Source organism: Takifugu flavidus, chromosome 8 (genome assembly GCF_003711565.1).
Source record: "Takifugu flavidus isolate HTHZ2018 chromosome 8, ASM371156v2, whole genome shotgun sequence".
Lineage (NCBI taxonomy): Eukaryota > Metazoa > Chordata > Actinopteri > Tetraodontiformes > Tetraodontidae > Takifugu > Takifugu flavidus.
Genome location: NC_079527.1, coordinates 7,952,034 through 8,178,926, shown reverse-complemented (window position 1 = coordinate 8,178,926; position 226,893 = coordinate 7,952,034). Strand labels below are relative to the sequence as shown.

At 45.5% G+C, this 226,893-nt stretch overlaps 22 protein-coding genes and 3 long non-coding RNA genes across 53 annotated transcripts in view; 11 read left to right on the top strand and 14 right to left on the bottom strand.

The window, feature by feature from the left end:
* Positions 1-5,765, top strand: part of cacnb3b (calcium channel, voltage-dependent, beta 3b) — a 15,965-nt gene extending 10,200 nt beyond the window's left edge. For both annotated transcript variants that reach the window (XM_057041107.1, XM_057041106.1), the window contains exons 3-14: positions 1-42; positions 128-249; positions 377-429; positions 685-704; positions 834-914; positions 2,086-2,144; positions 2,364-2,464; positions 2,602-2,753; positions 2,886-2,981; positions 3,062-3,232; positions 3,316-3,363; positions 3,454-5,765. The exon at positions 1-42 is cut by the window's left edge and continues 81 nt beyond it. In XM_057041107.1, the coding sequence (XP_056897087.1) occupies positions 1-42; positions 128-249; positions 377-429; positions 685-704; positions 834-914; positions 2,086-2,144; positions 2,364-2,464; positions 2,602-2,753; positions 2,886-2,981; positions 3,062-3,232; positions 3,316-3,345 (927 nt within the window). In that variant the 3' untranslated portion in view covers positions 3,346-3,363; positions 3,454-5,765. The remainder of the gene's footprint in view (positions 43-127; positions 250-376; positions 430-684; positions 705-833; positions 915-2,085; positions 2,145-2,363; positions 2,465-2,601; positions 2,754-2,885; positions 2,982-3,061; positions 3,233-3,315; positions 3,364-3,453) is intronic.
* A 2,525-nt stretch (positions 5,766-8,290) lies between these two features.
* rnd1b (Rho family GTPase 1b) lies at positions 8,291-16,707 on the top strand. Of its 2 annotated transcripts, XR_008951769.1 has the most exons (6): positions 8,291-8,561; positions 8,971-9,058; positions 13,578-13,687; positions 13,767-13,901; positions 13,984-14,726; positions 14,768-16,707. XR_008951769.1 is itself a non-coding variant. In XM_057041196.1 (5 exons), the coding sequence occupies exons 1-5, from the start codon at positions 8,442-8,444 to the stop codon at positions 14,227-14,229; spliced, it is 699 nt and encodes a 232-aa protein (XP_056897176.1). In that variant the 5' UTR covers positions 8,291-8,441; the 3' UTR covers positions 14,230-16,707. The 2 variants fall into 2 exon arrangements, 1 of the variants encoding a protein (XP_056897176.1); XM_057041196.1 differs by having other exon boundaries at positions 13,984-16,707.
* Positions 16,708-23,264: 6,557 nt separating this feature from the next.
* LOC130530435 (probable E3 ubiquitin-protein ligase DTX3) lies at positions 23,265-25,189 on the bottom strand. Its single transcript, XM_057041603.1, has 3 exons — positions 24,825-25,189; positions 24,113-24,330; positions 23,265-23,830 (listed from the first exon to the last, which is right to left on the bottom strand). Exons 1-3 carry the CDS (start codon positions 25,161-25,163, stop codon positions 23,752-23,754), a joined length of 636 nt encoding a protein of 211 aa, XP_056897583.1. The 5' UTR covers positions 25,164-25,189; the 3' UTR covers positions 23,265-23,751.
* A 363-nt stretch (positions 25,190-25,552) lies between these two features.
* dtx3 (deltex E3 ubiquitin ligase 3) lies at positions 25,553-30,990 on the bottom strand. 2 transcript variants are annotated; one of them, XM_057040969.1, is made up of 6 exons: positions 30,338-30,990; positions 30,112-30,152; positions 29,930-30,039; positions 27,599-28,404; positions 27,297-27,514; positions 25,553-27,125 (listed from the first exon to the last, which is right to left on the bottom strand). In XM_057040969.1, exons 1-6 carry the CDS (start codon positions 30,491-30,493, stop codon positions 27,050-27,052), a joined length of 1,407 nt encoding a protein of 468 aa, XP_056896949.1. In that variant the 5' UTR covers positions 30,494-30,990; the 3' UTR covers positions 25,553-27,049. The 2 variants fall into 2 exon arrangements, with proteins under 2 accessions (XP_056896949.1, XP_056896950.1); XM_057040970.1 differs by lacking the exon at positions 29,930-30,039 and having other exon boundaries at positions 30,338-30,984.
* Positions 30,991-31,622: 632 nt separating this feature from the next.
* Positions 31,623-33,914, top strand: ptges3a (prostaglandin E synthase 3a (cytosolic)). Of its 4 annotated transcripts, none has more exons than XM_057040973.1 (7): positions 31,623-31,822; positions 32,388-32,504; positions 32,610-32,679; positions 32,754-32,852; positions 32,962-33,051; positions 33,131-33,187; positions 33,286-33,914. In XM_057040973.1, the coding sequence occupies exons 1-7, from the start codon at positions 31,815-31,817 to the stop codon at positions 33,304-33,306; spliced, it is 462 nt and encodes a 153-aa protein (XP_056896953.1). In that variant the 5' UTR covers positions 31,623-31,814; the 3' UTR covers positions 33,307-33,914. The 4 variants fall into 4 exon arrangements, with proteins under 4 accessions (XP_056896953.1, XP_056896951.1, XP_056896954.1 ...); XM_057040971.1 differs by having other exon boundaries at positions 33,271-33,914; XM_057040974.1 differs by having other exon boundaries at positions 33,131-33,191.
* A 1,523-nt stretch (positions 33,915-35,437) lies between these two features.
* mipa (major intrinsic protein of lens fiber a) lies at positions 35,438-38,763 on the top strand. The gene is made up of 4 exons (XM_057041022.1): positions 35,438-36,081; positions 36,162-36,326; positions 36,402-36,482; positions 36,570-38,763. Exons 1-4 carry the CDS (start codon positions 35,722-35,724, stop codon positions 36,753-36,755), a joined length of 792 nt encoding a protein of 263 aa, XP_056897002.1. The 5' UTR covers positions 35,438-35,721; the 3' UTR covers positions 36,756-38,763.
* Positions 38,764-38,766: 3 nt separating this feature from the next.
* On the bottom strand, positions 38,767-48,059 carry stat6 (signal transducer and activator of transcription 6, interleukin-4 induced). Of its 3 annotated transcripts, none has more exons than XM_057041020.1 (20): positions 47,522-48,059; positions 46,666-46,811; positions 46,450-46,594; positions 46,272-46,349; positions 44,605-44,761; positions 44,318-44,418; positions 44,070-44,218; positions 43,322-43,438; positions 43,075-43,242; positions 42,308-42,395; positions 42,120-42,242; positions 41,929-42,021; positions 41,603-41,806; positions 41,435-41,529; positions 41,217-41,350; positions 40,962-41,111; positions 40,818-40,878; positions 40,554-40,742; positions 39,765-39,860; positions 38,767-39,687 (listed from the first exon to the last, which is right to left on the bottom strand). In XM_057041020.1, exons 2-20 carry the CDS (start codon positions 46,797-46,799, stop codon positions 39,606-39,608), a joined length of 2,364 nt encoding a protein of 787 aa, XP_056897000.1. In that variant the 5' UTR covers positions 46,800-46,811; positions 47,522-48,059; the 3' UTR covers positions 38,767-39,605. The 3 variants fall into 3 exon arrangements, with proteins under 3 accessions (XP_056897000.1, XP_056896999.1, XP_056897001.1); XM_057041019.1 differs by having other exon boundaries at positions 47,634-48,059; XM_057041021.1 differs by lacking the exons at positions 46,272-46,349; positions 46,450-46,594; positions 46,666-46,811; positions 47,522-48,059 and adding an exon at positions 45,370-45,557.
* A 3,283-nt stretch (positions 48,060-51,342) lies between these two features.
* fignl2 (fidgetin like 2) lies at positions 51,343-65,460 on the bottom strand. Of its 2 annotated transcripts, none has more exons than XM_057041042.1 (3): positions 65,306-65,460; positions 63,806-63,939; positions 51,343-55,692 (listed from the first exon to the last, which is right to left on the bottom strand). In XM_057041042.1, exons 2-3 carry the CDS (start codon positions 63,828-63,830, stop codon positions 53,651-53,653), a joined length of 2,067 nt encoding a protein of 688 aa, XP_056897022.1. In that variant the 5' UTR covers positions 63,831-63,939; positions 65,306-65,460; the 3' UTR covers positions 51,343-53,650. The 2 variants fall into 2 exon arrangements, with proteins under 2 accessions (XP_056897022.1, XP_056897023.1); XM_057041043.1 differs by lacking the exon at positions 65,306-65,460 and adding an exon at positions 64,916-65,049.
* LOC130530136 (uncharacterized) lies at positions 65,246-73,451 on the top strand. The gene is made up of 3 exons (XR_008951749.1): positions 65,246-65,376; positions 69,638-69,822; positions 70,007-73,451. It is a non-coding gene; the product is annotated as an uncharacterized LOC130530136 (long non-coding RNA).
* Positions 73,452-86,159: 12,708 nt separating this feature from the next.
* Positions 86,160-89,340, bottom strand: LOC130530680 (uncharacterized). Its single transcript, XR_008951898.1, has 2 exons — positions 89,186-89,340; positions 86,160-86,918 (listed from the first exon to the last, which is right to left on the bottom strand). It is a non-coding gene; the product is annotated as an uncharacterized LOC130530680 (long non-coding RNA).
* A 1,394-nt stretch (positions 89,341-90,734) lies between these two features.
* scn8aa (sodium channel, voltage gated, type VIII, alpha subunit a) lies at positions 90,735-126,594 on the bottom strand. Of its 11 annotated transcripts, none has more exons than XM_057042071.1 (29): positions 126,308-126,593; positions 123,820-123,949; positions 123,404-123,735; positions 119,934-120,051; positions 119,205-119,295; positions 118,363-118,491; positions 117,644-117,838; positions 117,457-117,548; positions 114,993-115,214; positions 114,742-114,805; positions 114,458-114,599; positions 112,944-113,150; positions 112,579-112,860; positions 112,026-112,340; positions 110,400-110,535; positions 109,958-110,196; positions 108,752-108,925; positions 108,157-108,513; positions 107,611-108,084; positions 106,845-106,962; positions 106,396-106,550; positions 105,155-105,328; positions 100,459-100,581; positions 96,478-96,762; positions 96,097-96,150; positions 95,773-95,910; positions 95,572-95,676; positions 95,219-95,489; positions 90,735-95,131 (listed from the first exon to the last, which is right to left on the bottom strand). In XM_057042071.1, the coding sequence occupies exons 3-29, from the start codon at positions 123,680-123,682 to the stop codon at positions 93,972-93,974; spliced, it is 6,099 nt and encodes a 2,032-aa protein (XP_056898051.1). In that variant the 5' UTR covers positions 123,683-123,735; positions 123,820-123,949; positions 126,308-126,593; the 3' UTR covers positions 90,735-93,971. The 11 variants fall into 11 exon arrangements, with proteins under 11 accessions (XP_056898051.1, XP_056898054.1, XP_056898052.1 ...); XM_057042074.1 differs by having other exon boundaries at positions 112,059-112,340; XM_057042072.1 differs by lacking the exon at positions 126,308-126,593 and adding an exon at positions 125,847-126,227.
* Positions 126,595-128,089: 1,495 nt separating this feature from the next.
* Positions 128,090-154,676, bottom strand: dip2ba (disco-interacting protein 2 homolog Ba). Of its 2 annotated transcripts, XM_057042083.1 has the most exons (39): positions 154,396-154,676; positions 143,391-143,462; positions 142,368-142,523; positions 142,166-142,291; positions 141,758-141,994; positions 141,546-141,674; positions 140,778-140,897; positions 140,166-140,363; positions 139,964-140,055; positions 139,776-139,886; positions 139,415-139,538; positions 139,113-139,222; positions 138,901-139,003; positions 138,721-138,785; positions 138,506-138,599; positions 138,188-138,307; positions 137,983-138,097; positions 137,708-137,847; positions 137,475-137,611; positions 137,109-137,189; positions 136,909-137,036; positions 136,649-136,763; positions 136,331-136,532; positions 136,096-136,208; positions 135,517-135,540; positions 134,419-134,499; positions 134,103-134,226; positions 133,875-133,996; positions 133,690-133,801; positions 133,346-133,455; positions 132,934-133,064; positions 132,692-132,860; positions 132,341-132,511; positions 132,161-132,222; positions 132,024-132,081; positions 131,856-131,930; positions 131,571-131,745; positions 131,349-131,472; positions 128,090-131,265 (listed from the first exon to the last, which is right to left on the bottom strand). In XM_057042083.1, the coding sequence occupies exons 1-39, from the start codon at positions 154,478-154,480 to the stop codon at positions 131,013-131,015; spliced, it is 4,764 nt and encodes a 1,587-aa protein (XP_056898063.1). In that variant the 5' UTR covers positions 154,481-154,676; the 3' UTR covers positions 128,090-131,012. The 2 variants fall into 2 exon arrangements, with proteins under 2 accessions (XP_056898063.1, XP_056898064.1); XM_057042084.1 differs by lacking the exon at positions 135,517-135,540.
* Positions 154,677-155,471: 795 nt separating this feature from the next.
* atf7a (activating transcription factor 7a) lies at positions 155,472-167,158 on the bottom strand. 5 transcript variants are annotated; one of them, XM_057040978.1, is made up of 12 exons: positions 167,105-167,158; positions 164,031-164,102; positions 161,484-161,580; positions 161,118-161,230; positions 160,830-160,994; positions 160,493-160,644; positions 160,312-160,405; positions 160,108-160,227; positions 159,623-159,772; positions 159,266-159,454; positions 158,256-158,361; positions 155,472-158,158 (listed from the first exon to the last, which is right to left on the bottom strand). In XM_057040978.1, exons 2-12 carry the CDS (start codon positions 164,076-164,078, stop codon positions 157,932-157,934), a joined length of 1,461 nt encoding a protein of 486 aa, XP_056896958.1. In that variant the 5' UTR covers positions 164,079-164,102; positions 167,105-167,158; the 3' UTR covers positions 155,472-157,931. The 5 variants fall into 5 exon arrangements, with proteins under 5 accessions (XP_056896958.1, XP_056896959.1, XP_056896956.1 ...); XM_057040979.1 differs by lacking the exon at positions 167,105-167,158 and adding an exon at positions 165,402-165,485; XM_057040976.1 differs by lacking the exon at positions 167,105-167,158 and having other exon boundaries at positions 155,472-157,813; positions 157,893-158,158; positions 164,031-165,357.
* A 1,341-nt stretch (positions 167,159-168,499) lies between these two features.
* Positions 168,500-171,534, bottom strand: asb8 (ankyrin repeat and SOCS box containing 8). Its single transcript, XM_057040215.1, has 4 exons — positions 171,375-171,534; positions 170,417-170,593; positions 170,220-170,324; positions 168,500-170,100 (listed from the first exon to the last, which is right to left on the bottom strand). Exons 2-4 carry the CDS (start codon positions 170,543-170,545, stop codon positions 169,465-169,467), a joined length of 870 nt encoding a protein of 289 aa, XP_056896195.1. The 5' UTR covers positions 170,546-170,593; positions 171,375-171,534; the 3' UTR covers positions 168,500-169,464.
* Positions 171,535-172,328: 794 nt separating this feature from the next.
* LOC130529716 (la-related protein 4) lies at positions 172,329-182,607 on the bottom strand. 2 transcript variants are annotated; one of them, XM_057040211.1, is made up of 17 exons: positions 182,044-182,607; positions 180,535-180,652; positions 180,262-180,420; positions 179,608-179,692; positions 179,165-179,301; positions 178,980-179,083; positions 178,779-178,889; positions 178,648-178,701; positions 178,356-178,565; positions 178,027-178,130; positions 177,815-177,856; positions 176,450-176,686; positions 176,314-176,368; positions 176,077-176,235; positions 175,867-175,994; positions 175,557-175,791; positions 172,329-175,273 (listed from the first exon to the last, which is right to left on the bottom strand). In XM_057040211.1, the coding sequence occupies exons 1-17, from the start codon at positions 182,158-182,160 to the stop codon at positions 174,872-174,874; spliced, it is 2,457 nt and encodes an 818-aa protein (XP_056896191.1). In that variant the 5' UTR covers positions 182,161-182,607; the 3' UTR covers positions 172,329-174,871. The 2 variants fall into 2 exon arrangements, with proteins under 2 accessions (XP_056896191.1, XP_056896192.1); XM_057040212.1 differs by lacking the exon at positions 177,815-177,856.
* A 652-nt stretch (positions 182,608-183,259) lies between these two features.
* pfkma (phosphofructokinase, muscle a) lies at positions 183,260-188,491 on the bottom strand. Its single transcript, XM_057040213.1, has 22 exons — positions 188,297-188,491; positions 187,165-187,238; positions 187,011-187,088; positions 186,735-186,924; positions 186,477-186,642; positions 186,350-186,394; positions 186,144-186,252; positions 185,970-186,065; positions 185,800-185,892; positions 185,603-185,728; positions 185,467-185,531; positions 185,316-185,379; positions 185,079-185,225; positions 184,935-185,005; positions 184,765-184,852; positions 184,541-184,693; positions 184,306-184,470; positions 184,178-184,239; positions 183,984-184,095; positions 183,805-183,904; positions 183,634-183,739; positions 183,260-183,552 (listed from the first exon to the last, which is right to left on the bottom strand). Exons 1-22 carry the CDS (start codon positions 188,385-188,387, stop codon positions 183,411-183,413), a joined length of 2,343 nt encoding a protein of 780 aa, XP_056896193.1. The 5' UTR covers positions 188,388-188,491; the 3' UTR covers positions 183,260-183,410.
* Positions 188,492-188,866: 375 nt separating this feature from the next.
* troap (trophinin associated protein) lies at positions 188,867-193,729 on the bottom strand. Of its 2 annotated transcripts, none has more exons than XM_057041418.1 (14): positions 193,572-193,729; positions 193,075-193,196; positions 192,620-192,845; positions 192,035-192,539; positions 191,751-191,908; positions 191,574-191,625; positions 191,274-191,419; positions 191,136-191,190; positions 190,981-191,048; positions 190,808-190,894; positions 190,437-190,529; positions 190,063-190,360; positions 189,775-189,971; positions 188,867-189,292 (listed from the first exon to the last, which is right to left on the bottom strand). In XM_057041418.1, exons 2-14 carry the CDS (start codon positions 193,131-193,133, stop codon positions 189,221-189,223), a joined length of 2,016 nt encoding a protein of 671 aa, XP_056897398.1. In that variant the 5' UTR covers positions 193,134-193,196; positions 193,572-193,729; the 3' UTR covers positions 188,867-189,220. The 2 variants fall into 2 exon arrangements, with proteins under 2 accessions (XP_056897398.1, XP_056897399.1); XM_057041419.1 differs by having other exon boundaries at positions 191,751-191,854.
* Positions 193,730-194,422: 693 nt separating this feature from the next.
* Positions 194,423-200,468, top strand: def6a (DEF6 guanine nucleotide exchange factor a). The gene is made up of 11 exons (XM_057040426.1): positions 194,423-194,626; positions 195,874-196,014; positions 196,088-196,273; positions 196,726-196,953; positions 197,038-197,184; positions 198,136-198,244; positions 198,318-198,616; positions 198,713-198,879; positions 199,121-199,319; positions 199,501-199,591; positions 199,798-200,468. The coding sequence occupies exons 1-11, from the start codon at positions 194,531-194,533 to the stop codon at positions 199,965-199,967; spliced, it is 1,833 nt and encodes a 610-aa protein (XP_056896406.1). The 5' UTR covers positions 194,423-194,530; the 3' UTR covers positions 199,968-200,468.
* A 298-nt stretch (positions 200,469-200,766) lies between these two features.
* Positions 200,767-203,412, bottom strand: LOC130529819 (uncharacterized). The gene is made up of 2 exons (XR_008951653.1): positions 202,760-203,412; positions 200,767-202,674 (listed from the first exon to the last, which is right to left on the bottom strand). It is a non-coding gene; the product is annotated as an uncharacterized LOC130529819 (long non-coding RNA).
* Positions 201,423-206,930, top strand: ppardb (peroxisome proliferator-activated receptor delta b). The gene is made up of 8 exons (XM_057040428.1): positions 201,423-201,799; positions 203,408-203,729; positions 203,801-203,952; positions 204,078-204,216; positions 204,393-204,592; positions 204,672-204,878; positions 204,950-205,193; positions 205,267-206,930. Exons 2-8 carry the CDS (start codon positions 203,444-203,446, stop codon positions 205,512-205,514), a joined length of 1,476 nt encoding a protein of 491 aa, XP_056896408.1. The 5' UTR covers positions 201,423-201,799; positions 203,408-203,443; the 3' UTR covers positions 205,515-206,930.
* A 90-nt stretch (positions 206,931-207,020) lies between these two features.
* Positions 207,021-209,875, top strand: mkrn4 (makorin, ring finger protein, 4). 3 transcript variants are annotated; one of them, XM_057040431.1, is made up of 8 exons: positions 207,021-207,189; positions 207,674-207,796; positions 207,877-208,103; positions 208,180-208,235; positions 208,312-208,535; positions 208,711-208,818; positions 208,985-209,081; positions 209,152-209,875. In XM_057040431.1, exons 1-8 carry the CDS (start codon positions 207,158-207,160, stop codon positions 209,293-209,295), a joined length of 1,011 nt encoding a protein of 336 aa, XP_056896411.1. In that variant the 5' UTR covers positions 207,021-207,157; the 3' UTR covers positions 209,296-209,875. The 3 variants fall into 3 exon arrangements, with proteins under 3 accessions (XP_056896411.1, XP_056896410.1, XP_056896409.1); XM_057040430.1 differs by lacking the exon at positions 207,021-207,189 and adding an exon at positions 207,267-207,579 and having other exon boundaries at positions 208,315-208,535; XM_057040429.1 differs by lacking the exon at positions 207,021-207,189 and adding an exon at positions 207,278-207,579.
* An 85-nt stretch (positions 209,876-209,960) lies between these two features.
* Positions 209,961-212,628, top strand: fance (FA complementation group E). Its single transcript, XM_057040427.1, has 10 exons — positions 209,961-210,213; positions 210,422-211,004; positions 211,147-211,191; positions 211,270-211,326; positions 211,494-211,637; positions 211,710-211,833; positions 211,931-212,006; positions 212,105-212,171; positions 212,250-212,375; positions 212,470-212,628. Exons 1-10 carry the CDS (start codon positions 210,005-210,007, stop codon positions 212,572-212,574), a joined length of 1,536 nt encoding a protein of 511 aa, XP_056896407.1. The 5' UTR covers positions 209,961-210,004; the 3' UTR covers positions 212,575-212,628.
* A 556-nt stretch (positions 212,629-213,184) lies between these two features.
* On the top strand, positions 213,185-215,164 carry rpl10a (ribosomal protein L10a). The gene is made up of 6 exons (XM_057041130.1): positions 213,185-213,269; positions 213,705-213,776; positions 213,848-213,928; positions 214,469-214,617; positions 214,696-214,868; positions 214,962-215,164. The coding sequence occupies exons 1-6, from the start codon at positions 213,265-213,267 to the stop codon at positions 215,130-215,132; spliced, it is 651 nt and encodes a 216-aa protein (XP_056897110.1). The 5' UTR covers positions 213,185-213,264; the 3' UTR covers positions 215,133-215,164.
* Positions 215,165-215,829: 665 nt separating this feature from the next.
* On the top strand, positions 215,830-218,627 carry si:ch211-163l21.11 (inositol 1,4,5-triphosphate receptor associated 2). Its single transcript, XM_057041129.1, has 13 exons — positions 215,830-215,981; positions 216,063-216,123; positions 216,197-216,272; positions 216,356-216,383; positions 216,500-216,640; positions 216,738-216,869; positions 217,278-217,422; positions 217,505-217,545; positions 217,633-217,683; positions 217,764-217,891; positions 217,973-218,086; positions 218,227-218,340; positions 218,414-218,627. Exons 1-13 carry the CDS (start codon positions 215,970-215,972, stop codon positions 218,538-218,540), a joined length of 1,170 nt encoding a protein of 389 aa, XP_056897109.1. The 5' UTR covers positions 215,830-215,969; the 3' UTR covers positions 218,541-218,627.
* A 58-nt stretch (positions 218,628-218,685) lies between these two features.
* On the bottom strand, positions 218,686-225,970 carry inavaa (innate immunity activator a). The gene is made up of 10 exons (XM_057041417.1): positions 225,814-225,970; positions 222,267-222,359; positions 221,563-221,696; positions 221,359-221,481; positions 221,029-221,263; positions 220,879-220,932; positions 220,580-220,784; positions 220,327-220,476; positions 219,399-220,029; positions 218,686-219,322 (listed from the first exon to the last, which is right to left on the bottom strand). Exons 2-10 carry the CDS (start codon positions 222,328-222,330, stop codon positions 219,230-219,232), a joined length of 1,689 nt encoding a protein of 562 aa, XP_056897397.1. The 5' UTR covers positions 222,331-222,359; positions 225,814-225,970; the 3' UTR covers positions 218,686-219,229.
* Positions 225,971-226,893: the final 923 nt, after the last annotated feature.

Genomic DNA, 226,893 nt, shown 5'->3' with positions numbered 1-226,893 from the left:
GCCATCAACTTTGAAACCAAAGACTTTCTTCACATAAAAGAGGTGAGAGGCCTTTGGCAAAGAGTTAATCGATGTTCATTTGCTCAGCTCAATTGAGGCCTGAACGCGACGTTTGGCTTTCATGCAGAAATACAACAATGACTGGTGGATCGGACGGCTGGTGAAGGAGGGAGCAGACATCACCTTCATCCCGAGCCCAGTCAAACTGGAGGCCATGAGGATAAAACAGGAACAAAAAGCAGCAGCAAGGTCAGAGGTCACGCTGTCCCTGTCTGAAATCCTTTTGAAGAATGTGCTGTGCTATGTCCTTGTTGCTGAATTGCCCCCTGAGGGGGCTTCACGCGTAATGACGCTTTTGCATCACGTGGCTCCGCAGGAAGGGAGGAAACGCTTCATCCGGAGGCTGGAGGTCCACTCCGCCATCTGCAGGTAAACGTCACATTCACCGTCTGCTTCTGTTGACCTGGAACTGCACGCTCTCGTTCATTTAAGTGTCTGGCAGCATGAATTTGGATCAAACGTCACAGGTTGGCACTCTGCAGCCACAATGGAAGAGCAGCTTTGTGCACTTCAGCCTGCCTGCAGTGTCTACGTTATTAATAGGCTCTTGGCTGGATTAAAGAGCTGTGACTCCGTGTAGCTTTTATCCTATTATCTTATTGTTGCTTCTGTTTATTCTCAAAGCCAAACAGAAGCAGAAACAGGTATGTTTCACCTCTTCATACGGGCATCATTGTCGGGTGTTTTTCAGCCTGTTAGCTGGCAGTTTATAGAAACAGAACTTTCCATTTCCCGATGTTTATGTTCTGTCTTCAACCTTGTGACCCATGCAGACAGAGCCCGTGCCTCCCTATGATGTTGTTCCATCTATGCGTCCAGTGGTGCTGGTGGGACCTTCGCTGAAGGGATATGAGGTGAAGCATCTATTCATCTTTGGGTAGAGTCGCTCCGATTGTTCCCTCAGCTGAGGGAAATTTTTGGAAAAGAGTCAGCATATTTTAATACAAACGCAGAGGAGGGATTTCAAAATAGGGGTGGGAATTGCTCAACCGTTCTGCAGAATGGTGACTGTGATTCAAGCAGAGAGAGAGTTACAGGCAGTTTCTTTTCCCTTTTTATTCTCTCTGGATCACCAACTGCCAACCGTAACCCTCAACCTCTTCCACAGAACATCCATTTTACCACAAATGTTTAGAGATAGGTCCACGTCACCATCACAGCACACAAAAACCAAAAGCCTCATGAGTGTGCCACGCCTCTCCGACTCGTCGACAATAGTTTTCTTCATGCCTCATCAGAGGAGAAGTTTACGATGATAGAGGCTGTTCAATTGAATTTCTGCCAGAATTCAGAAATTTACCGCACAAATGATCATATTTAATGTATGTAAATGTATGTAAAACTAAGGCCCAACACATAGAGCCACATTTGTGTTTAGACTACTGTATCTTCACTGTTCATGTAGTTATGACAATTGCAACTATATTATGGTGACAAATACTGATTAATCTTGGATAAATTCAAAAGTTATTTAGTGCAGGACTTTTCTTGGTGTTCCCCCTGCAAACAAATAAAGAGTTGCTGTCTTGCTGTTGTTGAAAGAATATCTTTTCCTGCCACAGAACAACCGCTGAAGCCTTAAAAATGCCGTTAGAATAAGAAAAATAAGGTTAAGACTTTGACCACTAGGTGGTGTGTTTCCTAGATGAGATCATCATGGTTATTTAGTTACATATTATGATGCATTCATGTCCTGTAATAAACAAGAGTAAAACTCACAGATTAATGAGAATATTTGAACACTTGCACAGTGAATGGTTTCTAATGAATAAATTGGCGAGGTGTTTTATCATTAATAAGGCATCCTTTGAAGTCTAAAGGCAGAAAAGCAACCATGCAAAGTCGAAAAACGTGCAAATTTCCAACTCCCCCACTCATAAATTATTTTTGTTACAAATTCAGAGCTTTAATCTTTAAAAATATTATTTTTGAACCCAACCAGCCATTCCTGTAGCTTGTGATGTAGCTGTCTACAGCCCCTCTACTGTCCATGTGCCAATAACAATCGTTTTAATCTGCGTCCAGGTTACCGACATGATGCAGAAGGCCTTGTTTGACTTCCTGAAGCACAGATTTGATGGCAGGTTGGTCTCTGTCGCTCTCCGCTGCTGCAGCCGGCTGCACCCTGACACCCTGACTAACCCGCTGAGATGTTGATGGGATTCAGCCAATCATGTTTCATGGACTACAGAAGCTGAGATGTTGATGTTTTATATTTAGCCACGCTAGCGTACAGGTTCTCCATGTCCTTTGACAGGTAACAGTTGTGGATGCGATGTGATAAGACACGTCTTGTTCCATAGGATCTCGATTACACGGGTGACTGCGGATCTGTCACTGGCGAAGCGCTCGGTGCTGAATAAGAAGGCCATAATGGAGAGATCCAATACCCGTTCCAGTCTGGGTGAGCGAAAACAAAGTTGCCCTTGGTCTTTTCGTGTGCTAAAAAAAGATAATTCCAGCTAAGAATAGATGTCTTTTATTTCGGCATGTCAAATCTCTGCTAAACATCAAGCACTTTTTCCCCTCTGTTGTCGTCAGCTGAGGTTCAGAGTGAGATAGAGAGGATCTTTGAGCTGGCCAAGTCCCTTCAACTGGTCATACTGGATGCAGACACCATCAACCATCCAGCACAGCTCCTCAAGACCTCTCTGGCTCCCATCATCGTCTACGTCAAAGTGTCTTCACCTAAGGTAAAACGCCATATTTAATCCGAAGCTGAGGGAAGCAGATCCGCTAGTTATGTGCACTCACAGTTTATTCAGTTTTGTGCTTCTTTTTACACTCAAAGTCTCGTGCTGACCCTCATCTCACTCTCATCTCAGGTTCTGCAGAGGTTGATCAAATCTCGAGGGAAGTCACAAAGCAAACACCTCAACGTCCAGATGATGGCGGGAGACAAACTAGCACAGTGTCCACCTGTATGTCATCACCATATATTTAAAATATTTTAAATATATAATTAGAATCTGATGGATTGTTCTTCATTATATCTCACTAGGAGATGTTTGATGTGATTTTGGATGAGAATCAGCTGGAAGATGCATGTGAACACCTGGCAGAGTACCTGGAGATTTACTGGCGTGCTACACATCTACCCTGTTCTGCCCCTGCTAACCCCTTACTGGAGCAAAGTGTCATCACTCCACCCTCAGCCAACTCTAGCCAACAGGTTATACCAAAATAATGGTTGATTGAGTTCATCTGTAATTATAATTTTAGTCACGGACTTTCCTCCTTTTCAACCGTTTGCAGTTTTCTGAAACTCAAGAGCTGATAGAATGACAACTGTTACGGGCATAGGTGAGCCAATCTGTGATCTCTTTGGATTATTCTCTTCTGGTTTCTGGGTCTTTCTGTGTATTTGGTGAAATCTTTCCCCCTCCCCTGCAGGAGCAGCCTGTGCTGCCACCTGGGATCAGACTGGAAGGTCATAGGGCAGAGGGTCAACAGCACCACCAGGGGGCAGCAGCAGCCCTCATCTCTCCGAAGCACCTCCGTCCACGCCTGGCGCAAAGCCGAGAACAAGAGGACCAGAAGGAACAGAAGGCCGGGGATGAATAAATGATACAGAATTAGTGAAGAGGAGCAGAAGGAGGTGGATTTGACCAGATGAGGCTCCTGCATCACTGCTGCCCCTTGGCAAGAGCTCCCTGCTCCCACCACCACCCGACAACTCAGGGCCACTATCTGCCGCTGCACACATTCCTGGTAGCAAAAACCAGCACGGCGGTGCAGCTACTGCACATCAACCTCCCCACCACACACACACACACACACTTTCTCTCACCCTTTTATTTGGTTCTAGAACGATCACACCAATGGTCACACTGCGCCGGAGGAGCGAGACAACACAGAGGAGAGTGTGAAAGAGTCAGTAACACCTTTAGAAACCCTGAAATTGTATCCATTTAGAATCCAGTAGTGTAGCAGAGCCATAAACACAATTAGAAATGTGCCCATTGTTGGTTCCCAGTGTTCCCACTGTGACAAAGAGTGGAAAACAAGAGTGAGAGAAAAGTGTTTGTCTTCCATTTCTGCAGCTCTGTCAGCTGTTCCACTGTCAGCATTCATCTCTTCATCACCCAGTAGCCTTTTTAAAGGGACATTTATTATTTGGGGGGTTTATTTTGTTTTGTTTTGTTTTGTTTTTTAACCATCGATCAGCCACATCATCCAAACCACAATGATGACAGCGCAGTGTTCTATTGAGGCCATTTTGTCCTGGTTCACTTCAGAAACCAAAAAAAAACAATGTGAACTGGAACACAATTACAGACTAGAAATTCAGTGCAAATGAAGAGCTTTATTCCCCTCGAGTTCTGGTTCTATATAGTGGGAAATCAGTGTTAGCTCAATGTAGCTTTTGTGGTCTGAGACACTTGCATTTGCCTTCAAATGTAATTTTATTCAAATACATTCACTTATTTTTAGTAATCACCGTGTAGATTTTTTTTAAAAATTGTCTGCATCCCAATCCAAACATTTTTCAAATAACTTTTTGATTTTGAATCGCAGCAAGCAGCACATCCAGAAATCAGGGGACAGATCAAACTATTTGTTGTATATTTATTAGTATTTATTCGCAAGTACTTCAGCATGTGTAAACTGACTTCTTTGTGACTGCAGCACAAAAGTTAACTTTTGTTCTGAATCACTCTTTAGCTCTCAGCAGCTCCGCAGCAGATTTACGGTGGAGAGCGACCTCTAGTGGTGGAGCGGGGCAAATCCAATAGCCGCCAGAGCTTTTCTCCAACGTCCAAACCCCACAAACCTGCAAAACAGGCGATACACACTTGCAGAGGAACTGCAATTAATGCAGGAACATAGCAAAGAAATATAGCTTTCGAAAACAAAATTGCAGTTTCAACATAAATTCATTTCTTTGCCACAATCTGATATTCAGTTAAGGTGTAAATAGATATAGAAACATACAAATGTATGTGCATGACATGCTGTATTCCTGTTTCATCATAAAGGGCTTTTTGGGATCATCCTCATCTTGCACTTCAAGTAAAACAACATGAGAAGGCACGTGTACGCTTTAATGAAGAGTTTAATGTACATACAGTGTAATATTATTACTGGGAAATATACAAAAATACATTCAGAGTTTTAATCACAGCACACGAGTTCATATGAGATGCCTCAGACAGCATGTGTTTACGTTTCTGTTTCTTTTTTATGACCCTGTCGCTGCAGATTTCACTTTTTTGGCCACTGAATCGTGCATTTCCCCCGAAACTCCAGTAACCTGTACTTGATGAAACAAAGTAAGCACAGAAACTTCCGCTTCATTTTTTACTTTGAGGAGTTTTGTACAAGAAGTGAAACCCTTTGGACTTCAAAGCACAATTTGTTTTGTACAATTTTTCTTGCCTATTGTTTCACTTGCCTAAATTCTGTATGCAATACAGTCTAGCATCGATGAGGCACTAGCTGAGACTACCCAGATATCTCCTCAGTTGTGACGGAGTATAATTGCACTACTATGGTTTCTATGTCTGCTTTATGATGCAATAATTACACGTTAAACGTTTCGCTGTAACCAACTGAGCAACTGTCTGATGTTGATGTCAACATTTCCTGTGGTTTCCGAGACAAATGGCATCCAACAGTGTCTGTGCGTGATGTGTGCAGGGTGCATCTTTAGTCAACAGCACATCTGAAAGTGGAGGAGGTGAATAAAACACAACGATACTGAAGCGGCGTATCTGGTTTTATTCGAGTGGTTCCAGCAGGGGGCGGTAGCGGCGGGTCTCCGCTGATATGCGGGGAAGTTTAAACATTTAAAGTGGGTTTGTCCCCTTTATAAAAGAAGAGGTGGCTTTCGCTCGCTTTCATCGCATTTTCGGCTACTTTTAGATTTTATTTGAAATCAAAAATCTGTTTAATCTGCAGGGCGATGCTGCAGAATTGTATGTTTTTGTCAAAATGGAACGCCATCTTTTAATCTTTTACATTTTCCCACATCTCACCATCCTGAAGTTCTGTCCTCCACAGACTCCTCTGGCTTCCATTGAGTGCAGAGCCAACATAATGTGTCAGAAAAGTGTTCTGCTGTGGCAATAAATTAGAAAATTCCAGTAAAGCTGGGGAAACATGTTTTTCTGATCTCCTTTATACTTCCTGGAACCACCTGGCACCTGTTCTGGCTCCCTGAGGGGATATTTACAGTTCCTACAAACGTCTGGCTGCAGAGCAATAAGTGATTCTACCTGAACACAATAATAATATAACAACAACGTTGGCGTGATGAGCAGCAGAAATCCTCCTGCTGTGCGTAACGTCTTCATTATTCACTGTTACTGATTAATCAGTTGCAGGATTCTGCCGGTGCTCCAGTTCCTCCTCAGCACATCTCATTACCACCGTTATATAAACACCGCCATGGTGCCACCCCTGTATCTTCATCGCCTAGAACTGGTTTTACAGTCTGGCAGTCGTTGCTGGTAGGTGATAGCCTTGCTAGACGCCACGGCACCATCTGCCGAGGAGTCTGCGGTGAGAAATGCAGGAACTCCACAAACGGGTGTGAGACAGTCGCCTGACTCAGCGTTTGCCTCCCCGATCAGCATTCGATGCTAATCGCCGTCGCCGACAGAGCAAGCGGCACCTCGGAGGTGTCGATGCTTTACCCTCTCCGACCTCGACCTTCCCGTCCTGCGGTGGCGTCCATACCGGAAGCCCTGATGATTATTCACAGCCACCTGTCTCTGCCCTGATTACACCACCAGAATTCATGAGTGTGCTTCATTGCAGAGGGTGAAAGAGAGTTCAGAGATGAGAACTTTTCTTCTGAACTCTAATGGACCCTTCATCCATTATGGAGGGCTGCGGTGCTCTCTGAAATCTGCCCTTTATAATTAAAAACGAGTTCATTTATTGCCTTTTTTGTTATTATATTTATAGGTAACCTTGAACAGTTCAGCCTTCTCTGAAAGGGGTCAGATAGTTTTGACCCAGTGGTGCAAAAAGTGGAAGCACTAATGGAATTACCCAGAATGCTGCCAAATAACGGCTTTTCATTCAATCCCAGCTTTCTTAACAATGAGCCGCTGTTTGCATACAGCCATAACCTGAAGGGTGGGAAACGCTGGTCTGGGACCTGAGCTGGGTCACACCAGAACCCCACGTGTGGACCTCGCAGATGCTGGTCAGATCGTTCTTTCAGCAAGAAACAGGCTGGAAATTTGCAGGCTGTTGAAAATAAGAAGTTAAATGATAATTCTACACCTTCACTTGATTTCACTCTTCAATGCTTCATTTTTTATCATGACAGTCTTTTTAAGGAGGAGGTCTGGAGATGCTTGGATCTAATTGACCCAGTGGTGCAGACTGAAGTCAGCTAATTAGGTATTCCATTGATCCAGTAACTGATCCAGTCATTGATCTAATCTGATCAGCTGCAGCAGGAACAGGTGACAAAACTCACGCTTGAGTGTCAACAGATTAGAAAAGTTCTGAAGTCTAAACAGTGGTGTGGTGGTTAGCACTGTTGCCTCACAGCAAGAAGGCCCCGGGTTCGATCCCCAGTTGGGACTGAGGCTGGGGGCTTTCTGTGTGGAGTTTGCATGTTCTCCCTGTGCCTGCGTGGGTTCTCTCCGGGTACTCCGGCTTCCTCCCACAGTCCAAAGACATGCATGATTGGGGATTAGGCTAATTGGAAACTCTAAATTGCCCGTAGGTGTGAGTGTGACAGAGAATGGTTGTTTGTCTATATGTGTTAGGCCTGCGATTGACTGGCGTCCAGTCCTGGGTGTACCCTGCCTCCGCCCATTGTGCTGGGGTAGGCTCCAGTCCCCCTGCGACCCTCAGTGGAGGAACAAGCGGTAGAAAGTGAGTGAGTGAAGTCTAAACGTGTGGAAGCTTGCAACTTGTACTACAACCCAATAATGCTTCAATCAAAACAGTTCAAGTACAGTTGAAATAATCTATCATAATAATCATCTGATTAAAAAATATTATAAAGCCTGATGCAAGTCAACATCCATCCACAAGTAAAAAAATTCCAAAATAATCAGTTAAAAACCAGGAGCTTGTTTAAATAATATAGAATTAAAATGCCTTCCTCTGGTCTGTAGAGCGATGATATGTTTCCCTACATGCACCGGCGGAAGTGCTCCTTCTGCCTGCTGCTGGGGACCAAGCAGCCTGCCAGTGGTGGTCGCTGGGTGCAGCAGCAGCCTGTGGAATGTGTGAGCTCTCATTGGCTGCTCCTCGCTTGTATAAAGAGCTGCAGTGGCAAATTCAATCAGATCCACTGCGCGCATCCTCCGAGGCGCACGGCCGTCCATCTGGCACACATCGTATTTTTAACCCTCCTGAGCCGCTTCGCTGTGATATTTTCCACCGAAAGAAACGGGAGCGAAATTAAAACCATGAAGGAGAGAAGAAACACGCAGCCGCTGGTGGTCAGATGTAAACTGGTTCTTGTTGGAGACGTTCAATGCGGAAAAACGGCGATGCTGCAGGTCCTGGCGAAGGACTGTTACCCAGAGGTAATGACTGACACAACGATGAATATTTGCGTAATTTCGCGCGTGTCTGCTTCCCGTCGGAGTTTGTTAAGACGATGAAAGATGGCAGAAGAATCCGTGCGCACGTTGCAGATAAATCATGCGCATTTTACAAACACTTCACCCTCGTCATTTTCAACCTTACATTTCTTATAGATGCATTCACAGTGACGCCCGAGCGCCGTTTACTTGCATAAAATAAGCGTGCGTGCGTAATAAGCTGCGCTGCTCTCGGGTGATTGAGTGGAAATTCCTGCGAATTGAATGAATCCAGACTTGTTATTCGATTTGCGCCGATTATCTGAATAAATGCCACAGCACCTGTAGCTGACTGACTCACCCCACCCCCCCACCCCCTCCTAATGGCAGCGTGTTGCTAATTGCTCCTCAGACCTATGTGCCCACGGTATTTGAAAACTACACAGCCTGTCTGGAGCTGGAGGAGCAGCGAGTGGAGCTCAGTCTGTGGGACACCTCAGGTAATTGATCGCCTTTTCTCTGGTTATGATGTCGCTTTAAAGGCCTTCTGCTCCCGTCCCGCATCGCCAGCACCGAGGTGAGGGGATGTGCCGAGAGTGGAACGCGCGTCTGTCGCAGTTGGCTGAAACGAGAAAATCCGCCTGGATGATTTCGGAGTCATGAGATTCATTAAAGATACGGCCAAGCTGACCCTTGAGGGCTCTCACTGAACTGCTGAGGTCAAAAGCGGCACCATTTGACACCGTTGTCCATCTTCAGCCACGTCTCTTTGTCCATATTCCACCGGAAACTGAGCAGAAATGAGCCGATTATTCCGGCTCGTTTGGTTTCTGACTTCTGTGCATCATATGTTCATTTAGGCTAAGCATGCAAAAGAGGGTCAATGTGTCAGAGCGAAATTCTCTGGGGGTGGAGGTTCTCATCGCTGACCTGGATTTTGTGAACAGCGGTCTGCATCACCTGTTTGATTCCCTCCCTCATGTTCCCAAATGCATGTGCAGCCACACTGGGTCACCGTGGCGGAGCAGACCCAGCATGTGCTTCTCTGCATTAGCATGTCTGAACAACAAATCCTTTATATAACGAGCCAGAGATGATGGACTGTAACCCCCCCAAATACACACACACACACAAGCACATTCAAGCACACACACACACACGTGCAGAAACACAGGGGGAAAGCAAACGTAATTCTCTCTCTAGACCAAATCCTGCTTTCTAATCCCGGCCTCTGGACCTCTGGTCGGAGCAGCAGGAGTGGGCAGGAGCTGCGTGTGGTGCTGGAAGGTTTTCTGGAGCAGACAGACAGGAGGCCTCTCACAAACTCCGCTGACCTGCATTCTCCACCATATGCTGCTCCAGGTCACACACTGGAGCGGCATGGTGCGGGGGATTAATGGGCTGAATGGGACCACCCTGTTCTATTAGCCCAAGAAATTAGCTCCTTTTTGTTTACTCTCCTCCTGCTTATGTTTCATTATTTCACCTCCGTAATTCCCCATGACCCCTTTTCTTTGTTTCTCTCTCACACACACACACACACACACACACACACACACACACACACACACACACACACACACACACACACAGACAATGTTTTTATTCAAAGCATCAGCTGAATTTGGAGTTGTACCAACAGTAGATGTTTATTCATGTAGTCTAATGTCAGGCAGTCTATGATTGATGACACGTACTGCGTCCGTTCTTCTCACTATAACGCTGTAATTGTGCGCCGCTGTGGCCTGGCCATACATGCAGAGCATCTCCTCATTATCCCAGCTCTCATCCATCGATTGGACTGACCTCGTCGCTGGCTCCTACGTGGCAGCGGCTCCTTCTCCCGGTCCTGTCATGGATTTACAGCCCAAATCAATCTCCCAGTTTTAATCAGGCCCCTCCACTCAGTCATGTTGGTGGCAATCGGTGGCTTGGGGTTGGGGGGGGTGGGGGGGTGACTCATGAATTTCATTATGGGGTGTGGGTAGTTTATGAGTGGCAGATTTATTGCTTATTGTACAATGCTCCCACAATGCTGCTTGTATCCAAGATGGATGGATGGATGGATGGATGGATGGATGGATGGATGGATGGATGGATGGATGGATGGATGGATGTTCCCAACATCAGGAGATAGTAAGTTCAGCTCTGACAATAGCGGCGTAGGCGCGGCGATGCTCTGGAACAAAGAACCTTCCTCTCCCCCCACCACAGGGGGCCTCAACTGTGATGCTGAGCAACTTCGGCATGCCAAACCCGGGAACAGCCTCCTGATGCAACGGGGCGACGCTCTGTTTTTCTAAGCCTGTGCGGAGACTGCGGCTAATGCTGCAGCGACACAGCTCCCGGGCGACCGAGGGTGGGCGGACTATCCCCAAACCTGTGAGTCATCCCTCGGCTGGATCATTAATTTGTCTGACTGCTGTGTTCCTCTGGCAGAGGAACGCGCTAATGATGGAAATTCCATCACCCAAAGAAAAGCAGGCACTCCCCTCCCCCACCTGTGCAGCCTGACAGTTGACTGTAAATAATACTAAAAGGCCTGGGAAGCCTACTTCTGCTCTGGCCCCATTTCCACTTCAACACTTGGCTCTGGGCACCACGGCATCGAGACGGATGGGGCTGAACGCGGCGGAAGGAATTCATTCTCTCCGACCTTTCCCTGCATGTTTCATGCCTCAGAAACCGTCCATCTGCCATGGAAGTGTGGCCTCAAAGAGAAACAGAAGAGGAAGAGCTGTATTTTCCGCCTGCTGCGTGCTTATCGATGAATCTGACCATGGCATTCTTTGGCTTTTTGTAACGGGGGACTCTTTCTCTGTGGTATCGGACTGCAGGGGGGAAAGGATTAATGGGAGGGCTCTTTGTGATGAGCCCGAGCAGACGACATTCCTCTCGTCTCCCTGCCTTTTTCATGCCACAAAAGAGACAGATACATCTCCTGAGATTAGAAACCGGTCCTGATACACTTTTGGGTCTTACCCAGGCTGCTCCAGCACTCCGAGAGCATCCTGTGGAGCTTAAGATACGCTACGTTTCTCTCAAATTCACTGACTAAATTGTGCATTGTCTGTCTGAATTGATAAATACAATTGATTTCTGAGGAAAGGAAACATCTTAGACGTCTTCTCCATCTTCCTTCTCCCTCGGTGGGGCAACTAATTCGTCGGCTTTAATTGTCAAGGCCCTTAGACCCTCCGTGCAGCTTTTCATTGATCGCTGCATTTGGATCAGTGGCAATTTAATGCAGAATCACACCCAGTTTCCAGGCCATGTGGAAACCCCTTGTGGGAGATTGAGAAGATTTATAGGGCAAATTGTCCTGTCCCGTTCTCTGTCTCTCACGCACACACACACACACACACACACACACACACTCATCCCAGTGGTGTTAATTGTTGTGGTCTTAATGTGTGTCAATTTTCACAGTCTGCAAATCCAAAGTTGCCTCACCGCTGCGCTTGCATGTGTAAATATTATCATGTAAAAATCATTTTGTGATACTCAGGATCTTTTAGAGTTATATTCATTTTTAAAAAATAAATGAGAATAGTGATTGGTTCCTTTGTTTGTTTGGTTGCTTGATTGTTGACTTCCTGCAGGACTCTGAGCTCTGAGGGAATTTCATAGCTGCTCCTTATTATTCCACCCAGAGAGCCTGGCAGCTGGCAGCTTCACTTTTACCCTTTGATAATGCGGAGAATCATTAAGTATTCATGAGGCTGATCTGCATGCGCGCAGCCATGTAGCGCGTGTCGCTTTGTGTGTTCCTTTCTGGGGTTTTGTTTTCCAAACCATAAATCAATTAGGGCAGTTGTGTAATATCTAAACGAGCAATTACTCTGACTGCTTCTGTTATCTGAGGAACACTGAGTCCTTTTCAGATTCTCACGGAGAGTAAACATGTTAATCCCATTGAGCTGCTCCTCTTCTGTTTCATCTGATCACTGACTGGGATTCACTTCCTGCCTCTAGAGCGCGCGTGTGTGTGCATGTGTGTGTCTATAATAAGAGGACTGTCCCCAACAATAGGTGGGTGGGCAGTGTGCAGTGTAAAATGATTGATTGGCAGTTGAAGGCGAGCCTTTATGGAGAGGTGGGAGAAATGGCTGTAGATGGTGGATTCCAAGGCTGTTGCTGTGGTAACAGAGGGACTGGAGGCACTGCGCGGAGAGCAGAGGATTCTTTTTGGGGTGGGGAGGTGGGTGGTTTACTTAAGGATTCTGAGCATGAGTGGGAGCGTCTGCCTGCCTCGAGCCCCACTGTTCCACTTGCGTAATGTATTTGCGAGAGGAGATCAATGAGGATTTAGAGCTCGATTGTCATCTTCTCTCCCTCTGAAATGGCAGGAGGATGTGGAAGCACAGGAAAGACCTGTTTCAGAGGCTGTAATGTGGGGAGCAGCTGCAAAAGTGATTGGGATTGCATTTAATCCCCAAATGACGCAGTCCCTGTCCTGCCTCTGCTAATTTTACTTCGATCCTTGAAACAGTTTCCACTTACAATGAATAAATTATTGGCTCAAATCATAGACTCCTAAATTCAGATTTCCGGTTACCGGAGGTCTATCTGCATTGTCTGGTGGGAGACACAGTGTGCACTCAGTTTTGCAATTTGACCATAGTTTTTTGTTCATTTTTAATATATGTCCAATAAGTCTCAATCCAGATCTGAGCCTGTAACACTCTTGATCAGCCCTGAGAGTGTTTGTGTTTTTAAAAACTCTGCATTTATAAGGTGATTACCGGAAATGGTTTAGAACGGCAGTGTGTTCTGTAACAGCCTTATTAGCTATCACTATTTGCTTTGAAATATTACAAAAAATTTACCAAGCAAGTGCAATATTATTATTAATGTGGAAATAAATCCAGTGTTAGCGCTGCAAGGCACAATAGAGTGTTACTATCATTTCATTTTTGCAGGAAAGTGCTTTTAGTTGATTCACTGACATCAAAATCTGACTTTTAGACGACTGCTCGTGTTTGAGTGTGTTTTTTTTTTTCTTTTGATGCGTTCAAGGTTCCCCATACTACGATAATGTGAGACCCCTGTGCTACAGCGACTCGGACGCAGTATTGCTGTGTTTCGACATCAGCCGCCCGGACACAGTGGACAGCAGTCTGAAGAAGGTACGCTCTTTAGCGTGTGTCTCTAGAGTTTGGACATATTTCTGTTATTTACTGTCCTGCTTGTTTTTTGTGTCCTCAGTGGAAAACTGAGATCTTGGACTTCTGTCCCAGCACACGAATCCTCCTCATTGGCTGCAAGACTGATCTGCGCACAGATGTCTGCACGCTGATGGAGCTGTCCAATCAGAAGCAGACCCCCGTCACCTACGAGCAGGTGAGCACGCGCCGCCGCGTGGCTAACAGGTAAACATCTGCGCGTTAAAAGTGCTCACCGTGAGCCCGTTTTTGCTCTGCAGGGTTCTGCTTTTGCGAAGCAGCTGGGTGCAGAAGCCTACCTGGAATGCTCAGCATTCACCTCTGAGAAAAGCATCCACAGCGTCTTCCGTACCGCAGCGATGGCCTGCATGAACAAGCTACAAGCCCTCCCAAAGAACAGCCCCACCCGCCGCCTCTCCAAAAGACTCCTCCACCTCCCGAGCAAGTCGGATTTGCTCTCCTCCACCTTCAAGAAGGAGAAGACCAAGAGCTGCTCAGTGATGTGAGTGGAGAACTCACCGTTGACAGTGATCGTATTACCCCAAGCCCCTCGCCCTCTTTGGTCTTGGGGAAGGGGGGTGGGCACGGCTTTATCAGGGCATCCTGCTGAATCCTTCCCTCACCCCCCCAGAAACAGAACACCCCTCAGTAGAGGTGGACACCTCGCTGTTCACTTGCTCCTGAACCCTTCAGCACACATCTGTCTTTCCCCAGTACTGTTTATCTTGCTTTCAGACAACAAATATCACTCAAGAAAATGAGTATTTCCGCCTTTAAACGGTATGCAAGGCCATCGGTGTTGCATCCCTCTGAGTTTATTATCTCTCGGCACATTTCCATTTCGTCCAAATTGGAAATGTGCAACTTGGTGTGATATAAGCAACTCTCAGACAACTCAGCTGATTTTAAATATGAAATATACACACATATATATATATATCTAGCATGACAGCTGTCAGGATTCAACTAAACACATTGGTCAGGTGGGTGAAGATGCAGAGTTGTTTGCTGATATTGGCCTGTGAAGGCGAATCACAGTAAGAGCCTCTGTGTTAGGAGCTGCTCTCACTGTCTTGGTGGCCGTGAGAGCAGGTGTAAGAGTTGCGCATGCAGACAGTTCAACCTGCGTGGACTGCTAATGCACGGTTGTGTAGCGCTGGACAGCACAGCTTCTTTTTCAGGGGGATCAGTGGAGATAAGGAGGCTCTGTGTGGGGGGAAATGAGGACACACAAGTGTAAAGCCAGGCTTCCAGTGTCTCTCCTTTTCAGAGCCAGAGGCTATTTAAAAACTCTACTTCGTAACGGGACCGACAGCGAGGAAAACGTGTTCCTTGTCTCCAAAAGAACACTCCGGTGCCGGGCGGCTGTGTGGTGTTTGCTGGTGTTCTGAGGCAAATTTTAAAAGTGGATTTTGACACTGACCGCGGTCAGGCCGGCCGCAAACAACAAAGATTACTGTGTACTTTTCAAATTTGTAGCATTTTACTGAGCGTTTATTTTTTCTCCACGAGTGGTATGCAGTTTTTAAAAAAATGCCTTTGGAATCACATTTCCTGTGATCACTTAAAGCTTTTCACTCCTAATATGCCCGTGGATTTCTCTGATTTGCCTCAATCCAAATGTAGCACTCCAAATCTGACTTAACTCTTCCGAAATGACTCGAGCGTATGTCTGGTACTCCACTGCCCTCCAATAAGCAGTTCTTACAAGCAAAACTTCTTTCCTGAGCCTAAATCCTTGGCTTCATGGTAATGTGGGTGCAGCATTAATCCCCGTGCTTCTAACCATAAAGCAATAACGATTTGAGTGCTTACGTGATGTCAGTGACGCGTGCGGCAATAAAGACGCGGCTTTGCAATGTCCGTCATGCTAACTCGACATCCATGCACAATCCTGGAAGTTCCTCATTTGTACAAAGATGTGGCTGATCTGCGTTTGCCCCCCCCTCTGTATTACCGGTGATAGCAACAACCGTTGACAACACCGTGCTGTAACAGCGGTTTTATATAGCATCAAAGCTGTTTGAGCTGTGGAGGCTAGACTGCTGCTCAATTCATAAAATAACGACGTATGGCATCAAGGCAATATCATTCAGAACAGCTTTAGCAATGACAGTATAAATTTGGGCCCAACAAAAGTCATAATCACCCTGTGTGAAGGGCTGGAGCATGGACAAAGGGGAGAAAGTGACCAAAATGTGCAGGCTGGCCCTGTCCAAAGAAAGCTATTTTTCCATTGATTTTCTTTTTTTATGATTAACGTGTCATTTCGTTCTCTTTTTCTATTTAAAAAGCATGATGTGAACCTTAGTGTTTCCCAGTGTTTTTCCTCTCATGCATCTATTTCCAAGATGTGGCTGTAGTGTCTTTAAGGAGACACGACCCCCCCCCCCCCAATAGTTGGAGGAACTCAAAGTGGCGATTTGCACAAAGGCTTCCACTTCTTGGTCACACACCAAATAACTCAGCATCGCCTAGCAACAGTCCAGCGCAGGAAACAAGAGACTGGGTCTCGGGTTGGGTCGTGTGGACAGAGAGAGTTCACGAGCAAACATCCCAGCATCGATTATATACAGCAGTGCGTTCTTATTTGATGTCTGGCTTATTTAAAAAGGAGCATCTCTTAGTTTTGGGGGGGAAGGGGTTGGGGGAGGGGCTTCTGACCATGGGACAGATCGCCAGATAATGTGCAGCCTTTGTGTTGTGGTCAGTGTTTGGTACAATGGTGCAGTCCAACTCCTAAGCATGTCCTACTGAAGTTGTATGGTTGTACATACTGTCTCCTCTTTTGTATTCTCTGTACGACGCCCTCAGGGGTGTCAGGTGAAACTGTCGTTGACGTGACTATTTATTTCATAGCTATATTTGCCTTTTTTTAAAAATTGACATGCAATTTTTGTTTGTTAAAAACAGATTTTCAGAAAATGAACTTTATGTCCCTTTTTTGTTCTTGCTATGTTAAATAAAGCTCGCCTTGTCTGGCACGGTGGACTCCTGCCTTTTATAACACAGCTGAAACATGCCCGTCACCCCTCACTGAACATCGGAAAGCCTGGAAATTGAACCGATATCCCTCGTCATGTGCTCTTTCAATTACCTCGGGAGTAAGTTAAGTGCTAATTCTATCATCCCTCTGTGCCAATAGCTCTTCTGGTCTGTGGCTCTGCATGAATACGGAGAATCCAATGGTATTAATGTCATTTCCCATCTCTTCATCTCTGGATTATTATCCCAGAGATAAAACAGATGTGACAGATGTGTCTGCGCCGCACATTTCCAGCAGCAGAGCAATTTGTTGACATTCTCCCTGACAGGTTTGACGTGGAATCTTTATCTCTTCTCTGCCTCTTCCCTGGACACGCGTGGCTGCTCCGCTCGTCTGTCTTCTAACGCGTCTGCATCTGGCGGCTGGCAGCTGCAGGGGTGCCTGAACCCGGCATGAAGCCACAGAGGTGATGCAGAGGTGCTAAATGGACAGAAGACACATGCACCCTCGCAGCGCCTCTGTCTCTGCTCCCACACACAGTTAACCGGTGCTAATGAGACGCTAATGAAACTCTCGAGGGACTGATGTCTGCACGGTAGAGCTGCAGAAAACACTGAAGGAGAAGGAGAAAAATAATAAATGATGAAGATATTTTTTTAAAAAGCGAATGGCAATAACCTTTTCAAAATTGTCTTCATGGATACATTGTCCAGGGTGTGACGACCGCAGTGAACAGAAGCTGGATGGATAGTGAAAAAAATCAAATAACTAAGCGTCGTTGTAACACGGCTACGTATGATCCTGTCAGATGATTTATGACAGCAGAGAATCCCTCAGAGGCCTCTGGCATACAGGTCAAAGTGAATCTGCAGACATAAAAAACACGAATAATGTAGTGATATACACCACAGAAAACCCGAAAAAGGAGAGGAGGTTAGTTTGTGTGTTGTTTAACTTCAACAGTTTAAATAAAAATGCATGATTTGTTCAAAAATGTGACCAGAAAATGAGCCAACATATCACTGAGGGGGCGTGAGGACATGTAAATAGGCCGCATACGTTGCTAGTTTAAAAAATTAGGCCAACATCTGGGCACATGCACAGAAAATTCGATTGCCCACTCAGCTGTGGTCTCTTTCTCCAGGGTTCACTCTGTGAAGTAGCATCACGATACAGCCCAGCGAGGAAAACCTTCAGTTCCCAAAACCCAGCGGAAAAGCTTGAGTGTAAAGACCAGGTCACGTGAAAATGATTGAGTTGCCACTGAATAAGATGGTTGTGGATTAATTCTGATTCATATGTTGAATGAATGACTTAATTCCATCTCAACTGTTAATGCCAAATCAAATTTAAAAGAGCCCAAATGTCATTATCCCCCCTGATGAGATTAAATGATTTCATTAGAGACTGATAAAGGAGTTTCTGGAGGAGAATCTCTTTCACCTGCTATTCAGCACCTGCAACAATACCTCAGATTTATGTCAAAGATGAAGCGATCCGGCTGGACTGGCCGTTCATAAAGGGGCTCTGAGGGGATTTAAGTCAGCCTTCCACGGCCCTCAGTAGTACTGTATAAAATTGAAGAAGGTGGCTAACACACATAAACTCACCCTTCAGACACGTCCGTCCATCATTTTACACTCACAGCACCAACGACTGCCCTCTTGTGCAAATCCTCCCCCGCAGCCTCCGACTCCACGTTGTTCTCCATCACCCTCACATCAGTGGTCGACCCCTGACCCCCACCAACAGCCTGGGGACGAGCCAGTGTCTCACCGGGAGCTCTCTGCTGACCTTACATTTCTTTGGCTGCAGCAGCAGCAACGCGCTCGGTCACATGGGGACAGTCGTTCACTATTCCCACAAAGAACAGGCTGGTCCTTTAAAATTCACCTCTGGATTTGAGGTTTTTCTCCCCGGGACACGTTCTCATACATTACGGGGCCACGACCAGCTGCGCTGTGGATGAGTAATCATCAGGTTTATTCTAATCTTTGTGGACTATTCCTGTATGCAGACGCTGCCTCTGGCGTGTTTACTGAGTTGGGTCGGTCGCAAATCCTTAATCTCCGTTGAAAGTAATGAGAGACAAGAACACACGCTCACATTTCAGCCTTTCCTCCATCAGTCAAGGGATGACGAGGAAGGCGTCACACACCGTTTTTTGTTTTTACGTGTGATGCATTTAATCTTAACCATAAAAACACTGCAGATTAAAATGAGGCAAAAGCTTAAGCCAAGGCTTAACCCTAAAATAGTCCTGAAGTTGTGAGGACCAGCCAAAATGTCCAGCCACAATGCCCTCACTTTGACAGTAGAGTGTGTACTAATGCATGTTGCATGTACAAGAACACACATGTGCACTACTTGACCTCCGTTGTGCTCACTGTCCATAGCTGCCCAGGCTGCTGCACAGTGTGACTGCGTCTGAGAGCTGAGCTGAGCTGTACTCCGAACACACACACACACACACACACACACACACACAGCAGTAGACTTGGCTGTGGGCCACATCCCGCTTGGGTCTGAGCAGAATAACAGGACGGATCCAGTGCCGCGTCCATACGCGCCGTCCCCTCGGCTGCACCGTGCAGGAATAAGCTGGGTCCAGCACTTTGTCCTTTGTCCTTCATGCTGATTTAATGTGAGATCAGGTCAGCTGCAGCAGCCTGGCTCCAAACTCACGATAATTACTCCATAATTACATCTAAACACACACTGTGTCACTGCTGTTCCTCAACCCAGTAATTTTACTGTACGCTCCAAGTATGTGTGCAACAAGCACTATTTTAATAACGAGTAATAAAAGTGTTAAATCCAGAGCTGGCTTGCTAATTTCATATACGTTCCTGCTCTAAACCTCAGAGAAAAAACATAAATAAATGTTGACAAAGGACCAGTGTGTCCCTCAGCCTTTTTCAGTCATGTGTGTGTGTGTGTGTGTGTGACTGTTGTCACTGTGGTGCCTGCAGCTGAAGCAGGAGTGTTGGGGGGGCGAGGGGGGGCGGGGGGGTGGTACAAAAGGGAGAGGCTGTGAATACTCCAGGCAGCACTATGCTCATTTTTTTCTCCACTACTCACTTCTTTAGGGAACTATGGCTACAGGCATGTGCATCTAATGGTTTGAAAGAGTGCAAGTTGTGTGTTCATCTTGGTCCGGGAAGCATGTGGGACAAGAGGAAACAAGGGCAATATCTCTCCTGCTACGGCCTTGGGGTGGCTGGCTTAAAGAAGAAAAAGAAGCCGAGAGAGTGAGCAAAGGATGAGGAGGAGGGTGTGTACCAAGATGGGGGGAGCGGCCCTGTTTTACCTCAGACTGATGCGCACATTGGACAGAGACAGAGTTCGTCTCTGTCCGGCAGCAGAGGACGTGCACGGTGGAGCGCTAAAGGAAGGTGTATCGAAGACCAACACAGCTGAATGGTGACATTGATCCTCGCTGACAAGGAAGCCAGAAGAGCGCTGAGAATACACGCATTAAAGCAATGTTCTTACATGTACACCCTCAAAGGGTGAAATGAAGCAAAGAAACATTACATAAGCGCTGCGTTCGGAAGAGGGCTTGCAGCCACCCCGGAAAACGAGGATGAGTAGGAGGGAAGAGCAGACAGTCTGTGAGGTAACGAAATAAAAATACGGCCAGGATTTTACATGGCAGGAACGCTCACAAGGCTTTTGGGGCTGTAATTACCTGGTGATTCAGTCTCATCATCTGGAGTCATTTCATTGCAGGGGTCTGCTGTCATGACAACAACAGCTAACATGTATCACTGATGAACACGTAATTAGCCCATGATTGTGGACAGAGGCAGCTTTCCCACTGGTAAATATTTCAGTCCTGCGAGGTTCATCCTTGCGTCTTAAAACAGGTGTGAGGAAAAGCCTGGTGCAGAATATAAACTACAGTCTGACTCACAGGAGCCGTGTCGGCGGCCGTTACTCTTGTGGAACAGGTCCGATCGTGAAGTCCACTCACCACACTGTTGGTGCAAATACGTCCGCAGTCCAACTTCATCCTCAGGAAGATAAACTGACAAAAAAAGGTTTTTTTATTAATTCACCGGCTAAATATTGAAATGCTCTTAGTCTGCAAAACATCAGCTCCAACAACATTCCCATGGTGCATTCCCCCGCCCTTCTGTCTGCACCTTCATCTTCTTCAACACACATCTTTCTAGTTTTTTATAGTTTACAGGTGCACAGTGAAACTGGATACGTACAAAACATCAAGTCATCTGTGATGTGATTTAATGTTCTTCTGTTCTCTCTTCATCACCGAAACTGCCGAGTCGGCCCTCTGCTGTCATAAAGTGCAGCTGCTTCGGTTGCTAATTATGAGAATCGCCGCTCGTCCCCCTGGAACAAAAGTGTCCACTTCACAAATGCATCCACTTCCTGTTGCAAACACACTCCCAGAAAACCACTCGTGCGCCTTGTCGGTGCGGTTCGCTCCGCTTTAGATGAGCACCAGACGCCTGCATACACACCAAACCTGGAGCAGCAGAAACTGTTGTGTGTTATTGTGTGACAGGTAACACATTGCACACTGGGTATATGTGGAGATAAACTGGTTTACAGACATCAAACAAGTACCCGTTTTGTACACCGAGTCAAATCAATGCTCACCTACAGTAGAAAAGTAAAACACTCCACTCTTGTCGTCCCTCAGTGCTAAAAAAGGAAACATTCACTCTATTTTCATTATCCACCATCTTTATATTCATTGTTGAATTGTTGTTGCTCATGAAAAGAAAAACATTTGCAATAAATGATCTATTGAGCGTTGATGACTGGACACTGTTCTAATTTCTCATAGATGATGGAGCGGCTATAAACGTATCGAGGAGAAGCTTGGCGGTCGCTGATAAAGAACAGCTTGGGCGCATCCTTCAATCTCTGGCACTGACGACTGAGCCAAAGACCCCAGCGTAGCTGCCAACCCGACGGCTGTGTCCTGTCTGTGAAATAAGTCGGTAAATCTGTCAGCCTCGCCGAGAAAAGCAGAAGGTCTGTGCTGCTAAATCAGGCAGACAAAAAGCCACGTAGCCACGTAGGAGCAATGGCTCAATGCAGAGGAGGTGAGGAACCAACGGGCCAGAGATGGACCTGAGCAAAAACCCACCTTTGCATGGCCGATACACACACCCAGGCAAGGGCACACGGCCTAGGTGTGTGTGTGTGTGTGTGTGTGGTGTGTGTGTGTGTGTGTGTGTGCAGTCACATACTGTACCTCCTCCAGTGCATTTACCTGAAGGCAGCAGGAAGAGAGTCTTATCTCTGCAGACTTTATCACTGAAAACCAAACTAGGTTAAGATACACATAAAAAAGAATATTCAAAGATATCCTAGAGCGAGCTGATCTGGTGGAACTGCACTGCATGACAGCCGGGGAAGATGGAGACCCACAGATGAGAGGACGAAGAAGAGGGCGAGCAGGCGGGGGGGCGTGCCAGGGTTCTCCCGACAGCCGCAGACACTTTAATTAAGGTGCACAGTCGGGAGATGGAGCAAAAACCACTGCTCTGCATTGTCACATAATGATTTCCTTATCACCTCCGCTACAGGAAATGGAGCATCTCTCATCTGATGGATTTGAACGTTTGTTTCCAGGAAAGCTCGTCTGGTGGCAATAAAAAAGTCACGTTGCTATTTTCAGCTCCTACAGCAGAATATTGAAAGGATCCCGACACGGGATCGCAAAGCGGCATTTGAGGGAAATTAAGGAATGCAGCAGATGTTTGGTGCAGAGATAATCTTTTAAAGATCAATCCACTTTAAAAGGACACCCCCCACCCCATCATTTACAATAATAAATGTTTGATCCAAAACTCTACATTGTCACTGACGCAAGCTTCATTATGGTCTATATTTCTGCTGTTGCCATAGAAAATAAAAACAGGTGGTATTTAAATTTGATATTTCCTTCAAATTCATGATCTAATCTAAAATTGCTTCTTCTCCATGGTTATGTAATTCTATCAGAACAGGCTGAATTTGGCTCCTGTTACACATTTCTGCAGGAGGAAAGGGTATTAGGAACAGACTTAATGTAGTTAGAAGGACGAGACAGAGGAAGAAATATCATGGAAATGGAGTGATGAATCATGGGAGAAAAGAAATATAGGAGAGGTGGTGGTGGGGGGTTATATTTAAGCAGATGGGTCCTGGTCTGCTTTGTGTGCAGCAGCTGCTCTGAGATCAGACGGCAGAAATGCCTGCAGCCACTTATTGCTTCAGAGGCCCAGCCAGCCCTCCACATTTCTATACAATGTGTCCCACCTCAGAATATAGGTTAAAAGTATTCACTCATCCTGTAGCGCTCAGATCAGATGCTTTTGACTGACATTACACGCAAGTATATCCTGGTCAGAGGCAAAATATGGTCGAAGTGGCCGTCAAGTGTTTTCAGGTCTGCTGAGTAAAAGAGAGGAGACATTCTACTCAAATTTTAACATTGGATTATTTTTTATCTTTAATAACCTGAACGTGGCTTCTCCATCTACTTATCTACTAATCTTAACTTGCCCTTTGGGAGAAAAGTGGAGAGCAGTTCAGTTTGGTTTGGAAGATATTTAATTATTCAATGTTCTCATGAAGAAGTTACAGTCCCTCCAAATGTTCGGGCACATTTTTTCTGATGTTTGAACGATGAGAATTGGAACTTGTTTTAAGGGGCTGTCGTGTGTTAACAGCAGCTGCATTATTTCAGGAGAACACCCCCACCTCGTGGTCCAAATGGGGAACGACGGCATTTACAACAGGCACTTTCACAAACACAAAATCTGAAATTGTTATAATGCAATTTCTCTTTACAACTAAAGAACAAAAAAACACGTTTTAAACATCGACAAGGATTTTTTAGCCATTTGCCCTATTTTAATCACACTGTGTAAAAATGTTTTTAAATACCAGTAAGTCAGTGATGAAGGCTTTTAAGATAAAAACAAAGAAATGTGAAAGTGCAAACGTGAAAAATCAGTAATATTTTAATAATACACAGTATTAAATATACGTAGGCATATTTCCTGATTGTCTTAGCCCATCAGTTCTCTTCGGTCACTCCTTTTAGACGAAGCTCCTCTTGAACTCTGGACAAATATTGTGGATCTGGATATCCAAAACTGAGAAAATATGATTAAAAATACACACCCCAAATTAGTTTATGATGACATCGACATAAGAATCCAGTATAATTTGTGTAGATGATAAATTTGAACATGGCCACACTGTCATGGTGAACCAGTCTGTTAACATATTAACAGGCAACCATGTTATAAGAAAATGACAATAAGAACCCTCTGAGATGGAAGCTCTAGGACTACAGGATGGAGATGAGGTCAAATGTTCACACTCGACGTTGTAGTGAACTCAGCACAGGGAAAAAGACCCAATACGGTGCGTACCTCTGTGGCCCACCATCCATCCGGGTCTTGTGGTGAATATCATTCCAGGTGATGACATTATTGAGGCCCGTGGTGACGGATCTCCCCACGGTAAAGATGAGCTTCCTGTCGAAGGCTTTCTTCAACAGCTTCAGGACTTTCTCACCCTCCTCACAGGCGGGCAGGAAGGCGATGCGAGAGGTGCCGCTGTACCTCACTCCTGGGTTCGGGTGCTCAGACTGTTAATGCACGTAACACACTGCTCGTATTGTTTCTTTTTGGGTCATGTTATCATTTACTCCCGCTTTTCCTGTTGAACTCAACTCAACTTCATCACAAAGAGTTAGTTGGGCCAGATTTTGCTGCAGTTTGTGTTTCTTCTGATACAAACTGGGCTTAAAAACACATAAAGAGGAAAAACAATTGAATTTGAAGGTAAAGTAAAGGATGAGTTTGTCCATCGGCATTTTTATCAAAATAAACTAAAATTAAATGCATTGTGGTTGCTATATCAACAGAATATCAACAGAAACACTGCCCCCTTTCGCCATATATGTATATGCACACACACACATATACATACGTGCGTGTGTATCTCATCTCATACCACACGCATCGCAACTGTTTATATGTAGCTTCTAAACTTCCTTCACCAGTGTGTGTGTGTGTGTGTGTGTGTGTGTGTGTGTGTGTGTGCGTGCGTGCGTGCGTGAGAGTGCGTGTGAGAGCTCACCCCTTGTATCCCTGCTGGGAAAATGTAGTGGATGACGATGGATCCACAGCGCTCGTACCCGGGTAGGCGCTGGTGGCTGCGCGTCACCGTCATCGTGCCCTCGGGCTGGTTCCCCGTGTGCGTCCCGTAGAAGGTGTTGCACACTGGACATGCGGGCTTACGTTTGAAAGACGATTCGAGACATTCCGAGCAAAAAGCGTGTGAACACTTTAAGGTCTTCTTCCCCTGGATCCGGTCCAGGCAGATGGCGCAGTCCTCCGCACTTTGCCTTTGCCCGTTTTCCATGACTTTAAAAGAATATATGTTGTTTCCGTAGCCATGGAAGAGGCGAGCTTTCATTGCCGAAATGAACAGTAAAACATGACGTAAGGGAAGAAGCTCCCGTTCCATTGGCTGAGACAGAACCAGGAAGTGGAGCCTGACGTGAATTACTGGTAGTTCTTAAATAAATCATTTAATTCAAAGAGCACAAACCCAGACCCCCGTCAAGCACTGAGGTCAATTAATGCTATGTAAAGCCTCGTTGAACATATTATTTTATCTTTATCTTCAAATGCTTGATTGTTTGTGCCACATTTCTATAGCTTGACTCAAGGTTAGTCATAATTATTATTATTGGTGTTATGTTCTCTTAAGGGTACATATGATGGGATGGATGTTGTTAGCATTATTTCAGCCACCTCACAAAACTGAACCGTTCCCGTTTTAATCACGAACTGGATTCAATATCCAACACAAACCCGAACAAAGGTTTTTATTCAAGTATTAAAATGTAAAGCACAATTTTCTGGATATCAACAAAGTACGAATCAACGCAATTAGAAAAGCGGAGTTCCCACTTCTCCATGACAATCAGCTTTAAGGTGTGATCTCCCCTCAGCTTCTCCTCCTCTGTCATGTAATGCATAGAAATATTTGCAGAGTAGCTTTAGTAAACTACAGTCCCGTCTTCCAAAACATGAAACAGAAAGAAAAAATAAATATGTCAGTAAATTTAAAGGTGATGTACACAAAAGGTTTTTAATTCATGGACCTGACCAGGCGGTCTAAAGACTAATTAGCCACTAGCCAAGCAGGTTACTGCACTCAGCAAAACACTTCCACATATACAGAATCAACCACTTTTTGAACTTTTTTTCATCTCATAAACATTAATTGATAGTTTCGTGATTTGTGTTTTGTCTGTATTTAAAGCCAAAAATTATAGCTACAAACGCAACGCTGCTTGAAGAACATTAAATCATACCTTCCTTTGTTTTAACATCGTGCGTGACTTTTTCTTTTCCAATCAAAAGTGAGTACAAGAAAAGGCACAAGAAAATAGGATCAATACTTCACTTGAAGGAAAATCAATTCTTCCTGTCATCTTTTATTATTTATTTGCTGTGTGTCTTCATATAGGTGTTTAAACAGAGCTTGAGAGCAGGTTCCTTATTCTAAATGAGAGTATTAGCAGGTAAATCTCTCGGTGGGAGGCATGGGTTAGCAAAGAGCGTTTGTGCCTTTCATTTGGTTTAAGTGCTCTATATGCCCTTTTGATTCGACATCATAAATCTGGTCAAATGGGATTCTGATGAGGTGGGGGGAGGAAGGTGCTGACAAAGTTAAACATTCTTGAGATTTCAGTGCAAACAGGTAGAACACGAAGGTCACACATAAACAAACTTTTATGCGGTTGACATCAATGAGTAGCCACCAGGCTAGCGGCGTCGGCTACACGTACCGGTTTGCTCCACGACCATGACAGAGGCCTAACTGAACAACACACACCAAAGTGCCCGAGAGTGCTTCAAATTGCAATAAATTCATTCATCTTTTTTTCCTTAAATCTGTTGAAGCAGAGCCAATAATCTGTGGAACATTATTCTTACAGTGGGGAATTAACCATCAAATTTAGAACATGTGCTTGTAAAAAATAAAATAAAATTCCCCAGATTAGAACTAACCAAGACAATATAACGTCACACTTTGACTTTGCAAACAATATAGAAGGAAAACGGATCCCAACCAGCCACCATGTGACCCAAGAGTGCCCTGCACCCCGAGTATTTTCTTCCACATGTAGCACTGGTTTCATCTGAGCTCCGGACGGAAATGGGACGAAGAAATCATGAGGAGTGATCCGAGCGCTGCTGCAGCATTAAACGTCAGACATCCGGGCGTAACGCTCAGGAAGTCCCGCAGAGTCCTGGAAGAGTCGGAGTCTTTTTCCCCCCCCATTGTCATCACTCCGCCGTGATCCCTTTCTCTCTGAGCTCCTCTGTGACTCGTACCAGATAAGTGGGGTCTGGGTAGCCAAAGCTGTCAGGGGAAATAAGAGAACGTCATCGCAGCATCTGCATCATCTCCACTTTCATTGATCTTCTCTCTTTACGGGTGTTTTTCTCAGCTAACACGCTGGGACGTTGAGCCCTGGTTCATTAGAAACCACATCATAAATCACATCCCCCCTGTAAGAAAGGTCAAACGTACCAGCGAGGCCCGCCCCATATTGAGGTCTTGTGGTGAATGTCATTCCAGGTGATGACATTTTGCATGCCCGTAGTCATGGAGGTACCGATGGTGAAGATAAGGCGCTGTTCAAAGGCCCGGCGCAGCAGGCCCAGCACGCGGTTCCCCTCGGGGCTGTCGGGGAGGTAGGCCACGCGGTTCGTTCCGGGATACCGAACACCTGGGTTGGGGTGTTCTGGCTGTGGGTCGCAAACAAAGAAAGACGTTATGAGCTCGTGTTCCAGAAACCTACAGTCTGAGGATGCTGTTCTGGGTCAACTCACCGACTGTAGGCCGGGAGGGAAGCTGTAGATGATGCAAATGCACCCGTAGCCTTCGTGGCCAGGAAGCTCCAGATCGGGATCCCGCTCTACGATCATCGTCCCGTTGGCAGGCTGATTCCCAATCAGCTGGCCGTAGACGAAGCGACAGACAGGACACGCTTTTTTCACTTTGAAGGCTTGATCCAAGCAAGAGCGACAGAAGGAATGGCCACATTTCTCCAGGGTGGTCTTCTCCACCATGTCTCCCATGCAGATGGAGCACATTTTGTGGTCCTCCCCCTCGCCGTGGGCGGTGACGGCGGGGTCCCCGTCCGTGACCTGGACGACCTCGTGGAGCATGGAGCAGGCCTTTTCATCGGCAGGCTTCCTGAGCCTCTGCTGCTGCTGTCTCTGGGAGCGTCGTGGCTGGAGAGGAGGGGGCTGAACCATGCTCCCCTCTGCGTTCGGTTCCAGCACTCCCACCCAGGGCAGCAGAGCCCTCTTCCTCTTGGTTCCCCCTTCCTGCTTGCTCATTTCTTTCCGGGCACAACGGCATAGGTCAATGAAGGCTTTTCGGGTCTCGCTGGAGATGGGTCCATCCATCATCCCAGCTGCTGAGTTCCTGGAGCCTTCCACCGGCTGCAGTCTCACGGCGCAGCAACCCCCTTTCTCTCCGCGTCTAATTATGCCGGCACTCATCCCCTGCTTCTGCTGGAAGTCAATGAGCCAGGGCCGCCCAGCTGCAGCCAGGTAATCCCACACCGCCTGAGAAACCAGTACCTCATCACTGCCCTGGCCAGCACACACACTCATCTCATCAGAAGAAACTGCACAGAGAGAAACACAAAGGTCATCAGCTCACCTGCAGCCACAACGTTACCTCCAAAACTAAACATTGAGAGGAAAAATGTTGCAGAAAAGGCATATAAAAGAGACTACTGAGGATATTTACACAAGATCCATCAGAGGGTGGTTGCCGTAAGCTGACTGGGGACCAGCAGGAAAGAAAAATGCCAGATCAGCAGGATTAGACTCAAACATACTAAATTAAATTCTCTACACCTCACTGGGAGGCAAGTGGGGCGTGCAGTTATTTCAATCAATCGGCACCAGTGGACCGTGACGTTCCTATCAGAACCAAACGTGAAAAGGAAAGGGATGTATTAAGAGATGGAGAGGAACACAAAAGGATTCGACAGGCGCACCCGGAATCAATCACCGCAATCAACTCGGGGCCGAAGGTGTGTATGCAACTAAGCAAAAGGCAGGCCCGACCGCCAGCATGCTGCATAATGGATCAGGTAGACTATTAATACTAATTGCTGCAGGATGGGGGATACAATGGAGAGCTAGCATGACACTGCACTGATCGCTCAGATACACACAGAGCGGCTCTGCTGCTACTCAGACCACTTCAGAAGTTATTTCCTCTGACTTTTGAAGGCTGAGAACATTACGCAGCAGAAATCTGGTGGGAAAGTTGCACCGATCAATGATTGGAGGAGCAATCGTCACACGTAGTGAGCAAATGCATGAAAACACGAGGCCTCCAGAGTGTCCGGACTGAAAGGAAGCTTCAGGAATAGAAACAGGTATTGTCTAAAGCATGAACTAAAAGCTCCCCCTCATTACTCCAAAGTGCACATGAGAGGGAATCGAAGGGTAGAATGAGATGCATGCAGCTTAGTGAATGGTAATCTTCAAAAAGCATGAGGTAATTCCAGGTAGCGGCCTTTATTTTAGCCAACCACCCACCTGCTGCTGCTATTCACAGCAATATATTCGTGATTTCACTGCTGCTTGAACTCCAAACACAATTGATTTTTCCATTTAAATAAAACATCATTTCCAATATTACTTTCCATAAACTAATATTGAAGAAGGTTTGTCCATGGAGCAATACTCTAGCGGCCATGTTGGGATTTGCATGTTGAGATTAAGAACAAATAAAATGAGATTAATGAAAATGCTCCACTCTGGACATTAAACAGAGCCACAATTCCAACCTCAGCGTTGTCATTCTGAAATATTTTGTGGTATACTGAGTGGTAATGTTGCAGCCTGGTACTCGAGCAGGGTGTGATAAGAGAAAAGTCAGCAGCATTTGCAGCTAAAACTTGTAAAGTTGTGCGTGCCCAGTATATTTCCACCTGATTTACCCATGAAACTAGTTGCTTCTTGCCTTCCCATAAAGGTGGCTAAACACCTGCCTGACTGAATCATAACACACCCAGTCAAGAAGCTCCTGCCAACATTCTCTCAGTCCCATCATGAGGAATGAGCTCCACATCAAGACGTGGCAACAAAATAATGCTGGTGAATAGGCTCGATAGCCCCTTCAGGCCTTCACACCACAAACAGTGGAGCCACCGGCAGAACCGGTCCGTAGTTCCTCTCTGTCGCTACAGGGATTCTCGCTGTCGGTGTGCGCGCAGGCAGCGGGACTGATCAGCTGTTTCACGCTGTAAACAAAGAAAACTCCAAACCATCACAAGACAACACACGGCAGCACCAGTGACACGTCCGAACGTTACCTTGTGATCCCATAAATTCCTTCAACGGTGAATGGAGCGTCCTGTTGACCAGAGAGTGGAGAAAAAGGAGCGTTATCACAGCTGCTGGGCGATCAAAAATAAAAATAAAACCACTCAACGGCTGCAACGGGGAATTCAGGGGTTTCGCAATCTCATTTCAGCACTTCCTTTGTTGCACAGCTCGGTTTCACCTCGGATTATTTGACAGAGTAGTCGAGCGTTTTACCGTAGCGCGTCGGTGTTGGCTGTCACGGATGCTTCTGGCCCGGATTAAAGGACCCGCAGCTCCATCCGAGGCCTTCGCTCCTAACGCGATGCTGCAGTTTATCGGAGGGGAACGACTGTGGTCAGGACATGGTATCCAAACGCATTCCCGGCTCATATCTTTGTAGATTCCAAACCACCCCTCCCTGTCCTCGGAAAAACCCGGTCCGAATCCTGCGCCCCGGCCGCCGCGTCTCGCCTGTTCGTCCTTGGATCAGACGGGGGAAAAGGCGCTTCGGAGTCCGCGTCCGACTCGGACCGCACAGTAAATCTTCATCAGAGCAGATTATTTGATATTTCGCCTCATTCCAAAGCCGCAGCCTCGTTCAAAAGCCGCGTCATCTCGGTTTACACATTAATAAAAGAGACTCGGGAGAAAATGTAACCAGGAAGTTCGTCACCGTGTTGACACGATTGGCTGGTTGTTTTTATTTTTTATTTTTTTTTAACCGTTTTTGGTGAATCATAACGTTGTCGTGATTCACTGCTTTTATGATAGAACAATGTTAGACACACATCAAGTGTTCATCCTACGACATCGTGGGAATTCCACTCCTCCTTAAAGTCACGTGGTCTGTTAAATAACCCTTATAATACATACAGATTATCTGAAATAAATCGAAACACCAGTACTTTGTCATCTTAAAACACCGTGGGTTACGTGTGTTAATCAAAAGACGAGTTGGTGAAATAGTTGCGGTCTTAACTGTGTGTTTTACAACCTTTCATTATTTATTTTTCTTCTCTGGATGTCTGGAGCACATGTGCACTGATTTTTCAACCGGATGTTTTCCAAGCAATTCCATCAGCTGCACCCTCAGTGAGATCGCAAAAACATCTAAATATGGTTAATTCTTTTAAAGTTCTGCTGCCTATTCAGTTCCAAGGGTTCAGAGTGAATGATCAGTTGTTCATTACTATCCATAAGATTACAGGCCAACACGCTGTAATTACTAATTAAACATTTTATATAGACTTTTGCGCGCGTATGTGTTTGTCTGTTGTTGTTCCATTATTACAAACATGCGTATAATGTATACGTGTATACGCGATATAATCAGTGACGTAAACAGTGTCTTTAATTGAAAGTGGAATTTCCTTTTATGAGTTAAATGACTGTTTATTGCATGTCAACTTCTATCAAAGTCAATTTCTTTTGTCCATTATTTTGGGGTTCGTTGAAACAACGCCGACGTTGGCGCATGCGCAGAAGTGATACAGAGCCGCTCAAGTTCCGGGTACGGATCAGGCACCGACCACTGACGGCCGTCAGTAACTGTAGCCTACTGCGGATGCGCCTGCGTCGGTTTCCGCTCCTTAATGGAATGCTGCTACACTATAGTTAGCTCTTTCGGTTTCACTTCATTTTTTGCCGGCCATTAAATTTTGACTACAGTGTCAGTATCGTGACGCAAGAAGGGAGCATAATTGCTATAACAATGGAAATGTAAGTTCTGGGTTTACGGGTAGCCAATAACTTCCGAAGCTAACGAGCAAATAGTCCCACTAGTGTGCGGATCAGCCACGAGTAGCTAACAAGTACATGTGTTAGCCTCAGTGTTTCGACCACGATGTGAAGACTACTGAAAGCCACGGTATATCTCCACAAAACCGGACAACTTCTCGTTTTTCCTTGACGCCGCCGCGCCCCATGAAACGTCCCCAGTGCGGCGGTTCGTGAGCGCGACGGTCCCCGGCTCCGTTAGCAGGCTAACGGCAGGACGAGAGTGACGGTGGTGGGAAAACGTGGTGTCGTGTGTAGCTAGCAGAGGAGAGCACACTTTAGCCAATGTTAGCTAGTGGTCGGTTATCTACGCTTGATATTTAGTGACATTGTGACACAGTTAACCATAAAGCATATTTTTACGAAATTCTCAGGCACGTAGGAAACCCAGAGTACTTGATTAATATATATATATAGTGTGTTATGGTAATGCAGTCATATTAAAAGGCTACCGTATGAAGTCCGAGTGTAAGTGACTTGTCATTGGTTCATTTTGAATGCTTTGCAGTGCGCAGCATGCAGCAGCCCGATGGTATGACAGGAGGGAGGCAGTTTTTGTGGAGTTCTGCGTGGAGGACAGTCAAGATGTCAAAGTCAATTTTGACTCGTCCAAATTTGAGTTCAGGTAAGTTCCATTAACAGCACCACCACGTCATTTGGACTGTATGATAGAGGGTGAGCCAACAGGGATCTGATGGGATCCATTCTGCCACCTTTGCCTCCTGCGCAGCTGCGTCACCGGAGCGGCCGATAAAAAGCACCACAACACGGTGGACCTGTTCAGCGAGATCAACCCCAAAGTATGTCGCATATAGCGTCGTAAATGTGCTGTGAATCTTGAATCAAAGGCTTCATCGCATCTTCTTCCACATAGGAATCCAAACACAAGCGCACTGACAGATCGGTGCTGTGTTGTTTGAGGAAGGCGCAGCCGGGGATATCTTGGCCTCGGCTTACCAAACTCAAGGAGAAGGTCGCTGTCGTTTTTGGAAGGCTCGACTCCTTCATTTCACTGCCATCCCAGACAGCAAGATCGATACTAACCTTTATTTTGTGTTATAACTTGGATTATCTTCCCTCAGGTCAGCTGGCTGAGTGTTGACTTCAATAACTGGAGGAATTGGGAAGATGATTCGGATGATGATTTGAGTAGTTTCGACAAATTCTCAGAGGTGAGGACGTCAAACATAGTCCAGCCTTAATTTTAAGTATGTGGGTCCACTGGAGTCTTTTTTTTTTTTCCTCCGGCAGATGATTAACAAGATGGGAGGTGATGATCTTCCAGATTTAGAAGGCGTGGATGATGAGGTTGGTATGTCTATAGAACTCTGACTAGTTTTATTTTGTAGCCTTCAGCCTACATCACATTATGAGCCTGATTCCCATTGCAGACGTCTCTCTTCCAGAAACCCACGGGTGACTGTTGATGTGGACGTGCACTGATCTTCACACCGAGATGTTGATTAGCTTTGCAGTTCTGTTCTGCATGAACGAGTCTTTTAACATGCAAAGTTATTGTTCATTGACTTGAATGACTGTTTGGAGTCTTTTGATGTTGTACGGCATTGTCGTGGTTTTTGTTAATTGCTTTGTCAGACTACCTACTGAACATTGTGATTTGTATTGAATAAAAGATGCCTATTTCTCCCCCTCCCCCAAAAACAGTTTTTTAATATTGTTCCCTGTTAATGTTTGAATTTTAAAAAAAAAAAAAAGATTGCACAGTTTGTTTAATTTATAAAACAGCACTTCGCGTTTCCTGTTTTAACATCTGCAAAGATGTAAACCATCTGTTTGAACAGTTCTTCCTGCAGTTAAACATGATGGAAACTTTGCATATATAAAAAGGGTCATTTGATGGTTGATTTGTGCTGTTCCAGCCTAGAAGAGGCTGCAGAGTTTAGCTGGCGGAGACAGGAGAGAGCTGGAGGGTTCAGTGTGAACGCTAACGCTGGCACATTTTGTTTGACACCTTTATGTCTTAACCTGTGAGGCTGGTTCCATCTATTAAACTCTTCCAACCATTAAACATGAACTTTGTGTTTGACTTCTTTTGGAATTGAAGTTTACATTTTCAAAGTTCTGATTGGCAGTGAATTGTTGGCTGATGATCATTTCTGTGTTGCGTCATCTGGACAGATGTGTAGTGCTCCTGCTTCACAGGGCCTAACCCCCCCCCCCCCCATTCTCCGATATTCTGGGACCCTCTGTGCTTCCCGTCACCACCATCCTCGACCATCCTCGTCACCTGTGTGATTCCTGCCTGCATCCTCTGCCATCAGCACCACCGTGTGTTATCTAGGCCGGAGCTCCTGCATGGCTGTGGTGTTTTTTGAGGTGGGGGGGTCATGTTGTTATGTCAGCAGTCTGAACACGGGGGACGGGAAAACACACTGTAAGCACCTTTTAAACAGGCGGTCCTGTAAAATCTAAACTGTGGGCTTAACCCCATTAAAGCTAGCTTATGATCGAGGGCGGGAGTCATGGCAGCAACATAATGCTGCAAACAAAAGAGTGGCGGCAACTGGCAACCCAATAAAGTGTCCGAAGCAACCAGAATAACTCTGCCTTTCAGGACGTTGCACTACGGTTATTTTGGGAGGATTTATTGAGTCACATCGTAAACAACAGGCTGCTATGAAGGCCCGATGTGTAAAGTGACGCTTGTGGAGGGAAACCTGCTGAGGATTTGGTTCATATGGCTTCAGCACAACGGCGCCGGCGCACAAGTGGATTATCTGATGTGGCCAGTGACAGCGAGACAAACGGATCATAGAAACCCAGAGAAAGTGTTGCCGCCAGCATTTTTGAAACACTGAGGTCAGCGTAATCCTTTGAGTGGGCAGCAGGCGTGTCCCCCCCCCCCTTAGCTGCCCTGGTCAGCATCATGCTCCAGTGTAGGAGCTCAATGGGCGGCCCGCTCTCCCCTCTTCTTTTCCAAACGTGGATTTTCCACAGCTTTAGCTGATACTAGCTGACCGAACACACACACACGCACGCACACACACACACACACACACACACACAATGAATTATGCCCAATTGTTTCTGCTGCCACACACCTGATTTCAATGCACAATTGGAGCAACCTCAGCTTTAATTCGAGCGATGGTGAACATCTTAGTGCACGTTTGCATCCTTCTTATGTTGGCTCAGAACTCCTTCCCACAATCTTTTCATTTCTTTACTATTTTTAGTCGTAAATGTCAGCCCAGTTTCTCCCAGGGGCCCTGTTTTTATCTCCACACAGTTCTTTTTAATGTTCTAAGCAGACTTTATGCATCTAATTGTGGCAACATGCAGAATTTTTCCTCGCACATTTAAATACATTTCTCTAAATTTTTGCTTGCCAGCCCTTTATTGTGGTGTCACATCTACAAAGAATACACAGAAGCGAGGTCAAGGCCTGGCAGGGGTTAAATAAATTTGTTTTTCGTTGTATTGTGCGCTGGTCCCACCCCTGGTGGACTGTGCGGGGTCACCGTGGCCCCACTGGTGTTATAAAAAGGCCTCTGAGCTCCCCCTGCTCTGGTAAAGAGGCTGGATGTCTGCAGGACATGCTTAACGTTTCTATCTCCGTGTTCTCCTCCTAACATAGATGCACAGAGGGCGGCGTGCTGCTCCACTCAGGAGCTGTCTATGACAGAAATCAGAAGTGCCACAGCGAGACCTTTCCACACGTGCATGTTGAGCATTTTGGCTGTTGCTGAATTTAGCATTAGAGCAGCAGTTTCTGTTTGAGAGCGTTTTATTTTTCAGTTTGTCACGTTCCTCTCATTTGATCAGCTTCTCATTTGATCCCTCCATCACTAAGAGTTGATTTTTGTGGAACATTTGCCACCATGTGGGAGTTCAGGTCCATGTCTTTCTGGCGGGCGGTGCTTGCAGAGTTTTACGGCACCATGTTCTTTGTGTTCTTCGGGCTCGGGGCGGCGCTCCGCTGGACCACCGGACCCCTCAATGTCCTCCACGTTGCCTTTTGCTTCGGGCTGGCGGCTGCCACCCTCATCCAGTCCATCGGCCACATCAGCGGCGGACACATCAACCCGGCCGTTACATTTGCCTACCTGATTGGCTCCCAGATGTCGCTGTTCCGGGCTTTCTTCTACATCGTGGCCCAGTGCCTTGGAGCGCTGGCTGGTGCTGCTGTGCTCTACGGGGTGACGCCCAGCAACATGAGGGGAAACCTCGCCCTCAACACGGTGAGTGTGCCAGACTTCACTTCCATCGCTACGAGGATGTAGACGGGCTGTGAGTAATTGCTGTATCTGCTCCACTTTAGCTGCAGCCAGGCATCAGCCTGGGAATGGCCACCACCATGGAGGTGTTCCTCACCCTGCAGCTCGTCGTCTGCATCTTCGCCGTGACCGATGAGAGGCGCAACGGACGCCTGGGTTCTGCCGCCTTGGCCATCGGCTTTTCCGTGCTCATGGGGCATCTCCTCGGGGTAAGAACCGGGCAGGAGGATCCCACCAGGGAGCTTTTACATATTTATAAACTGTTCTTTTTGTCTGTGGTGCAGATGTACTACACTGGAGCTGGAATGAACCCAGCCAGGTCCTTTGCCCCCGCTGTCCTGGTCAGAAATTTTGTCAACCACTGGGTAAATCTCTAAATGATCTCTTTTACTTTTAAAGACTATGAATGATGTGACCTACTGAGACACATGCACGCCCTCTGGTCTCTACAGGTCTACTGGGTGGGACCCATGATCGGCGGCGCCATGGGTGCTCTGCTATACGACTTCATGCTGTTCCCCCGCATGCGCGGTCTGTCTGAGAGGCTCGCTACGCTGAAGGGCACCCGGCCCCCGGAGGCCGAGGGCCAGCAGGAGACCAGGGGAGAGCCCATCGAGCTAAAGACACAGGCCCTATAAGCCTGCAGAAGAAGTTTGGCTTGCTGACCCCCCCTCCTTCACAATCTGCACCCTCAGTTCCTGGTCCAGCCTCAGTTCAACATTTCTACCTGCCTCCCCTCCACTCCAAACACCAAACAGAACCAGACCTACAGTGGCGGGGCATCTGCAGCCCTGATCGTGTTGCTTCACATCCTCCCTCCCCTCCTCCTCCTCCTCTCCCACAGGACCGCAGGACACAGACGGAGGGTCAGCAGAAGGTTTGCCACTGGAGGAAGCACCCTGTAGCCTGTGGTGCTGGGAGTCAGTCTGTCCTGGCTGACCAGGTGGCTTTAACTGCTCAGGACAGGGGCCTCTTTCTCTCCCTCTTTTTTTTCTCTCTCTCTCTCCAATTTTCTTCCTCTTTTGTAGTCGGCTATAGGAGTGAAGCTACAGTAGAGCAGCGGACTTCTGCATACTTTTCCATTTGATCCAGTGTGATCTCGCCCTTTGTTTTGTTGAATGAACTTGGGTAGAATCCGTGTACGTATCGTACCTTACCAGTATTTATTTGGCTCGCAATCTTCTTTTTTTTTTTTCCAGGTTTATGTACATTTGTGTGTGAAACCAAGAGTGAGTGTGCACGCATGTCCCTGTGCAGGTGTGTGCATTTGTGCTTGTTTTACCTGATCTCTTACAAGTGCCACCATTCTGTCCGTATCATAGTTTTCAGCAGATTTTCGGGAGGGATTTTTCCACAAAGGCTCACAGATTTCTGTTTCAGAAAAGATCAATAATAATTCACACAAAACCATTTGGCCATTTTGAGCTCAGTTTACAGCAAACTTGAAAAGTCATTTTTCGTTTTCCACTACTTCTAGATAACCTTGGGGCACAAGCTTTTTGCAGCAGCACTGATCTCAGATTAATGTACAGGCGTGCTGGTTGGCTTTCTCTTACTCTCGTGTGTCTGCCATGGAAAAACAACAATAAAAAAGCAAACCTGACGAAGAACCAGCATCTCGCGAAACCGTGACGTTTGATAGGGATGGAAGGGTCTCAAAGCGGTTCTAGGAATCACAGAGTGCATGAGGTGGAGTGGCTTGTTGCTAGTGTTGGCAAACACCTGGTGCCTTCTCTACGCTGAGCTGAGTGGCTCTTTTGGGAGTGAGATTTATTGGACACGACCCTCTCCGACGTTTGGGAGACTCCGATCTTAAGTGTGTTTGTACAGGGTGATAAATGTGTACTTTATTTTCATACAACAAACACGACAGAGAACGGACTTTTGAAGTTGAAGCTCGACATCAGCCTGGTGCCCCCCCCTCTCCTCCATCCCTCCTTCATTCACCCTACCTCCCCCCTTTGTTTCTGAAGCAGCCATCTTGTTCTGCTCTCATGAGGGGACATCCACAGCTGCTGGAATGGAGGAAAGGGGACAGTGGGGAGAAACGAAAACACATTTCTCAACAGTTATCGAGCCAGGCATGTAAGCTGATTCTCTTTCTGCTTCCTTTTACATTTTTTCAGTGTGATTTCTCTGGCAATGGTTGAGTAGAATTTACATTTATAGTGACATGTTAAAGATAGAGAATTTGTGTTCTAATGGGAAAGGATTGTGATGTACAGTGTAAAGTTTTCTTTTTTTAAAAACAAAAACAAAGCATCATTGTTGCAGCGGAATGGATAGGAAATATGCAAATTATGCAACGTCTCATCATCGGCTAATTGATTTCAGAAGTGATTCTAAAGCTAATATGCTACCTGGCATATCTTTCTGATCATGTCACTGATTTTATTTTTTAATGTGGAAAAAAAATCTGGAAAGTCTTTGTTTTCAACCATTCAGTCTGTTTTCTTTTGGATTGACTACACAAATGTGATTTAAATATGATTTTCCATTACACCAACACCTGCGCATAAAAAAAAAAGGCCAGAAACCCAAACCAGTGATACAAAAGCGTAAAATGTTGCATTTCATCTTTGTTATAAAACATAGAAATAAACTGGTGGAGGAGATGAGTAATTTCTTGTAAATAAACTTACAAAAATATTTTCAAAAAAACAAAATTGTTAAAGAGTTTATTGGTGACGACTCTTTACAATAAAACTGACTGGTGGAGAAATCAACCCACAAGACCCAATAATCCTGTGTAAGATGAAACACAGTTGTTTACTACATGCAATATGCTGAGTAGAAAGTGCAAAGCATTTAAAAAAAAAAAAAAAAAAAGGTCTTTTTATAGTATAAAAGTTGCTCAGGACATTACATATGCAGCGCGCACTATGCAAACACATTAGTAAAGATCATGCTTCCCTCAATGGTTCCTATAATGCTTTAACTTAATGGTTAATTGCCCACAGTGAGACTGATACTTTCAGGCCAATCGAGCCAGACATTAGTCCAGATTCCATCAAACCCTGACATTAAAACACAACATCAGCACCTCTGCTCTGTAAATCAGAATCTACAGCATGCTTCCCAGCTCTCAGAGGGAGGGACACAAACTCTTGACTTGGGTCCAGCCGGGGTCTTAAATGTAATGTTAAAATAAAAGACAATCCTGCTGGCCACCCTTTCTTAAAGTTATTAAAAAAATGGAATCTGCCAGAGTTCCTCGGTTTGATCTATAACCTGTAACGCTTTTACAATCTCATTTTTTGTACATGCACTATATTATGTTGTGACTGAATGTGTATTGTAGTAATGGTGAGATTACAATCATGAGGATATGGAAATGCTTTGAGCATTACATTCAGTTTGCTTGATATAACAAACTTGAAAGAAATGTGGTTTGTCGGTTTGTCGCTTTGCTTTCACATCCTGTGGAGTCTCGGAGACGTCACATCAGTTTCCAACAACCAAAAACAGAAGTTGTGAATGAAGAGAGTCTAGATGTCTGGTTCCCTCCAGGTGTTATCCTGGAGAAAAGACTCTATATCTAGATCCATGTTATCCATGTTATCTGTGGGGCTGGGACACAGACACAGACGCATGCTTTAGCAGCGTGAAAGGCAAAACACGTATGTGGGTTACATGCAAAGACCTACAGAACAGGGAGGAATTCCACAGGAGGACTTGCTGCAACATCCATGTCTGGATGGAGGGGATCCTGGTGGTTATATTGCTGCTGCTGGAACTGGTTCCTGAAGAGAATGGCAGAAATGCAGTCGGTCATTATCACTAAATATCAGGAAACACTTTTTAGTCAGTCTCTGGACAGATCAGGATGGATCCTGGACAACAAATATAATGTCCCTGAAACCAAGCGTTCCTGATCCGCAGCGACTGGTCATTCTGGCGTGAGCTAAAGCGACTTGCTTCTCATCTCGTGTTTTGCGGATGCGTCAGAGCTCCGGTCACTGATCTTTTCAAAACATGAATGTAATTCATTGTTGTTGAAAAAACATCTCGTACGTCCTCGGACCAGATGGCTGATTGTCCCAGATGAAACAAGAAGTTCACAAGAAGCTTTCATCTTATTTCCACATAAACTCTTCAGAGCGTAAAAACATGATGGCTCATTAGGTGCTTAATGCACCCATTGTTGTAGTATTGAGTGACTAGTCATAGATCACTCCAAGAGAGAAGTAGCAGAGGGATTCAATTTCCTTTCATTGTATACTCTGAATGACCTTAGTCTGAAGGTCGTCCTGACTCATTCAGATGGTTTCGTAATCTTTACAACCCTAACTTTTCAGCAGCTGATTAAAAATCTTCAACTGTCATATATTTTCACTCTTGCTGGGGACTCTGGTGTTTTACTGGAACATGGAGGAAGACAGTAAGAGCGGATATGAAAGACGGCATGAAGAGGAACAGGTAGAAATGACACTTACAGTGGGTAGCCAACACTGCTGGGTGAGGTGTCACCAGCAACTGTCATACTGGAAGAAGGATTGACTCCTGCCATACTGGGGGAGGGACAGACCCCTGCCATACTGGGGGACGGACAGACCCCTGCCATACTGGGGGATGGACAGACCCCTGCCATACTGGGAGTCTGATGCGTAGTTGAAGCAGCTTCCCTGTGCACACACAAGAAACATTCTCCACTTTTCCCATTAAAGTGCAACAGAGGAGAAGGTTAGTTCGCTCCTTACGTGCCAACTTTGGTTTGCAGAGATACGGGGATATAACCCCCAGAGGGTGACGCCTGGGGCTCTGGGTCAAAAGACAGCAGAAAGAAGGACTTTTACCAATTGAACTTCAGAACCTAAGTCTGACTCTGTACTAAAGACCATTACCTGTGTAGAATTTTTGGAAAACTTCATGTTTAGGACAATTTGGATACAAATGGGTAATGTGATTAATGTCCAGGATGCGATCGCCGAGGCTGCGGATCTCAAGGTCCCTCTTGGTGAAGGGCTGGATGTTTTGGATTTTCAGTCCTCCATCTACGTGAACGGAATGTCAGAGAAGCTGCACGTCTGCCATCTATGCTGCCCCAGCAACAACATCCGAAACATCAGCTCAACCACATCTGCAGCATCAAAACTTACTGTCAGCCGTAGATACGTATGCAATGGTGATGCCTCCGATCTCGGAGTCACTGAAGCGAAGCAGGAATGTTCCGTTGGGCTTGTCTTTGAGAATTAGGTGTAGGTGCTGCTTCCCAATGAAACCAAATATCAGCCTGGAAAAGCCAAACAATGCAAATACTCAGATATAACAACAATATTAGGCATTTTATTGGAACTGGGAAGGGAATACTCCTCACTTCTCGCTCCAGTAGGTCCTCAGGTGCTTCTTGGTCAGCTCCATCACTCCCTCAAACCACTGCCAAAAAGTGAACATACGACCAGGAAGAACCTCCTGCAAGATCCATTTACCATTTGAAAACAGAGCTCTTGTCATACTTTAGACAGAACATAATCCTTGTGCAGACCTTATTAAACTGTGCCCAGGAAACCATCATGTTGCTGAAGTCGCCGTTATAATCCGGCTTGTCAAAGATCTTCTGGGCCAAGAAGTGCTGATTGCATTTGTCCAAGTTGTGTTTTGTTTGGACCTCAGAAGTGAATTTGCTGTTCAGAGTGTTGTACATCTTCCTCCAGGGAACATACTCGGGAACCACAAATGGAACTCTGTCCTAATGGAGACAGTCAGGCTAAAATGGCTGGAAAACGAGTTTAAATGCAGATTCTGGGCACAGATATGTCAGGGGGAAAATAAACCGGCCACCTTAAATGAAAAGAAACAGCTCAAACTTACTAGTTCACAAAAAGCACAGTCCCATATGATGGTGGCCAAAGCGTTGTTGTCCTGACTACCATGGACAATGACAACCAGGGGCAGAGAGATCATCTATAATCAATGACATGTGGCCTGAATTTTAAATCATAGTGGGGTTTATTATCATATGATGCTGAAAAGAGAAAGAGTGCTAGCAAACAGGGCCATACCTGTATTCTATAAGGAGTGTCACAGCCTGTGATGGTGATCTCTGTGGAGAAAATCAGAGCAAATTTCTCCTCCGTCACTGATTCCGTTCCTTTCCTGTCGGCTCTCTTGATCTTCTTGATGGACTGTAAAAACAAGAGGTTGGTTAGGAGGAAGGCAGGCCGGATCAGAAGCCTTGAGCAGCACCAACCATGTTCCTGAATGTGGCACAGGTGCTCTTGCTGGCTGTATTGTGTTCTAGGATGGCTGTGTTGTTGATCAGTTCCCCAACAGTATCACTGAATGGAGACATCAAAAACATCAGAAGGTTAAAATTGTTGCTGACTGACAACATGCAAATGTGACGTAGGTGGTGTCTAAAATAAAATTTGTGTTAAAGTTGTTTATTCAGATGGGACATTGATGCCATGAAAAGCATTGAAATGGTGAGAAATCCAACCCAAGACCTCCAACAGACGCAGCCACCCAGTCACTCTTGCTTTCAGGCTTGATAAATTACATTAAGCTGAGCTAATGTATTTGCATCATCTCTCTTCTCAACCCCCAACCGGAAAATCTTCCACGCCCTATGATTTTATTATAACATCAAATTATGCCTACACGTACATTCAAATCACACACACACACACACACACACACACACACACACACACACACACACACACACACACACACACACACACACACACACACACACACACACACACACACAGCCTAATTCGTTGAAAGGAAATCCAATACTATCCACAAACCTGCCTAGAACCACATACTAATCGGTTTTTCCTTACATTACAGTTGCATTTTAGTGATTAGGTTCTGTGTGTAATTGAACGGTGGTATTTCTGGGTTTATACCTGTAATTAGTTTTTCCGAGTGAACTGCTGAATCCCACCCACTAATTCCTCATGTCTGCATGGGCTGCAGACCCCCGTGTGCCTTATTTAGTGCGTGACTCACCCAGGTATGCTGCCCTGGTTCTTGGCTTGAGATTCGTTAATGATTTGAGCCTTCAGCACCACGGGCTTTCCGGGAGCTATTTTCTCTCCCAGCAGATAGCGCACAGTGGTGGAGAACTTTGACTGGGTCTTTATGACCTGAGGGGGCTGCTTCTCCACTACAAGAGAGCTAAATGAGAGCAGGAGTGAGGCGACATTGTTCCACCAGTTTCATGAATCATGCCTCTTTTCAGTCTTCCGTTTTCTACCTTTGAATCAGAACTTGCAGAAGGTGCCCAAGTCTTTCCTGGAGTTCTGGGATTGGTTCTCCGATCAGCATCAACTCCTGCCTCAACTTCCCGTTCACCCCGAGCAGCTGCTCACACCTGAAAGAGACAAGCAGCACTGATACCTACCATCGTGATAAAAGTTCACCTTTGCTCAAAAAACCCGATTTAATGACCACCACTGATGCACCATCTGCAACTGTTGTAGCTAAGCTCCAGCATTCAAGTCAGTTCACGTGACCTGATGAGTCAACTTGTTGGTATTTATTAAAACATGAATATTCAGAGGTCATGCCCAGCAGCTGCTGCAACATTACCCTGCAGATGAAGAAAACAATGAGGCGTGGTGGCTTTTCTGTTTTCCTGCAAACAGTAAGAGTGTTTACATGCACGCAAGACAACCGAATTCCCACGTTAGTTTGATTACATAAAATACATGCAGACGCCTCAGCGTGACCAAAATCAGCCCAGACAAGTTCCGATGGGGCTGGATCACTACCCCTCAGATAGCTCAGTTTTGAGCAGTTAGTTACTATAGCGCCTGAACGGCGAGCTGGCCTATTCCATCTGTGTATGCGCTACAATCAAGTGAGCCAACATGCGAACGCCCTTGCAAACATAAAAAAGAATTCTAACAAGCTTGTACAAGCTTTTTTTTTTATTGGGACAAAAACTACCAAATAAAGTTTGAAAAAGATAATAGGATTATGGGGAACTAACACGCACTCACCAAGTCTGTAAGGGGTTGAGGTTGTCATCAAAGGGATGACCGATGGTGGCCTTGTGCTGCTCCCACCTCCACAACTTCAGCCTGCTAATCAAACGGCTCTGACACTGGTCCAGACAGTTGATGCACTCCTTCAGCAGCTGGAAACGTTTCTTCAAAAAACATATTCATATATATGTGTGTGAATATGCATGTATATATACAGTATATACATATATGGAGTATTAGAAACTTGTGGCCACTAATCCCACCGTTGCCATTGATTTCAAATTATAATCCAGCTGCTGGATCTTGCTCTGCACCTTCTGGATTTCTGCCATTCTTTGGTCGAGTCCGTTGTGCTGTTGTGGCCCTGGAAAACATTGACTGTACCTTATTTATTCTGCTATATGTACCTTAGTACCTTAGTCCTCTGGACACTGGACTTTGAGCTAACATGCTAACATGAGTATATGTCCAACAGCCAAAATCATCTTTATACGTTTGCCCGGCTACGCGTGCGTATGAGAGTGAGACTGAGAGTGTGAGAGTGAGAGACCTTGGAAAGATTCACAGTTGTGCTTCTCCCAGTTGAGCTCTTCTTGCAGCTGATGCATCTTCTGCCTGGTGTCCTGCACGTCCAGCACCTTCAGAACCAGATGATCGACATCCTGCATGCTGGGCAAGGTCGGCTCTGGAGCGGGTATCTGTGTATTCTACGGACAAGACGACGTCCTTAGGATTTTAATTTCAGTTTTAAAGATTTCAATTTTATGACAGAAGAATGGGTCAGCCTGCATTTTAAAGGATCGATTTTTAGTAATGCGATAACTTCTCAGCGGTGACTGAACTGAATTTGACAGTGAAATTGAAAGTTTTGCTTGGACACAGAAGTCCGGTAAGGATAGTTTGATATAGCTTGATTTGACATAGTTTGAGCTCAGACCTGCGAGAACAACATCTTACCTGCTTAAAAGAGGTTATTAGTGGAGTCGCAGCGAATGTGGATGTCTGTCAATTCTATTGTGATACAGGAGCTCTTTGCTTTAAAATTATTATTATTATTGTTCATTGCATATGAGACTGTAATAGACTCCTCTCTACAGGTATGAATGTGAGTGTGTGTGTGTATGTATGTGTGGCCCTAAAGGCAACTTTGGGTAACAAAGAAGTCAATAAAGGAAGCCAGAAAAACAAGAAATCCTGTTAACAGGTGCAATCCTGTCACAGCTGTGGGCAATCGTGCCCGTGAGTCACTTCACCCCGCACACCTGTTGTGCATCAGGACTCTAATGAGCACGCTTCTTAATCCCTGGAGACACACCTGCTCTCTGCCAGATCGTTATTGTTCCGGATGACTTTATTCCTGTTTGCCTGCCTGCCCGGTTCCGACCTTGCCTGTTCCTGACCATTCTATTTAGCCTGCTCCCCGGAGAATCCCGTCTGTTGTCTGTGTCTGACAATAAAGCGGTGTTCAGCCAGACTCGTGTGTCGCATTTGGGTTCTTATCTGGTTCCTGACACAATCCCATCCTGACAACAAATTCAGAAGTGATTCTAGACACCTTTTTGTCTTTCTGCCACCTCAATAACACTGGTGAACAATTTGTAAAAAAACTTCTGTTGAGTTAGATTTTTATGCTGATTAAAACTGAAATTGACATGCTGATTCAATTGCTGATTGCAGTTTTTTTTCTAGCATGCTGTTTTTTCTCCACAGATTACCCCCCAGATAAGCAAAATTCCAGCAATTAGCTGTCGTAAAACTTGCTAGTTGATTACGATTGGACTCGCCTACACCTACGTGGCAACTTGTTTGTAAAACGCAAAAATGAGAAAATCGTGCTCCTCAGTGTGATAATTCCTTGCACTCCACGTGTTTGTTTTACGTTTGAATACGTTGCTGGTGTTGCACGTCGCATTGGAGCTTCTGCAACATTTTACGAGAATGTTTTGCTTTGTATTGTTTCAAACTTCCACGGAAAAGTTCATCAAAAGTTCATCAGTTTCTCCGTTCTGTCCAGTTTAAACACAGACTTCCATAGAGGAAATCTGTTTTTCAGCTGTCTTGCTTGTGGAGTCCAATTAGCATAACTCGCGGATCGGACATTTCTGCAGGTCTGTTCTGTGAATTACATTGATGTCGGAACCCGGTGCTAATACTGGATCGGATCGGCCCCATCTTGAGTGATTAAGTTTCATTTAAAATGCCTAAAGGCGATCTTACCATGCTGATCATGGCGCTTTCATTTCTGAGGATGTTCCTGACCATGACTGCAAACTCCAGAGGCTGGTGACAAACTGCCTGTAAAAGCAAGCACACGTCTGAAGCGGCTGCAACCTGTCTGGGATCCAAAGATCCGTCTAGGGGCGGCCATGGATGCCGCCCGCAGCAGGAGCCGTACCATGTTCCTGCTGATCTGCATCAGCTTCATCCGGTCCACCACGTTGGTGTTCTGGTGCGCCATCGACTGCAGCATTCTCAGGGCCTCGTTGAACAGAATCTCAGCCTGGGTTTTCTGCTCCACATTGTCCAACGTAAAGTCTTCCCTGTGAGCAACACAGTACAGTGATTGCATTTACGTGTTTAGGCAGGAGGACAGGCGGGACACGTCTCATACCATCTTTGGCTCTCGACCCATTCTGCCAGGAAGTGTCGGGCTTCGATGGGAAAAGTAGTCGGGGGATAAAGGTCGTTGATGGTCTGATCGGGCAGAAATGGTAGCAACTGCGACATGTTCACCCACTGAGTCATGGTGGAGTCAAGCTGCATGAGAGCAGAACACATACGCAGAGATCAATACATCAAAAGTCTTTTAATCCAAACATGCAACCACGTCCTGTGGTTCTACTCCACATTCACGCTGAGCTGCACATCCTCCTCTGAGGCACAAGCTTCACTCTGTTGAACACTCTGGTTTCATAATGGATGCAGCTCTGTTGCTTCTGGAGGGCATCATAGGAAAGAAGGCACAGATGTGGAAAGGAATAATCCCTCACATGTGCTTTCACTGTTTGGCGTTTAAAAGCTGGCCAAGTGACTTCAGACATGCACAGATTTCCCTCCCATTGTGGGCAAATAAATCAGCAATAAATGACTCAGCGCAACTGGTTAGGAATAAGATATGTACATTAAATTTAACCTGGTTCCTTCCTTAACAAATGTTAAGAAGGAAAAGGAGTAAAGAAAAGACAACTTTGAATAAACAGCTTCCCGTTTACATCTGTAAACATGATTCTGTCTCTCTATGGGGTTCCTCTTAAGGATAAACATGTGTGTAAATGTAATAATTATTACAGTTTACCACAACTCTGGTCAAATTTAAACGTCAGTCGGTGCAAATTAGGAAGCAAGTGTCTTTTGTGCCACAAAGATGACAGTGAAATAGTTGATAAAGCAGACAATCACCCATTAAAATACCCCCAAAATCGACTAAACGAGACAATGCTGAGAAAAGGTCCAACTCGGACCTTTACCTTTGTGTTGCCGGAAATTTCAGAGAAATTTCAGTCATTTATGCAGGCCAGGCGAGGCCGCGTCAGCGGCCGGCGGTCTGCTCACAGGTCCACACGCAAAAGAAGCACTTACTTTCACTTCAGCGTTCAGTTCAACACAGTGAAAACGGGCTGCGCCGACTCCTCTTCCTCCTCCGTCGTTTCACAAGCCTGTCAACGCACAAACTCCTACACGACCTCCACCGCGTCCATCGATCAATTGAACGCTTTCCTTTCGTCTGGAAGACGAAAGTACGCAGAAGAAAAGTACGCGAAAGAGCTCTCAAGGAACTTTAGAGTCAGTATCACTTCCCTGTTAAACGCTTAGTGTGCTACTAAAGGAGGAGCGTGCGTTATTTCCTGTTTCCACAGTGAATTTTACGCGCAATCGTCACAGCTTCAGCCTCATAAAGTGTCCTTTACGCACCGGGGAGCGGGGGTGGTGGTTCTGTTTTGTTGGTTCTCCGGTGATCTCAGGCATATAAGAGGCCAACGGAGACCATATCATTAAAACGCAACGTTTGACAGATTCAGGTCTAGTTGCTCCACCTCGTAGGAGGGGTAACCTTGACGTCGATGCTGCAATTTCGAGTAAATATTGACCGAGACTTATGGTAAAATATCTGCAGCGCCAGGCGCACTTTCGGGTTATCAGAGATCAGCGATAACAGCATTACAGAGTTGGTCTTCCCGCTTCTCACCCGATTCACGCTTGAATCGTGTTAATAATGCACAATAAACACAACACAGCATGGATTTGCATTCAAAATCAAATTCAATACACAATCACCTAGTGTACAAGTCATTTAGCAACCGTGTGTAGAAGGAAAAGTTTGTACTGAAAAGAATTTATTGTTTTTTATATTTCATGCGTTTTTTAAAATATTTATTGTGTTCTGATTACATGTTACATACTGTGTAGTGTTTTGGGGGATTATTAAAGTCGTCTGTCTGCCTGTCTGCCTGCCTGTCTGTCAGTTATTAGAAATTAATTATTTTGTAATTATGAAGTATGGGTCGGTAAAACAACACAGGACACTGTTTTTCTTCACACACTTCAGTTATTAAAGAACTAAATAACCTTTTAAACAAAGGCATCAAGTCGTGTTTGCTGTCACGAGTTTGCAATTGCTTAAATCTGCCACACGGGGGCGATATCGCCCTGCTGTCCGGCGGCAGGAAGCTTGTAGTTCACCTACACCTGGGGTCGGCAACCCGCGGCTCTGGAGCCGCATGCGGCTCTTTGGCGTCGCCCTAGTGGCTCCCTGGAGCTTTTTCAAAAATATGAAAATTCTGTAGGAAGAAAAACGTGACAAACATTCTTAAAGTTTCCCAATGCTGTATAAATGCGTATAATAAATATTTAATTTCAACATCTCATTATAATGGAAGTTAAACTTAAAGTGGCCATGTGGTGCGTCATTCTCTCCAGGATGCTGCAGGGAAAATAAACATTTCATCAAGAATGCTCATCATGTATTTGTAGCCTACTTATCGTTTGGAAAGTAGGCTAATACAGCTAATATAGACACTTACAGCATGTGTTGCCTTTATTATAAGCCCTATATAAGGCTTTTAATTTTTTGCGGCTCCAGACAGATTTGTTTCTTGTTTTTTTGGTCCAATATGGCTCTTTCAACATTTTGGGTTGCCGACCCCTGACCTACACCTACTATAGAACTCCTGCTCAGTTTATTCATCCATTTACGTCATTCAAGGATCATTTGATCTTCTTTTATTAGTAATTTCTATTTATTTATTCACTGATCAGTATGTCTCGCGTGAGAGGGGGCAGGCTAAAATATTCTACTCAACATTCCATTTGTCAAACCTAATTTCCTGAGGGTTTTGAGTGACCTGTCCATTTCAAAACAAAGCTGTGAAAGAATCTACAGTTTTGATTCACTTCTCATTTTGTGTGGGTACGTTAGTGTGAACGTCATTATAATTCATCATACTTTAAAATCCCTATAAGAAAAACTTCACACGTCTTTTAAAATGCCAAATATGGAATTTTAACTGTGATTAAAAAATCACAAACATTTACAAACTGACTGAGGAAAATTCATATTTGACAAGAACCCAAAAATTTAGATTTAAAAAAAAAATCAATCTCTTAAAATGACTTTCTGATCCTATGATTACTGACTGCTGAGTTCGCTGTCTTTATTCTGCAGGTTGTACCTTCAATACGAGTTTTAGATCTGAGTTTGCATGATTGGTGTTTGCTGCTTTCCCCCTCCCTGTGTCAGGGTGTCATCATCATCTGTGGGGTCCTTTTAGGTAAGGGCCCTTAATGCACTGTTGTAACATCTGGAAGTAATACAGCTGTGTTGGGTATCTGCAGTACCGGGGGGGCTCGGAGGTTGTGAGCTGGATTTTGATGGGGGTGTGCAGAGCTGGGCTGGTTGCTGCTTTGGCCCTGGGGGTCCGTGTGTCCCTGACTTCAAAATAGACTTGATTGCTAACAGCTGGCAGTCCTAACTCACCCGGTGTCAGGGCTCTCCTCTGATGTCAACCTTGTCAGTATCAAGGCCTGGACAATAGAAGGCCAGCAGCAGCGAAGGTGAAGGCGGGGGGCAGCGTGCTCGCGTGAAATGAGAATCAGAAAACGCTATTTTTATGAAGGTTGTTACCATAAATAACTTTCAGATTTCCCACAAAGTGCTCCTGAAGCAGGGATTAAAAAAAAATACGGACTGAAATGTAATCAGAACATCTCCATGGACAACTGAATTTTTTTTTAAAAAGTGTCCTTTTTTCAGAATTAGAACTCATTTAAGTGCCAAGCAGCTCACTTTTTAAGTGTAACATTCAATATTCTGTACCTCCTAATAGCACTGTGTCCTGATATTCACCTCCAAATATGAGTAAATAGGACGACGGCTCATTAGCATCTTTTATTATCACCTAATTACCTCCAGTCAACTGGGGGACGGACGTAACTGACTTCCTAGAGGACAGAAATCCCTTTAGGACAAGGACAAACTTTTGGTTTTATTTTTAGCCTTTTCTGGATGATCAAATTTACGGGAAGCATGCAGTTGGAAAGCTGCTGTTGTTTTTGGACGCTGCTGTGATGTTGAGTCCTGTTTCTGTCAGGATATCAGCCACTTTCAAAGAAATGAGCCAATGTGTTGAGCAGAAACAGCGAAACAGAGAAGTGAGTGGCCTCATTCTAACCTGTTTTGCTCTCGTTGTGTCATTATGTTTGTGAAAATAGAGGGAGCATTAAAAAAAGCAAAAGCTGGAGAAACAATTATCCTTCATCAGAGGATGGAGAGCAGTCAAGGGTACGCCTATAATAGAGCGATGCATCATTATTAGAATTAATTACAACACTGCCAGCATCATTATTCCACTGGGATTCTGTCACTGATATTTTGTCCATGAACCAGCAGCAGAGCTTCAAACTTTTTCTCACAGCTTTGGGTGGATTTATTTTATGTTTTGGAGTCTTGGAAAGATGTCAGGAAAGGCCAGAAATAGCCTGGAACGGCCTCTGGGAGAAGATGTTGTTTACAGACAGTGACAGATATGAAGGACCTCTGTGCTCCGGTGCTGGGCCTGGAGCCTCAGGGGTGCTCCTCACTGCTTCTGTTGATCTGGATGCAGCAAAACACACCCAGAAACATAACTCACGTGTTGTTTGGCTATGGCATGTGCACGTGGTGACGGGAAAGACAGTCTCGTCAACATGACTTCATTACAGTTCTTCACAGGCTACCAAATGAAGCTAGAAGCAGTTTAGAGCTGTTTAAAACTGTTGATGTTCATTCTGGACAAGAAACAAAGACCCAGCGTACAATATGGACAAATTCTGTTTAATATTGTGTCATACTCTTCTCTTAAAATACAGTCTTTTCTGAGGTAGACCATTACAGTTCAAGAACATCATCCTTTTTGAAACAGACATCAAAAACGACATGAAATAAATACTTTCATGTACAATATGTCGCAAAATGAGGTAGAAATGGTTACAGAAAAATGTACAATAACCAAGAACAAAGTTACCATGATAACAGATCAAAATGTAAAAAATAGAAGCTTGTTTTGTTGGGCAAACTGTTTTTTTGGGGGGAGGGGGCTCAAAGTTTGTATTTATACCTCTAAGACCTTCCTTCATCCCGTTCCCAGTGCTGCTTTGAAACAGGGGCGGCTCTCTAATTACTAAAGGTGTTTTGGGTTTCAGAGACAGTGATCAGTGTGCACAGCAGGGGTCACTCTGATGGATCTGGCTGTACGGCATGACTGAAGCCACCAGCTGGAGAGGGACGGCTGCACAGCGATATGGGGTTGCTGGACATCAATCAGACCACTTCCACTCTGGAGGAATCGCTATAAAGAAAGAAGGGGGGGCGCCACATGGCTACTTGGGCTTGTGGCCAGGGGGCAATCCAATCTAATGAGATTGCACCGGGGAGAAAGAGGAAAAATAATGATGGAGGGATGGTGGGAGGGGAGTCGGGGGGAGAAACGAGTGGTAGGAAATATTACATCACTCTGTGTACCTCCGCGCGACCATGGCAACAGTCGAACACGCTCGACCTCCGCAGTTCACTGAGCAAAATTTTCCTGCTTGTTAAAACAGAAGCTGGTGGACTGCTGGAAAAAGAGACGCGTCTAGATTGTCTACGCGCCGGGTCCGTCCGCGGTGTGGACACACAAAGCCTCAATGTTTAGACCTCTGCTGCAGGGTGAAACCTTCCTTTCGGCCGCCGCTCGCGTCCCCTCCGGAGGTGTTTTGTGCTGACTGCGAGTGGTGATTTGTGCGTTATATTTACATTTATCAAATGGTATCTTTGTTGACATGCATATACAGGATATGTAAACACTTAAAAGCACAGATATTTGCGAGCAGTTTGTCCAACAAAAAAGCAACCGTTTCCTCTTTTCTACATAGCATTTCTTGAAGACATCACTCCACCATAAACTACAATTAAAAGGGTAAAATAACAGATAAGAAAACATTTATATATTCATATATAATAATACATGGATTTATGGCATCAAATATCCTTTGAAATACCTGAATTACATTCAATGTTACTCTTTGTAGCATATTCAAGTTTCTCTCCCGAGGTAAAAGCCCAGCTGTCGCAGGTGTTCCAAGACTGTCTGCTTTCTCCTTGCACCGTTCTCTACTAAGAACCTAAGATTACACATACATTCTTTAAATTTATATTTCTGAGGTAAAGAAATTCTTCCTGAGCATTTCAAACAAAACTACATACTAAAACAAAGAAAATTAGAAAGTGAAATAGAAAAGAGAGAAGCTGTTCATGCAGGTGGGTGTCGCTCCGTGAGTGGGATTCTCAGGAGATGGTAAAAAATAAGCCGGTGACGAGCAGGAATGTGACAACCACCCAGAAAGATTTCTGGTCGGTGATTCGCAGCATTTGAAGGGGATTTCTGCAACCAAACGTGCTGTTGTGAGGTTTTATGAAGCAACTGAACTCGTGGGAAAGACGCGCGTTCCCACGCATTTAAAGTTTCTCTCCGTATGATCGACTCGTGAGGACTGTTTTGGTGAGAAGCTTTCGAGATTGAACGATTCTGAACATTGTTGATTGCGCATTTGGCTTGATGTGATTTTGGTTTGTGAACTTTGTTTAAATGTCGCTACCCAGCTCTTTGTGTTGTCGTCTTTATTACGATAATATGGAAGTAGCGTTAAATAGAATCCTGAGAGGGGGATTTCCAAACCCTGATTATCCATGATCTTGGACTGCATCACCTAGCAACACGTTATTGATTTTCATCCTGGAATGAGTCTAATCAGGATATCTGAGAGAATCTATAATTGTACCAAATCTGATTTTCCTATTGGCCAAGAATACTAACTAATGCACTTCTCCAACTGATGTATCACTTCTTTGGGGAAAACTAAAATATTGCAGGTATTCATGTAAAAGCAGAAAATAGAAAAATATGGCATGCTACTGCCAGTAAAACAACTCTGTCTACTCTTTAGTACAGATAAACTTGTCTGGATCTTTTGGCTGCATAAATGGTCATTTAAAAAGAAAACATCAAACATTCCCAAGGCCTGCCATAATAAAGCAACGAGATGGTTACAACGCAGTCCGAGCACAGTGACTGGCTGCTCTCTTAGTGGTTATACATCTTGCTCCACTCTAGACATGTGTCCAGTTCTTTCGCTGTGGTGTGGGGCCGCACCTTGCAGAAGGCAGTCTCAAAGTCTGTGAAGGCTGGGGGTTTGGATGATGTAGGGATCACATGCATGGCCCCGGTGGAGGACGACGCCGCGGAGAGCGCCTGCTGGCTGAGCTGAAGCAGCTCCCACACTGAGAATCCCTCTGTGCGCTGCAGCACAGCATTTAGCTCCCTTTCACTCAGGCTGCAGCCCTGCGGTGACAGGGCCTGCAACAGCACCTGCCGACGCACGCTAGCATCTGGCAAGCCGACGTGATACCGCTTGTCAAAGCTCCGATGGACTGCATCTTGCAGCAGATCTGGTCTGCCGGTGGCGCAAACAAAAATCACTAGACCTGTTGTCCCAACCTGGACTTTCTCCAAGGTGGTCAGGAGTGTCTGCCTCAGCCCCTCCTCTTCCATGGCCTCCACCTGGTTGAGCAGCACTACAGAAGGCTGCCTTGAGCCTGCTACTTGCAACAAACAACTCAAAATGTGCTCGGCCTCAACCTTCCCTTTGGAGGCTAACATGGCTCCACTCAGCCGGTAGAAGGAAGCCCCCAGCTGTGTAGCCAGAGAACGAATCAATGTCGTCTTACCCCCTCCTCTGGGGCCAAACAGCAGAATAGTTCTTGAGAGGCGCACCACTGGACTGGGCCTCAACACGGGCCAGAGAAGATGCTCTTCCAGGGAAGTCTTGACATGGTTCAGTCCAGCAAGCTCTCCCCAGCTCAGTGCTGGGCTGCAGTCCAATAACTCTCCATTGACAAGATCCAATAGTCGCGGGTCAGGGCTTTTGATAGCCTCAACATTTGGAGCACATACTGATGGGCGCTTTGGGGCCTGGGAACGGTGCTGTTGCTGTTGGATAAATCCCTGATCGGTCACATTTTCACCTGTCATCCCAGCTGGAGGACTGTATTCACCTGCTGTCCCATACTGAGGAGACACCAGAGGCTGGGATGGGGGCTTACTGGCCTTGAAGGTTTGAGGGTCTGTGCTACCAGTACTGTTGAATCCATTTCCTCTGCACTCTGTTTTATCTTTTACACTGTATGGTGAATTCCCCCCAGCCTTTAAAGGGCCATAGCTATATTTCCTGTACCGGGACCCATCCCCAGTCTCATCATCTTCTACACTCATCTCAAAAGCTTTTCTTTTTAATGTGGCTCCAGATTCTGTGGTCCCAAGGTTGGTGGTTGAGTAACTATAGGTGCCTCCAACCACCGTTGGCCTAGATGGAAGTGGAGTCGGGGCTGGCAGGCCTGAGGGCAGGTACGCTGCAGAGGGGTGAGTGTAGGTGGGAGCAAGACTGGTCTGGGGAGGGTATGTAGTAGGTGGGTAGTTATAAACCGGTGTGGTAGGGCTATAGCTGGCTACAAGAGAGGGGGTTGATTGGATAGTCTGAAGAGAAGCAGGGGGAAGTGCTGCACTTGCTTGGGGACAGTACCCTGAGGAAAGATAGGTGCCATTGTAGGTGGAAGGATACTCGCTTGAGCCACTGCAGGAGCTGCTGCCACTGTAACCAGAGTCTGAAAGGTTACTGTTCACAACCGACACACTTGTAACCCCTGGAGGGCCTGGAGATGCGGCTACAGCTTTGGAACCTGAGAGGTTGTCGTGGCCTCCAGGGGGCAGAAGGGAATAGGAGGAATCAGTGCTGTGTGACAATGGCCAGGGCTCCAACTCAGTCTTCTGACCATTAAGGCTCCCAAAGGCACCAGGGTCTGTGTAGGCGCTAACAGCTGGTGGCCGGTCATATGGCAAGTCTGGCACACCGGCATATTTCTCAGCATAGCGCTTCAACAAGTTAGAGGCCGTGAGAGCGGAGATGTCGTCATTGGCCCAGGCATAGTTGTAGGTGCCACGGCTGCGGCCGGAATACAAGTCCGATTTGTGGGCCGGAGAAGAGGTGGTGGAGGAGACATCCAGGTACTGCTCAGGCCATTGGCTGAGAGACTGGGCATGCTCTGGGTTCCAGTGCATCTTTAAAAAACCTGAGGAAAATGAACACAGGGCACAAGGTCATGATTGCATTTACTGGGGCGGTGTGATACACACATTACTGAGATGTTGTTACTGCCATTCCTTTTCTGCTCACACAAGTTATTCTGACAGTCATCAAGAGACGGTGTCATGTCACACTTGAACCAAAGAATTTAGGTGTGAAAGGTTTGTGAAAAATTAGAAAAATTCAAAATTTCCAAGAGGAATCTGCAGAAAGAATCACAATGGAAAACATTCATTGGTCCTGCGTGTTGTTTTGCAGTTTCCCAGCTTATACTGGGAGTGATAAGATCCCACCACAATTCTCTGTACCACTAACATCTGCAGGTCTCCCAGAGGAGCTATTGTTATCTCCCCATGCATGTTGCACTGAATGCCTTCCCTCTCCGCCCTGCACCCCCAGCTACCACCCACCAATCCACCCACCCATAGTACACCAGAGCACCATAGGCTTATTGGCTGTGCGTGTATGTGTATGTGTGTGTGTGTGTGTGTGTGTGTGTGGGGGGGGGGGGGGTGGGGGGGGGGGGGGGGGGGGGGGGAGAGAGAGAGTGAGAAAGAAAAGGAAAAAAAGAAGGGGGTGGAATTGCAACATAGTGTGCTATTCATCAGCACAGTCTCCCATGGAACATTGGGAAAGTGGAATGTCTGTTCCTCTGGCTGACTTCAGCACTGGCTGATGTTTGATTGATCATGGATGCTGCACACAGAGCACATCACTGGGCCAAGAGGGAGGCCTGGCAGAAAAAAGATGGGGGTTTTTATGTCCAATTTACCGTTTTCCCCCATGCAAGATCACGTATTTTCCGAAGAATATCTGGAAAGGATGAGTCGGATGTGAAAAGTGTCCAGTGTAAACTTGCTTGGTAAGCTGGCCAAGTGAACAACAGCAGGCCTCCTTTCAGTGCTCACATCTGACTCATTCACTGAACAATCTGTATATTGAGCTTTGAATTTCCATACAATAATGTGAACACAAGTGTGTTTATCTGAGATGTATTTTAATATAATTGTTAGGGAATTCCCCATGTTATGAGCCCAAAATGTACTTCTTGCTAAAGCACTACCCTGACATTCCATAAATTGCTTGGCATTATTGAACTGTCACAATTTACCCCGGGGTAGACAACTCCAGCATGAAACAGCAAGGTTAAAAAAGGAATACGGCAAAAGCCATCATTACTGGCCTCTGCCTCACCTTCACTGGACGTCTGGTAATTCATTATTCATGGCTGTCTGTGTGTTGGAGCCAGACTTCTTATTGCTCTTTGGACCAAATCTCAATATTCCTGATCCACGGGCTGTGATTCTGGACTGCTCCTAAACTTTGGCCTCTTTCTTTACCCGCTTTGCAAACCTCCCCGTGTGTGTTTTCAGATTACGCCCGTTATTTATTCAGTCAGATGAGACCAGCAGACCAGATGGCCAGATGGATTATCATGTCCTTCATATTCAAATCCACTGCCTTAAATTCCCAATGACCAAACCAGTTCAAGTACTTCCTTAAGCTTCGGCAAATCCACACACCTACCACGAGAAGATTCTCACACTCGGCTCACTTGTTGGTTTTTTTTTTTACAAACGTGCTGAACACATTGTCTTACCCACACCCAGATGACCTCATATTATTGCGCTCGGACTCGTAGCTCTTTGTCCAGGCTGCAGAAACCGTATATGTCCTGCAGGCCCTTCCCATCTGCAGCCCAACCAGTTTGTGAGCAGCCACAATAATGGGGCCTGTGTGTGACAGAGATGGATGAGAGCCCAGGGGAGCTCATAAAACCTGCAGCAGGGAGGGTGGGATGGACAAGGGAGATGGAAGTAAAGGAAAGAGTGGACAGCAGGCGCGAGGTTTTCTCCAAGCATACAGGAATTGACATTAGAGGACTCAGCAAGGCGGGCTAACTGCTGTCCACTCCATCATTAGAACCGTACCAATACAGAGTGGACTCTCACACTGGTCCTTTTTTAACAAACTTGTCAGCTATACGAACACAAACATCTGCTCTTAAAGAACCCTCACTTCTTCTTGGTAATTCATTCTGAATGTGCAATAGATGACTGTCTACCACCCTGATGAACACACAGGATTTCTGTGCAGTTTAGCTCTCGCTGTGTAATTAGAGCTTGCCTTCTGCTGGGATGTGTGATTTTTATTTTTTTTAAAGAGTGCAGAAACTGCACAATAAACCGAGCAAGCTGTAATCTACACTTCTGCTTAAATCAGAGCCGTCATGTAGATTAATTCACTGGAGAGTCAGAAAGAAAGCTTAGATTAGTAGTAGGAAATCAGGGCAATGTGTATATACTGTGCATTCATTAGATTAAGTTCAACGTGGGCTGAGCTAATACTATAGATTCTAATTGTACTGTATAAGAAAAGAAGAAATGGATCAAATTATTGTTATTATACTGGGTTTTTTTTCCAAAAGCTCCAGGTCCAAGACCCAAAACATCACTCTGGCCTAAGGATCAAAGATTAAACCCCAATATTCTGAATGGACAAGGACCTCATGTTTGGCGAGGGTAGGGGAGCCATGGTGGCTGCTTTTAATCCCAGCAAAGTGATCCAATCACTGTTTGAAAGAGTTTAGATCATTCTACAATTTCTCAGCTATCGCATTGAGTTGATGGAAAACAGACAAAAATCCCCAAATATTCCTTTGCCCAATGGTCAGATTTGGCTGGAGGTTGATAAGAACCTCATATATATGTAGATGAAACTCTGTGTGTGTGTGTGTGTGTGTGTGTGTGTGTGTGTGTGTGTGTGTGGTGTGTGTGTGTGTGTGTGTGTGTGTGTTGTCCCCTCATCCCAGGAGAGACAGATGTTCTTCTGCTGACCGCCTTACTGTCTGTGTGGCCATTGTGGTGGACAGCCATCCAGCAGACGTGCACGGCTTGGACAATCCAGTTGGCCCTGAGACAAAGCCTGAAGGATCCTATTGTCAGTGCCCTGTCTAATTATGGAAATCTTATTAATCTATTCTGCAGCAGTCCACTGACAGCTTTTGTGTCAGCCTGGGATTTATTGAGGGACCTGAGTGAGCTGCACCCTTTTGAAGGAGCGCGTGATGAAGACAGCGGCAGCGCTCTCTTCAGAAGAAACTGGTTTTTCTTTGAGGAGGCCCTAAAATTAAAACTGGAGCGCTCTGGGCTCAGGGGGAGTGTGTTCCGTTCATTCGTGAGCTCTGTCCTGGTTTATTCAAGTCTTCCATTTCCAAAGTCAGTGAACCTCCTGTTGGTAAGGTGGAAATGAAGTAGATTTAGGGCCAGGGAGTCTGGGAGTACTCGCCACAGTGTTGTTGTTTCCTATGACATAAGTATCAGTGGCTAAGTTGAAACAGTATCTTGGCAGAACGCCTGGAGGTAGAGTGCTCCGATGCACTTTCACAGCTCCCCTGAGGTTGCTTTCCCCTTCTCCCTTCCCGGCACCTTTGTTTTCCTGCCTTGAGGAACAAAACGGACATGGATGGAACAACCCTTCTGGGACACCGGGCTATTAAACTGTGCCGATTGTGAGGAGCCTGCTTGTAAACAAGAGCTCCGTGGATCAATCTAATCAGGGCTCCATTCAGGACTGAGCACCACCCCCCACTCACTGACTGGAGAACGCAACCAGCACTCTGCTCCTTCCAGCACGTCCACACGGAGGCCCGAATCAGGGAGAGCCAAGAGCGTAAATTCTTCAAAAATGGGGGCAACAGCAAAATGCTTCTAAAAGACTCTCGTAGGCCTCATAATATTTGCCACTTTTGACACTTATGATTGAAGGAGGGAATTAAACTATAACAAAAAGCGATTTAAAGTTGTGAAAGATTTCAGAATGAAATGACAGGGAGTGCAGACAGGTCAGTTGAGGAGACACACCTCTAAAGTCTTGTAAAGTCCTTTTGCCAAACCAAAACGTGCAATTAAAGGTTTCAGCTGGGTTTCTTTTTACCGAAGCATGTAACCTGCCCATATCCAAGTGCACTACTTTAATCAGTGCACAAGATCTCTTACATTTGTATCCCATCGTCATCTTGATTTGTCGTCCATTCCCCGAGTCTTTTAACTCTTTTATTTTCAAGTTCTCTCTGATTTATGGCACTAATATGGAGCTGGACGTTCTCACTCGGCTTCGCACTACCTGCTCCGTCATAAAAACACCAATCTGAGAGGCCAGCCACAATTCACAGGCTGGCAGGTGGAGGCACAGTGGAAAATTGTCTCTTGATGTTCTTTCACTTCAGGATGAAATACACATTTTATCAGCTCCTGCAGATTCTTCCCAAGCATTGAAAAATTGCTCACATCTATTGTGGATTATTCATGTTGTGCTACACTTTACCGGTATACTATATCAAGTTACCTTGTACAATACTGCCGCCACAAACGCTGAATAGCCTGTTGTCAAGTCAGCTACTGTCAAAGAGCTGTAAGAGGAAGTGCAAGGTCAGTCTATGAGGGCGTCCCAAACTGCGCCCTGTTGCAACAGGGGTCATAATTTACCACACATACATAATTGGGCATTGCTGCAGAGTTATTATAAATCCATGTGTTAGTCATGGGGCTTCTTCAATAAAAGGAAACACAACTGCTGCCTCTTTTACAGCCCTAAAAAGATGTAATAACAGAAGAGCACAGATCTGGTGGGGAGTTTACACACCTGCTGCCTGGAGCCTGAACAGACGCAGCTCTTTTCAAAGCGGCCTCAGCAGTCAGTTCCCAGGAGAAGGGAGCCCGTCTCCTGCAGTGGTATTGAGGGATGTCCTCTGTGTGTGTGTATGTGCGTGCGCATATGTGTGTGTGTCTCTCTCTCTCCCTCTCTCTCTCCCTCTCTCTTCCTTGCAACGGAGTGATAGTTGGACTTTTTCTTATATTTTGTTTCATTCCCCTTTAGGACGGGTTCACTCCAGCCGTCAGAACCATTTCTGCTAACATGATTGTATTAGGGTGGAAGGACAATATGGTTGACCTGTCATGTTTGTTTGAATGAAGATTCATATGATGTAGATGCAATCATTCAAAACCATTTTGTCAGTGGAATAAGACAAGCACTGGGGTGTGAATTCTCCAGCTCATTAGCAGTGAATTAATATTCAATGTCATTAAAAGTTGTTTTGCATGCTGGGTGGAACAGAGGCTAACTCTCTGATGACATTTGTTTGGCACTAATTAATTGACACACGCTTTTAGAATTGCTAATGTCAATGCAGCAAACAGTAAAGTCCGCTGGGCGCGTGCTCATTTTACAGCTGCCTCCAAAACTCCAAAGCCTCGGAAAATAATTGCTGGACGCGTCGCTTCATGCTCGTAATTTTAGAAACAACTCCCCATCCCCCACGCCTGCGAACACACGTCCACAAATGGCAGAGCCCCGTCCGTGCAGCCCCTCCCCTTCAAGAAAAACAGGGTCCCTATTTTCTGTGACTGCAGGCTGGCTTTAGGTCATTGTGTCCACTAATATATCAAAGAACAGCTGTCCTAAGGCTCCGTGATGACCAATCACCCCTTCCATCTGTCTCACTCGCCCAATCTCTGCTCTGTCTCCCCCTCCTCAGTTCCATTTTCCTCCTCGCAATCTCCTTCTTTCTCAGTTTCTGTGCTCCTCTAACTCCATTACCCCCCCCCCCACACACACACACACACATTGCATTCCCTCCTTTTTACTTCTCTGTGTTCCCATCTTTTCTCTGTGTGTATGCACATGCACAAATTAGAGAAAAAACAATGCTTTCTGCCATCACACGTCCCTCCATGACGCTGCATTTTATGATTGCAGAGATACAAACGGCAGTGATTAGTCTGCTCGTTCATAGGTATTAATTAGCCACACAGTTGTGAAAGATGTGTCTCATTGTTGAGCATTAAAATCTGCTGCCTCAGGAATCCAGTGAAGTGCTGCCCCCCAAATGAGTCTCACCACTGTGGTTTCGTAATTGGACCCTTAACAGAAGCCGAGGTCTCCTTAATGAGCTGATGAACCCTCAGAGACGGGGCGCAGGTCCGGTTCACTCCCAGGGACCAGGCTACCTAACCTTTACTCACGCACCAGCACACACACACGCACTCACAGGGCTAATTAGAGGCCATTCACACCTCGCACTAATGATCCCGGGTCTTATTCACGCACACATTAGCAGACTGTGTTTACCAAAGGGCCTCACAATGCCTCTCCTCTGTGCCACTCTTACCACTCTGTCCACAATAGGGAATGAGACCAGGGGAGCCCTTCAACCCTCTCCGTTTGGGGCCAAGATGAGATCTGCTACTTCTGTTTTCAATACAAAGTACTCCACGATTTGGCCCAGTTGCACTCATACGAAGCCCAAAAACAGCCCGACAGAGAAAGGGAAGGAGAGGGAGAGGGGTCAGTGAGAGGAGAGCTATAAAAACTGCCAGATCTCAAGTCCTCTGCGTTGTTGTGTGTGCGCGAGAGTATGTGTATATTCTCTTTTAAAAGAAAAGGTATTGGTACACCAGCAGGGGCCCCCAGCAACAAGAGTTAAAGCACTCCTGGGTTGCAGCCTGGGACTGATTTAAGAGTGTGTTTGAAGTGCAGATTACAGATTCTTTGCACCAAATCCCTCCAGGAGTATCTATGGCCCCTGGAATCTCTCTCAGGTTTCTCCTCAGGTCCGGCCAGGGCTTCTCACCCCAGCTTGAAGTCTTTTGGACTGGCCAGAGGTGAGGACCATGGTCCGACACACCGGGAGGAATGGGATGCACACACACACGCACAGGCGCACACACACGCGCACACACACACACACACACCAAATGGTGGATGAAAATCCTTAAATAAGACTTATGGGTGGAGGTTGACCACTTTATCTGTGTGTACGTGTGGTTGCACTGGAAGTCGTCTATTTACAGGGGCAGAAATGCCTGCTGCACAAGCCAAAAGTAGCATAGTGAAGCAGAAATGCTCCACATTCCCTCAACAAGGATTCCAACACGGAGGTTAGAGTCTTCACATGTCCTATACATCTGTAAAGCCTTGCACAGTTGGACTTTTGCTGCGCAGAATTACGGCTGCGGGCTCTTCACTTCGACACAGCGCGCTCAGGGGCGTGTTTGTGTGTCACCGGTCTGAGAGTAAATAACCCAAGTATCTAACACCGCTGTGCAGGCTTAGAGTCTCCATCCAAATGCACACCATCGCGACGTTCCAAAACAGTGCCGCCTTGTTTTGGTGCATTTAAATCACACACAAAGGCCAGCACACAGCACACTGGAAGATTCTCATGAAAGAGCAGCAGTGTGCCAGCCAGCACTGGAGGTATGTTAGCTATTCCACAAGCAGTTTGAGACATTCTTAGACATGTTGTTCGCCTGAGCAACAAGGAGAGTGTTCAGTCAGTGTAGCTCAAGCTTGGAGGGACATAATAGAGGGAGACTTTAAATGACCCCGGATAACAAAACGCAGAAAAAAGGAGGCAGGCATCTGTATTGAATGTGTAGCTTACTGTTCGAAATATGTTGGAATGAACATTACTAAACCTGGGTAAGAACAGCTTTGAGTCCATCATGGACTGCACTCCTGGAAGGGCCAAAAAGTAAAAATAAAAAAAATTATAGGAAGGGATTTTTTTTTTAAATGGCTATTTTTGGAAATGTTGTCATCATTTCTGGCAAACATCCACTCGTGATTCAGTCTAAATTCTCACGCCCGCCCAGTCTAAAACTGGAAATGTTAGTTATTAGGTCAGAATTGGAGGGAGGAAAGGGAGAGTAATGGGAGGGAGGGAGAGAAGGAAGCAGCCTGTGTGGTGTGAGCTGTATTGGTAAAATGACACTGGCCGAAGCGCAGGGGTTTCTGCTGCTTAAGCCATCAGACCTGCAGCCTCCCCCTGTTTCTCTTCCGTCCCCCAGCTGCGTCTTCCGCCAGGCGATGAAACACTCTGACGGGGTCATCGCTCTGAGTTTAACGTTTCCACTCGCTCATACACTTTATGTTAACTCTGTGGGTGTCCCCCCCCTCCCAATACCGAGTCAGAAACGCGCGCTGTTTATTTTTTGAGCGCGGGATCATCGATTAAGGCAAAGTCCATCTGACTAAAGTTGCGCAGCTTTCTTTCAAATCAAGAAGAGAGGGAAAAAAGGACAAAGTGTACTCACTATAGGGGACAATAGGACTCAGCATTCTGTGGAGCTGGTCTCAGTAAGAGGCAATGCTGTTATATGAGTGCCAGCTCTGGTTAGCGTTCATCCGGTTGTAGTCCATCACTTGCATAAGCTTCCAGTGAAGAGCCCTGTGATTAAGAGAGAGAGAGAGAGAGAGAGAGAGAGAAGCAGTTACAGGCTGCTGCACAATGTCTGGACAAACACTCACATGTCAACTAGACCATTCACACATGCTCACACAGCAACACAAACCTAAACATACAGAGAGAGAAAGAGGGAATGTAGAATTAACTCATGGTGCAATAGAATTGGTGTCCAACCTGAGAACCCTGTCAGTACAACACACACACACACACACACACACACAAACATACACACAAAAACTGAAGCACACAGGCGTATTCATTATAGTCGGGTATTAAGCTGATTGTGAAGCAGCGTTCAGCCTCTAAAGAGGGCTTTCTAAACCTGCTCCACAAAAACACTCCTACATACCATCGCTCCATGCACTGGGGCAATAAAGACAGCATTCTTAGAGGAGCAAATACTTTTAAACCTACGTGTGTACAGAATAATTTGTCTTGAATTAACTTACTTAAAAAAAACATGTAATTGAGATCTACTGGAAAAGTCAATCACACGTGTTATTCATTATTCATTATTTAATTCAGCCCTTTAGCGAGTACTATCCATTTAATGTGGGGTGGAAATGTACTTTTACCTATGCAACAGTTAAGTATGATTTCTGTTTTAGCTCAATATCTAGATTAAATTTAATTAATATAAATTTTAAATTGTTTTCTGATTGATTGATTTACCTGCACATCTGCTGAAATATATATATATATATACTGTATATATATATATACACACACACACACACACACATATAGAAATTAAAGTTCATATATTCTGTCAGTTTTTAAATGTGTGAAAGCACATAATTGTTTTTTTTTTTATCAAGTCCAAAATGTCTAAACTCCAGGACAAATACACCAACACAATAGTTATAACAATAGTGCAAAATTATTTTTTTAATCCTACCCCTGCACATTACTGAAGTTTTCACTATTTTAATGTACCGTGCGGTCAACTTCTACTCACACATGAAGTATTTACACTGACGGGAAGTGATACGACGTCCACGCGGCGCTCTGAACGCCAACAGCATCTGGCTACAGCCCACTTTCTCAAACTGACAGGCAACTTTTACCACTCAGCCCAGAACCAGCAACAATCCCAGAGCAGCAAGCCACAGCTCCCATTTCAAACAGGCACGCCTCTGTCACCGCGCTCCAGTCGGTGTTGATACTGAGGAGCCTGCAGATTTAAACACTTTGGTTTGAGCAGAGATGTGTCTTGTGGTCGCTGGCCGAGGGGCTGAGCTGCTGCAGCACGTTTGCCTCCAGCTGTTGTCCAACTTCGCCAACCTCAAACAGTGGGCAGATCGGCTGTGTGACAGCGCATCGATGCAGAGAAGACAGGAAGTCTTACCTATTCATGCCTTCTTTGCCTCCATCAGATCAGAGAGCGCTACAATAATCCCAGGAGCTGACCAGACCCGTGTGAGTGTGCACTGCTATGCTTTTTTCCACATATGGGACACATCTCTTCTCTTTCCCTCCCCCCCCCCCCCCTCTCTCTCTTGCTCTCTGGCCAGTGACAACAGAATGAGCCCAGCACTCCCCTCCCCCATGGCTCTCCCATCCCCCACTCCCTCCCCTTTCTACTCTCTCTTTATGTGAAAAGTATTTAAGTAGGAAGAGAGAGAGAGAGGACAGAGAACAGGGGAGGGCAACAGAAAGGTTGGGGGACTGACCAATCCTGAGGCGAAGGGGAGTGAAGCATGGGCGACCATAATGCACCTTGGACACTGAGCATTGTGGGATAAGAGAGGGAGAGATTTGGTTGGAGGGAAATGAGGCAAAGTTTGGTTCTCCCCTGTTCAGGGCCAAAGAAACACGGTCACAAAGTAATTATTGACTCGTTACCCATAAACGTTTAGTCAGTGATGCTTTGCTGCAGAACAAATGCTGTAGAGTTATTTTCCCAGCACCTTTCCATCTAAAAGTCAACCACAGCGTGCAGAAGTAGCAATTTTCCGCCATTGGATTTTCCATCTCCTAAGTTAAACACTGGCTTTTTTAAGTGCGTCAATCATAAATCATCTCAAGCAGTAAAATCTTTCAAATGACTGAGATTTGGTTTTAATTTGCAGTTACAATCAGTGTGATGCGAACGTCGGGACAGAACCAACTCTTGAAATAAAACACAAGTTTTCCTGTCATTAAGCTACGTATTGTGCTTCAGGGTGGCGTTAGTGATCCAGCCTTGCTGATCCTCCTGTACAGTCCTTCATTTGTCCTGGGCACGCGCTCTGTTCCAGGTTCATGTCCCAGCCCCTCATCTACAGCTGTCAGGCTGTTTTAAGCGCCACACTGAGGGCTCGGTCATCTCCTCCTGTTACGCGGTGCCGTGACTCCAGCGCACACGTCACAAATACCAGCGTTCGCATTCAACAGAAACGAGCACATACGTGTGACCGCAGAAGGCTGAAGACATTGTGACATTGTGCCGGTGCATCTCAGCAAGGACTGTAAAAAGCATTTGCTCTCAGCTCTGCCCGGAGGCCTGCTGACAACAGCCTGAGTCATTCTGCCCCCCAGACACGTTGGTTCATTATGTTGTCATACTGTAGCAGTCAACGCTCACATTCGTCATTCAAGAGTTCACAGTTTTGATGTTTTCCGCCCTGGAGAAGAAGCAGATTCAGAGAGTTTGAGTTTGAGTGGATCACTTTACTGAGCACAGTTCTAAACCAAAAGGACCAATCTCTACCTTTGTGGGCTCCGAAAAATTCTTGTAAAACTCGGTTTGATCTATTTTAAGAAATGCCCCAGTGGTCAGTGACACAGCCTAAATTGGAATGTAGGGCAATAAACTCACTGGAGAAAAGACTGTAGCTCATTAGAGTTCTTACGCAATTTAACACACCCAGTGGGTCCCAGCTCGGAACCACAATGAGACCCGTTTAATGTTTTCCCTAATACGGGCTCACCAATAGATTTGCTAATGGCTTCACTCCAGGGGGGTTAGGTGAGGGTACGGCTGATTTGGGATGGTGAAAGCATACAACTCCGGCGCGCCCTTTTTCTATCACTCTGTTGCCTTATTAGTGCTGAGGCAGCAGTGTGGACACGGACAGCCTGCTGAGCCCAGCATTACTGAAGCACAAAGACCTCGGGGCCTCAGGACACAAGATGAGCCACAAAAATGAGAAAAATAGTTTGAATGTGATGCATGTAGAGCAAGTATGTCGCTCTCCCATGTTACGCGAGTGTCTTTGACAGGTGTCAAACAATGATGCCGCCCCCCTTCTCTGACATGCATGAAAGTATTTCTGCAAGTTTGTGAGAGCTTAGGACCAATCAGACGCTCCGTGAACATAGTTTCCTGCATTCATAAAGCACATGTGTCTACTGTCACGGGTTTGAGCTGCCTGATGGTTGGAGGTTAATGGAGAGACATGAGAAGCAGAAAAAAGAGCCGTGACAGGCTGAAAATTACTCCTGAATAGGCAGAGGGTGCAGGTCAACGTGCTCTTGTTTGACCCCATACTTTGGGGCACATCAGCTCAACGCGTCAGTTCAGCAGGTTGTTGGCCCAACGATGAACGGTGTTACCGGGTCAACCGGTTCCACCGAGCCAAACTGATGAATCAAGCTTATATTTAATTAGGTTAGAGAGAAATCTGCATGTAGCACAGCTCCACAGGGTGATTAGCTAAGCAAAATGTGCTCCATACTGGATGTATTAGCAGTTTCTTTTAAAAATCTCAGTTCTACTAAAATGCTGGTAGAACAGTTTTATTTTCAATCTAACTTTGTGATGCAGATGTCATAAATATTAGCCCCTCCCACTTCAGTTTTTGAAATAAGTTGAAGAAATTATGGAAAAGTGAATTAGATACCAGGAGTGTATGTAGGCTACAAAATTAATATCTGCAACTATTTTGGGACATGGTTTAAAAATATAAAGGCACACGTGAATTATGTGTAGAAAAATCCATCCTCGAAACCGTAAGAAAAAGTGAACCATCTGAAGAACTTAGTAATGTTAGAGATGGATTAATCAACAATTATTTTTACAAGCCAGAGGCAGCACCTCTACTGTGGGCTCTTTAAACCCCTGAGGATTTTAGGCGTTGGGGATCTGGATGCTGTATATGGGCCAACTTCAGCCATGTGGTCTGACCTCAAGAGTCTAATTGTTTCCAGGAGTGTGTTGCCAGGCCAAACCAAAGCACTACTTAACAGAAACTAAACATCCTAAATCAGACGTGTCGGCCACAGGAAGAAGACAGCACATGATAAATGTTACAACAACCACTCGTATTTATGTGAGCATGTACTTTTAATCTGTGCCGCAGTGATTCCACAAATGTGCACTTTGGGTGTGTGTGTGTGTGTGTGTGTGTGTGTGTGTGTGTGTGTGTGTGTGTGTGTGTGTGTGTGTGTGTGTGTTGGCAGTGATAATCAGTTCCAGGCTGCCCAGCTTCAGCGATATCATTTCATTAGTGAAGAAGAGTGCCGGGTTTTCGCCACCCAGTTTATGGCAGTGAAAGAAACTCTACCCCAGCCCCAGTTGCCTTTTGGTGTGTGTGTGTGTATGTGTGTGTGTGTGTGTGTGTGTGTGTGTGTGTGTGTGTGTGTGTGTGTTGTGTGTGTGTGTGTGGTGTGTGTGTGTGTGTGTGTGAAAGCCCAGGATTATTAGTGGGAGGTTCAGCTGTTTATTATTCCAATTCTATCTCTAACAGCTGAAAATTGGAGAATTAGGCGGCCGCCCTGAGCAGCCCGGGGATCAATGCACAGGGGTTAAACCCTGTGGCAATGCTCCACACACGCTGACAGCGCTCAGATACTGATGCAGCACATACACCCTGCACACTGAGGTCATTCACAAAACTTAACAGACACATCAGATTTACCGCTCTGAAGTGATAAGACACTCAGGAGACTTCACAGGTTGATGAATAGCTTTACACTTTAGACACGGCTGAGCTTTCAAAAAACACAATGCTTTTTTGGGGAAGCTGCTAAAAATGCAAGGTTTTGTCAAAAATGTATTTCTCTCTTTCTCCGATGAGCCAAAATGATCTCTAGATGGTGCATTTTGCTCTTTTATAGTGAGGATCTTCCTTCTCTGCGGCTCTCTGTGACTGGTGCATGGAAGGAAACCAAAGTTGTCTTTAAACACAACAATGTGACACAAACACAAAATGTTCATCGCACAGACATTGAGAATATAGAAAAAGGTCAGATTTGCTAACTGTGGATTTTAAAGAGGGGTGTGATGTTTGGATATTGAATAAATCATGGGTGATTTTCCCAAATGTAAAAATCCTTTACTGCCGATTTTCAGAACGTTCTATGTGTTTACTTGTAGTTTAGTCTTAAGTTACAAAAAGGCAACAGCACATGTGTTTACGCATTTGTCAGTCAGCTAAATTTAAAACATGATGAAAGAAAGTGGGATGTCTTTTTTTATATTCAGAGAAACCTCATAGTTGCCCCAGTTTTGCTCTAATCTTTTTATTTTTGTCCTTGGCAGCAGCTCCACACGAGTGCGTTCGCCACTGACACCCAAAGATGTTGCTGCAGCAAAACATGGCTGATACATCTATTAACGGAGTCCCTCTTTGCCTTACAAATGAGGACAGGCTGATCCACGATGATAACCGATGCAAAGCAGAAGCATTTGCTAAAATGCTTACTTACTGAAGGCGGTTTCCTAAAATAATAGCATGCATTTATTCCCTGTGGACAGGTCAGCTGAAAATTCATCATTTACAATAACTTCCAATGACTTCCATCATCTAGCAGCAGCCCCTGACAGGAGCGCCGTGCACGTTGAGTCGACCAAGCTCACTGGGAGTTTATCCTTGAAAAGTTAAGCAGGAGGAGGACGACTCAGCTCCCGGAACTGTCAGCAAACTGCAGAAACGAGCCGAGGTTTGTGCATTTCCAGACAACACAAACATTCCCTGCGTGAAAGCGACTGTAAACAACTGTTTTTGCTAAAATTACCACCATATGCGCGACCTCACGGAGACCTCTGCCGCTCTGCTCAGGGTGCTGTGAAGCGCTGCAGCCTTGTGATGTGCTTTTAAATATAGCGACTCATTTCCTCATCCAGGCGGCCGCATTTGCATCCAGCAACTGATCAGAACACAGCAACAAAGAACAGGAGCAGCGCGGTGACTAGATGTTTGCTGGCTGCCGAGCTGCCAGAACCCCTCACGGATCCTGAAAGACCAAATATCGGTCAATAATGTAAATCTTCAGCATTGTTGCACCAGATTGACCCAATCCCAGAATAGGAATTAATCTCTCCTCACACAATTGTCTCAGACTCCAAAAGATTTCTTGGTCTATTTTCTCCTCTATCAGGAGAGGCTGGCGAGGAGCTAATGGCCATTCTCTGTTCCTTATTAAACCTTTTCTCCAGGGTCTGTCTCATGCCCAGTGTTCAGGGAAACAGGGGCAGCGGAGCGGGGCAGCGCTCACTAGGGTGTCTAAAGTGTCCAGCCCGCTGTAGAAGACCCCGGACAAAGCAAGGAAACCGGTGAAAGCTGCCTGTTGTCCACCTAATCCTCGCTACGGCCCCGTCTCCATTGACAACGCAAAGCCAAACAATGGTGTCTTTCAAGAGTCATTCTCTTCACTGACAAACTGACACAGCAACAATAGAAGAAGACACTTAAGGAATGGAAAATGTTGTCCGTGATCACACAGGAGCTTTCATCTTGAATGATGCAGGGAGAAAAAAAGGCGCATCTGTAAATGACTGTCAAAAACCAAATTGAGTTTTCCCTCTCGGAGCTGAGCAGGAATGTGAATTCGTGGGTGCATAAGATGGCTCTTTCATATCTTCACCAATAAATGCAATAAAGACGGGCCCAGCATAGCCACCAGGAACACACCAGGAGTGAAATATTCTTTGCCGTGTGGCCCGGTATGAAATGATTCTTCCCTTTTAAGCTCAGCTTTCATTGCATTGTTTTTTTCCCTTCTCCTTTGAGCGCATTTGCTGACCAACAGAAAAGGAAGATGAATGCTTCCATTTCAGATGCCAAAGCCCCCTTCTCTCATCTTCTTCGATCAGGATTTCACATTAAACTTGTAATAGCATACGACCCTGCAAGGCACGATTCTCATTCAGGTGCGCCATGTTATATGAATGAGATTTGGTGAAATGCCAATATTTATGCACATACATTCTCAATGCGGACCCCCCCCCCCCCCTCCCCCCCGCCATCATCATCTACCTCAGTCCTGGAGGAAGCACAGGTGCAGCCTCCATTTCATACATAAAATTATGCTAAGGGACACAAAAACATGCACAAACGCTACATTTTCCAAGTGAATTGTCCAAACGGACAACAGTGGACGGTCGTCTCCACTCCGGCTACAGTTGTGGGGAAGGTCATCTGTCAGAAGCTGAACTAGGCAGTGGCCATTTGGCATCCCCAGGAGGTCTGCAGAGCGAGGGGAGGCGTCTCTGAAGGACACTTTCCCTCCTCTCCTGCACTCTAATTCAATCGTTCTGACAGGGTAGCGGTGTCCCACTGTCTGCCAGCCCAGTAATCTCTGTGTAATTGAGTTCCCAATCAGCCATCCATCAATAATGCATCTGGTTTCCATGAGGAAAGAAGCAAACGCGCTACTGCACACAGGAAGGAGACAGAAATCTGCCAGGACTGGACAGAGAGATCTATTACTTCCTGATGATCGTTCCCTGGCCTCTCTGCCTTGCGTCATTCCCGGAGACAAGCTACTTCGAATTTCAGATCATGATGTTACTTCAGGCAGCATAACGACGCTGAGCTCTTCTCTGAAAGAGCTGCTGTCGCCCGACACACAGTGATCATCAGAAAAGAAGAGCAAAACATACAGTATATGAAGCTCCCCCAATAGGGTTTTCATAAAAATGTCTTCCAACACAATACCTAGTTTTCAATAGCTGGTGCCATTGCCCACTTATCAATTAGTGACTAAAGCTGTGGTCCTCCAAGGTTAAACTGAACAGCTGTCTGAATGATTTTCAATTATAAAGCCAGGAAGCCCCTGACAGCTCGTCAGCTCCCACCTCCCTGGCTGCTCTCACAGGGTCATTTATAATACCCAACGCCTGTAATAGATAATTGTGTATCACCACCTCCACACTGTTATCTCCATTTTCAATTTCCGATCTGGGAGCACCTGGTATCCGCTCCACCTCTGCCCTCGCATTATGTTTTTTGGAAGGAGGAAAAAAGAGGCATTCGTATATGGCACACATGACTCGCTAAAATATTAATGGACGTAATTCTTTAAATATTTAGTCAAGTAAAAAGGCAAAAAAAAAAACATAGATAATGTCAGACAGATAACATCAGACACGACCTGCAGCTCCTGACAGCCAGACCCCATCAGGCCTGCAGGAAGCCTGCTGTGCAGTCCTTTTTACCCTTGGGTCTGCCAGATTAATGACTCTTTTAAGACCCCATTACACTACATTAGCTCGTTCAGCACGTGCTGCACATTCCCCGCCAAATAAATCACATCACGAAAATATGAATCAATCTCAATAAGTGACTGCACATAATCTGTCTGACGTTAAAGACTATGACAAAGGTTTATACTCGGAGCGGCCAATTACTGTCAGCAGTGGCGGGAGGCTGAGCGGAGCTGCTGAAGAACTCCATCACTGCAGCCGTTCTCCCAAATCATACCGTCGAAAGTAAAGGTGAGGCAGTGAGTCACAGGTGCGTGTTTGCCTGCGCCGCCTGAACTAGCAGGATTAGAAAAATGACAGATCGGAGGTTCTTTTTCTAAATGTGCTCCCCGTGGAGGTTAATTCATTCAGCGTCTTCCATTTGGAGGCTGCTGTCAGGTTTTGCTGCCCGGCGTGACATTGTGAGGGAGGGGTAATTACATTTTGGTCCAGCCCGGCGACTCAGCGTCTGTGAGGGCTGCTGTCGCTGTCCGTCTTCCAGCAGGCCGCAGCCACCGGAGGAATGTCCAGATGCAGACGCTGCCGACCGACCGGCTCCGGACACACAGATCGTCAGCAAAGTCACTGACGTCCCCGAGAGGCTGAGACAGAAGCGTAATGCAGCGGGATTATCGGCGAAATGACAAGCGGAAAGTTGCACTTTGAGCTATTCTCCTCCGTTATTGTTATTTGGTTTTTTCCTTTGGATGGAGTCTGCCTCTGATGTCGAGGCCAGGGAGCCTGAACCAGCAGCGTTTACGTCCCTTTTTCTCCCAGCAGATGTACGACCCGCTGAAGTTTCCACCTTGCACGCGTCTCTCATCATCTCACCGTGAAATCGAACCTCAGCCCTTTGAAGTTGAAGTGGAACACGCCCAGAACTTTTTACAGTCTCTCTGTAGTTCGCGCGTGCACCTGACTACAAAACTCCGTGATGGATTTACAACTTTGCTGATGCTCTCAGTTCATGTGTGGTCATGTTGTACTTGCCCATTGTGTACTATTGATCAGGCTCTGGAGAAACTTGTGACTAAAGCTTAGTCCTATCCCAGCAGAATAAATCACAGTATTGACCCGCGCTTATCAATAAAGGTAATGACAAACATCTGGCCCCACCTTTAATGGAATCGACAGAGTCCTCCTGGCAGCGCTCCAGCATCGGCCACACATAGATCGTCTTGATCTTTTCCAGTGGGAACCCTCCCTTATTATGCAAATAAGAGCAGAGAAATGCAATCCCAGCCTAAATCTAGGTGGTGGTCCTATTGAATTTAGAAGTGAAAATCTCCATAAACACCAAAGGGGGAAAAAAAACGGAAACCTCCCTCTAGTGATGACAGAAAAGCTTCTCAGACCATATCAGATTCATTGTGTCAAAGAGCTCTGGCACAGTGTGACTGTGTCAATGGAGGAATAGGTGAAGGGGGGGAATCGATGGCTGCTCCGCTGAGGTCCAGAGGTGCTGAGCTGGACTTTTGGAAGGGCCTGCACTCTGTCCTGCCTGTCTTGGGCGTGTAAGGTCTCGATCCGACTTGACCATCTCATTAATTGGACACAAACGCACATTAACAGGCATCGATGCTCGTGTAGGTTTGGGTTTTGGGCTGTGAATAAAATCCATCTTAACCTGATTAGCGTTAGCAAAATAAAAATATGTCGAACAGATTTAATACAGTCTCTCTAACTGTGCAATCAATACGGTAGACCTCGGTAGATATCTGGCATCTCTCATTCTTACGCCAGGACGGGGCTACGCCAAAATCTATGATTAAAGCCACGGCAGCTGAGAGCAGGTGGATACCCTGCAGCCCAGTTAGCGTTTCACTGCAGATGACAATCAAACGAACATGCTCAGTGGACTAATAGTAAATGACACAAAATTGCACTCCATTGACAGTATTGAATTCCTAAAGGTACTGCTGCAGCGAGCAATTACAGCTCTCTATCACGCACAATTTGAAAAAACATCATTCTGCTGTAATGGAAATGTTGTTGCTGACATTTTCCCTCATGGAGGAAATGAGGAGCCGTGTTTAATATGCACCGAGCAAACACGGAGGAGAAATATGCAGATGGCTGTGGTCGGTGCGAGAACAACAGAGGAGGTTTGCACGTCTGAAATAATAAAATAAAGCAATAACGGCGTCTGGGGGGTCTCTCCTCGAGCCTCCAATGAGAGGGAGCGGGCTATGAAATTTTATCAGCGTGTCGTAAAACTCGGTCATGTGTCGCTGGGTTTCCATCGTCATTTCTTTTGGGTTTCCACTTCATTTAGTGGATGGACTGGAAACCAGAGAGCCACTGAGTCATAAAGATGTATATGCACACACAGGAACAATTTAATCATGAGAAGGTGCGCATGACACATGCATAAAATATATTATTATTGTTACGATCGTTGTTGTTGTTGATGATAGTGAGGTGTACGCTACCAGTGTATTTCTATAGCCCACAAAATAATGCACGTAAACATATACAGCAATATACAATTTGCTTTTCGGCTGGCAGTGAGCTGAGGCAGCCTTAAACCAGTCGTTTCCCCACCAATCCTGTTATCGCTGGGATTTGTTCTGCTGGCCTCATAAAAGATTATTCCTGGAGGAGAAAGAATAGACTTGATTAGCTAGACAGCAGTTTAATGGGATTGTCAGAGGCCCTACAATAAATCAGCTTTTGTGATTAAATGGGATCTCCAGTAAAAGTTGTATGTCTCCAAATCAATAACTATTGAATGTTGCCCCCTTTGTTCCAGGCGATGTTAAACAAAAGAGAGAAGGGGAAAAAAACGAAAAAACAAAACCAACCTTTCCGGTCCGTTAATGACCCTAAACTCAGGGGTAAGAAGGGGACTCACTTCTTTCTTTCTTTCTTTCTTTCTTTTTTTCTTTCTTTCTTTCTTTCTTTCTTTCTTTATTTTAACTCAGAGGCAGCCTGGAAACAAAAAAAAGGGGGGCGATGGGGAGATTTGTATTTAGAGTAAAGACGAAAGCACATGGGAATCGTTGGGGCATTAAGTAAAAGCAAATGGACTTAAGCAGATGTGGATGCATCATAATTGGGCTGATACTGTAAAAGCTTTGGGCGTCTCTAATGGGCAGCCTCAGACAGCTTCCCACTCCTCTCCTCTGTCTGTCTCCATGTGATCACAGGGTCAAAACAACAGGAGCATAACTCACCACCCCGCTGAACACTTGAAAAAGGAGCTGAGCTTTATGCATGAGCGGGAATAAACTGGTGCAGAGGCTCTGAGTCTGCAGCCAGCCCCTGGCCCCGCGCAGCGATGGAGACCTGCTCGGGTCAATTAAGGAGCGGCTGCTCTGATTCCTCCGTGCATATTAACCTCCAAACATGGCCAACACTCAGAGATGTGACCATACATCATCACACGGGGTTAAAAAGAAAATAACATTGGTCATCAGGGTTTTATTTTGAGCTAAATAGATATGGGATTTGGGTTTTGCACAAGGTATCAGGAGGTTAAAAGATTTATTGATGTTCTGAAGCGCATTGCGCTTTTGTGCAAAAACAGGAGAAGGGGGCATTCATCAAAGCACTATAAAATGCTCATATAACAGAAAACATCAGCCTAGCAGAACATTAATGACTTCTTTCACTCAAGTAAATCTGTGTTTCTCCATAAAACACAATTCACATAGTAAATAAAGCAATTTGTAATCATGAAACTAGTCAGTAATAAGTGTTAAATCAACAGTGTTTTCATACAGTAAAGAATTCAGCAACAAAATAGATACAATGTGCCATGAAAACAATGTTAGATCCTTGTAATCCCTGGTAAAAGTTCCCACACTCTCCTCTTGATTATGTATCTGGTGGGATTTTCTGCCAGTTCTGGGGAAATTACCTGAAATGCAGCTTTTATAAGGTATATATGAGTATGAGTGAGTAAAACCATATGTGTGCGTGTGCGCTTGTGTGTGTATTTGTACTGATACAAATGTCAAAACTTAAAAATAACCTGACTCCCTGAATGTGACAAAAAGACTAATGCACTAATAATCAAATCACACCTCTATATTCAAATCTATATATTTAGAATCTGTTTTGTGTCCCTCTAACATGTAGCTCTGCTAAAATGATGCAGCCTTGAGCGTTTAAACCTTTGTAGAAACAGTAAAAAAAGGCCTTTTTAACAACTAAACTATGTGAGGTCTGAGGAAAACAGCAACCCTGTGCCAAGACAATTCTGAAAGACTTTTTAAAGACTAAATTTGTCTGTAAGGATTCAATGGAGTCAGGGCAGATGAGGACCAGAAACCGTCACCTGAAAGGCACCGGAGCAACTTTTGACCCACTTTTGTTGGAAGCCAGTTTCCCCCCCTTCATCACCCTCTTGTGTAATCACGTCGGCTGAAGTCTGTTGAGCAGCTGCGTCTGCGGCTCTGCTCTGTATCTGCGCTGATGTGTGCAGAACTAAGCTCTGACTCACCCCTCCACTTCACACATCACATCAGATCACAGGGTTGGGAGAGCGTTCCAGGTCCGACCAGTCCACTCTTACATTCCTGCCGCTTTGATACTGGGGGGGCTCCCACGTGTCTGTCCATCATCATTGTCTCCCCTCTCCTCCACCTCCAAAACCTCCTCTAATACCCCCCGTACACAAACCCGCCACTCTCTCTCCACATCCTCCCCCAGCTCAGAGGAATTTGTCAGCTCTGGACAGTGTTTCATTTCTTTACAGGCCACAGGTTTGATAGCTTAATGGCCCCCGCAAAGAGGAGAACAAGCACGCGTGGAGCTTTGCCCGTACTCAATCCATTCAAGCCAATCTTGGGTTTACTGCGCTGGCCGGCTCATTGCGGTGACGATACATGAACTAGCGTGCTCTGGTTATAGGAAGACTCCCATAAAACTTTATGATTCAGATGTACCTTTCCAACGCCGCAGCTGAAGGGGCGCAAGGACAGCTCACAAGGAGACGCCATTGTCCAGGGTCGAAATGCGTTTCGCACAAAGAAGCATCGGCCTGAGCTGGGTCCATCTCCCTATTCAGCTTCAATTCTCGCTGAGCCACAGCAGAGCTGCTCTTTGTCAGCGCTCTTTCGCCGCCTTTCACTCTGACATCAACAAGTGCGAGTGGCGTCTTTGTGGCCCTCTGCGCCTTGACGGCCTGTTCAATTACCAGGCTGAAAGCAGGCGGCACAAAGCAGCCGAGCACGGGCCGATCTCGCCACCTGAGAGCGCTTCACTGCAGTTTCAAAGCGGTGAGCACCTTAGATGACGGTTCCAAATGCAAGGGGAAAAAAGGGTTTCGTGTCACATGGTCAGTTCCAGCAGCCGTTGCTCATCAATCGCTGCTCAGCTTGAGCCAGCTAGTGCTGAAAAACACCCTGACACACAGGCGGAGGACACGAGCATTCTCCAAGCCTGAACTTTGAACATTGCATCAAATTAAAATGACAATTTTATTTTCAGAATGATGCTGATGGACCTTTATCAACTGTTTGGGTGGGTTCTCAGCTCTGTGGTTAGCTACTGACCTTCAAACCCTGTTTGAGGGACAATCCCATGATGCTACTGTTATCACCCTCCCCCAAACACACACACACACACACACACACACACACACACACATACATACCTTCATTCCTTTACCTCTGCCTGTAATAACGAGGCTTATGGTCATTTTCTGCTGTAGGACATTTTATGGCAGTCATAGCTGTGGTTGTTGGCCAGTGGCTGCAGCAGCCTGGCTGAACGAGGCACGAGCTGACCCTGAACCGCCACCCCTCCAGCGTGCATCACTGGCTCGGCAAAGAGAAGCCAAGTTTGGCGGCCAGGTCTGATCATGACAGAAGAAGTGTAGGGGGGTTAATCTCAGGTGTTGTGAGCAGGTTTTAATATCTGTGGTCGGTGAGGATGCGATATGGGGGATAATTGCTTCTGGGCTTGTCACAGATGGTGCTGGTTTATCTGTTAACTACAGCCAGGCCAGAGCTCTGTCAAGGACATTTTTATTGCTCTGATCTCCTGATCTGAGCTGGGCAATGTCAATCGGAGGCAGTCGTGTAGATGGAGGAATTTCTGTGCAGCTCTATAAAACAGTTTTTAACCTGATTAACTTATTATCAGAAACAGTTGCAGAACATCATCTTTGCAACTGTGCAGCCACAGATGTGGACAAAGTGTGCACAATAGTTAGATTTGGCCTCATTCTTATGAACCATGTTTGTTTAATGCAACAGTAGCATCAGAGGACCACATGCAACTGGTGACTGCTTATGGATAAGAGCTGAAATAATCTCCAATAAACTCCAACACTCACTGTAAATGAAAAGAAACAAACTTCTCTTTGAAATACAATGCAGACAGTTTTACACAGCAGGTGATAATTAGTCACCAACGAAAACCGCGCTTTCACACCCAGGCCAAAGGCAGAGCAGAACGTCAACTCCCAAACAAAGACAGAAAAGCAAGAGTGGCAGGGAGCAGCAGCCTGCCTCTGATCAGAGCTATTCTGAGCAGCCTCCCTGTCAGAACACGCCACAGATGAGGTCTCTCGAGGCGTGGAGAGAGCTGTCATAACAGGACGCCTTGAGGGCCATTCGATCAGGCAGCACAGAGAGGTGTCTCTCTCACACACACACACACACACACACACACACACACACACACACAGCCACCGTGTGTGAGTGCTCCTAGTTACACAGCCTGAGTAGAGCCCCGCTGACAGACAGACATCAGTCAGGGGTCTTTATCTTTCCTTTCCTTCTGCATCTATTTTCTCCTTTTCTCTCTCAACTTTGAGCGCACGGGGGGGTGGAGCATCACTGACAGCTCTGCTTAAATATTTATGCTGACAGGGAAAAGACAAGAATGTTATCTCCAACAAGATTTGCTCCCATATCAACACATGTTCGGCCTAAGACTCACACATGATATATTTGCTTCCTAGACCCACCCCGACCGACCGGCCCCACCCCGCCCTCCACCCTCAGCCTTTAGTTGAAAACGCATGTGCCTGAATGAAGAGATGGAGCACCGCGATAAGAAAGAAACGCAGCTGCTCTCCTTGGCTGACCTCATCATCGGCGTGTGAAGAAAATAACCTGCAGTTCAAATGAGCAAATACATAAGACAATAAAAAAAAAACTTTACACACTTTCTGAGAATAACACAACATGACCTCTCACGCTCACCCTAAGTTTCCCTCTCAGCTTTCCGACACAGATGGGCTGCGGTTACTGCACTACGGACCCCCCCTCAGAGACATATGTGTGAGAATGAGGCAGCACTGTACACAGATGCCACAACTTATGTGGAGCACGTCCCATTAAAGGAGGGTGGACAGCTTCTCCAATCAACAGATCACCTTTTTCAAGCAGCCCTTTGTTCCCAGCCCCCCAGCAGCTGGCAGCAATTAGCTGCCAGGACAGGACGCAGCGCTGCAGCTTGCCAGTCAAGTCCATTATAGTGAAGCACGGGTGTGGCACCACCAGAGCCGGGAGCTATAAATCAGGGAACGATGCTCTGGAATGCCATCAGCAAAAAAGAAAAAAAAGAAAAAAAACTTCATTATTAAGGTTTAAAGGGAACTGCACGGTTCCAAACCAAACTGTTTCTGGGGATTTAAACTTTGAATCGGAGGGGTACGTGTCTGTGGTCCAACCAGCGGCCCGCCAAGTTTACCCTTGAAAAATCTTATCGCTGACAGCAATAATAAATTGCAATCCGATCGATCAATTATAGACCAGCTTGAACCCCTTAAGTCCTTAAGAATGAGCGGCCGGGGGAAAAAAAAAATCAATTTGCAATTTACATCAGGCTGATGAGTGTTGAAAACACTGAATAAGAGACAGCTCCCATGATTCCGGGATAATTACAGCCAACGCAGGACTGTAGAATAAACATGACGCTGGCTCGGCTAATTACTGCGGCTGTCACAGCGCCTGAAACTCCAGCCATGTTTGTTGTCAGGTATCACAGAGGGGAAGGGAATTGTGATGCATCAGCGGGCGGCAAGTGTGTGGTGACAACCATTTAGTAGTCGGACTTCCTGGAAATGTGACTACCTGGCTGTGACACAATGGTGCCGCTGGAGACAGGAGGCTACTTAGGTTACTGCCCATATTGAGCCAGGATGGTGCCTCGGGTGCCAGAGGCTACTGCCAGGGGAGCTACTCCTCAAAGCCACTGGACCCGTGGTGAAATGAGATCTCTGCAAGTACCAGAAAAGCAGCGGACTATGAGTCGGTTCTAATATTCCTGCAGGCAGCCTGGGATGTGGAAGGCAAGAGTCGTTTTCATCCTCTGCCTCTGTCTCGCTCACAAACAGGCGCGACGCATCAAGATTGCCGCCGTGTATTTTCGGCAAAGACACCGGCACACAGCCGCACATGCAGAGGTCTTAATGCAAGAGCGGAACCGCAGGAAGATGAATAAATAGTCATGGTCCCCACCGTGTTTTGTTTTGGTGAAGAGACAGAAACAAGAGGCAGAAAAAGGAGCAGACTCAAAGGGTTAAATGTTGGCCAAAAAAAGTGGAGAGGGGACAAAAGCTCCTTTGTAAGGGACAGAAGTTTCCCCGGAAAGGAGGGGAGTGAAAAGAAAGCCACCACTGGCCGGACCCCCAGACCATTGTAAGCAAAGGGGAGTGCAGCCACGCATGACAGATGTCCCGGGCCATTGTTTCCCCTGCAGCCTCCTCTCTGCCTCCTGCTCCGACTTTGGAATTCCACGAGACGGCCTCAGCCTGGGCAAGTCGTTCAGCGCGCCTCGCGCGTTACCCGGCATTCTCTGCCACCTTCCCTGAAATTCCCAGGCACTGCGGAATTCAGGAATGTGCCAGTGTTACAAGAGCGGGGGCTGTCAGAACCTTCCTCTGGACAGGCATGAGCGGGACCACCCAACAGAGCAGCAAAATGCTGCGCCCATCAAGGAAATACTCTCGTAACAGTGGAAGCTGCGACAACGTGACCCAGAAATCAATAAGGATCAATAGTATTTCCAATCATCCAGGTTATACCTAGTTTAGCCTCCAGTCCATTGGGGGGGGGGGGGACCAGAAGTAAACTGTTAACCGAAGGACAGGTGGAGGCTTTCTGCAACATGAAGAGGCGAGATGTGGTGTTTTTATTTTATTTTTACAAAGCAGAAGCATTTTTAAGTCCCCATTCAGCAGCCCCCCATGTGGCAGAGCTGCAGCGGCTGCTTGTCAGGCTGTCACTCACAGCCACAGTGTGCCAGTGGGAAGTGATGGCAACAATGGTCCCAGTTTGGTTAATGGCTGAGAGAAACAGCAGACAGTCCTTCATTTCTACGCCTCGCTAACACACTGTCTGTTCTCTGTCCCATTCTTCTCCTTTTGGCCTCAGCCACATTCTACACTCACTCACTCACACTCCAATCAGTTACCCCACCCCCGCCCGCCTGTTAACATTCATTTAAAAAACAACCCCACTCACACACACACACACACACACACACACACACATTCCAGCGGAGCACGAGCATGAGAGAGTGACAGAGAGCCGGAAAGAACTAAACAGAATGGAAAAGTCTGTTTGAAAGCGATGAATGTTTACCAGGTGGATCAATGGCCGGCGGATAAATCATTGGGCGAGTTGCACTAATGCAGACCTGCCCCTCCAACAAGTGCGAACCCTCCACAGCACACGGGCGCGAAACCCCGCTGACCCCACACTAAACCCTGCATCAGCACAAATCCAACCGCCGCTAGCCGGGGCGCAGCCCTCCAAACTTTACAGCAACGCAGCTTTTTTTTTTTTTTTCTCAAAATGATAGAACCCTGAGAATCTCTCTGTGTGGCGGCACCCTGCAGCTAATCTGTGCAGTTTTGGTGACCTTGTGCAAACTCCATGTGTTAGGAGCTTCTATTTACTCTGATAAATTCCATTCAGCTCAATCGCATTTATAAAGCATGGCTGGAAAAACAGCTGAGCAGAGTGTCGCACAATAGCATTAAAATACAGAGACGGGATCAAAGGGTTTAGAGATAAAAGAGACCAAATCTCACCGTCAGAGGCCAAGCAAGAAGATGTGCGTCAAGAAAAGGGTTTGTTTTTTTTAAAACAGGCACCGAGGGGGGCCCACACAAGGTGGAGGCAAACCTTTCAAATAGTAAATAATTCAATTTTCTTCTATTGACTAATAGCTACGCACAGCGATTTGAAACAGGCAGCCCACAGATGGGGGTGACTTCCGTGGCGCATGATGGTATAAACACTGTTGTAGCCCCAGGAGGAGTCATGTATCATCGGACCTATAGAGACACGTGAGAGACACGCTTACAGATTCAAATGGCCTATTAGTAAGCTAAAGCGTGATCATCCTCAGTCAGCATTCCTTTTAAATATTTCCTAGTGTTCTTTTTTGAAACAACATCAACATCTGTGAATGCATCCCAAATCCCCCCCTTTCCCTTTTTACTCTAAATCTGCACATCTGTTTGATTACTGACTCATAAAGATGACTCTCAAACAGAGCTGAACCCCCTCGGTCATTTCCTGTGACTCATATGTGTCACGTCTGTGTCATACAACTCTGTAACCTAATGTTTCTCCTTGTAACTACTCCAGGTTCTTATTTCATGGAACATGTGCTGTCCTTTCCCTCGCTGCCCCGGAAGTGCACGAGTGAACCGCCGCTACGTCGCCGGAGCTTATTGCCCGTCTCGTCTGTCAGGTTAACGTCAGCTGAGAGCCAACATTAGCGTCTTTCTTAACGCGCTCGTGTCCGGTGGCACCACTGAAATCTTAGAGCAGGAACTCACTGTGGCCCCCTCCCACTTCTTCAACTGAAATGTCCTCCATAACTCAGCAGCTCTGACCTCCAGACCAGCAGGTGGAGAAAAGCTCGACATATGGCCGTTCGTCGTCCGCAGGCCGAGCCCGCACCCAGCCGGCGGACCCCTGGGTAAAATCGAATGAATGCATGTAAACATTTAGCCCCCCGTGCACCGTGCCACGATCCCCTGCGTGAGCTTAGGTGACCCGAGTCAACATCAATCAGAAAGAACACAATGGGAAGAGGCGCATGGGAAAAAGAAACGGGGTCAGCCTCACGTCCAATAAGAGAATTCGGATGGCATTGTGGGAACAGATCAGTCCTGGTCTCCTGGCTCTGGGCACTCCTGCCCCTTCAACCGCAAGGGGCAATTATGAGGAACCCTCCATGCATCCGCTTCGGAGATGAGTGTATAATCTACTTGGGAGGATTTACAACTAATCTGCCATTTTTGCTCTCCAAATTAAATCACAATAGGATACATGCATCGATATGATGATTTCAAAGGGAGGCCAGGAGGGGGGGGGGGGGGGGGGGGGGATTTACAGACGGCCGGGGCGGCATTTGCAAGGATTTGCAAATGATACAAGACAAAATGTTTTGGTTTTTTGGCTTAGTTGAAACAGTCCGAAATGATAACAGCCCCAAAAAACTTAAATTGAGCCACAACAGTCCAGAAGCTCTTTCTTACAGCTGAGCAAAGCTCGATCTCCAGCATCAAGTAACTGGACGGAAAATGCCTGTTTTGGCGGTTGGGGGGACAGAATTACCCTATTTGACTGTGTCCTGAGATAACAACTATCAGCAGAGTCATGCAGGAGTAGTCTCGCCTTCCCTGCTGCAACCTGCTGCAATCATAGCGTCATCCTGGGGTCCAGTTCTATCAGCCTGGAGCAGCTACATTAGAATCCCAGAGATAATGACAACTGACAGAACAATGACTCTGCTCCTGTCTGGGCGGCGGCAGCAGCAGTCAGGCTAAACAGGCTTAAAACACACACATATGAAGTTGGTGTGGATCCTCAAATATGCCTCGCCTTTTTTAAATCAGCGCCAGACGGTAAATTCACAACAGTCTTTCATCTCTGCTGCATTCTCAGAATCCCGTCACCTTCCACGGATCAACGCCGGCTGGAGCCTGGGCCGCCATCCACAGATGCAAACACACGGGTTCAACACTTCAAGCACTGATGTGGGAGGAGACCCGATTCACCAGTGAGAGGAGAGCTGCAAACAGACCCTGGACAGGTTCTCTTAGTCCAGTTCTGCAGTCCAATATTAAGCTGGAGCCCAACATTGAGAAATGATTCCTTATTTACTGTTAATGTGGTCACTTGGTGGCTGAGGTTGGGGGGTACAGTTGTCAACCGTGATCACTAGAAACTGCTGAAAATAGACGTCTTCAGCTGCTCCATGACTATATTCACCCCACCCCTGACCCCCCCCCCCCCCCCCCCCCCCCAAATGAATCCTGCAGAGATGCTCCACTGCCAGGATGAGCTCCATATTTTTCATTTGTTATTGCATAAGCAGCAGAGGAGGACAAGAAATGTTCTGTGGGAAGACAAATCCATAAACAGCATTAGCTAGTGGCTCCTTTCATCTCTCTCGTTCACTACCCCCCCCCCCCCCCTCCACCAGCGCTGCCTGGTCCCAGGACGGTGGCCGGCGTCTCTGCCCACTGCGCCTGCTGGAGCACGGGGACCTGCAAGAATGGAGCCTATTCAAGAGCCTGGCCCCCAGATGCTCACCAAAACGGTCCTTGAGGCTAAAGCAGGAGCAGAGAGCAGGAAAGGGAGATAGCAATCTGATAGCCTATCATTACCAGTCCAAATAAAGGCTCAGGCTCCACCACTGCACCCGCCATTGTGGCTATAAGCGACACTCTCTTTGTTTCACCTATAACAGCGAAATAGTTAATGTAATTGCAGTTAAATTCTCTAACATGTTACATTGATTCAAATCCCTGGTGATTCATTTAGGAGTGGTTAGCCTTCCATTAAACTAACTTTCCCTCTAACGCCACAGTCACCTTAATGATTAGGTCTGTTGGGGGATAATGAGGAAATGCACGATTTTTAATTGCACCCTGTCCTCTTCAGGATCAAACCCCCGCTGCTGCTGCCGCTAGTGCACAAAGCTGATGTGATGTAAAGGGAGAAAAGGTACAGATCAATGCAATATTAATGTATCAATCAGCACCAAGGTATCCAGCAGCAGGGGAAACAGCAATGTGGCCCTTGAAAACATGACCCTCGGCCATACGATCCCTGCACTGCTCCTATCTCTGAGTGATAACATATATCGAATATAGACTCAAACATGGCCCCGCTCCCTGGGGTAATGACAGAGGAGTGGACGGTGGATATAAGCTGTCAGGCTGGCCTCCTCATGTGTATATTTGTGAAAGATCCTTTCTCGGGAATATCATCTGACTAAAATATCCAAATAGTGCCACCTTTATCTTTAACACACTTTAGAAGATGTGGCAGTGATTTTAGTTGTCACCAAGAGTTTTGTTTTCCATATTATATTCTTAATACTTCATAATTTGCAGTGAGCTGTAAAAGGGCCAGTTTTAAATATTTTATGAGATCCAAGCAAGATTCAGTTCCAAATTAATCGAAAGGTTGTGCTGCACTGCTGACAAGCCTGACACCTAGTGGCCAGAATCTAGTGGTGCAGTTGAAGAAATGGGCAAAAAAAAAAAAAATGAGAACAGTGCTCATCGGTACTCACTTGGCAGCATTTCAGTCACGTTTTCTACTCAAATGTGAAACATTCAACATCTCCTAAGATTATTGAAATATCAAAGGTGGCAACACAAACAAAACTTCGTTTTAATTTCACAATTTATCTCACTGCAGCGCTCAACTTGCGCGAAGTACGCACGAGTGTAATTCAGAGAAATGCAGATTTGGCAGCGCCTGGTGGGGAGAAACCAGATTGCGAAATTTGAATAGCAGTTCTCCATTTTCCCACTAAATATGTGGGCGAACCTACGGTGGCCGCGGGAGGACAAAATGAGTTTTTCCATTACTGCATCTACAAATACATCAAATCCAAATGTTTATTGTTGCTGATGTGTTTAGAGGTTAGATGAGGACAATTAGTGAAAGTAAATTTTAATGTCATCACCTGCACCAAGCAGCCTGCATTCATACATTTAAATAAAATCATGTTGAAATACATCTGTTTAAATGTCAAATGTCACAGAGAGCACATTTAAAAGCAGTCAGGTTCACTAAAATCCAGACCATTATACAGACCTGGAAACAACAATACAATATTAAAATCAGTTTAATGTGAATATAGACGATGTTCTGTAAGTGACGATTTCGTTTTTTTTAGACTTCAGAAACACCGTTTCCACACCTGCTGCTGTCTGACCAGTGACCTGTCTGGAGAACAGAGTGCCAAGTCTCATTCCAGCATGATCCAGAGCGCCGTAACAAGGAGCAGGGTCATAGGTAAGGCGACGGACGTTGTGTGTCACACCTGCAGCACCTGCTGCCTTTATAAAGATCCTGAAGTGAGCACACCAGTGGGTCCCCCAGCTGTTGAGTCTGAAGCGGAAGAGGAGCTCATCCACAGCTTCATCAAAGGGACGCTGCAAGAGCTCCAGAGCAGCAGAAGCTGAACGTTACCAGACACCTTCACGCTTCCTCACGGTGAGCCTGTTTCCATGTCCTGAGATGTTGAAGATTTCCTTATGGAAACCATCCTGTTTGGTTGACAGTCATGGTTGTCTGTTAGGTGGCCTGAGGATGAGCCCACAGCTGTGGTGTACCTTCATCTTCTTCCTCTGTTTTTGCAGTGAAGAGACAGTTGTAGCAAAGCCCAGATCAACGCGGCACGTATTTCCATCACATTTATGGATCTTTAAACATGTTGTAGATATTGCTATTTTATTTATTTATTTTTTAATCTGCTTTTCCTAGATGGCGTTTACATCAGGTGGGAAAAGGAGGCAATACCTTCCACGTCCTCAAAAGACATTCTGAGGGGACCTTTAGCCATGATTTTAGCCGCTATCTGGATAAAATCAAGACTAAAGCTTTTGTGGAGTGGCTGGCCAGCACCAAGGAGAGGTGAGGTAAAGCTGTGCTGCAACTAATATGGCTCATTCCAACACTTTTCTCTGATTTTCAATCATTATTGTTGTTATTATTCTTGCAGGTGTCGTGAAGCTATTTTCCAACCAGCACAAATTTAGACTAATCCAGATTATCTGAGAGGTGGCTCAACAGCATCAAAGATCCTGCACATCAAAAATCGCATTTTGTTTATTTGTTCACAGACATAAAGTACAGTTTTATTCCATAAAATCAGAAAGGTAAAGCAGAGTAATCATCTGCAATCTCCCAACTTCCTTTTTTATTTTGTTGGCTGACTCGTGGATTACTGGAGAAAACACGCACGTCCTCGGTCATGGGCTTGTTTTTATTTTCCTGCTATAGGAATGAAGGTCAGTGATTGATGTAAAGCCAGATGCATCGTGGGTTCAAGTCTGATGCACACAAATGTATTTTCAAATGGTTTAATTTTAGAATAAAATCTCATAATGCTATGATAAAGACTTTTCTGCTTGATCTTTTACTTCAATATGATTTTTTAAACATTTGTATTTGACTTCAGCATTTATATGTTCCTATAAATATTCATAAGTTTGAAGGTAAATATTAGAAATGTTTCCTCACTGGATTTATCTTAAACTTTAGTTTCCATTTATTCTACAGATTAAAATGACACTTCTAATATACATTTCTATATATACACACACATATGAGGTATTTGTGTAAAACATTACTAAACAAATAAAATGTGAATTTTCTCTCAATTTCTACCAAAGATTTAACAAAATGTGTTGGTAAGGGGTACAGTCCAAACTATATTCCCAGCCATTTGTTACCGTCAGCGACGTTATTTTCAAAATAATTTATTTTCAAAATAATTTTATAACCTGTTATCCTTTGGAACTGGCTATAAATTTTCTGTATTTTTTAACAAAACCTGAGTTTCAAGATGATCAATGTCAAGTGTTTTTTTTTTTTTTTTAAATGTTAGGTTAATTGCTGAAGATACAGTAAGTGTGTGGAAAAGAACACGTCTCGTCCATGTAAGACGTGACCAGAGGGGGGCGCTGTCGAACAGAGAATGAGAACCAGGCAATAAAAGGCTGATTTTAGAAACATCTAAGCGGGAATAAAGGAGAGAATCGGCCAGGAAAGGAGCCCCTGTGGGTGCGGATGGATGTGTTTTATTCCAGTGACGCAGTCTGCAGACAAGAGCCGCAGTGCTGAATAGTTATCATGTTGTGAAAGTGTGCGTGGCTTTTTTTTGGTGGGGGGGGACTGAAGGATATGTGGATGGGTCGATGGGGATGGAGGTTCGCTCATGTGTGGGGTGGGGGTGGACTGGACTTTGGAGGGGTAGTAGTGTGTCTGTCACATTGAGAAATGAGGGTGCAGCCGGGGTGGGGGCTCCGGGCTCCGGGCCACAGTCATGATGTAGAGATGCCCCCCCGCTCAGTCTGGCTCTCTGAGGGGGGAGAGAAGGAGGAAACACCGGCAGAGTTCGACGCTGTGATCTCAGTCATGGGTTGAAATGGGATCGTTAGAAAACCCCGTTCGGGGGTTGGAGGTCGTGGCGGGGGGGTCCTCATTGAGTCCTCGGAACTTCTGATGAAGGTCCGAAACGGCGAGAAACGTGGCCGCGACGCTCCCGAGACAACGTTGGATCTTTATTTTTAACCACAGAGACAAAATATATGGCGACGCATTCCAGGGGAGCGGTGTGTGTGCGCGCGTGTGTGTGTGCGTGTGTGTGTGTGTGTGTGTGTGCGTGTGTGTGTGCGTGTGTGTAGGTGTGGCCGTCTGCGAAGTAGGTCGACCACCTTCACGCTTTAAACGCAGCTTTTCTAGTTCGCTTCACGCCAACGAGCGCGTTTCCGTCCCTCGGTGCGACCCCACCCAGGAGGACCGGGCTGTGCCACCTCCAGCACCGAGGACACCCCCCTTCCCCAGCTGGGCAGACCGGTGCCCCCAACCCTTCTCATTTCACATGACATACCTCCGTATTGGGGTTGATCCAGATGGTTTCCCGTGGACACGCACGCAAACCAGAGGCAGTGGGCCAAAGTGGGAGGACGCTGCTGACTCAGCCTTGACTGCTGCATTAATTTATCTGCACTGCAGTGCTCCGCCACCTCCCTTCCCCTTCACTTTTCCTTGCCTCCCCCCCCCCGTCCTGCACTCTCGCTCGGCCATCCGGGAGCATCGCGGCGGAAACAGTCGACACGCACCGAAGAGCAGCGTCCTGCATTGTCTCCATCTGTGGATGATGCGGGACCAGATCCGAAGGCGCGCAGGTGGACAGTCCAAAACAGTGCATGCGCGAAACAAGGGATGGGGGGAGAAGAAGAAGAAAGGGGGGCTATGGGAGAGGGAAGAAGATGCAGTCCACCTCTTTATTATTTGTAAATATAAATGGCTCTAATTTCACCCCCCCCCCCGTGAACAGATGAATGAGCTCCAACATTCCAGTTTCTGCTCTAACATCTTGAGGTTATGATGAGTTTAATGTCACACTTCTCCAGGCTATTTACTTTACGGTGGACCACAAGCCTCACGGATGGACTGCACGATAATGGGACTCCAGTCCATCCTGCGCCTGTAGGAGGGGGACGTTAACACGGGGTTCTTAACAAATTCAATAAGTCCATTAACTCTGAAAGGCCTCCGTTCATGACCCTGTTACCGCAGCGCCGCTCAGCTCTGTTTCACAGGCTGCAACCCACAAAAGTGAAATAATCCTCACAAAATGGTGACTGGCGAGTAAAGTGGACACATGAAAGGCGGCCCGAGGAGGCTCTCGGCTGCAGCCAGCTTTAGGTGGGGGCTGAAAGGTTGAACACGTGGAAGAAAACACACATTTGTAACTGGAAGGCTGCTTTATTGGTAATAAAAAGGTTCGTGCTCAAATGAAGACAATCGTTCATATATTCTTGCCAAGAGTCCAAGTGGTTGTGCGACACACCATCATAATGTATACTGTATATCCTCTTTTATATGGTGTCAAATGATAACAACAGTTTGAAAAGCACTTTTTTCTTCTTCTTTTTTAAGATTTTCAGCGAACAGAAGGGGGAAAGAAATCCAACAAACCATGCTTTTAAAAAAAGGAAATGCTCCTATAATCAAATACTGATACAAAAATAAATTTCAGATGGGAAAAAAAATTGAAATACTGAAACCAAAGGGAACTATAGAAGGCAAGCTGCTTTTTCACAAGCCATGTGGGTGACACACGAAGCACTAAGAACAAGACATTTTTGAGTTAGCTGCTTTTAACATCACACACTATTGAATATTATGATAACGTGAGGGGTCTGGATGGTCCTCTGGCAGTATTTCTGACTACACGTCCCTGATTAATGTTGTGCTCACCCCAAAAACTCACCCTCCGCCCTTTGGAAACTAGGTTGTATGCTGTTCTTTTTGTTTGTTTTGTTGTTTTTCGGTGTGGCGTCGACATCCAAATTAGCAGAAAAAGCAGAAAAAAGGCACATGCCATCGTGTGGAACACAAAAAACCCCAAAAAACAAGAAGCAAGTACATGATTGTATGCAAGTTGAGCTTTAATGGCACCGATGTGTGAGGATGTGCTTGGAGGGGGTTGGGGGGGTTGGAGGTTTAGAGAGTGCGTCAGTCACACCAGCTGACGTCCTCTGAGGAAGAGAGCACTGGTACAGTTGGCGGGCAGTGAAGAGAGTCACCTGTGTGAGTGTGTGACTGTTGGTGCGGCCTTTAATACTCAGTGACAGTGAAGAGACGTTACAGTAAGTGAGAAATGTGCTGGTAACATTATCCTTTCATCAAGATCAGGCTACAATCCACGGCAAGCAGCTCCAGGAACATCGCACACGAGCTATCCCCCAACATAGAAGGGTGCTGGAAATAACCAGTTTTAGACATCCACTGAATGTGTTGCACATAAATCAAATGTGACAAACAGTGTTCTTCTGTTTTATGTATATACATATAGACATATATGTATACATGTATTCATCTTTTGTATTATATAATATCTATATTTCATTCAATTTCCACCGACAAAGTGAAAAGTGTCTCAAAAAATCCAAAAGGTAACAAATGTGACAAAGGGCATAGCTGGAAGCCATTCTATATTATTGTTATTATTCCTGTTTTTTTCTTCGATTATTAGTAGTAACATTTTTAAAATCCATATTTACAAAAAAACACAACAAAGCATGCTGATAAAGTAAAAGAATATGATACAATATTTATAGTTTTCTCTCAAAAAGTTCGTTCTTTTTCTGCTATTGTGCCATTTACATCATACCCTGCACTGTACATATTTGTGGTTTCTTTTTTTGTCCTTTTTTTTGTGCCTTGTTTTTTCTTTTTTTTCTCGTTTTTCCGAAGTGTGAATGAGTCGATCTAAAAACGTAACATCCGAGATGAGCATGGGGTAAACTGGATGACATCTCTCGCTCATCCTCCGGCGTTTCTCATCGGGAATGTATTTGGTCTCAGAGTGCAGCAGCCAAACTGATTGGGAGACCTCATATTGTAAACAGACCTCAGTAATTGATACAGACAGGGGATTCTGATACAGGCAGTGTTCAACACACCAAATGGCAATAGAGGTGTGACAGCGGGCGCCAGGTTTGTCTCCGGCCGACCACTTATAAATAGGACCACCATCACTTCTGTGTAGAAAATGGAACAAATAAAACATCAGGAACGTCTAAGGAGGCAGTGATTTTTTTGTCTTCTTGACAAAGCCTCAGTTTTTTTTCTCTTTTTTTTTTTTTTTTTTATGAAAAACACCCACAAAGCTTATTATACAACATAGCTGCATCAATGTGAGGCCTGCTGATGTTCTATCTCAAGTGTTTCTACCTCCATCTTGTTATGCTCGGAAGTGGGTAAGAGTATCTCAAAGCCTTCGGAGTGCGTGAGAAGATGGTGTGAGCCTGGGTCCTAAGCCACACAGTGTTTAAGAGGTCCCACAAAAGCACAATGATACACTGACAAACATGGGACTTTCAGCACTCAGACCAAAGCAACACTCTCCTCTCCGTTACTCCTGATCTCATGGCAGTCAGTCTAGAACCCTGAAGGTAGGCGCTCTACCTAATTATTGGTCCACTTTTCCCTGAAACATCAGACAAAATGTATTCGACTCTGCAGTCCAAACCACAAGCTCTACGTGACCCCCCCCTTCATGCTAGGCACAACATGGCGCGTCCTCGTGATAATTCTCGGTTGACTTCTCTCTCAGATGGTCAGAATTATTACTTTGCAAGGACATCAGAGAAGGACTTAAAGGCCTTTTTTTTTAAAAAAGAAAAATCTCTTCCAAGTCTAATTTGTGCTCATGAGCGACCAAACGGGTTCTTCACCACGGGGCATTCTGATGCCAGCCTGAAAATATAAGGTGAACTAGCAACAGTCCTAAATGTAACTGAGAGTTCCATGTGCATTTTGGGACAGCCAGATACTGATTTCTTAACTCTCCTCTATTCTCAGAGTCAGAACAGGGACCGTGGTTTGGAATAGAAACCCAATTTTGATTACGTAATCAAGAGGGGCTAGGCCCCAGATTTGGTTCAGGACGTCCAACGTCATCACAAATCTGTCAGTCTGTCAACAACTAAACATTCTGCTCTCTAACACTCTTAAACTCTACACACTTTCTAAACTACTTTTCATCCAGAGCAGCAAAAACATTCAGATTGTCATGCTGATTTATCCATGACTTCGAGTGTTCACATCATTCACGCAAAGCAAAACCAAAAACCTCTGTCGATTTAAAATCAAAACTAGTGGAGGACAATTTGATTATCATACCAACAGTATTCTATAAACCACTATCCAAACTCCCCATTCTATATTCTTTGAATTTCTCCGTTGGACGACCTCAAACCCGAGTCGAGCCACTGCAGCGGTCTGAGAATCAGTGTCATGTGGACTATGGTTACTCATGCATGATTCCAGGTCAATACATGCCTTCATGCAAGTCATTTCTATGCATTGTACGAGCACAATAATTATTATTTATCTGGAACTCGGCCTGCGCGAGTCTCCGTCAGCCCGAGTCAAAAACGACGACTGGGGACGCCTACTGGTCAGTGCGAAAGCCCACGTAGAAAAGGTCTTTTTGGATGACAGTATAACAAAGAGGGGATGAAAAGACTGATGACATGGGCTATGTTACTTTTTGGCTGCTCAAATAAAGACACCCAGCACAAAAACGTCTCTGTTGGCGGCATGTTTCCCCCTCCCTTGCTGTGTTGGCTCTCTGGCTAAACGTGTGCAGCGGATTTACGTTTACTTCTGGGTGACGATGGTGTCACAGGCCCTTAGTCAGACTGCTAGAACAGTTCTACTGGGATGTAACCTTGGAGGTTCGGTCGCGGGAGTCCACGTTGGGTGGTGGCAGGGATTTTGCAATTCTCCGATCACCTAGCAGAGATTTCTGTGCCTTGGCAGTTGATCAATCAGTCAGTCAATCAATCAATCAATCAATAAAAAAACAAAACTCGTGAATGGCCAGCACACGGCGAGACAATGTTTTTCATTTTGCATTTGTTCCTCATTATCATGAACTTGGTCACGTTGCAGCAAAGTTCCGCAGTAAACTGATTGTGTTTGGTTCAGCTGTCTCTGGCGACATAAGAAACCACGATGCCTCAGTGTTACTTGAGTCTGTAAACATTTTTTTGTGTTTTTGTTGTTTTTCTGACTTCCAAATGATCACTTTTTTTCCTATACCAGGTGAGTTTGGGCTGCGAGTCTCATCTCATTTATATTTTATTGGATTTTGATCCCTAACACTTGGATTCCCACTCGTCTTTTTGGTTTTTGTCCTTCTTTTTTCTAGCCCACTCCTCCTTGTTTTCATCCTGCTTCTCCTTGTCAGGTTTGGTCACGCTGTCATAAGAAGGGAGCGAGGCGGTGGAGGGGGTGCTCTCCTTCTTCTCTTGGTTGGTCCCACCATTCTCCAGCTTATTGTTGATAAAAGTGTGACGCTTGAAGATGATGCCGCGCCTGATGAGGTGGCCACGATAGGCATTCTGTATGATTCTGGCAGAGATGTCCTCCTGTTTGCGGCGAAGCGTGGTGGTGATGGGTTCGTACGACACCTTGGAGGGGTTGGCCGCCATGAAGCGCTCCTCCATCTGTTGCCTCAGCATGTCCAACTCACCACTGTCACCAAGCACGCGCTTTGTGAAGGCGAACAGGATATCGAGGCAGTGAATGCGATCGCCGCTCACCATGGGCAAGTCCATGGCGATGAGTTCGATAGTGTTGGGCTTGGGAACACGGAGAGGGTGCTCGAGGGCGTCGGCAAAGTCAGACAGCTTGGTGAAAGTAATGAACTGAGAGGCAGAGGGATCAAATTTCTCCCAGATCTCGTAGAAGGTCTCAAAGTCATCCTCGCTAAGTGGGTCAGCACTTTCCTCCGTGGCCACGCTGAAATTCTCCAGGATGATGGCGATATACATGTTGACCACAATCAGAAAAGAAATGATGATGTACATGACAAAAAAGAAGATTCCCACTGAGGGGTTCCCACAGTCGCCCTTGACCGACGTCCCTGGGTTTTCCAAATTAGGATCACAGTCTGGCGGGTAGTTGAGGATGGGCAACAGTAACCCGTCCCAACCACCCGATGTGGTGATCATGAAGAGGATGATCATGCTGTTTCCAAAGGTCTCGAAGTTGTAGAGGTCATCGATGCCCACCGCGTGCTTGACGTAGCCAAAGTTAGACATGCCAAAGATGGAGAAGATGAACATGACCAAGAAAAGCAGGAGGCCGATGTTGAACAGGGCCGGCAATGACATCATCAGGGCAAAAAGTAAAGTCCGGATTCCCTTCGCCCCTTTGATCAGACGGAGGATCCGGCCAATACGAGCCAACCTGATCACCCTGAAGAGCGTTGGCGACACAAAATACTTCTCAATGAGGTCAGCCAAGAACATCCCTGAGAGAAAAGCAAAGAGTAAACGCTTAAGAATAAGGCAGGTTGTCTGCTGACATTCTTATGTTGGGTTCCGCTTCTTTCACCTACCGACAATCGACAGGATCACCACCACGACATCGAAAATATTCCAGCCATTGGTGAAGTAATAGTGACGAAGGGCGAAGAGTTTCAGCAAGAACTCCGTGGTGAAGACTACGATGAAGATGAAATTGACCCAGTAGAGGACGTTCTCTGTTTCGTCCGACTGGTCGTCAGTTTCCACCATCATTGTGACCATGTTCAGACAGATGAGGATCATGATGGAGATGTCAAACACTTGCTGTGTTACAAAGTCAAACACCATGCCTTGGATCTTATTCTGCAAGGAAAAAAACGGCAGCTGTAAACAGCAGGAACGAAAATGCCATCGCGGAGAGCTGCTGGTGGATGTAAAGACACACCTGAGGTCGGGGAATAGGTTTCTGAGGCTTTTTGGATCCCAGTTTTTTCATGGCATTGTAGTACTTTTTCTGTTCCTCTGTCATGAAGATGTCCTGACCTCCAAAGTAAAGGGACATGCGCGTATGGTCATAATCGCGTACACGCCTAAAAACATTGTCGCTACAAGTTTAGGGAGGATTAGAGCAGAGAATGTGTCTTATCTTTTTCTTCTGCTGGTTGAAGTTATCGATGATCACACCAATGAAGAGATTGAGGGTGAAGAAGGAGCCAAATATGATGAAAACCACAAAGTAGATGTACATGTAGATGTTGACCTCATAGACAGGCTGGTCTTCCACCTTAAAAGGAAGCAAAATATTATTTATTAAAATAATTAACCACCATTTTGACAAATTCTACCATTACTTCACATCTTCACATACAACAATAGGCGATGACCTTTTTTCTCTGTTTTATATAAGCACAATTACATTTATTACTTCTGAGGAGTAAAATTATATTTGCTGAGGAAGAAACCATTGTACCTCTCTGGAATCCACAGCCGCATACATAATGTCCATCCATCCTTTGAATGTGGCCTTTTGAATGGGAAACAATCACAAAACCTTTAACAAGCGGCGCACATGCAACCAAAACGATACAAATCGTGTAATATTAATCAAACTCTTTTAGGTCAGACCAAAACAGACGCATGTCCTGTGTTAAAGCTTCACGTTCATGAAACAAACAGAAGATGGAAAAGGCATGGGGAAAAAAGAACAACAATCTTTGAGTTAATGCCTGTATACTGAAGCAATAACAACCATCCAACAGAATGCAAGAAGACAACAGAAGAAAGTATAAAAAAAAAGTCCCTCGGATGATGAGAAACAGCCAGAAACAGAAAGTAGGAGTGACGATCTCACCACTTGGAGGAGGGCCAAGTATCCGGCGCCCACATTGTCAAAGTTGATCTTGACATTCTTCCACCTGACCTCAGTGAAATTTTGATGTATGAGGGCTTCGCACTGGGTCTTATTGTTGACCACGTCGACGGGAAACATTTCCTCCGAGGTCTCATTGAAACAGAAGTAGTACTTGCCAGCAAACAAGTTGACCCCCATGATACTGAAAATCAGCCAGAAGATGAGGCAAACCAGCAACACATTCATAATGGAAGGGATGGCACCCACCAAGGCGTTGACTACCACCTAAACCAGATGAGGGAAGACACAATTTGAGAGTGAGAACCAAAACCAAAAAAAGCACCTAGCACAAGACGCTGCATACTGTTATGGCATGACACAGGAACCAAAATAGAGTGTCGCAGGTGGCGTTGGCAGCAGCAGTTCAAGTTTATTATAGCAGAACTGGGTACAGTGCAGTACAGTGCACACTGTGAGGGGAATTAACAGGAAGCAGCTCTGTATCAGTGCCGTTCTAATTACAGCGGCACTGATGTGATTCTGAGAGACTCTTTGATCTGATAAAACTACCAAAAGGTATACACACATCAGCTACACACACTTGCAAGGCTGCTGAATGCTTCTGGTGGGTTTTTTTGCCTTTTCATTACACACCTTTTTGTATATTCAGCTAAATTTAAAAGAACTTTTTACTTGTATCGCGTTACTCTGGAGTGTTTGCCATACCATTATGAAGTGTCCTTATGTTCATTTGACAGTCAATATTCTTAATATTACTGGCTTTTGTTCATGATTAACAGAAACAAACATGTCGCCCTCAATAATTGACGCCCTCACCAAAAATCTAGGCCTCTAGTAATTAAAGTGCATTTACGAGGCGTTATAACCGGTAATAAGCTCAGCACATCAGAACCGCTCACTACCAGTTTTATGCAGGCCGATCAGCAGCTCTCAGGCAGACAGCTGAGCATGCATGTCTTTGGCAGACTCGTTTTGTGGAGCCATATTCCCTCCTCATTACAAACAGACTGGACGGAGCTCTAGAGCCCGATTCTCTCAGCACGTACAAATTCTAGACCACCGAAAGGGTTGAAGGCACGTCGCATCATAAACAGCGTGCGTGGCCACACTTGAAAAGGACAAATCCTGCTGTACGCGCTGAGAGAATGCCTCTTTGCTCGTTCTTAGTTATAATTAAACATGTTTCTAAAATCCAGTGTTTATTAGAAAAAAATAATAAATCAGGACATGCTGTGTGGAAAGCATTCTCAGAAAGAGGGAAAATGGCTTTCAAAAAATGCAGAATGTGCATCAGCATTTACAGTACATGCGTGTTACATGGCATTGTTCACTCTTAAGGACTGTCCAAACCAATAAATAAAGAAATAGAGAAATGTGTGGATAGAGAGATAGAGGCTAAAGAGACTATGACTGATATTTTGCTTGCTTGTTCACTGATTAGCTGTTCTGCTACTGACATGGTCCAAATGGTACTGATGAGGTTTACGTCACGATACGGCAGAGCTACGACTCCAAATATGCTGTGGAGTTGGTGTTAATCTGCCCAGAGTGCTGACGTTAATCTCCAAAGGCCGTAGGTGGAACAAAACAACAACCAAATCTTCAGCGTAACTTCAAAAATGAAGATAAAAAAGGTGAAGTGTCTGGTACTGGGATGTAACTGGCAGAATTCTGGAACAATGCGCACAAATTTTTAAGGCAGAAATTAAGAACAGCCCACAATTAAAGCGTTGCTTGGTGCTGTTGACTCGTTTTGGACAAAGCGCTGATACAAAGGTTGTCATCATTCTCTTCTCTCCATTCATCTACTTCCCTATTAATTCATTTATCGCTATGACCTCAAATTTTCTGTTTTTAATTCAAACAAAATGGCAACTTGGTTGATGAACATTACAGTAAATAAAAATGATACAGCAGGATCAAATTTGGCTGCTTATTTCCGTCCGCATTACTGGGCCACCATCTACTCTCACCACATACACCCAGAGAACAAAGTGGTTCGGGGACACACTCAAATAAAGCAAATATGTCCATTTTTTTCAACCCAAAAATGACACAATCTCACTAACAGGTCTATTTCCTGTCCCTAAATGAACAATTGTGTCTACAAAATGTCAAAGAAATATTCATCAAGTCTATCCAGAGCCTAAAATCATCGATGTCTGATCATGTAGACTGACATCATCATGGGTTTTAGTCACTGGATATCTGGTATTAATGAGAATTAGTCCATTGCAAAGTCGTACGGACCTACAATGGTTTGTCATTTTTGGGAGGGGCAAAAGAGGGGCAACACAGTTTCTGTCTAATTTTGGAAATGTTACTCATACACTGTATTGCTCAGCAGCAAATGGGCCACAACCCACCAGCAGGCAGAATTCTAAATCGCTTTAAATTGGGACTAGTGCTGCCTCCCGGTTTTGCTTCCTGTGCGAGCGAAAGGCAACAGGAGGTCAGGACCCGCTGTATGTGCTACAGTATGCAGTGCCATGACATGACAGCAGCCTTCGATGAGATGGCAGTCTGGGATATTTGCTGAGCCTCTGCCTGTATTCCCAAGGGAGGGCTAATAATTAATTCATTGTAACTAGTGAATGGATAAAAATTCCTGTAACCTGCCAGCAGAATGGACTGTTGGCAGACCAGTCAGATGGTACAGCACAAGGTGCTAACACTGGCAGAAACTTCACAAATATTTTCCGTCCAAAGCCACAACACAGTGAGTGTGTGGTTTCTGTCTCAGCTCCTGATGCAGAAAGATCCCGGACAAGCAGGAGAGGATGTGGTGACCCGCTAGTGGTCCAGCCCAGCCAAACCGGGTCGAGGTGGAGTGAGGAGTGGAGGGGAAAGAGGTTGTGGAAGATAAGGAGCAAAGGGAAAGGGGGGGGGGGGGGTGGATAGGACTGCACATGTGGGGCTGAGGAAGAGGTGGGGAGGAGATCTTTAAAGGAAAAAATAAAGTGAGTGTTTGCAAAAGAGGAAAAGAGGATGAGATCAAGAGAGGCAGAGAGAAGAAAGAGTACTGATGACAACAACCAGATGCAACCTATTGCTATCACCAGTGGCAGAGGAGAGCGATCAGATCTGGGCGATTCACGCACAGACGGCTGAAGCAGCCCGAGCTTCTGTCGTGCAAATTCATTAATTTTCTGTAAACCATTAAATCCTCTGTTATAAATCAGACAGATTCCTCTGAGTGGTTGTTCTGTCGATCTGCACACACACTTTTAGCGTGACTGGTTGCAAACAGATTACGTCTCGCATCCCCTTGGGTTCCTACTGGTTGTTCTCCATGCCAGATGCACTGAGGGATGGTGTGGGTCGGGGGGAGGAGGGGATATGGCAGCAGAAAGGGACATGTGGGAGCGAGTGGGGGGCTCTCGATTAAAGCAGTGGTTGAAGATCAGGCAAATGAAGAGCTAACTGTTGGTTCGAATGCTCAATGAGATGGAATGTAGGTATTTTCTTTCTTTTTTTTAAGCTTTGAGCAATTACACATTCACTTTGGCCAATTTGAAAGGAAACAAGATGGTGGAACCACAATTTAGTTTGTTACTTGTGTGATGAGGCAGCTTTGTGAAAAGGCATTGCAGTTGCTCTTTGGAAAAAAAAAACTTTCTTCATTTGTTTTTGTTTTTGTGCAGATTTTTTTCATTCTAATGATGACATTCAATTCCAATGCATGCCTTCTGCCGGCGATGCCACTTTACTGTTACTCCCTCAGTCTCCCAGCTGCATCATGACTTGGTCTTTCAGTCCAACAAAGACATGGTAGAGGATTGCGCATGGAAAGGTGATTTCTTGGCTTTTATTTCCTGGTTGAGGAAGCAATCCCCCAAATAACTTGGAGGTGATACTTTTTTTTTTTGTCTTCTTAGTTTGTTTTCAGATCAGTTCTAGCATGCTTTAAACTGTTGAATGGGCATGCGGAAGGATCAGCTGCTTAGCTTTGGATCTTACCCTCATCCCTTCAAAACGTGACAAGGCTCTGAGGGGTCTCAAGGCCCTTAGTGTCCTGAGTGATTTAATGGGCCCTAGATCGGAGTAGCCCAGCGCATTAGCTACAAGGCTGACTATAGACACCTACACAAAAACAGAGAAGCAAAAGAGGTTCCAAACTGTTAGAAGTGAGAATATTCACTAGGGAAGAGAACGCCCTGATGTAAGCGCAGATTGGCTTGACATACACACACAAATCTCTGCATGTATATGCACGTATAATACTGCATTTATACATGTATATACACTGAGAGACAAGGCCAGGGTTTAGTAGAGGTTTATATGCGTAGTGTTTTGAATAGCAGCCGGCCGTAAGGGTTGTTTGTCTGTTATTTTAGGGCAGCTGACAAGATGGGAAAAGTCCTTTGTACCTGCAAAGAAATTTGTGGTTGAGAGAGAAAGAGAGGAAATAGAGACACAAGATTCATTTAGTGGGTCAATTAGGCAGAAAAGTCCTACAAGAGTAAGATACAGGCGAAGGGACTGGGCGGAGCAGAGGAAAAGGATTTGGGTAAAGAGGAAAGGAAAGAGAGATTACCCTGTGGAAGCTGATTAAAAAAACCCAACAGACTTGAGAGCCTTACCCTTGCCCCTCTAACAATGTTTCTCCATGTCGCTCTTGGCTGAGGCATAAAATCCCACATAATCTAAGACAGACAAACTAATGGAACCTAAGAGAAAGAATACAAGTAAACATGTACAAGTATGTCATTTAATCAGTTTCTGTCACACATTTTATCATGACACAGCATTTAGTGAGTCAAAAGGGAGCGCCACAGTCACAATGAACCACACACGAGAAACAGGGACGAGGTTAAGGGTAGACTGGATAAAGATATTAGCACTGGATGGCACTGAAAGGACAAAACGAACAAAATACCATCAAGTTACGCACAGTAAACAATGGTTAACCATAACAGCACAAAAGCTCAAGGCAACTGGCGCTGCCACCTCCTGCCCCAACAGCAGCCACCAGGGCAACATTGCAACCAAAGAACTCTCCAGGAAGAGCCACGAGAAATGAGTTATGTCTAATACCTCCATAGATGACGCTTGTGATTATACAGGACATTATTTTAGTGTTTACAAAACCATTTGTGCCACTGAATTCCTTTTTAAATCGAGTTTGAATTTAAGGCCTTGTAGGTTGAGTTGTGGTTTCATCACTGGCTCTGGATTATAAAGCGTGTCTGAGATGGACATATGTTGCTTAAAAAGAGCAATCGGAGGGAATAATTTAAGATGGATGGGGTCATTTCATTTGTAATAAAGGAGACGTTTCAGGCCGTTTTCTCCACTAAAGAAAGGATTCTTTGGTTTTATAGAGAAGTGCAGTAATAAAACCCAGTTCCAAATGTATTACTTCAAACACAAAAGTGTTTGCTCGAGATTTAGGACGTGATCTGTTTTCAGAGGACAGTTTCACCACTTAGGCTGCTGGAAGGGCTGAAAGCTGAGAACCAGTTCCTCACACATAGGGAAAAATACCTGCAACCAGCCACCGACACCGGTCAATCTCACCCATGATGTACACAACATTCAAGGCTTACCAGAGTCACAAAAGAGGGTTTCATAAGAGGCAAAATCTTCATTCTGACCTACACCACACTCATTAGCATACAGACTACATGTTATTAAAATGTTTCGGTGTTTATGCATGCAATGGTCCAAAACTGTGTATGCTAAAGAAAGACTTCTTACATTTAAGAAGAGTAAAACATGTGACACTATAATATAGTTTTGTTTATATTTTGGACTTGTTTGGCACGAAACTCGTGCGTAATAATAAATTACTAATAAGAAATCTGACGTATTAATGGAGCTGCTGTTCTGGTGTGGTGGTGAGACAGCAAAATAAAGATTTTGTCTTGATCTACACTACAGTGTTTGGGGTAAATGTCACCTTCAGCCTGACCCCTTGGCGTGCACCCCCTTGGGGTGCCTGGCCTGTGGCCCCCGTGCTGGGCCAGTTGTTTCGTAGTGACCTCAGCGTTTCAATGTCCTTCTCTCAGAGCACTGCAAGGCAAGGCCAATGACATCTGGGGCTGTGATCCCATGATGACGACAGCACAGACCAAACAGAAAAAAAACAAACTAAAAACAAAGGGGAAAACAAAACAAAACAATGATAGTAATATGAGTGAAAAAAGAAAAATGAATGAAGCGCAAGTTCTGTCTTCACACTCACACCTTCACTGTTGATATAACTTGTTTTTGTCATTGGAAAGAGCTGAAGTATGATTCCTATAAATATCAGAGTAATATTTAAAATGTGCTGGACTACTTTTAAGAAGAATCTTTGGGACATTATCAAGCCTCACTCAAGATGAATTTGCTTTCTATGCTTCCTAATCCAAACATCATAACATACAACCTGCTCTCAGAATGGAACTCAGATAAAATGGGTAACACAAAGAAGCAGTAACATAAGGGAAATAAGGAGGAAAGCACTCACACAAAGACTTGGGTTTACCCACACTGTGGAAAAAATACAGGCTGGTTTAATGATGGTGCCCCCTCGTCTGAGTCAGCGGCAATGGTTTCACCCAACAGCACAAGACAGCAGAGGAACGGTTACTCCACAACACAGCCCAGACTCATCAGGCATTAGTTAGCCTCTTACTGGCTCTGTTTGATGGGGGGGTGGGGGGGGGAGTGAAGACCAAACTTACCGCTGGCTGCCTGTCACCCACCATCATTACATCTCAGCACAATATTGCCACATTCCTCAGATTACACTTTCAAGAGGGTATAGGGGGGAGAATGGGGGGTGGGGGGGAGGAAGGTCAGCCTTATATCTTCACAACTGTGGGAAAGTGTTGGGCTTGACAACACACCTAAAAGAAGGGAGTCTATAATGGTAATTAATGCTTTGATGTGACAAACTTTTAAGTCTTTTTCATTGCATGGGCTAAATATGTTATATAATATATATATAATTTATAAGATAATTAATATAATATAATATAATATAATATAATATAATATATATAATATAATACATTTAGGGCTGTCAAAATTGATGTGTTTTCATGTTGTTAGAACGACTAAAGACAAACAGTGTTTGAGTCCCAGTTAGAACTGTGGGCACTGGTTCTAAGTATCTAGTCAGAGGCGAGAGGTCATTTCTCTGAATCACGATGATCTTGAAGGAATATTTTCATTCTAAATATGTGATCGTTCGGACGTCAAGTTCTGGTGTAACGCCTGACTGAACAAAACCTGTTAAAGGTCAACGCTCTTTCCTCATAAAAGGGTCACAAACGTTTTTCATGAACCAAAAGTCACCAGATTTTGATCCAAACCTTCATTAAAACAAGCTTAGAGGCCAAACCTCAGCTACTGAATCAGTCTGTGCACCTCAGATCATATCAGTTATTAAGTTATCGTTCAATCCATTTACATGGTTTCTTCGTGGAAAATTACCTGCAATATTTAGGACTGTATTAAGTCCAAGACATTGAAATCATTTGACAGCCCTAATAATAATAATAATAATAATAATAATAATAATAATAATAATAATAATAATAATAATATGATATTAGAATTAATCAGCATAAGATCAGTAATAGGAGTCCATTCACGGGTTTTGGCTGAGGTGTTGAACACTGTGGAGTGGTGGTTACTTCAAGGAGAAAGTTAGAAACCAGGGAAATTCTCATTCTATTCGACCCTGTCACTTTTGCCATGATTCTGTCATTCCTCCCACACATTAGAGTTCCCCAGAAATGTTCCAGCAACATAACATTTGATGGTTATGTCATTTTAAAGAGGACATGATGGTTTCCCAGATGAGTTTAGTGAAATATGATTAAAAAAGGTCTCGTTCACAGGATAGGTTGGTTCTCAGGTTAGATGGGCCTTTTCAAGCCACCAGCCTTCAGAGGGGTTGCTGAGCAGATTTTAGGGTGGGTGAAACTGATGCTAATGCTGAGACGTACTATTTAAAACAAAGTCTTCTATAAATTCTCATTTGACTGCTATTTCTGACATTAAAATGTAAGAAAATGAGGAAAATGTCCTCTTTAAAACTGAGAATACTGTAATAACCTGGTATGAAAGAATAGAATGAAATCTTTCCCAGTTTCAGTCTTTCAGTCTTGACTGACACAAGGAGCATATTTAGAAAGAAAGTGGGGCCAAAAGTACAGATCAGACATTTTACAGGTCAGAGACAAGGGCAGAGACAGTTTAACAGACACAATTTGATAGATCCCAACTTCAATACATAGATCCTGACAACTGCATGAATCCAATATGTATTTGAAATATGTTCAGCTCCAATTTAGTTGTATTTCTATCAGCTGCATTTGTAATGTTTTTGCTTGTCGTATATACCAAAAGGTATTTTAATGCATGACACTTATATTTGTAATAATATATATAATATTATATATATAACATATACAATAATATATTTGTAATAATAATAATAACTTATATTTACCCAACAGTAATGACAGTATTAGGAGCAACACATAAATAGTTCTATAAGCACAACAAGCTCTACCTACTGTATATAGATTTCATGTTATAGTTTAAAGCATTCTAATTAATCATTATTTTGTTATCTCTATGGTGGAATTGAGGACCAAAGTAATTAAAAGCTTTTTTACAACCTCTGACACACAGAAGAAAAAAGAAATGGACTTACATCCACAATGAAGAAGTCCAGCCAACACCAGGCATTGGTGAAATACTTGACAAAACCATAAGCGACCCATTTCAACAACATCTCCAGGATGAAGATGTAAGTGAAAACCCTGTCAGCATACTCCAGAATTATACGAACTGTCTTCCTCTGCTCGATGTACACGTCCTCGAAGGCCTGTGGAAGAGCAGTAAACAGGACTCAGCCATGGGGAGGATGCTTGCCGATGATTTATGAACGTTTGATGAATGTTATGATGGATTTGTGCATGACAAACAGGCCCACTCTCGCGTTCCTGGTGGCAAACTATGATTTATCAGATTAAAATAATGCACTCTGCATACATTATACACACTGGGAGAAAGGAATCAGTGTAAACTGGGGATGGAGGAAATTAGCAGTGCTCTTCATAATAACATTTCTGATAGTTGAGGCCGGGGCCTCATTTCAACCCCAAAGCTAAACCCTGTTTTGTAAATGGTCCCATCCGTTAATTTAAGGGATCTCTGGTCCCTCCCCCAGCACCACTGAGACTCATAAGTCTACCCCATCATCTTGGTTTATGCCCTTACGGCCAACCCACAGACTATCAATAACACTGAGTATTACCGAGCCAACTTCATTCAGTCTTTACTTAATCAGATTTTTATCAAATAAGCAAACAGCAGATTTTTTAAATATATAATATAACAGCAGGAGATTGACAGGCAAAGCTCTCGATTTACCAGTCGATCTTCGTTCCTACCCTCACCTATGGTCATGAGCTTTGGGTAATGACCGAAAGAACAAGATCACGGGTACAAGCAGCCGAAATGAGCTTCCTCCGTAGGGTGGCTGGGCTCTCCCTTAGAGATAGGGTGAGAATCCGGGAGGAGCTCGGAGTAGAGCTGCTGCTCCTCCGCGTTGAGAGGAGCCAGATGAGGTGGCTTGGGCATCTAGTTAGGATGCCCCCTGGATGCCTCCCTGGTGAGGTGTTCAGGGCATGTCCCTCCGGTAGGAGACCCCGGGAAGACCCAGGACACGTTGGAGAGACTATGTCTCTCGACTGGCCTGGGAACGCCTGGGGATCCCCCGGATGAGCTGGAAGAAGTAGCTGGGGAGAGGGAAGTCTGGGCTTCTCTTCTTAGGCTGCTGCCCCCGCGACCCGACCCCGGATAAGTGGTAGAGGATGGATGGACGGATGGATGGATGGATGGACGGATGGATGGATGATATAATAGAATATTTCGAAGTGTACTCCTCACCAGGGCACCACTACTGAGGAGGATCATGAAGATGATCAGGGTCTCAAACCAGTTGTGTTCCACAATCAAGTAGCACGTTTTCCTCAGGAACCACCAGTTTTTTCCCCAGCCCATGGTGATGTCAACTTCACAGCACTTATATTTGGCCACACAAGCTGAGGAAACAAAGCATCTGATCAGAAGACATGTCTTCACTTTAAAAAAACACTCCATCATCATTGTATACATTCATATCAAATGCCTCTTAATAACAAAACGCTGATATACTTTTATGATAATTAAATAATTATTAATTATCATTTAGATTTTGCTACTAATTTATTAACTTATTATTACTAATTTAATTTAATTTGCCTGATATATATATATAATTTCCTCCCAGCCTTTTTTCCATCTCGGTGCAACAGAGTGAAGGTAATCAGTGAAACAAGAGCAGTGAGGAGTCTCACCATCTGTCCAGCATGCCTCTGGTTCCATGTACTCCTCCACCGTCTCCACCACCACCACCTCCTCCACGTCAGGCTTGATGTCAATGGTGCTGCCCTCAGATGAACTGGTGTCATCCAGCTGCAGAGATCCAGATATATGGTCATGCAGGCACAACAGGGGAACAACTGATTGGTAGCTCCCCTCAGTTAGTTTGTCTACAGAGGGAAATGGCCCTGAGCTAATTGTGGCGCTAATTCCGACGCAACCTCTGCGGAAATCATGAAAATACTGAAATACAAATACAATTTGATCAGGTTCTCTCCATAGAACCCTACATATGTCACGAGGATGGACACTGATATAGAAATATCAAATAATCACATGGTCTCTCAGACAATGTTCTAAATGTTTTTTACCCATAAGAGCAGGAGATACACATTTTATCTACTCCAGTAGATCACTGGAGCACTCTAGATCCCTGTCAATGATGGAATTACTATAAATTAGTAGCACGCCATTGTAGATGGGCCAGACCAGATTACTGCATGCATATGTTATTAAAAGAATAAAAGCACCAAGTGTACATATGAATAATTATTCTCCGATACGTTTCCTCCTGGCAGAACCACCATAATGAACAAGTTTGGCACAACTCAAAGTACACTGGGATGTAATCAAGTATCCTTAAATGATATTTAAGGTGAGGCAAAGATAACAAGGTTAACAGTAACTGAATTAGCCGTAGTTTGCTATTTAAAATGCTGTTACCGAAAGGACCTCACTCACCTCTTTGCTGTTCTCTATGTCCGACTCGCTGCTGAAGTCCTCTGTGTTGAGGTTCTCAAAGTCAGACTCGCCCACGGCGATGGGCACACACACAGTCAGATTGGGGTTGTGGATGAATGACATGTGGTCCTCATCGATCATGTACTTGCCCACGCTGCTGCCAATGCCACTTGTGGTGCCGTTGCCGTTCTTGGCGTAGTCCAGGTCTCGGTTTATGTCCACCCCAGTGTGATTGGCAATGAAGTTCAGTTTTTTGTCATACATGTCATCCAAGGGCTTCTGCTCATCTTCCATTGGTGGTTTTTTAAGCAGACTCGCCATCAGGATCCTTACCTTTGCTTTTATCCAGGCTATGCCTTTCTTAATGCGCATGACAGAAATCTGGAGGTTGTTGGGCTCGCCGTCATCGTCTGTGGCAGCCAGGTTGTCAGCGCTGAACGAGCTCAGCAACAAGGCAAGGAAGAGGTTCAAAACCTATCGCATAAGCAAACAGTGACATAAGTGCAGGGATTTACCAATCTGGCTCATTTCCTGTGAAATACATACCACCAAGTTTCCGATGACCATGACCATCATAAAGACAATGAGACACATGGCCTGTCCCGCCACCTCCATGCAGTCCCACATGGTCTCGATCCACTCGCCGCACAGCACCCGGAAGACAATCAGGAACGAGTGGAAGAAGTCGTTCATGTGCCAGCGGGGCAGCTCACAGTCTCGAGCGATTTTACACACACAATCTTTGTAGTTCTTGCCAAACAGCTGCATGCCCACCACGGCAAAGATAAAGACGATAATGGCGAGCACCAGAGTCAAGTTCCCCAAGGCTCCGACTGAGTTACCGATGATCTTGATCAGCATATTAAGGGTAGGCCAAGACTTGGCCAGCTTAAACACTCGCAGCTGCAGAGGGACAGTGGAAAGAAAGGAATAAATATGAATCAGTCACAGTTTCTGCTTTATTAACCCTCTGTTTTACACCAATGAAGCATAAATATGAACACTCAATACTGTTATTGTATCTAGTTGACCTACTCAACTTAAACCCATTTTTAGTATAAACACGAAATTCCTTTTATTTCATTTTTTCCTTGTAATAGTTTTTTGTTGTTGTAAATGTTTAACCAAAAATGGTATTTACCAATCGGAATGACCGTAAGACAGAAAGACCCTCTACGTCAGCCAGAGCCAGCTCCACTAAACTCAGCGTCACAATGAAACCATCAAAACAGTTCCAGGCTTCCTGGAAATAGTAGTATGGATCCATAGCCACCAGTTTGAAGAGCATCTCCCCTGCAAATATTCCCGTGAAAACCTGCAGCATAAAACAGACACACAAGCAGAACAATCAGTAACATTTTCATTGGCCGCCTATAAAAGTGAAAGATGGAAGCATATCTATTTCTTGTGGAAGACCACTAATTAAATATTAATATAGTAAATATTAGGTGAACCACAGGGCGGTTGTGGTTTAATCCAATTTGATTTATGTCTATTTATTCAAAACAGTGAATAAATCCTATGAAATATTCATTTCTGTTGGAATGGAAAGATAAAATAGTGGAGCTTTAGATTTAGACACACCAAAATTAAAGACTTAACTAGGCTATGCTTAGGGTTGAGATGATATTTCGGGCTTTGTGAAGCATAAACTCCTTCCTGCAGTGTGTATAAATGACTTTACAGTTAATAACTTCCCTCTAAATCCATGTAAATCTTGGAATTGAGCCCATCAAGTCGGCCAGTGGGCTTTTTTCACATCTCTATTCCCTCCGTCCTCGGCTAATTATCAGTGCAACAGACTCTTCACGTGTGTTAATAGGTTTAAAATAGTTAACACATTAATTACATAGAATAATCCAAAGTCATAATGCATTGATGAATTAATATTGACAGGCTCCATTGATATATGAGATTTTATATACTCCAGATGATGTGTTGCTTGTCAGAAATGGCACTAATAAATTACTCCCAGGAAGAGCTCACAAAATAAATAAACACTCCACTCCAAAGTTATTACTCATATTGTGCAACACTGTGTCAGCTACAACTTATTGTGTTGGGATGCCGAGATGTTTACAGACGTGCTTCGAAAATCATTCCAATAAACCTTCCCAGTGAAAATGGATGGGTTCAGTTATCGAAGAGGCAAATTCAGTAATACTCCTGAAGCATTTGATGGGAGGGGGAATAATGGCGGTTAGAGAGCTAAGACAGGAAAGACTGGTTAGGAATCTGACATTACACCCGCCATGACCTCGCCTCTTTAGGTAAACATTTTTTTTTTTTTTAGAAAAACCAAAGAATCAAAGAAAAAAGGAAAGGAACCAACACTTCCACCACTCACCAGATTGCCCACAGAAAGCATGTGTTCGAAGTCAGGGGTCATGGGGTAGTGCTCCATGGCCATGAAGAGCGTATTGAGGACAATGCAGATGGTGATGGCTAAGTCCACGAAAGGATCCATGACAATCAGATTGACTATCTCCTTGATTTTGATCCAGGTAGGGCTGCACTCCCAGATCAGGAATGTGTTAGCAAATTTATACCAGCAAGGTGGACACTTGCGCTGAGACTCCTCCAGTTCTGAAGACATAGCGCGGATTACACATTAAAATCATCCATACTGGTTCATTCGAGCATACTGCATGCAATGGTATCAAATGATAGAAAAACTGTATGCATAGTATGTATCTGGAACTGCTGGATATGCAAAGCAGATAAGCAGGATATTCAAGTCAAATAATAAGGAAAGAGCAGGTTAAATAGCTGGGTGAAAGTGGCAGTACCCTCCACTAGTGTGTTGGTAATGACGCTCATGACACTGTTGGCCCGCTCTTTCCGCCCAAAGGAGGTATTGAGCTGGTCCACAGACACCATCAGGGAGCCCGACAGCTTCTTCTTCACCTCAACCTCAGTAGTTGGCTGTCAGGAGGAGAGGAAGAATCAAGCACCCATGGAGACGACATGAACACCATCCCACATCGCCACCGGTGGCCGGCGGAGGGAAGTGCACAACGGCATTGGCACGAAAAAACTAGTCGAGGGTTGTAGTTTTGGGGGCGGGGCGAGGCAGTTGTCATCCATTTCTGCGTCGATACTGGTTTCAAGGAAGATGTGTGTTTGCTGTAAATGCATGCGGGTTTCAGCCAAAGAGGGAGCAGTGGTCTTGGAATCCTTGACCCTAATAAGGTTGGAATGTAATTAGCTCAACCCAATTAAACAATAAAATGGGTTCTGAGATACTGTGTGAAGAAAAACTGCTTCTGCATGAATGCATTTTCAGCCCTGTCATGCAATAATGGAGGCTTTGCTGCCACTGCAATATAATCATCAGGTTTGATCCCCAAAATCTGGCCACTTTAATGCCAATTCCAAACTGATGCTATTATATCTTCCTACTTTGAAACCGTAGAGCTTATATTGCAACCATGTCAAGAGCATTGTAACGAGATCATATGAAGGCAGAAGTTTAGTTTCATTCGTCATGCAAAAGCATGCTCCAAGTCAAAGAAAGGGAGAGGAAATTGCAAACATCATAACCATTTTCTACTTGTATTCGTCATGCTTATTTTAGTCTAGGGTTTAAATCTACCATGCTAACTAGAATCAGACACAACGACTCCATTAATGTTGACTATGTAAGGTTTGGGAAAACGGAAAAGATAGAGACAGACAAGGACGGCAGCCCTCCATTTACTGTCTTATTACTCATATTAAGGCCTGGTAGGATGGTGTGTTTTACTGGTTCTACTCTGTGATATTAACAGTGCTCAGGGGAGTTGGTATAAATGTATGTGGTCCCCTCTGCCTTTACCGCCTCCTACTGTAGATCTACCCACACAGGCTCGCACAGGATCTGGATGCCTGGAGGAGGAACACATCAAGACACTGGAGCTCTTCAATAGATGCTGTTTGTTACCAAACTGGTGAGATGGGCAAAAATTTAACATCTCATACATGTGGTGCAGTGGATATTTATCAGGTTTTAAATATTTGCACAGTGGGCAGAGACATGTTGGAACGCCGCTTGTATGTGAAATGTGCATGGGCCGTGTGTGAATAAATATTTGATATGAACACACAAACATTGACAGTCATTACTCAGTCTTTCAAATCAAACAACAAAGTGGCCTGGAAGTCATTGATAGACCCAGTTGCAAAAAACCAAACAAACTGATGCTCGGTTGAGGTTTAGTGACTTTAGAATGTGCTAATTTCTCCATCCTTTGCCTACTGTTGGAGGGCAGCATACACTGTAGGGGCTGGGGGAGGGGAGGCGCGAGCGCTTAGCCAAGAGATACATACGGACTTGCAAAAATGACAGATTAAAGGATAGTGAGCAAGAAAGAAAAGGAACGGACGAGAAGGGGGCCATGCCTAGATACTGTAGGTCTACTCATTGACTTCCTTACACTGTCATCAGTAGCTGCCTTATCTATTTTCACCTCAGGCAGAAGGCGTCCACCCGGCCCCGGGCCGATGAGTGACACCACTCCATTGCAATCCACTGTGCTATTTCTCTTCCCATGGAAGCCGCTGTAGCTGCTCCGCCGGTAAGGACTAAACAGGGAACCCCGGCGCTCCTCACACTCTTCCACCGTGCTGTGCTCATCATCGGCAAATTCGTTCTCTGAGCCCACATCCTTGCTGCGTCCTTTGAAACTGAAGATACTACTCTTGCTATTGTGGCGCGACAGGAAAGGAGAGCCAGGTATGCTGAGGAGAGACTGTGAGAAGGGAGAAAGAGAGATGACATTTAGGCTTCTTAAGCTACAGCGCACCGCCATTTTTCTGCCGCCGGTCATCAGTTTCAAAGGGCAGAGTGAAAGCCAACATCTCCTGCAACCCGAGCACTTCACTGAAGAGTCATTTCCGTGGCAACCGCGTGACTTACAGAAGAGGAACGACGTGAGACGTTAGTTCTGTCCAAGGCGAAGAGAGAACACCTGATTTGTTATTTCTAACCTGATTCATGATGGAAGATTTTCGGCCCAAGCGATTATCGGGAAAACGGAAGCGGCTCCTCTTGCTGCCGTCATCGGACTCAGACTTGACAAACTTCTCGCTGTCGCCTTTCTCCTTCTCCTGCTCTTTTTGGCGCCACTTCTTCTTTCGATTGCGCCGCTCCTTGGCGCTCTTGGAGCTGAGTTTTGACATCTCAGAGGAGCTGCATGACAAATGCCCTCCTCCATCATCCTCCACCGCGTCCTCTGACACCGTGCCTGCAGAGGTTGCCATAGCAGCAGCCTGCAAATAAGCAACAAATAAATCAGAACATATATAAGGGGGAAAAACTCACTGAATAACTAAGTGTCCAACTAAGGAGGAACCTGCGCATCTTCCTGTTGTCTCTTGAGCTGCTCCAACATGGCCTTGAATTCCTCCTCCTTCTGTTGGGCCTCCTCCATAGTGGCCTGATTCTGCTCCTCATAGGCCATGGCCACCACAGCCAGGATCAGATTCACCAGGTAGAATGAACCCACGAAGATCACCAAGACAAAAAAGATCATGTAGGTTTTCCCGGCTGCCCTCAGAGTCTGTTGGGAAAGAGTCGAGGTCGTGAGGGAAGTGGGAGCGACTTCTGTCAATCCTAAAGTCCGCCCAATGTCAGCCGGCTAGTTTCTTAACAACTGGCTTTTCATTCAAACTTGATTTCATGTAAATATAATTAAATATTTTAACTGGGAACAGGTGATTTTCCTGAGGCCAGTGGAGCAAGACTGTGTTCCTCCTCTGCACAGAGTAGAATATATCTAAATCCTGCACTAATTGAGTTCTCACTATATGCTTAAGGTAGGCTTGTTCATCAGGGAGTGCTATTATACGTGTGCATTTTGACCTACTTTTTCATTAAAACCATACTAGTCGCTGCCAGTCAGGCACTTTGTATGGACTGGGATGCTATTCCCAGTGCAGAATAACGAAGAAGAGGCACAGCGGAACAAATGAGAACATTCTGGGAAATTCTTAATAAAGCTGTTACTATAATGCCAGAACACTGTGGAACCCTTCCCCTAATGCAGATTTAAGACAGGAATTCCATACATTTCACAGAGCTGTGGGTATTTAAATCATTGCTGACACCAGAACCCGTTTAGACTGGAAATGTTTTTCGACCATTTTGTCTTCAGAGAGACAGAAGCAGAGACAGGATGAGCGCGGGTATTAAAACAGCTAAATAGTCGGCGTTTAAAAGATGCTCGGCACAGTAGCCGTTGAAGCTTGCAGCTGGGAGGTGAGTTTCAAAGACGAGAACAAAAATAGAAGTAAGAGCTGGAACGCTCCCATCAGGTCTCATTTCCCTCATTGGCCATACAGTAATGCCTGAGCTCTTAATATTTCATATTTGCTCCCCTGCACCCAGTGTGTGCTGTATGTGGCAGTAAAAGTGCTTACAGGGCTTTGTGTAAAACAGCGGATCAGCCAGAACACACACAGAATGCATGTGGCAGGGCAGTATGACATGCTGACTGTTCAAAATTTTACATTCACAGTTTTAAATTTTATTACTCATTTAGGTGATTGTTTATTTTCTACAATTTTCCCTTAAAGGGGAAAAAAATGGAAGTCAAGTATCTTGGAATAAGGCCTCAGCTCTTCAGAGAACAACGACGAACAGGTTACATAAATGGTAACTAACTGATATTACGTAATTTCAATTTGAGAGGTATAACGCGTCTGATCCGTGGAACGTTTGGCAATTTAACTGAAGGCAAGAGAGAAAAAAACATATTTGTATATTAATGGCTGATTTTCCTGAAGAATTCCATCATTAACTTGTCGTATCTTTTCAGCTCACTGGTGCTGTTTGACTGTATGTGGCCTGACTTCGCGTTTTATTTACCAGCATGTAAAGATTCTCCCAGAAATCCTGTGTCATGAGGCGAAAAAGTGCCAGGAAGGCCCATCCGAAGCTGTCAAAGCTGGTATAACCATAGTTTGGATTCCTCCCAGCTTTCATGCAGGTGTAGCCCTCTGGGCAGCGCCTAAGAACAGCGAGGGACAGAGCTCGATAAGCAAAGAGAGATCACCCCACATGCGACTCAGTTTCCTCACAGTAATCAGACTTCAGACAGATTTGCGGTCGCTGCTGTTGAACGATTCGCTGCATTCGCGTGAGGAACTCACCCGGAATCTGAGCTGTTCCCACAAAGAAGAGCATCGAGCTGGCCGGGCAGGAAGTAGAAATTGGCTGAAGAGAGGGACAACATAATGAATGTTAAATGAATAAATGAGTTCTGTTGAAACCAAGCCCTGACGGGAGCCTGACTGGTGTGTTTTTACACTGATATCAGGCCAATTATTGTTGCCCATCCATTTAATGGACAGTCTCAGACCCCCGGCACCGCTGGCAGGCCTCTGTTGCCTCCTGGACTTACTGTCATTCGTGATGTACTCGTCCCAGTCGAAAGGCTGGCTCTTATTGGACAGCTGGCTGTCTGTGATGTTTATTGGCCAGAACACGCACTTTTGGCGCAGGTTGCCCATGAAAAGCTGGAGACCAATGAGAGCAAAGACGCTCAGGCAGAAGACGGTCAGGATCATCACATCCGACAGCTTCTTCACAGACTGGATCAGGGCGCCCACGATGGTCTTCAAGCCTGGGGGCAGCCAGGCACACAAGGACAAACTATGCAGGAGATACTGAGACCAAACCTGGGAAGCTTTTCTTTCTACTTTTTCCTGAATTTACTTTTGTCACTGTGACTCAAAAGTATCCATTAGCAATGGCTAAAGCTAGGATTTTATATTATTTATTACTTTCAGTTTACGATTCAATTCAATACAATTAATTCACAAAACTTTTTAAACGCTTATTTCAAACAGAATATTGCACTCTTATCAGTGATGTGATAAGAGGAAATCTATGAGGAAATCTATGTTTTGTTCACACTGTCGGTAGTAATACATTTTATATAAAAGTTACAGGTAACATCCATTATATTGCTCTTAATCAAAACAAACAGAAAATATTTATGAGCCTTTCCACTCTTTTCAGATTTTAGATGAACAGATTTTACTCATGTTAAACAAGATTATGTTGGGTTTTTTTGGCTGTGGTTGGTAGAGTGAAAGAGAGGGGGAAGGCTCCTGAAAAGTGAGAGGAAATCCGTAAGGAAGAGAGCACAGCAGCACAACGGGGGCCATGAGAAGGACGGAGGCACAGGCAAGGAGGGAGGGGGGGTGGGGGCTGGAAACCACATGCAGGTCATTTAAACTCCAAGGCTGAACAGGAGCAATTCAATGCCAGCGCCAGCGTGGGCACTTTCTTGAACTGTCTTGTTAAAAGTGTCATTAGAAAAACACTGAGTCCCAGTACCAGTCCCAGTCCCAGTACCAGTACCAGTACCCTGCAGTCTGGCTCATCCACACCGTCACCAGTAAAGACAGAAGTGTTTTCTTTACCTTCTGGACATCTTCTGGCAGTGTTCACAAGGGTCCACGAGGAACGTAAACAGGAAGTAGCTTGATCTACACCCCCTTTACCCTTTTGGTCACTACAGGTGCTTTAGTCTACACTGACAGCCCGACAGCACCCCCGTGACACTGGAGCAAAGCTAGACTGACCAATAAATCTGATCAATTCAAATAAAAGGATTGAGTTAGCTGAGCTTAGCATCAATGCCCAAACAGACAAAAACAGAAAAATCCACTACTTTTTGGGACGGCGCAAAGGCGACAAGTCACAATTTGGCAGCACTAAACTAATCTGTTAGCGGATTATCGTTGTGAAAATGGGATAAGTTGATGGTGTAATCGTGTATTAGCTCTAACTGTGTTGCCCCAACATGAGTGGCACTGATCACCTTATTTAAATCAAGTAAACCAGTTTTTTGCTTGTCAAACACGTTAATGTTTGTATTTATAAGCATCTCATTTATGTTTCTTTGAAAAAAAATAATTATGTATTATGTGGGGAGCTGTTGTACATCTACCATCAGGAGACTGATAGATGCGCAGTCAGTGTCACTCAAAGAGGTCAAGAGGTCATTTAACCACCCCATCTGCATCCCCAACCTCGACAACGAGAGCACACCATGTCTGTTTCTGCATGGTACATAAGTTAAGTAGGTTGTAAAAAGAAGAGAGAGAGAAAAAAATCAATAATCCAACTAAAAAAAAAAACCAAAGGGGGGTAAATTATACTTTCAATGCCATTTGTCAGCCAAGCTCTCATAGGCTTATATTGTAAAAGCAAGTGACTGAAAAGCATCATGCAGCATAAGAGATATGTTCACAAGCTAGGCTTGGCAGTCTTCATATATAAATAAAACACATTTCTCAGGATCTCTCTGACAGCGTCTCCGTCATTTATGTGCTTAAACGTGACAAAGGAATGGGCAACATTCCGATTCACTTGCTAGCTTACAAACAATGCAAACCTGTTAATTAAGTCACTTTCGTGGAAGTTTTCGTTTTGAATGACTTAGTTGGAGGTAAATTTGAAAGGCAAAGCTCTGCATTAACACATAACGTGCACTGTGGTCGGAGTTTTCCCTTAAATTACCATTTTATAATATAAACATTACTGCAAACAGTTTCTTTGCTGAATAATGTCGTGTATTTATCCAAAAGCTTGCGATAAAAGAGTGAGTTCAAGCCATTTCTGAGGAAAAACCTTAACTGCCTTAGAAACGAGCCTCGTATGAGGAGCATAAAGGGGCTGTAAAGGAGACTGCAAAGCCTATCAAAAATGTATTAATACCATTTTTGATAATTTTGGAGGAAAAATAAATCAAAAAATGGTTATTTCCAATTATTTTGTTTGTTGCTTAAATCAAAATTAGTGAGTAGAAAAGAAAGGGTGAGAGGATCAGCCTTAGTGTTTAAACTGAGTCTCACCTGGAATGACAGAGATAGTTTTCAATGCTCGGAGAACTCTGAACGTTCTCAGCGCAGATACATTTCCCAGGTCCACAAACTCTGTTATATATCTGAAATAGGGGAAGGATCACACAACAAACACGATGACAAAAACCACACACGCCAAGAGCACAACACCACCGAAGGAGGAAACGACGCCACTCACAGAGCGTGTCCACTGAGGAGAAGGGTGGAAGGTAAAAGGAAAGATAGACACATACACCTAACACCGACCCCGCCCCACCGTCCCTCGCCCCATCCTGTCTTACCTGGAATTACAGAAATAGTTTTCAATGCCCTCAACACCCTGAACGTGCGCAGAGCTGAGACATTGCCTAGGTTTACAAACTCTGTTATATACCTGCAGGATCAAACCACAGTTATAACAGCTTGTTATTTACATGCAGATACGATGGGAATAGTTAAATTCAGACATGGCTGGGCTACGTGGCAGCGTGACACAGGGACGATGGGCTGTCTGATCACGTTTTAGCCGCTCATGTTAATGGAGAATTAGGGTGTGAAGTGAAGCGGATGATAGGGCTGTTGTATGAGAGAGAAAATATGAAGGGAGGCTACATGGGAAGTTTAAATGGATGGCACTGCAGACTGGCAGCTGTCCAAGAAGCTGCTGAGTGGCGGAAGAGAACCTTCAAATTCCAGAGGGAAGAACCAGAAAAGTCTTGAGTCAATGGAGGAAACACAAATGAGTTATCAGAGAGACGGACAGAAAGAAAAGCGTAAGAACCACAGGAAATGACATCATCCGCACCGTAGTACTGGCAACTAGCTTTCTTCACCCTCCCTCCTCAACCAACCAGAATGACACGAGTTCATGTTGCTTGACTTAAATACATCTTCTTTAACAGTTTGAGAAATACTTACGCCATTGAAATGACCATGAAATCCAGCCAGTTCCATGGATCTCTAAGGAATGTGAAGTTGTCTATACAGAATCCTCGGGCGGTGATTTTAACAAGTGACTCAAAAGTATAAATTCCTGTGAATGTGTACCTGAAAGGAAAAAAGCGGTGACAGAATCAGTTCACCAGAGGAGATCAAAGCGCTCTCATATCTGCACCCTTGTTAGCAGATGAAATAACAACCACGTAAAAAAACACACACACACCACACACACACACACAAAATAACAGTGGAGTGCAGGGCACATCACAAGTTTAGAGCCATAATGTCTGCTTTTGTAGCCTCCGGCTCATAAAGTTTAGCTTATAAGATTCTATTTTCATGCAGGGGAGAGGCGGGACAGTAATGACTTTCATCCCCACTTGTGAGGAATTTTGATGGACCTCGATCTGCAGCGTTAGACGGGCTACAACAAAGGGAGTGTTGGACCAGATGTGCTGGCGCATTCAATTGTGGGTTTTTTTCTGGTGTATTTGAATTTTCTGAGGGGACTTTATAGCCTAACCAGAGGTTGCCTGCAGACCAAAGGGTAGAAATCTGCCCAGGAAGCATCAGGAAGCTGAACAAATCCCAATTTTAACCAGATTGGATCAACATTAAAACCAGAAGCCTGTTCTAATCACCTGAGCGTCTATCTGGAGTGACCCTAAACTACTGACATCTGTGGATTTACCATTAGTGCACGACATCAATTAGTAAAAAACAATTTTAACAAAGAACAGGAAAAAAGCAGCTCACGGAACAACCTGGGGCTCGTCATTAGCATGCACAAAAACAGGGAGTAAAAATTAAAAAATACTTACTCTACTTGTTTTGACCACTCGGGGGGATCGCTAAAGGTCATGAATATACAGTTGGTCAAAATTGTACACATAATGATCATGCTGAAAAGAGTGTGTCAGTTAAGGAAAATCTGAAAGTCAGGCACATACAGCATTACATCAATCTGACAATCATAAAAAACACAATACAAACACAAACACAAATATCATGAATACAATCATGCACAAATCCACCACTGTTGGAACACTAATGAATATAGCGTAGCACTGCAAGCTTTTACCAAGAGCACTGACGACCTCACAGGCCACTATTTTCCTCATCAAATAATAAAATGTTATGTATTTAGTGGAAGGACAAGGCCTGAGGCTGTGCGTGGTTTACAGCTGCACAGGTTTTATATTTTCAAACAGCAACAATATTGTCAGTATTCAAAGGGAGCTGACTTTGTTAACAAATGGCTTATTTTGTGTTTTAACTAAGATGCCAGTGATGACTCAGCATTAAGCCATTATAGGGTAAATTTAAAAAGCTGCTCCGCTTTTCTGATCAGGATGAGTCACGATGTGAGCCAGGCGTCCCGTACTGTGATAGGACAGTTTAAAAAAAAAGCACCTAAAAATAAAATAATTATATAAGTTGTTCTTTTCAAGCCATAAATGTAACAGGAGGATCACAGAACATGACGAATGATGAATAATACACATGAACAGGACTCACATCTGGACTGTTACACCATGTCAAAGGATATGAATGTATCAAAATTTTAATAGCTACTCTCCTAACCGGATTAAAAGGACTTATGAAGTACAAGGCAGGTGTGGCACTAAAACGGAAGATTGTCTTCCCTCTATTTAGCACTATAAATGTCTGTGGAGAGAAGAAGGGGGAAAAAACACACAGAAATAATCAATTAATAACAAGATAACGCACAACAGGGGCATTCACTTGAGCAGTTGATAAAAACGTTGGGTGGTGTTTGGCAGTCATGTTGCAGAAAACCTAAAATGCTCGGCAGGAACCGCGTACGGGCGTTAAAGTGGAACACTTTTAGAGGAGAAAATGGCTGCCACAGTGTCTGGAAAGTTTGCAGGTCGTCCCAGTCCCTCCGTCAGCCCTGCACGTCACAGCTTTGGTGGTTTCAAAAGTAGGAAATGAGCAACAACCGAGAGGGGCAGGCCTCTTCCTGTGGATAACCTCGTCATTGTTTAAATAAAAGATGGCGATTTGCATGAAATTTTCATGAGACCCTGTGCATTTGCAGCAGTGATATGGGCCCGGGTGCTTTTAACTGGGCCTCCTTCCCTACATTAAGCCCTGCAGACTCTCTCTGTTCTGAGCACCGGAGACAGCGGGAGGGGGAAGTGGGGTGAGGAGAATTGCTCTGTCATGTGATTGCATGTCAGCTTTGTACTTTTGATCCGGCTTATGTGTCGATAAAATAAACATTTAAGGACCACAAAACTGGAAATAAGGTCATTCCCCACAATTCTGTCACACGGGGCCATGATATTAATTATACTGACATCCTCAGACAGCCCAGAACAAACCACTAGGTTTAGAAATGATTACATAATGTTACACTCATGTTCCCATTTTGGATCAGTAGCAGCCTGTCAGAGGTGGAGCTTCATATGGAGGGAAACATCTCCGCCAGCAGGACAGTTCCTACAGAAAGAAGCAGCCTAATCTTGGGCACAGCCACCGTCATGAGGGCTTTAAAATAGGAATAAATCTATGTTATGATCCAAACCTGCATGAACACAAACACACACGCGCTGCAACATGCAGTGTGGAGGTGTGGAGCTATTTTTTTTGGGTAACGCATGACTAAACTGCTGCAAAGCTACTGAAAATTTCATAATGTAGCAGAGAGGAGGGAAGGGAAAGGCAGAAAACAGGAGAGCTAACTGAAGCAGGCAGGCAGCAACTGTGGCAGCAGCAGGCTGTGGAGAAGCAGGGCGGAGGGAGCTGGAGCGAGAACAAGCGAGGGGGGGGGGGGCACAGGCTGGAGCTATCGGGCTCTGCTGCAGCATCTGCAATCATGGGAGCTGCAGCGGCTAATCAAAGAGCTCCCCCTCTTTCAACCCATGTGGCAAACGCTAAATGGGCTGCGATTTATGGGTCCTTTAGGCAGACAGCAGCCTCACACACACACACACACACACACACACACACACACACACACACACACACACACGGCTGTAACAATAGAGCAGAGCTGAGCCGTCACACCAAAAGTTAATTTTAATCTTGTGTTGCTACTGTTATTATATTTTGCTCAGACGGACGCACAGACAGACATGCCAACACTTCCTCTCCAGACACATGCAGCGTGTCTCACAAGCATTCGTTTCCCACTGTGGGATGTTTTTGCTACCTAAAAATAACAGGCCAGCTCAAAAAGCTCCGCCGTACTGTGGCTGTTTTCGTGCCCTCCGTTCTTCCCCTGCAGAACACATTTCACTGGGACCCGCTGCAGCCCGAAGGAGAGCAAGTGTGCTCATGCATTCCTGCACACGTCCTCCATTTCCCCGTCCCCGCTTCCTCTCTCCTCTCTCTCCATTAAAATCACCACTGACAACAAGCCCGACGCCGCCCAAAACGGCCCGGCTCGGGCGTCCTGCCAGCCTGCCTGCCTTCAATCTGTGGCGCCGAAACCGTCGCGGGTGAGTCTCCAGAGATGGACAAGATGCTCTCTGATATGGTTATGTCTCCACGACCGCTCCCCCACCCACACATCCAGAAGCAGCCTGCCGCAACTGAGCCACAAAGACACGCGGGGGAATATTGTCCCATCAAGGTCACCACCTGATCTGACGTCACGGCTGCCGGTGACAGTCTAACCAGTGTGGACGGAGGACCCTGATGAGATTCCCCTGAAGCTGAGGGCTGACAGGCTGCAAGCAGCAGGTGAGCTACGACAAAGCTAGCGCCACTTCATTTCTACTGTGGCAACAGCGCTTTAATGCGATGCACAACCTGAGCCGGAGCAACGCGGGGCTGGAATCAGCTTCCACGTGTCCAGTCTCCTCCATTTGAACGGGGAGTTACGTAACAGGCGGCGTCAGGGATACACGAGACAGCCACAGACAGGAAACTGTCCACAGATCAGTTGGCAGTGGCGCCCCAGCAACTGGGTTGAACTCTGGAACATTTTAAGATTTACTGTGTGAGGGAGTTCAAATGCAGATTGGCTTACATCATTCTTAAAAATCGAGAACCAGTAATAACATGGCAGATTATCTCGATCTCCTGGTAAACACAGCCATTTTATGATAAAGTATTTAAGCTTCTTTAAAAACAACAAGTTAATTAACACTGCACAACAGATCTGTAAACACACCAAAGAACACTTGGCTTTTTAAATGGCTCCCCCCACCCCGCCCCACCCCACCCCCCCACCCCTTTATGTTCGATTATTCATTTAAAAATATGTAAAACTCCTCGTTTTGTTAGCTGGCTGAGGAAGAGACGAGATGCTGCTGTGGGGACGTGTGGAGTCCTTTAGGAGATACGGGTGACAGCCACACATGGTGAAGACAGTGGAGACTTTCAAGGTCACCTGTCTCTGCATCAGACATGATGGAAAACCCTGGTGGGGGGGCATAATTCCTGCACATATATCTTCCCCAGCCTGCATCGGATTTTTCCGGTTTTGGTTCTGGTTCCACCGTCCACAGTTACCAGTTCTGACCTTTCCCCCTTGAGCGCTACCAGTACAATGGAGACGCAACAATGGCCCATTCAACGCCTCAAGAGCTCAACTCTCAGCCTCCCCAAAGGCAGAAAACATAATTACATTCCCCGACCTAATCACAAATTAATTTATCTGTAAACAGAGAGCACCTGAAAACCAATTATCACAAACAATATGTCCCATCCTATGCGTAAATCTGAGCCATAACGTGTGAATCAGCAGGACTTAACGCCGCCTCAATATCCCGGAATGAATAGAAATCAGAATATGTGCCTCCCAAAACAGCAATATTCTATTTATATTTTAAGAATTATAATTTGACACTTTCCCAAAAATATGTCCTGCAGTGATGTTCAGTGTGAAATTCCAAATGGTGAAGTTTCCGAGGTGTAAATGTGAATACAGACAACTGCGGCAACGGGAAAAGTAGAGCTGGATATGGATCCACTTAATAGCTGAGTGGGGGCTTTCTTTTGTACCTCTGGGACCATCACCAGGGGCTGTGTGTGTCTGAAAACTCACTTTCTGACTATTCAGGTAGTACGGGTCCAGGTCCTCCAATGGTACCGCCACCATTCCTTTAGGGGTGTCCCCGTAGATGTAGGGGAGACTCTTCCCAGCCTCCAGATCACTGTTGGGCCTGGGTTTGTTCTCATCGTCGTCGTCACGGTAGCTGCTGTCCTGCTTCGGTGGCTTCCTGTTCTTCTCCTCCTTGATGCGCTGCTCAAGGGCCACCAAAGATTCCCTAGTAAACTTCTTGAAGCTATCAGGTCCTGGCGGTGCAAGAAGGGGTGCAGCCATGTTTTCATCCTGCAGCTACTTGGTCTTTAGGTCTGTACCATCCACAGCATTAGCTATGAAGGAGTCAGGGCAGAAACCGGTCTTAGGGAAAGCTCAGACAGCAAACAGTACTGCTGTTACATGCAAATACACCCCACCTGCTCTGCTGAATTGATGAAGATATTCATAAGTTCCAGATTTTTGGCACAAATGTAAAATCCCACACTTCACTGTGGCGCTCGCCACGTGACAACATGCATAGAGTTGCAAGATTTCAGAGCCGCCTGCCTGGGGAGAGAGATTAGGAGGAAGTCATGTTGGTAAATGCAAAATATTCTCTGAATTCTTGAAAAGATGAAATACTTAAAATTGTACATTGTTTACATTTACTCACAGCTTCTATCAGGCTGTAAAGTTTTCTGCTAAATAGCAAAATAAAAGGAGTATTCAAATAGCTGAAACCATGAAATGATGCATTCATAAGGTAACCCTTCAGGTTTGAGGAGATGGTTGGATTACTGCAGGTCCAATCATCTCTTTTTCTCATCCCATTGTCCTAAAACAGCATAAGGATGATTTTCATACCTTTGGACATCACTGATTTGTCTTTAACGTCAACCCCAACACAAACATCTACACCCAGATTTCAGGCCTTGAATCATAAACCTTGAATCAAAAACAACAAATTTATAGGAGGATTTTACTCTTAAGGTTTTTAAACACGGGGGCATCTGCATATTTAGGCTGGAGGACTCGGGGGAGGCTTCGACACGGTGGGATCGATGGTTACATGACAACTGTGTCGGCTGCAGGACGTTTGAGGGTCGATAAAGAACGAAGACAGGACAGTCACCCACACCTAAACTGAGACCTGCTTTAGCTCATCTGCATCTATGCCTGAGAGCAACGCGCTGATTTGGGGCTCTAGTTTAACCCTTGCAGTCAACCTTCAATAACAACGACAGCAAGCGTTCTTGTTCGTGAGGGGATGGAGCTAAACGTGGATGCAGGTTTCGGGAGAAAAAATTCCTCCATCGACCACATTTGAATCAAAAGGCCCTCTCCCATCTTACATAACCCAGTCTCATGAGAAGCCCTAGACGTGTGAGAGCTGACACACGGTGGAACCATTCCGGTCTATCTGCTGGGAGAGGGGACATGACAACACGCAGCCTGTGAGCCAAAGCGTCTGTTTTAAAATGGACCCCGGAACCTCGCAGTCACCGAGCCTGCTGCCGCTCTGCTGGCGCTGTCCGCTTCAGCACCACATGAGCGCGCAGCACACGCATGCACGCACGCACACACACACGCACACACACACGCACGCACCACATATGCCTGAATATATAATCTAGGGCTGACAGCGAAACAGAGAAAAAAAATGGACTCGATCTGCCAGTACGCCCCCGTTATTCGTGCACCGGGGCCTCATTGAGCTCCCACCTCGACGTTTTCTTTTTATTTCCCGGACCTGCATTATCCCTCATACGTCGTCAATGTTACCAAATCAAAAAGACAATGCTCATATGAATATGGCTCAGGCTGGTGGGATGCGTCCCTCTAATAACCAAGTTTGGCCGCGCAACCGTTTCCAACAATACATCAGGGACATTTAAGCATGATCTAATTCTCACAAAAAAGAAAAAAAGACCCTTACAGGTGAGGAATAAGCTCACGGACGCCGTCTTATTTCCCGAATCTATTCGGCTGAAGTCTTGCTCGGCCACAGAGGGGGAACGACGGGATCTCTGCGCAAAGTAGTGGCCCCGCTACAGCAGCCGGAGCTGTTACTGCAGTGGGAGGCTTGTATGTGGAAAATGTCACGCTGTCAACGCAACTGTGGCGCTTGTCAGTGCCCCACATGTGGCGTGCACGTGTCACAATAAGCCAGATCAATATTCTGCCCGCTCATTAATCAAATCACCGGATCTTTCTCTCGGGCGTATTCTGTGCGTTTTTGCGCGTTGCCTTGACGGGTCTGCACCACACCCGTGAAGCCGTGTCGACAGCTGAATCAAAAAGAAGCTCTATTTGTGCACAAGAGCGTGAAGTTAGACGGCATCGAGACGCACGAGGTTACAAACCAGGTCTAATGTGACGATTAAGGGACCGGCGTGGCACTGCTGCACCGCGGGAATGAACAATCCCGGGATAATGCTGATGGAAGTGTGTCCAGACTACTTACATTCCAGCCCGTTTTTGAAGGTGCCTTACGTGTAGCGTCCGATGGGCAGCACAGTAAACAGGACAACAACAAAAAAAGCAGTAAAGCCGATCTACCAAAAGTCCGTTTATGCCGTTTGGTGTGGCGGGACGGACAGACGGCGTCCTCCCTCCATGCTAACCTATCAGACGGCTTCTGTCGCTAAGGTCTAATGAATTCCTCGACGATGCGGTTCCTTCCGATAAATGACTCGGTTTGGCATCGACTGATGGATGCTGTCCTTCATTCGGCCCCTGTCTCAATCCGAGCGACAGACAGCGAGCCGACGCAGGCGTCCTGCATCCGCCGCGCTCCAGAAAAAGATGGGCAGCAGCGCGCTCCTCTGCGACATTTACGCAAGGATACCGACGGAGAGGAGCCCCGCTCTCGCCCAAAAACATGCGCAGCGCGCTGTCAAACCAAGACGCACGGAGGATACTCACCGAGGAAGCTTTACACGGAACCCAGGGAGCCGCTGCAGGACTGCGGATGCGAGGAGGATTTGGGAGAAACTGCGGTTGTCGCCATATTGTTGCTGCTGTCTCCCCCCTTAGTGCGAGCGGTTCCCCTGCATAACTGATGACTCTCAGCAGCATGTAAGGGGGTGTCGGCGAGCACGCTTCTGAAAGCCCTAAAGGTCATCGAGGCCTGCGGCCCCAAAAGCTCACCGTGGCCGTCAGCACATCTGGATGTGAGAGCAGCCGTGTGGGTTCACATGGAGACAATGAGGGCGGACAGAACGTGCAAGAGAATTCATCGGTGCTCCGAGGGGCTTTACTCACCAACTGCCCCACCAAAATTCAAAATTCTGCTATATTTCTACATACACACACAAACAAGTGTATGTTTCAGATCTGTCAGATTAGTTTGCACCATTCGATGGATTTATTGGGAGGGAAAGGGCAATAAAATAACAGACACAAGCTCAGCAATTATTTGTTGGTTTAAAGAGCTACAAATATGTCCTCCACTTTATGTTTTCATCATAGTACCATTGCTTTTTAAACACATAATGTCCAAAGTTTAACGGTATGCTAATCGTCATCACTGCAATAAAACACCCAATGTGGATATAAACACCACACACTCCTGTAGTTATTAAGATAATCAAATCAAGTTTAGCTTCTATGGCCATGGTATATCTGGTCAAAACTGAAGCTATAGGTTAGCATAAAGGTAAACTGAATAGATGTAGCTACATTAAAATCATCTTTCTATACTCTCTATATTATTAATACTCATTTAATTAGTGACTTTATGGCTTTACCAGTCCGGGTTTGCAATATTAACCAGCATTCATTTATAATTTTACAGGAAAACAAAGTATCAAGCCACTGTTATAGTTTCAACCTTGAGTTAAAATTTCAAACAACTTTGAGTAAATATCGATGTGCGACCAATGTTCTTGATAAAGCTTGCTGGTGGAATGTTTCATAAATGTCTGGTTTAATCAATATATTGTGAAGATGGTCAGCATTTATAATTGGTTATTACAATAAATCTTTACACTGCACCCCAAAAACCTCTGAAGTGCATTTCCTGTCTCCCTGAGTGCCACAATAATGGTATTTATATCTGCGATGACCTTTTTCATCAATTTAAACTTGTTGTTTGAGAATTTGCTTCATGTGCTCGTTACAGAGGACAGTGTTGCCTCATGCCTTTTGGGGGGTTTAGATAATGCACGACCATTAGATAAGAGTCCCACTAAGATGGTCTAAGTGGGTCCATACTGATGGTAAAGCATGTGCAAATATCAAGCTGATGCTTTTTACAGCAAAGTTGTCAGTAAAAGGTAGCAAATATAAATCTGCCCATTGCTTCTTACTTTGTTATTGCAGCCACCAGAAGAAATAACTCACTGTTATCTTTCATTTCTGCAACAATATATTAAGTGATTCATCATTTAAAGAGGAAATGTGTTTCAGGGAGTTGCCATGCCAACCAATGACATCTTACATTTCTAATTTAGTCTTAGTTTCTTTTTTTTTTACTACAATAAATTCTGTAAATGATCAACTAAGAACTTTGTGTTTTTATGACATCAATTGTTAAAACACCTTCAGTTCAAGTGTGAACTTTGATAAGCGACAGCTCAGATTCGGTGGCTGAAGCAGTAACACCGCCCCCTGCTGGTCGGAGGTCTTTCCCCTTTAATACAGCTGCTGATTCCAGAGGTCACCTGAGTTTCCAGAGCAAAAAAAACAAAACAAAAAACAAACAAGAACCGTTCTGACAAATGGGTTTTATTTTACATAAAACACATAGAATGACAGTGTGACAGTATTTTGTCAAGTTTGACGTCATCGCACCATTGACAAGCCCAGAATGACTTTGCTGCAGCTTGAAAATGCATAGTGAACACACGAGTTGTTGAGGTATAAACTGTGGGCCCTTGAGTTTGCGTATGAAAGATCCTAATTCAGTTGTTACTTATAGGTTTACATTTTTGTGCTTAGAACATGAAAAATTGGAAACACATCCCCGTTACCATGCGTGAATGAACGGAAAAAGTCTTTGCAGTCGTTCTGTGACGGAGACGTGAGAGGAATTCTGAAACCCTGGAAGGGATGAAGATAAATTCACATGGTCAGGCCGTCCAGGAAGTAACCTTCTTTCTGTTGGGCCAACGTTTGTCCGCTCCCCGTTTGTGAATAGCACCGATTTCCATCAAAAAGGCCGACGTGAAATTATAAAACTTTATTAAATGTAATTGGAGTTTAACAGTAGCAACAAAGCAATAATTACACAGCAGCTCAGATTTGCTTTGTTATTATGAATAATGCTGAATTGAGACACACACAAACACACACACACACACACACACACACACACAAAAGGTCTTCAGTGTCCATAAACTGACGTGTTGTTACACTGTACAAGATATGAAGCTGCTTCTAAATCAAACTGGCTGTTTTGCAACAATTGTGCAGTTTTAATGAAAAGGAAACATTAGAAATATATTGATGGAACCCCTATAAAATAGATTTGACTTCAAATTCCAATGGAAACATGTAAAACACAGTAGAGGCGACAAAAAAAAAGAGAGAAAAAAGTTTATATTCCATTCATTGATGTTGTTTACAAAAGACATACCTTGTTGCACCACAATTGCCAAATATCACGGTTAAACTGCACACACACACACACACACTCACACACACACACACTCTCTCTCTCTGATATTGGGAAAGTGCACACTTTTCCTGCCAAAATAAAACCTTTTCCTTTCTCTTTGTATTGTGATAAATTAACAAATCAGAAAAATGCTGTCAAGTATGAAAGATCGCTCAAGTTTGTGTCGACAATGTCCCCATCTATCTTTACGTTAACAGCAGTAATACAGTATTTGACCTCTAAAATACAGTATACAGACAATATCCTGTCGCTATTCTAGTTTTACTCTTATTTAAAAGGAAATTTTGGAATTTTAAACGATAGGGTTACTTTTAACTGGCTGCTGCCCGTCCTGATGGTGTCATTTAGTTTCCAGTGTTACAGACGTTCACAATGAAGTGGTGTAAATGATAATGACGACATGAAAAAGGTGCCAAACATAAAAATGCAAGCCGACCCCCCCCCCCACCCCCCCAAGAATGTAAAAAGGGCAAATTTAATTCAGCCTCTGAGTCCATGTGTGAAAAAGTCTTCAACAGGTCATTAAAACACTTAAAACATGAAAAGCACTGAAGTTCTACAGGATTAATAAGGCAAAGTTCTGTCCTCCTTCACGTCTTCTTTTGCTTTAAACGTCACACCGGTGCAGTAAAAAAGGCACTGATCTGCCTTCTGGTGATGATCTGCATTTATTTACATGAAAGCTCGTGGCCCATGTGTGTTCACACCAGGGAAACTGGAGATTTTAATTCTGGACAATCTCACCATGACATTTATCTACTGGTCTGGTTTGATCCGTTTAAATTTCCGACCACTCGACACACACGACGGCCAAAATGCTGAAAATCTCCAACCACAGAGAAAATGTGCTTTTAAATATTTTGCATTTGCTAATCATCTTACAAAAATGCAACTTAGTGGATTAAGAAATGATAAAAGTTATGCGTGTTTGTAAGAGGTTCTTTAGCACAAAGTACCTTCAGCAGTTTGTGTTGCTGATGCTGGGACGTATGTAATGAAACGTGGAACTTTGGGGCTCGGCCTACATACTCAGCATCTAATCCACTGAACCCATAAATCCAGTGCTGTGTGACTATTTGTCCACTTACATTTTTATGTCCAAATTAGCAACTAGCATTTACACCTAAAAAATAAAGAAAGCTGCAGCATTTCCTCTAAAAAATTAGTACTCACACAATCATAAGGACACCTACCTAAAGGACAAACCTCTATTCGCATCAACGTCTGCATGTGTGCTTTTGTGAATCAAAAAGATCATTTTTAACAGAATAAAACGACCCCTCCCACACCTCCAAACCACCAATATTTTAAGCAACGCCCCCTAACGTGTGAGGACCAGGTGGAAACGGGCGACGGCCTGTTTGGGACGTTATTTTAGAGTTGCCCCCGTGGGCCGGAGGCACCTTTTAATACTGATGAGGATTTGCTCTTGTGAAAACAGCACGCATGAGGGAGGGGTGTCCCCTTGAGGCAGGTGAGACAGGCGGTGGACTCAAAGGTGCGAGAGCCTAAAGTGCAAGAGGGGAAAGTTCCAGCTCCTCTCAGCAGTTCTTCTGTGACATCCTGCCTTTTGACGGGGGGGTTAAAAAAGCAATGATGAATGGATCTGATTTTTTTTTTTAAAAAGGAAGGATTTCTTTGATTAAAAGTAGCCAAATGCAAATGTCTCTAAAACATAAAGGATTAAGATGTAGTCAAGGAATGATGAGCAAGGTTCCTCCCGAGATGGTGGATGGATGTAATTTGTAATGAGGGGAGGAGATTTGCCTTTCTGCTGTAGGGACTGAGGGGAACCGAGACTGCAGCCGTTGGGCAGGTGGAAGAAAATTTGCAACAGTTTCTGAGGGAAGCTCATTACAATATTTGGATTGTACTCGCATTCCCACGCTGTTTGGTACGCTAAAGCTGGGGTCTGCTACAGAATGCACCCCGAGATCTTCTCCCTCATCTCAGAACCCACAGGCTCAGTTTTCTGCATTTCGTTGCATTTCAGTAGGGGGGGGGGGGTGATCACATATTATAGGCCACGTAAATGGGGTCTAGTTGGTCAGCCAGGAAGGAGTCGCGCAGGTGCATCCTCTGCTTCTCTCCCCTGGAGTTAATGGGAATAACCCCCGGGTCCACGATGACCACCACCCCGACGATGAGGTGGTGCTCTTCCAGGACTACGTTGGTGACGAGGGGCACCAGGTCCAAGGCCTCCTGCTCCGAGCCGCTGAGCTCCGCCACCACCACCAGCAGGTTGGTCCACGTGAAGACGGCACTGGTGAGGGAGAAAAAGTGTTGAAGCACCGTTGACCCACGTTTCTCCAGATTCAAACATATCAGCAGTGTGAAGACACGGACCTCTCTGCGATGCTGCGATGAGCTCGCGACACCGACGTCTCTATGTCAATGGGGTGATAGCGCAGCCCCCTCAGCTCCAATGTTTCATCAAGAGAGCCCACCACAAACAAGGCATCATGGCGATCTGTGACAGTGAGGAGTCAAAGCACAGTGGAATTATATCGGTCCTGCAGGTTGTTCCCACGTATTTTATGCTACAGTCCAGGTTGAAGGTCTCCTCACCTCCGCTTGCATCAAGGAGCTCTGTCCTCTTGATGAAGCCCAGGTAGCCGGTCCTGGCCCACAGAGTCTGGGGATCCCCGAAGCTCAGTTTGGTATTGAAATGATCAGCCTGCAGACTCTCCTCCCCGTAGATGGTGTAGTAGCCACTGGCATTGTGAGAACTGCTCACCCAGATCTGAAAACAAATGACACACAAGTCAACTTTTCTTTGGACTTGAAAGACTTGAAATAAATGCAAAATGGGGGTAAATGAAGCAACTGTGCCTCAACATTTCCAGAGCTCACCTCTCCAAGATGTGAATCCCCTAATGGACCTCTGGTCTCTGGGTTGACTATAATGACTCGGACCCCTGGTAGAATCTTACAGAAGAAAATAAATGGATTCAGTCTGGAGCTCAGTGAACCACGTCTGGGTCTGTGGCCAGAGCCTTTCAGTCCACAGTCAATACTTACTGTGCCCGACTCCATGAGTGGAAGACTCTGTGGAGCTCCTCGTTCCACCAGCCTCACCCTGAGCAACAGAAGAATTCTTTTCACACTGCCTCGATCATGTGACATCTTTATTGTGGATACTTGACCTTTCAGCATACCTGTCGTGGCGCAGAGACTTCATGTCAACGTAAACAGTGGAAGGATCGGGTCCGGCAGTGCCCTGGCAGAGAAAAAAGAAAAACAATACGAGTTTGACAAGTTAGAGCAAAGATCTGCAGCACAGAAGAAGAACTGTGAAGAACAAAGTCAAAAGAGGATTCAGTATGTATGAAACTGACCTGCAGGCAGATGGCCAGGTTGACCCTGGAGCCGAAGGCAGTGCTAACAGCGCGGGGCGATAGGCCGAGATCTTTGAAGAGCTTGGAGAAGGACTGTGTGAGAGAGAGGCGAGGACGCTCTTCTGCTATCACCACACAGCTCCGCACGCAGGATAGATTCAGACCCCGAGCCTGGGAGTCAAATCAACTCATTTTAGTGAGAGAAACTGACACCACTAAACAATATACAATCGTAAGAGTGTTGTTATCATCGTTGGAACAGAAATAACAGAACACAACAAAAGAGAAATCCAATTACAAGGAATCCCTGCAATCCCGAGGAAATCTCTGTGAGTACAGACCCAGTCTCACCTTCAGAATCTCCGTCTGAGTGCCGAGGCCTTTGGTGCAGAGCTCCATGACGGAGTAGGAGCAGAAGGTGTCTCTGATCTTGTATTGACTGAGCGTGCTCAGCCACAGAGGCAGTGAGCTCTCCAGCTCCAGGGGTGGGATAAGGATGGACTGGTGACCTGAGTAAACACTGGGGCAGGGGAAAAAAACAAGCTGTCAACAACCTGCATTTAGCAACCAGCGTGTCTGTTTATGAGAGCTACCTGGAGAGGCACCACAGGACAAAGCCCAGGCCGCAGTATGGGTCCAGGCAGATGGCTATTTGGCGTGAGGAGTAGAGCTCACACTGCAGCTTAATCGAGCGGCACAGGGTACTGACAGCAGCGTGAGACATCTGACCAAAAAAGGACATGTTGCCGTTGGGGCGTTTTAAGCAAAGGAAGGTGATATATTAAAATAAAATGCATCTGTTTGGAATCCATTTGCTTATAAAGACACTTTCCCAGTGGCTACGACTCCCATAGCACCTTGGATATTCAACTTTCAGGATATAAATAACAGGTGGATTCTAATCCAATTCCACATAGTTGCTGGTAAAGCTGCAATAATCGAAGTAAAAATGAACTTGAAATTATACATGTTATAGAATAAGGATTATAGGTAAGAGAACTGTACCTTCACTCCAGTTAACATGCCTGTGGTGGACACACTAAAGTCCAAGTACGCCAGCATCTCAGGGGTAGGGGGCTTATAAATGTGTGTAGGTCGTTTTCTGGGGAGATCATCTGAGGAAAGGGGGATTTTTGTCATATTTTTGCTATATGCATCATATATTGCTAATCTAAATGTAATGAAGCTTTTTTTATATATATCTGAGAAAGCCAAACCACGACACCTTGTGGTCAGAATGAGAATTCGTTTTAGACAGACCTGAAGGCTTAAATGTGTGAGAAAAGCAGCAAAATGATACTATTCAAGGGTCATTCCTCCACAGCTCTAAATTAAAGAGGTTCTGGTACCTGTATCAATGATAGTGGGCCAGGTCTTGATATTGACGCTGGCAGCAGCCTCCCTGGACCTGAGGATCCTCATGAGAGGCTGAGTGGTGAGGATGCAGGCTGCTTTACTCACCTGCATATCAAACAAGGGATTGTGAACGTTCAGATGTTTCAGAATAAGATTTCTTCGATTTTAATGCACTCACATCAATGATCATGCGGACTGTGGGGAGAGTAGCCGCCAAATTCTGTGGGTGTGGTGGTCTCACTGTGACCGGGATAACCCCAGCATAGAGGCAGCCATAGAAGGCAGCTATCAGGTCCACGCCTACAGAAATCAACGTTGCAAACACACCCGAAATTTTAAAACTTTGTAATAAGACTTAATGTGTGACAAAAAACACACCACATGTGTGAATTAGGTATTTGTGCACCTGGAGGATACAGTAGCACCACGTTGTCTCCTGCGTTCAGACCTCCTCTTTCCAAAAGCGTTGCTGTGATTTTCTCAGCTCTTTTGTGTAGCTGAGCACAAGTTGCTGTGCACACTGCCACCCCCTAGAGTAAAAAAAAGAAACATGACTGAACACGCGCGGCACAAAATGGATTATCGTCACCATCACCATCAACAGAGAGGAAAAGGAGAAGAGAAAGCAGCAGCATTTATAGCAGCGCTTCCTTTAACACAAAAATACTGGGTGAATTTGGATGGATTTTATCATAATGAGGGCGGGTGTGTGGCTAGTCTACCTTAGCATTTAGCAGCACATACAGGATGTGGTCGGGATCAGTTTGTGCTCTCCATTGTAGAGCTTCAGACAAGAACTGGTGCTGGTGGAGAGAGAGAGCATCGTGACAAAGGTTAACAGCAGCTGGACTCAACGTCTGCACAAGACATGCACAGATGGCTTACAGATAACAGATAAAGGTATTCAAACATTTATATGTCACTCATTCAACCCACTATTAAAAACAAACGAACCTCTCGGTGGAAACGGACAGATTTGTTGAATTCCATCAGGCTTTATATAGCATAAAGACCAGGGAAACATTTAAAGACATGTTTGAATTTTTTTTGTGAGAGCTCTCTTGAAAAGACACAGAAGTGCACAACAGGAGGATGGCAGTGTCCAGAGAATATTTGTTGCCAAGTGCAGGGTCATGCTGAGACCATCTGCACCTGGTAGGAGGCAAATTGAAGCCACTTTTAAACACAAGCTATGAAGCTTTCAAAAGAGGCTGACGAGAATATGTTAAAGGAAAAGGAATGTAATATATTGAACTGAAGCGGAAAAGGCTAGTGTTCTCTGGACAACAAGCACACTATTTTTACAGCACCGTCACTCTTGCTTGCCAGAGTCATCGTGCTTCTCGCTCTTCTCTGTCAGACAACAGATCATGCAAACTGCCTGTCAGTGCTCTGACCACTCATCAAGCCATGCCACACATGGGAGCGTCACAGCAAACAGAGCTAGCAGAGGTTCACACAAAAACATCCCAAATTCACCCTGTTTACGGTTAATTGTTAATATTCTATGTGGCACAACCAATGATTTGGTTGAAGATCACATTATTTAATTTATAGCACCAAATAAAATGATTTTTCTGGTTTAGTTTAGTAGGTAAGAATCAGTGGTACGATAAGCATTTAAGTTCAGATCTGGTGTATTGCTATCTATCCACTGGGAGTGTGTGTGGACCCCTGCTGGCCAAGGAGCCAGGCTGGACAGTCATCTCGGTGTGCTAGGCCAAAGCTGTTGCTGGTGTTCATCAGAAAATCGCGGCTGCAAAAGCTGACTGACAAAAAGGCAGAAGCAAAGAGGGATGGGGGCCCGGCTAAAGCCTTACCATCATGGTGGGCCACACATAGAGCTAAAGCCCAACTCGGGCAAAGTAAAGGCAGAACAACAAGAGATTTTTGATAAGACAGCATAAACCATGTCTGACTGTAACAGTGAACGTCCAGTTAAAACTGAAATGTTTTGGGGATTTTTCTGCCACCGTGTGTAGATCATTCAGGTTTGAGCTGAGAAAAACAAGTAACAACAGATTGTGGATGACAAATTCTAGATCCTGAGGTTATTTCCAAAAAAAACTACACTTTTTAAAGATCTAGTCCTAAAACATAACTGATGATGGAAGCATAAAAAGGGTGAGAAATTATTCAATATAAATTTTGTTAAATTAGAAGCCAGGTTCCAGTTGGACGCTGAGGCCCTACTGTTCACACGGGTCTCCTGTCTTCAGAAGCTTGGCCTGGTTTTAATATTCAAAACATGACAATCCTTCCTGAACCTCTTTCATTCACTATATGCTGAAAAAGAATGTCATTAGAGCTATTTTCTTGATTTTTAAAGATCTTGGCTGTCCTATTTGTTTCTGCAAAGCTTGTGCCCCACGTGATTCATGGTCAGTGAAAAATGGTACCTTTCGGATCAGGTCCTGGTCCTCGACCACGCCCAACTCTCTGCCTATAGCTTGGGCGATGCGCTTTCCAGCCACCAAGTTGCCAACCAGCATCGAAGCAGGACCGACATCCACTGCAGAGACCAACAGTACCAATTATCTGATGCCAGCAGCAGGATTTTATATGAATCATGGCCCAGATTTCACATTTTAATCATGATTAGTTTTAAATAGTCGAGTCGCTGAGTTGGCTGACCTGGCTGTTTCTGCCGAGGCTTGGGGAGGTTGGTGACACACGTGTGTGGGCACATGAGGATGTTACAGGGGTGCAGATTTCCCTCCAGGAAACTCTGCTTGGTTTCGCAGATATGGATCCCTCCCAGAGGCGTCTTTGGAAGGGTGTTGGCCGGGACGAGCGCAAGACAGTAAAGGCCAACCTGGTGGATGCTATCGATGGCCTTGACAGGAAATAGAATTATGGTTTCATAGCAATGGAAAGTTCAGAAAGCTCATCGTGCAAAAAGGCTGCTGAAAATTTGTGGAATAAATCTACTAGTAAAATTCAGAGATTTACCTGCAGAACTCTACTCATCCACTGGAAACTGTCTTCCTCACTGGCATCTGGCCTCTGTTCTGCCACAATCACTATCCTCTCGTCATAAAACACAGTCACTGAGAACACGGCGATCCTGGACAGAGGAACAGCAGAGGAATGAGGACACACAATGGGCAGCAGAAGGGTTCAGGGAGATGAACAGTGATTATTGATAGGGGCACGTGCATCACTGAATGAAACACCTTAGTGAAGGTGGTAAAGGTCAGTGGATGTCTCACCTCCCCCTGTAAACTGTCTTTACGGGCTCAACAGCCAGAGCAGTGGCAACGAGGTCGTCAGCGTTGTGTCGCCGCCCGCTCACCATCAGCAGCCCCTCAATTTTCCCAACTACAAACACCAGACTGCCCTGAAAAGTAGGCAGATTCACTCAGCAACACAAACATATGACCACATTTTTGTTCAGTTTCTTATGTCTTACTGGTCCAACAAATCCAAGCAAACCAGTCCGAGAGAAGGGAATTTCCCCTATAGGCGCTCCAGCTTGATTAACAGGGATCACCTAAATATTCGCATAGGAATCAAAGGTTAGTCGCAACATCCATGCAAAAGCACACGAAAAGATTGAAGTACAAAAAAAACACAAGCATGAGAACAATGAAAGTGGCTCCATCTAGTGGATCATTTACAGCTACTCTTCTATTCATTATCTGAATGTGTCACTAAAGGTGACCAATCTTTTTCCCCTCAAAGACTAATATGTTTATTTAGTGTGAGCTGCTACATGTTTTACACCAGGGTAAAAAAGAGAAGAGGAAAGTTAAATGAACTTCAAACACTGACAGACCTCAAATGTGTTCTTGGTGACACCAGGCAGTCCGTAGTACAAGGTGCCCCCTGCTCGAGAGTTGATGACTATTTCCCCTATTTCATCTGTCTTGCAAAGCTGAGGAGGCCCCTCTGGCTTCACAATGCACATCAGAGCTAAAATACAGACAAGCCAAAGCTTTCAATTTTAAACCTGCTGTCTGGAAAAGATACATGTGTGTGCACTGATATGTAACTGTTTCAGTAGCTGACCTCCAGGCATGATGTGACCCACGTCTTGAACAGTCAGGGCAGAGTTTTTGTCCTCCGTGTTTACCCTGATCACCCCATGACTGAGCCCACCCATTGATAATATGGCCCTGGCTGGTAGAGCGGCTCCACGCACGCCCGGCCTGCAGGAGCAGAAAAAAAGTAACCAAACGGGACAGGATATCACCATCTGCAAGTCTCAAGGTTATTTCTGACTGTTTTTTCTTCTGGTTAGAAGACAAAGAAGGCACACACAGATGTGCATGCAGATACAGTACCTGCGAATGGCCACAGTTAGCGCCTCTGGAGAGGTGGCACATGGACAGATCACCTCAGGTTTCAGACCATGAGATTGAAAAACATTCAGGAAGGCATCACATGATGACACAGACCCTGACGAAAAGCAAAACAGCCAAAATTGCCATTCGTTTTCAAAGAAAGGCCTGTACTGTAGAACACATTAGCTTAGGAGAGCTAACTCACATGGATTTGCACCATCAGCCACAATAAGCATGCGTATGGATGTCAGGTTGGTGTCCTTCTGGTCCTTGTGGGCCATCATAGCCCAGTGGAGGTCACGACATTTAACCAAGGCCACACGTGCTAAAGGGGGGAGGGAAATACACCATTATCAGTACTACTTATTTGGACAAACATACTGATATAGGTTTGTTGTAATTTAACTTTTGAAGTTACGCTTCATTGTTGTAGTGTGTCACCTGATTCCATTCAAAATATTTAGAAAACACAATGTTTTAAATCTGTTTTAATACACATCAAGCAGTTTAACAATGGCCGAACCTTTGTGAATATGGACTCTCTGCACCCAGGACATGGGACATGCTTTCATGACAGCATAGGGCACCGTGATGGTGTGGATTCTGTTCATGACACTCTGGAGGGGGGAGGGGAAGCATTAAAAATGTCAATGTCACATTTATGCTGCATACACATATTGTGCTACAAGTATTAAAAAAAGGGACAGGTATTTTGGTTATATGACTGGATGATCCCACCGTTAGGACGCCATGCCACAAGCCCATGTCCTTCTTACAGTCCAGAACATTCACCAGTGTCTCCCCTAAGACAGAAATGATAAAACACTCCTGTAAACTGTTTTAGGACTTTCAAACGGGATTTTGAGGAACAAATAGTTAAGGCAGAGACACAATCTGCAAAAAGCACCACGTTCTGACCTTCGCAGTAGTTACAGGCCTGTGTCAGGGCCTGACAGTGAGTCAACATGGAGATCTTAGACACAGCAACTCCCATCACTGTCCCCTCTTTACTGGCTTTATACTGCGGACACAAACACACAGCATGCCCACATTTCAGCAAATTTACAAAACATTATCACATGATACATAGAGATATGATTTCAAAGGTAAATTAAAGCTGCGGAGCCGACCTCTATGTAGGCTGTGTCTGTGTTGGCAGTGGGGATGTGAGGCTGCCAGTCTTTGGAAGGTTTGGTCAGGTATTTGGTGTCCGTCACCACCCATTTCATCCTTGGCCACCCTGGCGGAAATAAACACATCACTATAAACACACTGAAATATTTCACCTGACATTAAACTAAAACTATAATCTGGAGCAGCTGCACTGACATTTTTGTGACATTCAGAGGATTCTTTCGAGAGCACAGACAGAAACTGGACATTAGTGGGTTTGTGTAATGGCTCCCGCGGAGAGACGGAGGCAATGACTGACCTTTGAACTGGATGATCTCTCCATTTGGGGTCTTGGGAAGCCCTTTGAGACACACCTCACTAGTTAGTGCCAAACTAACCCCACAGCTGCCTAATAGGAAGCCAATCTGTTGGCTGCCTGCATCCTATACAGAGAGAGAGACAGAGGGGGGGGGGGGTCATGAGACTAATGGAGACAACTGAGACAATTAACACACCAACTGGGATGAGCTAAATCAATCCCAAAAAAAACACTAGCTTAGTGTATCTGCATAATGCTGATATAAGGTATAGAACTACACCACATGCAGTGGCAGTTACCAGTTTCAGTTAGAGTGAATGTATGCACAGTCTCCTACAAATAAACACTGTTTTAATGTTACCTGTCGGGACAGCGGTACCTCAATGGGCACAGGAATGACCTCTGCTAACAAGCAGCCATAGAAAGCTACCCAGAACATCCCAGGATCAGTGTTGGGATACACCAGCGCCACCTATGGAACAGAAAATAACATTGCTTCTCGCTCTTCTACAACCTTACTTGGAGAATCACCACTGAAGTGACCCTCACCCGATCTCCAGGTTGCAGGACTGGTTCTGTCTTGGTGCCCAGTTTGTTTAGTAGAGTATAGGCCAGTTTCAGACTGCGACTCCAAAGTTTACCTGTTGTGATCAAACGCCAGGAATGATTTTTTTGATAAGGTCCCATATTGATTTGCTACAGAACAGAACAGTTTAAAAATATTCATATTCCAGTCAAGATCTCTTCTCACCGTATGTGAGGGTGTAGAGGGGTTTCCCTGTGATATCCAAAACTGTAAGAGCTGGGCTCTTGGCCTGCGTGGCCCCCCAACGGGCCAGGGCAGCTTGAAGGGCAGGGGGCCAGTTACTGACCACTCCGAGGGGCTCCCCCTTTACTGGGATGATCTGTCGTCCCTCTGGCTTGGGGGTGTTGGGGTCCGGCTGGGGCACTAGATAGAAGAGGAGGCAGCAAATGTTTATAAGTCTAAAGTTTTAACCATTAAAAAAAAATGCTGTAATTTCTTGAAGCTGAAACGGAAATTTGTGAGAGTAACACAAGATCAGTGATCACTTGTAAGTGTATCTTTATGTGATTAACTGTTTTTTTAACATGGTATTTTTTATTTCAACTACATGTATAGACTATCAACTTGATTGAGGGGTTTCAGTGCATGACATGGTGTTGCACACCCGTTACTAAGCAACAAATATCTGAAAATAACAAAGGGTGAGATCAAAAGGTAACCATAATCTGAATGAAACCATCCGAGAAACTGGATAGCGCTCTTTAAATAACTATAATAGCTGATGAAATAACCAAGCTGTCTGTGAAATAACCACACAGATGCACATGCATCCCTCACCTTCTACTATTTCCTCCGAGTCATCGACAAAGAATTCGCTGAGTGGTGGTCTCTTTGGCCGTTTGAGTGTGTTTAACAGCTGCTGGATCTTTGTGGACACCCTGTTGCTGACAGGCACGCCTGAACAAACAAGAGGAGCAGCCACTGTCACAGACACATGTAAACACTGAATACACAGACGCACATGCACTTCTAACACAAAGCACTACTTGACGACACACGCACCAGCACACAGGCAGGATTGGAATCAACAGGAAAAGATACAGCTGGACAGTTGGACACAGATTGACAGCATTTAGGAGGTTCTCTAGGGCTACACTATGACATAAAAGGAACGTAAAGATAAAGAGCGGCCAGGCAAGAAAGCAAGCTGATCTGGGCATCGACAGCATCTGTGACCTTCCCCAGGATTTTTTATATTACCTTTTCTTTTTCCTTTAAAAAAAATAAATAAATCAAAGGCAAGACAGGGACGGGATTATTGGACCCAAAAGAAAAAAAAAACACAAAAATTGTGTCAGTGGCAGCATTCATAACACAGTGAAATGAGATTTATGGTCAGAATGATTCAAAATAGATGATTCAGTGTAGCTGGTCTATTGATTATATTGCTCATCAATCAGCTTCAAAATGCAAATCATAACAACTGGTGTGATTAAGCCATGCAACCAGCCAAACTATACAGGACTGACTACCACATTATATTAACCAGGCTGTGAACACAAAAACTGAAAATGAATGATTGTCCTGGCAAATTCATTAGTGTACCATCGGCTGTATCCAGCATGCTGGAGCGGCTCTGCCCACGGCTCATTCCCCTGACGGCAGGAGCCAGGTCCACCCTGGACCCTCTATCCTGGGGAGTGGAAGAGGTCACATCTGGAGGGACACTGTTTTCTGGGGTAGAACAGAGAGTGGTGGGTATGAGCAGCCAGCCAACACGTTTAGTTATACTGGAGGCGTTTATCAGTAAAGCTTACCTATACGCGTGTGTGCCAGTACATCTGCCAAAAGGGAAACACCAGGTTGAAGCTGGGGCAGTGGTTGGGTTTTGGGCTCTCCATGGGAGAGGGTGGAAGAAGCAGACGAGGAAGTAGAGGAGCTTTGGACGGAACGGTTGATCCAGTAATCCGGGCTCTGCAGGCTCTGAGCTAGTGCTGCACTGAGCGCAGCTTTTCTGCGCAGTGAGCCCTCATCCTCTGATGCAGAAGACGTGTCTGTTGTAATGGGGAAACAGTTACGACTCAGATACTTTACAGTGCTTAGGGTGAAAGCCTACATTTGTCATCTTTGGCCTACATAATGGAAGTACTAAAAGGGTTTGTAATAAAAGAGAGCTCACGTTACATCAAGCCACCCCCATGTGAGTGCTAAGCAGGCCAGCTTACCTGGAGGAGTGCAGTTATCTATCGGAGACTGAACAAAGGCCGATCGTCTCTTAGTCGGCATGGGCAGTGCCATTTTTTCCTCTTTGTGCTTGGCCAGTGCCGCCTGCACTGCCTCTGTGTGTATGTCTACACACATAAGAAGAAACAGTCAAGACATGTTTATTTAAAACATCTTATCTTTGTTTTCTAGATGGAGGAGAACCTGATCTGTAGCGCTCATCCCTTGCCCCTCCACTGCGGTGTGCACGGTGGTGTTTAGAGGCGGAGGAAGTGGAGGGGCCTGGGGCTTCAGGACTTGGACTGGGGTCAACGCTGTGGCCTGGAGAAAGCTGGACATCTGGCGGTGGCAGATCCAAATCTACAAAAAACATATACTTTAATAAACATCCATAATTTGACATCACATTGAAATGTGGACATCTTTATAGAACTCTAAATTCAACCTCAGCACAGATTCTCTGCAACTGATGCAGCTTGTACTGTTAGGGCCTTAAAACTTTGACAAAATCTGTTTTGTTTTCCTTTACTCCCAAAAGGTATCTGAGGAAGAGAGTCACATGAAATGATGGCTCTTACAGACCACAAGGACTGATGGCAGTCACGGGAAAAAACTGACCTGAAACTTTTTCAACTCTTGTTGCAGACTAAGCAACACAGAAGCATGAGTGTTACTTCAATTAAGACATTAATGCTGACATTTACTAGATTTTCTGCCAAGAGAGGCCACGGGGAAATTATATAAAGTGTTTACCTTAGTAAATTATGCTCAAGAATGCAATAAGCTGTATTTTTGGTAAAAATAATAATGTGGAAGATAATTTCCTGAGGAAGCACCACACCCTCATACATACAGTAAAGCAGTGCAATTTGCACATTTCTGTGACTTCTTCCACGTGGTTTCAGATTAGTCTGTTCACAGGTTCATAGGTGACCACTGAGACATGTTGCAGCTTGTTGGTGTGTGGATTTTGTCATCATAATTGTCGTCATATTGTTTGACGTGACAGTGTTTATAAAATGTGGCTTGTAATCCCAATACTGGCCACTAGAGTGCTACACCAAGCCAGAAATTTTCCTGAACAAACTGGACAAAAAGAAGCCTAATAGAAGATTGTATTTGTATTCTTTGTATCTGTCTATCAACTGATTTGCAACTTTCAGGCATGAATTGATAAAATTTTGTAACTTCTCAGAACAGAGGGCAGAAAGGCAGTGTTGGTATTACTTGGCAAATGCTGGATGTAGGAGGCCAACAGTTTGGCTTTCTTCTTCTCATAACCCTTCTGCGTGATGTCACCTAGGAGAGAAGATAGCAGCGTCACACCGTTATGTTCGGCTCAATTACCACGCAAACAGCAGACAACTTTGCAGACAAACGCACAAACGCACAAAAAGTATTAGCAAGTATACAATCCACACAATGCTCCTCTGACATGCAAACACGCAGCCTCTGCTTTAGCTAATACATTAGAAGGGCTAGAGTCATAATAATCCTCTTAAAACCAAATCTACTGAACTCCACATGTTGAGGCTCAGTCCATTCACAGCCAGGCAAGGAGACAACTCCATTGTTTGGCTTTACATTATCCTGTTGAAAATACAAGATGATCACACAAAAACCTTCTTTGGGCTACAAAACCTAAATATGATTAGGACACGTTGCAGATAAGCAGCAAGCAAAGAACAATGGTTAAACTGCAGGCTATCAGGAGCACTTGGAATAATAAGCATAAAGGAAGCCATGTGAACTTGTGACACGTTATCTACACTACCCCCCCACCCCAACACACACACACACACACACACACACACACACACACTTTTTCCAACTGTGTCAAATGTCCCACTGCTTGTCTTTCCTCATTTGGCCTTGGACTATAAGTCACATCCACAAGGGTTTGTTGTTTTGTTTGGACCCCACCAACCTGAACTGTCCTTCCTTTCCTTAGGTGGCTCCTGACATCTTTGCATTCAGAACACGTGAGGATAAACAATACCAATGCTGCACTTGGCGGACAAATGGATTATCATATACGGGGCTTTATTGTTGTTGACAAGTTTCTGTCAAAGCCTCAGCGCCACTGAGGGAAGAGAGGATGGAGGGAAGCATGGAGGGGAGGGCAGTTATCACAGTAGAGCGCCTGTACTGGTGTGGGGGTAAAACAACTGACAGAGAGATACTGTACAACAGATGCTGCACAACAGAGGAGGAGCTGCACGCTCAAGAGCAAGAATGTGCTGTTTTGAAAAGTATCGTGGCTCCGTGCGTGTGTGCGTTGTCAGGGGACAGGATATAAGCGTCACCCCACCCTAAGCTGAGCTGCCAAAAACATCTCCCAGTGTGTCTAGAAAAAGGAATGTGCTGATTGGAGAACACTGCGCTGAAAGAGAGAGAGAGAGAGACAACTGGCCAGGAGATCAATTCAATGGCCAAAAAGTCCAGACTGAATACATATATGTCTGTGTGTGTGTGTGTGTGTGTGTGTGTGTGTGTGTGTGTGTACAGCTGGTCCAGGTTAACAGCTACAGCACACAGAGGAAAGAATGCTGACTCAGTCTGATGTGCAGTGGGCTTTACAGCCAGTGTCAGATGTATGTTAGTGTGTCAGTGCCTAGATGCAACATGACATTTTCTCCAATTATCTCTGACGGGTTTTGTTTACACCCAGCAAACGTAGTCACCAACTCAGCTACAAGGACGTTTGCTCAAGCACCTCACCAAGAAAATCGGAACTGAGATGAAATGTGGCAAGAATGGGGGACAATGTGATTTCATTTCAAAAATTGACATAAAAATGGACATTGACGTAAAAACAGCAGAAAGCAGAACTTCGAGGTGCACGAGTGCAACGACTTCTTGGAAACGGAACATAACAGAAACAGATGCCATAAAATGATCAAGTGAATGGATGCACGTTTATGAACTGAAAGGGGAAAAATACTGCAAAAGTCCCCGAATCTAATAAGCAAACATATTTGGGAAACGCAACAAACAAGAGGAACCAAAGAAAAACATTTCCAGCTGAGCAAACAGTAAAACTTTAGACTTAAAGGCGCCATCCACAAAATCATGTAACAAGTAAAAGAAAACTTCCACCAACCTGGAAGAGGGAATAAAAAAGACAATGGACAAAAAAAAGCATCAATGCCAATCATTCATTGCTTATCTATGAAAAGACAAATCCTTGTTAATAGCCTTCTACATGGACTTTAATCTACCATCCTTTAGTGACAGCACACCTAGTTACCAGAAGGGACAATTTCAAACTGTCACTGCGTGTTGAAGCATCTTTGGCTGCAGATAGCAACGCTGCAGCGCTGATTCCGTAGAATGATTCATGATTCTTGCTCCTTTAATCAATATTAACAACGCCTTTAATCTCTGGTTTCTCAAAGATGCCCGACATTAAAGCCAGCTGTGCTGAATAAATCATGAGTGATGAATAATGGTATGCAGAGAGGAGCGCCAGATAGACCCGAGTGAAAAGAACACCATGTGGAGAAGAATAAACAAAAGCGGAGAAGAATCCTCACACGGAGACTCGGGGCTAGACTCCAGGTCAGTCAACAGCGGGTTTGATTAATATTAGAGGAAGAAGAGAATTTTTTGGGGGGGGGGCTGTGTTTAGAATCTGAACAAGCAGTTCAACTTCCACTTCTACCACCAGAAAACATTTTAGCAGTCTTGCAGATCTAAACTTAACTGCAGCAATAAGAAGGAAATAGCTGCGGTTTCTCCGTGTTATATCAGGTCATGACAATCTGCTCCTGCTTCTGCTTCAGACGCTTCGTGAAGCGTCCATAATGCCGATTTGGTTTTCCATCCGCTTTGCTGTGAGAGCACATTTCTTCCTGAGATGCCAGGGCCAGCCCAAAAGCGAGCATGAAAGCAACCGTTATTTCTAAGGCGCAGCGGACGCACGCTGCTTTCTGACAAGTGTGGTGGGGTTCGACCGTGAGGCGGGAGGATCAGAAGTTTGGCTGAAGATACAGGTGATCAAAGCTGGAGGTCACTGCTGGGTTAACGTCTCTTCGGGATCACATGGGGATCTAATAGTTTATAGGGGAAAGAGCCTGGATTGTAAACACCTGCCTGATCTTCCAACCTCCCCCCCCCACACACAAACAGTCAGATTGAACTGAAGCCCTGTAATTATCATGCCCAGATTAGAGCGTTAACATTCATCTCTGGCAGGAAGTGACACGACCGTTGCTGCCAGCCGAACCTCCCACTTGCCTCACCAGTTTCAGTTCCTCTCTCAGTAAGCTAGAGGTAAACAATACACTTCTTTAAACAAGCAGCACAAATCCAACCTCGTTTCCACATTAGAACATTGGTCATAATTTGAAAAGGCATTTTACATGTGACCCAGCCGATTACGTCTGTCTAAAGTGTCAAACAAAGGCTGGCCGACAATGATGGACTGTCTTCTAAACGTGTGATGTCATCTTGAAGCCTCCAGCCAGCAGCACTGGTGCACAAAGCCGTCTTTGTTTATCAGTGGTTTACTGTTTGCAATAAATTCAATTTGGAAAATACAACACACTTAATCTCACGAGGAGTACACATCAACAAAGGAAATAATAGTCCCCTGCAGGGTGCTCGGTGAGCTGAGCAGAGTGAGAAACCCCACAGAAGGCAGTGCACACATTTACATCTGAAACACACGTAGATACAAGGGCAGAGAGACGAGCTCACGTCAGTCACGGGATCTTATTTTTGGAGCTCTAGAATGCAGAAACACCAGAAAGGAAGAAGAAGAATGATGCTGTGCTGAGCATGTGGGTAAATGACAGGAAATGCAGATGGAGTCTGACAACAAGGCCATTTACTGGCACATGGTTCTTACTCACAGTCCGTGTTACTGTGCTGTCTACACTCAATGGAAGCACTTAAAACATGAAAACATACTGTACAATCCCACCCTGGATTAACATGTAGGTAAACTAAAAGCTACATTTACTTACGTGTCTGGATTTACTTCCGTAAAAAGCCGAGTCTTCTACATATCTACTTTGAGGCCCCCTCGGGAAGAGAGAGACGTGGAAATGTGGGAGACTGCCAATCAAATGCTCAGTTTCAGGTCTGACTGATGAACCTTAAACATCATCAGCCACTGGAAGATCTGCAAAAGCATTCATGTAGAAACAAGTGTTTTGAGAAAAGAAACAGAGGAGATAGAGGAGCTCCAACAGCCTGCAGCCACTCGGCGTCGACTCCTGCATCCGATGACTAAATATCAGCGGCTCTCACTCAGGGACTATTTGGTTCACGTCTGGAAAGTGATATGAAACACTCGTACAAGGCCTCTCACCCCCAGCTCCAGTTTTCCACGGTGAAAGTAGGCCCCAGGTTCTCCTGGGAGCCGGATAGTCCATGTGAGGGAGGATGCAGTGATTTCTGGATGACTTCAGAAACCTGTCAGCCAGCTGAGAAAATGGCTCAGGAATGTAATTTTTCTTGACAGATTGTGGGCTGGATCCAAAGATTCCAGTTTGTGTTTTGGTTTGTCCTGACGAGCCGAGATCAGACCCGAGTCAAACGGAGAAGAACGTTCAGCAAATCTCTGCACAGCAGCCTCACCACTACCAGCACCAGGCCTTCTATACTGTGCAATATGTAAAGATTGACATCTATGTCGTATAGAAAGTGGTCATTTTTGAAGATTATCTGTTGCACAAGCCTCCAGTTTGTGCTGGCTTGACTGTAGCTAATGTAAATGTAAATCATCAGCCGATGCTCATCAGCTTTAACTATCAGAGTTTCTCACCAATCTTTAATAATCACGCTCGTGATCGAGAATGCGTGCATTGGTTTACTGTGAGGAAGTCAGTGCAACACGCACCAGGAATGGAAAAGTGGGAAAAAACCACAAGCTATTGACATCATTGTGTGCAATTTAATCAGATCAGTTAGATCTGAACAGAAAATCTCATTTTTCCAAAACTACACCTGTATTAAATGTTCAGTGGACAGCACTTTAGAATGTTAGTACATGAAATAACTTGATTTGGAAGGATTTTCTTCTCTTAAACACAGTGTGAATGCACTTTAGATGTAGAGCAGTCCGGGCGGTTGTGCAACGGCTCCCCGTGCTTCCTGTTTTGGGCTGCAGCCGTGCTCCTCTGAGCTGGACTGTGTGTTTGACTTCTCTGTATTGTATTTACTGGCTCCGGGTCTAATTTCTGGGTTTGTTCCCCCCATCTGCTCTGCTATCAGCCTGCGTCTTCTGTTTACCAAAGGTCATGTGGCCGAAACTTTACTGGTAGCAATTTACCGTGAAACTCTTGGATTAACAACTTAATGCACACATTTATGTGGGCAGAAACCTCAATCACTTCATCAAATCACACCTTCCTGTCTGGAATAAAAACACTCGGCTTAATTGTGCTGGCCAGGGAAATATCTACATTTGAATGGTCAGGCTGCTTCCTGTCGTTATCGCCACAGAATTAAAGCCAAGGTTCTTTCCAAACTTTTAAACCCCCGACATTCTGTGCGAGTGCAGAATGTTGCCCCACTTCCTCATTACTTCGAGCACGTTGTGCATTTGATATTGGCAAAGGCAACAGTGTTGACGCAGCTGCCTGCTCGGGTACAGCAGAGTCAAGAGACACTTCCAGCGCTGGCCGACTGTTGGAGAGAGTGAGATGGATGATGCTTTCAGTCTATCAATGATTTCATCTACTAATAAGAACCCATGGTGAAAAGCCAAGAGCTCCACTTAAAATGGGCCTCATCAATTATTGTAACATACAATCTGATAATATGTGAACGGACAGGGCAACAATACACACTATGGTGAATAAAGTGGTATTATCCCACTTAACAAATCCTCTTAACAAGATCCTGACATTTAATTTAAAAGGTCACATCAGCCTAAATGCTGGATATACTAAAACACTCTAATGCAGAGGAAAACATGCAGAAAATGCAAAGATGGGGAGGGACCTGCAGAACATGTCCCAACATGCAGCAGTCAGTCCAGTTCTGCAAACCTAGCTCATAACTTATAGAATTATCACACACAAGACTAAACAAATGTAGAACATGAATCAAAAGGCTGGTCTCTTCTCAATCATCTCTAAAACAACATAATCTGACTATCTGGGATAAAAGCCTCCCAGTTTAAACTCCCATTGGAGTCTGGCTGTCGTCAGCACTTCGAACCTGTCTGTCAGGTTGAAGAGAATTTCCCTTTCCTGGAGTACTGTTCCAATCCACTTCTCTCCCTCTGCTCACATGACCACATTGTTGGAAAAACACACATAATCCACAACATAGCTTCTTTCTTTTGCTAATGCTCGGCCGGTTTCACCAGCAGTTCTATGTTTTCAAAGAGACATTTAGAAAACTTCTATAAAATTTCTATTCCGCAATATAGATGAGTTAATGTCTCACTATCAGTCCATTTATGTTCAGAGTAACTGGGTCAGGGGGCAAAGCCAGTGTTCGTGATGTTGCTGATAACGAGTGAAGCCAGTTTTATACCTTTCCCCGGGCCAAAGCCGTGGATCTGCTTCCAGAGGGATCGATCTACCAATATCATGGGTTCTGATCGGATTTCTCCATTTGTTCCTCCCACAGTATTTTTGTCTCCTTTTGAGTCGTTTACCAAAGTGGTGATTATATTTCGTCAGTCTTCATCTTCATAGCTGATTTTTAATGTAGTTTTCCTTAATGAAAAAGGTTCATTGATGGCTGTTTTTCATCATAAGTCTTTGTGGACAGCATGAGCACAGTAAGCTAAGGAAAACATTTTCAAGACTTTAGAGACTTCCATGAAACTCCAGCCTAATTACTAAATGGCAGATCTGTGTTGCAGCATTGAAAGAGGATCAGGTTACACTGGGCTGCACTGGTGTTCCACTTCAGAGATACAGAGGTCCTGACCTGAGGTTCACTGAGCTGAACTGGCATCAATTTGGCCTTCGTAATATCATCTTCGGATGACGTATGGACGCACGATGCCTCCTGACTGCTTAATAGCTTATGGATGATGACTTAATAACAGACATAAACGTGGAAGGAGGAATGTTAACCAGGCAGCTGACACTTGAAATCAATGTTACAGGCTCATAACGTGTCACGAGTGGCCTTTAAGAGACGCGAACGTCAAGTGTTGAGTCTGCAGCTGACAGTGAGGCTACACAGATCCTGCCTACGCCCCGGACAGCTCATGGTCTTGACCTCCCACCACCCACAGCTCACAGCCATGAAACAGCCTGTCATCAGGGCGACAGCTCCGACTCCGTAGGGACACTCGCCCATGTTCAACCATGACGAGCAGAGAGGAAAGCTGCGTGAAATGCTGTCAATCTCTGTATCACGCAAACGCTTGAGTCAGCAAAATGCTCCTCCTCCTCCTCATGTGAAGAGGGAGGGTGCAAGGTAACAAGGGAGCGAGGGGAGAGGAGATGTGAGGAAATGAGACGTTAAAATGAAAACACAGCGACTGATATTATTACAATGTGGTCTTGAAACCACAGAGTAAACTGGAAAGTGCGTAACAGACCACTGAAACCAGCATACTTGTACCAGTAAAATGCTTCCCAAGATAATTTCCAGGAAATAACCAAAGCCACACTGGCCAGACCTCGCTGTCTGAATGTCAAAATAAAAACAACACTTCCGTTCATGCTCACGAGTGTACGAGGCGTGGGCTCGCACCGGGCTACAGGTCTGCGCTCCTGACACTTGATGCTCAAGAGGCTGAAGCCCCACCCGTGTTTTCATGGCCTTTGTTTTACCTTTCCCTCTGGGGAACTGAATTAAAGGGTTTGGCAACTACGAGCTAAGCCCCAACACAATGTACTCTGAGGGGCCGAGGAGGGAGATAGACATCAGCGAATTGAGAGTGGGGGGGGTTTCCAGAGCACTTCAACTCGCTGGATGTTTAAAATACCCTTTCGCCACAGAGGGGACTCAACACAAAACAAATGGAGACCAAAGCTGACAAACACAACACGTACTTGACCTTTTGGAAACTTTCACTGGCCATATATGCGGCCTGTTGGCCTTACCGATGAGCACCGATTTCCTATCAGCCCTTCCTGTGACGCAGGCCTGTGCTCTCATTTATAGCAGCGTGCACAGCTGTCCGGAACACGCTGCTGACCGTGCCCTCAGCCACCGCTGCGGCGATCAGCTGTGGCTGGCGTGAGTTTGAAATGAGACCAAAGCGTGTGTGAGGTGCTGAATCTGCAGCAGACGGGTGGTTACCTGTAACATTACAGTAGTGAACAAAGCCTGTTGTCAAAGCACAGTCCGAAACAATAACGCAGATTAGAGCGAGTAAATGCCGATTCTGCAGAGCTCTGCCTCAGACTTCCCTGCCGTAATGTTACCGACAGGGATTTAAAGCTAATATATTACAAGTGTCTGGAATTGCCAGCTTGATTTTTTTTAACAATTAGCGTACAAGTGACAACTTTCACTATGGGGCTGAGCGGCCTGAAAGGAGCAGTTTTCAACAGGCTGTGACATTTCACATACAAGCCATGGGCGTACCGGTGACCCACATGTAGCCGCCAACCGGCCAGTTGGTCCGGCGGTGAAATCCTACCAACACCGACTACTAGCCAGGAACACGAGCCTCGGAGAGAGAAGGACGCCACGCGATTCGGGGTGACTCTGCAAACTCTGGGAGGGCGGCCTCCGCTGTGAAGAAGCCCCAGCGTTTGTGTCAAAGAGATGCTTGTGTTCTCCTCCCGAGGCATGAAAGTGAATTTGTCTTAGCAGCCAGGGCTATTTATATTCACAAGAGCATTCTTTAGCATTAACACATTCACGTGGCCCAACAGGCAGCACGGACTGCGTAGTGACACAGCTGCATGAGCTTCCACAGGCTGATAACACACAGGACAAAGAAGAAAACACACAAACGGGCCTGATTTCTTTAATGGCTGCATCATTGCGCCCGGCAGATATAAATGTGTTGACTCAGCATAGCTTGGTTTGTCACAGTCTGCGAACCTACATCAAATAGTGGGAGGAGTGCACAAATCAACGCCAGCGTCACACCTTCCTGGTGCGTCAGGTGGTGAGTGAGGATGTGTGTTGAACGCTACACAAAAAAAAGGGGTCCTCATAAAACAGAATCCTGATTAGAGCGATTCATCACACCTAGCGGCTCGGTAAACAGCCCAGATGAGCCTGGAAGCTCAAACTGGTTCTTTTACTCTGCGGTTGAGAGATGTGCCCCATAGGAAAGGACACGCCTTATCGTAGTGAGTCACGGGGCTACAACAGGTTGGGCTCCTGAACACTGCTGAAGACGTTTAGAACCTGCACGTCCGTTGCTAAGACGCATGAAGGAGCCGGGCTTCTAATTAAGTCAAGACCAGATCAAATCCATACCGGTGGTCCGGTTCAGTGGGTACTTACAAGCACAGGTGCATCCACTGACATGCTTAACTGCAGTTTAATTACGCCTCGGCAGCATTATTTCCAAGATTCCACAGCACGTTATCAGGCTTCAACAGCACAGGCAGATGTGTGTTGACACTGGGGTATCACGTCTAAGATGCTTTTACTCATTAAAAAGGCCTCCGAGAGTCGCTGACAATACCAGAGATCACAAAGTAATATTATGTCTTTTCCCAAGCAGAGAGAAATTCAATCTCAAAGAGCATCGACCCATTAACATGGTGTCTGGCAGGGACCCGGCTCGTTCCAGCGCCATCATAATCTGCCGAGTGATGCGGGGCAACAGTGAGGTAAAGCAGTTGCTGGGGTGAACCTGGCGTGACCTTTTACCCCGAACCCAGCTGAGAGGGAAAGAGACGACCCACTGGCCACACATAATTTCCCCGAGTCTGGCCAGTGACAAGCCCCCCGACTACGAGCATGGAGGCAACTCATTCCAGCGTGCATACAAAGGCTGGGTTTAGCTGAATGGCCTAAATGGCAGCAGAGCTCTTGGCCGTGGCGACGCAGATCAGTTGAATGGTTCTCATTGTGTCCATGTGGTCACAGGGGGCTAGTAGAAATGGGCTGTTTTTTAAGAGGCCATTTGGCAGCCTGTGTTCTTATCCAAGCAACGCAGGAATTGGCATTTCCACTTGGTCTGAAGGAGGCTCCGATATGGAGTCAAGAAAACTTGTATACAAGGCGATGACATGTCACCTGCATGCATGCATGTCACCTGCAGTAAAGGCTTACCAACCTGTAATATTGCAGGCATTGACCTGTCAGTTGGGGGGGGGGCACTGAATACTGACTATTATTACCAATTTCACAGACTCTGGATGAGCTTGTGTGGATGATCAGAGCCGTGCAGCAGAACCCAGTAACCCCTACAAAAAGAATGAAGCATAGGTGTCAAGACTTGGGGGGAGTATTGTCAAGGAAGTGACAGCATGTGGAGACCAGAGGAGAGGCTCACAGCTGCTATGGGGGAAGGGTTGATTTACACTATTATTTAGTGAGGGGAAATGCACCGTTTGGATGTGGGAAATGTACAACAACGCATGCATTGTTTCGGTACACAGATCACAACAGCTGGACAATTTGCAGGGTATAATTCTGGACAGGTTCGCACAGGTGTACACATCCTGTGAATCACCTCTCCAGCGAGGTGTCAAGCACATTGACTACTGAGTCATTCACACCAGACTCTTCATGGAACCACAGCAGATGCCTGCGGGCCTTATGATGGGACCAGCACAAGTCACAGTGACTCACAGCTGTTTTGAAACAAGGCACTCGTGGACTGGCACAGGAAGTTGACAACTATGCTTCATACGATGGTTTCATGATGTCAAACCCAAAGACATGTGGCCACAGATCGGTCATGGCATATGAGGAAGTCCAATGGAATTGAGAGGAGAGGTCGATCTGATAGCCAGAACTAGCCTGTGGCCACCCCACTGACTCAGCTTTGACGGTCCGATAGCGAAAGGGGCAAACTTGAAGCCTTGCATTTAAAATGCCGCGATAAAAGAAGCACAATGGAACGGATGAAAGCCTTTCTCTTCCTCCTGCTGCTTGTCATGCCCTGTTAGCCTCGTGTACCCACATCCTGTACTAGCGCAAAATAAGCTAATAGCACGGCGTCGGTGCCGGTGTGCTCTTATTCAAATGTTAATGAGCTAAAGCGGGATAACAGTCTAAACTGGGGCTTTATTAAACCCTCGTTAGCCCAGTTTGCTAGGACACATCGCTAGCTTGAAAATGTGCTAAAGCATCCCTCCTCCCTACAGCCCGTCAGCCCCCTCCCCTCCTTTACCTTCAGACAGCTCCAGATCCAACTCCGCCAATTGGTCTCTAACCTCTTTTGGCAGGGCGGACAAATCCACGCCGCGGTCTGCCATGGCTCTGCCGACCAACACGGGTGCAGTCCTGAAAAGACACCGAGGTGCTGTCGGAAAATGTAAAAGAAATCTTTAAAAAAAAATTTTAAAAAAAGGTGGCCCACTCCCTCAAGACACAAAACACGGAGCAGAGTGGGAGAGACAGTCCATCCGCACGGCTGGCCCCTCCGCCATAATGGGGAAAACTCACCAACGGCAACGTGCGGTCACGTGACTGTATTTGCTTCGCCTGTGCACGAATTCAGCGCACCGCAGAAGTCGTCGGCGCTCGTGCGCCCCCTGGCGGTGTGTGTGTAATAATACACGGGATTCCAATTCAAAAGTTCCACTTCTACTTACATTTTATAGAGTGACATAGATTATTTGATTGTTTAAAAGGATGGCTTCGGATTTTGGCGCAGTAATCTTCTAATGGTTGTAGAGTATGTCTTTCCAGACAGGTCACAATTTTCTTATTATTATTTATTAAATTTTCATTTGATGTAAGTGCAAGACTCTACAAAGCGTAACACAGAATCATTACAGTCCTGCGGCGGGTCCTGCTTATTCACAGGGCAGTTTTGAGTGATGCATTTATTTCTCTCAGTATTCTGATTCATTCTATTGACCTTAATATTATGACAATTGAGTCACAACAATTCATCCCTTTACACATTATAAATGCTATGGATAGGTTAGTAATGGTACAATGGGCCGCGTATATATTCTTCTAACAGCATAAATTCTGCTAAAGGAATGCATTACTTGATCATATCTGAAATGCCAGTTATGGTAACTTGGATACAAATTACTGAATTCCTGGTTGGTTCCCAAGGAATTTTTTTTATCAGCCAATTATTAACAAATGGAGCAAAAAATGTCTGGTTTCTACAGCTGAGGCATGAAGCAGGTTCTAATTCTTATCGGTCAAATATTATATCGGTCAAACAAAGATATCAGGATTAAATAGCTTATCTTGCTACTATCCAAGATTCCAAGACAAAACACGATCTTTATAAATGTCCATTATGATGTTTCTTTAATTAAAACTGCAGCAATGTAAGTGTTCATAGTAATTTACTTGGACATGCATGGAAAAGTAAATATATTCATATAGTACAGATATGTACAGAACAAGGATATCTATATCTATATATATCTATATATATATCTATATATATAGATAGATAGATATATGTCCAAACAATGGGAGTGTGAAAAAACATTAATACACAATATTACTTGTTTCATTAAATTTCTCATTTCACATTATTTCACTAGCTAACATCAATATGATGATAATGACAATTGTTAGTTGGCCAATTAAAAAAAAATAACTTAAACACAGTGAGTCAACAATACCAAATTTCTCACAGACACACTGAAAAGGAAATATCATTTTGGGGGAAAATGACTTTTTTCTTTAGAGAAAAGACAAAATGATAACTTTTGAAGAAATTCATTCTTATATGCATTACAGTCGGGAGCAACAGGATTGTGTGGTACTGTAAATAGCACAACAAAGGCCCTGACAGAAAAGGTGCTACTGCCGTGAATTAAATGGAAGCTAAATGAGTTTTCTCAACCATGTAGAACAGAACAGCCAGTCAAATATAGCACCAGCTCCTTAATACATCACACTGGGACCAACTTTGGGACTCCAGGACAATAGGTTCAGTCAAAGGGGATGAAAATCGCTTCGTAACCTCCCATTTGTGGATACAGTACATACTATAGAAAGTATTCTTTATATGATTGGGGGAAAAAGAGAGAGAACTGCAAAAAACTTGAAAACAATACAATAACAAGTTTGCATTTTAGTGCATACAAACATGCCCGCGTGTTAATGGACATATATCTTGCTTTTGAAATATCACATATTATAAGTCCAGTATGTGACCACGAGGGACAGAAGTGTGAAGGAGATACAGGAGGAAGAGAAAGGAAGGCAAACAGCTTACTCAGGGCTAAAATAGGGGAAATACACTGATGCCTCAGTGGGAAACCGAGACAGATTTTTCCTGACTTGGAGTTTGACCAGCGAAGATGTTTTTGCTGCGTTTCCCCACCAGGTGACATCCAAGTGCTGGACCACTTTCAGGAGACTGCAGGACTCGTTTCAAATCCAGTTAGGGGCTTTTACTAGCCAGCAATCAACCAGAAAAGTTCGCACACGACCCTGTTTTGTATCATATTTAAACCCTTTAATAAGGTTTGACAAATCAATGAAGAAATCAGGGATTATCACAGGCACTGGTGTGAACGTAAGGCAGAGTTATCAGACCATGAGAGTCTGCGTCTAACAAGCAAGTGCAAGTAACAGTAGCAGAGAGGAAAATATTAACAGTCAAGCAGTTCACTTCATATCCAAGGCTAAGTAACTGGTGGTCATTATGGCTTAGTTAGTTCAGTTTGGTAAGAAGAAAAGGGACCGAGGGGGTTCAACACACCTCTGACAAGCAGCAAGGATGTGAAACCATCCTGAGAAGTGTGAAAGTAACAGTGAGACAAGAGCAACGCTGAGAAGCACATCCACCAGAAAAGGTCCATACAAATGTTCTCGAGGAAAGGGAGAAAGAGTGGGGGTGACTCTGCTTCCCTTCAGGTTAGAAAAAGCTCATGTTCAAACGAACCTAGTTTCTGTGGAGGACTGGGAGAACCTGCCAATCATGGACAACAAAAACACGTAGCTGCACAGACTGTCTGGAGGAGAGGACCACCGGACTGAAATAAGTCACACGCTAATGATATCAACCTATCAGATCAGGGGCGCACACGCTGGTATGTTCTGATGTACACAATTATATACGCGCAGAGCCATTCGCACACATCGGTAAAGGACTGTGTCAAGAACAGTAGAAATGAGGTAAGGATCGTGGGTCCGTGTTGAGATCTTATTAAGATGGAAGATGGATAAATACTCGAAATTGGAGTGACACCTGCTTTTGAAGACACGGAGTTGTGGGCTAGGGTGGCACGCAAGGGTCTGTGCATGGCTTAAAACGTTGACAATCAAAAGGCACTATTCCCACTGTGAAGCCCTCTATGCTGTTAGGTAACCAATTTGAACAGAACTTCGCGGCGGGGGTCCGCTGGGAGGTTGATGTAAGCAGTGCACTTGTAGTAATGCAGTCCTGAAGTCCAGCGAGGAGTCAGTCTGACTGTGAGGACAGCTGAGCGTGGGTGCAGAGAGAAAGCAGGATGGGAGGTTGGAGTCCAGCCCCTGTAATCTATGGCAAAGTGAGCAGGAAGCTCTCTCAAACATCTCAGTCCATTCCCAGAAGGCTGCTGCTGAGCTCCAGGCCACAGCACCATGGCTCTACCGGAGTCTCAGAGAGAGCAGATGAGCACTGCCTAGGGAAAAGGGGGCAGGTTAGCCATCGGGGCTCCAAGACTAGATAGGGTGTAGGGACAGTCCATTGTTCTGTTTTACCCCTGGATGAGGCAACTCTGGGCTGGGAGGCATTGCTCATCATCTGGCGGCGGACTGGGACTGTGCAGCCATGATAATGTGAGATGTTCCGCCCTCGGCCCTCTGCTGCTGACCCATCCCTGCCAGCACAGCCATGGCCTCAGCTGCCGCTCTTGAGCTCAGGCCGTTTTGCCCCAAAGAGGGGCTGGGGGCCAACGAGCTGTGTTGGATGACAGGAGCGGGAGAACCAGTAGGCTCTGATGTATCTTTCATGTTCCCTTCTGCAGCTACAGAGAAAAGGGCAGAACACAAACAGTGAATTACACAGAACATAAGCTCCAAACACCTTTAGTGGTTAGCAGCAGAACTGCTGCCCTGTCCCACCTAGATAGGCAGTCTTCTTCTGTAGGGTGGTCACTGGACAGTCCTTGTGGGCCAACAGCAGCTGCTTCAAATGAGCCACCTCATTCCGCAACAGAGATACTTCATTCTGGAGGACCGGAGAACACATTCATGTCAGATTTGCAACGGTACAGAACATCTAATAATAATTGTAACTCTTCAAGCCTCCATGTCATAGCGCTTACACTTGGTCCTAAAAGAATCCGAGTACAGGAGAGTGTTCCTATCTAAACTCACTTATTGGTCATAGTGCTGGTTTTCCTGTACATCCGGTGCCTTGTTTTGGTTCCCTCTTTCCTTCTGTCATTCTCTGTCGCCAACCCGTTTCACTCTAAAAGGCCGAGGCGTCCCTGCAGTGCCAGATAATTCTGCATGTTTTGGTCTGGGTCAGCACCAGCGCTTAACCTTTTGCTTTGTGGTTTTTCCTGTTGCACAGGCCATACTTCCTGTTTTCTCTCTCTTAGTGCCTCCCTTAGAGAGCCAGTTACCTGCCCTCGGAGCCGTTTTGTTTATTTGCTTTTGGATTTACCTTCCTGCTGAGTTTTTAATAAACTCCCTTTTATTGACTTAAGCACGTTGTGTCTCCTGCATTTTGGGTCAGGCCTCTGGCTGGACAGCCCAGGACATTATTCTTCACATGCCTACAGTGAGGAACCCTTATAAAACTGTGCAGAACAAATATTTGTGGGTGATGTATTTACAGATGTGGCCTGCTCTCAGACCCCACCCTGCACATTAATTTAATGGGTGCATGAATAAAAGTGGGAAAATGCAACAATGCAGCAAGAACGAGTGAACTTAACCATCTCACAAGCCTGAAAACGCTGTTGATTTTTACCGCAGCTTTACAAACTCTTTACTGGTGTGCAGACTCCAAGTCAAAATCACTGCTACATCTGCCTTTTCATTTATAAGATTTTGTTCTATCTTTATATATAACTGCAATAACGCATGTTACAGGCTTCAGCCAAGTTAATGAGAGTCCCCCTCACCGACAGTGAGATGTTCAGAGTGCCGAGCTCCTCGGCCTTTTTCTCCAGGGAAAAGACCCACAGCTTGCGTTTTTGCCTGCAGCGTGATGCCGCCGCTCGGTTCCTCTCAAGGAAGCGCTGCCTTCGCTCGTCTGGGTCGTCGTCTACCGTCCGCCGCCGACGCCCACCTGTAGGCTGGGCTGGAGATACCTGGCGGCCGAGATGGCGGAGAATTGAAAATGAGAAAAGAAAAGTGTGAGTCATCATTGCTGTTGTTCAGACATTTTATTTCTTCGTTTCATGTAATCAAAATAAACACAGCTGCGTTTCCTGCTTCAGAGAAGTAAATGACTCGGTCAGCTATTAAACATTGAGTACCTGAGGTTGAGCAGGTGATGGCGCATCAGGCTGTTGGACAAGCAGTTGGTTCTGTTCTGCCCTCTGAGGTACCATCGGGCTGCTGCCTGTCGACATGACTCCCATACTGTGACCTGATGGACTCTGCTGGGACAGAGCAGCCTTCAGCCGCTACAAGACAACGGTGGAACAGTTACACAAATACGTCTGCTGTTGTAGAGAAGATCTTAAAAATCAAATGGCAATTTTTCAGCTTCTTTGATTCAATTCTGTTACCAGACCTCAGTTACTTTAGGTCAGAATAGAGACTAAACACCTCAAAAAGTAAAAAGTAACCGTAAAGACAGTGTGACAGCATGGTGTAAGGGTGAACTAAAATAAATCTAACTGAAATAACAGTCATATGATGTACAAACAAACTGGTGATGAGAGTGGCTGGAAGGTAAACATGCAGAAACAGAAGAACAAAGTAACAGATAAAAATAAAGAGCTAAATTGGGACTGACCATCTTGGCTTCTGAGTGGATGCTATAGCCTGAGGGGGAGTTAGAGCCGCTGCTGCTACCTCCTAGAGGAGGACCCGGGATCCCAGGAATGTTGGGTACCATGCACATGGGTCGAGCCAACTGGAAACCATGTAACGTGCAAATACAGATGTAGTAACAACCTACAGCAAGTACTGAAGCCCAACTTTAGAGTGTGTGCGTTACATTGATGACAGAGGGTATGTGCACTGGACCAGGGAGCACAGATAAGCCTGGACCAGTGGGAAGCATCATCATGGGGTAGTGGCTGGTTGGAGAACTACAGAGGTACAAAGAATAAATGTTAAGTCATATCTCAGGTGTGGAAATGCTGCTATCAGAAGCGTGAGTGATGGCCAGTACTCACCCCAGACTAGTGCGATTGGAAGGTGGTGCCTGCGTGATGACAGACGTGGGTGAGGGCATGGTGGGCTGAAGGGCATCGAAGCCGAGGTGCAGGGGGAGGGAGCCTGGACGGACAATAGTCGGGGTCGGGGCTGAACTCCTAGGAGGGGTATCCTGGGAGAAAGAGACACGATTCGCCAGCGTTAGCACAGTGAAGTCAGTGAAAGACACGGTGCTTTCAAAGCGTCAGAGGAACCATCACTTTCTCAAGGCATAATGACAGGTATCACAAGCCAAACACTTTCTTCATCATTTAGTTTTCCACAAGCGTGTAATCCACCCTCCTCCCACTTCTCTACCTTTGCTTTCACCAGAGCTTCTCTGCTGTGGTCTGAATTTCCAGAAATAGATTCAGGGCTGTCTGGTGGCGACGAGTCAACCTCTACAGGAGCTTCTTTTTTCACCTTCACATCGGATGGCGTCTGCAGGCTCATGTCCAAGGCCACATTGTTCGATGCAGGAATCTGATAAGACAGAGATAAAGACAGCTGACTATACTTTTATACACTGATGTATGAAATATGACCACAAAAAACCTTTTGTTTAGTACATCGTAAGGATTAAATGATTATATTTAACGTTCTTACAGAATGTTTTGCTCTCTTGTCATCCTCGTCTTGTTCAAAAGAGCTGGCCAGCTCATTGAACAGTCCGACCTCCTCGCAGTTCTTCAGGAAGCGGGTAGGAGTTGGTGTCTGGTCTAGCAAAAGAAAGAACAAGGAAATAAAACAGAACAGAGCAGAAATAATTCAAATGTCTTCACACTTTGTGCTGACAGTAGAGGCAGGGGTTATTCATGTTTTTGGGAGTGTTTTTTTTTAGAAATAGTAGGCACAAAAGTGCTGAGTAAAGCCTGAACATGTTTGATGTTGAAATATGCAAATTAGCTTTACTGGGAAATTTTTTTAAAAGAAGAAGAAGAAAAAAACTGTTTGTACAATGCGTAAACGAACCTGCAATAATAACAGAATCCGTCCTCGCTGGTCCAAATTTCAGCGTCATCTCATGCTTGTGTTTGTGTACAGCCAAGTGGTCCTCATTGGTAAACCTCTGGAACATGTGAACAAAGGAAATACCAATGTGTTATACATGGTCTGGGGCCTTTGAGTATTTATTTACATGTCCCAGTGACCTAAAGTATCTTAATGTCAACCCAGAAATCATATTACATATACTATACAACAGCCTCTACACATTATATGCCAAACAATTCAGAAACAGGCCCCTGTGGTTTACAATTACTTGTGCCTAAATAGACACAGTATAGCTTGAAGATAGGGCCCCCAGTATCTTAACACAATCTTTTAACAAGAAAAGGGCTTAAATGGGTGAGAAATAACATTCTTGTTGAGAGCAAAGATGCAGGTAAAAATATCAAAATGAGAAGCGAAACAAACAAATTAGGCAAATATGCCTAAATAAGTTGACACACCAGGACAAATGCTGCCAGGTCTGTTTGAAAGCAAACATCACTGTCCCACACTCAGCAGTGCCTCTATCATGTGGGCCGAAGCAGAACGTTTTAGAGCCTCAAAGCGGTGCACTGACAGGCACCATCTGAGACGCATCTTTGGAGAAGTGAGAAGTGGTGAGGTGAATCAGTGAGAAGCGGAGGAGGAATAATCTTGGCTCTGGCCCCAGCCTATTCACCATTCCTTCCTTGGAACCTATTTTGAGGCGCTGCCTTGCTACTGCAAGCTCAGTCGTGAGAGGGTGAAGTGGAAACACAGTCAAGTGTCAAAGGAGCTTATTTTTAGCCACAGCAGGCAGCATCACCAATACAACTGCATGTCTGATCTGTCTGTCTGTCCCTCTGAATAGGGCAGCTGTACAGGAAACTATCTCAGACTAATCTCCCTGTATGAGATCCTACAGCTTGGATTACCCCTCACCACACGGTAAATACAGGTCATCATATAATGTCTGCTGTTGTTGTTGTGATTGGCTCATAAAAGAAAAAATCCCCCTCCATCTAGTAGCGGAATGATTCAGACTTTCCCGGTACACCAATGTTGCTTGTAAAAGGAAGCATTAAAACATTGTGGGAACATGAAAATCAGGTAACATCAATGTGTCTGTCTTAAAGCTTTGAAAATCCTCAATTGAGAATCAAAGTAAAAAGACTGGAATATAGAAATAAATTCAACATTATAGGGGATCATAAGCGGTGAAGATGCAGAGAATCGGCCCCCATTTTTCATAGTTTTTATTACTCCTGCCAAAAAGATGATGCTTTCAACGACACGCATCCGTCAACAGAAACACACCAACACTCATTTTGAAAACAGAAAGCGTGTGAGGATATTTGGTTAAAAGGAAAAGGGCTGGAAATGGTTTTATAACATGATGTTGATGGAACAAAAAGATGGTTGTGATCTATGTTACTGCCTCCTAAAAAAAAAGGCAGTTGGTTTTATTTATTAACGATTAACTTTAGCAAAAAGTGAGTCATTTCTCTGATAAAATCAAGAGTCTGACCAAGCAGAGCAGCTAGTGTTAGGCCATCCATCAAAGTCTTCAACACATGTTGCTCTACGCCTGTTTTCAACCAAACCAGTCATTACAAAATGACCACCTACACCAGTGATTCTCTTTGGAATAACAGTAAAACAATACTGGAGTAATTTCAAGACAAGTAATTAGCAAAATTAGCAAAAAAGAAGATCCATAAATATTATCCTGAGCTAAATCTTGGCTGTGATGCAGCTTTGTGCCCTAAAGGTGGTTCTGCAGCTCAGCGGTCCCACTGTTTTCATCATTAAAAGCTGCTTAAAATAAACTGCTTTCCCTAAGGTCTCTTGTTATCTTAATTGTTCTTCACTTGGGTCCTATAAACTATAAAATCCATTTTAACCAGTATTAAAGCATTCTTATATTATACCATTCAGCCCCAAAGACCTCCACAATCAGCTGCACAATTACGCCACCAACATTTTTAGTTCCTTATTCCAAACTAAAGTCAGAATGATCATGAAATAAATATACTAAGAATAACATTCAAATTAAACCTTCAAAAATGATCAAATCAGCCAAACTTAACATTAGTTCATAAATCAATTGTATGGTTAACTATGTGGCTCTGAACTACAGCTTTAAAATCAGTTCCAAACGCCATAACAGTTATTTTTAAAAAAGAAAGAAGTAAATCATATTTCCTGTGCAGAATGTCCAAATCCACCAAAACAGCCCGCTGTTGGCATGTGGGTGCATTATTGGCACTCAGCTGAGTCACTGGCACGGCTCGAACCTGTGTCTGCAGGCGCTAAAGCCGGCAGTGACAGGCTGAAACAATAACGGTGCTCTGGTGACTCACTGGACGCTCCAGTGAGTCACTGCTGAAGGAGACGGCAGCGTCTCGCAGGACAAACTGACAGCTCGCACCAAGTTCCACACGAGGAGGCTCCCTAAAACACACGACCGATCCATTTCCTATCAAACCTCAAATCTACCGCGCTTCGCCACCTCTCGGCACGCGCAAGCCAAGTACGGAACAAACTTACCTGTCCACAACCAGGAGCGCTGCACACGAAAGGCCGGTCGTCCCCCATCTTTGCAAAGAGCTTGCAATGAAACTGTGGGAGAGGAGCAGAGGAGAACATTGTTGCGGCTTCGCCTCGATTTGCGGACTGGTAAATCCTAAAAACAACAAAATAGGGATGCTGTGGCTTGTCGTCTTCGGTCCGAGCAGGAAGCCAAATACTATTTAAAAATAACTCTGGCACGGAGGAAAACACGCACAGAGGCAGCGAGACCAAGTTTCCCTGGTGATACTTCTTCACACAGGGGGGATTCTGGCTGGCCAATGAGGAGCAGCTACCCTTTACACAAAGACATTTCTCTCTCTCTCTCTCTCTCTCTTTCATTTTCCCCTCATTTCCAATCCCTCCTTCTCTCATTACCACTCCCTCTTCGCACCTTCGTGGCACCTCCCAAACATCTGCCTCCTCATTCAACACACACAATCCGCCCAGGTTTGGGGTGGCTTACGTCCAGGGGGCAGAGCAGTCCTTCGAGTGATCAGAAGGTCACGGGTTCACGCAGTCAGAGCCGGGGCTCCAAACTGCGCCCTGCTATGTCTCAGCGGAGAGAGCGGATTGTTATGTTTCCCGAAGAGAAGGTAATCCACAATCTTTCTGAGAAAATCCCATTCACATTCAAGTCAGAGACCTTGGAGGGCTGGTGAGGAACATAAATGTTTCAGCACTTTGTGCTGGCAGTGGGTTGCATCTGCAGCTGTTGCACAACGCCGTCCAACTGACAGTACGGCAGCCCTCTCGCATTAGGGGCCCGGGTGCACAGGCGAGTGGAAAGGCTACAGTAAACAAAAGCTACTGAATACTGAAACGGCAAATCACTACAGGGCAGCGCGGCCGAGGCTTTAATCATCGAATAGTGAAATGCTGCTTACATCACCTCCTGCTGAAGATGCTGCCGTGGCTGTGGCGGCGCTACTTTACTCTGTTTATGAATGGCGTTTCATCGTGCGCAGTCTGGAGCGCACGTGGACTGACTATCACACAATGCAAACCGTGATGCTGGCGTACCGCAGCGCCTACAACATGGATCAAGCGTGCAGTCGAAAATGATTGGACAGGACACATTATTCATTATGTTGGCAACGAATAAATGCGTGAACGTTTTCCAAATGTTGAAGTCAGTGCATTTTCCTCCCTCCTCACAGCTGCCCCGGAGCCAAAACGTGACTGCCGAAACCTTGCAGTGGAATACAACGCTCTCCCGTGACACCGGGTCTGTAACAGGCCGAACCGTTGTGTCCTCCAGCTCCGTGTTTCCGTGAACAAAAGGGGGTCTGCATTGTGCACGTGAGCAATAGCCCCATCTCCCTCTCTCGCTCTCTCTCTCTCTCTCACTCTGCAAACTCAAGCGGACCTCCCACGCTCTGGAGAAAGGCGGCACGCCGGTGTCAGGACCCTCACAAACTGTCTCCAATCTGCCGAGTGTATTTGGGCAGAGACGTGCCTGCAAACACAAAAAAAACCCAATCCGGCTCGTTATAGAGAGGGTGTGGATGGCGCGGGGAAATAGACACATCTGGCGTGAGGAGGAAGCTTGTATCAGGTAACGTGAAATGCTCAAACTGCCCTCATTTTCTTCACCGAGCTGCAGCCAAAGTGCCGCCGTTAACTTACATTTCTCCGACTCAGCAGGTGTAGGGGAACAGGTCCCGGCTATAACCGGCCGCAGTTATCCAGTGTTTGATGCAGACTGCTAGGAAACTGACTAAACACACTGTATTAATAGCTCACACTGCAGCCATGACACTGGAATCTGTGGCTTGAATTGCCGAAAGGGTAGGGGAGACCCCAGCAAGTGGGGGGGAAAAGTTACAGAAATAAGGAAAGAAACTGTTCAATTCATTACTGATCATCAAGAATAGAGCGTGTAGCTGTGCTTGTTACCAACCGAACCCACACACACACACACACACATAAATGAACTCAAATTTAATTTTGAACTGGACGCCCAGAGTTCAAATAGACCATCATCAGAGAAGACTTGAAGCTGCGCTGAGCTAAAGAGTTCACGTATTCTCAGACAATATCCCCGCAGGGTGAAAAATGAACATCGACTGTCTATCACACACACCATTTGTTGGGTTCTGGTATAGTTTTCAGTCAGTGTGATGGAATGAGGTCCGACTGTGCCAAAAAATATGACCTACATTTCTAATGACGGTGTTGACACACACAGGGATGTGAATCCTGGGGGGGTTCGGCAGCTCAGATTGCAAATACTATGTATATCTTTTTTTTTTACAACTAACTTTCAGTTGGAGTTGCCGCCTGGAAACCCAGATTTCACCGTATTCCACAGCCAAGCCTCTAATCCCATAATGCATACGGTTCCGGACATGTCAGTGTAAAATTCCACGGTCGTGAAGGCTTTATTTCCTTCGTGCAGACAACAATGACTGTCTTGTAAAAGTATGTCTTTTTATCCTTCATTGCCGTCTGGCGACATTCGGGCGCACTTAGCCCTGCCTTTTCCCGTAACAAGACCGCCTTTTCTTTTCAGCAATTGGCTAAAAGCGCGTCAGTCAACGGCAGCTGAAGCGTTCGAAGTGCCGGACCCTGTCAATAACATCAAACAGCCGAATATTATTGGTCGAAAATGCAAAGTCAACTTTTTGCATACACGAAAAAAAGGAAAGTGGCTAGCGGTTGTGGCTAGCCTAGCCAAAGGCCAAACGCGCATCCGAAGCAAGTAATAACAGCGCTATTACTCACGCACGGGACCGCAACAAATGTGTAACAACACGCACTTCGCCTTAACGGAAACGAACTACGGTGTTTTAAAGTTTTACGGACAGGCAAAATCCAAAAGAACATAAAAATACAGCCATTAGTTGGTTAGCGGACTGACACTAGAGCGCAAAGCGAGACAGTGGGTCCGAATGAAACACTGTTACAACAGTTTGACAATTCAACAAAGGTGAGGTTTGAACGATGGGAAACACTGTAAACTAACGCACCGAACGCTACAGTGTCGCACTTTAAAGTCGCCGACGTAAGAATTGTGAATTTAAAGAGTAATAAAGTGTTTACAAACTCACCCTTGCGCCCCTCTCTCTGGCTCCCCTCTCCTCTCCTCTCTCGTGGAATTTGACACTCCCCTTGACGTCGAAATATCGCGAGATTTCACTTCAACCATAAATTACAATCCACGACTAAACATGTGAAACCTGCGTATTTGGGTAAAGTTGGCATAATATAATATAATATATATAATATAATATAATGATTTGTCACGTCGGGTTCCATACTGAGCGTCGTATTATCAATCCAGAAGCCATATGTGAAGAGGTTTCGTTGAAACATAAAAATTCTTGACGTTGTGATTTATACAATTAATAAATTATCAACAACGTGATGTTTATGGCATGACTGACCGCTAATCCGAAACATTGCTTTTGGCGTGAGGAAAGAAAGCCTCTCTAGGATATAGTTGAGCAAAAGTCTAAATAGGTTATTAAAAAGTAGGTGTTTCATGGTCCCTTTGTTTAATTGTGTAGTTTGCGCGTGTCTTCTCTTTCAAAAGTATTTTCATTTTGTAACATAAAGATAAATGCAGTTATAGGGCATATAGACGCTGAAGACCACTAGTTGTAAATCTTACAAAACAAGTTTACATGAGCAAGGGTAGACAGCAAGTAGTACAAAGCATATCAATAGAAAACGAAATCTGTTTTTTCCTGCTAAAACAGATTACTAGATCAGTCGGCAAGGTTTGGATTTGAGTCTGCACTGCATGAATAAAAGCTCATCATTACTTAACACTTGTGACGCGCATTCTGGAACAAGGATAGGGAGACCTCTAGTGGCCAGAGCGAGAATTACGACTAATTAAGGGTTTGATTAGGTAATAAAATCCGATGCATAGAAACACGTTAACATCTGGAATATCATAGAACTAAACCGTCAAGACGTGTCTTCACACATCTCCCAAATCGTGGACTCTATGCTGGGCTTAAAGACCCTCCTGAGGTGAAGAAGGGAAGTATATGAGATGAATTATTTATACATAGACTTCATAAATACTCGATGGGACCAGCCCAGAATAAAATGTCATGTTTTTCTATTTCACTTATATAATTTTACCAACAAGTCAAAATTTACCTACAAGTTGTGGAAATGGACTAAATGTGTCAATCTGGACCATGAACGTTTCCTTGATTTGTTTATGCACTTAATGCAAGGATGAAGTGGGCGGAGCCTAAATCTGATTTAACGAGCATTTAGGGATGGCAGCAATATTTAACACAAGTTAAACAGGCAAATGTTCATTTTAATGTCAAAGCTGCAGCTTTCTGTCAAGAGCTTCAACTTCACAGATTACATAAAGTCATTTTTACTGTGTTAAAGGTAAAATATAAGTGTCACTTAAAGGTAAACCAAAGGAGTGCTGATGGTTCTTGGTGCCGTGCAAGTTGGATGACTTACTGGAACAGTCGGATAAATAAAGATTTTAATGACACAATAATAGCTGTGTTTTTCCTACGCAGATACAAGACGATGACATAAGCACAACACGGCCGCTGGCTTTTCAAGTATTATTGGACAACGAATTCCTGAATCATAAAGGCATTTACTTTCATCAGACTGAAAAACAAAAGGTACTTGGAAGAACACGAAACAAGAACGGAGCTCCGACTTTAGATAAAACAGCTGAGCAAACTAAATCAAGTACAGGCAATTGCAGATGAACACAGATGTTATAACAAACATGTTAGGTTTCGTAAGCTTATTCAGTGGACCTTCCACCAGGACTAACTCTACCATCTCCACATGTTAACACTCACCTTAAAATAATATATTCTTCTTTTCTCAAGCATAATCCTGCAAATGTTTGCACAATGGAGCACCCTTGACCACTTTTATTCAAGTTAAAACAAAGCACTTTAGTTGTAACTGTTAAACAATCTCACCTGGCAGCTGCAACTGACCCCCCCATCCCGGTAAAATAAAGCCAAAAACGAAGCACGAATGACGTCTCTCATCACTAAGGAACCTAAAGCATATATCTAAAATAGTATATATAATATATACATGGAGATATATGAGGATATTCTACTTGGCAAACAAAAGTCTTCCAATCAAGTCTGCCTCATATTGTCCTGCCTTTGTCTCCTTAGTCAAAAGTAAACGATTTCCTATTAAATTAAAAGGTGCCAATTAATACAAAAGGCGTGTGTTAGAGGTTTCCAAGCAACAATTTAAACACAAAAAGTTCATTCAGATGTCATACAACCAATACATATGCAAATATTGGTTTGTAAGTTCCAGGCCACAGATCAAATCCTTGCGAACAGGAAGGCTTGAGTAATGAGCGAGAAGTTAGACGATATCCTGGACCTGAAATCCGTCATTAAACGTGGGACGAGCGGATCATCAGACTCTGGGGGGGTTGATCAGCTCAGTCTCTCAGCAGCAGGTATTCTTTGATCGTCTCGGGTAGGGGAAGATCTTTCACAGCAGTGGGGAGGAACTGCACGCCCAGGCTCTGACGGACGGCGCATCGTGCCAGAGAGCGCAGCGTGGGGGCCTGCGCCATCATGCTGGTCAGCCTGGCCAGCAGCTGGGGATCCTTGTTCAGCTCCCGAGGAAGAGTGCCGTCGGCCCGTCTGATCTCGAAGCGTCCCGCTGCCTGGCACAGCAGGTCCAAGCACTCCTCCTCCTGCTCGGTGCCCAGGCCGCGCGCCAACAGGGCCACCAGTCGAGAGATCGGGGTCTGTCCCTTCAGGTTGGTCACGTGGACCTGTGCCCCGTAGTCCAACAGCACCTTGACGCTCTCCAAGTTGCCCTTCATGGCCGCCCAACTCAAAGGCGTGTCGTTGTTGTAGTCCCGGGCATTGGGACAGGCACCGTTCTCCAGCAGGGCCTTCACACATTCTGGGTTATCTTTGAAAGCTGCCCAGTGAAGTGGGGTGTCCTTATTACCATCCAGGGCATCTGGCTGGGCCCCATACTCCAACAACAGCTCCACACAGCTCTCATCCTTCTCTGCTGCGTAGTGCAAGGCTGTGCGGTTATATCCGTCTAAAGCGTTCACCTGCAAAATAAACGGAGGGAGAAATCAATTTAAAAAAACACTGTCGAGTTCCCAATCACCACCGGTGGGCTCAGAGAATGTTGCAGGTGTAAACGAGATAAATGACACACACGGCGTACCTCTGCACCATTGTGCAACAGCAGCTCCACGCAGTCAGCGTCAGCAACCATGCATGCACAGTGCAGGGGTTTCAGTGTCCCGTGCATCCGGTTCACATCAGCTCCCTGAGGCACGGGGGAACGAGGAGTTCAACAAAATCGGGACGAGAACAACCTGATGGAATACGGTGCTCACAGGACGACAAAAGAACACCCACCTTGCGAATAAGATCTTCCACGTTGTCGTGGGGGAACGAGCGGATGGCTGCGATGGTGCGGATGAGCCGCTCGGACAAGGAGTACTTACTCTGAATGCTTTGCATTATGTACCACATAGTAGAGCTCATGTGTAACTGAGGACCATGACACCCGGGCCGGGGTGTCGCAAGGCCACACTGGAAAAAACAACCAAAACACCAGATCTCAATCTTTTTAAAAAAAAAGATGCTACTACATTATTAGGCTTCATACTGGGGGTTAAACCCAGTCAGTTCCACTTTTTAAACCATCCAGGCAATCAATATAACTACTTCATTGTTATATAATGCAATAGATCTCCCACGCTAAATATAACATAAATTATATATATATATATATAATACTATATAGTCATTTTTATTTCCGTTCTGCGCACAAAGGTACTCGCATGAGTTTCTGGAATTTACTATAAATCTATCTGTATTTGGAGTAGATCTGCATAAAACACTGATCATATTTGATCTGTCAAACGTGTGACTCTTTTCAAAAACCAACAAAATCACAAATCACAAAATCGTTTTCTGTAGGCAGTTTATATAACATGCCAGGATATTTGGTGTACAGGTTTATAATATTCTGCTATTAAAAATACGGACGTAGTTGCAAACGTAAACCAATGACCGGCGGTTGCTACACCGGGTATTTATTGCAAATAACTAAACAACAGTGTTTGTTTACTCAATAATAACTCAAATAACGAAAAAGACCTGAAATAACAATAATACCTTAAATAGCAAAAACAAGTTTGTTGCTGCACTAGCTCAAGGTTAGCTTGGTAGAATGCTAGCTGACGTTAGCATGTCAGAAAGGATCGACAGCCGTAGGCGAATAACTCGAATGACAGCCCCATCAAACAATCCTTTGAGGGATCGCAGGCGTTTACATTCGAGAAACGATCGATTTAAACAGGCCACATACCGTTTCTGGTCCACTGTTCGAGGGTGTGACAGGTCAGGCTTCAGCTCTGACATAAACACAGCGCGTCGTGCGGTCAGGCTCACTTCCGGTCTGCAGGGACCGGGTCCTGGACGGGGTTAGACCAACGCGGCCGACTTTCATTTAAACGCTGACATATACGAAAGGCATATGTTTGACTGGAGGTGTGTGTGCGCGCGTGCGCTTGCCCCACGTATGCTTGGGTTCCCAATATAGACGCGTGTGGCAGCAGACGCCAGCAGCTCCTGACCATTTAAGACACCATCGAATGGCTGGAGACAGCAAATCACAGCGGGGAACGAGGCCTGCAGCTCCCTGCGAGGACCATCAAACGCCAGTGTCACTTGAAAAGGGAGGCTCTCCAGGATCTACCCCCACGTTTCAGATTTCCCCGTCTAAATCACTTAAAAACGAGCCCATTCATTGCGTGAGATGTAAAAGCCATCACAGCAGAAGCTCTTAGCAGCACCTGAGTGCACCAGTCCTACAGTGGGATGGAACTGGCTTTAACTGGAGCATCATTTTCGAGGAACCCAGGCAATATCCAGGTGTGCAACGCTCGTCAGGCCCCAGTGGTCTGGAACTGCTGCCACAGGTGCTTCTCTCTGGGGTACCGAGTCAGAATTCTTGGTTTGTTTTTAATCATTAGCACAAGATAAAACTTGCCGTGAGGTTCTGAACCCTCCCCAACTGCTGTGTGTTCCATGCTCCGTCTCTTTCCAGCCTTTATTCCAACATGGAGTTGAAATGATTATTGCACTTGCATATTAGCATTTACAGAAGCGGGCGGCTGCCTTTAACCAGATTAGGAGCTCATTTTCACATTACCTCCAGATTCTCCTGCATCTTCCCACACCTCAACACGCAGATCCCATCCCATCATCCCTCCTGGCTTGTGGACAGAAACGAGACGGCAGAAAGGAAAGAGATGCTAGATAAGCCAAATCAAAATAATTTATTTTTGGTGACATTTCATACAGTTCTAGGATTGTGTCTCAAACACTTTGTTGTTCCATTAGTATATTTCCCTTTGCCACCCCAACCCAAATCAAGAAAAAAAAAAAAGCCCAAAAAATATGTTTTTGGGGGGGGGGGGGGGTGTCGATGTGGGTAGGTATTTGCAAGCCCGCCGCCATCAGACACTTTCAAAATGATTTCACATTACTCATAAGATTTTTTTGTTTTTTTTTTACAAGTTAGTGCATTTATAGAATTATAATAAACTGCTAGCTGCTCATACTCATTGAAAAGAAACAACAGCCCCAGTGATCGGTTACTCAATTACTGCATCACCAAACCCAAAGTCAATGCATCAAGTAGTTTCACTCGGCTGACATTCGACGGCGTCAGAGGTCAAATGCACGATTCTCTTAGTTTGACAATGCGATTTCACACAACTTTGGGGAAACCAGCCGACCAAGATTGGGAGAAAAGCGTTGTGCATCAGAATTAAAATAAATAAATTTAAAACGCAATACATACAAGTGAGTCAAACTTCAAATTCTAAGTTCATCTCTTTTTTTTTCTCCTTCCTGTTTTCAAAAATTAAAAAAAAACAAAAAGAACATAATGAAACAAACCAGAAAAGTCACCCTAAAAAGCAAAGATGTGGCGGCTACCTGCAGTCAAAGCCTCCTTCTGCATGTTCAGAACTAAAACGTTACATTCTCCAACACATTACTAGTGAAGGTTTATGATGATCGAGCCTCTACGGCTTCTTCAAAATGCAGTTTCTCTGGGCCAAACCTTCCCCACGACTACATTAGTCTGCAGACCTCATCAAAACACAAAAACAAAAATCCAAACTTTATCCTAACGCTCTGATTCTAGGCAGCTGGCACATAGCACGTGAAAACGTGGCGATTCTCTTTACACCCGCCGCCTCCTTCGCTAACCGCACTGGAGTCTAACTTTTGACGTGATGCCACTTTTTAAGAACAATTTACAGACGTGAGCTTGAACCTGGATATCCCCGCGGTGCTGACGGGAGGCCAAACGGCAGCTTATCCAGCCCGTTGCCTCGGAGATGCAGGTTCTACGCGTGAACATGTAAACAGTTTATCCATCCGGCTGCGCTGGAGCCACCTCGACGCATTAGCGTCTGGACCGGGCTTGGTTCGGCTCGTCGGAGGCTGGCGAGCATCTCCGGAACAAACCCCATCTGATACCATTCCAGCCAATCGAGAAAACAGTTTTAAAACTCCCCAGTGGAGTATATTAATAAGGCTGTCAAATGATTGCTTAATCACGATTAATCATTAATTTCATATAATTTAGCATCTCAAAGGCTCAATTATTTTACAACCGCAGCTCCCGTCGAAACAAATTAGTGCAAACGTCAAAACTGAATGACTTTGGGGAAAGTGTCCGTCGTTACCAGAAGGTGGTTAAATAAAGCTTCACGTGTGCCGAGAGCTCTGAATCACAAGACGGCTCAGTGTCTGATCACTTGAAATGTCAGCTTCTCATCTTTGAAGAGGATTCAAAACAATCTAAAAATATAGAGAGAAACGAAATAAACAGCTAATCTTACCAGTGTCTCGACTGGGAGTCAAATGTATATACTAGACTCTTAATTCTGATCCGCAGCCAAATCTCATGTGTGACTAAATCCTTGGATTTACCCCCCCCCCCCCCCCGGGTTCTGAAGCTATTCACTGACATCAGTACTGTGTGCTGCCCCCACGGCATCCAATTAGCAGCACGTCACATCCTTCGTACTTGGGCAATGTTTGCATTGCGTTTTGCACGAGCTGCACATGAGTTTCGATTAGTCGAATGGGAGGGGGTCACCTTTCACCTTGAAAAGAAAAAAAAAAACAAAAAAAAAAAGAAGCGCTTCGTCCTCAATCGCAATTAACACATGGACTCTGACAGGCTTAATTAATATACATTAAAAAGATCACACCGTCCAGTTCAGAACAATAACTGATGTAAAAATGAAGCCCCCCCCCCCCCCCCCATCAAGACACCGAAGCACTTGAATGGGTTCGCCGAACAATCAGTGCAGACGCAGACGTCAGGCAACCCTTCAGTCACACCCAAGAACGCCCGAAGAGATCTGACGTCTCGTTGCATCAGTGATATCTTTGTATATGTACACGACATATATGCAGCTTCTTCTCTTCGCGCACACTGTCCTGGCTCGTTAAAATCAATGGGGTCGGGGGCCGTTCGCAGCCCGCCACTCGCTAGCAGAGCGTCCACGAGACGTCCTCCAAAGAAATCGCACTTCTTTTAAGCTTAATGCTGGAGGCAAGAGCGTAATTTATTTTTTTTCCTGTTTCTGTTTCAAAGGTCACTCGAGTTCTTCCGGTGTGGTTCTTCCCATCGAGTCCTGGATGTCCTGGTCTGTTACGAGCTTTTCTTTGGACAAGTTCCGGGGTGGCTACCATAACGTTGTTGCTTTTCTGTAAATCATTTTTTATATAATTTTATATATCCATGTATATATTCGTACATCTTTCTGTTGTGAGTTTTTACTTTGGCGATACTGGTGGGATATTCTGCTCTTTGCCAGTGAGCCTGTGGCCGCCCTGAGGGGAGCTGCGCCGGGCCTGCGGCTGGCGCCGCTGATCCCGGAACTTGAGCCCCCCGCTGCTTCTGGGGCCGTTGTTGCGGTAATAACCTTGAGAGTCACGCTCGCGGGTTGGCCGGCTCTCCTTCAATTCCCAGCCCCCGTCTTTGTCATGGCCCTTCTCCTGCTTGTCTGCGGCGCTGCTGCTGGAGCTCGGCTCCTCGCCTTTATTCACACGCAACTCGCGCAGGGGCTGGCCTGAGGTGGGGCCCGAGGACGCCGAGGGTGCCGGAGCGGGGGCCGCAGGAGGAGGGTCCTTGGGGGGCCGTTGGCACACCTCAGCATAGCTGAGCTTGCGAGGTTCCTGGAAAAAAGGTGAAAGAAAACAATTCAAAAGTACGTTTAAAAACAGGGATTTCCTAGACTTCCCTGTTGACAAGCCCTCAGATCTCATAATCTTCACGCTCACTGGGGAGGCGTAAACTCCTGACTTTTGGTGGGACAGAGAAACAGAGACAGAAATAGTAGAAAGAGACAGAGAGAGAAGGTCGAACCCAAAGCCAGTCAGTCCACAACCCGGGTCCCTCTATGCGCAATAGTTCACATCACTGGGCAGGAAAGATGTGAGCCAGGAACAGCAGCCTCACCTGTACAGGGTTTGGAAGAGTGGCTGGGGCCGGGGTCGGGGCCGGGGCCGGCGTACTGGCTGCTGCACTGGCTGCTGCTGGCGTGGAAGTAGGAGCAGGCTGGGGCCTGGAGCTGGAGCTGGAGCTGGGCTGTGTGGAGGAGGGGGGGGTTCCAGCAACTTGACCGACTGTGCGTGGAGTCGCTTTGGGGGCTGGAGCCTCTGGCCGGACAAACCTTTTCTCCTGATTGGGGATGCTGTGAAAACAACAGACAGTTTCAGACATTTAAATTCAAACTTGCCTGTAAACAGTCAGTAACCCGAAGTCGTACCCGGTGACTGACGGGCCGAGTGGTTGTGACGCAGGCTTAGCAGCTGCCAGGGCGGGACTCGACGCGGCGGCAGGATCCTCTGGACCCGAACCTGGACTCACAGTGGCTACTTTACTGGCTTGTTCAGTCTGGAAACAGACGGGGACGCAGAGACGTTACACATAAAGGACATCACAAACACACAGATGATTCCAGCCGCGATCCTCTTGCCTTGTCCTTGTATAACCCGCGTACCACGTCCGACATTCTGGTTTCTAGCACTGGCTCCCCCTGAGTGCTGACCACGCAGCCAGGAAGAGGTGGGAAATTAGTGGCAGCCAAATCAAATTTGGGCGGGGAGACCTTTATCTCCGTCAGTGGTACTGGCCTCTGGAAGCCAAAGTCATAAACACGAATGAGACATTTTCTGCTTAAAATGAAAACCACCATCAGAAACGCGGCGCTCACCGCGGCGCGGTCGTCTTCCCGCCTCCTCCGGGTTCCTCTGTTAGCTGCATTCCGCCTGCAACGCAAACAAAGTTCAAAGTTCGCTCATGGAGCCGGAGCGCCCGCGAGCACCGGCCCGCCACACATCCGCCTTTACCTTCCACGTCCGCTCAAGCCGCCGTCGTCGAGCTGATCCAGTAATGAAGATGAGAGGTGCGAAAATGCTGAGCTGAGATCGGGAGCTGTCTGGACCAGCGCGGTGGGGGAGGCGCTGGCTGGGGCCACGGGGGTGGCGGGCTGGGGGCTGCGTAACCCTGTCAGACTCTCCAGGGGGACAGTTGTTACAGACGCGGCGGTGACCTCAGCTGACCTCACCTGGGGCTTTATGTGGTTTCTGTTCGAGGAGGAAGAAGAGAGACAAATATGGCAAAATAAATATGACAAATGTGATAAATATGACATTAAAACACACACACACACACACACACACACACACACACACACACACACACACACACACACACACACACACAGGTAACCAGTGTTTCCTGTGGTGAAGCTTCCACTTTGAGATTAAAAGAGCAGCTTTAAAGTTATTTGATGAAGAACACGACACCTATCATTCACATACAAACAGGTTGGTGGAATGTTGATCTAAAGAAGGAGCCACTGGTAACACTGGTTTGGGACAGGAAGAGCAGCATGCGGCGTCAGGATTATTATCCGACATGCAGGACTAGATGCACGGTCGATTACAGCGTTGAGATCAACACACTATATCTGCATTATTAACGGGGTGGATCATTCCGCTCAAGACATCATCTCAGCGACCAGCCACACACTCACGGAGGAGAGCTGACAACACCCCCGGGAGCCCCCCCGATCACCTCATACACCCCTGACCCTCAGATCTCATAATCTGTACGCTCACTGGGACGACAACAGAGCCCCCGACTTTGGAAGGAAGAGAGACGGAGAGAAGGTGAAGGAGGAGAGAAAGACGGAAGCAAAGCCGGTTCCTCTGCTCTCACTGTTCCCTCTATGCGCATCTTGATCTCATCACTGGGTCGGACTTGATAAGAGGGTGGAAATACACTCCAGAGGTTGTCATCTCTTTGCTCAAAGTTTAAAGCGTGACAGCCAACTGTGAGCAGCTATTCTGCACACACACACACACATTAACGGGGAGGATGGAAACGCCAGCAGTCGTAACTCAAAGACGAGGATTAAAAGAGGAGCGTCGGCACAGAGGAGAACTGAAATGTCAAAGCTTTTGGAGGAGCCGAGGTGGCCGAAACCAACAGCTGCTCTGTGTGACCAGAGCAGCTGCTGTCAAATGACACAACAAATCCAGGATGACCATTACCTGCCGTTCAAAATTCAGCTGAAAAGTAGATTATCGCACAAATGTGGCCAAAGATTTGAAAAGAATGGGCTTCATTATGGATTTAGTCATTTGGCGGATGCGGTGTGACAGGAGATGAGGGAAATGATGGAGCTTATTACAGTGTAATAGTGGTACCTGAAGGCATTTATAACATTCTTTCTGGAATAGAGGGGGACACTATGGGGGACAGTAAGAAAACAGGGAGTGAGGAACAGGCCCCCCTCGGTGGGGCTGGATTAAATTTACACTGTCTAGACAAAGCAAATATGCCCAGATATGATCGGGGTTGAACTTACTTACATTTATGTCCATTAATAAACCAGGAATAGGCAAAAATGGGTCCTTACCGGCTTCGGTTAAAGGGGCGAGTGAGGTTCAGAGCACTGGTGCCAGACTTGTAGTGGCCACCAGACCCAAAGCCGTTCACAAAGCTGCTGTTGGGGAACGGCGCCTGCACAGAAACCGAAGACAACAGTGTTTCAGGAACTTCCACCCAGACTGGTACAGACTTAAACATCCAGGCTATTTTTGAAGGGTATTTCCAGGGTTGAAAGCATCTGGAATCTTGTTTAACTTCAGCTTTTTTACATGTGACCAGTCCTGCCAGTGTGTGAGACGGTGGACATCTTTTGAGACACTCAATCGTCTAGTTTCCCGCCAGTGTGGCTGCTCTCACCAGAGGAGTTTCGAAGTACGGGGTGGGGGAAGGCGTCCAGGTGGGGGGCACGATGCCGTAGACTTGGTACTGCTGCTGGGGGTAGATGTGCTGCATGTAGAGCGGAGGGCTGTACTGGGACTGACTCTGGGACTGCTGCGTGTACAGGCTGCTGTCCATGCTACGGTAACCGTTCTTAGCAAAAAAGGTGTTGATGGCCTTTATCCTGGCCTGGGGGGGGGGGGGGGGGGACAAATGAAGTGAGTGGAATAGAGGGTGTCACAAGAACAGCAGAGAAGGGAAGCAAACGTACCAGGATAGGTTTTCCCTGAAATGTTTTTACTTCCTCTCTCAAGTACTTGTAGGCCTGTGAGGAAAATGAGAGCATCAGATAGCAGTTCTCCTTTGTGTGTGTGTGTGTGTGTGTGTGTGTGTGCGTCCTACCTGCTGAGCATCGGTATCTGATTGGAATGTGATGTACCAGTTGTTGTTGTGAGCAAACTCCACACTTATCACCTTCGGGCAGTTGTCGTTCTTGAACAGCGACTCCACTTCCTGTGACACGAACGCACAAGTCTTGTGTTCGCACCACACACAGTGTACAGGTGTGTGTGTGTGTGTGTGTGTGTGAGGAGTGGGCTTTACCTCCACAGGTGTGGTCTCGGGGACCTCCCTCAGGATGATAATGCACCGTTTGTGATTGGGACGAACTTTCTCGCCCTTTTCGTCCACTTGGACCATTGGCGAGGCTGAGGGACGTCCACAGGTGATTAAACCCAGACACACACACGGACGAAGGTCATTTAAAGGTCAACATCCAAGTTCCTTACATCTCAACACGTCCAGGATGAGGTCCATGTCAGTGGTGAGCGCCTTGATGCCCTCCATGCTGGCTATCGTCCAGATGGGGACAAACTGGTCGCTGTCCATCTGGGACATCAGGTAGAGATCCTTGGACAGGTTCTCGCTGGACAGAGACGAATGTAAATGAGCTCGACAGTCTGGGCACAGATGCGGCCTGCAGGGGGGCCGTGGGGCCCTCTGATCTCATAATCTGAACGCTCACTGGGACGAGAGCAAAGCTTCCGGCTTTGGAAGCAAAGAAAAGCAGGAGAAAGAGAGAAAGTAGAGGAAGTTGGACAGAACCAAAGCCGGTCGCTCCGCCGCCCGGTTCCCTCTGTGCGCATCTCGGTCTCATCATCGGGTCCGACTGCCTTTACAGACAGTGTGTCCACCGCCCGTCCCGGGGAGGGTTCGGGACGCCAACACTCACCGAGAGAAATAAAACTCCAGCTCTTTCTTCAGCGACTCCCGGAGGTTTTCCGATGAGACCTGCGGCTCTTCGGCTTTGGAATCAGCTGAGAGGCCAAAAGGGAAACGGGAGAGTTAGACAAAGCGGGAAAAATGCCAGGTTTGTTCCACCGGGGAGGAAAATGTAGGATTTAAGAGCTGGTCTCCCCCTGAACGGTTCGGAAATGCTGCGCTCATAGCAATAAAGAGCAAGTCTCGCTCTTCCTCACGTCTTTAAATGTTGCACAATATTTGTCTCTTTACGTGCACGCGCGGCTCAACCGCCGTCGAGTTACAACACGACGGAACGAAGCGCAACAGCTGAATTTCCCCATCTGGAGGATTCTTGTGAATAAAGGAAAAGTTCTGATTCCTCCCTCCGGCCGTGGATGCCGAGCGATGATGCTGACCACAGCGTTTCTGTTTGCACGTCAAACACGTGAAGATCTGAAACATTAAACATTCCGGGACATTCCGACAACGGCAGTCAGGATGTCTGCGGAGCCGAAGCCGTTACCTCCGCCTGATGACATCACGCCGGGACAGAAAAGAAAGAGGACAAAAGGTCTCTTTCGTCCTCAGAAGCGTCGCGGGCGACAGGAAATGAAGTTGGTAAAGTCGGCTCGTGGAGGCTCACCTGAGGGCTCCGCGGTCACCTCGGCAGAGGTGAATCCCAAATCTGGAGGGTCCATTCCGTTCACCGCCACCTCCGCCGTTGCCGTAGAGCCGCCGTCATCCAGCGCCGGGAAACCCGCAGAGAACTGCTTGCACCCAGCAGACGAAGGCTCGGAATAGCCTGGGGAGAAGTTACACGTTCACGCTCAGAAGTCCAAAAGACACAAGAGCAGACCGGTTCTGTCTGCCCAAGGTCGTGTCAGGTGACCTCCTACTGGAGCGATGCCGGTCTCACCATCACTGATGTCTGAGGGGAGCCAGTGAGAGCTGTTGGTGACCACCTCCCGAGAGGCCGCGGGCATCTCCTGCCACACCTTGGCATTTGGGTTCAAACCGGCACCCTTGGAGGTGACCTTGGCGGCAGGAACATAAAGCAGAGGAGCGTCAAGTTCCAATTACCCAGAAACTACTTTTACAATTTGAATGTTTGTCATTGTCGAGCCCACAGGTGTCCTCCCTTCACCTGCTGTGACACAGGGACGGCAGATGACCTGTATACTCTGGGGCCTCCACCCTATATAATTAGAAACACACCACAATGCCGTGTTCCACAGGGCCTCGTGATCCCTGTTGACAAAACAGGCTCATTAGCCTTTTAAGCTGGGGGGGGGTTCATAAACGGTGTAACCACTATAGCTGCAGACGGAAACATAAAGGAAAAACCAAGCAAATTCTGCCTTTCGCTAAATGTTTATTACTTAATAAGCACATTTAATCGAATAATCTTTCCAATGAATGCAGAAATCTATGCAAGGTTAATATTGGGGTACCAAAGAGCAGCATGGACTTCTGCTCAAATGGGATTAAACAAGAGCTCCGGATTACGATTTGTTGGAAGTGTCACACTGTCAGCTTTCCTCTGACAGCCTCACTTTCCGCCTGCAACAGTCGCAACAGCCTGACAAGTGCAGCTGTTTGTCACAACCCACCTCGGGCTCTTCTCCCATTAAAGTGTCGGGGTGTTGAGCTTCTGCGTCGCTTAAGAAAACAAAACAAAAGCAGAACAATTGCGCGCTGTGCAACTTGACACATGGTTACAGTGTAAATGCTTCCGTGATTGTGTTACAGGCCGTGGCGAGCTTAGTAATGTCAGCTGACTGCGCAGCACAGGCCAAGTATTTGTAACGCATGTCACTGCGTTAGCATCGTTAGCTAGCCGTGCGATTAGCTAACAGATAATGTTACTCAAGGAACGTTTATCCTTCCGCCAATTATAGAAGCATCGGTCATCTACGGATGACAAATCAACCAATTGTTATTTATCGTGATGAAATAGGATTACAACCCCTCTTTAGATGTATCGTTACTTACCAAACAAGCTAATGATTACTCAGCAAACTCCTAAATAAGCTTGATTGCAACAGTGGCTATGTTAGCGTTAGCTAGCAATTTGAAGGCGCTGCGGTGCAGTGCCGGCTAACGACAAGTGTGTAAAACTACCTGTCTATACGGGATGGTTGCACGTAAATCGTGGAAATGCTGCCATATGCGTCGTGTTTAAAGTGTTTCTCCTTATAATGCATTTAACTAATATTTGCTGAAGGCGCAAATAATCATAACTTTTGGCTACCGGTGTAAAAAAAAATTAAAAAAAAAGTGTCATCCTAAACGTCTTTAGTTTGATTTTATTTGAGTGTTTGTCAAATGAATTTCGATCACCACGAAGAGGGGGGCGTAGTATGCTATCCAACGAGCAGCAGTGGCTTAGCGCCAGAGCTAGCTCGCTAAAGAAGGCCTCACTCACCATGCCGCCTGACCCTCCCTCGCTCCCCAACAGAGCCTCGTCCTTCCCACCGGTCTCCGGTCCGGGATCAGCCTCCTCCTGCAGCAGCGGCGGCTCTCCGCTCTGGTCTGAACTCATCAGCCGCTCCTGACTCACGTCCACCCCGTCGCGTTCTCCCGGCCCCCACCTGCCACCACCTCCTCTTTCCGAAATTGCGACTGGGTTCAGCAGTCTGTCTGTTATTCTCCCGTTGGACTGGATTGATCAGCAACAGACTGAAACTAGCTTGCCGGCTAGCGAGTGTGCTAATAGCCGTGGCTAACGACCTAGCGTGCTATGAATCAACTAAGCAGGCTAACAGCAGCTAGCTCAATCAATCAAACTTGCACGCCGAGCAACTAACGGCGTAAGCGATGCCAAACCATGACTCTTCGGTGGCAACACTCTCCGCAGGTGTTTCAGCAAATAATATACTACACGCTGGGTTCGTGAGGCGCATTCCTGAACGGGCGACCGGAGCGGACACTGGGGACACGCACCCTTCCTCAGCACAGGCACACAGTCCACCGACGTCCCGGCAGACACCGCGAGTTCTTCGTGACCTCTACACAAGCTATTTCCGTTTCCGGTTTTCGATTGATTTTATTTTATCTTTTTTTATTTTTTATTTTTTTTAAAAATCAAGAAGAATCCCGTGTTACTGTCAGGTCGGGTTATTATTTCCATATAAATTCTTATTTTTTAACACAAGACAACGTCAACTCGTTGTCAAGGTTCTTGCCTCACGTACCGCTGTTAAATCGCGCGTGTTGCTGCAGAGACAGTTTCTCAAAGTCAAACAGCTCAAAGGGAAGTTACGACCCAGCTGGAGCCTCAGTAAGATTACTGAGTATTATAACCAATACACCTGCAAAATGACCATCCAAATGATCACTTGTGGCATCTTTTCTAGATGTCATTTGTTTTTAAGTAGATTTAATGTTCAAAAGAAGAAAACCAAAAAATCTCCACAAAAGGTCCTTTTATGAAAATTCATTGCAATCCTGATCAGTAGACCGATGCCCGCTTTAAAGTATTTATAAAGTGTTTCACTGCATTAGGGTGCATTTCCTTCAGTTATTTGGGTTGTACGATCTATTCTGGGTCTGTTGGGTGGATCTCTGCAAGAGATTCTCTAGTGTCATTCCTCTGTGACTGCAGGCCAAACTAGGTAGATGTAAAGACCGAGAAGGTACAGTTCTGTCTCATGTTTATTGTCAGAGCAAACACAAGTCCGGCTGTGAAGAAAGCAGGTACATTTTACAAGACATCACCTCAGAACACTCAAGTGGAGAAGGGCTGGGCCCAACAGAGAGAACCCAGCAAGCAGAGAAATTAGTTCTGGAGCTCTACTGGCCAAGATGGCCCCTCTTCTTGATCACGTGCTCCATGTCTGCATGTTCTGTGGTGTCGAGCTTGATGTCGTACTTGGCCAGGATCTTCATGATGGGCCTGATCTTCAGCCACCACTGTGTCCTGGGGATGCGGTGCCTGTAAGGACGGACCGGAGCTGATCACACGCACTCACATCAGACGATACCGAGCACAGATACGGGAGGAGAGGCGACTCACTCAAAGTCTGTGTCTTCCTTCAGCTCGGCAAGAGGCTGGAACATGAGCGCTCTCTTCCTCATGCCCAGCACGCAGGCGGAGTCTGGGGTGTTGGCAAAGATACGACCTAACGGGCAAAAAGGTGTTAATGAAACGGCTGAAAAGGGCCTTCGTCTTAATTTGGATACGTACCGTGTCTGTAGCACTCCTTGAGTTTATCTGTGAGCCACAATACCGACTTGGCACCCATTTTTGTGCCAAAGTTCCTGTCAAAAGGGGTTGGAGTACCACCCTGTGGACAGGGAAGATTAAACAAGAGCCTTAATGTTGAGCCAGTGGCAGTTTTCATGGGGAAAGTCAGCGGGACGGACCTGCTGCATGTGGCCCAGAACGTTCTTACGGCAGTCGAAGACACCCTTGCCTTCCTCCGAATACAAGTTGAAAATGAAGTCAGTGGTGTAGTTGGCGTTAGAGTTTTCATTCCTGTTTCGAGAGACACGGACGCGTGCACCGAAGGGTTTGATTAAATGCGCGTCAGAAATGGCGTCCGACGGTCAAAACCCACCTGAGGATCAAACCCCTCTTCACTGTCGTCTTCATCTTCTCGACCAGATGCTCCACGTTGCTCTACAAAACACCGGCAACAGTCAGAACACAACACCGTGAGGTCAGGGGTCAGATTTCCATCCTCACCTCCAGGTCTCTAATGCTGAACTTCTCCTCGAAGATGTAGGCGGCGTCGGCGCCGGCAGCCAGGCCGGCCATGGTGGCCAAGTAGCCGCAGTAGCCTCCCATCGTCTCCACGATGAACACGCGGCGCTTGGTCCCCGCCGCTGACTGCTTGATCCTGTCGCAGGTCTGCGGAGGACAGAGAAGCGTTCAGCCGTTCCGTGGCGCGTGAACCTGCTGCTGCCAGTCAAGCGCTCACGGAGGTGATGGTGTTGAGGGCCGTGTCGGCGCCGATGCTGAAGTCAGAGCCGGGGACGTTGTTGGAGACGGTAGCGGGGATGACCACCATTGGAATGCACATCTCTTCGTACTTCTCTCTGGCCTGAACCAGCTCCAGACCCCCCACGTAGGCCTGCAGTCAGTGGGAGAAGGGGACGGTGAACGCTGTGTGGTGGGCAGGTCGGAGAAGCCGCCGCGGCTCACCTCGAAGCCCCCGATGATCACCAGCGCGTGGACGTTGAACCGAGAGATGTTCTGGCTGATTTTCTCCAACATTTTTCCTGGCAAAGATCTTCACATAGAAAGAGGCAGAGAAAAACAGTCAAATGTGATGAAACTCTGCAAGAAATGAAAGAATAAAAACAACGATTTACCTTTTGGTGCCCAACATGGAGCCTCCTTTTCCGGTCCAGCCACTGACTGAAGTCCAGGTGATGGGCTCGATCTGAGAGCACATTAACATCAAGGGAGCACAGAGTGGAATAACCCATAAAAAATGGATCCGGGAGGTGAATTACCTGTCCTTCAGCCAGGCCATCAAAGCCGTCATAAACGGCCAGCATGTTGTGACCCTGGATGATGCCCATCCTGACGGCCGAGCGGACCGCGGCGTTCATCCCGGCGCAGGGGGCACCGATGTTCACAATGGCCACGTTGATGTTGCTCTGGTTCAAAAAGGAGGCTCGTTTGTTAAAAAACCAAAGGATAAATATTCATTTGGGACTTAACAACTAAAGTAACCATTAAGTTCTTACTTTAACATCTGGAGGGTTGATATGGGCCAACAGCTTGTAGGTGTTCCAGTTGTTCTCAAAACTCCTGGGGTGAAAACACTCGGATGTTCTCGTGCTCAACATAATAATACACTTTGTTGTATTCGATTGTCTGGTCTCAGAATCGACTCACTTTCCCCTGAGCTTGACGGCATCCTCGAATCTGCCTTCAGCCATGGCAGCGGTCACGTCTTTGGTCTGTGACAGAGGTTCTCTGAGCAGACAGCACCTCCAAAGACACGCAGATACTCAACGTTAAGCTAACGTACCACTTGGACGCACTCCATGAGCGGCAGCCTGACAGCCTGATTTCCAGAGAGGCTGACCACGCAGGCGGGGGTGTCAGGGGTGGCCTCCAGCAGGGCCATCACGGCCTCCACGCCCATCCTGCTGCCCTGCAAAGACACACAGCAACAGCTCCTGGATTTGCCCGAAACAGCTGCAGTCATGTTGCCGAGCGTCTCACCAGGATTCTGTCGAATGCCGACGGCGTCCCTCCCCTCTGCACGTGTCCCAAAACGGTGGTGCGGGTGTCAAAGCCGAGCCTGTCGGTCACCAGCTGGAGGAAACCAACATCCAGCTGTTACTGTTGCATCCTTTCCCGGCACCGTTGAGGAAACATTCCACCTTACTGACCTTCTTGATCTGTTCGGACGTGATTGGTTTGCCGTCTCTGGACATGGCTCCCTCGGCCACGATGATCACATTGAGACGGGAGCCTCGGGCTCGTTGCTGCGAAGACAATCAGAGCGTACGTCTAAACGGCCGGCGTGGCGGATGCAAGAGCAGCTCACGTTCAAGCACTCTTACGTCTGTCAGCCTCCTGCACAAGTGGTCCTCCCATCCGTGATCTGGGGGCATCTCTGGGATGAAGACCCAGTCAGCTCCGCAGGCCTGGGCTGTCACCAGGGCCAGGTACCTGCAGCCATTTAACATAGGACGTATGTCCGCTGAACTAGTAAATGCGATCTATAGTCACATCGGAAGACTCCTAAATATAGAATAAATCCACGGACCCACAGTGCCTGCCCATCACCTCCAGGATAAATGTCCTCTGGTGGCTGCGGGTGGAAGAACACGGTTACATTACAGCCAGTGCGTTTCTCCTTTACCCCGTAAAGGTGGGTGGTGGGTGTGGGAGACCTCTGTGCAGTAGTAGTGATGGCGTCCACCACCTCGATGATGCGGTGCAGGGCGGAGTCCGTGCCGATGGTCATGTCCGTGCCGCAGAAGTCGTTGTCGATGGAACCCACCATGCCCACGATGTTCAGGTGGGAAGATTTCTTTGCTTCTTGTTCAGTTATCCTGCCTGTAGAAGAGGGATCGGGGATATCAGGGGATCCATCAGCTAGTCTGAATTCCACTTTCTCTTCTGTTGATCTCCTGTGGTCACGCAATTACCTGCTCGCACGAGGTCCACCAGCAGCCCACTCCACTCAGTCCTGAACTCATTGGCCCCGGTCAGACTGCCGTCACCCCCGATCACACACAGGTTGGTGATGCCCAGCTTTACTAGGTTGCATGCGGCTGTCATGCGGCCCTCCCTGGAGCGGAAGTCCTTGCAGCGAGCGCTGCCGATGACCGTCCCTCCCTGACACAGAGCAACAGGAAGCAGGCGCGATCGACTCGGGGTTTCTCCTGAATTCCTCATATTTTCGTCGTGCTTCTGTCACTCACCAGCTGAAGCATCATGGACACACTCTCCCATGTGGCGAGGCGGATGTGTTCCCCTCCATCCACCAGGCCCTGGTAGCCCTGCAGCACACGTGAACCTACAGCGTCAGCTTAAAGGTCCTGTTGGTAACATAATACCAGGACATGCTGCCTGTACCTCATGAACGAAGTAGACCTTCGCTCCGGTGTAAAGACCCACTCTGACTGTGGCTCGAACAGCAGCGTTCATGCCTGGAACACACAACTGGATTACTCTGGTACTTTTCATCTTTACCAGAAAAACGACTTGAAAAAGAGTATTTGAAAGCTGCCCGTTCTATCCCTTTTATTTTGTTTATCTCCCTTTATTGGTTTATTCCTTTATTTTGCTTGATTCAAGATTTCATTATTTCAGCACCGGGTCCGTCTCAAAATCACATTTCCTTTAAAATATTTCAAATTATGAGCATTAATGTTGAATCCTTCACGTTAATCATGGACACAAAATTAAGCATAAGTGTGATAAAAGAGAGCAAATGTAACACACGTGCAACTACGCATCATCTAATCAGATGAGATGTTGACTTTTCCTAAATCCTTGTGCTTTTTAACATTGTAATAATAAATCAATTGGGCCACTTAAACACCCTTCAGTGATGTGCTTGAACAAAAATAGCCACAGGGGAAGGACGGGGGTTTATGTGTTGTGCGGCGTCTTGTCCCTGGATGTGCCACACAGGACTAAAGGCCAGAGTGTGGGGGCCTGTGTTGTGTCAGTCCAGCATGTTCAGCTTCTGTTACACAAGACAGCAGCTGTGGATGGGTGGGAATTTCTCTCCTCCATACCAGAAAAAGGTCAGTTGCACTAAAATTAGTCCCCAAAGATGCAAAATAAGGAAAGGCGTAGAGGATAACGTCTATGCACCAAAGGTTAGAGGTCAGAGGAACAACTAAAGAACAGCATGATGTCATGAGTCCCTACAGGGGTTCTATGTAACACAGTGATGCAATAGTAAAGTTTAGATGTTTACCAGGAGCTGCTGGTGACATGATCGTCTTATTTAAAGCCAAACATCCATCAACAGCTCACAAATGACCTTCAGCTGTGCATCTCTGGCATGGAAGCCTTTATGCCTCCAGCTCACTGTGGGTTTAGTCAGAGTTTTAAAATGACCCTTTTTCGTGCCCACGTTAAGATGGAGGCCGTACAGCTGGTTGGGATTCAGTGACATCAGCAGAGCGGACGCTATCCGAGCTCAGATCTGCGGTTCAGTCTGCTGTCAAACACCACAACCCACTCCTCAGCTCACCTTGGGCGTCCCCTCCCGACGTTAGCACGGCGATGGAGCGTCCCACCCCCATTTTCGTGGGGTCCATGGATGTCGGCTGGTTTGTGGACATGGTTGCAGGACGCAAATGAGGTGGACGCGATGAAGGAAGGAGAAGGTTCAGAACGCAGCTGCTCTTCCTTTACTTTCTGCTCCTCACGGGAGGGAACGAGTCAAAGCGGCAGGCTTTATAGACCCGTTACTGATCCTGGTCCCCTCCCTCTCCCCCTCCACTCATACAACTATATATATACCCCAGGCCAACTCACCCTTCTGCAGAGGACACTGACAGTTCGCACTTGACAGTGTCAAGAGCTCATTCTAACTTAATATATGTAAATAGTGTTGTAATAACTGCTGTTTTGGGGTGTAATTAACTGTTTTGCCTTATTACACATTAAAAAAGACCATTTGCATGTTCCAAATCCTTTTAAATTAAATGACTACATTGATTTTACTAATATGTGGAACACAACAGTGAGTAAACAGTAGCTGCTCATCATATTATGGACAAAAAATAGCTTTTGCGTGTGAAAGGAAGCTGAATCAAAATAGATGTGTCATGTAGATATTTATTACACACAGTGTGAACTAAAAACTTCACTATCATTCTACACCAGAAGGATCTGATGGACATTTATCTGTAAAAATGCTGTGAGCTCCTGTTGACATAATACTGATCAAGTTCTGCATATTCACTCTTTTTTCTTTTCTTTTTTAAATCATCACAGACATTATTTTCATCGCAGTGCATCTACAGGTGGACAAACAGTCCCGGCATTCCGACCCCAGCTGCAGTGTTCTGGTAACGCTGGCAGTGATGGGCAGAGTCTCATCAGTATATCACAGTAAGCTTATCCACACTGGCCCACGACAACGCAGCAAACGCTCAAACTGTAGTGGAAATCATCTCTCCTCCATCAGGGAACACGGCCACGTGGGATCAGACGCGGGATCGAGGTCAATAGGAACGAACCTCTGCGGAACAAAATAAAGTGAAGGATCAAAATTTAGTGGCGGTCCACATTACATTCTCAACTATACACAGGGTTGATTAAGAAGAATAAAAGTACTGAATGAAATGAGTACTGCAACTGTAAAGGATGAAAATGCATGCATGATCCTACTTAGGTACCTTAAGCACACGTGTACTGCTGCACATCTATAAGATAGAAGTGAATTTATAAGATGGACTATTTCATGTATATGGAGGATATCAGCTTATGTATAATGGAGAATATTGCATGTATAATAAATACTGTAGTACTGCATTTGTCAAGGGTAGCACTGCATATCTTGAGGAAATTACTGCATGGATTAAGAATAGTAACATAAAACATTTGTTTCTCAGGTTTTGGCTGCTTATACTTTCAAACTGTGGATTATTTGATGGTAGATATGAGCATTTCGCTTGTAAACTGGCTTTTCCCTGCACATGTCAGAGTCAGCAGTGCACTTACAGATGACTCCTCAAAGTGCAACATGGCCGCCAGTGGGTTTCCACAGCGAGGCTGAGGGGGGAGAAACCCGGTAGCAGCTAAGACGGAGGTGTAGGTGGCCACCTCCTCATCCAAGCGCAGCTCCTCGAGAGGAGGAAGACGCTTGCGAAGCATCGCCACTGCGGAGCTGACAACACAGCTCTTCTGAACAATGGAGTCTGAAACAGGAGAGGTCAAACTGTCACAAACTCATGTCTCTAAATGTAAATGTAAAGTAGCGTCAGATGGGGTGTGAGCTGCAACTGTTACCTTTGTGCAGAGTCTGAGCAGCAGCAGGACGGCTGGTGGGTCCAGACTCCTCTCTTGTCTCTTCTTTTGCTGGCAGCAACTGTCTTGCCTGTGTTGGGCCTGCACAGTCCTGCTCCTGGAGGGTCCAGTCCTCCTGCCGCTCAAAACGTGGGACTCGCAACAATTTTTTCCCAGTTGAAAAGAAAATGACAGAGGCCCTTTGTGGTGCCTGGATGAACGGCTGTGCTCCCACAGTCCTCTGCTGCTCACACCCATCAGCACTGCAGGTTTCTCCTTTTTCTTCTTTATGGGATGTATTCTGGAGGCAGGAGATTTTTGACAATGTGAAATAACTCTGATAATAACTAAGCATTCAAATTCATTTGTCTTCTTACTGCTGGGTCCTGAACGGGTTTCTCTGGAGCTTTTTCTGTCACGTTTGTAGTCGACTCCTCCTCCTGGTCATCAAATAATCGCTGGACAATCTCCTGTTAATAAATGCCAGATTAAAACACGGACCTCAGCATTTCTAGTCCTGATGAGAATTAGGTTCAGCGACCTAAGCAGCTGGTTTCCAACAGTTGTGCAGTTCTTTATGGTTACCCAGCATCACAAAATATATTTATATTTTGCAGAAAGGGAAGAAGAAGAACCCTTATCTTCTGTAAGCAAAGTCTCAGTTATTCTAAATGTGTCAAAGCCGCTTCAGTGTTTCCTCCTTATTCGTGTTAGACTCATGTAGCAGAAACGTGAAGTTTCCTCTCACCTCCTGGTGTGGCATTCGGTTTGTTTTGCAGCTTCGCAGCCCTGGAGTCACGCAGTACGGAGAGGGCTGCGTCGACAGATGCCATTTCTGAAAAGAGCAGCAGGAAGTCACTTTAAAAATGCTACTAACAGAATCAAACAGTCTGCTGACGTACAAAGCACAAATCTACAGACCATAGCAGACATGGGCTGATGTCTGGTGTTGGGGACTCTTTGTGGGGTCCATTTCAAGCCCACGGGCTCTTCGGAGAATAAAAACAACATTCTTACATCAGGGAAAATAAAGATTCGTGTTTTGATGTAAGTTAAGTGAGTTTTAGCATCTTTACCTGCAGTAGCTCTGGTTGCCTCCACCTGTTGTTTACGAGCTGGCACTCTCTGAGCCTGAGAGCACATTCATCAAAACAAGACCATAGTTCAAGTAGACACAGCAAAAGTTAATCAAAAACTATTTAACTGGTACATACGGTGTAGACTGAAGTGCCTCTGCCTGAAGGACGAATGGCATTTTTGGGGGTGGCTCCTAGACACCCCCCAGCCTTCAGTCCCTCATTCTGCAGGATGCTTTGCAGAGCAGTGGGATCTGGAGAAAATGGTTCTGACTTCATGAAACCTGGAAAAAGAACACAAAAACATGCATTCAATGAAAGACCAATGCTTGAATTTGAGTAAAAGCCACTGATTAGATCAATATTGTGTAGCGGTTCCACCAAGTCACCACCAAATTCTCCATGTCTACCGTAGTTTTTCTCTTCCGATGATCTTACCTACATTGGGTCCAGCTTTTTGTTTGTTTTTAAGGATGGAAACTCGCTGGGGCTGCAAACAAGAGCAACAGCAGAGAATAAAATGATGTCTTAAAATCCACTAATTTTCAGAACAAAAATTGGTAAACGGCAAAACACTGTCTGAAGAATAAGAACAACAAAGCAGAACTGACTCACCAGATCGTTATAGGGTTTGGATCCCAGACCTGTTGCACTCACTCCGTCATTGAGGAGGATACTGAGCAAGGCTGCATGGTCTGTCTTAAAGCTCTCCCCTTTGTCTGAAATCCAAAATAAAGATGGCTGCTGATATTCACCTGAGGAAATGATGATGTCTAACATTGAAGAATGAGGAGGACATGAATGAAAAAAAGTAGCTGTCAAGTGTAACTTAGTGTGCAGCATCAGCGCATTCATGTCATGACGATAAATGATGGCAAAGTGTCAGTTTTCTGAGTTACCGGTTGAACTTCTGGCCTGCTCGGTCAGCTGCATGCTTTGCTGAGCGTGGGAGGTGGCGCTGAGATCTTTGATACTGAGCTGGTTCATGTTGTGGGTGCAGGCCTCAGCAGAGGAGGCAGCATTGTTCTGATGACAAGTGTTGTTTGGGATGGATGAGACATGATGAGACAAATGAGCTGAAGGCTTCAAGTTGGTGACAGCCGCACGCTGTCCTTTACACTTGGATGTATTTTCTGCAACTTTTCCTTCAGAACCCTCTGCCCTCTTGGTTAAGTCTGCACGGTTCTGTGAAACATGTGGATATTTGCTCTGATTTGCACGACCGTTTGACTGTTTTTGGGTAACGCAGCATGCAGCATTGCTTTGCTGGACACTGTGGCTGCCAGGATTTGACTGCAAAACAGAGCTGGGCTGCTCATATTCAGCAGCTTTCCTTGAATTCTTGCAATGTGAACGGTTGAAAGGTAAAGGTCTGGTGCACGGCTTTTCCTTCTTAGCTTTGCCCTGCAGGAAAATACAAGTGTTGAAAATAAAAGATTTGACTCATCAAAATATTTAAATGTAGAGGAGAATGAGACACTTACGGCCAAAGGTTTCTCCTCCCATTTACAGTGAGACAAGCTAAAGCTGGAGGGAGATGGAAGGTGGAGGGACTTTGCAAGCACCGGTAACCTACTTACACCCTGGCGCACAGAGGCCTTTTTACCAACTGCTGACTTTTGAGGGTCCTTGTTCTCATCCTGGTTGGAATAGTGAGGTGCAGATTTGGGAGACTTTGGCTGGTTAGTCTTGCTTTGCTCATTCTTCATCCTGTGGGCAGATGTTTGGCCATGTGCCACATATTAAATACAAATGAATTGAATCTTGTTTGGGGGGATTACATTTGGATGTAATTTAAGAGAAAAGGTATTTTGAGTATTTAATTTGACAGATCACTTGCATGGAACTTGTATGTTTAAAAATAATTTGTTAAATGTCCTATTATATGAGAAGAAGAAAACAATGGATCTATAAAGTTGTCCTCTCTTTGAAGCATTACCTCAGAAAATGGCTGATTTTGTTCTGATTTTGTTGGCGAAGGACAGGAGAAGAGTCCATAACTGCACTGTGAAGAGCAACCGAGGGAGCAAAGGAAATCCCAGTATGGATGCCACCATCAAACTGTAAGCAAATAAAGAAATTAAAAACGTTTAGCACTACCAACATGCGACAAGATATCCGTCCAAATGTCAGAAAACAACAACAACAACAAAAACCCGCACAATTAAAGATAAACCGAGCTATGTGCAGTCAATTATTCGACTCATTAGAGTAAATAAGAGAACAGAAGGCAGCAAAAATATTTCAGAACAACAATTGAACACAAAACAAACTGCCGTGTGTGGAATATAACTTTCATAGTTAGTTATTACTAAAAAATATAACTTATTTGGCATATTTGCCTGGAAAATGAAAGTGTCTCTTCTCATTAGCACTTGCTATGCGCACACAGAACCGCTTATTGTACGCTTAAGATAATTTCAAGTTAGCAAATACCTCCTGGAAAATCCTCCTGTGCGACTAAATATTTCTGATTAAATATATATAAATATTTCGAATTCCCTGTCCTTTTGTGTCAGGTTCAGCAACCCTCGTTCGCTCCTTTCGCACCACAATCAGACCATAAACTTCCTGGACTAGCAGCAGTTTGTAAAAAGCGAGCGTCCCTATTGGTCGCTCGAGGAAGCCAGACTAACCAATCAGAGGGAGCGTTCTGGCCCAGGAAACGCTCGACCAATCAAAACTAACTTTAAAATACAGCTCCATGGTAACGACGAAAAAGTTGTTTTACCACGTGACCCTCCCGCATTAAAATAGAAGAGAATAGAATAGTTCCATGTTGTTAAGACACATGAAATAAATATTTACATGCATTAAAGTATTGCATCAATTCAGTCGTCCACTTAATCACTAATCACTTTAAATCCCAGTTTAGCTCACTTATCGTACCTTAACCTATTTTTATTTAGTTTATTGTGTGTTTGTCTGTTTGTGTGTGTGTGTGTGTGTGTGTGTGTTTGTGTGTGTGTTTGCTATTTTTCGGTATCAAATCAATAATCACATTAGCATGAACGTGAACGCACTTTGGCCTTTTTTTCAAATTTCAAATCTTGGCCATGCCTTTATATATTGTCATTCCTCCGAAACGGCTATTTAATAACAGCCATAGGGCAAAGTGTTACACAAAGATAAATAATGACCCACTTTAAATGCTCATTGAGTTATTTAGTCTTTAATATGAGGCTGGAGACGCTGTGTGGCACTGATAGAGGCTGTCCAACAGGAGTCGCTGTTCAGCGCCTTGTGGCGGGCATGCGTCTGGCTGAATTTGCCCCGACTCTTAGGCACCAGCGACATTACGTGGGTGTCAGCCTGTCACCCAGGAGCCCTGTGACATACAGAAGGAACCAGAACAAGAAGATCGGTAGAGGAATAGCGCAGACTTTGCAGTGGACATGGACCTCAGGTCTGAGCTGCTCAAGTCCATCTGGTATGGCTTCACAGCCCTGGACCTAGAGAGAAGCGGTAAGGTGTCCAAGTCTCAGTTGAAGGTGAGTCAACTTTGTTTTTTAACTCAGTGTTGCATCGTTTCCTACATTGGTCCAACAAGTGGACTCGCTGTTTGGAAGAAGAACTTTACATTTTAAAATTACTCTTTAAACAAAATTTAAAAGGTTGTTTTTAAGTTTGTCCTTTTCATAAGTGCTTCTATGTTTTAATATTGTTCCAGGAAATGCGCTTGCTGCTGATCTTCATCAATATTTCCTGTGTGAAACACTCTTATTTGTCGTCTGTCATCATTACAGTTTAATTCTCACAAACAGGGAACAAATTTGTTCCCTCTATATTTTGAGTCAATGCTTTGACTCTAGAAAGGGCGCCAAGGCACAATATGTACCTCTGTGTGGTGAGAGCAATAGAGTAACAGTTTGCCCCCGGTCTGCATATGAATAGGAGCCCTCATCTCCAAGCTGTACTTGCACAGCGCCTTCATGGCCCAGCTTGGAGTGCAAATGGTTCTCTGGCACAGGAGCTGATCACAGAGCAGCCCGTTGAATAGTGCAGCATTGTTACACTTGGAGTCAGAGGAGGAAAAAAAGTGGAAATATGTTGACGATTACTGTGTCTTGCGACAGGGCTTCAGTAACGTCACTGTAGTTCTGCTGACCTCAACATTATGTCACGTCTTTGGTGTTGGGGTGACTCTCAGCCACCTCCTGCGATGTGCCGCTTACCCCTCCTGGCTCACGGCCGGGTCGGCCTCGTGATTCGGCTTATCCCCCACATGTATGCAGCCTGTGAGAAGGAACCATGTTAGCAATCAAGTACGCAGTTTGCACGCTGCAGACTCTGAGTTTGACAGGATGTGGTTATGGTTCAACGTGCTGAGGCTGGTTGTTTGATAAAATGCGTAAAGTTTCTCAAAGGTTTCATAATTCCTGTGAAAAGTTGCAAATAGAGGAACATCCAAATGACACGACAAATCACAAAAGTGAGTTTTTTTAGTCCCAATCTGAATTTTTAAACAATTCACACCTTTTAGGGATAAGGAAAACTGTGACCTGTCCATACAGCCAACCTCAGAGTGTTCTCTGAACTTAGCATTTGACTTAGTTCTTAATTTGCTGACTAAAGAATGTGGAGGACACCACTCCTCCTAGAAAAATTCAACACACGCACCCGTCAATTTGAAACAAAATATCATCACAAACTTTAATGTGAATCTTTCTCTAAACTCCTCCACATGTGCGAACTACTGAATGACTCGCAAAATCATGAGAGACGTGTCCCTGTCCAGGTGCTGTCCCACAACCTGTGCACGGTCTTGTGCATCCCTCACGACCCGGTGGCGTTGGAGGACCATTTCAGGGACGATGATGACGGTCCGGTGTCCAGCCAGGGTTACATGCCTTACCTGAACAAATACATCCTGGACAAGGTAATTCATGTGCACCTTTTTAAGGTAATTCATGTGCTGCTTGTTGCTCTAACTCCTGCCGAATGTCCCGCAGGTTGTCGAAGGCTCCTTTATTAAGGAAAATGTAGATGAACTGTGTTGGACTCTGACAGCAAAGAAAAACTACAGGACGGACAAAAGCAGCTGCAGCGTTGTGCCAGAGAGGGATGCTTTCCGACTGTGGTGCCTCTTTAATTTTCTCTCCGAGGACAAGTACCCTCTGGTCATGGTCCCTGATGAGGTAGGACAGGTCTCACGTAACAGCACTGAGGAGAACTTTTCAATCAGTCATTGTTGGTTGTGACTTATGCTTAAGAGCTCTGAGGTTTTCTTTGAGGGGTTAGACTGTGATGAACCTCCTTGCCACCATGGAACAAGGTGCTACGTCACTTCAGCCGTGTGGTTTTGTTTCGAATTTGCAAACTTCAGTCTGGTTTCCTGTCTTTTTCTTTTCTCTCACAGCTGTTGCCCTCAATTTTCATAGGGACATAGTGGTTCAGATTGAGATTATTTTAAGAACAACAGAATTTTGGTTATTTCCTGAATAAAAACCCTAGATAAATAACCGCTGCCATGAACCCAATCGGAGAGAGGTTTTAAAATAAATTTTTCAGTGGAAAATGTGGTATTTAATGTGGCGAGGATGGAATAACGTAGATGAGTCACATTCTGTTGACCTTGATTCCTCCTCAGGTGGAGTATCTCCTGAAGAAGATCTGCATGGCGATGAGCATTGAGTTCAACTGTGTTGAGCTAGAGGACTTCCTCTCCCAAGACACCGTCCAGCAGAGCGGCATCACCGTCTGGGGGTTTCTGGACTTGATGAACTCAGGGAAGATAACCAGAGGGATTGAAAAAGACATAATCAGCATGGCCATCGAGGAAGTGTACAGGGAGATAGTCGGCGATGTCCTCAAAGAGGTAGGAGAACCAGCAGCCTGCTCTTTTTTGGTTCCTGTCTTGTTCGCCTGTGAGTGAAGCTGGTGTTGGTTGGGGTTCACGCAGGGTTACCTGTGGAAGAAAGGTCAGCTGAGGAGGAACTGGAAGGAGCGCTGGTTCACCTTAAGGCCCAGCAACCTTTCCTACTACACCGGGGAGGACCGCAAAGACTGCCAGGGCAACATCGTTCTGGACGAGAACTGCTGCGTGGAGGTAGAGGAAAGATCTTCCTACGTAAAACCACCAAGCTTTCACATATTCCTCAACAAACTGGTGCAGAAAACTAAATATAGTTCATGTCTCTTAGGCATTTTAAATGCATCAATGCCACAATTTTACACGTGCGGGAAGTTCCAAACCTGTGGGAGGGGACAACCCCAAGCTCTGAGTAGATGAATATACACAGGTCACAAGTTTGAGTAAAACACAGAGAAAATAAAATAACTGGCGAGTTTATGACGAACATTCCAGAACTGAATAACCAATGATGTATATAGCCATATTATATTGACATCACTGTTGCTCTATTACACATACGTGACACGTTCATGATGTGAGGGTGGAAGCTGCTGTAGAGTAAATGTCCAGACCCTCCCCCACTTCAGAAGAATTCAGACTAAATTCCCTTCAGAAGAATGAAAGTAGAGCGTCTCTTTCTCTAAACCTCCCTGCCCCCGCTGACTTTCAAACACACGCGTCTTCGTGCCGAGGCGCCGGAAATCAGAAAGGAATAAAGACGTTTGGTAAAGCAGCACAGATGGAACGTGGCCTTCTTTCACAATGAGATTTAAGATTTCTTCCCAAAGCCCTCAGAAGTCCAGATTAATGAAACTGGAGCCCAGCAGCGCTGCAGCTCAGACTCACGCTGATGTTGTTACTTCACCAACGCCGCACAACACACCATAGACAAACTCATGTTAAAGGACGTTATATGTTGGAGAAATTATTAATGTATTCAACATATTTACAAAGGGGGGAACAACCATCAGAATTTTGAGTGTATCTCCAGAATTTCATGGAAATTAAATGTAAACCAATAACAAAAGGAAAACCTGTGCTTGAGCCGCCGTCAGAAACAGAAAAGGATCATTTTCTGGCCATGAAGCCTCAACATTTGGACAAAGTGTTCCAGTTTGTGTGACTGGGATTTCCTGATCCGATCAGGTGCTGCCAGACAGGGATGGGAAGAGGTGCATGTTTTGTCTGAAAACTCTGTCAAAGACCTACGAGATGAGCGCCTCGGACACCAAACAGAGGCAGGAGTGGACGGCAGGTCAGTCTCAGAACAATCACCGACCAGCCGAAGGGACTTCGAATCTAAATGTGTAACCTTGCCTCCATCGCAGCCATCCAGACGGCCATCAGGCTTTCCATAGAAGGGAAGAACTCCCTCCACAAGGATCTGAAGCTGAAGCGGCGAGAGCAGCGGGAGCAGCGCGAGAAGAGGAGGCAGGCCAAGGAGGAGGAGCTGCAGAGGCTGCGGGCCCTGCAGGAGGAGCGGGAGCGCAAGCTGGCCGAGCTGGAGCTCCTGAAGGAGGCCCAGAAGCAGGCTCAGGTCCTCCTGGAGCAGGACGAGCAGAGGCGACGCCAGCAGCATGAGCAGCTCCAGCAGGCCCTGGAGGTGCAGCTGCGTGAGGCCGAGGAGGTGAGTGTGGAGGCAGGAGAACCCACACATCCAAACAGAAGGAGGTCATCATCACCTCCCCCATGTCTCCTACTTTTTCTTCTTCTTCTTCCATAGGCTCGGGTCAGCATGCAGGCAGAGATGGCTCTGAAAGAGGAGGAGGCCCAGAGGCAGAGGAAGAGGATCCAGGAGCTGGAGGAGATGCAGAAGCGCTTGGAGGAGGCGCTGCAGCAGGAGATCAAAGCCAGGATGGACGAGGAGGCCTTCCGCTTGGCTCAGGCTGGGTACGGTCACGCTTCCGAACCTAAGAAGAGGCTGTGTGTTTGGGTTTGGAGCTTGCACACTTCTGTGAGCTGATGGTGGGAACGTGCTGGGTGAGCAGACAGCAGTTGCTCTGCAGCTGAAAGGAGGCAAATGTTGCGTTAAGTTCCTGAGGAAGTCAAGCGTCTTACAGAGGAAGTCGATCACCGACATTCTGCTGTATCGCCGTCGCTCAACCTGTCAATTTTCTGTCCCGGGGCCCAGGCTGTTGGCTGAGGAGGAGGACAAGATGAAGGCCCTCATGTCCCTGCAGGAGGAACAAGAGGAGTACATCCTGAAGACCCAGAGGGAGAAGCAGGAGCTGAAACAGGAAATGGAGACCAAGTCGAGGGCGCTGGAAGAGGCGCAAAGGCAACTGGAGGAGGTCCGTGCCAACCGGCACCGCGTGGACCAGGACGTCGTGGTGAGAGGAACACCTTCGCTTTAGTTTAGCAGCTTCGTGCTGCTCTGTGAGATTCGGAATCAAAACACCGACCAGGTTTAAGGGGTTTGGCACCGCTTACAGGAAGAAGCCATTTTTAAACAACAGGGAGGTTTTTGTGTCCATTTGGGATCTTCACTGTTCTACTGTCTGTGTCCGACAGGCTGCTCAGAGGAAACTCCGCCAGGCGAGCACCAACGTCAAACACTGGAACGTCCAGATGAACAGGCTGATGCGGCCGATCGGACCAGGAGGTACGGGTCTCATTTAGACATGAACGTATACACTGTTTTTATCTGTGTCACGACACGGACGCCTCCAGATAAATGTCTCTCGGAGCTTCAAAATAAAGCACAATTATAGTTGAATGGGACATTTGTCCAGTACAGTCACTAAAACCCCACCATGTGGACGCCGCTGCTGTAACCATGTCCTGGTTTGTCTCTTCTCTTGTCCTCAGAGAAAAGGCCGTCCCTGGGAAGCTCCTTCTCGCCCTTCCAGGTCCCGTCGCAGAGAGATCCCGGGCTGCGTCTCATCAGGAGGTCAGAACCGGACGAAGAGAGCAAAGAAAACGTGGACAGTCGGGCTCACAGCGAGAAACACTCTAACGGAGACATGGACTGCCCCTGAGCGCCGGGGCTGTTTTGTGAGGGGCAAAGGAGGACTGCAGGGCAGAACTGACTCACCTCGTCTCACCCGTTAACGACCTCACACCCGAAAGAGCCGTGCGTTTAACATTAATGCTCTGTTCTAAGTGATAAACAGTACCTCAACACACAGGAAATGCAAATTTTCTTCTTCTCAAGGTTGTTGGTCAAAGGTTAATATCACAGGGGCCGAGCTGATCAGGTATGTGTTATGGATGTGTAACAAATCTGTTTTTAAAGTGTATTTTTGGGTGTAACAGATTAATGTTTAATGTACAAAGTTTGGTTTTAGTTTCTACTACAAGTAGATTATTAATCCTGATAAAGAGAAAATAGAACGGTTGTCATTTTCACTTCCTTGTTCCTCCATCACTTGTAAATAAGTGTGAACTGATGACTTCATCCTAAAACTGCCCGCATCACTATTGTGTTAATTTATGTCCAGAGATGTAACTGACGTAATAAAATGTCTCTACATGGTAAAGAGATTCAAGTAAAGTGAACTATGTTAAAGAATATAATAAACAGGGTGGATTCCAACGGTCACAAAAGGGAAAGTGGTCAAAGCTCAGCCTGATTTTAATGATTAAAAATGGCACATCTTCCCAAGTTGCAGTTAAGACTATCGTATATTACCTGTTTGTTGTAATCGGTGGATAATTTGATGGTTGTCGTTGGTGAAATCAACTTCAAACACCAAATTTAACAGCTCATGATGGGTCTCAAAAAGTCTTGTGGTTCACATAGAACGAGGATGTAAAGAAAACTATGTGGCTTAGTAGTGCTGGGTAATACAACTGCTTTAATGATGTAATTATACCGTGACAAACAATTTGGAATGAATTTATTTTCAATTTATGAGATCATAATTCTTATCTTGACAGCTAGCATTTATCTGTCTGTGGTCAAATTAACTCAAACACACACACGCACATACACATATATATTTAAAATGCTTGTTTTTCCTGTAACTGTTTTGTGACCATTGACATTGTTTTGTGGATTTAGTGCCGACAGAGGGTGAAGGCCAATATTAGAACAGATAAACACATTTAACACACCCCAACTTTCAATAGTGGTGCGAAATCTTGATTAAGGCTGGACACCGATGTGCTGAGCAGCCTGAGATGAACAAAGAATTTTACTCGAACATTAAAAACAACAAAGTAGGCATCCTTGTAAACCCTGCTTTTAAATTCCATGTGACCATCTGCCGACTTGTCCAAACTTTAACTGAATCATCATCATCACCATCATACTGTAGATGTGCTGTTTTTGCCAAAGCAGGTGCAGAATAAACATCGATGCAGCAGGCCACAGTGCACATGTCAGCTAACAGAGACCTTGACTCCTCTATAATGTGTGCATGTGTGCGTGTTTGTGTGTGTGTGAGAGGGAGAGAATGGGGGTGCTCGGACATGTGACGGTGAAGGGGGAGGAGGGGGAGAGGCAAAGCAAAGCCCAGCAGAGCTACGAGTGACGTGCAGAGGGAGTCTGGGGGGGACATCAGCTAACTCTTTTCACCCGCATGGGATTTTTTTAAGTGGACCAAAGTTCTTGACCGGACTTGCGTCGGTTTAGGGCCTTTGTCATCGCTCTGGCTCTGTTACTGTCCGCCTGTCTCCCGGCTGAAGTTAGCAGGCTGCCGTTAGCCGCTGCTGCTAGCTGACTCCTGCTGGTGACTTCAGACAACTTGTCAACAGCTCGCTCGATCCTGGACCACACTCGCGGTTCTCCTCGCTTCTTTTTCTGTATTTTAGCCTGCTCCCGACTCCATGTTAGACATTCACCCAACCAGCAGCACCACTGGCAAAGGTAAGTGAACTTTTGAAGGCGACCAGCAGGAATGTGGGTCAGCCGCGCTAATAGCTCGTAGTTCTACTCGGTTCTAACATTCAAGGTTAGTAGCTAACTAGCCAAGTTTGCTAACCGTGGGTAATGATGGTCTCCGAAGGTTTAACGACAGGACAAATCTACTCATTTCACTCCCGATCATCGTCTCGTTGGGCCGAACAAACTGCCAGTTTATGCCCGCATTGCGCCCTGCGAGAGTCGTTTTACTAAAAATATTAGCAGATATTCCCGAGAACCGGTGTGACAGGTTGGCTGTTCAACTAGTATTGACAGTTCCTTTTAATCTCTCGTTTTGTCCACATTCCTGAAACAAAGTTCCCGTTCGGTTTCAAGCTGCCGTCCCCTGCCTACAAAAGTACACATGGAAAGAGTGACAGAATGTGAAACAACTCGTCGGCATGTTTGTCAGTTGCTTCATACGCGATCGGATTAATCCACTAGAGGGCCTCGGGGCAAATATGTAACCCCCCCAGCCCAAAGCCCTTTCCCCCTGTTGACCCCACCGCCATCACTGTGTGCACAGTGCACGCACCCAACAAGTACACGCTGTGCACCCTGTCACTACAGAGCAAACAATAATAACAGATGTGTCCCGGCCACACGGAGGACAAATCTCACTTTTTTCCGCCTCCCTCCTTCCAATTAACGCCTGCAAACATGCCAGAGCAGAAACGGGACTTTCATTAGAAAGTTTATCTTCGTCCAGCAAGATTGGAAAATCTCTGGAGCTCAGTCTAATGGTCTGGGGGGCCCTGCTGTTTTCCCCCTTTCCGGTAATCCAGGGACGCCTGCTGTGTGTAGATCTTGTCATATGTCTTTTATTGTAAGGAAGTTGTCTGTTGAAACACAAGTGCAATGGATCTTTGTAAAATCAGTAAAAATGTATCGTTCGACTCGAAAAATCTGCAGTCGGGCGATTACCTCAATCACCGCGTTACCAGGGCAGCAATCCGGCGGCTCAGCAAAGAAACACACTGCATCCTTCAACAAACATGTTTTGGTTTTAAAAATGTACAAATCTCAGAAAACCAAGATGGGGAGGAAGTGACATATTAACACACTTGAACCAGCATTGAGGGCAGTTCAGCAAAGAGGAAGCGAAGCTCCCAAACAACCAGATGAAGGCCAGGCTGCAGCCTGTGGCTGACCTGCAGTCACTTGGAGGGTTCTGGTCTGATGACTGTAAATTGTAAATTGTAAACTGCAAGCTCAAGAAAACCATCCCGATCACGCCGGCGCTGGCGTCACATGGGCCGGAATGACACATGTCGCCGCACAAAAAAGTTCAGATCAGCGGCTCGAGGTCAGAAGCAGGAGGGGGTTGTTCAATTAGGGGCGCAACATGCTAAATTCAACAAAGTAGAAAATATGTAAGCAGAAGCAGGAATGCGAGCTAGGAGGTTTACAGACCGGTGCTACCCTGAGCAAACAGGACAAAATTCCAGCAACAAATAGAGTCGTTGCAAAGGAAAGCCTAAATATGATGTCAGTGTTTTACTAAAAAAAAATCTCTTCTGATATTTGACATTGTTAAAGCATTTCCTTGGATTAATCCTTCCTCTTCGACAGTGGTTCGATGATGACAACGTGACTTCCATCGGAACTATGGAATGGTTTCAGCAGGCGGATACGGAGCAGAAAGAAAAGGTGAACGGCTGCGCCGAGCCCCCGGAGGGGGGGTCCGGAGGCCCGGACAGCTGCAGCGGGACCAGCGCGTCCGAGGTCACGGACCTGCAGGAGCTGAAGGCGCCGGAGAGCGAGGGCGAGGAGGACAAGGAGGAGCCGGAAGCGCTCCCCGCCTCGAAGGCTGAGCCAAGTGAGCGGGCGAGGAAGAAGAGCGAGGACGGAGAGGAGCACAAGCAGAAGGGCAGCGCCACGTCCACCTACACAGGTGAGCTCAGAACGGGCCTGAGGTGCTAGCGGGCTTCACACGACTTCACCGTTATTTGTGGTTTCCTACAGACCTGTCGCACACCTCATCGCCGTCGCTGTCGGAACAGCTGCGTCTCGGTCGGGAAGACAGCGCGGGGGCGGGGATCAGCGTGGAGTGTAAGGTCTGCGGGGACAAGGCGTCTGGCTTCCATTACGGGGTGCACGCCTGCGAGGGTTGTAAGGTATCGGATAGTGTGTGTGTGTGTGTGTGTGTGTGTGTGTGCAGGGAACAGAAGATGCCATCTCCACTGCAGAAAGGTGGAACGTCCCGGTCGGGATGAGCTGAACGTTGTCGTTTCCCTCTCAGGGCTTTTTCCGGCGAACCGTGCGAATGAAGCTGGAATACGACCGATGTACTCGCTCCTGCAAGATCCAGAAGAAGAATCGCAACAAGTGCCAATACTGCCGCTTCCAGAAGTGCCTGTCTTTGGGAATGTCCCACGATGGTGAGAGGGAAACCTGACTTTGATTTTGTTCATGAAGTCGGTTCCAGTATTTCATTCGGAAAATCCCGATTAAGCACACACCTGCTTCGGGATCGCGTCATATTTTAATCGGATAAATGCCCCCTGCTGGAAACGAAGCGCATATTCACGTGGGAATATTCATGTTGCGTCCTCAGCGATCCGATACGGACGCATGCCGGAGGCGGAGAGGAAAAAACTGGTGGCGGGCCTGCTCGCGGAGGAAAATGTCGGCAAACCAGGATGCTCGGATCTGAAGTCGCTGGCCAAACAGGTCAACTCCGCCTACCTGAAGAATCTGAGCATGACGAAGAAACGGGCCCGCAGCATCCTGGCAGGGAAGACCAGCAGCACGTCGGTACGCACCCCTGCGACGCCGTGGCACTGTTAAACCTGGACACCGGGGTTTTTGTCACGCAGACGTTTGCTCGTTTCAGCCCTTCGTCATCTACGACGTGGACACGCTCTGGAAGGCAGAGAGCGGCCTGGTGTGGAGCCAGCTACTTCCCGGCGCTCCCCTCACCAAGGAAATCGGGGTCCACGTTTTTTACCGCTGCCAGTGCACCACGGTGGAGACCGTACGGGAGCTGACGGAGTTTGCCAAGTGTATTCCGGGCTTTGTGGACCTGTTCCTCAATGACCAGGTGCGTCCCGGTCTCCTGAACGCTCCACAGACGTGTCACCCTCGTTACACTTGTGTCTGCCCTCGCCGCAGGTGACTTTGCTGAAGTACGGCGTGCACGAGGCTATTTTCGCCATGCTGCCCTCTTTGATGAACAAAGACGGGCTGCTGGTCGCCAACGGCAAAGGCTTCGTTACCAGGGAGTTCCTGAGAAGCTTGAGAAAGCCCTTCAGCGAGATCATGGAGCCCAAGTTTGAGTTTGCCGTCAAGTTCAACGCTCTGGAGCTGGACGACAGCGACCTGGCCCTGTTTGTGGCCGCCATCATTCTCTGTGGAGGTGAGGCCGTTTTAAAGAGCAAGGTTTAGCTTCACATTAGCGCGGTTTTAAAGGCTGTGTCTCGCCCCCTCAGATCGTCCTGGGTTGATAAACGTGAAGCAGGTGGAGCAGAGCCAGGACAACATCCTCCAGGCGCTGGACCTCCATCTCCAAGCCAACCACTCTGACTCAGTCTACCTCTTCCCCAAACTGCTGCAGAAAATGGCCGACCTCCGTCAGCTGGTGACGGAGAACGCCCACCTGGTCCAGAAAATCAAAAAGACCGAGTCGGAGACCTCGCTGCACCCGCTGCTGCAGGAAATCTACAAAGACATGTACTAGCTTCTAGCAATACTGTTACAGACTGAACATATATTTATAACAGCACACTGCGTCGAGTACAAGCACTGTTCCATGGCGGGAATGGATCAGAGCACGAGGGCTAACACAATCAGCAAGGTCTTCTCAATGTTGACATTGCTTTCAGCAGTTACGTGTGGGTACGTGCGCACGTGCGCGTGTTCAAACACGCATCTGGAATCATTTGCTACGATTCGTACTTTCCCACAACGGTCACCTTGCGGGGAGAACGATATGTTTTCACACCGAGGCTGCTCCCGTTACTTTCTCATAGCCAAACTGACCCCAGACTAGTGTCCTGAGAGAGTTTCCCCTCACACTGGAAGGGAGAGCGCTTCACCTTACCCCAGTGGCACGGTTCAAATAGCAGGGATGCTAGTTTCTGCTCACACTGCTGACGGGAAAGACAAAGAAATATACATTGATTCGTTTACATCGCTGTCATCATATACTGCTGCTTTGGTTGACAGAAGACAAACTGGGCTGGCTCCAGCCGGGCGGAGATCTCTCTCAGAGCTGCTCTCTCTGTGCAATACGTCACCATTTGTCAAGAAATGCGGAGGTGGAAGTGATGCAGGTCTTAAAGCCATTTTACCGAGGTGGTAACTAAAGAATCATGCTGCGCAGATTGTTTCTGAAGCCGACACTATGAACACGCAACCCACTGAAATACAAGGGACCGTCTTTTTTTTTGTCCGTATTTTGACATGAAATTTATTATAAACTTTCTATGTACAAGTTTTTCCCCCTTTAGAACATTCTTTGTAATTATTTTACTAATTATTTGTAATTGTTGATTGTGTTTGAAAGGGCCTAATGTGAACCCTGTTGCATATCGAGCGTATACGCTGTCGAGTCAGGCCCGTCTGGTTGCGATTGTATCGTATGTATCCTCCAGCACAGCAACCGACCTTTCCTGGATGAGGAACTTTGGATTTCATGCCTTAGCAGTGTTTTTAGGTAAAGGATATGCTTAAAAATGTCAGCATGGGCATATTTAATGGTGAAAAGACGTGTGTCTGACTTGTTGAGTTACGCTGCCCTAGACTTCCTTGTGTGTTTGGTTGTTATAAGGCCAGACACAAATGTATGGGCCTTATAATGATGAGGCCGGGATAAACACACACACACACACCTGAACAAACGTCTCCACATTAGCACTGGCACACACGACCACGTGTCCTTTTATTCTGTCTTCCTCTGTCTACCTCTAACCACTCATCTGTGACATTATTCCACCGCTTCATCTTATCTGACATCTCTTTTGCCTTAATTTCCTGATAAAAAACGAGTTGATTCATTCTATTGGCTGATGGATAAAAGAAAGTGCACCAAAAAGTTGATGTAAGCTACCTCTTGTCTGTGTGATGGATTACAACTTCTTGGATAAGACTTGAATTAATTTTGTCTTCATGTGTAATCAATCTGCTCTCGGTACCTTTATCTTTTTGTTAGAAATACTGTTTGTACGTACCTGTAGATATTCAACACTAAAGTTGAACGTGCTGACGTCATCGCCACGTTGATTGGTTCGTTCATGGATCAATTAAGAAAATCAGGCAGCTGGGAACTATTTAGCCGGTGGGGCTGGAGGTGTTCGGTGGCAGCCTCAGAACACACAGAGGATGGACTCGGCCCGCAGCGAACGTGTCTGTAGGTAAGCGATGCTCGCCGTAGGAAGCCGGTGGACAATATCGAAGGGAAAAAATAAACCTTTAGGAAGAAACAGCCTGCATTTATACGTGTCTGTGCCGAGGAGGCCAAACTTTTGATAAGTCTTACCGGGACGGTAAAATTCAATCTGTCCTTTAATTGGTGGCTAATCCATCTGTTCATAAATATTAACGCCGATGTGTTTAAGGACTTGGGCACGTGACGAGCGGTTGTGAGTCCCAGATTTCCCGACTGCACCTAAACGTGTCCAAGTTGGTCAAAAGGAAATGAAGTTTTGCCTTTGCCAGAGTTGACCGTCACTGGGTGGTGCTGTAACATTGTAGTCTAAAATCAAGATGACGACCCTGCGTTGCAACACTGGAAGATGTCAGGCGTGTGTTCCGTCTTAGAATTATTTCACCTTGACTGGGTCATTCTGTCATCAGGTCTGTGCACATGCTAAAAGGTTTTAAACTCTTCAATCGCAGATACTTCCTAAATGGCGGTTGCAGATTAGGTTCGAGGTGCAAATATCGACATGAGCGGCCCGTCTCAATGCAGCCGTGTAGGTACTTTCAGAAAGGTGGATGCTGGTATGGTGAGAGTTGCAGGTGAGCCAGTCGCTGCCAACACTCGATACCCGCTTGTAAACGAGGCTGAAGGTGAACCCTTGCCTCTCTTCCCCCGTCAGGTATCGCCATGTTCCCCGGCCTGAAAGTGCAGCAGTTACAGGTAGAAGATGTTCTGCACCTGCTGTCTCTTCGACTGTTGCTCCCACCCGTGCTGACAGGAGAGGGTCGCAACCTGCTGTCCTGCAGGCCGAAGTGATGCCAAGGCAAGAATGCAGCCAATCATTTGCGGTTCATGTCTCAAATCCTCAAGGTGACATCGGGCAACGAGTAGAAAAACAGCCTCGAGGTAACTAATATTTGCATTAAACGCCAATTTTGACCCATCCTCTTCTTCCTCCATTCATGACTGACTTTCTTTAAAGATTCCACCTCTTCTCTCAGTCCTCCTCTGCAGTTGGAGCAGAACTTGGTACCTCAGGTATTTGACAAGAGACTTCTACAAGAAAATGATTTTCTTGCTTTTTAGGCAAGTAGATAAAGAAGTTTGTGTCCAGGAGATGGTTTCCAATGATGCAACAAAGGAGGACGGCGCAGCTGCTTCCTCACACACCAGGGAAAATGTGCCTGTAACCTGCGGAATCTGCATGGACAATGTCTATGAAAAGAAGCCTCCGAGAGATAATGTCTTTGGGATCTTGCCCAATTGTAATCATGCCTTCTGTAAACAGTGCATCACTACCTGGAGGAAAATGAGAGAATATGGGCCGGATGTGGTGAAGTAGGTTCAGTTTAAATAACGTACTTGGACGACCTGATTAATGCTGTGCATATATCTCACAATTTGCTGTTTTTTGTTGTGCAAGTGTAATTAAGTCATACCTAATAGGGTGTTCTAAAACTCTTGGTTTTTAAGTTTTATATTTGTACCATATTGTGTTATGGGTGTTTCTTAGGAGCTGCCCACAGTGCAGAGTCAAATCTGCTTTTTACGTACCAAGCAAGCAGTGGGTAGAAGGACAAGAAAAGGAACGTCTAATTGCTGCCTTCAGAGAGCGAAGCAGGTATGAAAGATTCTGTAGCTGGACTAGAGTTTGATGTGGCAATAGCAAAGGTGCTTAACCTGTGTAGTTGGAATATATTGCCTGTTCACTCTGCATGTGTTTGAATGCTCTGTTCCAAGACTTGACAAATGGTTTAATGGCTCACTTTTCCATCTCTGGCTTCCAGTAAGAAAAACTGCAAGTATTTCACCAGATATAGATGCTGCCCTTTTGAAACGGAATGCCTTTACCTGCATGACAAACATGCACGGTGGTCATCACCTGTAAGTACAGTTCCTGAATGTCAAAGTATTTAAACTGGCTTTTAGTGACTTTTATTGTCCTTTGCAACAGTATCACACAGAAGAGGATGATGATGACTATGTTGTAGGCCCGCTTAACCTTTTATTAGCGTTGACCCTTCTTGGACGGGACCTCGACGAAGACGATGAGGACTACTTGGACTTCCCCTTTTACCTCTCTGTAGAATATGACTAGTGATTCTTTTGTCTATGCCAAAAAATCAAATGGTCAAACTGTCCCCTGAAGAAATGGCATGTGCTAAAATGTAACCCAAATAGTCATGGAGGACCAGTGATTACTGATTAGTATTCCTTAAACTACAGAGTAGCTAACCTGCAATGTCACTTGCTACAGCCTTTGTAAAAATGGCTGTAGCCTTCCTGTGCCTTTTTTTCTTTTTTTTCTTTTTTCCCTTAAATTTCTGCTGTAGATGTAAGCATACCTATATGGAACCGGCCGTCAGTCATGATTCTGGTTCATTCAACGTTTTTGTATTTTGGCATTGCCTTCCTATTTTCCTAAACCTGCTCTGATTATTAGGGCTATTTCTAACTTCTGCTCCAGCAACTTCCTATTTTAACACGTGAATGGTACTTTTAAAATCGTCAGAAAAGTTAATGTACCGCTATTTCTAATGTTCCCCAATTATACCTACATGCGAAATCTTTATTGTAGGTTTGGTAAGAATAGACGAGGATTTTATTTCTTTTTTTAAACAAGTTGTACTTGTACACAGAAAAATAAAACAATGCTTCACAGTTCGTCTCACTGAAAACGTATCGCTCTTTATTTACACTGGTGGTTCTCGCTGCTGCCTCTAGATGGCAGCACAAAGCGCCTCCGGCTTGGCTTTAAAACGCGAAGAAGAAATCGACCGCAGGCGCGCTAACATGATGGTAAAGCGATGGAGTTAAGGGAGCGTTTGCGCAAGTTGGACGGACAGTCCAAGCTGCTGCTCCGGGCACTCGTTTCTGGACCCTTCGGTGCCCACAAAGCTCTCACGGTGTTTCATAGGCAGCAGCGGGCAAACCCCGGAGTGTCGATCTTAAACTTGATAAAAACACTGTGCCGAGACGAAGTAACGTCTGAGACTAAAACGCAGCAAATAACTATGTAAGTAGATTGTCAAAGTATTACCGCTGTAATGCGTCATTGTTGACGTTTAATTTTATTTGCCGTGTAAAAAGCTATACGTGCAGTTTTTGCAAATCCAGCCTATGATGGAAAGCTTGGCTGTGCACCATAAACTACCACAACATTTGGCATTTCTGACGCGTACATGACAAAGCCACCTGTCTCATAACAATTTTTCTCATTCTAGTAAACCCCTGGTGTGCCTCTTTCCGACACTGTTCAAACAAAATCTGCTCACTTTCATCAGTCTGGTCCATCGGCTCCTTCCTCAGACCGCCGTCCGTGATCTGCTCGTCTGCCTCAGGAAGGAGCCTCACAGGAGCCCCTGGGTGTCTGCTCTGATCAGCCAGCTGGAAAGGAACATAGGTGTCCACAGTGAAGAGCCTCTGTGCACACCCATATGCAGCCAGAGAATAAAGCAACTCTCCCAGCAATTTGTTAGTCCTGGAGGGACCAGAGGATGGGCTGACTATTTTGGTGGTTTTGTCAAAGGTTCTGGGACTCTTACTAATTCATTAGAGCAGGGGGCCCAAAAGAAGAGGAGGAGCAGTCAGATCAGTCTGGACTCTGATGAGGATGAAACAGTACAGCAGCGGAAACGGTCAAAGATGGACGCGTGTCGTCAGGAATGTGTTGATGCTGCAGAACAAAACACGAAAGAAGACACACCAGAAAAATTGCAAAGCGTTCTGTCAGAGGGAACTGATGAAAACATACAGCCTGCTACAGATTCTGAGAGTCTGATTGATGCGCTGCCACAACACATGAAGGTAACAACAGATCACCTGATTTGTTCTGTCAAGTGTTTATTCCATTTTCAAAGCTGTAATTAAAACTGTAATTTTGTTGCTCATAAATGGATCATCATTCACACTTGATATTAGTTTTACTGATGACAATATGTTGGTTTAGAACGCTGTTCTTCAAATAAAAGAAGTACTGGAAAGTGAGACTGATGTAAGTAAAAAAAGAAATGGCCTTAAACACTGAGTTGATCTTGTTATATTTATAATTATTCAAAATATCTGTTTCTAGTGGGACCAAAGCTCTGTCGATGTGTTCAAAGTGCTAAATGAATGTGACCCCATCCAAGTAGGTGCTTCTATTTTACTTTTAGAAAACACTAAATGACACTCCTTGAATGGAGTATTAATCGTTGCCTGAATACATGACAAAATTCAGCTGTCAGGTATTTAAGCACAATATCTACAGACACTGAGTTGGCTAATCCAGAGTTCTGCTTCTCCTTTCATGTTAAGGTGGAGATGTTGTGCAACATGCTGTGCCTGTCTGACTTACCCGAGCAGACCCTGCCTAAACTCTGCAGCACTATTCTGGCTCCCTCTAATGACCTCAGCTACATCACAGCCACCAAGTTTATCAAGAGCCTGCTGCTAAAAAAGGTGCATAAATGAAATTAATTCAACTCATTGCTGCATTTGAGGTGATATTATAGGGTTTTACTATACTCGCAGGTCCTGTCTCTGTCAGAACCAGCCTCCAGATCTCTGGTCACTGCTGGAACGTCACTCTGTAGCCGCTATCCACGGCCGATGTGCCAGGCGGTAATCTTGCCAGTACTAGAGGACAAAAATATAGGTAACAAAAGGAGGACTGATAAAGAGTTAACTCATAACCATAAAATATTTATGGTTTGTAGTATGTTTTGTATTTTATGTTTGATGTTTGGTTTCAGGTAATCCACATTCTGAGCTGCTGAACAGACTGATTGAATGCTGCCTGGACTCTCATTATAGGCTCCTGGTACTCCAGTAAGAGCATATTATCTTTGTTTTTTCAAGAAGAGAATATGCAACTCATGTGTTGGTTATTTTTTTACTGAAGCAGTATTTTATATTCTTTTTCACAGAATGACATTCAAAATAGCGTGGAATGAAGCAGTAATATCTATTATCCACTGCACCCTCGACTCGAAGGTGATGTCTGTGTCTGTGCATTATCCAATTAATGCTCATTGTATTTCTTTGCTCAGTGTTTTTTTTCTTATCTTTTAGCCTGATGTTAGTGAAGAGTTGTTCACACAGCTCACCGAGCAGCTCCTCAGCCAAGGTCCTCAGTTCACAAAGTCTGTGAAGTTTGCAAAAATGATGCTCACGGTGCTCACCAAATACAGCACATCTGTAAGTAGGTAAATTAATACGATCTCTAAAGCTAGGCATGTATTTAACAATATATGCAATGCTTTTGCATGTGCTTTTTTGTTGTTTTCTCCAGGTGACAGCTACACATAAACAGTCCCTGCACAGTTGCCTCCTGTTAAATGAGACCTTTCTGAAGAAGTCTCTCCAAGCTGCTTTGAAAAGAATTACACCCCCTTGATCTGATATTTATGTAAAATGTGTGCAGTATTCACAATAAAAAAAGTGTCACAAATATGGAGTTCTGTGTCATTGAAATATGCTTTTTATTCAAGCTTTTTCATAAAGGTTTATATCAATGTGAGCACACGTGTAGAGCTTTGAGGAGATTTACTATATCTGAATAGATATATAATTCAATAAAGTATACCTAATTATATTTTAATGATCTTTCAGATAAGTTTTTGAACTACCAGGTTTGACCTATTTACCACAATGGTATGGACATACTGACCTGACCACCATCCTTAACACTTGTTGCTTACATTATAAGCCAAGCAAAATATGCATTAAAAACAGAATCACTGCTGTCTCAAGATTTCTAATTCAATATTTTATGATTTGCAATTTATTAGAGATATAATTGATGAGACAAATTAGTAATAAATATCTGACCCATGTAATATGGAACATAGAATAACAATGTGAAAGACAAAATCCTGTATTTTCTATAGTTGTATAAAAGGTCAAAGATGTTTCTGTAGGGTTATTCATCTATATTATCCTGATATTGGTGAAATTTAAGCACATTTAAAAACACACGCACACACGTTTTCTGCATTGACGTCACCAAGCGTCGCCTTTATTATACGTAACTTCCCGGTCCACTTCCTTTTCCGCCGTTGCAGGACAAGAACGACAACCTGCTAAAATGAGGTTAGCATACGTAACTCTAATAATGTAAAGAAAACGCATATTTATGCGGGAAGTAGAGGTTTATATGAACACATAAGCTCATACTATTGTCGTATGTGTGTAGTTTAGTGCAGTTTTTCCAGAGTTAGGTTAGTTAATCGTTAATGTGTGGAACCGGCAAATATCAGCGGAGCCTGTCGCGTTAACTTGGACATGTAATCCACAGTCATCCATGGTGTTAATTAATGATTTAGTAAAAAAAATCATTACTCAAATACCTACAATAACCTCTCTAAGTATTGCAAGATACATTTTTTTAAATGTCAATATTTAGTTGGGTATTCAGCAGCTGAATGAATTCTCGCGTTATCTTGTGCTAAACAATTGGAGCCTATTAACTGTGATTTCATTTTGATTAAGCCTGCATCTTATAACACGAAATATTTAATTTTTCAGTAAGGTCTCCAGGGATACGTTGTACGAAGCCGTGAAGGAGGTTCTGCAGGGATCTTTGGCTAAGCCAAGGAAGTAAGTGCATACATGTAGCCTGGGGAATGTCAACAGAATAGCAGGGAAGTTAATTTTCTTTTCTTTTGTAGGTTTGTGGAGTCAGTGGAGCTGCAGATCAGCTTGAAAAACTATGATCCCCAGAAGGACAAGCGTTTCTCTGGAACTGTCAGGTTCGACCTATTGCTTGACCCAACCTTTTCCTTGTGCGCTACCAACCCTGTCTGAAAACAGTCATTGCTGTGGCATGAAATTGCTGCGATTTATAAAAGTTGAAGAGAAAAACAAAAAAGGCAGGCCAGGGGCTGACATGGAGAAGTACTTTGGGTAGTCTGACTGAGCTGACCCAGCCCTGGCTGGTGGAAGCAAGGCAGGCGGACCCCCACCCTGGGTCTTAAAACATGAGGGAAGGCTTTGAGTGGCTGAGCTGGTAGGTTCATGTCCTCAAGCCGAACAATTAAACCCAGAGTTTGGCTGGACATTCGTCATGGTATGGGTAAGACATTATTCAATCAAAGTTGGTCAGGATGGTGTCATAGGATTTATGTAGTTTGTTCTTTTTGATTCTGTTTTATGAAATAAGGCAATGTATCTAAACCTCCACCAATTAGTCATTTGTCCTTAATGATGCTGATAACTTGATCCATGTGTGTCAGGTTCGTGTACGCTTGTGTAATGCCTTGTAATAACTGTATCCACTCCCAAACACCCAGGCTGAAGACTCTCCCAAGGCCAAAATTCTCCGTATGTGTTCTGGGAGACCAGCAGCACTGCGATGAGGCCAAAGCTGCTGATTTGCCACACATGGACATCGAGGCTCTGAAGAAGCTGAACAAGAACAAAAAGATGGTCAAGAAACTCGGTATGAAGTGGATACGAATCGTGATGTATGCCACCTTTTATAATAGTTTTGTATTAATCTGTTTTCTCATCTGTTTAGCCAAGAAGTATGATGCCTTCCTGGCCTCTGAGTCTCTGATCAAGCAGATCCCTCGTATCCTGGGCCCTGGGCTGAACAAGGCTGGCAAGTTCCCCTCCCTGCTCACCCACAACGAGAACATGATGACCAAGGTGGATGAGGTCAAGTCTACTATCAAATTCCAGATGAAGAAGGTACGGTGATGGGTATATATGGTATATATGGTGAATAATAGTGGCTTTTTAGTTTGTCTCACATTTGACGTGACCATGTTTTTCCTGTCGTAGGTGCTCTGTCTGGCTGTGGCTGTTGGACACGTGAAGATGACAGAAGATGAGCTGGTGTACAACATCCACCTGGCTGTCAACTTCCTGGTGTCTTTGCTGAAGAAGAACTGGCAGAACGTACGCGCGCTCTACATCAAGAGCACCATGGGCAAACCCCAACGTCTCTATTAGAGTTTCTAATAAAAACATGGACTTTCTCCAAAGTTGACTGTCTTGGTGTCTTGACTGAAACTTGAAGTCGTCTTAACATGTTAACAAATGCTCTAACTACACAAGTTCAATAACATGATCATAACGTATATAATAGTGCCGAGTGAAGGCTCTAAATAGTCGCTGTTACCTTGCAAATTGATCCTGTTCTTGCCTTTTAAAATGTAATGCTGCTTTGTGCCTTAATACAGATAATGCTTTTTAATCAATTTGATATTCAACAATTGAAGTTGGTTTTAAGTTTCAGATAAAATTTAACAGTACGGCTGCCTAATTTCAACAATGCCATTTCCAAAACAAGACATTTAGACACATGACTTGTGATTAAATGCATTCATCCTTTCACTTTAGTGCTTCTTGTTCATGTATAAGGATGAACTGATGCATTCAGTGATGGAGAAGTTTGACTTTCTAACAATTGCACACCAACAACTTTAGCATCATTTCACAATATTTCCGTAGAAACCCCCAATCGGATTTCTCTCAACCTAAAAGGGGGTCAGAGGTCACCTTGTGTATTGCACATACAGTATGGGCATCAGTGATGCATGTTTGATTAGTTATTGGCTGAAGGCGAAGCCATAGCGACATCACTACCCATGATCCTCCTGGGGCAGCCGTTGTCCTGCTCAGGTCTGACTGGATCTGTTAATAGGATTATAAATCCTCAGTCCTGGAAAGGCAGAAGGAGACAGACTGAACTGCTCTGAAGACAGAAAGAAACTACACCAGTTTTTTAAATAATTCACGTGAGGAGGATTAAAATAATCTGATCAGATTGTTACTTTTGATGAAAGGATGGATGCTCAGGTGAGTGAGTTCAGACGTTCCCCGTTACTGTTGTTTACAGTCAGATTTGGACCATTTTAGTCTTTTCTAAACTTGTTTCAGCCTGAAGCGAAGACAGACAACTCCTGTCCGGCAGTCGACCTCAGTGAAGACAGTGACGAAGGTAAGAGACGCGTAAACATGTTGACGAGCCCTCCAGAGAGCCACGCCGTGACTCCTTTAAACATTACCAACAGAGACCAGTCAGGACGAGTCTCCGCCTGTCCCGAAGTGGAACGAGCTGTCCATCATAGAGCGCGTGGGCCTCAACAGGTGAGGCTGTACAATGTAGCAGCAGCAGGTGCAGCATTTAATCTGATATTAATGTAGGAGCTGGATTTTGTTGTTGTTGACAGTGTGGAGATGTCTGAGAAGGATTTAGAGGTGAGTTCATCCCACTTTTAAACCCCAGGGGCACAAAAAAGTTCTATTTATTATGGTTCCCATAGCAACCAAATCTGATCATATGATGAGTGAAATATTAAGTGTTTGGCCGGCAGATGGCCTTCGCTCAGATCGCCATGGCCTTCCACTGTGACCAGTACACCCTGAAGCAGAGGCTTCAGGCGGAGGAACACGCCCGGAACCTGGCTGAGGAGAACATCCAGCTGGAGCTGAGCAGAGGCAGGGAGACGCTGGAGGTGCAGCAGCTTTAGCATCACCTGAAGATGTTCCTCAATGAGAACTCTGGGAACACTCTGTGTTTGTGTGTGTGTGTGTGTGTGTGTGTGTTTTCAGACACTGAAGGGCCTGTGCATCGACAGTCAGCGCAGCAGAATCCTGCAGAGGCTGGAACTCTCCCTGGACATCCTCGCCGGCACCGTGGAGCGAATCTCCAACACGGCTGAGGTGCTCGGAGCCGTGCACCAGGTAGCTTTGAGTTAGCCTGGTTCTGTGGTAAACAGCTAGCTAGAAGAATGGTTGATGGTTTTATTTTTAGCTAGAGTCATTCCCAGCTGCCTTTAGACGAGCGGTGGGGTCTAACCTGCACAAGTCTGCAGTTCATTGCAGAAACTCATAGAAACAAAGAAAAAATAGATCCATGGTTTCAAATATAACATCATGCTTTTATACTTGAATGGTCAGATACAGCAGGAGGTGGTGGATGCGTGATGTGAATAACCGAACATCTACAACCTGCAGATTTGGAAGTCAGTGCTCTAGACTGTGCAGCCATATTGTGTGTGCACCAGGAAGGCCTAGCAGTTTGAAAGCAGATGCAGTGTAGACTAAAAAATGAAGAAATCCTAAAGTGATTCTCAGTGCTGTCTTCTTCAGGAGGCGCGAGTGAGTCGGGCGGTGGAGCTGATGTTGGCTCACGTGGAGAATCTGAGGAGACAACACGATAAAAACGTATCAGATCTGGAGGAAGCCAAGAAGCTGATCCAGCAGCAGAGCATCTTGTCTCCCAGAGCATGTTCAGGTCTGATAGCTTCCCCAGGGCTGCTTCATACCTCACATGATCTTCAACGTGTGACTGATCAGAAATTTTCCAATGATTCCAGATCCAGAGGACAGTGACAGCCGAATGAGGAGCTTCCAGCAGGTATTTGGGTGTGCCTCATTAGTCACCATGACCCTTTCAGAACTTTAAAATCTGTATTTTTGTACGTCTTTCATGTATTTGACCCAGAATAGCAGCCGTCGGAGGGTCAGCATGTCATTAATTTCCAGGGAATCTCAGGTAATTCTGGCTTCTGTAGTTGTCGTCAACGTTGCTGGAAACAAATGTAGGAGACACAAAGTGCTTCTTGGTCTGTGCAGGTGATAAAGCGACACCTGAAAAAACGAGTGACGCAAAGCACCAAGAAGCCGGGCCGCTCTGGGTCCCCCAGCTCCGAGTCCAGCTGTTCGGTTTTGACCAAAGAGGACAACTGCTTGGTGGATGACAGGTGTCCTCATGAGGATCCTGGTCTGGTCTACCTCAGTGTTTCCACCCAGTCTTTGTTTACCTATTTTTTCCCTCTTTACAGACCAGCGAATCCAGATGACCCCCCATCAGCTCCACCTCCTCCAGCGCAGTCTTCCATCCCCGACCCAGATCACCTCCCGAAACATCCTTCCAGCAGGAAGATGCAGAGGAAAAAGTACAAAAAGGCATCTTACAGTCTGCAGCAGACTCCACGGTCGCTAAACTCCATGTTGTTTTGCTGCTTTTCCGTTGTTTTTAGCAATCCTCCATCCCAGCGGGCTAAAACCGAGCTGTACATTTGTGTCCCTGTTTCAGTTCACCTCCGCCTGCTGTGCGACAGAGGCACAGGATCACGTCCTCGCTCGCCAGGAAAAAAGCAGACAAAGATAAACGGAGTAAGGACGTTTACCACAGGCTTTCTGTGGGCAAGTAAGTCAGCGCCAGTATTTAAAGCGTTGGTGACGCTGCGTTGGCCTGATGTCTGACGGACCGCTGCCCTCAGGTCTGGATCAGTGTGCAGGCGACCTCTGGCCCTCTGGCTGGACTGCTGCCGGTGGATGCTCCTCTTCATCTACATGTTGGTGCTTTTCTGCGTCATAACATTGACCTTCTTCCTGCTGGAGCTCTGATGACGCCAGACTGCTCCTCTCAGTACCAGCGTCCATGTGCAGCCAGGTCCCAAAAGTTCTGGGCTGGGAATAAATATTTGAACAAAATATGCCTGTTTGTCTTTGGAGACGCCCGACGACAGATGACAAACCCACAGCTTTAGCCTTTAGGTCGTAATTTCTTTTTATTAGAAATATGCAAAAAATGACCCAACACTTGGTTAGTAACAAAGCACCTTAGAGAATAACTCCACAATCATCAAACCACCGTTAAAGGCACCAGTGATTAATTAACAGCATACACAAAATATCAGTTTAGCTCACATCAGATGAAAAATCCTTTAACTAGTTAAAAAGTTCTGCATTTTCCAAAAAAGCGTAGATTCATGCTTACATCATGTGAATGGTGCTGCTCAGGAACATAAATATATAATAATAATATTGAAAATTATATTAGGAATGGGCAAACTTAATTAAAAACTTCTGGATTTAATGTGCAAAAAAACCTTTATAGACTAAAAATTTCAAATAAATAAACTGGAATGTTAGATTAAGTTTTAATTGAAAGACAAACGTGCTCGTCGGCTTTGCGTTAGGTCCACGTCCTCAACAGATAATCTCAGAGTCCACAGTCGTAATAAATACAGAGATAAATAAAGCGGGACAACACACATCCTGCTCCACACGCTGCAGAGCAGTCGAGGTCTCGGTTACACCTGGCTCACTATTTCCGCATCCTCTGCCACGAACCACTGGACCGGAGTCCCGTCGGGGTCTCGCTGCAGAACCATGTTGCCTGAACCCTGTGAAAACAGGCGTGAAATTATGGGCTGGTTTATGAATATACAGCATTTACATCTGGTGGCTCTCGGCACCGACCTGTTGAAATGATGGCAGATGAGGGGAAGTAACGCTCGCGGGGCCCTGCTGATCCAAGCAGCCGGGCTGTACCTTCTGCAGCTGGATTCTCTGATGCCAGGACTTTAGTTCCTCTGACACGAGCTCCCGCGGCAACAGCCTGATGGCGTGGTTGGGGTACTCCTTCAGCGAGGGCGTTCGCACCAGTCTGGTGTAAGGTGGAGGGGGCTTCAGGATTCTGTTTGGGGACAGAGCCCTTTCTCGCCATTGCGGAGGTGTGTTTGCCACAGGAGGGGGCGACAGGCAGGGTGTTTCCACCTCCGGGCCTTGAGGGGAGAGGGGGCCGTCCTCCATCGTAGCCCTGGTGCTTGTGAAGCTGGTCAGGCTCTTCTTCTGTGCTCCAAAATGGAATCCGTACGGCGGCGGGCACAGCTTTGGTATCTCAGTGGGTCTGTCCCTGCCTGGGGAGCTGATGTAGGAGGAGGAAGAGTGCTCCGAGCTGCTGTCCTCAGAGCTGGACAGGGAAGGACGCAGGGGAGAGTACTCTGGAGAGCGCACCATGAAGTTAGCCACACAGCATCGCTGGGGCAATCGGCCGCGCCCTCGACTGCCCTCTGCGATCCGGTCAGCAGATGACTTACTCTTGGGAAGTCTGTGGAGACACAGAACCATCAAAAGTGAATCAGGGATGTAGTCAGTCTGGCACTTCCTGTTTTACTTTGATAGGAACAAAGGGAGTTTGACTTCTTTCCCATGTGTCTCTCTACCTCTTTCATTTTCTGACTATTTTTGCTTGTGGAGCCTCAGTTCCTCTATTTATTCTGTTTTCCTCCCCCTAAACACCAGATTTAGAGCCAAGTGTTCCTGCATTGTTTTTCGTATGAGTTGTAAGACTTTAAATTCTGCGCTTTGTGTTGGCTTAATAATCTATAGGAATTTTTCTGCATACCTGAAGGACTGGGTGTACTGTCGGCGTATATGCAGTTCTGGAGTAGAGGGCGCACTGATGGCGTTATTGTGGCGCAGCGCTGAGTTCCTGACGAACTGGGACAGAGGAATCCTGCAGCTCTCCACAGGCGCCGGGGTTCCCGCTGGACTACTGTAAACAAAGAAACGATGCAGTGAGATATACAATGTCTGAAATGCCCCCCATAATTGTCTCCCTCACACAGTATTTATTCAGTTTTTGCTACAGTTCTTACCAGGACCTGCTGCTGGAGGCGGACTGAGGTTTAGAGGACCTCTGGTAGGGTTTATCCAGACTGGACTCTTTCCATGGGGAGTTCTGAATAGGGGAGCGCTCAGACTCGACACCGAGCTGCTTCAGTGATGGCGGAGATGAGTCAAGGGGGTCAGAGAAAGAAGTTTCCAACACAGGTGGAGAGAGGGGGCTGGATGAGTCCACATCTATGAAATCAAAAACAGTCACTTGCTTTCAAATATGACCATCAAACTGTTCGTATTGAAAACAAATGTGGATATTTGCTGTAAATGAACTCACCATCGTCCAGAGCCACCACGTCAGACAGGGAACTGTCATCAGACATGTTCAGATCTGCACAAAGATATGAAACATTCAGCTTCTTTTTCGAACCCGAGGACTTCATTACTACATTACAATGGTTGGCCTGAAGGGGGCAGCAGCGCTCACCACTGATTTGGCTCCGTGACGCGGTGATGCACGGTGAGTTGCACTTGCTTTTGTTTCTGTGCTGGAACAAAGCCTCCTGCAGTTGTTTCACTTTCTTCTCCTCCCTCTTGAACTGCTGCAGCCGGCTCTTCTTCTGTGGTTTACTGAGGTGCTCCTCCAGGGAGAGTTTGCGGGCCGCTTCATAGATCTGCTGATGCACAGCCAAGTCGGTTTCCAGTGTTTGCAGCTCTGCATCCTGTAAAGGAATCCTCTGTAATTTAGACTTTTTGGAAAAAAATAAAATCTATTGCTTTTACTGATTTACTCTTAAACAGTGAAGATTGTTTGCACCTCTTTATCCAGAAGGATCACACTTTCGTCCAGCTTGAATGAAGCTCCGATCCTCCTCCTGACCTGTGGCGGGTTCTCATCAGGCATCAGAGGATAGTCTGAAGGCATCTTTCCCGTCAGCTCCTGCCAACCCAAAATGTTGTCAACCCAACTGCTGTCACAGCGTAAAATGTCTGATTGTGTCGGGATCGAGGAGACGCTCACCGCCTCCCTGATGCAGAGTTGCCTGAGCTCCAGCAGGCAGAGTCCCAGACGTTCCTCCAGAGACTGGTGCTTAAGCTTCAGGGCTCTGGTGTTGGTGGTCAGGTCCTTTAATGAGGACGTGGGACTGTCTGGACCTGAAATGTGCACAAGAGGTCAAAACCTTTAGAAATGGATACCAACAAAGTCAAGAGCTGACATGTTTATTTGTGTTAGTAGGTTGCATTCTGGGTCAAAGCGATGTCTTCAGACTTCCATTGCTGTGAGTAAAGCACGATGTCGTGTGAAGATCTGCTGGAACAGTGCAGGGTAAATACCCTGCTGTCACATGTCGAGTGGCCTAGCTTATATTTATATTTAATGTCTTTGTCCTCGATGAATGTATGCATTATTTTCTTTAACCACTGATTCTGCAGCCCATAAACAAAGAGTGTGCAATAGATGCAGAGTCACTTCCCTCTGTAAGGTCCTAGTTTGGCAAAAATAACTCCAACAACTTGTTGATTGACATTGCTCTAATCCAGTATGAAACAAGCCTGAAATCACTCAGATCTACACTTACAAAAGGGGCTGATAATTTTCAGGTTACACTTTCAGAAGACAATAGAGAAGGTCCTGATATGATCATACCTCATTATAACAGGTGTTATCGGCTTAAATTCTGCATATTTTGATGTCAGATGATCAATCTAGAGTCACATTCTTACCAGAGTGCAAAACAATTCCGCTGTCAGTGTCACTGATCTCCTCTTTACTTTCAATGGTCGTCATCGTGACTATTCTTCAGGTTGGGAAAGTATCTGTGAAAGAGTCAGATATCGAATAGACCAGTCAAAATCACTTTAAAAAGAAACTAGACTCTCGCGTTGTTTTCCAACCACACGGCTTCATTGAGTAACACTCCTGCTGCTTTACTAAATTAAGTGACCTGGCGAGTCTCCTTTCACACGCTTATCTATGCAGACGCTCCTTTCCATCCATCCTCCTCCTCCTTTTCTTTCTCCCCATCCACGCTCGCTAACAAAGGAGGTGGACCCTTTGGCTGACTCGGCACATGTGCAGAGGTTAATCCGAATCGTGGTGCCATGGCGACGGGGCACGGTTTAGGGAGCGTGTCACCGTGAGGCGTGTCAGAGGGCGCGCAAGGGCCCAGCCCCCGAAAAGGAAAGCAGATGGCAGCAGGGATTGCACCACCCATGGACTGCACCTGTTCCCCCCCAAACACCCCTCCCTCTGCTCCCATTCAACCGGTGTCCAGAGAACCCTCTGGGGGCTTTGAAGTGGAAGAATGTCTCAATGGCGGGCTTGTCTGCGCAGCATCGGATCACAAGGCCCGTGCTGACTCCTGCACAACGCTGCCCGTTCGACTGACACACTTTCACAAACAGACAAGCACATTTCATGTTTATGGCCTGTCCTGCTCCATTGTTTCTCCCCAACAAAGATCTGACTGCCTGTTGGCAAAAACAAATGAGAGAGGAAACCAAAAGTGGAAAACAGGCACAAAAAACATCTACAAAATGACATCAGTGGGACTGATTTTCTTTTAGCGTCAATTAATGATCAGATTTAAAATGAATCCTCTCTTCTCTCACCACCTTGATGTCCTTCAGAAAGGCCACAAGACTTCACTTGAAGAACCAGAAAATTGAATTGTTTGCAGCCATTTTTCTGCCATTGTCCTTCAAGGATGAACTTTATCAGTTATAGTCGTTCAGTGCAATTTCGTTATTATAGCACATTCCAAATGAGCAAGTTTGCTTTGGTTATATTTTCCTGATATTTTAACTGAGAATTTCAATAAACTTTACTAAAAAAAAAACAACAACCCACAACATCGTGTAAACAAAGCTTGTGTGGGAAGTAAATGAGTCAGGACGTGAGGGGAGGAAATGTGAGTTGAAAACAAGCGCTACAAGGATGAATATTGTTGCTAGAGCTCCCACGTATAATCCCTGATTCTCGTCTCATCATCTTTGTTTGTAGATCGTTATCGGGCCCTTTCCTGCAGGGACCAGGAAGATACTGAGCCTGCGCTGCCGAAAACCTCCCCTAACAGGATATTATTGTGTATTCCATAGGCCTGACCCATTCACCACAGCAACTCATGTGAACTGACGCAGCTATGAGCAACAGGCAGCACAATGAGGCGCAGGCATATTGAGTCAGTGAAACAACACTGCAACAAAAGGCCCTGTATCAACCATCAGCCCCACTAATCTGCTGTGGATGCAGGATCTGCTGACTGCACCGCTTCAGGCCCGAGCAGCATTACTGGGCTACAGGGAGTGGTCTCGAAAGGAGCCCCGAGTAAGTTTCGCAACGCTTCTCGCAGTCCAGATCCATGCTGCAGGATCTAAAACCTAAATAAAACCTAAGTTGACCGGACTCCAGGGTGGTAATGAGAGACAGGCGGGGTGATGCAGAGTCCCTCAGACTTTATAACTTTCACAACAAACTGTGGTTGGTGGTGGCGACCGACTGAATGGGAAGGTGGGTGGATGGGTGTGAACTGTAATGAAAAAGCAGACCCTGCTGCAGCTTCCAGCTTATTATCAAGAGAATGATGTCATTTTTCATATCTTTCATAGACACATAAGTTATGAGGGTGTAGTCATCTGTGGGGAGAGTCAGACAGTGCTAGTCCTTACTGAGATGAACAGGAATAGCACCATTTCCTGTGCTGATAGTATCATCACCACTGATGTACGCTGCTTTCTGATATCTCAAATGTAGCAGATGTGATTAGTTCTGAAGAAGAGCCGGGAGTGGGAGAAGACCATCCCACCCGTCCTCCTTTCTTACCAGACTGTGACAGCATCACAAGGGCGGAAGCGAATGTTTAGGGTACGAGATCATGATGTGGATTCACTGTCTCCCGAATTTCCCCCACCACCCTTTCCCATGAGTTTCTGAAGCGCCGGCCTCCTGGAAGAACGCCTCGGCTGCTGTGCTCATTACCACTGTGGTCGGCCCAGGAATTACCGACGGGGAGCAGCCTTTGCCAGCGAAGCAGCGAGGGTTGCCTGAAACCAGACCTGGGCTTAGCTGGAACCCTGTAATTAAGATTCTCCGCAGAATGCTGATACAATGGAAGAAACCAAAATGACTTTACAGCGTGCCTTATTTCTAAGTTTGATAAAAGGCCAAAATCCATTCAGCAAAACGGATTTGAGTTCATGCTGGAGGAGAGAATGGTGGGAGAGAAGCAGAAGGAAAAGTCCCTGTTGTATAACGATGTGTGCCCACAAAGACAATAGAAGCTGATCACTTTATTTTTGGAAATGTTTCTAACTCGCGCTGTCAAGCTGCTTTCTTCTCCTAGTTAACACTGTTCAGCTGTGCAGGTGTCTCTCCTTTCTCCTCTACAGGGGTAACAAACCCCTATCACACTTCTCTGTCAACCATATGTTGCCCAGACACTCCATCCCAGTCACAGCCCAGTGACAGCGTAAATACAGCAGGCTAGAAGAGAAGACCCATTGTTCTCCACTGGATGGAGGGTTGGTTGGATACCATGACACCTTGTCCATTTTAGTCATTGTTTTAGGCTTCTTGGTGGACAACAACGTCATGGACGTTTCACTAACAAGTGTCCAATGGTGAAGAAATGGTGAAGTCTGAGGGGATAACAACGCACAGGTGTTATCTTCGTGGCCCGGGTAGCACTTTACTGTCTGTCAACACATAAACTAGGAGAGATTGTGTTTACTCTGTTGCTGTGATTCCCACCGAGCATCGAGGCCCCGGATAAAGCCATCAGGAGTTAATTGTAAAAGCAGCCTGTTAATGATCGAGCTAAAATGACAGAGAAGATGTTCAAAATGCACATTATGCAATCATCCAGTTGTGCCAGAGCCATAGATGAGTGGTAAGGATCCATCTATGATAATGTGCTAATATACAAAGATATTTAGCAACACAAATAATTTACAGAAAAATAAAATGCAATATGTTCCCATTATTTGTTGCGCTTTCGTTGTTTTAAAATTTGCAGTCTAGCCAAAGGTACAAAGGAATTCCGTTTGAATGACAATATGTTTAAGACAATATTTTAAGAAAAATTACCAGTAAAGTTAATGTTTGATCACACAAACTTTAAAATGTGTATTACTAACAATTACATTCCTGTTAAAAAATAAAGTTAAGCCACTGCTCTCTATGTACGCCACATCCCCGTGTCTCAGATACAACTGGGTTACTAAAGTTTAATACTTGCATTACTAATCATGCGGTAAAAATCTTTGTTCTTACCCTTTAAAGTTAGAATTGCTCTTTTCTGTGGCATCCAGCTGCAGCGGTATCTCCGGCCGGACTTGTCCTGACTTTCTATACTCAGATGGGATGAACGCTTGGGACATCTGTTACAGTCAACCCCACTTTTTCCTGTAGGGGGTTGAGTTTGTTTCTTTTGGTTTTATTGTATTAATTCCTTCTTCATCTTTTCACTCTTACATAGACATACCAAATTAATACACACTTTATGATTTTATACTAATCGGTAATGTCTTATTTTTAAGTGAAAATGATTATTTCTTTTCCCCAGTTGCAACCGTCTCCCCCGAGTTGTTTAAAATGGTTCGGTCCGACGCTGCTCGGTTTCCAGACATGCTCTGCGTATTTACACAGCACGCGCCTCACCGAGAGAGAGGGCTTTTAATTTGAAAGGTTGCACAAAGGAGGAGCTGCAGCAGGGGAGATGAGTTTTACTAAAAGCCAATAAAGACAGATGTTTGATTACACAAGTCGGACAATAGTGGTCACTTCTTTCTCCATGTGGAAAAGAAAACCGCGTATATGCATTTAAGCTCCAAGAGGACATTTAAACTTGAATTTTTAAAATTCAAAATGGAAAAACACTAGCGATTAATTGAATTAATTTTAATAATCTGTGCTTTATTATACATATTGATCTTTGTTTTTCTTCTGGTTTTAGTCTTGGTATTGGTTCATTACCCTGCATCAGAAAAGAGAATCGTATAGTTTTCCCTTTTTTTGCATTGTAAGTGTAGAAAGATCATGTTTAACTCTTTTGAATTTTGCTCTAAGGCTGGAGGAATCTGGAACAACATCTAAACTTGTAGGCAACTCATCACTTGGATGTTTTTCTCTAGCAGAAAATTACACCACTGCAGCACAGAAATAGGTCAATCTTCATAAATAGAACTACTAATAATAGTAGAATCAACACCACTCCTACGAGTACTACTGATAATAATAATAAATTAGCCTGGCAGACCTCTAAAATGCTCTTAAGTAGATGTCCATGTGCTTTTGTTTGCTCACTGTCTACATGATCTTTTGAAACTGCTTTTGTGTTGGTTTAGAATCTAA

What these genes read in the sequence shown, in the direction of transcription:
- si:ch211-163l21.11 (XM_057041129.1), top strand. An exon ending in TGCTCGGAGCCGTGCACCAG is followed by an intron (nt 216,870 to 217,277) that starts GTAGCTTTGAGT and finishes TGTCTTCTTCAG; the next exon opens with GAGGCGCGAGTGAGTCGGGC. An exon ending in GTCTCCCAGAGCATGTTCAG is followed by an intron (nt 217,423 to 217,504) that starts GTCTGATAGCTT and finishes CAATGATTCCAG; the next exon opens with ATCCAGAGGACAGTGACAGC.
- LOC130529716 (XM_057040211.1), bottom strand. Translation starts at nt 182,160, where the DNA reads ATGAGTTCAGACCAGAGCGGAGAGCCGCCGCTGCTGCAGGAGGAGGCT. An exon ending in CCGAGACCACACCTGTGGAG is followed by an intron (nt 178,890 to 178,979) that starts GTAAAGCCCACT and finishes TTCGTGTCACAG; the next exon opens with GAAGTGGAGTCGCTGTTCAA. An exon ending in AATGTTATAAATGCCTTCAG is followed by an intron (nt 176,687 to 177,814) that starts GTACCACTATTA and finishes CTCCTCGAACAG; the next exon opens with AAACCACATAAAGCCCCAGG.
- rnd1b (XM_057041196.1), top strand. Translation starts at nt 8,442, where the DNA reads ATGAAGGAGAGAAGAAACACGCAGCCGCTGGTGGTCAGATGTAAACTG. An exon ending in CAGTCTGTGGGACACCTCAG is followed by an intron (nt 9,059 to 13,577) that starts GTAATTGATCGC and finishes GATGCGTTCAAG; the next exon opens with GTTCCCCATACTACGATAAT. An exon ending in CCCCCGTCACCTACGAGCAG is followed by an intron (nt 13,902 to 13,983) that starts GTGAGCACGCGC and finishes TTTGCTCTGCAG; the next exon opens with GGTTCTGCTTTTGCGAAGCA.
- mipa (XM_057041022.1), top strand. Translation starts at nt 35,722, where the DNA reads ATGTGGGAGTTCAGGTCCATGTCTTTCTGGCGGGCGGTGCTTGCAGAG. An exon ending in GAAACCTCGCCCTCAACACG is followed by an intron (nt 36,082 to 36,161) that starts GTGAGTGTGCCA and finishes GCTCCACTTTAG; the next exon opens with CTGCAGCCAGGCATCAGCCT. An exon ending in GAAATTTTGTCAACCACTGG is followed by an intron (nt 36,483 to 36,569) that starts GTAAATCTCTAA and finishes TGGTCTCTACAG; the next exon opens with GTCTACTGGGTGGGACCCAT.
- inavaa (XM_057041417.1), bottom strand. Translation starts at nt 222,330, where the DNA reads ATGACGACCATTGAAAGTAAAGAGGAGATCAGTGACACTGACAGCGGA. An exon ending in CGGAATTGTTTTGCACTCTG is followed by an intron (nt 221,697 to 222,266) that starts GTAAGAATGTGA and finishes TGCACATTTCAG; the next exon opens with GTCCAGACAGTCCCACGTCC. An exon ending in GTCACGGAGCCAAATCAGTG is followed by an intron (nt 220,933 to 221,028) that starts GTGAGCGCTGCT and finishes ATCTTTGTGCAG; the next exon opens with ATCTGAACATGTCTGATGAC.
- fance (XM_057040427.1), top strand. Translation starts at nt 210,005, where the DNA reads ATGGAGTTAAGGGAGCGTTTGCGCAAGTTGGACGGACAGTCCAAGCTG. An exon ending in ATGAATGTGACCCCATCCAA is followed by an intron (nt 211,327 to 211,493) that starts GTAGGTGCTTCT and finishes TTTCATGTTAAG; the next exon opens with GTGGAGATGTTGTGCAACAT. An exon ending in ACTAGAGGACAAAAATATAG is followed by an intron (nt 211,834 to 211,930) that starts GTAACAAAAGGA and finishes GTTTGGTTTCAG; the next exon opens with GTAATCCACATTCTGAGCTG.
- rpl10a (XM_057041130.1), top strand. An exon ending in CGTTTCTCTGGAACTGTCAG is followed by an intron (nt 213,929 to 214,468) that starts GTTCGACCTATT and finishes CCAAACACCCAG; the next exon opens with GCTGAAGACTCTCCCAAGGC. An exon ending in TCAAATTCCAGATGAAGAAG is followed by an intron (nt 214,869 to 214,961) that starts GTACGGTGATGG and finishes TTCCTGTCGTAG; the next exon opens with GTGCTCTGTCTGGCTGTGGC.
- fignl2 (XM_057041042.1), bottom strand. Translation starts at nt 63,830, where the DNA reads ATGCTGAGTCCTATTGTCCCCTATA. An exon ending in GAGTCCTATTGTCCCCTATA is followed by an intron (nt 55,693 to 63,805) that starts GTGAGTACACTT and finishes CATTTTCCTCAG; the next exon opens with GTTTTTTAAAGATGCACTGG.
- dtx3 (XM_057040969.1), bottom strand. Translation starts at nt 30,493, where the DNA reads ATGAGCCGGGAATGCGTTTGGATACCATGTCCTGACCACAGTCGTTCC. An exon ending in GCCAACACCGACGCGCTACG is followed by an intron (nt 30,153 to 30,337) that starts GTAAAACGCTCG and finishes TCTGGTCAACAG; the next exon opens with GACGCTCCATTCACCGTTGA. An exon ending in ATATGGGGCGGGCCTCGCTG is followed by an intron (nt 27,126 to 27,296) that starts GTACGTTTGACC and finishes TTCCCCTGACAG; the next exon opens with CTTTGGCTACCCAGACCCCA.
- dip2ba (XM_057042083.1), bottom strand. Translation starts at nt 154,480, where the DNA reads ATGGCAGACCGCGGCGTGGATTTGTCCGCCCTGCCAAAAGAGGTTAGA. An exon ending in GGATCTGGAGCTGTCTGAAG is followed by an intron (nt 143,463 to 154,395) that starts GTAAAGGAGGGG and finishes CTTCTCTCCTAG; the next exon opens with GTGACATCACGCAGAAGGGT. An exon ending in GCCCACTATCATTGATACAG is followed by an intron (nt 133,456 to 133,689) that starts GTACCAGAACCT and finishes CCCTTTCCTCAG; the next exon opens with ATGATCTCCCCAGAAAACGA.
- stat6 (XM_057041020.1), bottom strand. Translation starts at nt 46,799, where the DNA reads ATGACTCAGTGGGTGAACATGTCGCAGTTGCTACCATTTCTGCCCGAT. An exon ending in AAAGCGCCATGATCAGCATG is followed by an intron (nt 44,762 to 46,271) that starts GTAAGATCGCCT and finishes TCTTGTCCGTAG; the next exon opens with AATACACAGATACCCGCTCC. An exon ending in CTGCAAACCAAAGTTGGCAC is followed by an intron (nt 40,743 to 40,817) that starts GTAAGGAGCGAA and finishes GTGTGTGCACAG; the next exon opens with GGAAGCTGCTTCAACTACGC.
- LOC130530435 (XM_057041603.1), bottom strand. Translation starts at nt 25,163, where the DNA reads ATGAAAGCTCGCCTCTTCCATGGCTACGGAAACAACATATATTCTTTT. An exon ending in TCCCAGCAGGGATACAAGGG is followed by an intron (nt 24,331 to 24,824) that starts GTGAGCTCTCAC and finishes GTGCATTAACAG; the next exon opens with TCTGAGCACCCGAACCCAGG. An exon ending in ATGGATGGTGGGCCACAGAG is followed by an intron (nt 23,831 to 24,112) that starts GTACGCACCGTA and finishes ATATTTTCTCAG; the next exon opens with TTTTGGATATCCAGATCCAC.
- scn8aa (XM_057042071.1), bottom strand. Translation starts at nt 123,682, where the DNA reads ATGGCTGCACCCCTTCTTGCACCGCCAGGACCTGATAGCTTCAAGAAG. An exon ending in TACCAACACACTAGTGGAGG is followed by an intron (nt 110,197 to 110,399) that starts GTACTGCCACTT and finishes CTATGTCTTCAG; the next exon opens with AACTGGAGGAGTCTCAGCGC. An exon ending in ACTTGGCCCTCCTCCAAGTG is followed by an intron (nt 96,151 to 96,477) that starts GTGAGATCGTCA and finishes CCCATTCAAAAG; the next exon opens with GCCACATTCAAAGGATGGAT.
- atf7a (XM_057040975.1), bottom strand. Translation starts at nt 164,426, where the DNA reads ATGAGAGAAGGAGGGATTGGAAATGAGGGGAAAATGAAAGAGAGAGAG. An exon ending in TCCAATCGCACTAGTCTGGG is followed by an intron (nt 160,406 to 160,492) that starts GTGAGTACTGGC and finishes GTACCTCTGTAG; the next exon opens with TTCTCCAACCAGCCACTACC. An exon ending in GAAGAAGACTGCCTATCTAG is followed by an intron (nt 158,159 to 158,255) that starts GTGGGACAGGGC and finishes TTTTCTCTGTAG; the next exon opens with CTGCAGAAGGGAACATGAAA.
- pfkma (XM_057040213.1), bottom strand. Translation starts at nt 188,387, where the DNA reads ATGTCCACAAACCAGCCGACATCCATGGACCCCACGAAAATGGGGGTG. An exon ending in TGTGCAGGAGGCTGACAGAC is followed by an intron (nt 186,066 to 186,143) that starts GTAAGAGTGCTT and finishes TTGTCTTCGCAG; the next exon opens with CAACGAGCCCGAGGCTCCCG. An exon ending in TCAACCCTCCAGATGTTAAA is followed by an intron (nt 185,226 to 185,315) that starts GTAAGAACTTAA and finishes TTTTTGAACCAG; the next exon opens with AGCAACATCAACGTGGCCAT.
- troap (XM_057041418.1), bottom strand. Translation starts at nt 193,133, where the DNA reads ATGGACTCTTCTCCTGTCCTTCGCCAACAAAATCAGAACAAAATCAGC. An exon ending in AAAAGCTGGACCCAATGTAG is followed by an intron (nt 191,420 to 191,573) that starts GTAAGATCATCG and finishes TTCTTTTTCCAG; the next exon opens with GTTTCATGAAGTCAGAACCA. An exon ending in GGCAACCAGAGCTACTGCAG is followed by an intron (nt 191,049 to 191,135) that starts GTAAAGATGCTA and finishes TATTCTCCGAAG; the next exon opens with AGCCCGTGGGCTTGAAATGG.
- def6a (XM_057040426.1), top strand. Translation starts at nt 194,531, where the DNA reads ATGGACCTCAGGTCTGAGCTGCTCAAGTCCATCTGGTATGGCTTCACA. An exon ending in TTCCGCTTGGCTCAGGCTGG is followed by an intron (nt 198,880 to 199,120) that starts GTACGGTCACGC and finishes CCCGGGGCCCAG; the next exon opens with GCTGTTGGCTGAGGAGGAGG. An exon ending in GCGTGGACCAGGACGTCGTG is followed by an intron (nt 199,320 to 199,500) that starts GTGAGAGGAACA and finishes TGTGTCCGACAG; the next exon opens with GCTGCTCAGAGGAAACTCCG.
- ppardb (XM_057040428.1), top strand. Translation starts at nt 203,444, where the DNA reads ATGGAATGGTTTCAGCAGGCGGATACGGAGCAGAAAGAAAAGGTGAAC. An exon ending in CGCCACGTCCACCTACACAG is followed by an intron (nt 203,730 to 203,800) that starts GTGAGCTCAGAA and finishes GGTTTCCTACAG; the next exon opens with ACCTGTCGCACACCTCATCG. An exon ending in ACGCCTGCGAGGGTTGTAAG is followed by an intron (nt 203,953 to 204,077) that starts GTATCGGATAGT and finishes TTTCCCTCTCAG; the next exon opens with GGCTTTTTCCGGCGAACCGT.
- ptges3a (XM_057040971.1), top strand. An exon ending in TCGTCCAAATTTGAGTTCAG is followed by an intron (nt 32,505 to 32,609) that starts GTAAGTTCCATT and finishes CCTCCTGCGCAG; the next exon opens with CTGCGTCACCGGAGCGGCCG. An exon ending in TCAGCGAGATCAACCCCAAA is followed by an intron (nt 32,680 to 32,753) that starts GTATGTCGCATA and finishes TCTTCCACATAG; the next exon opens with GAATCCAAACACAAGCGCAC.
- mkrn4 (XM_057040429.1), top strand. Translation starts at nt 207,542, where the DNA reads ATGACGACCCTGCGTTGCAACACTGGAAGATGTCAGGC. An exon ending in TGGTATGGTGAGAGTTGCAG is followed by an intron (nt 207,797 to 207,876) that starts GTGAGCCAGTCG and finishes TTCCCCCGTCAG; the next exon opens with GTATCGCCATGTTCCCCGGC. An exon ending in AGTAGAAAAACAGCCTCGAG is followed by an intron (nt 208,104 to 208,179) that starts GTAACTAATATT and finishes CTTTCTTTAAAG; the next exon opens with ATTCCACCTCTTCTCTCAGT.
- asb8 (XM_057040215.1), bottom strand. Translation starts at nt 170,545, where the DNA reads ATGAGCTCTACTATGTGGTACATAATGCAAAGCATTCAGAGTAAGTAC. An exon ending in TGGAAGATCTTATTCGCAAG is followed by an intron (nt 170,325 to 170,416) that starts GTGGGTGTTCTT and finishes CCCGTGCCTCAG; the next exon opens with GGAGCTGATGTGAACCGGAT. An exon ending in TGTTGCACAATGGTGCAGAG is followed by an intron (nt 170,101 to 170,219) that starts GTACGCCGTGTG and finishes TTTATTTTGCAG; the next exon opens with GTGAACGCTTTAGACGGATA.